Below are 288,358 nucleotides of genomic sequence, written 5' to 3'. Positions count from 1 at the left end.
GAAATGGTTTTAAAATTTAAGAAAAACTAGCCTTAAAATTTGTTGTAACCCTTCTTTCCTTCTCTTTTTCCCCTGTCCATCTAATTTTACCTACATTTATTTTGACATTATTATTTCTTATTTTTCTTATTATTTTAATGCCAACCTAAAAAAGGCAATGCAAACATCTCGGATATGCATATTCCTACTTTTAGGGAAGCCTAATCAGTGCCACACATAACATCTAGTGTTAGTCATGCAATTTAAATTTATAAATATTATGAAAAATTGTAAAGTACACCTGGTACTAAGCAGTAGCTTGGTGTACTATTGTATGTACTGCTTCGTAAGACGGGGCGTAATCTGTCACTGAATAAATGTTTTTTATGTTATGTTATTTATTTTTGAATTGAAGAATGACGTTCATTTATTGATTTTATTAAAAATACTCCCCACTTATAGAATTATTTGGCATTTTAGAATGTTTACTTTTGATGGTAATGTACATACATACAGTGTGTTTTTCTTATGAGAACTTTTTTGAAAGCAATTTTACCCAACTTATAGTTATCAGAATTTAATGATTAATGGCTAATTTTCTTCATTTTTTAATGCAATTAATAGAACAACAAAAAAATATTTCAGTTTTCATTCAAAAAGTACAGTAAAATCTAAAATTTAAAACCTAGGTGCCAATATATAAAATGGTTTTAGCGCATTTTTACTTATGCTCAAATATTCAACCTTTTGCAAGAATGGCTGCAAAACACTTTAAAGTTTAGATATAGAGCTAAAAATGTGTACAGATACTATCAGGGACATTTACTAGAACATATCAAAGTTTAAAGGTCATATCATAACCAGGGAGGAAGTACTGGCCCCCCAAAGTCGACTACAGAAAATCTAATTTTTTTCTTAGAAGTTTAAGGCATAAGATAAATGCACTAAAACCATTTTTAGATGTTGACACCTAAGTTTTGAATTTTAGATTTTACTGTACTTTTTAAATGAAAACTGAAATATTTTTTTGGTGTTCTATTAATTGCATGAAAAAACGAAGAAAATAAGCCATTAATCATTAAATTCTGATAACTATAAGTGGAGTAAAATTGCTATTAGAAGTCTGAACGAAAGCTCTCTAAAAACCATCCAAAATAGAGTTTGCATAAATTTTAAGACTTGATTATAGCCATGATTCGCTTATATCAATGTAATTTTTGTTTTGTTCTTTTACAAGAAATGGCAAAATTGTTAGATAGCATATTTCAAAACTTCCAAGGTTGGGGGTAATTGGGTGTTCAACCCCCTCAAGCTTCGAAACTCCTCACTTTACCCTCTTAACTTTTTAAATAATACATTAGACTACCTCTCTAAAACCTTTTAAACCAACCTTCAAAATAAAAAGCTTAGACGTCCCTACTATGGATCTAAATATTTTTAGATTATTGTTGCTTCGATACTTACAGACTAGATTAGATGATTCATAATGATTTTAATTAGAATCTTATCATTTTAACATTGATAATTAATATTTTGTGCATATTTAATAAATTTTCATTTTAAAAAGTTTGTATTACAACAAAAGTAAATTTAATTTTTAAATAGAATTAGTTTGGAAAATTAAAAAATATATAAGTAACAAGATGCGTGTCTGTCTATCAATAGCAAAGGATCTGGCTGACCGCTTAACCGATTTTTTTTGTTCTTTACAGTGAAGCTTCTTATAGGTCCAGTAATGATTTAAGATAGCGTTATTTAGAGAGTGTGACTTGATTATAGCTGTTTTCAGTCAACCACCTGGAGGATAGGGACCAAGCATATACTTTTAAAAAGTATTTTATTTACTATAATCTAAAGCTATCTTTACATTTTGATATTCCTACTGTTATTACACTGTATTTGGAAATCTAAGAACACTCACACAACAGCAACATCACTAGAGGTTGTTGGCAGTTGTTAAATGTTGTTGTTGTAATAGAGAGGTAGAAATATTCACACATAAAGGAATAGAAAATCAATTTAACAACCTTGCTTGCGTTTTTTTTTTCAGAGAGGTTTAATATAGTTATGATCCTTCCCTGGACCTTTCAGAGGCTTCACTGTAAAGCAGTGTCGTGCGGTACGGGGGTTAAGAGGAGTGTCAATACCCCCCTTAAAATTTTTAAAATTTGGAGGGGTGCCTTTAACTTTTTTCACCCCCTAATAGTTTATACCCCCTGATGCATAACTGTGCACGCCACTGCTGTAAAGGAGAACCATATCGGTTTATCAGTTAGCGAGATATTTCGGTACAAACAGACAGACAGACAGTTATCCTGTTACTTGTATACACGTATTAAATTAATGATGTAAAAGAATTATGAACAAAAATTCTCTATAATTTACAATTGATGATATTTTTATTATTCCTTATCTAATGTAACAAGTTTTACTATGTAGATTACAAATATTATTTTATTGCTTGGTAAATAAAAGAATCTTTGACGGTTTAATTGTGAAATAGAAATTAAATTAAAAATGCAGAATGAAAACAATTACAATTATATACTAAAAAAGTTAAAATACTCAGCAATTATTCTTTTTTTCAAACTAACAATTTCAAAATTTTCAACTTTCTATTCCTATCTACAGAAGTGGTAATTTTGTTTCTTGTAATTTTGGGTATACATAAACTTATTTTTGATATATTACCTATGGTCCCTTCATTTCCGACATTAATACATATAGGTATATTTTCCCCGAATAAAATTAATTTTCTATTCCTTTATTCCAGAACTCGCCGCACCTTATATACTTCTATGAAATTACATTTTCTAGCGTCTTGCTGTTGTTCATATTTACGATAAAGGGACATGATTATATTTTTATTTATTTAACTTATTTAAATGCAAATGTATATTTTAAGTTTTTTCGTAGAAAGATGAAGAATTAAATTACTGTTCTTAAAGGTCTGCAAATAACCAGGGATCTTAAGGGATAAGACAATGAACGAAGGAGGGGGGGGGGGGGGGGGAGTTTTGACACATGCGTATTGCGTAAACCTGGATTATAGGCTTTATCTTTGGACTGAGAGGATAGGTTATTAAAGATAAAATCATTATTATATGATGAAATACCCGCAACTTTAAGATTTTTTTAATAGGTCTCCAGGTTCCGGAGCTCCAGGCCTCCGGTGGGCTCTGTATATACAGGTAAAAATAAAAATAGAATTTTTTTTAAAGAGTTAGAGGTCAACTTAGAAACAAAATATGCATGTTTTTTCATTAAATATGTGAATAACATTCAAAAAGTTGCATATTTTGTTTTATAAGTTGACCTCTAACTCTTAAAAAAAAAAAAAAATTATTTTTACCTGTACAGAGACAACCTGGAGGCCTGGAGCTCCGGAACCTGGAGGCCTATTCAAAAAATCTTAAAGTTGCGGATATTTCATCATATAAGAATGATTTTATCTTTAATAACCTATCCTCTCAGTCAAAAAATAAAGTCTATACTCTCCCCCCCCCCTTGATACATACTCCAAATTATTATCCAAAAATAACACTTTAGTAGATTTAAAATATTGGTGGAAAAATTTGAGCATTTATATTATTGTTTGTATCATTCAATCAAGATTAAATAAAAGCCCCTTAAGTTGTCAGGCCAATAAAAAAAAAGTGATCTTCAAAAGTTGATTTTTATAAAGAAGTTGTGTAAATTATCTGAAAACATGTTTAAGATTTTTAAAAAATCATAACCACATTGAATTTTATGCTAATAAAGTCAAATCTTAGAGTAGCCTTTAAGTGAGATAGCAACATTTAGGAAGAGAAATAAGGCTGAGAATTTAAAGGAGGGGGGGGGGGGGTGTAAGTGCTTGAATAGGATGGTTTCTAGAAGTTATTATTCCTTGTTTATAACAGTATTGTAGTAGGTTTACCCACTTAAAAATTCTATTGTGACACAACATTACAAACTTAGAAACCGCCATTTAGTGCATGAGTAAGTTTATATATACTGTACCTTCTTAAGTTAAAATTTTGACGTTTCATGGTTATGTTATGTGATTGTTTGTAGTGATTTTCAAACATTTTATCCTGAGCTGGATCTTTAAATCATTTTAGTGGTGAGCTAGATCGGGGTGAGCCAATTTTCCAAAAATGAGAGCACAGCATTTTATGATATGCCGCGATGTGATTGGCTGAAATTCGGCTCACTCCGATCTGACTCACCACTAAAATGATATAAAGATCCAGCTCTGTATGTAATCAAATTATTGACATTTTTATGAAAGCAAAACGGGCATAATAATAGGCTGTACGTTTTAGTGAAGCTTATTTAATATTTATGCCTTTAGATGGGTTTAGGCTATTAACGTGAAAACACGGTTCTTAAATGGTAGGGGGCCAAAACCGCTATTCTATAACACAAAGTAGAAAGAAGTCTGTACGTACAGATAAGGTCTCCAACCACTGGACCAATTTGGCATATTTATATTTATCATAGTTTTAAGCTATTATCTAGGAGCTGGGATATACCTTTTAAGAATCCATAATCTTCTAGGCCAGGGGCGAAGCCTTTATTATTATTAATGTACAAAATAATCAAAAGAGACATATGTACTAGTTTTTTATTTGTTTATAATAAAATGGGGTGATAAGAAGACGTTTGAATTTAAGCGGCAGCTCTGATAAATGTACATTTTAAATAATTTTTATTTTTAAAAAATATATTTAATATTTTAATTAAGTATTTATACCTATTCATTATTATTTTTTGTGTAATACTCTATTATTAATTGTCTACTGGAACCCTCATAAGACATATTATATGTATATAAGAAGCTTCCCTCAAAAGCTGTCATTTTTTAGAGGTGCTTCACTTACACCTTTAAACTTGTTTTGGGTTTATAGCGGCTTCCCTTTTGCCTCTAGTTGCATCATTAGGGAATCTATAGATCTAATATATAAACTATTCTATTTTGTTTGGAAATCTTAATGGAGAAATTAAAAAATAAAATACTTTAAAGGGGGGGCGAAAGTGACACTTTTTGAAACCAAAACTAAAAGTCAAAGGAACTCAACTAAAAAAAGAGTTGCAGGTCTGAGATTTTGCATGGCAGTTGCTTTATAGGGGTACATTATGGAACTGTGAAGAAACGGCGGCGCAACCGCCGAAAACCGCCGAGAAAAGGCAAAAAAAATTTCGGCGGGAAACGGCGGTTTTCGGCGGTTGCGCCGCTTTTTCTTCACAGTTCCATATTGTACACCTATAAAGCAACTGCCATGCAAAATCTCAGACCTGTAACTCTTTTTTTAGTTGAGTTCCTTTGTTGACTTTTAGTTTTGGTTTCAAAAAGTGTCACTTTCGCCCCCCCCCCCACCCTTCCCCCCTATTAGATAGCTAAAAACAACAATAAGATTAATGCAACTGTTAAGGCTTCCCTAAAAGTATTGCATTACCCCCCCCCCCCCCCCAAATTTTGTCTCAGACATAAAAACTTTAGAATGCCTATTCTCATGAAAATGTCCCGCCTATAAAATAACAAGTTTTAATTTAAACTGATTCTAAAGAAATTTAAATGACTCATTTTTTAGCTTTTCTTAGAATGAGACATTAAAAGGCCGGGTATAAAGGAATAAGCAGTAGGGCTTAATAACTGGACATAAATGATTCTATATTCGTAAACTAAATCATATCAATCTTTTATTGTTTTCAAAGTGACTTGTACACATTAAGAAATTTTTTAAACCCTCATAAAATGTTTAAAAGAGAAGCTTATCTACAGTTACAGTCGATCCCTTTATCCATAATGAAAAGCTATATTAGTTAATTTTTAGACATGTTATTGATATGATATCAAATCTTGCATGATGATTCCTGTTATCCTTTGAAGTCTTAATTCACACACCAGAAACGTTTGTATAAACTTGTTGATTTTTCACTTATCTTGACACCGAATTAGATATGATTTGATTACATAATTTTACATAGTTTATTAAATCGCTTATTCCTGTGACAATACGGCACAATATTTAAGTGAATCTTCTCTAGTTACGCAATTTATATGCACTGTCAATCTATATTTGTAAATGTCCGAGACTGTCTGTTTTGTTTCAATGGATGTTGTCATCCTTGTCATACCAACTATTGGGTAAAAGCTAGGACAAAATAGCGAATGAAAGGGCAAATAAAAATCTGGTAATAGGCTGCTTAAACCAGTTCAGATATTTCTATTAACGAGTTTTCATAAAGCTTAAGAACCTATTTTTTCGAGTCAAATGTAATTCAAATATTATTTAGTGGATTTATGGCCTCTATTCTCTGTGAGGCTCATTGTTTTATTATTTAACAATTATTCAAAACAAAGAAAGGACAAACAAGGATGACAACATTCATAAAAGTGAAGATAAAAAAATTAGACAGACAAACGAACATTGACACATATATATAAAGTTATTAAATATTCAACAATTTGTTAAAAGTAAAAACAAAATTCCGTATAAATTTTCCTTAAAATTACTTGATTACAGGTTGCTTAATTTGGAATACTTTCATTTAAATACTTTATTATTAAGATGCTTGGCTTATAACATATTGTTCCTTGTGGTTTTAGGAAACATAATTTCAAAATTAGATTAATAGAATAATTAGGCATATCATTTAAAAATTTGTTGCCAAAAAATTCCTAAATTTAAGATCTTAGCTATTCGATTCAGACGTCCGGACCGACCCTACTTACAAAAAAGCTTCGCTTTTAAAGAGTATTATTACCTAATTACTTTAATAATAACGGATAATATTTAGGAAATTCTATGATTTTTTCTTGTATGATTAATCCTCATATAAATGATCAGGTTTATGTCGGCTAAGATCTCGCCAACCATTGTGCTTATAGAATTCTTAGTTTTTAGTAAACTTCTTATAGATTTTTTTAATTTCCCTACTAAATTAATGAAAAAGTAGGTTGCTAGATTTTTAAAAAGATTTGGAATAGATCCTTTGAAAGTTATTATAAAAAATTCCTATTTTCAGACAAAAAAAAATGCTAAAGGCTTCAGAAGAAAAAATAACACCAAAAAATTCTATGAAAAAAGGTAAGAAAAACTTAGGAATCTAAAGGGATAAGACAATAGCTGATAAATTAATGGACATCCCCAATGTTAATACACAAAATAATCCCTTCTATATATTGAAATTACCTACTTGTTGAAACGTTAGGACACTCAACTTAATAAAGCAACCAATCAAAATTTATTAAAAGTCCCCAAAGTTGTTGCCAACGAATAAGAAAACGTTATTATAAAACCTTGGGGACTAGTGTAATGAACAGTCAATTGTTCCCCCTCCCCCTCTCTCTCTCTCTCTCTCTGGAATTTAATTGTTTTGTCAATTTTTATAAGAGCTAATATTGAAGTAAATAATAATTTATCATTTATTTACCCTTCCCAGTACTTCTGATTATTATTATATTGGCAATCAGACAAAAAAGGTATGATTAATGTAATCAAATTAACCTTATTATCTCTCAATAATAAACAATATCAATAAATATCAATTTTTGAGCAACATTTCTTTGTTTTATATATACTATCTTTAAATAAAGAAATCATCAACGTTTTTGCTGTTTCAAAATTCTTCATTGACAATAATTGACAATTGAAGTACACTATGTTAGTTTCTTAAACAAAAGATGAACTATATTTTTTCATTGGCGGATTTTTCTTTCAAATAGAACAATTTCATATTTTTTAAAAAGATTTTCAACATATCCTATCCTTATAATAAAGTGACAGGATGTGTGTTTGTCTGTTTGTTTGTACCGAAGGATCTCGCTAACCGCTGAACCGATCAGGTTCTCCTTAACAGGGTAGCTTCTCATAGGTCCCGGGAAGGTTTATAACTATTTTGGGGAGGGTAACACCAACCTCCCAAGAAAAATCGCCCCTAGAAAAAATTACCCCCCCACCATTTCAAAAAATTTTTTTAACTAAAATTAAAAATGGGGGGGGGTCTTAGCCGCTAGTTATCATATTAAGTAGTAAGGTTATTTTGTATTTAGCTCAAGATTTCGATAACTTCTGAACCGATTGAGTTTTTCATTTAAGGGAAGCTTACATAGGTCCTGGGATGGTTTTAGGCTCTTATTTTTAGATTTATATATGATTTTATGCTATATTTCTGCATTTCCCTACCCTTTAGAATACAGAGCACCCAGATGCTAGGGACGCAACCGCTAGAAAATTCATATAATGCTAAAATTAATATTATCTTGTATTTAAAAACATAATACTCTACACAGTCTCTATCTTATTACTAATTCTACGCAGCCTAAGGATGTCAGGTGATGATAATATTGGATGCTTTTCAGGAATTTTTATTTCACCTTTATTTTCTATTTTATATAAATCAGAATGTATGATTACTATTTAATCATATTGTTTAAAATAGATGCGAGGTCATTTAATTTCTCATTGTTTTATTATCCTATTTTATAGTAGTTAGGTTTTATTCTGTATAGTTAGGGTATTGACGATTAATACAACTTAAATTAAATGGTGAGGAACCTTCCCCCCTTCTTTGTATTAGAACAAGGCAATCAAAGTGGTAGTTTCACAAAATGCATTTGAACTTAATTTAGTGAACCGCATATTTTTTGCTAGTTAATGGGTTAAACTATATTTTATACGGCATATATTTGAAAGAATTTCAATTTTCTACCACGTAGTTTTGAAAATATCAAGACTTGAAAATCGTCTTTTTGTGATATATGCAATTTAAAAAGACGATTTTCAAGTCTTGATAATTTAAAAACTGCGTTGTAGAAAATTGAAATTCTTTCAATTATATGCCATATTAAGTTTAACCAATTAACCAGTAAAAAATATGCGGTGCACTAAATTAAGTTCAAATGCATTTTGTGAAACTACCCCTTTGCTTTGTTATTTTTCTTCCTTTTTAGTCTTAAAATTTGTCCGTCTATTATTTATTTGTTTATTTCATTGTTTTTTGGCAGTTTGTAAGAATGGATATAGAAAATACGTGGATATTGTGACAGGATAATTTTGTCGTCAATTTAGGTTGCTATTATTGTCTTCAGATATTGGTCAATGGGTTCCTCCATGGTCAGGGGAGGGGATAAAGTCATAAGAGTGGGGGGTATCCTTTTATTAGCCTACTGAAGAAACATTTTATCAGGGTATGCGAGAATCTCTCACAATATCCACGTATTCTATATCCATTTATGTAGGTTTATTGGTCTAATTTATCAATTACATTATCCTATATTTCCGAATATAAAATATAATTAAGTTAATAAGCAATTATTAGTTATTGACTGCATCGTATTATAGACATCTCTCCACGGATGTTGAAATGAAGAATCATAAGATTAAAAACAGATTTGTTAGCTTCAAGGGTCCGAAGGTCATGGGCTAACAAATTTGGTATTAATTTTATGATTTTTTTAAATATTCGTGGAATGTTGTCTTTAATACGATGCGATATATAATATTACTTTACTTTTCTATTTCTCTATATGTTAATTTTTATTTGTATTATATAAATAACGACCAGTTAATTAGTTTTATGTTACAATACACATAATTTTTCTTTTCATACAAATCATTAGTAAGTGTAATAATTATGTAGTTTTCTTTGGTGCAATATGAAACAAGGACAATTTTTCCTTCAAGTAGCGCAGCATTAGATATATATCAAATGACAAGAAACTGTGATACAGCAAAAATAGAGAAAATCTTGCGATTATTTTATTCAAATGTTAGATCAAACATGATTTAATCGAGTCTAATGTCTTTTTTTCCAACGTAGCAAAAAAAGCAAAGAACATGTTTGTAGTTGCCATTAACCTTACAGCTTGTTTAGGTATGCCCTTTTAAAAATTTAAGTATCTTGGCTATTTTTCTTCGGATTTCTAATTTTATTAGTGTCAGATAACCCTTGGACGTTTTATGAGGTTTGTTTGTCTGTATACGAAAGTACAGCAATGTTTTATTATTTTGATAGCTTTATTAAATATTTTTAAAGGCTGGTAATACACCCCTTTCCCTTACCCCAATTCACGGTGTCTAAAAAAAGTTGAATAAAATATAATGACTGTGCAGGGTTAACCTTGTTAAATGAACCACTATGCAATAACCACACTGGTTCAAGACTCTCAATCCACTCAGAACATTTGGAACATCCTATCAGAGGTCGGACACCCTGTTTCTAATAAATATATAGAAGTATTGATATACATAGATGTTTTAAAAACCAAATCTTTTCTGTATTTAAGTTTTGTCCAAAACTAATACGTCTAGAAGTTAATTTAGGCATGTCAAAACGATCCTATTTGGCATGATGATTCCCGTAACAGATAGGTACAATTTATAGATACTCTATGTTAATTACTGTTAAGCACCTTCCAGCACTGATTATATTATGTAGGTGAATATACTAGGGTTATGTTTAATGTCGTTATATCAATTGAATAAAACAAGTTTCACTATAATTTTCTATGAATAAAACATTGAAATGTTAAGCATTTTTTTATGAAATTTCATCAAATGTTTTGTTGAGTTTAACGGTTCAAATAAAATAACATGCCAAAACATAATCAAATGCTGTAAATTACGAAAGTACACTAATAAAACTGTTAACAATATTACAAGTTACGATCCCTTTATCTAAATTAACACTTTTCATTAAGAAGGTTTACATTTGTGTCACAGCAGTTTGAACTCAACAAAACATTCGATGATGTATAGTAAAAAAAATCCTAACATTTTGAAGCTTTTTCCATACAACACCATGCATGGTAAAGCTTAATTTTTAAAATTGGTATGACAATATTAATCATAACCCTATTATATTCATTAAAAAAAAACATTGAGAATCACTGCTGGAAGGTGCTTAGAATCACTTGCTCTCGTTCGTGGATAGTCCCCTTTGTTAATATTCGGTTTTCTGATGGTTTTAAATGTAGAGCTTCGCTTTAATGGACATTGACATCCTTGTTTTTTTTTCAAATATTACATACGGGATTTTAATTTTGTTTTGATTTAGAAGTTTTAGCATGTAAACCTTCTGTATTTAATAATTTTGTAGTGTGGACCCTTTCAAGTTTTTAAATAAAAACCTATGTAAATATTTGTGTTTTAATTGCTATATTTATTTACCTATTCATGTTGCATTTGGATGTATTTTTCTTGTATTTATTTATTTTTGTGTATACTCACACACACACATACAGACATTGTATTTGTAATCACCTTGCATTCTATGTCTCATAGTTGGGGTTTGTACAGACTTATTTTAAGAGTATAAAGTAAATAGTTTTAGACTAAATATAATGGCCTTTTTTGGTCTTACTTTTTCACATACTCTTGGTATTTTCTCCTTTTTTTTCTTGAAATTATTTTACATCCTTATATATATAGTATCTAGTAAGGTTTTTTTGTCTGAAGTTTAAGATCTCAATAACCACTGAACTCATGGGGTTCTTTATATTGGGTAGCTTTACATAGGTTCCAGGATGGTTCAAGGCTAGTTAATTTTCAGATTGAAGTCTTTAAATGGTTTTAAGTTTTTAAGCCGCTAATGTTAGATAAAAATTAAAATAAATGAATCCCGAATTTACTAATGTTGATACAAGCAATGACACATTACCTAAATCTCTATTAAATCAAGTCTTACATAATCCTAACCAGCTGATGATAGGAAATGTAAATATATAAGATTGGAAAATACTACATAAAGCTCTGTATTATGACAATCTAAAGTAAAACAAGTATAGTAGTATTTTAATTTGAATAATTAGCAAGACGAAAGATTTGATTTTTATAAATCTCAAAAAATATGAGACCTTAGATAATCAAAAGAACCCAAGCATGAAAATAATTCAGGGATAATTATTTTTCTAATTATGATTATGACATTAATTACATTGATTTATTAAGTATTTACTAGAAGCAGTATATACCTACATTTTAAAAATTTAAACTTAATTTTCATTGCCTTGTAATTAATGGGCATATCAATACTTCGTAAAATTCTGTCAGTCAAAAAGAAATCTGATGACAAAACACATTATCAACTATTTCATTAAGTTTTCAAGTTGCTACACTTTGTGGTTGGAAATTACAGACCTTCTGTTTTTCAAATATGTTTGAAAAGATAAGGATTAGCTAGTTAGTGATATGAACTTGAATAGTTCAGATAACTTTAATTAAAAGTTTTAAATGGATAAGAAATATTTTAACATTGCACCCAGGAATATTATTGACTTTAAAAACCTTATATAAAAGGAACAGGATATCTATCTGTCTGTTTTCCTTCAAAAATCATGATAACCGCTGAACTGATTTAGTTCTCCTTTACAGTTTAGTTTCTTATTGGTCCTGGGAAGGGTTATAAATATTTTGGGTGAGGGCATCATCACTCTCCCAAGAGTAATCGCCCTTAGAAAAAAATTATCCTCTAATGAAAGATTTTTTCATTTCTTTTCAATAAAAATTGAAAGTGGGATTAGTTCCACTCCCTCCCTCCCCCCCCCCTCCTCTCCTCAAGTGCACCCAGAGGCCTCTAGAGGGCGTAGCTGATAGTATATACATATATATATATATATATGTGTGTGATTGATGCCGTTGGAAATGGTTAATAACAAAGTACAATCAGATCTTTACAGCACATATATAGGCACTTTAATCCTATCTAAACCTACAGTTTACCTTGGTTATTAAAAATTTATGGGGGAGGGATATTATATAGCACTTGTGGCAAGATCAGAAACCTAAAAATCCATTGGGAAAAATGTTTGTAAGTAGACACCTAAATAAGAAATAATGATGTAGAGAGAATAATATGTGTGCAAGATTGGTGGGTTAAAACTTTGCTCTCTTTCTTAGCTCTCAATCATTGGAGTTTTGTTAGTTTTGAATAGATAAGCATACTGATAGGATAGTGTATGAAAAATATGTGAATAAACCAGTGCAAAAATGGTTCTAATTTATTAACACAAATTTAAAATGTACCTTAAGTATTTTTAACTTGAAATTAAACTTTGTACATTCATGTCCATATACAGTAATACAAATAAAAGTTCCTTATCTAAAAAAAAATATAATATAAACAAACATTGATTATTTTAATTTGTGACAAACTTGGATATTTCAATAAAGTCAACAAATAATATTCATAGGCCATGGAAGCCTTTTGACCCAGAAAAACCTTCAAATCATGAAGTATTGGTGGTGAGAAGATTTTCAAATGCCAAAGATATACAGAAAAATATTGAAGACTCTTCAGAAATTGTTTCCAATGTAGAAAGAGATATCCTACCTCCTGGTACCTCTGTTGATGAAAATGGCAATAATATTGTAGACGATGATGCTAATGAGCAGAGTGTTACTCCTACTAACAACATGGAAAGTATAATAGAAAGAGTTACCAGGGAAAGCTTTCAGCTTACAATGCTAAACAATGAAGACCAAGCAGATGGTAATTATATTTCATCAGAAGTTAGTACAGTGGAATATGATAACCATAGTTTAATTACTAATGGATTGGAGGCTGACGTAATTCTTTCACCAGCAGATCTTGTTCAACAAGCTAAACTTGTTGATGATAAAGAGTTTTCCAGCATTTGCCCTTTGTGTAAGCATAATGAAGAGATGACTGGATGCTCCCATATGTACCAAGAGTTAGAGCATCATGTTGTTGAAGTGGATAGAGAAACAAATGAATGTATGACACCAATAGTCAATGGAATTGATATACTAGAAAATGGAGTTAAACTTAAAATTGAGATAATTTCTGAGGAAAATAATGAAAACATCATTGAAAGAGAAAAGATAGAAATCAAAAGTCCAAATAAAGAAGCTATAGGAAACGTAACAGAAGTTACTGATGAATCAGACGTAATAACAGATACTGACAATACTACTGAAGAAGCTAAATCAGAAGATGTTAATCAAGATGAAAATGAAAAAGATGAGGAAAAAGAAAACTCTGATAAAGTAACAAAAGGTGTTAAATCCCAAGAAACATTTAATGATGAAAAAGCTAATGACAAAGATGAAGTAATGTCTAATTTAGTAAAAGCTCAAGATGTAAATACAGATGTAAATACAGAAAGCTATGAGAAAGATCAAGATAAAATACTGGATGGAATATCAACAGAAAAATTCATTAACAAAGAAATTATCAAAGAAGAAGAACCAATACCTGAAATTGTAATCAATGAAGTAAAAGTTGAAAAAGATATCAAGGAAAACATTAGTAATGAACTGCAGTATGCAAATAAGACTGATTTTGTCCAAGAAGGTTCCAAATCTGGAGGAGCAACTGTTAGCTTTGTAGATCAATCTCTAGCAACTCCAAACCCCACACCAAGAACAAGAAGGAGATTGTTTGGTAGCATGAGATCTAAATCAAAGAAGAGGAATAAGAACAAGATTAGTATTAGCAACTTTTCAGCTGATATTGAGAGGGCTTTGCAAGGTATCTAATTCACTCATCAAGACAGTATCTTTCAATTAAGTATTTTATAATGTCTTTCATTTGATCTAAAGAATATTATAAACATAAAGCAAATGTCTAGTGACAAGTGTTATCTTGTTAGTTTAATTAGCTCTAAGAAATTTCCAAAATGTCTAATGATTAAATAATTATCTCTATCCAAAAAAAACTAAAGAGATAAAGAGTTATCAATTATTAACTTTTTAGCCAAAAAATTGTCAAATTGCCAAAACAACAATATGTGTTGCATGAAAATAAGTATCAAAATTATAAGCTAAAAATTTAGTGTTTTGATTGAAATACTTTTTTTTTAAGTTTGGTTGCCTGCAAACATTTTTCCAAAAAAAATATTGAACATAATTTTATTCTCAAAAGAAATAAATTAGGGTGAATTTAGGCCTGAAACAGTTTATGGTCTTTCCTGTGTCTTTCAGATATAAAAAGATCACTATTCTTTGTCTTTTAGAAGTAGACTGAATTTGTCAGCTGCTCTGGTAGAAAATAATGGAATAGAAAAATTATAAGAGAAAATTATTATTAATTGTGTTAGAATAGAATCAACTTGATAATAACAAAAGTATACATCTATAAAAAGAAGAAAAAATACTTTACATTATATATGATATTATTATGTCAAGATTACATAACAATATTTTCCTGAGTATTTATTAGAAATGATGTTTCTTTCTGCAAAATAATAATAGCACTATTCATATTTTCCTCTTCATTTTTCTATTCAAGAAATAAAAAATCATACTTTTGTTACAAAAATTCACAAAATATTGGACAAAAAAATAATGTACACTCTAATTATGGGAAAAATTATCCCTTTTGTAGATTATAGTTATTGGTGAAAAAGTTTGGATACCTTAAATTTTACCAACAAATAAAAACTTAATGAAGATAACCTAAATTTTTTAAGCCTACAAACAAAATGTTGTAAAGCTTTGGTTACTATTTAAATTTACAGTAAAAATTTCCAATAAGTTCGAGAATAATTGTAAAAGAAGAATTGTGACTAACAATACAAAGCTATAAATATTATATGATTGAGAAAAAATACTAATCATATATTTTTGTGAGAATTTTAAAGAACTTAGTTGGTCTTTTGTAGAATCGGAAGTTTCCTAAAAGGTGTTAGTTGAGCACTAATTAATCATCTCTTATCTTAACAAAAAATGAAAATAAATTCATAAAAATTAAATCTCCATACCTTCTGCTTTTTATCACATTGTAAAAAAAGTATAGATTTTTTTTAAAATTAAAGGATCAAAATTTAGAAATTCACAAACATTTTATGATAGAAACATGATTAATGTGTAATACATATTTTATTTGCATGTTAGTTTTGAGGTTGATTCTTAAAAAAATAGGGTCGCTGCATCACTGTCTCACCAAAATTGTTTTGTGAAAAATCCTCCAAAATAGCATAAAAATCTACAAAAATTAAATAAAATCATAGAAGAGTTACTAACATAAGATTTTATTTAAGGGGGTGGGGGGTTCCATCTCGTAATCAATGTATAAATGGCACTTAGAATTCGAGTTTACATCTGAAATTTCGCATGAGTAATCCTTGGTAGGTCTATTTTTTTTAGATTTATTGTACCAGCAACTACCGGCTAGAACCGCTTGAAAACGTTTTGGAGCGTAAAAAGAGTAATATGTGGAGTTAGGTTTCGTGATGAATTTCCCTTGAAAAAAGCCAAAAAATGGCTAAATGGCTGAGCCGTCAGCCGTTAGCCGCTACTTCTACAACTTTTTGTTCGATTTAGGGAAAATAGACCTACCAAGGATTACTCATGCAAAATTTCATATCAAAATTCGAATTCTAAGTGCCATTTATACATTGATTACGAGATGGTTGCATTAACCCCCCCCCCCCTTTATTTTTAATAATCCACCTTTGGTTAGATCCATTTCATATACAAACACAGCTAGATGAACTCTAAATTGAAACAATTTGGAATAAAATGAAAATGTGAGGAAAATTTAATTTTGCCAGAAATGTTTACTCTAAAAATTTAAATAATTTATTCATTTTCCATTTATGACAGAAAAATATTAGGTTTCTGAAACATAAAGGTATAAAAATAATCCAATTCATGCTCAAGCAAAGACAATATAAAAAATATTCAAGTTTAAATCTACTCACCTCTCTAGAGCAATACAGCTCGAGACCTAGCCCTTGTGGAGAATTTTGGTCTACAAGGAAATTAAAAAAGAACAAACCATCTTAAGTACTTGAAATCTTGTAGATAGGCCTGATAATATTTAGAGTTTTTGCTTAAGCATGTATTGGATTATTTTTTATTTAAAGTATAGTTATCTTTCTTTTAAATTATACTTTTTAAATTCTTAATTTGTTACTTTAAAGCTTGGCTTTTAATATCATAGTTAATATTGTATATATTTTTGTTGGCATTTTAATTTCAATGCTTTGTTTTTGATTTATTTGATATGGTATGAGTGTGATTTTGAAACAGATAGAAAAATAATAATCAATGTTTTCCAGGATGGCTCCGAAACCGATTAATATCCGCTGGATTCGAACTTGTTCTCATTTAAACTGAAAATTATATATAGCATCGTATTACAGAAAATTTTTTACGTATATTTAAAGTAAAAATAATAAAACTAATATATGTTTTGTTAGCCCTGGCCTTTGGACGTTCGGAGCTAACAAAACTGGTTTTAATCTCATAACTTTTCTTTTAATACACACGGAAAGCTGTCTATAATAGGATGCGACAAAAAACTATTCCAAACAAAAGCTAATTGCTGTATTTTTTTTATTTAGAATCGTACACAAGATCTCAGTCAGTGAAGGATAAGCTAGATGTGCTGAAGAATGGAACACAATTGTATAAAATCCGGGACAAAGGAACAAGAGGCATCAAATTCTACAAAAGGTATAATTATTAGTTGTTGGATCATTCTGGTGGGTTTGATTTTAAAGCTACAAACTAGCCTTTATATTAAAGCTTAAGACTTAATATTTTTAGGACTTGATTGCTTCCAGTTCTTTAGAATTAATCATTTATTCTTTTACAAAAAAAACTTACCTAAATTGACAAGGTAAAATGTTGAAAAAATTAATAAACTTAGGAAAACGCCAAATTATCCATGATAAAACCTTAATATTAGCAAAATGGTATACCCTCCACGCTGCTTTCATGAGTTGAGCATCGCAATTTTACTTCGTGTCGATTCCCATTTATATCTACTCAACAAACTTTGTCCATTAGTCTACCTGGCTGTTCTTGATATTTAAATATATGGTTTTTATGCATTTATTTACTACTTTACTCATAACTAGCGGCTACGCCCCTAGAGGCCTCTAGGGGCACTTGAGGAGGGGGGAGACGAATTTGATAACCCAATTTCTTATTTTAGATTTTAAAAGAAAAATTTTAAAAATATTTTGGGGGGTTGAAATCTTTTTTTTGGGTGGGGGGAGGTGCCCCCCCCATCATTTTTAATTTTAGTTAAAAAACGAAAAAAAACATTTTTTGGGGGGGAGGTATTTTTCATTTTTGGGGGGTTGGGGGTGTCCCACCCCCGAAGAAAATAGTTATAAACCTTCCCGGGACTTATGAGAAGCTACCCTGTTAAGGAGAACCCGATCGGTTCAGCGGTTAGCGAGATCCTTCGGTACAGACACACAGACAAACATCCTGTTACTTTTGTATAAGGATTGTTATTTAAAAAATATTGTATTTAGGAAATTCTGGGTTGACTTAGAGACTTTAACACTGCGTTACTCACCACACAAAGAAGGAGGTACACTTTCCCTGTGTACTTCGTCTCAAGGTACCTTATTACAGGAGGTTAGGTAAACCCAGGGATTTTTTAGGATAAGACAATGGTAATAGATTGACATACATCCCCAATGGTGATATACAAGATTACCCTTCGGTAGATTAATATTATTATTATAAATTTTGGATACTACCATGTTGGAAGTAACCAATCATAATTTTAAAAAAGTACTCAAAGTTTTTTATGCAACGAATATAATATCGTGGTTTTAAAACTTTGGGTACCAGTGTAATTTACAGTCAAATGTCCCTTCCCTCCCTGGTAAACCTTTCTTCTGTGAATACTAGAATTTCTAGGAGTTCATAGCAGAAACAGATTTTCGTATTTGTGTTATGTAATGAGTTAATTAATCTACAACCCTTTTTGCTCTAATTTACAAGCTTTTGAAGGCTCAAAGTTACACTTTATTATATAGCACCGACTACGCCCTTACAAGCCTCGAGGGGCACATGAGTGGGATGATGGGATGTCGACCCCCCACTTTCAAGTTAAGTTTCAAGGAGAAATTTTTATAAATTCTTTAGGGGTGGTGGGGTGGTCGTACCCTCCCTCAAAATAGTTATAACCTTTCCATGTCCTATGAGAACCTACGATGTAAAGTTTAAAGTACGATGTTAGTTTTATTATATTATACTCTATTGTTCTATCCTCCCTACTATGGCAAACTCAATAACATCAGGAAATTGATGATTTATATCAGTTCTATGTACAGCTGCTAATTTTCAACATATTCGCAGCTTCGCCCCCAGCATCTACAAATAATTTTTAACGAAAAATTCTCATAGATTTACACTTAACACTTTATTATATGTTAGTACACATACCTATCTATCCTATTATAGAAAGTAGTAAGAGTTTTTGTCTGATTCTTAAGATTTCAATAACAATTGAACCGATTGGGTTTTCTATTTTGAGTTAGCTATACAAAGGTGCTGTGATGGTTTTAGGCCATCTATTTTATTATTTTGGATTTAAATCCTGGGATTTGGTTTTAGGCTATTTTTATAGCACCCTTGCTCTTTAGAATACGAATGCGCTATTTCAAAAAAAGGAACAAAAGGAATTTAAGTTTTTAAAAGTAAAATATTCCCCCTCCCTTTCAAAAACTTTTTAAAATATCTTGCAAATAAATCCACCCACGTTTTCAACTTATGCCTGAATTTTATTTTATTATCCATTTTTGTTTTTTGTAGTTGCTTATGACGATTTCGCTGGTGAGTGTAGAAAAAATATATATTGCTGTGTTGTTTTAAAAATTAAACAAATTAAAGTTGTCTAAAGCTTCAAAATGCTTTATTTGGTGTGATCTTTTTATTTTGTTCTTAATTTCGCTTTTATCTTATCTAGTTCAACATAATTATTTTTTTTTGGGGTGAACCAATGCACTTTAAATTAAGCGATGATTTTATTTTTTGCACTAAAAGTACCTACCTACCTATATCACGTATTTTCAGCACAATTTAAATAGAATAACCCAAACAAAAAATCATTTAAAAATTCATAAAGCCTTTAAAGGGAGTGTGAAGCTAAAACTTTCTGTTAATATACGGAAAGAAGGGTGTTTTTAAAACAACATTAACTAAAAAAAATATCTGAAAGTTCCCTGTGAAAAAAAATATTGACTTTTTAAACCCGAAAAAACCTTGTTGGGGAAGGGAAGAAAAATTTTTTAAGCTGCTTTGACTACATTTTTACTGTTTAAATCTATTTCCAATGACAATTTGGTTATAAAATATAGCTTAAAAGTTTTCCTAACAGTGTCTAATTAGTTATGTTATATCGAATTTTTATTTTACTGTTTTGTTACTGTGTAATTGTCGATAAATGAAGCATTTTAAAATGGAAATTATCTGTATAATGTCTAGATTAGGCTAGTACTTCCATCCAAATCCTTATACCAATTTATAGAATATATAGAATTAGACAAATTTCTCCTGAGTATTTTTTCCGTTTTCATTTTAGTTAATTATCATAGTATAAAAGAATAAAAGTTTGTTTTTCATAGTCTTATAATGCTGTAATTATATTTATTGCAAAATAGTTTGATAAAAATGAATAATTACATATGTTTTTTACAAATACTCATTTGGGTATGGGTTAAAAATTACGACTAATATTTTGTCCATCTCTACCTCTACAGAAAAATTTGTAGCAGCTGACTTTTGTTATTGTTTTGTAGCAGATTTGAAAGTTCAATTTTTTTTAATATTTCCGAGTTTGTTTCATATTTGATTTGATTTTTTAGATTAAAATGAGCTTTTAAAACATATTAACATTTTTTAGTTTTTTATAATATGAAAGACAAAATTAGTGAATGCAGAATAGTTAAAAACTATAAGTCATACAAACCAAAATTGGAAACGTAGTAGGGCTTCCCTTAAATATTTTTGAAGAATCAGGATTTTTATATTTCATATATATTATATATGTTTAAGTACAATAAACGAAGTGTAGCCTTTCTAATATAATCATTCCTAGAAAATAGTTAATTAAGTCCTATTAAATTGTGATGATTTTTTATGTTTTTTGATGAGATTATGTTATACTCTTATACCATATTAATTCAATTGCCTTAATATTCTATATTTTTTGGATTAACAAAGAGTATAGTTAGACGACAATACCTTTATAACATTTGTCATGTATCATATAATATTAAAAATCCTAGAATATGTTTGATTTTACATTTTAAAATTTCAGAAATTAAGAATGTGATTAACATCAAAGTTGAACCACATCCGTATTACTTAAATTTGTGAAAGGTAAATATTTGATACAGATTAAGATGAAAGCCAAAGCACGTCCCCGATTGGCTTTTAATAAATATGGATTTATTTTTTATTGATCCAAATTGTTTGAACATGAATGTATAGGATATTTATTTACTTTATTATTTACTAGCGGCTACGCCCCTAGAGGCCTTTTTTTTTGGGGGGGGTAGGGGGTATTTTTTTCTACGGGCGATTTCTCTTGGGAGTGTGGTGGTAGCCTCCCCCAAAATAATTATAAACCTTCCCGGGACCTATGGGAAGCTGCCCTGTGAAGGAGAACCAGATCGGTTCAGTGGTTAGCGAGATCCTTAGGTACAGAGAAACAAAGACCCTGTTACTTTATTATAAGGATTTACGTCAATCATGTTTAAAATGAATTAACAACACCTTCTAATCAGTGGCGTGCACAGGGTTTTGTCAAGCGCAATAAAAAATTTGACTCCTCCTTATACAAAAATCGATGGGGCTGTATAACAGACAACAAAAGGGTGTATTTTTTATGTCAGCGGGTTGCCTACACCCCCCTATATGTCCATCCACCCACTCAAAAATCAAAGTGTCGATCCCTGAATTGAATAATAGATGTGCGAATTGCGCAATTTTTTTTACATCCCTCAAAATTAAAATCAGCCCAAGCTTGACATATACGCTGTCTTAAAACTATCTAATTAAAACTATTTTTTTCTTTAGATAATGGCAACGACGGTGATATCAGACAAACTGAAGATAATCATTCAAAATCACTTTGTTGAAAGCTCAATATTTTGGGTTTTGAAATAGCAGAGCTTTGTTTTTAAAAATTAAATCATGATACTGGATAATTCAATGCTTAAATACATGTATAACTTTTGTGATTTTTTGTCATATTTTTTAATTCAATGATATTACACCTACACATTGCAGTAAACAAAACATTTAATATTGTTTTAATTGCTATTAATTTTTTATTTTATAACAGATTTGAGATTTAATTTGAATGTCCAGAAACTATAAAAGAGGGGAGGCGGAAGTGACATTTTTAAACCTAAACTAAAAGTCAAGGAACGCAACTAAATAAAAAGTTACAGCTCTGAGATTTGACATGGCAGTTGCGGAATTGTGAGGAAATGACAGAAGAACCGCCGCTCCCGCCAAAAAACGCTGTTTTCCGCCGAATTTTTATCGCCCTTTCTCGCCAAATGCTAATATAAGGAACGTCAGGATAGTGGAGGGCTGCTAATGCAATAGTTGAGAATTGTGGTTTTACTGGAAGTATGAAGTATAAATAGATTTACACTTGACACTTGCAATCTTGATATTGACATGTTTGAAATATTCCAAGTGTCAAGTGAACATATAAGGGAAATTTATATGGAAAAAAATATCTTAGATGATTAAAAATTGTCTAATTTAGCGAGAAAAGGCAAATATAAATTTCGGCGGAAAACGGCGGTTTTCGGCGGGAGCGGTGGTTCAACCGCCGTTGCTTCATATTTCCATATTGTACCTCTACAAAACAACTGCCATGTCAAATCTCAGAGCTGTAACTCTTTATTTAATTGAATTTCTTTGACTTTTATATTTGGTTTAAAAAAATTGTCACATCCAACCTCTCCCTTATTTCCAGTTTGGCTTCATATCTTAAACATTTTTATTTTTATATTTGCAGAATGCTATCTATAATATGATGCGATAAATAACTATTCTCATCTGAATATTGAATTGCAATTGTTAAATGCACTTCATGGAAACATTTTTTTATAATTTTTACCTATGGATTTTATCTTTCTTTTAATTTCACCTGAAAATGACATGGAATGACTCCTTTAAATATTGTATAACACAACTTTGATCATTGTTTGTATTTATTTGTAAAGATTGAAGTTACTGTTATATGTTTTTTATGTTTTGATAAATAAAATACTTATTTTAGAAAGAATTTCTTGATTCATACATTCTATGAGCCAACCAAGTTTTATTTGTTGAATTTTAACCTATCCACCTTCAAATGTATTAGAAGTTAAATAAAACAATGATGACACCATCCATAAGTAGCAAAGAACGAAAATCATGAAATGGATTAACATGTTTATAAGCACGACTGACAGACAAGGGGCAAATAATGTATAGACTAGACAGGCATTTGCCAATGGAATTTTCACTGAAAATTATAGCTCTCTATCTTCATTAGCAGCTGAGAAAGTCACATTTCCGTCCGTCCGTACGTCAGTAACGGATAGCTTTTTTCGTTAATTCAGGCATGTTAGAATTGTCCTATCGATTTCCAATTTTGCATGGTGATTCCTTTAGTAGTTAGGTACGATTTAGAAAGCGTAGCAACTCTATAATCATTACCAAAATTTCCGTACGTCCATTTTAAACATGTTGATTTTTTTACTTTTTCAACGACAAATTTTTATGTGATCTAATCATCTGTTTGATCAGATTTTTGGCATATTGATTCCTGGGACAATAAAGTATAATGTAATAAGCGAAGCAACTCTATAATCAAGTCCTTAAAATGTAAGTATGATAATGTCCATAAACATTATCCTGTATCAAGCAGTTTTTCAACAAATTTACTTACAATTTTGCTTTTACTCTTATACATTTATATTCTGATTATTCAGTTCTGACATTATACAAGTGTTAATGTCCGTTTGTCCTACTGTTTCAGTGCTTCGCTTTTATGGATGTTGTCATCCTTGTTAAAATTCAAATTGCGCGGCTTGTGTTAATAGTAGAAAAAAGTTACGCATACTGTTAAAACCAATATGAAGTTTATATTTTGGAAATATAAAAACGATTCCTCTGCTTCGTATAGTGAGGGAACTAAGTGTTAAAATGTCCCAACTGACTCGAAACTTGACTTGCCAGTAAAATTTAGGACATCTTATCATCTAGTTCCTAGATTATTTCATTGTAGCACAAGAACCATCCTTATATTACCATGAAAATAGTTCGGATCTACTGCAGTTCACGGTAAAATATTGCTGGTAACGAATATTGCTAAAAATTTATGAATTTTTAAGGCTGCTAGCTGCCAAACGGCTGAATGTACAGATCATACCCGCACACCATTTTAAGCGGCATAAGGAGGCCGACAAATAATCTCTAATAGCCAAGATCCAATGATGCACAGGGAAAGCTTCACTGAAGAAAAACCGCGTAAAATAGGTCTTTTTCGCGCATTTCTCTGCACTGCAAGATATTTATGCATTATTGATTTATGGCTATTCCAGATTATTTGTAGGCCTTTTAATGCCGCTTAAAACTATGTGCGGGCATGATCTGTACGTTCAGCCGTTTGGCAGCTAGCAGCCTTTAAAATTCATATTTTTTTAGCAATATTCGTTACCAGCAATATTTTACCGTGAACTGCAGTATATCCAATAGTTCATAGCGGTTCTAACGGTATGCATAACATTTTTCTTCTTTTAACACAAGCCGCGCAATTTGAATTTTAACAAGGATGACAGCATCCTTAAAAGCGAAGCACTGAAACGGTAGGACAAACGAAATTTTAAATTAAAAATGTACGTAGCTCTTTTTGCACACCCTATTCTCTAATATACTCGCAAGTCAAGTTTTACGTCAGTTGGGACATTTTAACGCGTAGCTCCTTACCAATGCCGAGCACAGGAATTGTTTTTATATTTCCAAAAAAAAAACTTTATAGCAGTTCTTACGTATGCTCACCTGTTTTCTAACATTAACACAAGCCGTGCAATTTGAATTTTAAAATGTACGAATTTGTTTTGCTCACCCTTTCAATGTATTAAATACGAAACAAAATTGTAAGTAAACTTGTACTGCTAAAAGGAGGATAAGGACATACTTACATTTTTAGACATAATTATAGAGTTACGATGTACTTTGTTGTGCGAATCAGATTCCAAAACTCAGACCAATCGGTTTATTGTAACACATAGAAATATTTGTTAAAAAAGTTAAAAATAAATATGTTTAAAATAAACATATTGACATTCTAGTAACGATTTTAGAGTTGCTACACTTTCTAAATCGTACCTAACCACTACAGGAACCACCATGTAAAGTTTTAAATCGATAGGACAAATCTAACATGTATAAATTAACAAAAAAGAGCTAACTGTTATGGACGGACTGACTGACCCTAATCATAGAAAAGCTTCACTTTTAAAAAGGATAAATGTTGGTAACAATTACATAATTGCTTTCCATCACAACCGCATCTATTGCCGAAATCAGCCAATTTCCGCCGAAATTTAATTTTGCCTTTCCTCAGCCAAATTAAATAATTTGAGTCATTTGAGAAAATCAAAATTTTCAAATCTAGCTGTTAAGCCTCTTGGACCTATGAGAAGCTACCCTGCAAAGGAGAACCCGATCGGTTGAGAGAGATCCATCAGTACAGACATCCTGTTACTTTATCATACGGACTAGCGGCTGCGTCCCTGGTGTCTAGGGATATGAAAGTGCAGTAAAATAGCTTAAAACCTTACAACGACATTTTTTATTAATAAAAAAGCATTAAACTACCCTTGGACATATAAGAAGCTTCACTCTAAAATTGGTTCAGCGACTAGAGAAATCCTTCACTACAGACAAAAAAAAACTTTCTTCTTTATATAGGATTGAATAAGGATTGAAAAAAAGAAATATTTATAAGAGGATTTTCTTATATTTACACTCGTCACTTCAGATTTTTTTGATATGTTGAAAATCTTTGATAGGAAAAAACTAAGATTGTCTCCGATTATTATGTGATTTAGCAAGTAAAGAAAAAAAATTTCGGCGGAAAACGGCAGTTTTTGCCAATAGCTGTAGTTCCACATTATATTCACAGTTCCACATTATACATTTTAATATCTACCACGCCAAGCCAAAGTTCAGTGCTGTAACTCTGTCTTTAGTGAACTTCCTTTAACTTTTGGTTTGGTTTCTTTATGTCACCCTCGCCATCCACCTTTGTAGAGTATAGATGGTAAATAGTTATATCGACCTTTAATGTCAGCAATTTTTTTTAATCTGACCTCTGTCTTAGGTTCATGTTTTCTGGCACAATACAGACTACCTGACGGACCAATTGCGTTGTATAGTAATAGCTGATATTATAATCTTCACAAAAAATAATCAGCCGTCTATCTATAAAGCAGCTGAGAAAATTATATTTTCCTTGCGGCAATTGAGTTTAATCTCCAATTTTAGTTTTCAAATTAGCATAGCAGACAGACGAAAATTTCTAATCATAAAGTAGCCTCGCTATTAAAAGCTAAACATTGTAAATATCATAAAAACAAGTAATCTGTTAAAAATATTTTATACTTAAAATTCAAATGAATTCACAGAATTTACAGTTGTTTTTATTAAATCAAAATTTTTAAAAATACAATACAAAAAGTACAAAATAAACAATGTTCATTGATTTCATTTATTATGAAGGTTTTGGTTTTGGAAGTTCTCGAATCTCAACATAAAGTAACACCTGAAAAATGAAAAAAAAATATAAAGAATATTTCTATATCTGTGTTAACATAAAGATCTCGCTTATCAATAAATCTATAAAAAAAAATAGGTCAAGGAAAGGTCTTAAGTAATTTGAAGTATGGTATCTCCTTCTTTCCGATAAAAATCGCCCATGAAAGTAGGGGTCAAATTTAACATATATGACAGAATCCTGTTATTTTAGTTACTCTACAATTCAAAAGTCCGTCTGTCTGTAAGATCAATGTTTTGTTGAGATTATTGGTTGTGATATGGGGGTGGGGGGTTAATTATCTAATGCTTTTATCAACAACAAAAATTAAAACCCAATCAGACACATATACATCACACTACTTTGCAAAACAAGTATCTAATTACTGCATAGAACGACTGTAAATTATTTCCTAAAGCCAAACTCTATCCCTCTCACTTAATTCTTAAGAAAAAATATATATTTCTAGTTTCTGTGCTATATCCCTATGGAATACTATCTTGAGGCTATTTGAACTTTTACTTTACTTGAAACTAGAGGCTGCGCCCCTATTATCCAGGGGTTCTATATTCGAAGGGATATAGAAGGGCAGAGAAATAGCCCAAACCATGCCAAGACTTATTTATAAAAAATAGCCTGAAACCATCTAAGGACCTATATGAAACTTCACTTTAGATAATTTCAAATTCTTTCTGTGCAACTACAGTCTGTTTATTAATATCTATTTGTGTATGTGTGTGTCTGTCTGCGTTTTTTCAAGGATATTGCTATCCGCTGAACCTAAATGGTTCTTCTGTACAATGTAGCTTCTCATAGGTTTTATGAAAGTTTATAACTATTTTGGGGTAACGTATTAAGAGAAATAATAACTCCCCCCCCCCCCCCCCCCCAACATTTTTTTACTTTCAATTTTGTAAAACTAAAATTGTAAATGTAAAGAAGTTGTATCCCCTCCCTCTCCGAATTAATTGCCCATCTAAGAGTATAGCCGATAGTTTGATTCAAAGATTGATTTTCATAAAAAAAGGCTGAATGTCCGAGTCCGTGTACAGCTTTTGATAAGTTATTTTACAGTAGGTTACGTTAACTGAATGTTAATGATTACCCCGCAAGGTTAGGAAATAGGCCTGCAGGACTAGAGCCCCCCTCAGGGCTAGAAATAGGAAAAAAGGTACTGTGATAATACAACGAAACCCGCTAATTCGTTTATTTTCTAATTCCAATTCCAAAGTTTATAACTTTATATAGGTAACATATAAAAGTACCTGTAAGAGTTACAACGCTGCCAGGAATAAAGTTTCTGGGGAAACAAGCATCTTGGAGTCACAGTTCTAAATAATTAGACACTTTAATTGGCGGTTTAAGTATAAATTTCAATACAGACCCCCCACTTTCCCTAGAGTGTTTTTGATTTAATCCATTTGTCATTTACAGGAAATAAAATACAACTTATTTTCTTCTTTGGCTAGGGGCACTTTGTATAAGGAAAATTATTTAGGATTTTTCAACAAATTATGCCTCAAAATATATAGAAATGTATCGCCCTCTTAGATCAGCTCAAAGAGGACAATCCACGAACATGAGCAAGTAATTTTAAGCACCTTCCAACATTGATCCATAGTATTTTTTTGAGTGAATATACTAGGTTTATATTAAATATTTGGTTTATCGACTAAAAAGTTATGCTTCACCATGGTTTTATATGAAAAAAACTTTAAAATGTAAAGCATTTTTAGATACAATATCATCAACTACTTTGTTGAGTTCAAAGGACAAAATAAAATAAAAGCATCAAATGCTTGAAGCCTCTACTGAGGCCCAATTCAAAGATAAATGGAGAACCATTGGGCGTGGCCTATGCTCTGGAAAGAAGAGATAAATGGCGATGATGATGATCAAATGCTGTAAATTGCAAAAGGTACATTAATTAAACTGTTTAAAATATTACAAACTACCAACCCTTTTTCTAAACATATTTTTTTAATCAAAATGATATACTTTTGTGTCAGAGCTTTTAAACAACAGTTTGATCAAAACATTTGATGAATTTGCACCAAACTATGCTTAACATTTCAGTTTTTTTCATACAAAACCATGCTAAAACCTAATTTTTTAGTCAATAAACTAAATAATTAACATGAACCTAGTATATTCACTAAAAAAATGCTAAGGATCAATGCTGGAAGATGCTTAGAATCACTTGCTCTTGTTCGTGGATAGTCCTCTTTAATAAAAGAACTAACCAAAAAAAGAACCCCCAATTAAAAAGATTTTTTACTAACTTACTTAGACGGACGAAAGGACGGACATACGAATGACAGAATGCGGACACAGTAATGTCCTGAATTGATTGGGCTCCGTTATTCAATTTTAAAACTGAAAGTTGAACAATTGAGCTAGCCCTACTGTAGCCAAAGTTTCTTGTTTATTTTAGATCTTTTAAATCGGGATCAAAGACTTGGCTGCCAGCAATTTGCCAAAGGATATTAAAACAATCGTGTATTCAAAGGGTTGGTATACATTCAACCTTTTTTTCAACAAAAAATAAACAATTCAAATTCAATATGTTTTTAATCCTAATTGGGGGGGGCAGAGAGAGAGAGAGAGAGAGAGAGAGAGAGAAAGAGAGAACGAAAATGACCAAATCTCTAGTAGCTTAAATACGGGTTAGAAAAGGATGGTATCACCCCCCCCCCCCCCCTCCATCTATTAACAAGGATAACAACATCCATAATAGCGAAGCTCTGAAATGGAAGGACAAACGAACATAACACTTGCAGAGTCTCAGAACTGAATATTAATGCATATGTCTTTACAAAATTGTTAGTAAATTTGTTGCAAAATTTGACATGTTACTGTTTAAGGTCATACTGACGTTTAATAAGCTTGTTTTGAATGGATATATGGACTTTCTGGTAACGATTATAGAGTTGCTTCGCTTTCTAAGTCGTACCTAACTGTTATAGGAATCACCATACAAAGTTTGGAATCGATAGGACAATTCTAACCTGTTTAAATTAACGAAAAGAGGTAACTGTTACGGACGGACGGACGTACGGACCGACTCTTATTATAGAAAAGCTTCGCTTTCAATAACTCGTCTTAAGTAAAACTAAAGTTTTCATAACACTACCTAGATAATGCTTTTAAGAATTAAAAACAAGATTACTGTCTTTACTTTGTGTAAAAACATAAATCTAAATACCATACAAAATCTAACACAAAATAAACAAGAAACTACAGATTATTATATAAAATAGTATTTTTTTGTCTTAAGATTACGGTAGCTACTGAACCGATTGAGTTCTTCAGTTTATGAAAGCTTCTATAGCCGGTAGTTTAATTTAGATTAAAAGATGAAGATTTCTAATCTGGTATATGCTAATTTTATATCATTCTTAATTTGTGGAACAAATGAAATGAAATTAATAACTTACCTAAAGCTTAACTAGCAAGTGTGACGCTGAAAATATCTGAGTTATTTCTGACTTCATTTTATCTGAAAATTAAATACTCAGTTAGGTTTTCTGTGATGAATTTTTATGTAAAGAATTTCTGACAGAAAAACACTGAAGGAAAATCATCTTCCCACAAATATTGGGAACTTTTGTGTATAACTCAAAACTGGTTATTATTATATAAAAATAGTTATAAACCTTCCCGGGACTTATGAGAAGCTACCCTGTTAAGGAGAACCCGATCGGTTCAGCGGTTAGCGAGATCCTTCGGTACAAACACACAGACAAACACACAAACAGAAGACATCCTGTTAATTTAGTATAAGGATTTATTGCAATAACTAATAATTCTCAGGGATCTAAAGGGATAAGACAATCGCCGATAAATTGATGTACATCTCCAGTGATTCTGGATTAAGTGATTGAAACGTTTGAACACTCAAATTAACCCATTATCTGCTCTGGTAGCATATCAATGAAAAAAAAAGTATAAAACTGCGTTCAAATAAAATTCATCTGGTCAAAAACGGGTTAAAACAAAAACTTCATATGATAAATATTAAATTTAATTGCCTAAAAAAAGTAATTCAGAGTCATCAATATAAAACTCCTTCCTACCTAATGTGCCCATCAAAACCTCGGGAATGGCAAAAACTGGCGCCATTACAAAGTGCAATAAAATCCCCAAAAGTTGTTAATCCAAATAATAAGAAAAACGTTGAAATAAATAATTGGGGATTAGTGAAATAAACAGTCCATTGTCCCCTTCTTTCCTGATTATTTATTTCTTCACTGCATACCGATTACCGACAGTTACAAAAACTCAACTTACTTTCACTTTCTATTTTATATTAAAAATTAGAATGCTAAGAAAGCTACGGCTACTTGCGGCGTTGCGTAAAAACGAATTAAGAACAGAGAGAGTTGACAATTTTTTTTCTATGGTTTTAATTTTCAACTATTTTTGAGGAAAAGAATATTTTAAAAATTGTATAATATTTTATTACTTTATACTTCCAATTGTTATTTTTACTTGTCACCAAATTAATGGTAAACGTTAAATAAACTTTCATATTCAAGCGTGTTGTTTAGGTATTTTTTATAAAATATTTATGTATTATACAAGTCAGCTGTCCAGCTGATGTACCAAAATAAGGAAGGGGAAGCTATCAAAAAAGGGAAGAGTGTAAGCGCTAGCCTTAATGTATTCCGAACCTAAGAAAAAATTACTGTTTCAAACACAGTAGATTCATGGGGTCAATTATGTTATGTAATTTTAATGGCGCATTGGACTTTTCCAAAAAAAAATTGATTTCTTTTATCAATTTCTCTGTGCCTGGTTCATATTTTAATTAATAATTTGCAGCTACAGATAGCTTAACGGTTAGGAAAAATCAGGAACTATGTGAAAAAGTTTAATTTTAGCTATAATGAGAGAAAAAGGCAATTTAATGCACATTTTATATAATACGGAAAATTTCTTCCTTTCCCTGTACCTTATAAAAATCGGCGGAAAAAGCCATTTTATAAGCAAACAAAAGCGCGTTTTGCTCTATCTGTGAGATATTATGAATGAGATAATGTTAAGATTTGATATTAAGATGAGAAAAATTCTCGTTCACAGTCCCTTTAAGAATTTAGTATTATCGTTTGTTAAAAAAAAGATTATGCACGTTGGACTAAATTAAAGTGTTTGACGATTATCATATATAACAAAAATACGTAAATTTAAAGATTAATAGGTGTATCAGACGTTCATAAACTTACATCAAAAATGTCAAATTTTTTAGATAAAATTACCTGCTAAAATTGCTTTTCGATTGTTCAATAAAAATTTTGTTATTGCTTTATTATTGATTGTTCTAAATATGTAGTTGTATGCAATTATTTTAACACTTTAAAGAAATAAATGGTTTCCCTCAAAGTGCCGAGTCAAGCAAAGAACCCCCCCACCAGTAGATTTAAAATTAGTGATTAGGGTTAGATAGCCCCGCAATGGATATGCATAGGAAACCAACCTCCTTATTTTTACTTTATGCATGCTCAATATGCACTTTGAGGGAAAGCAATAAAGATTATTTAAAATTTAGATGAAAATTCTTACAACCTTGTGGATATATCTGAAGTGCGGATGGATTATGGTACAGATATTTTCAACCAAATTACAAACAATAATACCAAGGCTATGTAAGTATTTTTTGCTTTCTTTGTGAAGTTAAACTAAAATTGCTTTTTGTAATTTTTGCCATAGAATGAATGATTTTAAATTTAAGTCGTATTCTGAATTAAACTTTGAAAATTAATATAGAAAATTATTTTTGTAAAGAAACAGAAAACAAAGAATTTATCCAACTTTTAGAATCTTCTGTTTTAATTACTTTTCAAAAGTAGATATTTCTCCACATTTACTAAGTCTAACGCGTGATATATCTAACACTTTATTATTATATCCTAAAGTCAGAAGGTTCAGTGAGAAAACTATTATGGCTAGCTCTTTTTTCTTCTTTTTTTTAGAGCATCTTTTTTTTATGTTCTTAAAAAGTGTGTTTGTTAGATTGCATTGGTGTGAAATTACCCAGTATATACAAATTCTTGGTTTTTTATACGGATTTGAAATGACATATTTGTTATATAAATCTGTCTTATTTTTGTAGGTGCAAGCACATGACTCAAAAAACCTCGTTTTCTCTGATCTTTGTTCCCGAGTCAAATTTGCATGAACTTGATCTTGTTGCTGAGGACATGGTGAGTTGGTTTTTAGTAATACACATTCTCTTTGTCTTTGTATGTCTTAGTGTTTTGGTACAGAAGCTACACTATAATTCCGTCCGTCTGTCTGTTTGTGGGACTAATAAAACCTGACTTTCTTGGCTGTTATTAAAGAAGATGTAAATTCTTTGTAAAAATTTTGTTAGTCATTGTGCATATATTTTTTTCTCACATGGTACAAGCCTAAAATCTTGCAATATTCCAATATTCAAAATTACGATCTCTCATTTAATGGCTGTAAACTTTGTAATCTCTATATAGTCTTGCTTGGGTAATAAACAAGCAGTGTCCTATCATTTCCACCGATAATTTATATAAGAATAAGGTATATAAATTAATTTACTGTTCATTATCTTATTCCTTGGGATCCCTAAATATTTGGAACCTTGAAATAGGTCATGGTCATGCTTACAAATGTTAGTTTTACTTATACGACTCAATTATGTTTAGGAGACAAGAAACCTTTGGGTGGAAGGGATCTCCCATCTTGTTCTTACCCTCAGGTAATTGAAAAAGTCCTCTAGGGGCACTTGTGGTGTGGGGGATGGGGTGAAGTCGCCCCCCCCCCCCCCCCGTAAGACGGTTTGTTCTTTCTAGAAACAGACAAACTTTTCTTAATTTATAATAAAATGTGCACTTTCGGCGTAGGGCAAATTTCTCTGCAAGGGCTATTTTTTTATTAGTTTTGAACCAAAACTGAAGGTTTATCTATGAAACAAAGTAGAACGATGTCTTTCTGTTTGTCTGTCTGTTTGTTTGTAGCGAAGGATCTAGCTTACCGCTGAACCGATCGGGTTCTCCTTTACAGGGTAGCTTCTCATAGGTTCCGGGAAGGTTTATAACCCCCCCTCCCCCCCAAAAAAATGAAAATAATTTTTCTTTTAAATCTATAATACGAAAAATTGGTTTTATTAACGAAGCCGCTAGTATTGAAAAAAATTGAAGCGATTGTTTTTTTACAAGACCTTTGATATTTACGCTAGAGTGTGGGTATATCACATTGTTTTCCTGCTAACTGCAGACAACCAACCCTTAGATTGCACAACATTTGTTTACAAGTTCTGACATGAAAAAAATTTACTACAATCAACAAAACAAATATGAGATTACACACCATAATTTTTAAAAATCAAATGAAAATAAAATTTTGAATCCTAATATTTTATTTAGAAGCCTGAGCAACCAGAAGGAATATGAACGATACCTTAAAAATGCCTTCAATAAAGCAGATGATAACAAAAGTGGATATCTGAATTTTGAAGAGGTATATTTAAGATGGCTGATTAAGTTTGTCTAATTTGAATTAATTTGAAAAACAATAGGTATCGTATTATATAAAGAAGAAAGAGGGAGGTCATTTTCTAGTAAATCCCGTAAAGGTGTGTGTTATAAGGCCTAAAAATAGTAGTAGAACGATAAGGTGCTCTATATATTTGTATTCCCTATTGAATAGAACAATAGGGAAATTTTTTTTTTTTTTTTTTGATAACCGTACCTGGAATATCTTAAAAAATAAGAAATTTCTATCAAACGCTTTGTTTGGCTCAAACTGACAAAAATTTAAAAAAAAAATATAATTATAATAATAATGTTTTCTATAGGTACAAGGTCCTTTGTTTAATGGTATAGATTGTTCTTAACCTTTACCTTGTACCTATAGAAAACATTATTATTAAAATTATATTTTTTTTAAATTTTTGTCAGTTTGAGCCAAACAAAGCGTTTGATAGAAATTTCGTATTATTTTAAGATATTCCAGGTACGGTTATCAAAAAAAAAAAAAAATTTCCCTATTGTTCTATTCAATAGGGAATACAAATATATAGAGCACCTTATCGTTCTATTACTATTTTTAGGCCTTATAACACACACCTTTACGGGATTTACTAGAAAATGACCTCCCTCTTTTTAATTTAGCTTAAGATTTCTGTAACTTCTAAACCGATGAGTTCTCAATTTCAGGAAATCTTTGCATAGGTTCAGGGTTGGTTTTAGGCTATTTTATAATAAAATAAGAAATGGGTAATCAAAATAAAAACCCCTTCCCCCTCATGTGGCTCTAGAGGCCTCTAGGGGGCGTAGCCGCTAGTGTATATATAATATATATTTGAATTAAATTTCTGTTTTACATAAATTTTATCCATGTACATTGTACACATAATTCTATCATTTATTGTTGTTAAGATAATTTGATTATGATTTTAACGAGCACAAACCAACACTTTATGATACTTAGACTTTAGCAAAGCATTTGATACTGTCATTTACAATGTAACAGGGAGGTTTCAGCAGAGAGAGGAGACAATAGGCTGTTTATTACACTAGTCCCAAAATTTTATAATATCATTTTCTTATTCGTTGGCTTAACAACTTTGGGAATTTTTACATAAATATTTCCCTGATTAGATTAGATCCCTGGTATTCAGACAGTTGAAATTAACATTCATAATACACCAGATACTTTTCAGATGTTTTAATATTGAATTTTATTTTTTTGTTTTGAATTTTTTTCTTTTTTGTATTTGAAAAAATAATATTTAGGTATTGCGTTTTATTTCTTTAGTTTCAATCTTTTGATATTAAGTAGTAATTTTCTTGTTGTATGATAACTTCAAATTTTAAAATTTTGTAAAACTTGACCGTTTTTCTTTGAATTTTCAACTTTTTTGTTTAAAGTATTAGAATATACTTTCAATGTGTTATATAAAGGATTTGAAAATCTATCTTTCTTTAAGACGTAAGTTTTTGTTTAAAAACTAATCTTGTTGTAGGTAAAAATATTGTGTCGCCAGATGAACATCAAGATGGAGAAGGAGGCGATGCAGAAGCTGTTTGACGAGGCCAACACAAACAAGGGGGATATCAACATCAAGGATAAATCACAGGTACCTCCTCTGCACTGGAAGGGTTGGAAGGGGGGGGGGGAGGCAATGGACTATAAATTATACTGGTTCCCAATGTTTTATAAACACCTTCTTTTATTTGTTGGCTTCAGTGATCATTATTAGATATTGATTGGGGCTAATTGAACTTTCTTGCAGTGTCTAAAGTTTTCAACCAATAACTTTAATCTACAAAAGCGTTAATTTTGTTTATTACAATTGGAGTTTTTTTTATCAATTTATCGTTTATTGTCTTATCCCTTAAGACCAATGGTTAAAAAACTAATAAAATAAGAATTTCCTAGCAAACTTTTTAAAAGAAAAGGGACAGATTTACCATCTTTTGATTCCTTTGATTCTTTGGTCTAGGTTTTGAACGAGGATGAATTTATCGCATTCTACTACAAGCTTATGGAGCAAACAAATCCTGCTATCAATGATATTTTCAACAAATATCAGAATGTAAGTTTAGTTAATCATCTGAGGTGTGGTAGGCTGCACAGTTTATGGCCAGTGGGTGTATTTATTGGGGGGATGAAAAAGGGGGAAGGCAGACCTTCTAATTTCAATTTTAAAGGGGACAGATAGGGAGGGGGGGGGGGGGGTAAACTTTTCGAACGCTTATGTTACATTTTTTTTATATTGATGCTTTCACTGAAACAATTTTTTTTTAACCAACGAATACCTGATATTCAGTAAACTATCATACAGAAACTACAAACTTCAAAGAGGAAAACTGCGAAAATACTGTATCAGTGTATTCCTAACCATCTTTATCCACGTTATAGAGTTGCTAAGAATCATCTTTTAGCTTTATTAATATTTATTTATATATTTGAAGTTAAAGGTTCCAAAACAAAATATTTCGCAACATTAAAACATTTTCAGAGTGAAGGCCGTTTAACAAAAGAAAATCTTCAAAGATTTTTCAGCGAAGAACAAAAGTTAGAACTACCAGCTCTTGAATGCGAAACTATTATAAGGTAATAAAAACATAGAATAAGAATAGATAAATAGTTAAGTAATTTATTTTACTTCATATCTACTAAAAATAGCATATTTCAGCAAAACGTCAACTTCTACTTTGATTATTTTTACCTTGGTCGGTACGAATGAAAGGCGCACGGACATGCCTAAATTATAGTAGCTTCGCAGCAATTTTATAGAAGATGAAATGAAACACTAATTGCCACTTAAATCCAATCAATGTTTATTGTTATTGTCATGGTGATTTGTGCAATTTTTTAACTAAATAGGGTTTAAAAATATGTTATTGAAAAAGGTACCAACACAAATTATATATTAATAGTTTACAAAAATAATTGATTTCTCTTATGTTTATAATAGCGGCTACGTCCTTAAAGTCATTTTCACTCTTTACAAAATGGTTATATTATATACCTTCCATGGACCTATATAAAGCTTCTCTGTAAAGGAAAACCATATCGGGTTTAGCAGTTAGCGAGATTCATCGGTACAAGCACTATCCTGTTACTTTTATAATATGATTATGATTTAGGAACCACGAGACATCAAAAGACCAGAAATCTTTATGTAGAGAAGGATTCAGACAGTTCCTCATGTTCTCTGATCTGCAGGTCAATTTAGAACAGAATTGGGTTCCCGCATGAATAGTATTACTCAATAGGGCTAGTAAAATGTTTTAAAAATAAGGGACCAAGTGCGTTGGAGTGGTGAAGTAATTCTGAGATTTTGCTTTACATTTTTTCAAAGTAGACATAATATTTATGTATCTTTGACTTTTTCGAAGCATTTAATACCTAGTTAGTTTGTTTATTTTGTTAACATAATACCTATAGAGGTAGTTTTAGTCACAAAGAAGAAATTTTGGCCGTTTGTCACAGATTTTTTTTTTTTTGTCATTGAAATGTAGAAATAGTCTGTAACATGTTATTCTAAATAGATTTTTCAGTACTAACTATCATAACTGTAATAACAATTGAAAAAGGTAAGGTATGTAATTATCACTTTTACAGGACATTATGGATAAACTGGAGAGAACCCAAGTACGAGAGGATATGAGCCAACCCTTGTCTCACTACTGGATAGGTATGTTCTTGTTTTTTATTTAAAATGTCCCCTTTTTTCTCTATGATGGACAATGACTTAGGCTGTTATCAAACAATGTAATACTATAAGCCTTACGTTTAAATCTTATCTTTTTCTACCCCCCCCCCCCCCCTACACGCACAAAAAAAATATACATTTTCTAACTTAAATCATATAGCAAAAAAATAGTTGAATCTATATCTATAATACAAAATAGAATGATGTCTGTCTGTCCGTCCGTCTGTCCCTTAAGGTCTCGGTAACCACTCTTCAGGGAATTTACCTACTGGTCCTGTGGTGGTTTTAGGCTATTTTCTTGGGGGGTGGGACACCCCCAACCCCCCAAAAAAACAACAAAAAATAATTTTTTAATTTTTTAAAAAATCAGTTTGAAATTAGTGGGGGTTTTTTAATTTTATCGAGGAAAAGCCCATAGAGGCTAGGGGCGATGCCGCTAGTAAAATATATTTCCCCAATTAATGTAGTATCAATCAATACCCATAATAATGGAAAATATACACTCCTGGATCATTGTTATTCATTTTTCAGCCTCATCCCACAACACCTACCTAACTGGAAATCAGCTGACAGGAGAAAGCAGCATAGATGCCTATATCAACGCGCTCAAGCGTGGATGCCGCTGTGTTGAATGTAAGAATCTTAATTTTTAAAGATAAAATAAACCGACTTCTTTGCTATGCTTATATAGTTGCTTCACTTTCTAAGTTGTACCTAACTGTTATAGGAACCAACATGCTAAGTATGAAATGAATTGGATAATTTTAACATGCATAGATTTAGATCAAAAGCGGACGTACCAACGGACTATCACTTGATATAGAAAATCTTCGCCATAATTAATCATTTGAAACATATCGAATGCGTTTATTGAGTCTAAAATACACAAACCTTTTGTCTTTTAGCTTGAGGAAATATTTAACCTTAAAGGAAAAGAAAATATTATTTATACTGTCAATGTTTTATATTTGTTTTTCATTATATCGGCCAAAATGCATGCCTACTCCAAAGTTGTGTTTTCGTACAACGTACTTTTTTTAGTGGACTGTTGGGATGGTGATGACGGAGAACCAATAATCTACCATGGACACACCCTCACATCCAAAATATTGTTCAAGGATGTTATAGAGGCGTGTGAAAAATATGCCTTTGAAAAGTAAGATTTTTTTTAAGTTGACAAAAAAAATCTTTTAAAATGGATATACCATAACACCAATAACATATGACTAGTCAAACTGGATGTATTTAACTTTTCGTCCGATTGCGAAGTTGGAAAGAATCTTGGGGAAAGATTGATTTATATTTCATTTAGCGTTCTTTTGTTTATTACACAAAGTCTTATAATAACGTTTTCTTATTCGTTGGCTTAACAACCTTGGATACTTTTACTGAATTTTGATTGGTTAGTGTCCAAACGTTTTAACCACTAATCATAATCTCCAGAAGGGGTATTTTGTTAATCATCATTGGGGATGTACATCAATTTATCGGCCATTGTCTTATCCCTTTAGATTCTTGGTTAAATGTATACTTGATTAAAATAAGGCTTCAGTTAAAGTACTAGGACTGAGTAGCAAAATATTTTAATTTGGTACCTACTTATTCATAACTGATATTGAACAATGTTTAGGTCACCCTATCCCCTCATCTTATCCATAGAAAACCATTGTAGCATTGAACAGCAAGAGGTAGGGAGAATTATTATTTTAATTTATTGTAGTTGCTTTCCCGTTAAGTGGCAATCGAGCTTATATCCCCTATACCTTCAATTTTCTAACCCTGTGGCGCTGCCAAGTACTAAAATTATCTTAACTTAATTTAATAAACAAACGAAAGAAAAATCACTTTCAAACAAAGGAAAGGTGTTTCTATGCTTGACTTGGCACTTTTAGGGGAGACTCCTTTATTTAGATTTGTTCGTCTTTCCTTTATTTATCTATTTATTTCTGAAGTTTTCAGCTTTGGTTTTATTGATGGTGTCATTCTTGTTTGTAAAAATTTTGTCACAATTTATTTTCATCCAAAAACCCAACTTTAAAGTTTTGTTCAAATTGAATAAGTGTCTTGTAAGTTGTCAGAAAGAGTTTTGACAAGTTAAGTACCTATGTTAAACTAGGAGTAGAATAAAAATTTTGAAAAATTTGAGAACATTTTTTAAATACTTCAAAATAGGAGAGTTAAAATGGATCTAATCCAAGCAAAACAGGCCGCATATTTTCGAATTTTTAACCGCTTCTTCAAAAAATCTGCAAGTTTATAAAACAGCTCCCGAGTGGTTGCCGTTTAACTTTTTGATTTCTTATCACTGTTCATGAAACAAAATCTAAATTTTGTATTTTTCTGAAAATGTTTTAGCATTTTTAAATTATTTACTAGATAGCATTTGCTAGTTATATATATGGATTTATTTTGTAAAAGATTGTTTTATGAGTTGTACGGAAAATTTATGAAAAGTGACATTGTCAACTTTATAATTATGTTAACTATTAATGAAGTGAATTAAGAATTTTATTTGATATAATGTTGTGTTGGGTTCTTTATGTTCTGGGAGTTGACTCTTTGAATCTGTTTACAGAATCACAAAGATTTGATGCCTTGACTTACAGATAGGTTCTATTGATTAGAGTGAGGTTTATGTAAAAATAAGCTTCAGTGAGGAATGCTGGTCGAATGTTTATTTTAGGGATGGCAATCCGTCAAATTTTTGGACCGGATTCGGATTCTTACAAGAATCCGTCCAAAAAAGGCGGATTCGGGATTCTTATTTTTGGCGGATTCGGATTCCGTATTTTAGCAATATTTTAAAAGGCTTTTTTAAACATTAAAAAATTTAAGTGCTACATGTGTCCTAAGAATTAATGTTCTTGGTGTTCTCTATAATTCACTTCCGAGAATCGAACCAGATTTTAAAAGATATTATATATAATGATGATAATCTTTGCCTTCAAAAAAGGGGAGTTAAAAGAAAAAACTCAAGACGCTAATTTTAGCCTACCAATTAAGAATCCGAATCCGCTATTAAAAAACGGATTCCGGATTCGGATTCCAAAATTGGCTAAAAAATTGGGCGGATTCCGGATTCGGATTGCCAACCCTAGTTTATTTACCCATCAGAAGGTGGAGATCATACTTAAAACTTTTTAGTGATTTTTATTTAGGTGATGTCTCACTATCTGGAAAGTATTCTTGGACCTAAATTGTACAAGGAATCTCCAGATGAGACTGTGGACCATATGCCTTCCCCTGATCAACTTATAAATAAGGTGAACTTGTAAAAATGTTTGGTTCGGTTTAGACGGATACGTCAAGAAAAGATACTTTCCAGTAAGGCTTCGAAACCGATTAATATCGACTTGATTAAAATCGGTTCTAACTTCTGAGCCATACTGAAAACTCATGTATAGCATCGTATTAGAGACAATTTTCTAGAGATATTAAAATAAAAATTATGAAATTTATACCAGTTTAGTTATCCCGGGCCTTCGACCCCTCGGAATTAACAAAACTGTTCCTAATCTTATATTTTTTATTTTAATATCCGTGGAAAACTGTCTATAATACGATGCGTTGAATAACTATTAAAGTTAACTAAAATTATTTTGATTACCCTCCATTAAAATCTTTATACCTTCTATACTATTCAATCACACTGAAACAAATATAAGTACATACTTTTTATAAAGCTTGTTTGCAGATTTAAAAAGGTAACATAGAGTTTTAAGACCACTGGCTAAAAGTAAAGCCTTATTTAACTTTACTTTATAGATATTGGTTAAGGCTAAGAACCTCCCCAAGGCTAAAAAGGTGACACGAAAGGTATAGGAATAATTTAATAAATATACCTAATTATTCTAGAGTTTGCAGTTTGTTTCATATTAACAGGGGATAGTCTTGTTGAATTTATCTTGCATTCAGGGAAACTTTGTGGAGTTCTTGTAAACATTTGGTTTGTGATTATGGAAGTGATATGTGAGCAAGATAAATTGATAATATATAATGTACTTGTACATTGTACCTCCCCTTTTAATTTAATTTTAATGTAACATTAGACTTTAAGATATATTGCATTTCATATTTCACTTCCTTCATCTAGCCTTCATTTGATTTAACATAGCCGATGAAACATAAAAGGGTCTATTTTTGTATTTTATTTTTTAGTCAGGTATAAGGTATAACCAATAATCAAAATAAATTTGTTGGTCAGATGAAGCTTTAAGATACCAAAAACAGCTGTTTTTGGGTATTGTTTATTAGTTCAGTTTTTGGATCTTTACGACATTTTTCCCAAACTAAACCTCCCCAAAAAACAGCTGATTTTAGTCCCTTACCCAACTTGACATTATTTTGCTTGTTGGCTTCACCTGCGTTTATAAATCATGTTACCTTGTTATCAACTTTGTCATCTGTACATTTCCATCTGAAAATCAAGTTCAACAAATATATATTTTGTTTATTAAGATCTTGGTGAAGGCTAAACGCCTGCCCCCCGGAGAGGAGGGAGATGCTGAAGACCCCGATCAGGATGATGATGATGAAAGAGATGATGCAAAGAAAAAGAAGGTACAGCCCGGATTATTAGTATTCCCCGCATTTTTCCCCCAAATAAATGTCGTCGTCGGTTTGTTTGTCTCCATTTCAATACCATGAATGTTTTTTGTGTTTTACTTTACAAATGTGTAACTTTGCTACCGCAAATTACTTCAATAACAACAACTTTTCCTTCTTATTTTCTCCAATCACACCATACAATAACAGAATTGGGCCAATTAACAATTATTGTACAAGTTTACTTTTCTTTTTTTTAGCCTCCAAAGATTGCAAAGAAGTTATCAGATCTTGTAAATTACATCCACGCTGTTCATTTCCATGGCTTTGATAATAAAGGTAAGATAAAATTTGATGCCCTTTCTCCTCAGGGATTTTTTATGGGCGATAAATTGATACACAGCCCCCCTAATTACATTAAAACTATTGGTGAAAAACTTTGGACGCTCAATTCACCATTAGATCTAATTTGCTAATTAAGTGCATGATTACGCGCCCAAACGTCCTACAGACAACCAAACTTTTTGATCGCTCGACCTTTTTCTGGAAGTCCTTACCTTGCATGTTAATAAATTATGCGCCGCGCCTGTTTAACAGCCAATGTGCATCTCTTACTGCCTCGCATCTGATACAGCTGGAGTAGGAATAATGTTAAGATTCGACAGAATGTCACCCCTTCCTGAGCTGGATCTTTAAATCATTTTAATGGTGATTTAGATCGGTTTGAGGCAAATGAGTGTTTTTTTTTAATTGTCGGTTCTTCTATAAATTTTAATAGATATTTCTAATTTAAGATAGCAAGTATTATCACATGTCCTCATTTGGAGAGTCCAAGACCCAGGGAATTCTGGACGACCCTGAGGAGGCCAGGAAGTTTGCCATCTACAATATGAGACAAATCAGCAGGTTAGTATTTGGCGTTTTGGCTATTCCGGCGGTCTCCCTCAAAGTTCCGAGTCGAACACAGTAACCCTCCTCCCTTATTTTGAAATAAATTGAAAATAAAGTGGTGCTGGTTAATTTTTCATTCTTTTTTTTTTGCTTTTTCCGCAAGGGTTAAGCATATATTTATCCTTGACTAAGCAAATATGGCAGGTTTTGACTTTAAAAATTTAGATTATAGACTTTTCATTGTCTTAAAATTGTATTTAATGTACATTTTCTATTTTGTCAGTATTTTTACTTTATAAGAGTTTCCTCTTCAATCCGATATATTCTAACCATTTTTTAATGAAAAAAATTGTCCTTGTCAATTTTTTTTTACTTTAATTTTGCAATGTAATACCTATTGTTGTAAATTGCATAGCAGAATTTTTTCAAGTGATATTGTCAATTTCAAACACCTTGAATTTGTTGCAACAAATATGAGATAAAATTCTGGCAAGTTAAAACATACATTTGAGCATCTTCATTATGTATGGTTTTAAGCTATATTTTAGAAAAGGAAAACCGTACAGGATAGTAATCGATATAGATTATTCGTGGATATTATGTCAGAAGAAAAATAAATTGCCGTCAGTTTGGTTTGATAACATGGGCATCATTTATTAGTCAATAGGAGGGGAAGGGATGTGGAAGATTGTTATTTAAGCCAACTACAATTTTCATTTTATTAAAGTACATGGTAATCAGGTGTAAGTTCCAGTTAATAATAAATCCATTTGAATAGTTTTATGATATTCAGACCTATTATAAAAAGTGAAAGAGATTGATGCATACAGAAATATGACCAATACATAACACTACTCTATTGTACAAGTTTTGTAAAAATTACATAACAAGGGCGGTTTTTGGTCGTTGATGCTTTTTATTCACCTTTCTATACCTATATGAGCGACTACTTTTTTCTGTTTTTTACCTTATGAATTATTTTTGACAGATTTTTTATAAAAAAACGGCTTGCTTTATTGCATCAAGATACATGACAGATCTATATAGGAAATAAAATATTTTAAAGAAAGAGAGACAAAGGGGGGGGGGGTAATGCAACTATCTCGTAATCAGTGAGCAAATGGCACTTAGAATTCGAATTTTCATCTGAAATTTTGCATGAGTAATCCTTGGTAGCTCTATTTTCCCTAAATCGAACAAAAAGTTGGAAAAGTAACGGCTCTTTTCCACTCCAAAACGCTATCAAACGGTTCTAGACGGTAGCTGTTGGTACTAGAAGTTTTAAAAATGGTTATTGCTATCATTTAACATGAATTAAACCAAAAATATGTTTTAAAAGTTGATTCCTACGTAATTGATGATGGATTTACCCTGAAAATAGGCAAAAAAAACGGCAAAACGGCTGAGCCGCCAGCCGTTACTTTTCCAACTTTTTGTTCGATTTAGGGAAAATAGACCTACCAAGGATTACTCATGCAAAAGTTCAGATCGAAATTCGTAAAGTCGTAGTAATCTTTATGTGTAATAGCTTTTTTGTAGTTGGTTTGATATTCAGGGATTGGACAATGGAAGAAAAAGATTAATATTCAGAGATAGGCCAATAGAAGAAAAAGATTAATATTCAATCCAGCCAATAGCGGGATAATTTCAGAACGCCGCCTCTAGTATATCTATATTTGCTGGCCTTCTTAACACCCAAGGCATGATTGCATGACATTATCCTAAAGCCCTTGATTGAAAGCCGCGCATCAGCCTCAGGGAAATCAGCTGAAAGTCTAAACCCAACCCAAATATGTAATATATCTTTTGTTAAAATTTTCAAATTCAAACATCAAAAAAATTTTATATTTGAGGAGTCGGCGTAGCTCACTCGCGGCGGCCGAGCCTTGCCTAAAGCCGCTGTGTATTGGTATTAGGGCTTGACAGTTGCACATTTAGATTGCGACTTCGGCTTGTAGTTGTCTTTAAATAGACCGTTTGACTTGTTATGATATTGCTTAAAAAACATTAGGACTGTATGAAAACTGATCATATTTGCACTTTAGTTAGACAGATGTAAAGTGGATAGTTGAAGAAATCTTGTATATTAATACAACCAAATAAACTCGATAATGATATCTACTCATAAAAAAGCAATAAGCAAAACTTTTGTAGTTTGTAATTGATATTGGTTTTTTATATGTATGGTATTTATATTGGGGGGTCATTGGGTTTGGGTCAAGATAAAGTACAGAAACTAGACTTATAAACTGAAAATATTTAGGTTTCTTCAAAGGCGTTCCATATTTAGAGTCCATTTAATTCAAGAAGGTAGGGGACAATGGGCTCTTAATCACACTATTCCTTAAAGCTTTATAATAACCTTTTATTATTTGTTGGATTAACAACTTTTAGGAGTTTTATTGGATTTTGATTGATTCGATTGTTTATTTAAGTGTCTAAACGTTTTTACCACAAATTAAAGGGGTATTTTTTTATCATCATTGAGGATTTACATCAATTTATTTGAAATTGTCTGGTTCTATACGCCAATAATTTCCAGACATCTTCAGAAACTTGAATAAGATAAAATTACTCCATTTTGAGGTTCTCTAATATACCTAATATTATTATTATTCCCAAGATTACAAACTTTGAAAGTAAAGTACAATCTGAATCAATATTGCTAGATTTTTCCCTATAGGCTTTAATGAACAGTGTATACTAAAATAGATTATTTATTTATCTCACAGCCCATATAAAAGCGTAAAGAAATAGGTTACGAGTGTTTTCTATAGCTTTTGCTTTAAATTGTTCGATCTTGGCTATTCCAGATTGCATAAGGGCTTCCGGTTTAAGGAAAGAGAACGAAGTAGCTGATTTCGTCGTATTTTCACAGTAATTTTTTATTGGTTATTTTAGGTTAAGTTAGGTAAATGTTTATGATTGTTCCGCAGGGTTTGGAAATTGGTCCCACAGTGATAGAGCCCTAGAGAAATTGGAGAAAAGCTACTCTGGAAATATGACCAAACCCGCTACTTTGTTTTTGTTCCATGATCACTTGATCAGGGCTTTTTTATGCCGCTTTTAACTATGTGTAGACACAAAATGTACGTTCAGCCATTTGGTAGCTATTCAACCTTAAAGTTCATAGTTTTTTTTTAGAGAATCGATCCCAGGAACATTAACATTTTACTGTAAAGTTTATCAGATTCCTTTTATTAATTGCTGATTTATTTTTCTAGAGTTTATCCCGGTGCTAAACGACAAGATTCTTCAAACCTTAAGATTATTGCTCCTTTGACCGCTGGATGTCAAATAGGTAAGTCTTGGATTTGTGTTTAATTAAGTAGGAGGAGGGGGGGGGGGGGGGTTCTTAAAAAACAAGTATTGCTAGGTCACCTATGATAGCCTGATCGACATATTTAAAGAGAAATATTCTAAAATCATAGTAGGCTTATTAACATTAGATTTTATCCGATTTTAGAGGATTTTAAATTTGATTTTGGAGACTTTTATTGCATTTTGGTTGGTTTATTAAATCAAGCGTCAAACCGTTTCAATCACTAATAATTTTGTGTATAATCTTTGGGGATGTACAATGTACATAAATTTAACGGCAATTTATGAGATCCTTGATATTAATTCAAGTTTAGATTTCACAATCTCATTACACTAACCTTTCTAATTAATAGTTGCGCTGAACTACCAGACAGATGACCGGCAGAACCTGCTGAACTCCGCCTGGTTCCAGGGTAACGGGGGTTGCGGATACAGGCTCAAACCAGAGTACCTTAGGAACATTCATTTTTATAATTTCATAAAAATACAGTTTTGCAATAAATATTTGATACAGATACTTTTGTAATACAAAATAAGACATGTTATTGTCATATTTTTAATTTTGAAATTTTAGCAAATATGTAAGTTGTTAAAATTACTAAATCTTAAAATTTCTGGTTAAATAATATTAAATATTTATTAGCAGTACTAATATAAATTATGCCTTGTCCGTTGATCAGAACATTCTTAGAATTGGGCTTTAGTAATTATTGATTTACACATTATAAGAACTGGATAAAAGTAAGAAATCCCCCCCCCCTTCCCTACTATCCTACTAAGCCAAACTAAAATAAAAAACTCAAGGCATAATTTTGTATTTTTAGGTGAAGCTAAGCAAGCAATGGAATAATTTTGATACATAATTTAAATTGAATGTGTGTGTGTAGGTCGCCAAAATTTAATTATTATCCCACAAAATTAAACAGATTGGATAAATTGAGGTAAATAATTATTTGTAAATATTTTGACAGAAAAATAAACAATGAATTGTACTGTTCACTAAACTTAAGTTGTATTAAATGTCAACATTATACTCCAGCAAACAACTATTTGAAATCATTTTTTTTGTCCTACTATGTTTATGTACTTTTTTGTCTAAGCTCTCTTAGTATTTAAAAAAAGAGTTAAAGACTCTAGAGGGCTAGGTGTCGCTTCGGGTACTAGACCTCTCTCCACGCACCTTGGAACATACATACAATACTTATGATTGCGGTGTAAAGCGTCCAATCACCCATTTAATATAAATTAGTTTATTGTTTACTTTTAACATCCAACTAAACTCAAGACTGATGAGGGTGCAATGTCCACCGAAATATATTTCAATAAATAGCTGGGAAGTATCAAAGACTTTTTCACTTAGTGAATTTATCATATCTTTCAATTTAATGTTTATTAAACGCTCATATAAAGTCAAATTGCTTAATTGAAGTCTAGTGAAAAAATCTTGTCTGAATATATGCTTTAAAAGACTTGTTAAAAACTTCCATTTGAGTAGTAAAGACTACAGTCTCATTAGTATATAAGGCTTATCTAAAATATTAGATTTCACTAATTTAATTTTAACTTTTTCATGCATACCGTTTTTACGTAAGTATAACGTGAAGGTAATCTTAAAAACTTAATAATTAGATTAAGAACTAGTAAAAAACGAATATTACGCCATTTTATCAATTCACCTGCCGCCGAAGAGAGGTAGATAATCAAATAAATGGGTACTTTCCCACATAGAGTCTATAGAGCACGTTAATGTAGGGTTTTACATTTAACTTAGGTTAGGTTGAATTGGGCATAGGATTGAGAATTTTTTTTATTTATTTTTAAAAAATAAAAGTTTTGTGGTCGCTAGGCACTTTGTGGGAATGCACAATTAGTAGAACAGAACAGCTAGAATATTAGGCACAAATTCAATATTTTTATATTTAACTTTAAATTGCAATTAACCTTATCTAAATAAATTTGAATATTATTCTGCGTATTTTTGGTTGTTTTGTCCTACTTGTTCTATTCGTTAACTCTTTCTAAGTTTTATGCCAAAAGAATTCGGAAATCTAAGCTTGATAATGCTTTAAATTCTTAAAAACTATTGTTTTCATTTAATTCAAATATTTGTATATATTTACGCTTACTTCAACTTTTTTTGTAAAATTTTGTCAGGCTTATCCCTTTATTTTTAGTAATTTCCTTTCCAATAGATTTCCGAGCATGACACTGACCGTTGAGATTATTTCGGGCCAACACATTCCCAAGCCCAAGGGTGCCACCGAAGGAGAGGTTGTGGATCCTTATATTGAGGTAATTTTGGAGAGGTTGAAATAGCCATAAAGTCTTGATTCCATTAAGGATGGGGGGTATGTGGTCTATACTTGGATTTTGAGGTAAATTTCCATTTTCGTTTAGATATTTTAAATTTTGGAGGCAGTTTTTAAAAATCTTCACCGAAAAGTGTAAACTCCTTTTAACAATGCACACTGGTCTGGAGGGGTCAACAATTCAATTTTTCCTACCCATCAATTTAGACAAAAGTTGACCTGCCAGCCTTCAAAGACATCCTGGGCCACCTATATTTTAAATATCAACCCATGTTGATAATATGTTTTTTGAAATAATTTGGGGCCAAAGCTGCAGAACTCTAAAATCTAAGAACGTATTATTGACATTGTTAAATTGGCTATACTTGCTTAAATCTGATAAAATCAAATATCCGTATGTTGGAAATTGTCCAACTAAAATAAGTCCGATATAAGTTCAAAAATTATTTATAACACAAAAAATGGTACAAATGCAAAAATGTGAGTTTTTTTCTCAGTTTTTAAGATAAGGGTAAGTTTGGCAAAATTTTCTCTGAGTGTTGCGCATGTTTATTGAAGAGAATTTGTTGATATTGTAATTGGCTTCATATTTCACGATATATATGGCATCCGATTTTGTTCGTTTTGTGCAATATCTTAAAAACTATTAGATCAATTAAATTTCATCGATGTTGTAATTTAAAATTATTCCGAACGGTAGAGGGGGAAAGGATCTATTTTTGCGGAATAATATCTGAGAAAAAAAATGAAAACATACAAAATAGCTAAATAGTATAAAAATCTGTTATATTTCATGTAGATTAGTTAAAATAAATTTCTAAATGTCAATTTTATTGTTTTATATTCATATAATTGATATTATTCTTTCAGCCTACTCTTTATAAGTCTTCGTGTGTGTGTGTGTGTGTGTTTGTGTCTGTATGCATCCGCGCCTTGTTTATGTCGTAGCGTAGAGTGAGGAGAGACACACACACACATTCAAACACCCAAACAAACGCATCCTTATAAAATATGCTCTAATTTTATTAGCCTTTAGTAAGATGAAATAACAATGATTTAAAATATAATATTTTCTAAATGGATTAAATCAAGAAAATTTAGATAAAATAATCAAGATATTAAAAATTAAAAACGCGCAAATTTGAAATTTGCAGCTAGTGAAAAACTGGTTGAAAATTTTTACTTCACATGATATTTAGCCAATGCAATTGTCTACAAAAAAGTATTTCAGAGTCTTCTTGATTTGACAACTCCTTCACGCCCTAAATATCCAATAAAACCTCGAGAACGGCAAAAATCAGACTTTAAAGGTCATTTTAACGGTCTGTGATCTTCGAGGTCATATATTTTTTTCTCATAAATGGACTCCCTGGCCCCTAAAACCCCCATTTTGCCGTATTGGGCATCAAAATTGGCCAAAATACGGCTAAAAACGAATTGTTGACCCAAATCTCCGTTTTCGGACCAGTGTGCAATGTTTGTGTGTGGTCAACGGACAGGCTATAAATTATACTTATAGCTAAAACTTTATGATTATGCTCTTTCATTCGTCGACTTAAATTCCTTTGGAATGAATTTACTCAGTTCATATTTATTAAGCATTTCAAATTAAGAAATTTCGCAACATATTGAAAGATTATTTTGTTCAGATTTTAAATAATTATTAGTTAGGACTTCTAGACAAAGCTCGTGCAATTGAAGTTTTCCAAAACTCTATGCCACGGGTTTTTGGAAATAAAAGAAAAGATTATTTATCCTTGGTTGATGGATCTGTGCCTCTACAATGTCATGGACAACAGCCTCGCCCGCATGAGGCAACTGGAGAGGTAATTAATCCTTGTTCAGGTAAAAATCCGCGGACATCAGGATGATTATGAGAATGAAGATAACAGCAAGGAGACACAAGTGGTTAGAAATAATGGTAATCCTTCATCCTTTTATAATATAAGTAATATGATGTTTGTCCGTGGGTTTATACAAAAGGATCTCGTTAACCGTTGGACCTATATGGTTCTCCTTTACAATGTAGCTCTTATTATGTCCTGAAAAGGAATATATCAATTAATGGGGAGGGTACCACCACCCTCCCAAGAGAAATCGCCCCTAGAAAAGAAATACAAAAATATATTTAAAGTTCCGCTAGAGACTTATATACAAGGCTTAACAGGCTTCCTTTCGTACAAGAGTACCAATTTTTTTTATTAAATTACAATTGAAATGGGGTGGTGTCGTTTTCCCTAGGGGTTTAGCCGCTAGTTTATGTTTAAAGTCAAAAAAAATAAGTCAGTGTCATTTTTAAACATTTAAATATAATTCACATTATGTTTTAAGGGTTTAACCCAGTATGGAGAGAAACATTCAAGTTCCACCTTCTTGTTCCTGAATTGGCTATGTTAGAACTGAAGGTGATAATCAGACATTTTTAATACATTTCTCGTATTCATTCGAATCCGGTGGATTGGAACCGGTTCTCATCCATACGAAAAAACTATTTCTAGCATCATATTATATCCAGCTTTCTACGAATATAAAAATGCACAATCATAAGATTAAAACCAGCTTTTTTAGCCGGTGCCTTCGGCACCTCAGGGCTAAAAAAAACTAGTAAGTTTTAATCTTATAATTGTACATTTTATATCCGCGGAAAGCCGTTTATAATACGATGCGAGAAATAACTATTATAGGAAATAATAATTATTGAAAATGACTCCTGACTGTGGTATACCACATTGCGTAGAGAATCCTTTATTTTTCGGGATGGATGCTAGGTTCGAATCTCAGTTCAACACTCAGCAGGGAAATGTTTTGGCCAAAAGAACCGGCACAACTCATTTCCATGTAATTCAAATGAAAAGTCGTGGATACAAAAGGTTATTTTGTTTAGGAAATTTAAGACTTTTTAGTGTAGCTTTCCTGATAAAGTTTATCCAGGTTTTTGATTGAAAAATTATATTCAAAAGACGACTTTTCAATCAAATTCAAACAAATTTTTATGTTCAAAACAAAATATTTAGTTTATAGCCTTATCATATTTTTTTTCTCAATAAAGCACATGCATTAGCTTTTTCCAAGACTAATTATTTTAGGTAAAGGACCATTCCAAGAGTAAGAAGGATCAGCATCTTGGATCATTTGCAATCCCTGTCATTTATATGCAAGAAGGTAAATATTGCTATTCTACAAATCTCATTATTTATTCTATTTTCATTGTTAGACTGTTTTAAAAATAATTTTCTTCTGAAATTTCATTAGAATCACATAATAAAAATATATTTACTTTTTAGGTTACCGCAAAGCTGGATTGGTAGATTACGCTGGAAAAGATTTGAAGCCAGCCTGTCTATTCCTCCATGTCACTAAAACAGAAGGAAACTGAGAAAACATTAAAAATGTACTTATATAACGGAGATCTAGTGTTCAATTTCACCTAAAATTTTTGTTATTTTCCAAAAAGTAAATTTGAATAGGTAAGTTAATTAATCCTTCATCGGAGCTGTTTTGATATTTTATTACATTTAGCTATCTCTACAGTTCTGATAAAATGTTTACCTTATTTTATTATTGTTGCTCTAATCCCTTTTCTATACCGTCCCCTTTTGCACAAAAAGTATATAAAATGTACAAAAAAAACAAGAACCTATGCTTTTTAACAATTTAAAATTAAAAAAATGAATTAATATTACTTTCTGTAAAAATAATGCTTTAAGAAATTAAACACAAGCACAAAAATGGACATAAAATATGTGGATATTGTGAGAGATTCTCGCATACCCTGATTAAATGTTTTCTCCCATCTGGCTAATATAACGATACCCCCTCCCTTTAACCATGGAGGAACGTATTGGCCAATATATGAGAATTATATTAACAACCTTAATCACAGTATCCATTTTATATCCATTTGCACAAACTATTATTTTTAAATTATGCTCAACAAAGACGACATCTTGGTGCATCAATTAATTGTACAGCTAAAAATACAATAACAATATGGCTGGTATCATAATATCACATCAATGATAAATCAATAATATAGTGCTTTACAATTATATAAAGTAGGTAAGGTTTTTTTGTCTGAAACTGATCTCAATAACTACTAAACTAATAGGGTCTCTATTTAAGATTCACGTAATTTCTGTGATGGTTTCAGATTTAAGTCCTGGGAAGGTTTTAAGCTATTTTCTAGCCCTTTTCTGTCCCCTTGAATACAGTTTCCCTAGATGCTAGTGGCACAGCTGCTAGTTTATATTTAAAGTATTTATTCAATATGTAAATAATGATTAAAATGATTAACTCATATCATTAAAATTATAACATAAATGTATTAATAAAGAAAACCTATATCTACTGCACAAATGGAACAATTAACAGTGCCTTTTATTAATTTTGTTAATCATAGAAAATGATAAAATTAAGATTTTTTGATTTTATCATTTTATTTGTTGTTATTTTGCACTTTGACTATTTCATATTTTATAATTAATTATAATGTGATGTTTACAAAATATGTATATTATAATATTAATAAAATACATTTAATAAATAATTTATTACTAATAGAATGAATTTATCCTCAAAAGTCCAATCCAGTTTGGGAGGGGAGGGGACACTGGTCCTTAAAGTGTTATAATTACATTTTATTATTCGTTTGCTCAACAACTTTGGAGACTAAATTGAATTTTGATTGATTTGATTATAATGCTGAGTGTCTAAACGTTTCAAATTGTAATCTTCAGAAGGGGTAATTTTGTGTATCATCATTGGGGATGAACATAAATTTATCGGCCATTGTCTTATCCCTTTAGATCCCTGGGATTAATATTATTTGAGAATTTAACTAAATAATTATTTTTTTGCAAGGGATAAGTACTCCAGTTGCCTGTTTGTAGTCAGTGAGGTGTCGAATTCGAGTTTTGACCACAGCGCGTCATTCTAGAGACAGCAGTATAATAGTACCTACTGCTGTTATGTACTGCGCGTGGCACTAATGGTAAGAAGAGAGGGGAAGGGCGCAACTCGTTTCCATACTCTAGAAAAAAGTCGTGCAATCAAGTGGTTGGATGCAGGAATAAAGTATAACCAACAAGATAAATAAATCTAGAATGATATTTGTGGGGCAAATAGAGAGGTCGTCAATTTTTCAATGTGTTGCCTCCCAGCGAGGTTAGGTTAAATGGCTCCGACAAAAAAGAAAAAAATAATTTTGGTTACACATAAATAGTAAAATTTTACTGAATTTCAGTAAAAAATAAAGAATCAGTAAAATTTTACACATAAATAGTAAAATTCATAGATTTTTGGCAATATTCGTTACCAGCATTATTTTACCGTAAACGGTAGTAGATCCGATTATTGTAATAACAAGCGCAATGTTCCCTCCCTCCCTGTCTGACCACAATTCAGAAGATAAGGTAAAAATACAAAAATAAGAAATATTAGAAATAGTACAATTCATATTGTGAACAAGGATGAAAACTACCATAAATAGCGAAGTTAAAAAATTATGGATGGATATCTGGAAAAATGTACTTTATTGCAGTTTCATAAAAACATTAAACAAAAAAATCACGAAACCTTTTATGATTTATAACGTGAAAATCTAGGAATCGATCTAGCACCTCAGCAAATTAGCAAATCTTAATAAAACTTTGTTGGGATAAGTAAATTGTGAACTTATTTAATCCCTAAAAATATCAGCTGTCTATCTCAGTTAGGAGGAAAGAAAATTATGATAATCTAAAAATCTAGGAATCGAACTAGCACCCCAACCAATAAGTAAATCTGGATAAAACTTAATAAAGATATGCAGAATATGAAAGTATTCAATCCTTGAAAATTGCAGCCGTCTATGTTGGATATGAGTTGAGAAAACAATGAAAACTTAAAAATGTAGGAATCGATCTAGCACCCCAACCAACTGACAAATCTTAATGAAACTTGGTGAAAATATGAAGAATGTTAGCATATTTAATCCCTAATCAGCTCTCTATCTTTTATAGGAGCCAAGAAAATCACGTTTTCCTCTTTCTGTCTCAGACGGACGGACGGTCATTTTGAATTATAGAGTAGCTTCGCTACTAAAACACTAGATTATTAGATCATGTTCCTGGACTACTTTGTTATTTTGTCACTCCTCCTCCTGGGAGGTGGTAATTATGTGGATTGCAGGTGTGGAGCAGCTTATAATACCTACTAAGAAATGACGTTATACAATACAAATAACCAATGAAAGGCTAGTATACATTTTAATTGACCAATGCAAATGGTAAAAAAACAACTGGCCTATCTTTATACCATTGGTCAATAAAATATATAGTGACCTATCATTGGTCATTTGTATTTTAATTGACCAATAGTAAAATAAAAACTGGCCTATCATTTTACCGTTGGTCAATAAAATATATAGTGGCCTATCATTGGTCATTTGTATTTTAATTGACCAATAGTAAAATAAAAACTGGCCTATCATTTTACCATTCGTCAATAAAATATATAGTGGCCTATCATTGATCATTTGTATTTTAATTGACCAATGGTAAAATTGTTACTGGCCCAGCATTGGTCATTTGTATTTAAATTGACCAATGGTAAAATTTATAATGGTATATCATTGGTCATTTGTTTTTTAATTGACCAATGGTAAAATGTTTACTAGCCTATCATCGGTCAGTTGTATTTAAATTGACCAATGGTAAAATGTGTACTGGTCTATCATTGGTCATTTGTATTTTAATTGACTAATGGTAAAATGTATACTGGCTTATCATTGGTCATTTGTATTTTAATTGACTAATGGTAAAATGTATACTGGCCTATCATTGGTTAATTGTATTTTAATTGACTTATGTTAAAATGTATACTGGCCTATCATTGGTCTTTTGTATTTTAATTGACTAATAGAAGCTGTCCAAAGTGCCCTAGCAAAATAAATTGACATACCTATTCTATTGACGTCAGGAAATACCTTATACTCCATCTTTTTTTGGGGGGGGGGTTCTTTCCCCCTTTCACTTTCTCTCAAATATGATGTCAATAGAATAGGTAGGCCAAAATTTGTGACATCTATCCACACTTTCCTAGCTATGTATGACGTCATTTTTTATTAGACATTATAAGCTGCTTTGGTAGGTGTGTCAACACTGTCACTGGAGCTACCTGGAACTTCCAACCTGGAAGAGATGTGTCATTCTTTGGCGTTAGGCACAGAGGTATTGGAATCATTAAATATATTTCTTACACTAGTCCCTAAAGTCCTCTGATAACGTTTTCTTATTGGCCGGTTGGCTTAACAATTTCGGGGAACTTAAATTTTGATTGATTGGTTTATTAGGTTGAGTATTTTAACGTTTTAATCTACAAAATAGGTAATTTTGTGTATCATCATTGGGGATGAACATCAATTTATCCGCCATTTTCTTATCCTGACCATAACCCTTAAACTAGGACAGTGGAAGAGTGCCATGAGAATAGTTATTTCTCGTATCGTATTATAAACGGCTTTCCGCGGATATAGAATGTACAATTATAAGATTAAAACTAGTTTTTTAGCCCCGTGGTGCCGAAGGCACCGGCTAAAAAAACTGGTTTTAATCTTATGATTGTACATTTCTATATTCGTAGAAAACTGGATATAATACGATGCTAGACATAGTTTTTTCGTATGGATGAGAACCGGTTCCTATCCACCGGATTCGAATGAATACGAGAAATGTGTTTCTGATCCCGAGCTGGAGTGCAGTGGATACACCTGGACGTTTGATGGTGTAGTGGGCTGGTGCTTTCGCTATGCATTTGCAGCACTGCAAGATATCCACCAGTGTACGGGTTGCCAGAGTAGCACCATCACACAGGTAAAAAATTGTCTCCGCTTTGTTGGCTGAATGTATAAGTACTGAAAATCTCTATAAGTGTTTAATATTTTTATGTGTTTAGCTTTGCTGCTATAGATGTTCAATCCTTGTTGCGTTATAAAGATTGAGACATGATAATACATGTGTGGATATACATAATACTCATATGTGTTATCATTCCCATCGTGACTATGCGTGGCATTCTGCGCTAGTATCCAAAATCTCAAAAATTAGCCAAAATGGGAGAAGTTGCACTGGTTCTAGTACCCAAGAATTTTTAGATCCATTGTTCTATCCTTGTATTCCATGTCAATCAATAAGGGTTTTGACCTGTTAAGTGACATTGTCTCCTGGTGAGCTGGTAATGAACATCAATAACTACTAGTAAGTGATTATCTGGGATCTTAAAGGATAAGACAATTGACAATAAATTCATGTAAATCCCTAAGCATAAAAAATAAATTACACCTTCTGTAGATTTAATTTATTGTCAGAAAAATTTTAACTATCCAAACAAAATTTACGTTTTAAGTACGCGTATAGGTGAACGTTTTATAAAAAACTTTGAATACCTGAAAAACATACAAATTAATGTCCTCTTCCTTCCTGATGATTCCTGGGATTAATAACCCCTGCTTTAGCCTAAAGTGTTACGCGTCTATAAACTCTAGTAAGCCGTACAACAATAAGTCGTCATACAAAAGACGTTAAAAATGAAACTTGCTGCCCCTAAACAAAGTGCTTAGGGTCCAGCCAATTGTCAATAACAAAACTTGTCTATAATTCACGTTGTCTGTGCGTTAAGACAGTCTGTGATTTTTGTGCTTTGCTACTTATAGATGGTTTCATTGTAGTTAGGGGTAAATTTGGAAGAAAATAAAAGTTTTTAATGCAACTTGATGTTAGAAAAGTGTTTAATAAATATTTTTTTGTAAGAAACAGGTTTTCACGCTGTTTTGCCAACACCTACCCCCCCCCCCCCTGTTCCACATATGAATATATACGTGCATATATAAATTGGGCGGTTGAACCCCCTTCCTCCCAATATGCGCGAAACTACTATTTTTCCACAAAAAAATTAAGTAGTAAGGTTTTTGTACGAAGCTGAAAATCTCAGAAATAACTGGTCCGAATTGGCTGCGTTTTTCATAGAAGCTATTTAATCGAGAAAAAAATTTACCCAAAATGTATTTCTACATTTCTTCTTTAAATTTTTTGTTCAAACTAGAGGTGAGGGAAGAATTTTCCAAAGGGTGATTGTTCTAAAGGCATTAATAAGCTATTATAACCTTTTCAATATTATTTTGTTAATGTTTCTAGCTGTGCTTAACTTTCAGCAATACAGCAGATAATAAAAAATAGCGATATTAGGATAAATAAATATATTCACTAGCGACTATACTTCTAGAGGCCTTTCAATTTTAGATTTTAAAAGAAAAAGAAATTGATTTTTTGGTAGGGCATTTTTTTAGGGGGAATATTTCTTGGGAGGTGCCCTCCTCTAAATTAGTTTTAAACCTTCCTAGGACTTATGAGAGTCTTTTTTTTGTAAAGGAGTACCATATCGGTTCAGCGGTTAGCTAGATCCTTTGTTATAAGCACACAGACAGACAGACACAGATTCTGTTTTAGTCTATTTTTCTGCATTTCCCTACCCCTTCAAATACAAAGCTCCTCGATTCTATAGGCTCAGCCACAAGTATAATATAAAGTAGTAAAGTTTTTTTTTCTGTGGCTTAAGATTTCTATAACTACTGAACCGATTGGATTATTCATTTTAGAAAAGCTTTACATAGGTCCAGGATTGGTGTAGGCTAATTTGTATTTCAGAATCAAGTCTTGAATTTTTCTGCTCTTCTCTTTTAGATGCTAGAGGCGCAGTAGGTAGTACAATATACAAATTTGAAGAGTATTACTACAATTTACAAAGTAAAGGCAAAATTTAGCTATTATCGGAATGTGAATTTTAAGTTATTTTGTATGAACACATCCTGCTGTGGCACACTTATTTACAACATTAGCCATTTACAGGTACAGTACAGGGATCTAAAGGGATAAGACAATCACCGATATATTGTTGTACATCCCCAATGATAACATACAAAATTACCACTTCTGTAGATTACAATTAGTGGTTGAAACGGTTAGACACTCAAATTTATTGGAACAGCAATAATAATTCAATAAAATTCCCCAAAGTTGATAAATCAACGAATAAGAACGGTACTATAAAACTTTTGGGACTAGAGTAATAAACAACCCATTGTCCTCTCTCTCTCTGGCCATTAACAGGTACAGTGCGATTATATCTCATTCCATGGAGGGAAGGGAACATTGGACTGGTACTCAAAGTATTATATCCTTGTTACCTTGTTCGTTGACTCCAAAACTTTGGGTACTTTAATTAAACTTTGATTGGTTGGCTCATTTAGTTCAATGTCCAAACGTTTCAACCACTAATTGTAATCTACATAAAGGGTAATTTTGTGTATCATCTTTTGTGATGTTCATCAATGTATGTGCCATTGTCTTATCCCTTTGATCCCTGGGTAAAAAGCGACTTTAGTTCATTCCAGGGAAAGATGGGAACATTGGACTGTAAATTACACTGGTACCAAAGTTTTATAACCAGTCTATCTTATTCGTACAAAAAAATTATTAAATTTTTTTATTTGTTGGTTCAAAACTAGCAAAACTTTAATCTACATAAGGGGTAATTTTGTTTATCATCATTCGGGATTTATTAACCATTTTCTTATCCCTTCGGTATAATTACTATTAACCTACAACCTACACAACCCCCGTATAATTTTATTTACTTATGAAAAACAAAATTACCTCCTTAAGTAAAATTCCTTAAAATTGGGGGGGGGGGGGGAGTTTGTTCAACTCATATAAAAAATGTCTTTTTGTGTGTTAGTACCAATCTACCGATATCGTTCTTCTTTACAATGAGCTTCTCATAAGTCCTAGCGGTCAGTTTGACACCAACGTCCTAATGTCCAAATCATTTTTAACTAAAATAATGACATTTTGACTACAAACATTTATTGATATAGAAACAGCATAAAACAATGTAGGAGGGGTTTAAAGACTTACCCACTCGTTATTGAATGGATAATGATATTTTGGTCCTATAAATACCACTTCATGTATATTTTCTATGTCATTATATTCAGGTTATTCATTTAGTTAACAATCCTTTTATAATAGAGGTAGGATGCAGGGAGGGAGAGGACATTAGGCTGTTTATAACACTAGTTCCCAAATTTTTATGCTAACGTTTCCTTATTCGTTAGCTTATCAACTTTGAATTTTGAATGGTTGCAGTTGGTTCATTAGGTTAAGTGTCTAAACGTTTAACCACTAATTGTAATCTACAGAAGAAGTAATTTTGTGTATCATTATTAGGGATGTACTGTGGTATCCGCCGAGGATAAGTGGCAGACACCGGAGTTCAATTAGATTACGGCAGTGTGACAGACGTGGACACCTTACTATAGAGAAGCTACGCTTCTCTAGCATTCACTAGATAATGATCAACATCTATTTCAGTTGTCACTTATTGAAGGTTTAAAGGATACTAAAGCTATATACAACAAACAATAATTACATGGATAGGAATAAATAATCATAACATAAAAGCATCATAATACATATACAATGGTCAGTTTGGGCAATAATGATCCCCCATCCCTGAAAAGGGTGGGGGAGAATTAAGAATACAGTTAACCATAATAAACATGACAGATTCAATCATTAATTTTAAGCATAGGGAGGGGGTCGCGAGACCCCTTCCCCAGGACTCGGGGGAGGGCCATTGACCCTCCACCGAACCCTAGATCAGGGGTGCCATAGGCATGGCTCACGGTTGCCGAATACCACAACTCTCCCCTCGGAAGGCTGGGAGATGATTTCCCTACCAGACTTCCGACAGTGGTTGAGGCCTTCGGTCCGCTCCTTAGGGCTAAGATATATATACAAACGATAATGATTCAATGGAATCCTAGTGGTGAGTGTCTTCTTAGGGTTGATGGGCCCCCAAGGTGGGGTAGAAGGCAGAGGCTGGCTTGGGTTGGACACGTTGGTCAGCGCCGGCAGGTATCAGGTTTGCTGGTGGCACAGTTGTGGCTGGAACGGTCAGCAGTGGGGCCTGCTGATTGTTGTTGGCAGCGGCTGGGGCGCTGGCTGCCAGGTTGATCATCTGAGCAGCGGCCTGTCCTCCTGAGGGGCCGCGGGGTCTGCCAGAGGGCGGTCCTGGCCTACCTGGGCGGTCATGCCCGCTGTCAGTTGATTTCATAGACACCATTTCCTCGGCTGCTTCCCTGCCGATGGGAATGGCGTCCCAGTCCACTGAAAAGTCCCGGGACTTGGCATGGTTGAGCCTGGCTCTAGCCAGCGCTTTCCTATACAAAGCTGGATGGTACAGGAACACTTGTGATATCGCATTCAGGGCTGCCCGGACTCCTCCTTGTGCTGCTGCCAGGGAAATGATGGTTAGGTCCCCCAGCAGGTTGAGGATCAACAACAGCAAGCACAGTATGGCTGCGCCATCTCCCCACTCGTGGATGGCTTGTCTAAATCCAGCCCAGACATCCAGGGCGGCCTCTCCTTCCTCCGCCAGTCGGTCAATGTTGTAGGACACTATCCCATGGTCTCCTGTGGCCGAACAGCTGCCTTGCTGAACGCAGGAGCCATAGGATAGGCCGGTCAGCATGGCGCTCTTGTATGCTGGGAACGCCAGCAGTTGTTGCCAGTCGTTCAACTCAGCCTGCGAATACAAGCCCCCTGAACTGAAGTCATCTAAGGGCTCTGTCAACAATTGCTTAGGCGTATCCAGCGGGGGTGGCCTTTTCTTAGGAGCGGGGGTTAACTCTATCCAGCCTTCCTCCGCGTGCACAGTCAGGGGGTAGGTGGAGGAGCAGGGAATCTTGGTGGCGTGTTCACTATATACTCGGGTCACAGCGTCTACAAAACCTGTGGGCTCTACTGGCACTTTGTCCTAACACTCCTTGTGTTCGCGGACAACGTATTTATGGCGTTGGCAGGTCAGCTGCAGCAGGATGTCTCCCCTCAGTACCGAGAACGTGCTCCCCTGGACACGCACCGGGTGGGCCGGGTCTAGTTGCTGGAGCTTCCAGCAGTTGGCCGCTACTTCTTCTGCTGCGGTGCTTTTCATGCGCGTTTCCAGGGTAAATCCAATATAACCTGCATGTATTTGGGCTTGAAGGGGCACGTCAACATCCCTGGCCGACACTCTGGGCAGCGCAGCCGCGGCTGGGTCAGCTGCCACGAACAGCGCTGGATGGTTGGTGGCATGGGCCTCGAAGTCGCAGTTCACAATCGAGGTGGGGTTGGTCATGTTGATGAAAAACTGGGCCTGATGGTCAACCAGATATGCATCCATCACCAGGCTGGGCTGGAGGCTGCGGATCAGCCTCAAGGGGCAATCTCTTCCCAGGTGGTCCCACACGTAGGTTGCTTCCCCAGTGATGCAGGACAGCTCAGAATGGGGACACTCTAGGGTCAGGTGGTCAGACTGGGACTCCACCCGTCCATCCTCTACCACATAGGTCTCTTCCTTGACCAGCAGCCGTCGCTCCTGGAGCACTAATTCATTGCGGTATAGCTGGCCCTCGAAGTGGACGTCCTCCCCTTCACAACCCACCCCCTCGGGGCTGTTGACGAGGGCGCCCACCATGTCGATGGTGAAGAACAGGGGGTGGTTCAGCTGGAACGTCAGTGGCTGGGTCTTGCCTGGCAGCGTGTAGACTCGGTTCCTGGCCAGGTCTCGGCACGCTTCTGGGTCTATCTTGGTTGGCCTCAGGAGGGTGGGGACCGAGGTCACCTTGAGGTGACCCCATACCCCACACCTGAATGTCCACTGGGACACGGTGAGCTGACAGCTGTACCCGGTGGTTTCCCTCACCTTGACTTGTTGTAGGACGTGCACTTCATGGCCCAGGGGCACCTCCTGGTGTAGGGGCTCTGTGTTACACATCTTTTCTTTATTGTAGGATGTGACATGGGTGGGGTTGGCACAGTCCCATCCCACCAGGACGTAGCTGGTTGTAGGCCACACGGCTGCCAGCAGGAGGCCCCACAGGACCATCCACCAATGGGAGAGGCTTCCAGGCAACCATCTACCTCGTACACGCGGCTGGGGATCTTCAGCTCTGGTCACGGCTGCTTCTTGGGGCTGGACACGGCTGGGCTGCTCCTGGCTAGATACAAGTTTCCATTGAGCGTTATCTTTATGCGGCCGGGGCACCCCGATACCCTCCCCAATGACAGACTGGCAAGCGACTGGCACTTGCCTGGGTGTCGGCTCCCCTAGCCCCAAGTGCTCCCTTCCCTTGTCCAAAGCATGCCCAGTGGCATGGGGCTGAAGTGCATGTGGCACAGGCTCGCCCTTACTCACTTCCCTCCCCTGCCCTAGGAACTCAAGTGCATGTGGCACAGGCAAGTCCTTATTTTCCCAAATTTCAATCTCCCCAGCCTCTGGTGCAGGGGGCACAGGCAAGGCTGGGGTTTTACAATAGCTTGGATACAACACATTTAACAAATTCAACTTATCCTGATGTTGGGCAGCTAGGTTCCCTTGGCTGGCAGGGGGCTCTGGATGGCATGTAGCTGGGCTCTCCCTGCAGGCTGGTGGCGCTGGCTGGCTGGGGGTGACGGGTGTCACCCCTTCCTCTGGGACTGCTGGCTCGTTCCAGGGCTCAGGTCTCTCGGTGGCGGCGACGGTTGTCGCCCCAGACATCAGGTTGGAGGCTGGCTCGTTCCAGGGTCCAGGTATCTCGGTGGCGGCGACGGTTGTCGCCCCAGGCACCAGGTGGGAGGCGCTGGATAGCACCCCCCCGTCATCCCAGGTGGCGACGCCGGGTGGCGTCCCATACATCGATGCAGAGGCGCTGGCTAGCACCTCCTGCCTCTCTCGTTCGGCGGCTGCCAGGGCCTCCCCGTACACCGTCTCAGGGACGCTGGGCAGCGCCCCTCCACTCTTGCTGGGTAAACTCAGTCGGGCAGGTTCCATCATGTTGAGGCTAAAAGGCTGGGGCCTCAGAATCTCTGGCTCGGCGATGTTGTTGGGTTGTATCAGCTCTGGCCCCAGATGGTTGAGGCTGAAGCCTAGGCCAACCCGGTTGGGTTCAGCCGCGCCGCCCAGTACGTTGATCCTAGCTGGGACAGTCCCAAACTGCGGCATCCCATCGGCTCGGTCCGCAGCTTTGGGGGCGGCTGCTTGCTGCAGTGGTGCTGGGGGCGCGCTCCCTTCCATGTGGGCCACTCTGCTGGGCTTCCCTGGAGGGGCGCCCTTATCGGCGGTGCGCCTGCGGCTGGCTACCTGGGCCCAGTCAGCTCTGCAATTGGCTGCCGTGTGACCGTCATAGTGGCAACGCTCGCACTTGGCAGAACGGTCACGGCGTGGCTGGGTGCGTCTCTCCTCTAGGCTAACTTCCACAGGCATTGGGCAGTCTCGAGCTCGGTGGCCTCTCCCCTGGCAGCGGAAGCAGCGACCTGGAACCTTGTCATCTGGAGCGACCTTCCCCATCTGGTGGAGACCCGGAGCCAAGGCGCCAATCTCCATTGGCTCCGAATCATCATACTGGGGCAACTGGATGCTGGCGGATCCAGTCAGCCCGTCGGTAGAGTCCACTAGGCACACACCTTCCTTCAGTTGCTTTGTGATCATGGTGACGGTAAACATGGCCTTACGAGTGTACTCAGGTACACTCGTAATTTCATGTCCCATCATGATGCGTTTTACATTGGCGTTACGAATTCCACGATTTAATTCGTCCACCAACAACTCAAGATCCTCATGGCTGTAGGCGTCCCGATACAGGGCACATTTAGTGGATATGTACGCCTGTATCGGTTCTGTCGAGTGTTGCTTGTAATCCCTAAACGCTTGTTTAAGCGTTTGGGATTCAAAAGCAGGACGAAATAGCATTTCACACTCGGCCTTGACCTGCTCGTAGGTCAAGGCTTGGCCTGCCTCGCCAAACAGATGGGACGCCATTTCCGCCGCTTGCCCTACCAGTGACAGTAGGAGGGCGTTGCGGCGGTTGAGGGAATCATGAGGTGGCACGCGGTAAGCCGCCCATGACATCTCGAGTCTGCGGATATGTGACGACCAGGATTGCTTGGGCGGCCCTCTATACTCCGGCAGATTGCTCAGCATCAGCTTGCGGTACTCGGCTGGGGCCGGCTGAGGGTCATCCTGGAGCCATCCTGGGGCTTGATCACCTCCTGGGGCTTGCGGCTGGTCCATCGGGTCAACGGTTCAACGGCGGGGCACAAAGTTATACAGTACTAAAATGAATGGTTTGTCACTTGAGGCTTTCTAGCCTAACAGCCAACCCTGTTTGTATCACTAGGTTGGTAGTTTAGTTGCAACGATATAACTTAGCTGTACTTATCACTAGTTAGGTGCTGAGGTTGTAGGGTAGGCTGGTAGGGGTAGATAGATGTTGAGGGTCTGAACTGCTGTCAGGAACTGATTGGGTTTTCCTTTATCACACTAGAGCTAGAAGGAGAGAAGCTTGTAAGTCTTTATTTGCTAAAAATACCCCTGTTAAATGCTATGGAGTAGCTCCGCTCCGGTGTGTGTGTGTGTGCGTGAAATCTCCTTTCCTTGCAACGCGCGTACGCACCGTCAAATCCGCGCACACGGGGAAAACGCGCTCTTATCCCTCAACTCGATCTCTCATTGGTCCGCTTCGTCCGTTGAATTTATGATATTTCCCGCACTCTGTTGCGCTACCCGTGAATGGCGCTCTGTGTGCCCGGTCGCTAGCCCCACACTACAGACGGACTTAGTCTAGTGCGGGTAGGAAGGGGGAAGCGCGTGAGGCGACGGGGGTAACTCCGTCCGTTCCCCCTGTGAGGGAGGGGGGGTAACTGTGTGCTGGTGTAATAGTGCCTTGTCTTCTTAATCCTAGGCTTATCTATTATATCACCCTGATTGTATTTGCCTTCAATGGAGAGGGGCTCCTCCCTTTCCTCTGGAATAAGGGGTGTATTGTTGTTGTGCTGTGGGCTTGAGGTGATTTTGATTGTATATCAGGGTCTTTATTATATTACATCTAGCTTCTATTTTTGTCCTTATCACAATTGCATAACAGATTTGTTTACCAACCCTGTTCTATTTTTAGCTGTTATCACAATACACAATAAATCCAAGCCTGTTCTATCTTTAGATTTATCACAACACAACAATTTGTTTGCCAAGCTTTGCTCATAAATCTATTGTTTAGCCATCACACCAGGGTGGTAATCCCTGCAATGTGACATAATATCTATTTTTCTAGATGGGTGGCTGCGTTGTAGCCTCTCAGGATACTTGGAGTTGACGTAGTTTTTCTCTGTTCTGGTGCACTACACTCGTATGTTGGCTCGCAGCTTGCAGCTATGTGGCATGTTTCAGCCTATCGGCGGCAGGGAATGTCCCGTCCTGCTAGCGCCGCTGATCCAAATCCGGCTGATGGCGGCAGGGAATGTCCCGTCCTGCTAGCGCCACTGGTTCGGATCCTGCTATTTCTTGCAGTAAAGTTGGCCTATTTTCAGCCGTGTACACTTATTTGGCTTGTTTCAGCCGGTCCGCAGGCCTGTTTCAGCCCTTTGAGCGCTCAATTCTCCGTTAGATATCGGCGCTGCTCGCGGTTCTTCGTCAAATTTCGCTGTCTCGCTTCCACAACTGCCGGATGCAGAGTTAAACTTTGCTGTCCAGGGTGGGTAATTCAGGTTGCTTGCGTCAGTTTTGCCAGTTTCACTGCTGGGAGTACCTTAGCCTCAGATGCGCGTCTGCTCTACACTTGTGGTTCGCCGTAATCTCACACAGCTGTCACCAAAAGTTGTGGTATCCGCCGAGGATAAGTGGCAGACACCGGAGTTCAATTAGATTACGGCAGTGTGACAGACGTGGACACCTTACTATAGAGAAGCTACGCTTCTCTAGCATTCACTAGATAATGATCAACATCTATTTCAGTTGTCACTTTATTGAAGGTTTAAAGGATACTAAAGCTATATACAACAATAATTACATGGATAGGAATAAATAATCATAACATAAAAGCATCATAATACATATACAATGGTCAGTTTGGGCAATAATGATCCCCCATCCCTGAAAAGGGTGGGGGAGAATTAAGAATACAGTTAACCATAATAAACATGACAGATTCAATCATTAATTTTAAGCATAGGGAGGGGGTCGCGAGACCCCTTCCCCAGGACTCGGGGGAGGGCCATTGACCCTCCACCGAACCCTAGATCAGGGGTGCCATAGGCATGGCTCACGGTTGCCGAATACCACAGTACATCAATTTATCGTCCATTGTCTTATCCGTTTAGATTCCTGGATAGGATATTTCTCTCTCTGTTTGTCTCTAAAGATCTCGCTAACTGCAATTAATAAATAGTTAATGAGGTGGAATGTCTTGGCTCAAAACAGGGCAACTCATTAAAATGTGCAGTCAGGACTTTCATAAAAAGGTAGTGCCATCAAAGGGTATGATTCTCCTTAACAGTGAAACTTTTTACAGGTCCCGGGAAGGCTTTTACCAGCTCATCCAAAAAAAATTAAATAGGAGGTGGGAAGGGTTTTAAAATAATTTGGTAATTATTCCAATAATTATATTCCAACTATTATTTTTAAGAATTTAGGAATATATAAAATGTTTGGAAGAATTGTAGCCTTCTGCTTTATTTTTCAAAATGTTCAGGCTTTGAGGTAAATCACTTAGTTAGAATTGTTCTATTGTTGTCAAACTTTGCATGATGATTCCTCTAACAGTTGAGTAAGATTAGTTAAGCGTAGCAACTCTATAATCGTTACATTAAATTCCGTAGATCCTTTATTTTCACAAAAATTTTTTGTTTGATTATTCTCTATATCTGTTATTGGAATGATAATTCCTTGAACAACAAAGTACAATATTATAACAGTATTATTATGTATTTTCCATAAATTGATATCTTATTTATATACCTATCTATCTGTATATCTTTCTATATATCTATTTATCTATCTATCTATCTATCTATCTATCTATCTATCTATCTACCTATCTATCTATCTATCTATCTATCTATCTATCTATCTATCTATCTATCTATCTATCTATCTATCTATCTATCTATCTATCTATCTATCTATCTATCTATCTATCTATCTATCTATCTATCTATCTATCTATCTATCTATCTATCTATCTATCTATCTATCTATCTATCTATCTATCTATCTATCTATCTATCTATCTATCTATCTATCTATCTATCTATCTATCTATCTATCTATCTATCTATCTATCTATCTATCTATCTATCTATCTATCTGTCTATCTATCTATCTATCTGTCTATCTATCTATCTATCCAGATTGTTTGAGACTGCCACAGATAACCCAGGTTCCTGCCCACTGTCCAAAATATCTCACTATCTAAATGTCTATCTCACTATCTCACTTACTCTCTATCTATCTCACTATCTATATTTCTCACTATTTATCTATCTATCTATCAAGATTGTTGAAGACTGCCACAGATAACCCAGGTTCCTTCCCACTGTCCAAACTATGTATATATCTATCTATCTATCTATCTATCTATCTATCTGTCTATCTATCCAAGTTGTTTGAGACTGCCACAGATAACCCAGGGTCCTGCCCACTGTCCAAACTATGTATCTATCTATCTATCTTACTGTCTCTCTATCTATCTATCTATCTACCTATCTATCTATATATCTACCCAGATTGTTTGAGACTGTTGTACAGATAACCAAGGATCCTGCCCTTTGTCCAAACTATGTATATATCTATCTATCTATCTATCTATCTATCTATCTATCTATCTATCTATCTATCTATCTATCTATCTATCTATCTATCTATCTATCTATCTATCTATCTATCTATCTATCTATCTATCTATCTATCTATCTGTCTATCTATCCAGATTGTTTGAGACTGCCACAGATAACCCAGGTTCCTGCCCACTGTCCAAACTATGTATATATCTATCTATCTATCTTTCTAACTCACTATCTATCTATCTATCCAGATTGTTTGAGACTGCCACAGATAACCCAGGTTCCTGCCCACTGTCCAAACTATGTATATATCTATTTATCTATCTGTCTATCTATCTGTCTATCTATCCAGATTGTTTGAGACTGCCACTGATAACCCAGGTTCCTGCCCACTGTCCAAACTATGTATATATCTATTTATCTATCTATCTATCTGTCTATCTATCTATCTATCCAGATTGTTTGAGACTGCCACTGGTAACCCAGGCTCCTGCCCACTGTCCAAACTATGTATATATCTATCTATCTATCTATCTATCCAGATTGTTTGAGATTGCCACAGATAACCCAGGTTCCTGCCCACTGTCCAAACTATGTATATATCTATCTATCTATCCAGATTGTTTGAGACTGCCACAGATAACCCAGGGTCCTGCCCACTGTCCAAACTATGTATATATCTATCTATCTATCTATCTAACTCACTATCTATCTATCTATCCAGATTGTTTGAGACTGCCACTGATAACCCAGGTTCCTGTGTATATATCTATTTATCTATCTATCTATCTGTCTATCTATCTGTCTATCTATCCAGATTGTTTGAGACTGCCACTGATAACCCAGGTTCCTGCCCACTGTCCAAACTATGTATATATCTATCTATCTATCTATCTAACTCACTATCTATCTATCTATCCAGATTGTTTGAGACTGCCACAGATAACCCAGGTTCCTGCCCACTGTCCAAACTATGTATATATCTATTTATCTATCTATCTATCTGTCTATCTATCTATCTATCTATCTATCTATCTATCTATCTATCTATCTATTTATCTATCTATCTATCTATCTATCTATCTATCTGTCTATCTATCCAGATTGTTTGAGACTGCCACTGATAACCCAGGTTCCTGCCCACTGTCCAAACTATGTATATATCTATCTATCTATCTATCTAACTCACTATCTATCTATCTATCCAGATTGTTTGAGACTGCCACAGATAACCCAGGTTCCTGCCCACTGTCCAAACTATGTATATATCTATTTATCTATCTATCTATCTGTCTATCTATCTATCTATCTATCTATCTATCTATCTATCTATCTATCTATCTATCTATCTATCTATCTATCTATCTATCTGTCTATCTATCCAGATTGTTTGAGACTGCCACTGATAACCCAGGTTCCTGCCCACTGTCCAAACTATGTATATATCTATCTATCTATCTATCTATCCAGATTGTTTGAGACTGCCACAGATAACCCAGGGTCCTGCCCACTCTCCAAACTTAAATCAGACTTTGACTTACAAAAGGTGATAAAAAAACATTGATACATTTTACAAATTTTTCATGGATCTTAAGAAATAAGACAAAGACCGATAAATTGATGTACATCCCCAATGATGACACACAAACGTACTTCTCCTTAAGATTACAATTAGTGGTTGAAGCATTTGGACAATAAACTAATGGAAGCAACCGATCAAGATTCAATAAAAGTCCCTAAGTTGTTAAGTCTACGAATAAGAAAACGTTATTGTAAGACTTATTGTGAAATATTCAGCCATACTTACGTTGGGATTCGATTTTTTTTTAAAATCGGTTTAATAATTCGAATCTGTCCGTCCGACCGTACGCCCGTTCGTTACGGATAGCTTTTTTCGTTAAATTAGGCATGTTAGAATTGTTCTATCGATTCAAAATTTGCATGATGATTTATGTAGTAGTTAGGTATGACTTGGAAAGCGTAGCTTCTCTATAATCGTTACCAGAATGTCCGTATGTCCATTTTAAACATGTTGAGTATTAACTTTTTTAACAACAAATTTTTATGGGATACAATTATTCTATTGATCTGATTTTTGGAGTTCTGAATCCTATTACAACGAGGTACAATATCATAAGCGAAGCATCTCTTTAATCAAGTCCTTAAAATATAAGCATGTCCTTAAACAGTATTCTGTATTTGAGAAGTTTTGCAACAAATATACGTATAATTTTGTCATAAACTTCTATATTTATTTTTTGCATATTCAGTTCTGACACTCTACAAGAATTAATGTTCGTCTGTCCTACCGTTTCAGAATTCGCTTTTATGGATGTGTCATCCTATTTAATTTGAAAATTTAGAAGGGCAAAAGGACAGAAACAACTAATCGCTATCTAAACTAATTTTTATTTTAGTTTATGGGAACCTGGTACATTTTGGAATATCAATATCCAAGGTAAGGTGACGAAACCCAATCTGTCCTACTTTTGATTCCTGTGACGTAATAAAAAGAGGGAGATGAGAGGAGAATTGAGAGAAATCCCCTAAAAAAGAGATGGATGATCCCTCTGATTTTTATGACGTCACAGGAATCAAAAGTAGGACAGATTGGGCTTCGCCGGTAAGGTGCTTTCCTAAGAGTGCCCAGTAAGCACTGAACACACCCAGGTTTAGCAGCATAACCCTGGTGAACCTAAACATGTGGTGCGCTATTGGGCTACCTAGTCCTAAATATAACCTAACCTATCCTGCCTTCATAAATTAACAAAAACTAACTCCCTTATTTCCAATTTATTTAAAAAGTAATGGTGGGAGGATTTAGCGCTTTGAGGAAAACCAAAAACAATAAATGTATTAAGTATAGATGCATAACCCAGACATCTACCGTGATCCAGGGGACCTTTTTTCTTCGTCTGCTAGCAAATTACTTTTTACTCTTTCTGCAACTTGGCTGTGTTAATATTTACGACGTTATTGGCTGATATTCAAATTGAAAGTTGGTACAGGGTCCATGAGGTGGGGACATACAGTTATTTAACTCTGTCCTCCTCTATTGTTTTACTTTAATATGTTTAAAATTTAAGGGAAATGGAGGTTACTGATCTTTCCTGCCTCAAATTTAAGTTCACAAAGGGCAGTGGCAGTGATGCTATACATGGAAACTTTACTTTTAGATTTCCAGCCAGGTACATAGTTTATTTTTAGAATTGTAGACAGGTACTTTAGACTAAGTTGGATAGAAAGTTCATTAAGGTTATCTAGATATCCAGGGAAACTAAACATTTAGATTTCCAGCAAGAATTGTAGACAGGTACATTAACATAGAAGTTTGGATTAGATAAATACATAGAATACTTAATAGAAAGTTCACATAGGGTAGTGGCAGTGAGGCTGTCCATGGAAACTTTACAGATTTCTCTCCAGGTATGATTAGAATTATAGACAGGTACATAAATATAGAAATCTAGATTAGTTAATGACATAGAATAATAATTAGAAAGATCACTAAATTAATATATTTTTTAATGTATATAAAAGTTAATATATTTTTAGATATGGTCATTTTTACAACATCCCCACAGATAGCCAGATTCTTGGCAATGGACAAAATAGCCTCTGGATGACAACTTTTAAAGGAGGTATATAATATTGAAAAAAAAGAATGAAAACACCCATAAAAGCGAACAAATTGACAAAACTTCAACATTTTTTAAATATTTAAAAAAACATTTCGTAAATATTCAACCCTAATTTTTTTTTTCATTCTTATTTGAGACTTATTTATATCATTCGCTTCGATTATAATATTATGTCTAATCGCCCTAAGAATCAATATTACAAAAATCAATTAAATAGTGTAATTTCATTATTTAACATTATGGGACCCATACAGGGTATTGGCATGCTCTTCTCTACTTGTCGATATCATGTGATTAAAAAATCATAACATTATTTTGAGTGATGGAAAATGTTTCTATAGGGCTCCGCCGCCTATATCTACTAGACCTACATCCAGTTACAAACTAAAATAATCCTCACGACTATGCATTGCAATTAACAATCATCCTTGTTGTATTTTCCAGTTGATATGTTGACCGCTATTGTGGATACTGACTATCAGAACTGGGCTGTGTTTGTTCAGTGTGCTAATGAAGATAGCCAGCTCAAGTAAGTTATAGAGCTAGCTAGAGATAGCTAGAGATAGCTAGAGACAGCTAGTGACACTGACAATTAGAGCTGTGTTTGTTCGATGTGCCAATGAAGATAGTCAGCTCAAGTAAGTTATAGAACCAGCTAGAGTTGGCTAGAGATAGCTAGAGTCAGCTAGATACATCTAGAGATAGCTGAAGACAGCTAGAGACACTGATTATCAGAACTGGGCAGTGTTTGTTCAGTGTGCTAATAAAGATAGTCAGCTCAAGTAAGTTATAGAACTAGCTAGGGATAGCTAGAGATAGCTAGAGACATCTAGAGATAGCTGGAGACAGCTAGAGACACTGATTATCAGAACTGGGCAGCGTTTGTTCAATGTGCCAATGAAGATAGTCAGCTTATGTAAGATAGATAGTTAGCTAGAGACAGCTAAAGACAGCTAGAAACAGCTAGAGACACTGAATATCAGAAGTGGGCAGTGTTTGTTCAGTGTTAATGAAGATAGTCAGCTCAAGTAAGTTATAGAGCTAGCTAGGGATAGCTAGAGATAGCTAGAGTCAGCTAGTGACATCTAGAGATAGCTGGAGACAGCTAGAGACACTGATTATCAGAACTGGGCAGTGTTTGTTCAGTGTGCTAATGAAGATAGTCAGCTCAAGTAAGCTATAGAGCTAGCTAGGGATAGCTAGAGATAGCTAGAGTCAGCTAGAGACATCTAGAGACACTGTCTACCAAAACTGGGCTGTGTTTGTATGCTAATGAAGATATTCAGCTCTAGTAAAATGCTTAGTCAGCTAGCGTTTAGTACAGTTTGAAAACTTAGGGCATTTATATATATTTCTTTAGACCAGGTTACGTTATTTTTAATTTAGTTTAAAAAAAAGATAGGGGTTTCTTTGTTTGATAGGCATTTTGAGTGAAACCACCAGATCCAAAGCTTCAATATTAAAAATGTTTATATTTAGGTTTATGTCCATGAGAATAATGTCTCGCAGTACAGACCTGTCCCCACAAAACTGGTTTTCTGTCAGAGAAATAATCAAGGTTGTAATTTCTTTTTTTTTTTGGGGGGGGGGGGTAGGGTCGGGATGCTAGAGGTTAACAATCTCTCTAATCGCTAAACTGATATGGTTTTCCTTTACTAAGTAGCGTCTCATAGGTCCTGGGAATGTTTATAACTCCCCTAATAATACCAATTTTTAAAAACTAAAATTGAAATTTGGAAGGGGGTTGGGTTGACTTTTCCCACCTTAAGAGCCATAGAAGCCTCTAGGGGCGTAGCTGTTAGTCTAAATATAAAGCAGTTGTTTAAGCAGTAGACAATTTCTTGACTCATTTTAGCCGCTTTTTTTGCGTTATTTATTGTCTAAAAAAGAGCAAAACAAACTAAAAACTAATAAGATTTTGTTTCAGAGTAATAATTTGGAGGCCAGATACAAATATGAAATAGATCAAACAACATGTCAAGAATAAACAAATAAATTTTCAGTATGGCTTTCAAACCGATTTAAATCCGCTGGATTAGAACTGGTTCTCAGCTATACTGAAAAATCATGTATAGCATTGTATTACAGACAATTTTCCACTAATATTAAAGTAAAAATCATAATATTAATACCAGTTTTGGTTAACCCGGACCTTAGGCCCACAGGGGGTAACAAAACTAGTTTTAATCTTATTTTTTTAAAAATTTTAATATCCGCGGAAAGCTGTCCATAATTTGGTACGATAGATAAATAAATAAAATTTAATATTGCTTTTTAGAAAAAAAAACATGTTAAAATTTTAGATAATTAGCCAAATCTCATAATATTTCTTAGGATAGCCTCGGAGTTAGGGTTTCCTTACTTTTAGCCTATCATATATTTTAAGACTTACGAAGCCCTAACTCCTAGTCTAGCCTATGAATTTTATATGATTTAGCCCAAAATCTTAAAGCCCTTTAATAAAGATTTTTATAAAACAAACTTTTATAACTTGGTAATCCAATGTGCCTTATTTTTTAAAATCATTATTTATATTATAAATATTTCTGCAATTTTCATCAATTACTTTTATAAACCCCTTGTAAAGATTTTTTCACTTAATTTATGAAACTTTTAGAAAAAAAATCTTTTAAAATGTGGAGTTTTTTTCTTTTATATAAAAAGAAATATTATTTCTTACTGTTAGTTTGTAAGGACTTAGAATTAAGGGACTAAAGTTAAATATTTCATAAAAATCATTAGTAATTTTTTTTTCCAGTATGGCTTCGAAACCAATTAACTTCCGCTGGATTAGAACCGGTTTTCAGCCATACTGAAAATTCATGTATTGTATCGTATTACAGACAAATTGTACTAATATTAATAAAAAAATTAAAACAAGTTTTGTTACCCCGGGGCTTCAGCCCCTCTGGGCTACAAACCTGGATTTAAACTTAAAATTTTACATTTTAATATCCTTGGAAAGTTTTCTATAATACGATGCGATAAATAACTACTCTACTTTTGATTTTTATAAACTAGGTAACTTTATTTAGTATATAAGGGTACATAAAATGCTTATAAGAAAATAATTTTATATTAGAGGAGAAATTAAAATCTTTCTTAAAAGCATTTTATATTTTTTCTTGAAATAATTATATGTGATATATGGATGATATTTATTTTATTGATATTTTGTTTTGAAATAAAATTTTGCGCAGTTTTAATTTAATCTTTTTATTACTTTTGACTGTTTTAGGACAGTGTTATGTCAAAAGGTTGTGGATACATCTCCCACCTGGTATATGATTATTATACTATATGTAACACATCTCGTTATGCCCCTAGAGGCCTTTAGATATGTGGGAGGGAGTTGACTCTCCACTTTTAATGTTAAATTTGAAAAGAAAAATCAAAAAAATGAGGGGGGGTGGTATTTTTTCTATGGTTGATTTCACTGTTCTTAAATAAAATGATTTTTTTTGTAAAAGAAAACCGTATAGAATAAGCAGTTATCGAGATCCTACGCTGCATACACCAAGACCGACAGACAGACATACACATAAGTAATCTGTTACTTTTATACAAAAATTGAGTAAAGTCACTCTCTGGATGACAAGATGTTTTTATTTAAAGCATGGAGGGAGGGGACATTGGACTGTGAAATACACTGGTACCCAAAGTATTATAAGCATCTTATTTGTTGATTTAAAAACTTTGGGTACTTTTATAAGATTAGTAATTGTCAAACATTTCAACCAATATTTGTAATCTACAGAAGGAGATATATTGTTAATTATCATGGGGGATGTACATCAAATTATCGTCCATTGTCTTATCCTTTTAGTTCCCTGTGTAAAAGAAAGTGCTAACAATGATTTGCAACTATTTGCGACCAAATGGATGAAAACTGGTTTTCAAAGCTGTTCATGAAATAACACAAGAATTATTATCCAATAGTTACTGTAATTGTTGTGTTATTCTGGGGTAACTAATCAACTTTAGAAATGGTTGTATCCGATTCCGATTGTACTGTAGCACATCTACTTTATAACTTGAATGTGGCGTAATAAGTTGCGCATCCGTTTGGTTCAATAAATTTTGAAACTCTCTAACAAGCACACAGTATGGATGCTCGACCAAAAAATGAGCCGTGTGACGTCATTTCCTTCCGACACTTTCTTAAGTTTCACATGCATGTAGAGACTCGGCAAAGTAGCTGACAAAAGGAGCCGTGTGACGTCAATAGATCTATCTCTTTTTAAGGGGTTTCCTTTCCCACTTTTTCTCTCATCTCTCCCTTTTATGACGTAACACGGCTCATTTTTTCAGCCACTTTGTCGAGTCTCGTACTTGTGCAATGCATTTTTGTAGCCTGGGCCGTGAGACCAAAATATATACTCCTTTACTTTCTTTTTTTGAATCTAGAATTGAAAATATAAAGAGGGAGGGGGGGGGAACGACTTTACCCCTCCCCACCTCAAATGCCATTTCTGGCTACTAGCCGCTAGCGAATAGCGAAATTAAAACTCTCCGCTACATAAATATATGTACTATATAATAAGCCAGGGATAAGACAATGACCGATAAATTGATGTACATCCTCAATGATGATACACAAAATTACCCATTCTGTAGATTGCAGTTAGTGGTTGAAACGTTTCACCACTCAAATTAATAAACCAAATAAATCAAAATTCAATGAAAGCCCCCAAAGTTGGTTAGTCAACGAATAAAAAAAAACGTTATTATAAAACTTTGGGGACTAGTGTAATAAAGAACCCATTGTTCCCTCGCTTCCTGATGATAAGCACTATATTTTTTAGCGAGGGTCGGGAGACGAAACTGTTTTCTCCTCAGTCATTTGGTTATTTGACGAGATAAGCGCACACATTTTTTTTCAGTGATCTAAAGGAATAAGACAATGGCCGATAAATTCATGTACATCCCCAATGATGATACACAAAATTACACCTTTTATATATTTAATTTAGTTGTTAAAAAAGGTTTGAAAAATAACTTTATGAAATTCCCCAAAGTTGATCAGTTAACCAATAAGAAAAAGTTATTATACAACTTTGGGGACTAGTGTAATAAACAGCCCATTGTTCCCTCTCTTTCAGTTTTTTTTCACACCCATTTAAAATTTAAAAGCGATTACTTTTCAATGATATGTAAAGAAAATGTAGATGTAAATTTGGCAAGAAATACATGTATATTTGACAATTTCGGATGTGTATATGTCAACGACTCAACATACCTTTAAAACTCAGCAAATTACTGACGAATTTACATTCACAAAAATAATTTTGACAAAAAAAACAACCATTGTATTTCTGCCAGTTGTTGAAATGTCAACGCCCCTTTTCGGAGCAGGTTTTAGGCTTTTTATTGACGGTGGATATTAGGTAAAGCCTGAGTTACTATTTTAGGTGAAATAAAATGTTAAAATGTACACCAAGAAAAGAATTCCCAAAAATTGTAATATTACTATTGCTATCCTTTTTTCTTTTGGTTAACGTTTTGGACAGGTATAAATAGAAGCGTAGCTACTCTACAACTCACTTTGTCTGGCCGTTCGTCAGTCCGTAACGCTATTAAGGAAAATTTATTCATTCATCTGCCATTAAAGATAAACAGCAGATTTTTTCGTTCCCTATAATAAGCATACAGTATGAAATTTACTTTGTCCGTCGGTCTGTCAGTCAACAAAACTGGGAAAACAGTAAAAGTGTCTGACTATGACGTCAGAAAAAAATTAGATTTATTAATCTGCTATATAAGATAAACAGCAGATTTTTTTCGTTCCCTATAATAAGCATATAGTATGAAATTTACTTTGTCCGTCGGTCTGTCAGTCAACAAAACTGGGAAAACAGTAAAAGTGTCTGACTATGACGTCAGAAAAAATTAGATTTATTCATCTGCTATATAAGATAAACAGCAGATTTTTTGTTCCCTATAATGAGCATACAGTATGAAATTTACTTTGTCCGTCGGTCTGTCAGTCAACAAAACTGGTCTGAAACTTTTATTTCAATATTCATGGAAAATTGTCTGTAAAACCATGCTATATACGATTTCAGTATGGCTGTATGCAGGTTCAAATCCAGCGGATATTAATCGGCTTAGAAGCTTTTTTTAGCAAATATTCTTACTACTCAATAAAAAAAAGGTTGTTTTGAATATTACTTCTTAAGATGGTATTAGTAAAAAAACTTAAGTATATATTTTTCCAGTATGGGTTCGAAACCGATTATTATCCGGTGGATTAATAACGATTCTCAGATATTAAATCATGTATAGCATAGATTTACAGACAATTTTACACGAATATTAAATTAAACCAGTTTAGCCCAGGCCTTCTTCTGACAAAACTGGGTTTGATCCTATAATTTTTAATATCTGCGGAAAAGTGTTAATAATACAGTAAGGCACATATTATCGTTTTAAAAACCGTTTTATCGTTTTAAATACAAAACAGCATTTAATTTTAGTATTTTCTCAAGATTGTATAAGTAAAAGTTTAAAAAGTCAGGGATCTAAAGGGATAAGTCAATAGCCGATAAATTGTTGTACATCCCCAATGATGATACACAAACTACCCCTTCTGTAGATAACATTTAGTGGCTGAAACGTTTGGACACTCAACTTAATAAACCGAAAAATTCCGAAAAGTTTTTAAGTCAACGTATAAGAAAATGTTGTTGTTATAAAACTTTGGGGACTAGTGTAATAAACAGCCCCCTCCCTCTCTGTAAAAAAGTATCTACTCATGTTAGAAATAAGCATGACTCATCAATTTTCTTATTATGTTTTAGAAGAAGAGAAAGTTTTTTAATAAATTTAAAATCTACAAATATTAATAATGGTAATGTTTTTTTTTGTTTTTTTAAATAATCCATTTATGAAAGTATCAGGACTTTTGTCTGTCTGTCTGTAATGAAAGATCTCGCTAACCTCTGATCGATATGGTTCTCCTTAAGCTTCTTAAAGGTCCTGGGAAGTAAATACTGTTCACGCCACTTGTTTTGATAAACAACTTCAGTTTTGGGCCATACTAAAAATATGTATCGTATCGTATTACAGACAATTATCTACGAATAATAAAATAAAAATCAGTATTGTTAGCCTGAGCTTTTGGCCCCTCAGGGCCAACAAAACTTTAACTAATGTTATATATTTTTTTTACTATTCGCGGGAAGCTGTCTATAATACATTGCGATAATAGTTATTCATTACATCGTATTATCGACAGCTTTCCGTGACTACTAAAATGAAAAATTATTGTATTAAAACTAGTTTTGTTTTACCAGAGGGGCCGAAGGCCCGTGCGAACAAAACTTTAATATTCATGGAAAATTGTCTGTAATACGATGCCATATATGATTTTTCAATATGGCTGAAAACCGGTTCTAATCCAGTAGATATTTATCGGGTTTAAAGCCATAGTAGAAATAACTATTATTGCCATTTTTTTCAGGTTTATTACGCGAAGCCATTGATGACTTTCCAGCATTCATGTGTAAACAAACTTTACCCTATAGGTCTTCATACTTTATATCCAACTAGCGGCTATGCCCCATAGGGGCCTCTAGGGGTACTTAAGAAATTCGATCCCCACCCAGTTCTCAACTTGAGTTTTTAAAAGAAAAAGTAAAAAACTTTTTTTGAGGGGTGGGGGGGGGGGGTACATTTTTTATTGTGCGGGTAAGGATGCCCTCACATGAAAAAAAGTTAAAAACCTTCCATCATGGACCAATAAGAAGCTTTACTATCAAGGAGAACCATATTGGTGCAGCAGTTAGTGAGATAGTTTGCTACAAACAAAGAAAATATAATTTATATAATAGGAAAACAATTTTGATCTTTTAGAAATGAATAGGATGTGTGCGTGTGTATTTTTTAAGTATCTTGCATTCCGATGAAACAATTAGGCCCCTCGGGGCTAAAAAAAAACTTTTTTTACTCATATAATCTTTCATTTTACTTTCTGTAAAAAGCTGTCTATAATACGATAACTAATAAAGTATGAAAATTTTCAGTTCTCATCACTACAACAAGTCCTTCATAATTTGTTTTAAAGAACCTGCAAAAGACCAGGGAAGGTTCACTTTCATTTTATAGTCAAACTAGTCTTAGATTTAAGAGAAAAAAGTTTTTAAAAAAATTTTGGGGGGGGGAATTTTTTCTTTTTTTTTTGGGGGGGGGGGGGGGATTTGATCCCATTATTCTAATTTTAGTTTTAAAAAGAAAAAAAAATTGGGGGGGTATTTTTCATTTTTTTGGGGGGGTTGGGGGTATCCCACCCCCCCAAGAAAATAGTTATAAACCTTCCCGGGACCTATGAGAAGCTACCCTGTAAAGGATAACCCGATCGGTTCAGCGGTTAGCGAGATCCTTCGCTTCAAACAGACAGACAAACAAACAGACATCGTTCTACTTTGTATTATAGATTAGAGAGTAGCTGCACTCCAAAACCCGCGGCTATTAGTGTTTCTGTTTGCTGTCGGGGAGGTGTAGGGTTTCAAATATGGTCCGCACTGCGTCTTCCTAGAGACGAAAAAATGCTGTATTGTCTTGCACGTTACACTCATAGTAAAAATAGGGAGAATGCCTTGGTCCATAGACACACCCAACTCATTACTATACTTAGTTATGACCTTCAGACAAAGGCCGTGCAATCAAAGGGTTATTTGTATGTTGGATGTTACTTAACTCACCTCGTAAAGGCGAGATTCTCCTTCAATTTTTAAGTGACATATAGAGAATCCAGAGCATCACCCGCTTTTCAATGGGATGTAATACTCTAACACCCGGAGATATTAGGTTAATTAACATCCAACAGACAAGAAATACTTTGATTGCACGACTTTCGTCTGAAAATTCCTAACTGTGCATGGTAATGAGTTGCGCCTATTTATGAGCCATGGCATTCCCCCCTATTATAACTATTAATGTCGCGCACCTTACATGGCAGCAGTAAGAACCATTACTAACGTCTTTAGTTCTGACCCGGTGTCGGAGTAAAAATTTTTTTTATTTGTTGAATATTGTGTAGCTGCACTGCAAATCAAAAAAGGATGACAACATCCCTAATCAGCGAAGCTCTAAAATTAGACGTTATGACAAAAGAACATAATAACTTGTAGAGTGTCACAACTTAAAAAGTAGAATAATAACTTTTGGGTCTAAACAAAATGTGATGAAAATTACATAAATACAGGATACTGTTTAAGGACATACGTACATATAAATACCTAACTTGTAATATTGTACCTTGTTATTCAAGTAATCAATATTCTAAAATTCTGATGAAGAGGATAAAGTTACAAAATCAGCATGTTTTAAATGTACCTACGGACATTCTGATAACGAATATTGAGTTGCTACGATTTTTAAATCGTTCCTAATTACTACAGGAATTACCATGCAAAGTTTGAAATCGATAGGACAAATTTAACATGTCTAAAACAACGAAAAGAGCTAACTGTTACGGACAGACAGACAAATAGATCGAATTACAGAAAGCCTCGCTTTTAAAAATGAAATGAACCAATTATTTTCAGTTAATATCAATGTACTTCTACCTTAATGGGTGTAAGTATTTTGTTTAAGCAGCGAAGCTACTCCATAATTTAATTTGTCCGTTCGTCTATCCATACATTTAAGTTTGCAATGTTGGAAATGTATTATTTATAATTACTCCCATATGGTAAGGAATGAATACCACTTTATAAAGTCTGTCTGTCCGTCCGTCAGTCACTCATTTTTGTAGTAAAGATTCCTATGACAGATGTACATTGTACATATATCTAATCTATACATTGTTTTGTCCGTCTGTCTGTCGGTCATGCTTCAAATGATATAAAAACATATTTTTGTCTGTACTTGTATTTTTGTAATACTTCGCTTCCTATAGTTGTTGTCATCCTTGTTTTTAGATGGTGCATTTGGCAAGGACAAGGGAACTCCTTACAGGTTATATATGAAACTTTTTTTGTGTTTGGGGGGGGGGGGGGTTACCCACCATCTAAATTTATATTTCAGCCTATTTCCTTTGTATTAGAATCAAATAGCAAAAAACTAACATAAACTAAGCGACGAGGCTTATTCTCAAGGAAGTAGTGAACATTAGACTGATTATTACACTAGTCCCCAAAGTTTTATAATAAACTTTCTTATTCGTTGGTCTCAACATAAATTTTGATTGGTTGGTTCATTACGTTCAGCGAATAAATGTTTCAACCACCAATTTTAATTTTAATCTTAAGAAGGGGTAGTTTTGTGTATCATCAATTGGTCTGTAATTTTCAGAAGGGGATATTTTTTGTATCATCATTTATAGTTTACATCAATTTAGCGTTCATTGTCTTATACCTTTAGATACCTGTTTAGTCTTTTCAGCAATTTATTAATTTACTAGCGACTATGCCCCTAAGGACACCTAAGGAGGTGGATGGGGAATTGAATTTGACCTTACCCTAAAATAGTTATACATGGGAATGGGGACCATATCGGTTCAGTGGTTAGCGAGATCCTTCCCTACAAACAGACAGAGATTATGTTACTTTTATATAACGACTAGCGGCTACGCCCCCTAGAGGCCTCTAGTGGCACTTTAAATGTTTTTTTGTACAAGTCTCTACGATAGTTATTTATGATGCTTTTACGTCTCTACGATACCTACCTACCAATGTTGCGTTGGAATCTCTCAGCGTAAAAATTACCGAACTTTAGATTAAACAAGGATGACAACATCCATAAAAGCAAAGCTCTGAAACGGTAGGACAAACGGACATTAACACTTGTATAATGTCAGAACTGAATAATCAGAATGCGAATGTATAAGAGTCAAAGCAAATTTGTAAGTAAATTTGTTGAAAAACTGCTTGATACAGGATAATGTTTATGGACATACTTACATTTTTAGGACTTGATTATAGAGTTGCTTCGCTCATAAAATTGTACTTTATTGTCCCAGGAATCAGTATACCAAAAATCAGACCAATCGGATAATTAGGTCACATACAAATTGTTGTTAAAAATGTAAAAAAAATCAACATGTTTAAAATGGACGTACGGACATTCTGGTAATGATTATAGAGTTACTACGCTTTCTAACTCGTACCTAACTATTACAGGAATCACCATGAAAAATTTGAAATCGATAGGACAATTCTAACATGCCTTAATTAACGAAAAAAAGCTATTTAAAAATTAGTAAAAAAATCAATATGTTAAAAATGGACGTACGGACATTTTGGTAATGATTATAGAGTTGCTACGCTTTCTAAATCGTACCTAACTACTAAAGGAATCACCATGCAAAATTTGAAATCGATAGGACAATTCTAACATGTCTAAATTAACGAAAAAAGCTATCCTTTACGGACGGACGGACGGACGGACGGACGGACGGACGGACGGACCGACCCTAATTATAGAAAAGCTTCGCTTTTAAAAAGTTTCCCAAACATTCGGACAATTGGGCGATCAAATTGGACCTAATGGTAGTTAGAATTTAGTTAAGAACAAAATCCTAGCCGTTTCTTCTTGCCAGATATTGCCATTTTAAGATTTTAGGTAAAATTAAGGGGTGTGTGATCGGTTCATCGGTTAGCAAGATCCTTCAGTACAAACATACAAACACACAAACATCCTGTTACTTCTTTATAAGGATTATTTTTTTATTTCTAGATATGAGGAGCATATAGTAAATATTTGGCTCACTTTACTAAGCAATTATCCAAATGCCACAGTTTTAGGTAAATTTTTTGACAACAAGTAAAATTCACCATGTTTTAAAAGGACATACAGACTTTCTTATAACTATTATAGAGTTGCTATGCTTACTAAATCATACTTTACAGATATGGGAAGTTTGAAATCCATAGAACAATTCTAACATGCCTAAATTAACAAAAAGAACTGACCATAATATTAGAAAAGCTTTAATTTAAATTTTTCAAAAACAGTAGGATTTATTGCAAATATTTGGCGGGGGAAAAATATACAAGAATATATAAATATTCAATTACGCAACCTCACATTTTACTGAAAATTCTTTTTGTTTCAGATCTTGGTAGTAATATTGGAGTATTCACTCTTGCAAGTTTATCTATGGGAAATAAAGTCATTTCTGTGGATCCTAGTCCTCAAAATCATGCTATTCTATTTAATAGCATAGGTATAATAGATAGATAGATAAATATTAGGGACTAAAGACTGGGCTTCAAACAAACAATTCAAGTAAAAAGTCAACAAAACCTCTCGGCATAAGGAATGTTTTGGATAGCTCAAATATAATTATTTAGAGGGATAGATTCACAAATTTTGATAAAAAGCAGAAAATATAAAATCTCTGGATAAATTTATATAAGGTATCTCTGTGTATCCTAGTCCTTAAAATCATGTAATTCTATTTAATAGCTTAGGTATAATAGATAGATAATATTAAGCATAAATTTTTAGTAAAAAGTCAACGAAACCTCTCCGCATAAGGAATGTTTTATATACCTCAAATATAATTATTTAGAAGGATAGATTAACAAATCTTGATAAAAAGTAGAAAATATAGATCCCTGGATAAATAAATATAAGGTATCTCCTAGTGGACCATAGTCCTCAAAATCATACTATTCTGTTTAATAGCATAGGTAAAGAAGATAGATAGATGAATATTAAGGACTAAAGACTGTGCTTCACACAAACAATTCAAGTAAAAAGTCAACAAAACCTCTTGGCGGTTGGAATATTTTGGATATTTCTTATCATTATTTACTGCTCTTTTAAAATTCTCAGGGGGGATAAATTAACAAATATTGTTAAAAATCAGAATATGTAAATTCCTAGATAAACATATATAAGGTATCTCCTTGTATCACTTTTCAACACATCTACTACTATACAAACAGTATATTGATGATATTTATAGTTCCAAAAACTAGAGCTCCAGATCGGTTCCAACTGTATGCGTGTTTTTTTTCTATCATTTACACAAGCCACGCAATTTATATCTTTATATAATTTTTTTTCATGTCATTTCAGCTTTGAACAATATTGATGATGGAGATGTTATCCAAGTAATGAATCCTATAAGGTAAATTTCAAAAAAAAACATTTTAGTTTTTTTCCCTGACAATTGTTGATGTAAGCTTAACAGTTGTATCCTATCCTTATAATAAAGTAACAGGATGTCTGAACCTAAAGGGTTTTCCTTTACAGGGTAGCTTCTCTTGGGTTCTGGGAAGGTTTATAACCATTATAGGGGGTACCATCACCTCCCAAGAGAAATCGCCCCTAGAAAAAAACTCTTTCCATCCAAAACTTAAATTAAAAAGTGTTTGTGGGAGTTGGTCAATCCCCCCCCTTAAAAAAATTACTTTTTCTAGAAGATGATTAAAGTCCCTCGACTGATTGTGACGTCATACGATAGAATAACCAATGAAAGGCCAACATAAATTTTACCATTGTTCAATAACAGTGTATACTGGCCTCTCTTGGCTATTCTATTCTATGACGTCATAATCTGTGGAGGGACTTTAATCGTCTTCCTTTTTCTTTTTAAATCTAAAATAAAAAAATTATTGGGTATAGTCCCTTTCGTAACATCGCACCTAATGGGGCGATTCTTCGTATTTTTCACAGTAGCTTTTCTCCTATTTCTAGCCCCTGCGGGGGGCTCTAACCCTGCGGGGCCAATTACCTAACCCTTTGGGCCAATCACCTAACCAATTATAACCTAACCTAACCTAAAATAACCTATGATGTTACGAAAGGGACTATTACCAAATTATCGAATTCAACTCCCCAATCCTCAAGTTTCCCTAGACATCTCAAATGAAAGCTGTCTATAATACGATGCTAAAAATTGAATTATTATAGTGATGGTTATTATGTGTACTCTGGAAAATCTTTGAAACAAGGAGAAACAAATCAAAAAGAATTAGATTTTAGCAACTCGGTAAGATGTTAATTTTTAATGAAGTTTTCATACACTTTGAGAAAACAAGGATGACAACATCCATAAAAGCGAAGCACTGAAACGGTGGGATAAACGGACATTAACACTTGTATAGTGTCAGAACTGAATAATCATAATTTAAATGTATATGAGTCTAAGCATATTAATTGTAAGTAAATTTGTTCAAAAATTGCTTGATGCAGGAAAATGTTTAAGGACATACTTACATTTTTAGGACTTGATTATAGAGATGATTCGCTTATAATATTGTACTTTGTTGTCCCAGGAATCAGTATACCAAAAATCAGATCAATCGGATAATTAGATCGTATAAAAATTTGCTGTTAAAAAAAGTGAAAAATCAACATGGGATCACCATACAAAATTTGAAGTCGATAGGACAAATCTAACATTCCCAAATTAACGAAAAAAGCTATTCGTTACGGACGTACGGACGGACCGACCCTAATTATAGAAAAGCTTCGATTAGATTAGTTTAGATGTTTTCACTGGAGGGTACATCTATCCTCCCAAGACGAAATAACTCTAGTGAAAGATGTAGAATAACTAATAGCTATTTATCGCATCGTATAATAGACAATTAAAATGAAAAATTACAAGATTAAAACCTGTTTTATTAGACCTGAGGTATTATTTTTTATGATTGTTATTTTATTATTCTTTGAAACTTGTCTTTAATACGTTGTTGTAATACGTTTAAAACGGCTATAATCCAGCGGATACTAATCTGTTTTACGAAAATATTAATACTGGCCCCGAGGTGCCGAAGGCACGGGCTATAAACACTGGTTTTAATGTTATGATTGTACATATTTATATTCGTCGAAAACTGGATATAATACGATGCTAGACATAGTTTTTTTCGTATGGATGAGAACCGGTTCCTATCCACAGGAATCGAAAGAATACGAGAATAGTTATTTCTCGCATCGTATTATAAACGGCTTTCCGCGGATATAGAATGTACAATTATAAGATTAAAATTAGTTTTTTTAGCCCCGAGGTGCCGAAGCCACCGGCTAAAAAAACTGGTTTTAATCTTATGATTGTACATTTTTATATTCGTAGAAAGCTGGATATAATTCGGTGCTAGACATAGTTTTTTCGTATGGATGAGAACCGGTTCCTATCCACCGGATTCGAATGAATACGAGAAAATTTATTGTTATCTTTTTAGGCCCCATATCACGGCTCATTAACAACAATAACACTATTTGATATTTTTGGTAAGTCAAAACTATTTTTAAAGTAAAGCTTTTCTTTGATTAGGGTCTGTACGTCAATCCGAACCGAACAGCTCCAATTACTAATTTAGACTTGTTGTTTTTTTCCTTTTCAAACTTTGTATGATGATTCCTGTAACAGTTAGTAACATTCAGAAAGCGTAGAAACTCTATAATCATTACGAGAACGTCCTTGTACATCCATTTAAAACATACAAATATTTATTGAATGGTTTAATTATTCTATTCTGTATCTAAGTAGTTTTGCGAAAAATTTACATACAGTTTTGTTTATATTTAGAAATTATTATTTTGCTTATTACGTTGTGACTTTATTACAGTACATGAAAATCAGGTGCAAAACAATTTAGTATAATTTTAGATTTAAAACCAGAAGTAGACACTTTTATAATCAAAATTGATGTTCAGGGCTTTGAGTGTAAGGTAAAAAGATTTCACAATAATCCTTAAAATAAAGTAACAGGATGTCTGTCTGTAACCGCTGAACCGATATAGTTCTCCTTTATAACGTAGCTTCTCAGGTCCTGTTTGTTTGAGGGAAACACCCCCCTCAACTCTAGAAAAAAATCTTTAAAATCTGGGGGTTGTGTTCGACTGCCTCTCCGAAAAAAGAACCCCCTTAAATTTTTTAAAAAAAATTTAGCTTTTGGCCTACCTATTCTATTGACGTCAAAGTAGAAGGAAAAAGAAAGGTAAAGAAGCCCCCTAGAAAAGAGATTGGATATAGGGTATTTCCTGATGTCAATAGAATAGGTAGGCCAAAAGCAGTGACATCTATCCCCATTTTTCTAGGGCACTATAGACTGCTACTAGTTCTTAAGGCTTGAGAATAAACCTAAATTTGTTTCCTATATACAAATTTCTAGGTATTGACAGAGTTCTTAAAGCTTGAGAATAAACCTAAATTTGTTCCCTATATTCAAATTTCTAGGTATTGACTGAGTTCTTTAAGCTTGAGAATAAACCTAAATTTGTTCCCTATATTCAAATTTCTAGGTATTGACTGAGTTCTTTAATCTTGAGAAAAAACCTAAATTTGTTTCTTATATTCAAATTTCTATGTATTGACTGAGTTCTTTAATCTTGAGAAAAAACCTAAATTTGTTTCCTATATTCAAATTTCTAGGTATTGACTGAGTTCTTTAATCTTGAGAAAAAACCTAAATTTTTTCCCTATAATAAAATTTCTAGGTATTGACAGAGTTCTTTAAGCTTGAGAAAAAACCTAAATTTTTTCTCTATATTCAAATTTCTAGGTATTGACAGAGTTCTTTAAGCTTGAGAATAAACCTAAATTAGTTCCCTATATTCAAATTTCTAGGTATTGACAGAGTTCTTAAAGCTTGAGAATAAACCTAAATTAGTTCTCTATATTCAAATTTCTAGGTATTGACAGAGTTCTTTAAGCTTGAGAAGAAACCTAAATTTGTGCCATATATTCAAATGGAGACTACTGAACTTTGCTATGAAGGTAAATATAGGACAAAATAGCCTCGTACAAAATAGCCTCTAGAACAAATTAACTTAATTAAGGATAATAGCCTAAAATGTTAATAATGATCATGGCCGCAACTTTAGGCCCCTGTCCTGTGTAACTGCGAGCGCTGGTCCCTCTAGCCATTTAACATAACCTAACCTAAAATTTGTAATATAAAAAAATGTAGAAAAAAATAAAAAAAAATTTAAAAATGTACCAATCCACGAAATTGAAATGCTAAACAATTTCCAATTTCGATGATTTTACAAAAAGGCTATTTTGTCCTAAGGCAATATTGTCTAAGATCCCTTCCCTTAAAAGGCTTTGAACACCCTTCCCCCTATAAAAATTTGTGTAATTCCCCTGTTTGATAAAAAAAAATCCGACTATAAAATGCTTTGTTTAAGTGACAAAAAATATTCTTGCTTTTTACCTGGATGAATATGTGTAATATATAAAAAATAGCTATAAACTGCCTAATTAATTATGCACTATACTATGAGAATGTTGATAAGAAGATTCAGCCATCTATCTTTTATAGGAGTCATGAATGTTTCATACGGACAGACGAAATTTCGAATTATATAGAGTAGCTTTGCTACTGAAAACTGAACACAGTAATAGTGTCTGACTCATTATGACGTAACAAAAAAAAATTAGCCAATGAGAGGCCACTATATATTTTACCATTGGTCAATAACGGCCTCTCATCCTGAAAACTATATATATCTGTTATTAGGATGGGAAAGTGAATGTTTTGCCACGTATAAGACAGAATTTTTACCCCTGTTGGAGAAATCTGGATATATCCCCCATGTTCCCTGGCCTGTCACATTTCAGGTTAGTAAAATAGATAGATACATAGATAGAGATGTCTATCTATCTCTATCTATCTGTCTAATTTTTACCTCTGTTGGAGAAATCTGGTTATATCCCTCATGTTCCATGGCCTTTCACCTTTCATCTATCTATCTATCTATCTATCTATCTATCTATCTATCTATCTATCTATCTATCTATCTATCTATCTATCTATCTATCTATCTATCTATCTATCTATCTATCTATCTATCTATCTATCTATCTATCTATCTATCTATCTATCTATCTATCTATCTATCTATCTATCTATCTATCTATCTATCTATCTATCTATCTATCTATCTATCTATCTATCTATCTATCTATCTATCTATCTATCTATCAATCTATCAATCTATCTATCTATCTATCTATCTATCTATCTATCTATCTATTTATCTATCTATCTATCTATCTATCTATCTATCTATCTATCTATCTATCTATCTATCTATCTATCTATCTGTCTATCTATAAATCTATCTATATATCTATCTATCTATCTATCTATTTATCTATCTATCTATCTATCTATCTATCTATCTATCTATCTATCTATCTATCTATCTATCTATCTATCTATCTATCTATCTATCTATCTATCTATCTATCTATCTATCTATCTATCTATCTATCTATCTATCTATCTATCTATCTATCTATCTATCTATCTATCTATCTATCTATCTATCTATCTATCTATCTATCTATCTTTTTCTATCTATCTATTCCCTGGTCTGTCACTTTTTAAATCAGTAAAGTAAAAGCGTCATACTAGAGACATTTAAAATGCACAGTTAGGACTTTTTTCACGAACATCAAAATAAAAAACACAAAGGCCTGGTTTTAAGCCTATGACTTTTTCATTTTAATTTTCACGATGTGATGAATAATTATTATTGATTTTATTTTTTTCAGGATATAATAAAAACTTGTTATTTTGATGTTCTGTTTGTTCACGTGGATGCCAAACCATTCCCATACTGGGATAAACATTTGTCCAAGTATAGTTTTCTTGAAAATTTTCATGTTGATAAATAAATATGATTGTATTATAAACAGCTTTCCGCGGATATAAAGTGTACAATTATAAGATTACAACCAGATTTTTTAGCCCCAAGATGTAGAAGGCACGGGCTGAAAAACTGGTTTTAATCTTATGATTGTAAATTCTATATTTGTAGAAATCTGTATATCATACTATGCTAGATATAATTTTTTAGTATGACTGAAAACTAGTTCTAATCCACCGGTTTCAAAGCGATACGGGAAAATAGATTTTGCGATTGGAACATAAATGTATAAAATACGTACTTGCAGGGGAATATTCAAAATCTTAAAAGGGTGGGGCTTTTTGATTTGAGCACTTATAATAAATACATATAAAAGAAAATATATATATTACACCGACTCAGAATTACCACTTTTTTTGAAATTCAATGAGCGCGCTATTTCAACCCATTCCTTTTATGATATAAAGACCAATGATACCAAAAAAAGTGTTCTGGAAGCTTTTTTTCAGCAATATGTCAAATTCGATTTTCATAAAAAAGGGGAAGGTTCCCCCCTGGGGGTGAAATTTTTTTTTCTTTCAAACCATGGCTTTATACACCTTCCTGAATTCGTCTTGAATAGTACATTAAGGATCAAAAAACGATTTTAAAATATTTTGATCATAGCAAGAGCTATTCTCAAAAAACTAACAATTTTGGCCATTTTAGCAAAATCAGGTGATTTTGACGGTTATTTGAGGATAACTTTTTCTGGGATCAATATTTAAAAAAAAAGTTTTTTTAATCTTAATGTACTCTTCAAGACAAATTCAGGAAGGTGTATAAAGCCATGGTTTGAAAGAAAAAAAAATTTCACCCCCAGGGGAGAACCTTCCCCTTTTTTATGAAATTCGAATTTGACATATTGCTGAAAAAATAGTCTGAGAACACTTTTAAAGGTATCAATAGTCTTATATTTATATATAGAATGGGTTAAAATAGCGCGCCAAAAAATTTTGCATCTTGAGTCGGCCTAAATATGGCTTTAAAACTGTGCTAGATCTTTAAATGTGTAGCTATTGCCGTGGCCGTAGTCGTAACCTCTGCCACTACCAGTGCTGCTAATAAACCATGAATTTTTAAATGTTTGAAGTTTTAACGTATTATTATTTTTTTTTTTCTTAATATTTTTACTGAAAATTTGAAAAGTGGTTGTGATTTAAAGATTTTACACGTATATTAAAATAAAAAATAATATGAAATTAAAATTAATACCAGTTTTGTTTGACCCAATGCAATGGGTTGAATGCCCAGGTTGATAAAACTGGTTTTAATCTTATGATTATTTGTTATAATATCCATGGAAAGCTGTCTATAATGTAATGCAATAAATAACTATTGTTTCATTTTGTTCATTTAATTGTAAATATTTTAATTCTTGAAAGATTATTTTCTATATTTCTCATCATTCATTATTCATTCTAAATATCAGATGAATAGAATAATTATAAATTGTTGTCAATAAAGTTGTAAAATCAGCATGTTTTAATGGATACGGATTTTCCGATATAGAGTTGTTACGCTTTCTTTATTGTACCTAATTGTTACAGGTATTATCATGCAAAGTTTGAAATCTATAGATTAATTATACTATTCCTAAATTAATGTTAAGAGCTATCCGATATGTACAAGGTAAATGTACTTTTAAATACATTTTAATGAATAATAATACTATAATTGATAAATATTTCTAGCTTTACAGTTACATAAAAATACATTTGAAATTGATGAATATTTATTTATAATAGAGTTAGTGCATATTTATACAATAAATGGTTTTAAAATAAATGCCCAAAAATGTATTATATTATTGAAATTCTATACCCTGAATGTAAAGGTATATTATTTCCAGTATCACTTCGAAACCAATTAATAACCAATGGATTCAAACCGGTTCTCAGCCATACTGAAAACTTATTTATAGCATCATATTATATCCAGTTTTCTACGAATTTTAAGATATACAAACATAAGATTTAATCATTTAAAACTTGTTTTTTAGGCCATGCCCTTGACAAAAAAACTTGTTTTCATCTTATAATTGTACATTTTTATATCCGCGTTAAGCTGTTTATAATACTAATAAAGGTACTAGCTAAGAAAGAGAGGGAATGTCTGATTGAGCCAATAGGAGAATCGCATCGGAATTTACATTGGATCTCATTGGTTGAAATTATGTACACATTTTCCTACGAAGGCATTTTTTTTTTTCATTTCATACATACATAAAAGTCAGCTGTTAACAGTATATTTTCTTAGTAGAAAGCTTTGCGGAATCAGAATTAATTGCCCAAAAATTTCGTTTACAATTTGAAAGCTTGAAACAAAGTTGGATTCTTTAAAAAAAGTTAGGCTGGCAACTCGCTGGTGAGGCAAAATTATTTTTGTGAAAAATCCTCCAAAATCGAATAAAAAAATTTACAAAAATGAAATAAAATCTTAAGAGGGTTATTAACATATGATTTTGTTTAATTTTTGTAGATTTTTAATGTGCTTTTGGATGATTTTTCACAAAAATAATTTTGCCTCACTATCGAATAGCGAGTCTATCATTTTTTAAGAATCCACATCAGCTTGAGTCGAAAGTAAACAATACTTTTGTCTGCTAGGAATGTTCTCTCTTAGATTTGACGAAAAAAGGTTTCAGAATATTCTTCTACTCTTCTATTTCTATTATAATACTATACAATAAAAAAACTGGGTTTTTTATGTTTCCGTGGACAGGTGCTGAAGAAGACATTGTTTTTCATCACGGATGAATGCCTTTAGGCTTCATTGGTAACTGTTGGCTTGTTCTCAATGCCAGCTAAAAACTATAAAACAAGAATGAAAACATCCATAAGCAAAGCACAGATATGTAAAATACATTTAGCAAAATATAAAGAAAAATCACTTAAATGTACTGAAAATTTAAGTTATGCAGACATATTGACAGAGAGATGGACATGTGAACAAAACAATGTATAGATTGGATAAGCATAGGTCATAGGTATTTTTATCAAAATTTTGCTTTATCTTTATATGAGCCGATACCCTTGGCCTTACAGACAGACGGATGGACAAAATAAATTATAGAGTAGCTTTGCTACTATGAAAGGTAAGTAAAATAGCTAAAGAGAATCTTTTCTATACTTGGGGTGTGTTGTTCTGTTTGTCAGACAGGCTCTAATCAAAGTTTTTTATTTTAAAATATATATATTTTAAAGAATGTCAATGGACAATATAAATCTTAGGGAATAAAGAGAGGTTGTCCTAGGGTCAGGGCTTGGCCGCCGCGCGTCAGCCACTTTTAAACCTCAGGGAAATCAACCTTTAACCATTTTAAAAATAAGCTGGAAGTCTAAACCTGACGTAATTGAAGCACCCAAACGGGTTCAAATTTGTGGCTACTGAGCTCTGCCTATGGCACTCATTTTTAACAGAAAGGTGTGAAACCCTATCCCCACAACCCCTCCATCCCATGCTGCCCTGAAAAATGTTGGTGGTACCTGGATTATCTCCACCATTGTTTGTTTGCCTGTCTTGCATTCTTTATACCTGGGACAAATTTTTACAGTATGGCTTTGGAACCGATTAACTTCCCCTGGATTAGAACCGGTTCTAAGCCATACTGAGAAAAATGTATTGTTTTGTATTATTTCCAGTTTTCTACGAATATAAATGTACAATAATAGTATTAAAACCAGTTTTATTAACCCATGCCTTCGGTATACCATGCGATAAATAACTATTAATCCTAATGATAAAGTAACAGGATGTTTCTATTTGTCTGAACCAAAAGAACTCGCTAACCGCTGAACCGATCTGGTTCTCCTTAACAGGGTATCTTCTCATAGGTCTCAGGAAGGTTAATAACTATATTGAAGGAGGGTATCACCAACCTCCCAAGAGAAATCACAAAAAAATCTAAGTTTTTTTTACGTAGAGACTTAAAAGAAACATAAACATTTCACATAGAGTCTTGAACACAACGTAGACATGTATGTATAATTAAAAAAAAAACCATTTAAAGTGGCACTATAGGCCTCTAGAGGGCATAGCCGCTAGTCATTCTAAAAAGAATTAAGAATTTTTATGTTCCTTAAGATCTGGGAGAGTACAAAATAATACACTTTCCAGTGAAGCTTGATTTATGTCCTGGGAAAAGGTTTTAGCTATTTTCTTAAACTCTTTTGCCCTCTCTAGAGGCTAGGGGTAAAGCAACTAGTCCTTATGATATAGTAAAAGGATCTCTGTCTGTCAGTTTGTCTGTACCAAAAGATCTTGGTAACTGCTTAACCAATATGGTTCTCTTTTATAGGGTAGCGTCTTCCTTTTTAATTCTAAAATAAAGTAAGTTACAGAGCAGCTTTGGTATTTTACCTGTCGCCACATTGATATTTGTCCTTGGTAGCTAGACCAAAATTGACTGCATCCTTAAACCCTGCAGCTTGTGGTGACACTGTCATCTTGTTCTAAAAAGGAAAATTGGATCATGGAAAGAGAACAAAGTAGATGGGTTCATCATTTTTTTCACAGTAGCTTTTCATCTATTTCCTAACTCTGTGGGGAAATTATTAACATTTACCTAACCTAACCTAATCTAGAAAAAAGCTACTGTGAAAATAAGATGAAACCCGCTACTTCATTTTATTTCCATGATCCGGATCTTTCAGGAGAAGGTATAGCAAACAAGCAAAATGAATCTGAAATGATGTTTGCGGGACAGATAAAAAGGTCGACTTTTACTAATAAGCTTTGCACCATTATATATTTGTTAACAATCACGATAATTTTCGCGATTTAAAAAAAAAAAAAAAATTGTTGTTGGTTATAAGTACCACAGCAACGGAGCTTGGGTAAAAAACTACCAGAAAATTTGAGAATGTTTTATCATTTAGTAAGCATACCCTTGTGAAGAAGTGCTAAATTGATTTGGAGATAAAATCACGAAACCTCTGATTTTCAACTGTCATGGGGGGCAACACATTTAGATTTAGTTCGCTTGTAGGCTATACCTTATTCATGCGTTGAAAGTGTGTAAAACTGTAAAGAGCCAAATAACGTTCCAAAAATGAAAAATTATTTTAGCTTTACCCACTTCCGCTTAAATTGTTTCATCCTAATTCTTTCTAGGGGCGATTTCTCTTGAAATGGTGGAGGTTCCCTTTCTTTAAAAAGTTATAAATCTTTCCTGAACCTTTAAAAAGCTTCACTAAATAGGATAGAGACCCACATCCTGACATAAGTTAAGATGAGTATGAAAATAATGCACGCTGCGCGCCATTTTTACCTGTTGAAGAGCTAGAACCAAAGGATCTTGGATGTCTTTGTTGCTGGCCTGGATGGCGGTCAATTCACACAGGTATTGTGCCCCACAATCAAATTCATCCATTTCAGCCAGATCCTAAAAGAACGTGTCCTAACTTTTGTGATTTTGTTTTAACCCATTCGTGACGAGCTCACAAAGTTTAAAGTTTTTAATCAACGGGGTTCAACAAAATAGATTTTTTCAATAATTACTCAACAGAATTTAAAAAGTAAGGTGTCAAATTGAAGATCTTACTATTTTTGTTCATAATGGCAATTTTTCTATTTTTGTTGGGTTTTAGTACTTTAGTAAAACCAACTTTTTTTAAAAATTAAATTGCATCATAAATAAGAGGCCTACAAAAAAACGATTGCATATCTAAATTCTATGGATCATTTTACATCTACTATACTTACTAAGAGCACCGACTAACTATTTTTTTAAATCACAAAAGTTAGGACACGTTCTTTAGATATTTTTTAAAAGAAGTTGTTTCTGTGCTTGTGATCTTAAAACAGTGATACCTTTAGAACAATAATATTTTTTACATTGACAAATTTCACTTAGAGTGAAGTTTTTCTATTTGAGGGGCTTTGTGTCACATTAAATCAAATTTATAGGGTTTGTTATGTGTCGATATATATTGCTTTATATAATAACAAGGAGGACAACATCCAAAAGCGAAGCTATAAAACGATAAGACAAACAAACATAAACACTTGTATAGTGTCAGAACTGAATAAGAAGAATAGAAATGTATAAAAGACGAAACAAAATTGTGAGTAAATTTTTTGAAAAATTGCTAAAATATAAAAAATGTTTTTAGGACATACTTACTTTTTTAGGACTCGATTATAGAGAGGCTTCGATTAAAACATTGCACTTTGTTGCCATAGGAATCAGTATTCCAAAAAATTTGATCAATCGGATAATAATTATCTCACATAAAAAGTTGTTACAAAAGTTCAAAATTACCATGTTTAAAATGAACGGACATTCATTGTAGAGTAGCTACGCTTTTTAGCGCACACCTAACTACTAAAGGAATAACCATGCAAAGTTTGAAATCGATTGAACAATTCTAACATGCCTAAATTAACGAAAAAAGCAATCCGTTCAGGACGAACGGACCGACCGACCCTAATTATAGAAAAGCTTCGCTTAAATTTTTTTTTGTTTCATCAACCATGGAAGGAAAAAGATAAAAGAGAATATTTTACCTCGAGTGATAATATTTCCACATCTCGTTTTCCTCTGTAAAAAAAATTTATCAAGTAAGACGACATACATAAAAGAGGCCAGACATTTTAACGCTTTAAATGAACGGAACGAAGGCTTATATTACTCTCTGAGTTAAAAAAGACCTTCAGACATAGGTTATTTTTTAGAGAAATGAAAATAAGGACAGGTTTTGTCAGGTTATTTTCGGTACTGATAGCCCCTCAGTTTTAGGACACTGCAGTCATAGGCCCCGTATGGTTAGGGCCCCCAAAGCAGTGTGGCATAGGGGAAACAATCTACCCTCCACTTATTTTCATTTATTTTAAATGTAGCGGGGGGGGGGGCGGGGGGGTTTTCAGTGCTTGATAGGCATTTTCAGAGAAAGAACCAATTATTATATAGTCTTTTAGCTATAATTGCAGAGTTTAGGGACTTATTTAATTAAATGAATTACCCTGTGAAGAAGTGGACATTGTGCTGTTTATTACACTGGTACCCAAAGTTTTCTTATTCATTGGTTTAAAACCTTTGTGGACTATTTTGAGTTTTGATTGGTTGGTTCATTAAGTTGACTGTTTCAATCACATAAATGTAAACTACAGAAGGGGTAATTTTGTATGTCATTGTCAACATTGGGAATGTAGATAAATTTTTCGGCTAATGTCTTATCCCTTTAGATCCCTGGAATTACCTGTAACTACGTCTGTTGCTATATCCTCCTCTGTAGTAGCTCCTACTTCCTCTAGAATTTCTACCCCCTCCCCCTCCTCCTCTACGAAACACAGCTGAAAACAAGTAAAAACGTATGGTGGCAACATCCATAAAAGCGAAGCTCTGAAATGGAAGGACAAACAAACATTAACACTTGTAGAGTGTCAGAACTGAATAAGCAGAATATTAATGCATGATAGTAAACAAAGTTGTGAGTTAATCTGTTGCAAAAATTATTAAGTACATGATACTGTTTAAGGACAAACTTACTTTTATAGGACTTGATTATAGAGATGCTTCGCTTATAATATTGTACATTGTTGTAATAGCATGTTTTAAATGGACATACGGACTTTTTGGTAACGATAATAGAGTTGCTGTGCTTTTTAAGCCGTACCTAACTGTTCTATGAATCATCATGTAAGTTAGAAATCGATAGGAAAATTGAAACCAGTTCAAATTAAAGAAAAGAGCTAACCGTTACGGACGGACAAATGACAAATGGACAAAGTGAATCAAGCAAATGTTCAGTTGCCATAAAAAAATGAAGGAAGAGAATGGTTGAAAATTACGAAACCTTAAATTTTATATTTTTCCTGTTCAGTATAGCTTACCATTGGTAGCAGCTGCGGCAATGCCACCCAGAGCGGCTCCACCGGCCACAGCAGCCGCTAAGCCCCCGGCACCAGCTAGAGAAGCTTGTAAAACTGTCAAGCCGCCAATCTTTTAATTTTTGCCATGAAAATAATTGGATGTACGTTAGTACAGCTCTGATCTAGTGATTATATTTTTATGAGCGAAGCTTAAGCTACTTTATAATTTGCTTCGTCTGTTAGCTGAATACATAATTTCGTTTTGCTAATATACAATATCTTCTTTTTTATCTCTTTCTCCACCTCTCTCTCTCTCTCTCTCTCTCTCTCTCTCTCTCTCTCTCTCTCTCTCTCTCTCTCTCTCTCTCTCTCTCTCTTCTGTCTCTCTTTCTCTTATCCGTTTTTCGTGGAAACTTGTCTATAATACGATACACGTTGGCCTATAATCCAGCGGAATGTAATCAGCTTCGAGGCCATGCTGTAAATTATTTTCTGGCAATCCTGTGAATTGGCCAGAGTTATAAAGCCCGCCAGGATCAATAAGCAGGCTGGATTCATCTGAACATTAAATAGATATGTCTAGCTAGATATAAACGAAAACCTTCGTCTGCCATTTTAGATTTGGCTATACCATTGATCTTAAGGGATACGACAATGGAAAAAAATTGTATGTAATTGGTGGAGTAGTTAGTTGGTTTGTATAACACAATCAATAAAGCACATCAAGGATGACAACATCCATAAAAGCGAAGCTCTGAAACGATATGACAGACGAACATTAACTTTTGTTGAGTGTTAGAACTGAATATACAAAATATGAAAATATAAGGTTTGCATACGTAAATTTGTTGTAAAACTTCTTAAATACAGAATTATGTTTAGGGACTTACTGGCATTTTAATACTTGATTATAGAGATTCTCCGCTCATAATATTGTACGTTATTGTAATAGGAATCAGTAATCCAAAAATCAGATCAATCGGATGATTTTATCACATATAAAATTGTTATTAAAAAAGTAAAAAAATCAACATATTTAAAATGGACGTACGGACATTCTGGTAACGATTATAGAGTTGCTACGCTTTCTAAATCGTACCTAACTACTACAGGAACCATCATGCAAAGTTTGAAATCGGAAGGACAATTCTAGCATGCCTAAATTAACGAAAAAAGCCATCCGTTACGGACGGACTGACGGACGGACCGACCCTAATTATAGAAAAGCTTCGCTTTCAATAATTATAGAAAATTATTTAATAAATGTACTCAAAGTTTTAAAGGCAAACAATGTGTAAATAAATTGCTATATCCTTAATTGGATGTTACACCAGAATTGCTTGTTCATAATGTAAAACTTGCAGCGGGCTAAAATATCGATTCTCCCTACCCCATTTTCTATCCCACTCCTCCCCTCCTACTTGATGAACGAACTGACATATAAACGAGTTACATGTTAGCAAGCTAAATTGACGACAGTTTTTACCCAGTTATAATAACCACGCATATTCTGCATCCTTTGTAAAACACAAAAAAATAGATTTTTGTTGATTTGTTTTTCCTATATGAAAAAAAAATTACCTTAACTAAATGTTGATATTAGAAAGCAGAGGAAACTATTAAAGAAACTTACAGCTTTCACACCTTTTATATCATCTAAAGTTATCAATAAAATATCATTTTATAGCAGCTAGGGTGGTTTTAAAATATCATTTAACGCGGACAATTTGGTCCAATGGTTGCCAAGCTTTTATAAAAGCAAGGATGACAACATCCATAAAAGCAAAGCTCTGAAATGTTAGGACAAACGAACATTAACACTTGTAGAGTGCAAGAACTGAATAATCAGAATATCAATAATACAAAATAGCTTGATGTCTGTCTGTCCGTCCGTCCGTCTGAAGCTTAAGATCTCGGTAACCTATCGTATTCTACTCTTAAGGGTATATACCTATTGGTCCTGTGGTGGTTTTAAGCTATTTTCTTGGGGGGTGAGACACCCCCAACCCCCCAAAAAATGAAATCCCCCTCCCTTAAATAAAAAAAACGTTTGGGGGGGTGAGTATGGGGAGAGAAATTTTTTTTATTTTTTATTTTTTTAAAACTACCTCATGGGGCAAAGCCCCTAGAGGCTAGGGGCAAAGCCGCTAGTAAATTTATAAAGCCGTAACTAAATTTCAAGTAAATATGTTGAAAATTGCCTAAATATAGAATAATGTTCAATGACATACTTACATTTTTAGGAATTGATTATAGAGATGCTCCGCTTAAAACGTTGTACTTTAATATCCTAGGAATCAGTATGCCAAATATCACATCAAGCGAATCATTTAATGACCTAAAAATTTGCTGTTAAAAAAGTTGAAAATCAACATGTTTAAAGTTAACGTACGGACAATGACATTCTGGTAATGATTTTAGAGTTGCCACGCTTTCTAAATCCTACTACTAGAGGAATCACCATGCAAAGTTTGAAAAATTTTAATAAATTACTTAACAAAAGAATTATAGAGTAGATTAGCAATGGTTTTTTTAATATCTTTTTTTATTTTAAAGTTAAAGCATTGACTAAATTTATGTGTGTCATATAAGATCTTTTAGACGTGTCTTGACCGATCAGTCCACAATCTTTTTTTTTAATCTTAGTGTTTGTTCTTTAACCAGGTTTTAAGCTAATTTGCGAATTGAATCTCCCCCCCCCCCTAACTATTCTTTTGAACAATAGCTTAAATAAGAAATAGGATTAATATTGGGGGATTTTTGGTACCCCAACCCAATTGGGGCGATGCCATTTTTACATAAAAAAAATAAAAACACCCTAAATAAGTGAACACAATGATAAGTATATTTTTAATATCATCATCTTAACTTACTGATTGATAAGTTTACAAACAAGGATGACAACATAGAGGTGTAGCGAAGCATTGAACTTATAAGCCTTAAATCGGTATAGCATCCACAAATTTCTTTCATTCTTTCAAAAATAGCAATTATATGTCCTTGTACTATTTTTTAAAAAAATACATCAAATTTAATTCAGAGCTGGTTCTTTAAATCATTTCAAAGGTGCGCCTAATCGGGGTGCGCCGAATTTCAGCCAATCACAGCGCGGTATTTCGTAAAATGCTGTGCTCTCATTGGTGGAAATTTGGCTCACCTCGATTTGGCGCACCATTGAAATGATTTAAAGATCCAGCTCAGGTGTTAATTATTATCTCTTTTAACACTGGCTCATGTGGTAACTTTTTTTAGCATTTTGTGCTTTTTAGCATATTGTTACAAATAACATGTTTCTGCTTTTAGATATATTTTAAAAATAACTGAAATAAATGTTATGTATTTATAAACAGAGAACAAGGACTTTTTATACATATTCCTCAGGTTGTCTCAAAAAATCGGTAAAACATGGTATTTTTACTCTAAATGGAAAGACTGATGGAATTGGTCAAAGTAAGTTGTAGAGTTTGTGACATCTATCCAAAATAATTGAGATTCCCATTTTTAATTACAGCCGAAAAAATAATATTTCTTACATAGCGTTATAATCGACTGAGGGACAAAGTAAGTTATAAAGTAAATGCTTAATGGTTTAAGCAATCTTAATCAAAATAAAAGATAAAGTAACCAGTAAAATATAATTATTAATAGAATGTCAATAAACACAGCAAGTTGCAGTATAAAGCGCACAATAAAATAAGCTGCAGTTCTTTTTTATTACAAGCCGCTGCCTTAGCGGCCGCAGTTACAAGACTATCTTTAGAAATGGTTTACTGCCTTCTTAAATTAGTCCTATTACAGATTGTCATCATTTTAAAGACCAATGCATCTCACATGTATTTTTAACGTCTCTAGTATGACAAGCTAAACCCACAGGCATATAATTTACTTATTCTTAAACCTTAAACATTAAAAATTTTGGGAATAGTCCCTTTCGTAACATCGCCCCATAAGGGGTGATTCGTCGTATTTTTAAAATGGCTTTGTATAGGTTATGTTAGGTTAGGTTAGGTTATATTTGGTTAGGTGATTTCCCCACAGTGTTAGGTAATTGGCCCCGCAGGGGCTAGAAATAGGAGAAAAGCTACTGTGAAAAATACGAAGAATCGCCCCATAAGGTGCGATGTTACGAAAGGGACTATACCCCAAAAAAATTTTTGATTTGTCCAGAGAGGGAGAGGACAATGAACTGTAAATGATATTTTTTAAAGCAAAGCTTTTCTATAATTAGGGTCGTTCCGTCCGTCCACACGTCAGAACGTCCATAACGGTTAGCTCTTTTCGTTAATTTAGGTAGGTTCTAGTTTTCTTATCGATTTCAATCTTTGCATGATGATTCCTATAACAGTTAAGTACGGTTTGGAAAGAGCAGCAACTTTATAATTTTCATGATGATTCCTATAACAGTTAAAAACGATTTAGAAAGCGCAGCAACTTTATAATCGTTACCAGAAAGTCCGTACGCCCACATGCTGATTTTTTACTTTTTTGACAACACAGTTTTGTATGCTAGAATTATCCGATTCGTCTGATTTTTTAAATACTGATTCCTATAACAACAAGGTACAATGTTATAAACAAAGCATCTCTATAATCAAGTCCTAAAAATGTAAGTATGTCCTTAAACAGTATCATGTATTAAAGCAGTTTTGCAACAAATTTACTTACTTTTTCAGTTTTGACACTCTTCAAGTGTTAATGTTCGTTTGTCCTTTCATTTCAGAGCTTCGCCTTTATGGATGTTGTCATCCTTGTTACTACTAAAAATGTCTAGTAGTAAAAAAAATTTAAAAAATCGTCCATTGTCTAAAACGTGGCAGGCACATTTACTGTTTGACAGGAAGGTGATATATTCGAATAAGCACAACATCGCGTCAGAACTAAAAACATTAAAAATTATTCCTTATAAACTCTTATTTATTATTGAATCTAATATTTTCCTAGAGGCAAGAGGAGCAACCACTAAAATATAAAGTAGTAAGTATTTTTTTGGTAAAAATCAAATGTTGTTTTATATGGCATGTAATTTTTAGTTGATAAGATTTTAACCCCCCCCCCCCTCCTATAGATATATACGTGAAATGGTCTAACGTAATGTTTTGCTTTAAATTTAAACAAGGATGACAACATTCATTAGAGTGAAGCTTTTAAATTAAAAAGTCTGAGCTCAATGTAAAACACTTAAATGTTAATACTTGATAATACTTGATAGAGTTGCTTCATTTTAATATATTTGCTTTCAAAAAGATAAAAATTATCAAGACAAAAATGTACCAACAGACTTTCTGTAGTAACGATTGTAGAGCTGCTGCGTCGCGTGCCTAACTGATTCAAGAATCATCATACAAAGTTTAAAAACGATAGGAATATTCTAACTTGCATAAATTAACGAAATGAACCAAGTGTGTTAAGGACGAACGGACGGACCGAGCAAAATCATAGAAAAGATTCCCTTTAAAAAAAACTTTTTAAAAACATTGATCTTCAAATGTCCAGGGCGGATTAGAAAGCATCTTTATAATAAACGATATATTATTGCTTGGATGTTGCACCAGATTTTCATGTACTTTAATACAGTGAAACTCACAGCTAGCTGATATAACGAAACCCCCATCCACCCCATCCCCTCCTATCCTACTGGATATATGAACTGACCAATAAATATGAACCATATTTGGAAGCTAAATTGGCGACAGAATTTCCCTTGTCAATATATCCAAGTATATCCTATATCCATTTATATAGTATAAAATTTTAGTGAATCCCCCTTTTTACGGTCACTCCCATCTCTAACATAAATTTCTTAGGCCAGCTTTTAGTAGCGAAGCTTCTCTATGGGCAACAGAGATCTCCGTCCTTAAAATACGCCTCTGCCTAAGGCAAATCAATCACTATCAAAAACAAAGTCTAAAATATAATGTAGCACGTTTTTGTTTGAAGCTTTAAATCTTGGAAATTGCTAGTCAAATGGATTGTATTTTTAAGGGAAGCTTTGACAATGACTTGGTGTGGTTTTAGACTGTTGTCCTAAACTTACCCCGCCCCCTCCCTTAGACTGGTCTTTTATCAAAGAGTAAAAAGTGTTTCTATGTGTGACAATTAAAATCTCGTGGACTGCTGGTTCGATCCAGGAATAGGTATAACCAACAAGCAAAATAAATATAAAATAATATTTGGGGGGGCAAATGGAGAGGTCGTCAATTTTACGATGTGTTGCCCCCCAACGACAGCTGAAAAACATGTATAGGTTTCGTGATTTTTTCCCGAATTAATTTCGTTATTGGTAGAAGCTGGGTTCGATCATCATCTAATTTTTAGAAATGCTTGGCTTGAACCTAGACTTTTTATCTAGCAGTTATCTAACCCTTCCAGATATATCAAGGGATCTAAAGGGATAAGACAATGGCCGAAAAAATAATGTATATTCTCAATGATGATTCACAAAATTACCCTTTCTTAAGATTTTATTTAGTGGTTGAAACGACCGGACACTCAACTTAATGAACCAACAAATCAAAATTCAATAAAAGTCCCCAATGTTCTTCAGCTTAAGAAAACGTTTTTATAAAACTTTGGGGACTAGTGTAAAGAACAGCCCAATGTCCCCCCCCCCTTCCTGATTTATAGCCGTAAAAATTATTTTAGTAGAAACTCCTTGAGACCTCTAGTTTAAACAATTTAAACTAATTTGCCCCGTGATAAATTCACTGAGTGAAAAAGTCTTTGATACTTCTTAGTTATTTTTTATTATTTGTGCGCTACCAGATATAGTACTAGCGGATACGCCCCTAGAGGTCTCTAGTGGCACTTTAAATGTTTGTTTTTTTTAAATTAATAATACAATACCTTGCAATGTTACGTAGGAGACTCTATTCGAAAAAAAAATTTAGATTTATTGTTATTTCTCTTTGGAGGGTGGTGGTACCCTTCCCCAAAATAGTTATAAACCTTCCCAGGACCTGTTAAGGAGAACCCGATCGGTTCAGTGGTTAGCGAGATCCTTTGGTACAAACACACAGACATCCCGTTACTTTAGTATAAGGATTAAAGCTGCGCTTCTATGGGACTACTATAAAACTTCTAGGTTGCCAAGATCAATGATAAAATTCAATGAACTTGGAAAGACATTGCACTGTAAATTTTTCTGGTACTCGAAGTATTAAAACCACAGCGTTATCACATTCGTTGCCTCAAAAACTTTATGAATTTACATTGGTTCCGATCTAGCAGTGTCCAAACTTTTTAACAAATTTTTTACATCTTTAGAGCGGAAAATTTTGTTTATTATCATTTGGGAGTATATCAATTTATTAGCCATTGTCTTATTGCGATTATAAATAATGAGATGCTTTCTAGAAAAATAAAATTACAGTGGGGCAACTAATTCTAAATTTTGGAGGTGGAATGGAAGAAAATACCAGGGAGGAAGGGGACATTGGTATGTTTATTACATTAGTCCCCAAAGTTTCAAAATAAACTTTATTTATTTGTTGGCTTAACCACTTTATTAAATTTTGATTGGTTGGTTCGTCAAACTGAGTGTCTTATGTTTCAACTACTAATTGTAAGGGGTAATTTTTGTGTATCATCATTGTGGATGTACATCAATTTTTCGGCCATTGTTTTATACCCTTAGATCCCTGAAGAAACCCCCGGCCCATGTTCTTTAGAAAGCATTTACTCAAATCTCTAAAGCCTTCTTAGTTTTTGCTGTGGCTTAAAAAAAATATTTATATCAAAAGCGAAGCTTTTCTACAATTAGGGTCGGTCCGTCTGCTCGAAAGGTGGGTAATTAGATGGTAATTTATTTATGTTATAATTGTCCTATCTTTTTTAAACTTGGCATGATGCTTCAATATAGAAAACATAGTAACTCTATAGTTATTTTCAAAAAGTCAGTATGTCCATCTTTAGCAAGTATTCTGCATTATTTACGTATTTTTGTAGAGACATTTATGGAATTTTCGTTCAGACTTCTAAACATTGTGTTTCATCCTTATTGCATTTCATCTCTCTAATTTCAATCTAAACGTCCAAACACATTTTGTACAAAACAAGGATGAAAACATCCATAAAAGCGAAGCTCTTGTAGAGTTTCAGAACTTATTAAGCAGAACTTTTATTTTAGGATTTAAGTTAAAATTAGCATGTTTAAATGGACATACGGACATTCTGGTAACAATTAAAGAGTTGCTACTCTTTCTAAATCGTAACTTTAATATGAATCTTCATACAAAGTTTGAAATCAATAAGGACAATTCTAACATGTATAAATTAACGAAAAGAATTATCCGCTACGGACGGACAGATCCTATTTATAGATAACCTTTGCATTAAAAAAACCAAGTGCGTACACGTTGTATTGTTCTATGTATAGATCTTGAATTTTCAGGCCACTGCACGGTGGGGTTGAGACTGAAAAAAAACGCATGGTTTCGCGGGTCACTGTGGTTTAGAAACTTTGATTATAACACAAAATTGGCCGTTTTAGCTTTGTGTGACCCTTGTAGCCAAATCGAGATTTTTAACCCAATGGCTAAATACATATATTAGAAATTACATTTTCACACAAAGTGCCTGTTGATCACGGTTAATCCCACCCCAACCTACTAGGACATCCATTTTATTATTCTTTGGGGATATATAGGGTGTTCAAAAGGGGGGAATGAAATGTTTTTAATCTAAAAAAAATGAGGGCCGTAAACACCTCTGCCACCCCCTGGACGTCCTTCCCTTCCCAATTTTTTTAAATGAATTTAAAAACTATGGTGGTGTGTAGTTTTTTTTTCTTTGCCCAACCACTGCATGAGGATCTAACCCTGTTGGGACACCCATTAACCAAGATAACCTAATCTAACCTAACTTAAAGTAATAAACAAACAAACTAACCCTCCTTCATAATTTTAATTTATTTCAAGGAGGATGTCGTTTCTGTGCCCTACAAGACAGGGATGAAACAATGACCAATAAATTGATGTACATCCACACTGATAGTACATAAAAATACCCCTTTTTTAGACTACAATTTTGGGTTTAAAGTTTGTACACTCAACTTAATGAACCAACCAATCAAAATTCCATAAAAGTCCCCAAAGTTGTTGAGCCAACGAATAAGAAAATATTATCATAAAACTTTGAGAACTAGCCCAATGTCCCCTCCCTCCCTATAAACCTTCCAGAACCTATGAAAAGCTACACTGTAAATGATAATCATATAGAATCAACGGTTAGCAAGATCCTTCAATAAACACAGATAGACATCCTGTTACTTTTTATTTAACACAGAGGTTTTATATACAAGTTTATTTATACACAATACTGAATTTTACAGAATAAGGATGGGTTAAATAAGATAATAATAGATTCTATTTTTTGGGAAAAGAATCAACAACACCATAGACGTCCAAAGTGGGGGTAAAGGGGTGATTACCCCTGCCAACATATTTCACGGGGGGTAATTACCCCCCCCCCCCCAAGCAAATTTTACCCCCGGGGTGAAACAAAAATTTTACCCCCCACAAATAAAAAAGCTTGGACGCCCCTGAACAACACGATAAATATTACAAAATTATGATTACAATTGGCCTAAAACCATTCTTCATATAAGTTTGTCCGTTACAATTCGCCCAAAAAATGACAGTTCTTTGTTGTGTCTAATTAATTACTGCTCTTAAAAGGTCATTTATCTTAGACCTTCTATATTTTAATAGCAGAAAAAAAAACAAGAAAGATAGCATCCATAAGTAGCGAAGAACACAAAAATTTTAGAAGTAATAACGCCTATGGTGAGTTATAAAGCATTATCTGAAAACAGAAATGTATGTCTATAAATTTAAAAATCACGAAACCCTTAATGTAAATCGGTACTAAAATTTAAAGATCCAGCTCAGTTGTCAAGAAAATCAAAGGCTAGCAAGCTATACAGATAATTTAATGGATATAGAATATACGTAAATATATTGACATGGAAAATTTGTCGTCAATATGGACCTTATTTATTGGTCAGTTTGTTCATCCAGTATGAGGAGAGGGGATGGGATGAAAGGGAGTGAAGGGGGGGGGGGGGGTTGTCATTTTAGCCAAACTGCTAGCATCAATTTATCAGAGGACATCAAAATTTTAGTGTAACATCCAAGTAATAATATATTAAATGTTAATTATTTCTTTATTTTTAAGCCCCTTGTGAATCTTCCTTTTGAAGCAAAAATATTTTTCTTTATAGATTTTCGATACTATATGATATAAAATAGTAGGTTGTCAGTATTGTAAAGACGGGTGGCTATGCTGGCTAAAGAGTAGCTGCACTACTAAGCTAAATAAATGCAGGAAAGGAGGAGACATAGAACAATATATTATACTAGTCTCAAAAGATGGATAATATCGTTTTCTTATATATTCTTTGGCTTAACAACTTCGGGGACTTAAATTTTGATTGGTTGGTTCATTCAGTACATCACTTTAGCGGCCATTGTCTTATCCCTTTAGATCTCTGAAATAAATGACCTAAGAAATTTATCTTCGATCTAAACCGCCAAAAAGATTTTGCTCAGCCCCAAGAAAGTGACCGTAAAAATGGTAATTCACCCAAAAAACATTTAGAGATATATTTTAGCCTAATAGTATTGGGATCGAGACAAGACCAGACCGCATTTGCTAGAGATGTTAAGAATAGAACCAACTGTTGCTATGTCCAGCATGTGACACTAATAGTTACATTAGGGGGAATGCTTTGGCCTATAAACTGGTGCAACTTATTACCATGCAATTAGAACCTATAGACAAAGGTCGTGCAAAAGATTTAGGTCATTATAACATTTTTCTACTATTAACACAAGCCAAGCAATTTTAACTATAAAATGGGCCGCATTTTTTTCCACACCCTTAAGCAACAGATAAGCTGTGCTTCTAAAAAACTGACATGAGAAATTTATTTTAGAGATAAGAATGACTTTAAAAAAAGGGGAATCACCAAAAATTTTGAAATGAGGATACTTTCTAATTTTCAGGGATTTTAAGGGATAACACAATGGATGTTAGAATAAGATAACGTGATTATAAACTTTGGGTACCAGTGTAATTTACAGTCCAATGTCACCTATCTCCCTGCTAATTCCTGTGTTCCTGATTTTAAAGCTTTGCTTTTATGGATGTTGTAATCCTTGTTTGAATAATTTTGCTGCTTGGTTTATTTAAACTACCCTATAAATTTCAAACTTGGTATGCTGATAACTGAAACTAAATATCTGGGAGGTAGAGGATTTTATTACTCTAGTCTCCAAAGTTTTATAATAACATTCTCTCTCATTGTTTGCTTAACAATTTTGGAGACTATTTTAAATCTTGCTTTATTGGTTCAAGTGTCCAAATGTTTCAACTTCTAATCTATAGAAGTGGCAATTTTGTTTATCATAACTGGGGGCGTACATCAATTTATCGGCCATTGTCTTATCCCTTTAGATCCCTCAAAGTCTTGTCAAAGTATCCTAAAATTATTGAAATACGGACATACCCTCATTTTAAAACTCGATTTTAGATATGCTTTGCACACAACAGAGTGTGTAATAGTCTTAGAAATCATTATTCCAAAAACCAGATTAACCCTTAACGGTCGGTGGGAGAGGGGGGGGGGCGTTGAACGCCCCCCCCCCCTCCCCCTAAGGTTTTTTCTATCTCATTTTCTGTGTGTAAAAGATAAAGAGCCCAAACTGCGGGTATGACACGTAACTGAGAGTTGGAATTTTTTGAATATCTCCATCCTGGCGGGCACAGGATGCCAGCAAACCTGGTAGGGTCATTCAGGTAAAGAGCAAAAAATATTTTTTTTGACTTAAACAAAGCATTTTATCTTACCAAAATACTATAATATCCTCTAGTAGTACATCCTAATATTAAATACAGGTGTTCAAGTCAATTTCAGGTTCCAGGATCCTGCAGGTCCTGATACGCCGCCGTTTCCCCGCCGACCGCCAACTGCGGCTGCTGGTAGCTGCCAAGTACAGCTGCGGCCGCTGAAATTTATATTTTGATATTTCTAATATAAAATTTACATAAATATGAACATTTCTGCCAAAAAATGTTTCTTCTAGCTTCAAAAATAAGAAAATTACAGCCGTTTGAAAGTTTTAAGTAAAAAAGGACCTAAAAACAAAGGTTGTTAAATAAAAGGGTGAAAGAAGCGAAAATTGACTTTGACTTACTTAAATTTATTATCAAACAGGAGACTTGCACAAAATTTTTTAGCCCTCTAGCTCTAATAGGAACTGAGATAATAGAGGGGGGGGGGGGCGTTTAACGCTCCCCCCCCCCCCCCGGCCCCCCCCCCCCCCCGACTGATTAAGGTGCGGCAAGGGGACCGATTGTTAATGGTTAATTGGATAATAATATTATATAAAAGTTCATTTCAAATTAGATCAATATTTTCAAATTTGACTTACAGACTTTCTGGCAATGCAATTTCTAAAAATTCTAACAAGCCCAAATTTACGATAAGAGCAATACGTTACAAGCGGACGAACGGAAATATGGGTACATTTAATAAAATAAATTCAATAACTTTTATAAAATTTATATTAACGTTAAAGAATAGAGATCGTTCTAGCACCCCGAGTAATATGCACATGTTAATGAAACTTAGTAGAAATATCTAGAATGTGAACTTATTCACTCCCTGAAAATTTGAAGTGTCTATCTAGAATAGGAGATGAGAAAATCGCAAAAATTAAAAAATCTAAGAATTAACACATCTCAATGAAACTTGATAGAAATATGTAAAATATGACCTTATCTAATCCCTTAAAATTTCAGCCTTCTATCTTGAATAGGAGTCGAGAAAATCAAGAAATACCAAAAGCGATAAAAATTGATCTAGCACCCCAATTAATGGACACATCTTAATGAAAACTGGTTAAAATATGTAGAATGTGAACTTATTTAAAATATCTTAAAATAGAGCCGAGAAAATCACGTTTCCCCCTAAACTAATCATAGAGTAGATTCACTAGTAAAAACTATTTGATATAAGGATAAGTGACGTCAATGCCATAGAAGCATAGGAGTATGTGTGTGTGTGTGTGTGTGTGTGTTTGTGTGTGTGAGTATGCAGGGATATAAAGCTAAACTTTCAAAATTAGAAATCAGTTTCTGTAAAGATTTCAACATGGAAGCTTTTCTGAAAATTATGGTAATATTTTTTTTATTTTTCTAAATCTACAAATTTTACGCAATTTTTTTGGGGGGGGGAGGGGGGGTTAGGGGTTGTCCCAACCACCAAAATTATAGAGGGAGTTTCAAAAAAATGCCGCGTTTTTTCGACAATTTTTTAGACATTGATTGATTGAACGAAGACGATGGAATTTCAACACAGAGTATACAACATAAGAATTCAAAATTTTAAAATTACTATTTTTGCCATTTGTATAATGTCTAATACAAATTAAATCCATTTTCGCTGCATATTTATTAATCCATCTTTTTAGAGCTGTGTTAGACATTATACAAATGGCTAAAATAATAATTTAAAATTTTGAATTCTCAAGTTGTATACTCTGTTAAAAACCTTACTTCATCTTGAAGATCAATGCCCCGTACGATTTTAACAGAGTATTCAACTTGAGAATTCAAAATTTTAAATTATTATTTTAGCCATTTGTATAATGTCTAACCCAGCTCTAAAAAGATGCATTAATAAATATGCAGCGAAAATGGATTTAAGTTGTATTAGACATTATACAAATAGCTATAATAATAATTTTAAAATTTTGAATTCTTATGTTGTATACTCTGTGTTGAAATCCCATCGTCTTCGTTCAATCAATCAATGTCTAAAAAATTGTCGGAAAAACGCAGCATCTTTCAAAAACCCATCTCAGGGCAATTATTTATATTCCTTGAGAACCACCAAATAAACAGTCCAGTGGTTGCAGAAATCTTATCTGCAGACAGACAAACACACAGACATTATACTTTTGTTTTATAGATAATACATAATTCACCAGGTCTGTTTATTCATTGATAATACTCCAGAAGACATCTAATTTTTATATGAAAGAAAAAACTTATTTAGGATAACGTCTAAACTTTTTGGAGAGGTTCGTATTATCACGCATCTACTCAAAGATTTAAATTTCCACTCGATCCCATCAGTATGTAATACAGTAATAGACGTTTGATATATGTATAATACCAAAAAAAACACTTTTGGATGTTTTCATTCTTGTAAAAATAGTTATAAATGTTACCTGAGGTAGGTTCTTAAGAAAATTGTTCAATCAATCTTTGACTTGTCGTCTTCGTTCAATCAATCATTATTATGAAAATTCGCAGCATTTACGCTTAATTAGAGAAATGGCGACATTCAATAATTTATGAATTAATAATAATGATAATACAAAAAGCAAGGGAGACACATTACAAGCTACCAGAAGTGTCGATAGGAAGGTAGAGGGGCCCATACATCATTTATAATGATTATTTATTATTATTATTATTATTGATTTATAAATTGTTGAATGTCGTCGTTTCTTAGTTTAAGCATTTAACAAGTTGAATGTTTGTAAACAAGTATTCTCATGGCATTCACACATTTGGTATCTAAATGTCATTTATTGATTGAATGAAAATGACCCCAAAAGATATAAGAGCCCATCTCTGGACACAATTGACAGACACACAGGCTGATATCATATTACTTTTATACAAGGATTTCCAATTAATTTTAGGTTTTGTTTGTTTGTCTTGGACTGACAGCAAGCCTTGTGGTTGCAGGTTCATCTCCTAACACTCCTGCATCTCCTGTTAGTTCTGCAGATCATGCTCATAGCATTGTCAAGAGAGACGAGTATGTATAGATAGATAAGGTCATGGGTAGAAGATTTGTAAGGATAGAAATTTCGTGAGTGTAGATTTTTCGTCAAAATCAATTCATTTTGATTCCAATAATATGCTAGATAGACAGATAGATAGGAAAATATGTAGATGGATAAAGTGGTGTGCACATGGTTTTGCCAAGGCGTAGCACATTTGAAAATTTTGACACAACCTTTATGATTTTTGACACCCCCTTCAAAGCATAATCAAAGGGGGTTGTAGGGGATTGTGAGACTTAGAAGGTGCATTATAGATCATTAGAGGGGTGTTTTTTAGTGTCAGGGGGGGATGTATCTACACCCATAAATATAAATTTCACCTTCTACATAATAAACATTCTTAAAAGTCATAAAAGCATTTTTTGAGTGGTAAATTGACTGATGGTGGATGTTCTTCTGCATGCCTCTGGATGGATAGATAAGTGACTATCAGCTATGCCACAAGAGGCCTATAGGAACAAGTAAAGAGAAATATGTTTTTTAAGGGACAATTTATCATGGGTGGGTGAAGTGAAAGTCCCTCCCACTAAATAATTATAAACCTTTGTACCTATAAGAAGTTTGTATAAGGAGAGCCATCTGTTAGCAAGATCCTTTGCTACAGACAGACAGAAATCCCAATACTTTAATACAATGATTTTCTATATTTAGAAATGGCAATGAATGTACTGAGGGTTTTTTTTACAAACATTGCTGCACATCCTATTCCTATTACGAAGGAGAGGATTCCTACTGTTATAATTCTGAGAGGCCAGAACACAGGTAAGTTAAGCATATATATGGCGTAAAGAAAAAACAATTGTTCACAATTTTCATGGTAAATCCTACAATTTTGGGTAAATTTTGTTTTTGATTAATCTAATAACAATATTGAATTATGAATTTTATCACCTCTTCAAAGCACCACAGCTCGAGGCATAGCCCTTCAGATAATTTTGCTCTACCAGGAGAGTACATCTTTTATTATTTACAAAAAATACCAAATCAACCCTAAAGTAAGTCTGCAAGGAATACACCGATCTAACTGCTCAAAGACTGCCACAAGTAGACCCAAGGGGGACTGCAAATTACACATCCAGCAAATTTACAGTGGATGAGTTTTCGCCATGCAGTGCAATGGATGTACTTGAGGAGAGAGAGGGAGAGTGTAAAAAATATTATCACTGGAAAAGAACGCCATATTTGTTATATAAATATTTATTGTCTAAAGTTTTATTATTTTAGTTTAAATTGTGGACAATGTTGTTATGAAGAAGATGGGGAAACATGGTGTATAATGACCACAGAGCACAAAAACTACGTTAGAGAAAGAATGGATGATTATGAATGGTTTGATGAATCCTCCTCCTATTTAGTATATGGATAATAAAGTAAAAGGATGTATGTGTATTGGTTAGTACCAAAGGATCTCGCTAACTATTGGACCGATATGGTTCTCCTGTATAGGGTAGCCTCTCATGGGTCCTGGGAAAGTTTATAACAATTTTGGGTTGAGGGTACCTCCACCCTCCTAGCAGATATTTTTGGTAAATAGCTAAAATAAAAAAAAACATCACTAATCCCATCTAGCGGCAAAAAAATACTTTTTGGTAAACAGCTGATTTTTACGTAGATTAAAAAGAAAACATTTTACGTGCCCCTTGAGGCCTCTATGGGCGTAGCCACTAGTATACTATATCTTATTTATTTAGTAAAAAATCACATAAATATTATAAGATAATAAACTTTAATAGAGTTGTTTTATTGTATTTATGTATTTATTCTAAAGTAAGCAAAAAGAGTTTGAATGAATTTAAACAAAATTATTTTTATTTTATTTTATTTTTATTCCGAATACTACTTTTTATTGGTACATGCAATACTTTTATAAAAAAAATATAGACTTTAATATCATTGTATACTTATTTTATACTATTATGAATTTAATGAAATATATCTATTCTAAAGTGTACAAAAAAAAATAGTTTTAATGTACTTTAAGAAATTTATTGAAAAATATTATTTTTTTTTAATTTCTTATAAATCTCAAATAAACTTTGGGGAGCAAATGGAGAGGTCGTCAATTTTACTATGTGTTGCCCCCCAACAACAGCTGAAAAACACGAACAGGTTTCGTTATTTTTTCCGAATTAATTTTGTTATTGGTATAGGCTGATTCTGAATACTCTTTTTAACTATAGTTGTACTATAAATGTACATGAAAAATTATGTTGTAGTATATACATTTTTTAAAAAGCTTCTCTTTAATTCACCTTTCCTGACCAAAAGAAAAAGTTTTCTCATGTTCATTGGAAACAGATGAATATTTGGTGGATTAGAACCGGTTCCCATCCATACGAAAAAACTATGTCTAGCATCGAACTATATCCAGTTTTCTACAAATATAACATAAGATTAAAACCAGTTTTTTTAACCTGTGCTTTCGGCATCTCAGGGCTAAAATAACTGGTTTTATTCTTATACTTGTGCAATTTATATCCGCGGAAAGCTATTTATAATACGTTGCAAGAAATAACTACAGGGTATTTTTTTTAATGGAACAAAAGTATTGCTTAATATAACCCACTTGCCATTGACAGAAATTAATAATCTATATCTTAATTTCTTTAATGGGTTTTGGGCAATTTGTATAAGAAAAAAAATACTTAGCGATTTTCAACAAATCATGCCTTAAAAACCGGTTTTTCCAAAGTACCTATATTTTTGAAAGATTTTTGGATCATGCCCCCTCCCTAGACAAGGTGCTTCGCACGCCACTGCAAAAAAACTGATTTTATTCTCATAATTGTACATTTTTATATCCGCGATAAGCTGTTTATAATACAATGCGATAAATAACTATTCTCAGTTAATGGTAAGTTGATTAAAAACACCCTGTAGAAGTGAACGTTGATGGTTATTGTAACAAAAACATTAAGTAAACTTTAGAAGAAACAAGGATGACAACATCCATAAAAGAGAAGCTCTGAAACGGTAGGACAAACTGACATTAACACTTGCATAATGTCAAAACTGAATAATCAGAATGCGAATGTATAAGAGTCAAGGCAAAATTGTAAGTAAATTTGTTGAAAAACTGCTTGATACAGAATAATGATTATGGACATAATTACATTTTTAGGACTTGATTATAGAGTTGCTTATAATATTGTACTTTGTTGTCCCAGGAATCAGTATACCAAAAATCAGACCAATCGGAAAATTAGGTCACATACAAATTTGTTGTTAAAAATGTAAAAAAAATCAACATGTTTAAAATGGACGTACGGACATTCTGGTAATGATTATAGAGTTGCTACGCTTTCTAACTAGTACCTAACTATTACAGGAATCACCATGCAAAATTTGAAATCGATAGGACAATTCTAACATGCCTAAATTAACGAAAAAAGCTATTTCAAAATGTTAAAAAATCAACATGTTTAAAATGGACGTACGGACATTTTGGTAATGATTATAGAGTTGCTACGCTTTCTAAATTGTACCTAACTACTAAAGAAATCACCATGCAAAATTTGAAATCGATAGGACAATTCTACAATTCTATAAATTAACGAAAAAAGCTATCCGTGACGGACGGACGGACGTACGGACGGAGCGACCCTAATTATAGAAAAGCTTCGCTTAAAAAAAAATATTCCATAAATATCTTCTAATCTGATTAATTTCAACTTAAATCTGATTCATACTGAAAAAAAACATATATCGCATTTTATGATAGAAAATTATCAACAAAAAAAAAATAGTAATTATAATGATTAAATAATCTTTATTTACTACAGCTAATACAAATTATAAAAAATATAATAAAACTAGTAAATTATTGGTAATACAAGGATGACAACTTAAATTAAGGCGAAGCTTTGAAACGGTAGGACAAACGAGCATTAACACTTTTAGAGTGTCAGATCTGAATAATCATAATATAAATGTATAAACGTCAAAAAAATTGTAATTAAATTTGTTTTAAAAAACTGCTTAAATACAGCATAATAATTAAGGACATACTTACATTTTTTGGAATTTATTATAGAGATGCTTCGCTTACAACATTGTACCTTGTTGTAGTAGGAATCAAGACTCCATATATCAGTAAATCGGATGATTATATCACATGAAAAATTTTTATTTAAAAAGTTAAAAATCAACATGACGTACGGACATTTTGGTAACGATTATAGAGTTGCTATGCTTTCTGAATCGTACCTTCAAAGTTTGAAATCGATAAGACAATTCTAACATGTCTAAATCAACGAAAAAAGCTATCCGTTACGGACATACGGACCGACCCTAATCATAGAAAAGCTTTTCTTTTAAAAATATCAAACTCTACTCAAAAGAAAGTTTGATAAATATTAGACATTAAAGATAGAATTTTTAAACATAACTTTTTAAATGCTAAGCACAAGAAAAAGAAAATTACGTTTGAGTAACTTTATTAGTAGTTTATAGTTTACTAGCAGCTACGCCCTTAGAAGCCTCTAGGGGCGCGTAAGGTTGGATATTGAAATTCGACCCCATCCAACTAACTTACAATTTGAGTTTTAAAAAGAATAATTAAAAAACATTTTTTGGGGAGTCGGGTTATCTTTTAAAACATTATAAAAATCCTTCCCTAGACCTATAAGATGCTTCACTGAAAAAGAGGACTATATCGGTTGAGCAGTTAGCGAGATCCTTCGCTACAAACAAAAAAGCTCACTACTTTATAAAAAAAACTACTAGCGGCTACTCCCCTAGAAGCCTCTAGTAACACTTTAAACGTTTGGTTTTTTTGTTTCGTTCGTTTCTACGATATGTTGCGTAAGAGTCTCTTTATACGATACCTTGCAATGTCACGTAGGAGTCTCTATACTTAAAATAAAATTTCGATTTATTATTATTTCTCTTGGGAGGTTGGTACCCTCCCCCAAAATAGTTATAAACCTTCCCGGGACATATAAGAAGCTACCCTGTTAAGGAGAACCCGATCGGTTCAGCGGTTAGCGAGATCCTATAAACAAACAAACACACAGACACACAAACATCCTGTTACTTTAGTATAAGGATTGTTGAAAAATTGAAATTTCTTTTTAACAAAAAAGGAATGATTATTCTCATAGCAAAAGAGCTTATATTAATAGATGCAAGAATAGTTAATTCTTGCATCGTATTATAAACATTTTTTTGCGGATATAATGTACAATTATAGGATTTTAAAAAATTGGTTTTAATCTTATTATTGTACGTACATTTTTATATTCGTAGAAAAATGGATATAATACGATGCTAGACAGGATTTTTATTTTTATGACGTCATATAGCTGATTTTTTAGACACTTTCTAAGGCTTCAAATTTTTTTTTTATTAATTTATGCTCTCAATTCAATGTTAGAATATAAACCATTCTTAATATATCCCAGCTGGCTTGTCGGTTCTAATTCCAGCTGCTCCGGATTCTTGTTGCTGGGCAGAAAATTGAACTTGCGCAGCACCATTGCGATGGCGACTTTAGCCTCCAGCAGAGCAAACCTCATGCCTATGCAAGCTCGGGGACCTTGTCCAAATGACAGGAATGTGTAGGGGCTGCGTGATTGGCGGGCCTCTTTGGAGAAGTTATCAGGATTGAACTGGCTAGGGTTGGGGTAGTAGCGCTCGTCATGGTGGATGCCAATGGCAGACAGTGAGAGCAGGTCGTTCTTTCTCACCCAATAGTCTGTACCTGGAAGCTGGAAGTCAGCGTTACATGCTCTGCACAGATATGCAACTTTTTTAGAATGAGAAGATACATGTCTCCTTAGCAATACAAAAAAATCACAACAGAAATGGACAATGTGACTTTCAAATAGGGTCAAGTTGTAGTTAGAATCTGTTGAATACTAAATCCTAGCTGCTCCCTCTTGCCAGATATTGCAATTTTAAGCTTTGTGGTAAAATTGCTGCATTTTTTTATTTCTATTTGTATTTTTTTAGAGAATTCAGAAAATACACTTAAAAAGATGAAAATTAAAAAGTTTAAAAGTTGCACTTTCCTGAACAGGTTTCCAACAGGAGTGTGTAATCTTAATGCTTCATGAATGCAGCTGTCGAGATAGGGTAGGCCTTTTTGGAATTAAGGTTGCCAAATTAGATCACTAACATAAGGAAAAAGGATAAGAGGATGAATACTCACCCCCTTTTCATGGTAAAATACTACTTCCCCATCCCTAAATTTAGAAGCAGACGAAAATCAAAAGCCGCCCAGGGCTTTTTGTAAGTCAATCATAAATAATAATGTGAATAAAAAGAAAAGCAATATTTAGCAAACAGCCGTGGGCGGTCAGAATCAGCTGAATGTTCATTATGAAAAAAATTTCCCCCTTTTTAGAAATAGAAGGATTCATCTTTCATGAACAAATTTTTTTAAATAAAAATAAAATTCTATGTAATTTTTAATTAAAACATTAAAACGAAAATATCTAATCTAATATTCCTGCCCTAAATATGGAAATAGTAAAAAGTAAAAAAATATTTTTTTAAATAATTTTTAATCCTCCCATTTGAAAAGTAGTGGAATAGTAATAAATTTTAGCGCGGCAACAGCGCTGAGTAGGCCTCTAGGCCCACTGCCTATTTTCGTCTTCTAGTTGCTTCGATTCCTCTCTTTTATTTTTTTCTCTATGATCACTAATGTCAATAAGAAACTGAATTATTTTAATTCTTACTTATCTATAGATTTAATACATAATAGTTATTTCTTGCATCATGTCTTAAACAGTTTTCCGCGGATATAAAATTTACAATTAAAAGATGAAAATTAGTTTTTTTAGCCCCGAGAGTCCGAAAGTACGGACTAAAAAAACTCGTTATGAACTTATGATTATTCGAAGATGCAAGATATAATTTTTTGTATAGATGAGAATCGGTCCTAATCCACAGGACATTATTCGGTTTTGAATGAATATGAGAAACAATAAGGAACATGTGAACCATTTCTCCAAAAAGTAAGTCATAAGTTTAATAAGTAACTGTATATAATTTTGGCAACCATGCCTTGAATGGTGGTGTAGTCTGGCATTTCTCCTCCATTTTCATCAAAAGCCTGATCAATCTCATCTTGAAGCTTCTGCTGTACTTCAGGATTTTTGCCAAACTCATAGCCCAGGAAGGAAAGGGTCATGCCTATGGGTGAAAGAAGGTGTAGGTTTAAAAAGAATCTTTGTTTTTATTTAGATTACTTACATTTCAGTAAAATATTAGGAGATAATCAGATAGGCTTGATTAAATAAGGCCGGCCTACCTATTCTATTGATGTCAAAGTAAAGGGAAAGATAAATGGAAGAGGAAAAGAATCCCTTAGAAAAGAGATTGGTTATAGAATATTTCCTAATGTCATTAGAAAATGTAGGCCAAAAGCTATGACATCTATAACCAATTTTCTATTTTGGCGCTAGAGACAGCTATTAATTATACCTGTAGTGTCATAGCCAGCAACCAGAAGGACGAGAGATGTTGCCACAATGATAATTATAAATGTAGTATCATAGCCGGCAACCAGAAGGACAAGAGATGTTGCCACAATGATAATTATACCTGTAGTGTCATAGCCAGCAACCAGAAGAACAAGAGATGTTGCCACAATGATAATTATACCTGTAGTATCATAGCCAGCAACCAGAAGAACAAGAGATGTTGCCACAATGATAATTATACCTGTAGTATCATAGCCAGCAACCAGAAGAACAAGAGATGTTGCCACAATGATAATTATACCTGTAGTGTCATAGCCAGCAACCAGAAGAACAAGGGATGTTGGCACAATGATAATTATAAATGTAGTATCATAGCCAGCAACCAGAAGGACAAAGATGTTGGCACAATGATAATTATACCTGTAGTATCATAGCCAGCAACCAGAAGAACAAGAGATGTTGCCACAATGATATTCATACCTGTAGTAGCATAGCCAGCAACCAGAAGGACATAGATGTTGCCACAATGATAATTATACCTGTAGTGTTATAGCTAGTAACCAGAAGAACAAGGGATGTTGCCACTATGATAATTATACCTGTAGTATCAAAGCAAGCAACCAGAAGAACAACAGATGTTGCCACAATGATATTCATACCTGTAAGGTCATAGCCAGCAACCAGAAGAACAAGAGATGTTGCCACAATGATATTCATACCTGTAGTGACATAACCAGCAACCAGAAGAACAAGGGATGTTGCCAGAATGATAATTATACCTGTAGTATCATAGCCAGCAACCAAAAGAACAAGAGGTGTTGCCACAATGATATTCATACCTATAGTGACATAACCAGCAACCAGAAGGACAAGGGATGTTGCCACAATGATAATTATACCTGTAGCATCAAAGCAAGCAACCAGAAGAACAAGAGATGTTGCCACAATGATATTCATACCTGTAAGGTCATAGCCAGCAACCAGAAGAACAAGAGATGTTGCCGCAATGATATTCATACCTGTAGTGTCATAGCTAGCAACCAGAAGGACAAGAGATGTTGCCACAATGATAATTATACCTGTAGCATCATAGCCAGCAATCAGAAGAACAACAGATGTTGCCACAATGATATTCATACCTGTAGTATCATAGCCAGCAACCAGAAGAACAAGAGATGTTGCCACAATGATATCTTCATTAAATTGTCTCTGCTTGACATGATGAGTGAACTGCATATCCTGCAGCAAATAAACAAATTTCACATGTAGCTGTCTATAGTGCCCTAGCAAATTGGGGATAGATGTCACTGTTTTTTGCCTACCTATTCTTTTGACCTCATAGTAGAGGAAATGAGAAAGGGAAGGGGGGATGAAACCCCCTAAAAGAGCCATGGGGTACAGGGTATTTCCTGACGTCAATAGAATAGGTAGGCCAAAAGTGGTGACATCTATCCCCATTTTCCTAGGGCACTAAACGTAGATAAATTTGACATATATTGAATATAAAATCTTATAACAAAATGACAGATAAACAATTGTTTTTGATAATTACAACTTTTTGTAGGTTTCCAATCCCTTTTAATTTTATTTTAGCATTGACTAAAGGTTTTTCTATATCACTATAATTAGTAATATAATTTGTAAAACAAGAAGAATTAAAGAGTATTTGTTAAAGTCAAGAATAGATTTAATATAGAAAAAATCACGAATTCTTTCTTACACTGTTCCATGACCGACAGGACAAAGATTAATTACATACTGTATGCTCACAAAAAAAATCAGCTGTCTATTCTGTATAACATTTCTCCTATAGCCTTAATAAATAACTGAAAGACAGACAGACAAAGTGAATCATAGAGTAACTTCTCTACTAAAAATAAATTTATGAAATATACTTCAACAAACTACAACTATCTACCTGGTCAATTACCTCATACGGGCGGAGATGCTGTCCATGACATGAAATGCCATGGTCCAACAACCCAGGATAACCAAGGGGAGCCAAATTTCTCCTTTTCTGTCCAAACACCCGGGGTTTTAGGTTAAGTAACAACAATTAGACAACCAACCATTTGATTGCACGACCTTTGTCTAAGAATTCCTAACTTTGCATGTTAATGAGATGCGCCTGTTTTTGGTCAAGGCATTCCCCCTACTCTAATCAATGTCCGCACCTGACATAGTAGTAGTAAGAACAATTTTTAACGTCTTTAGTTATGACGCAGTGTTAAGCCGAGATTCGAACCAATCACCTCCATGACGACGAGCGAGTGCGCTACGTGTTGAGCCACGGTCGCGGATTTTTAACTAAAACATATATCTAACCTTTTCATACTGCTCATGAATATCTTTATTGGCATTAGCATCCAGTTTGTCAACTTCTGTCTCTTCCCCAGCTCCCTCTGCCTTGATACAGTCAATCATCAAGTCTATGAGATCATTCTCTCTTATCCCAGTTTTGCGCCTGAGTTTCAGGTTTCAGTTTTAATTTTATTTTAAATAATTTTCTTTTTATCATAGTTAAAGCCTGTGCTTTCGGCATCTCGGGGCTCAAAAACTGCTTTTAATCTAATTATTGTACATTTTATATCCGTGGATAGTTGTTTATAATACGATGCGAGCAACAACTATTCATTAATGTTGTAATCTAAACTGTGCCTGTGTTCAATAGTTTGTCTGATGATCTGAGTAAAGAATTTTGTCTCCTTTGGCTTGAATATGCTGTAGTTGAGAAATTTATGAATTTTTTTTACACCTGGGATAAACCTAAAAATAACAAGGATGACAACATCCATAAAATCGAAGCTCTGGAGCGGTAGGACAAACGACAATCACCACTTACAGTATTATAAAATGTATAAAGGTATATAAAATTTATGTATTTGTTGAAAACTGCTTAAATACATGATAATGTTTAAGGTTATACTTACATTTTTAAAATTTTAGAGATGCTTTGCTTTAAAAATTGTAATAGGAATAGAATTCTAAAATTTAGAAGAATCGGATAATTCTAACATACAAAATTTGTTTTCAAAAAAGTTTTAAAAAATCAGCATGTTTAAAATGGACGTACGGACATTCTGGCAATGATTATTGAGTTGCTACGATTTCTAAATTGTACCTAACTACTACAGGAATCACCAAGCAAAGTTTGAAATCGATAGGACAATTTTAACATGCCTAAACTAACGAAAAAAGCTATCCGTTCCGCTTTTAAAAATAACATGTTAAAATAAACTTTGTTGATCACTCTATGTAAATAAATTGTAGCTGTCTGTAGTGCTCTAGCTAAATGGGGATAGATGTCACTGCTTTTGGCCTACCTATTCAATTGACAATAGCCTATACCCTATACCCCATCTCTTTTCTTTTCCCTTTTCCTTTATCCCCTGACGTCAATAGAAAAGGTAGGTTAAAACGGTGACATCTATCCCCAATTTTCTAGGGCACTAAACAAACAATTACCTGGAGAAAGCTTTGATATTGTCAGAGAATGTATTGATAAAAACTCTAGCAGCTGCTTTTACGAATTTATTATCCTTGTCCTGTATGTACAGTACACATTAGTTTCAATTCTGAAATATTAATTCATCAAAATGTCCTCCCGCTATTTTCCTGTATTTCATCAAATTTTCTATACTTCATTTCTACAATAAGTCCTTTTTTATGAAAGTAACAGGATCTGTGTCTGTCTTTCTGTCTGTTTGTGTGTACCTTAGGATCTTGCTAACCACTGAACTGATATGGTTTTCCTTTAAAGGGTAGGTCCTGGGAAAGTTAAAAGCTATTTGTGGGGAGAGTACCACCACCCTCCCAAGAGAAGTTGCCCCTACAAAAAAATATCCGCCCTCCAAAAAAGTTTTTTCTTCACTTTGTATTGAAAACTACAATATAAAGTTGGGAGAAGGATCGACTCCCCTAACCTTCCCACCCCCCCTCTACCTAAAGTGTCCCTAGATGCCTAAAGGAGCATAGTTTTTATTAATGTATGGCAATTTTTATTCTTTTCACTAATGTTATGACTTTTTAAGCTCTCATTTGAATTGCTTAAAACAATAGATATATAAACAGTATGTCTATGTAGATGGTCCAACTGACACAATTTTTCATCAAAATTAAAAATAAAATTTTTGCAGACAGAAACTGTTGTTTACATTTTGTTATGTGCTTCACATTATACAAGGGAATAAATTTTTATACGAATTAATTTACCCAGAAAAACCTTAATTCTAATATAAGCTATGTAAACGAATTGAAATAATTATGCTCATACATACCAAGATCTGTAAAATGTTCCAACCAATGCAATGAGATTTCAGTATTATCCTAATGGCCCATTTTGTCAATATGTCTCCTAAGTAACTCTATCTTTAAAACTATCCTTGAAGCTGTCAGGATCAATACCAAAGGCACAGGTTGCCAGAGTATCCAAGCTGAACTTGCCAAATACATCCTAAATATTAGATTTATTGCAGAAGTATTTTTGTCATGTAATGCGACTAAACACAGAAAAACGTAGCTGTGTTTAAAGCCCTAGGAAAATGGGGTTAGATGTCACCGATTTTGGCCTTCCTATTCTATTGACGTCATAGTAGAGGGAAAGAGAAAAAGAAGGAGGAAAGAAACCCCCCGATGTCAATAGAATAGGTAGGCCAGAAGCAGTGCCATTTATCCCCATTCTGTTAAGGCACTATAAACAGCTACCATCCTAAATTATAGATTCATTGCAGTATTATTTTAGTCATGCAATGCGGTTAAACGCAGAAAAACGTAGCTGTGTTTAGTGCCCTAGGGAAATGGAGAAAGATGTCACCACTTTTGGCCTACCTATTCCATTGACGTCATAGTAGAGGGAAAGAGAAAGGGAAGGGGGAAAAGAAACCTAGAAACGAGATAGGGTATTTGGTATCTCTTGACATCAATAGAATAGGTAGGCCAAAAGCAGTGACATCTATCCCTTTTTTGCTAGGGCACTAGACAGTTACATGTCATGCGACTAAACGCAGAAAAAAACATTCAACATATCTATATTACAAAGTAGAAGGATGTGTGTGCGTCTGTCTGGATCTTAAGATCTGATTAAAAAATATTTCTGTGAGACAGGTGGGGGGGAGTCATCCCCTTCATGTATAGTTTACCCCTAAATTTTGAAAATCAAATGTGGTGTCAAAAACGTCTTTTTCATTAACTTGTTAAAAAAAATATACAATTAAACACGTCTTAAAAATTCTTAAGATATATGTAAGTGGTCAAATCCTGTATCAGCTGAAATAAGAAAGAACAAGGACGACAACATCCATGAAAGCGAAGCTTTAAAACGGAAGAACGGACGAACATTAACACTTGTAGAGTGTCAGAACTAAATAAGTAGAATGTTAATGCAAAATTACAAGTAAATTTGTTGAAAAACTGCTTAAATACATGATACTATTTAAGAACATACTGACATTTTTAGGACTTGATTATAGGGATGCTTCGCTTATAACATTGTACCTTGTTGTAATAGGAATCAGTATTTAAGAAATCAAAAGAATAGGATAATTTTAACATACGAAAAAGTAAAAATCAGCTTGTTTAAAATGAAAGTACGGACTTTCAGGTAACGATTAAAGAGTTGCTTCGCTTTCTAAGTCGTACCTAACTGTTATAGGAATCGCCATGAAAAGTGTGAAATCAATAGGACAATTCTAATCTGTTCAAATTAACGAAAAGAGCTAACCAATACGGCTTGGACGGACCGACCCTAATTATAGAAAAGCTCCTCTTTTATAAAATATATAGCGTGAGTGTGACTAGTGGCTTCTCCCCTTGCCTTATGAGAGGTTAAGATAATCGATATATTATTATAAAATAGAAATAGAAGAATAGAAGCATATTCTGAACCCTTTTTTTGTCAAATCTAAGAAGGAACATTTCTAGCAGACAAAAGTATTGTTTACTTTCGACTCAAGCTGATGTGGATTCTTAAGAAATTATAGACTCGCTACTCGATAGTGAGGCAAAATTATTTTTTGTGTAAAATCATCCAAAAGCACATTAAAAATCTACAAAAATTAAACAAAATCATATGTTAATAACCCTTTTAAGATTTTATTTAATTGTAAATTTTTTTATTCGATTTTGGAGGATTTTTCACAAAAATAATTTTGCCTCACCAGCGAGTAGCCAGCCTAACTTTTTTTTTAAGAATCCACCTCGTTACTAAGCTTTCAAATTTAAACGAAATTTTTGGGCAATTAATTCTGGTTCCGCAAAGCTTTCTTCTAAGAAAATATACTGTTTACAGCTGACTTTTACCTATGTATGAAATGAAAAAAAAACATGCATTCTTAACAAGATGTGTACAAAATTTCAACCAATGAAATTAAATGTATGTACCGATGCGATTCTCCTATTGGCTCAATCAGACATTCCCTCTCTTTCTTAGTACCTTTATTTATTATAACTTGGATGTTGCACCACATTTTCATGTACTCTGATAAAGTAATACTAGTAGATGGCTAAAATAACAATAGACCCATCCACCCTTTACCTAATTTTACCTAATCCCATCCCCTCCTACCGGATAAACGCAGTGAAAAATTGACGAAAAATGTTTTCCAGTCAATATATCCTCGTATATTCTATATCCATTCCTAAGATCTAACATTAAGTTGATTTATTTAAAAGCTTATTTTATATTATATTTAAACATTGAAATTAAAAAAAATTAATAATAAATAGCATAATCAGGCCTAGCTATTCTAATAATCAATTCTACAAAAAAAATCACGAACCTTTGGAAGTAGGGTGGGAGTATATCTTGTTTTTTTTAATGTAACTGAAGAGGTGTGGGTAAGGTAGGTCACAACTCTTTTCCCTTTTTTGGGGGAGGGAAAGGGGAAGTGGGTTGTGGTTAAATCCATTAGAATTGTTTATCAGAATCACATTTCCTTTTCCATGAGCATAATCAATGATTGCATATATATAAAATTTTCTTATCTTTAATTTCACAATATTAAAGCAATTATGCATATGAGATATGGAAGAACAAGGTAATTGTGGCTAAGATAAAAAACAAGGATGACAACATCCATAAGAAGCGAAGCACAAAAAATCGTGGATGGGAATATATACAAGTAGATTTAAAGGGTATTTATTAAAATTAAGAATATATATTTTTTGGAGAAAATAAACACGAAATCTTATTTTATTTTGTATGATAACTGACAGACCGAGACGAAGCCCAAAATACATAACTTTTGCACCACATCGTCTTCCTATGACGTCATAAAATGAGGGAGATAAGAGGAGAAGTGGGAAAGAAAATCCCTAAAAGAGAGATGGAGAATATGGCGTCACAGGAAGACGACGTGGTGCAAAAGTTATGTATTTTGGGCTTCGTCACAGACCGACGATCAAAGTAAATTACATACTGGATGCTCAGAACAATGGAAAAAAAATATTTAGATACTGACGTCCCATAAAGTTTGAAAATTGGACCATAAACACCCAAGATATAGGGAAAAATGTCAAAAATATAAAAAAAAATAGACAAAAACATGCTTAAAAGCAGTCCGACCGCCATGAATGTTTTATAGTTAACTGTGCTCCTTAATAAAGGGAATGTTGTCAAAAAGTTATAGCCTTTAATTTTATGTTTTTTTTTATTACTCGTGGGAAGTTGTCTACAATAATATATGATACTTGGTTTTTGGTATGGCTTAGAACCGGTTCTAATCTATTGATACGAAAAAATATATGATTTTTTAAAAAGGAAAAGCATGAAGCCTTTTAAAAATCAATACATATATATTTTGTTGTATGGCCGACAGACAATCCTTATAATAAAGTGACAGAATGTCTATCTGTCTGTCTGTGTGTTTGTCTGTATTTTTGTACTGAAGGATCTCTCTAACCGCTGAACTGATATAGTTATCTGTTACAGAGTAGCTTCTCATAGGTCATGGGAAGGTTTATAACTATTTTAGGGGAGGGTACCAAGTTATATGATGAATGGTCTTTGGTATGTGGTATCTTCAAGAGAAAAAACAAAAGTCTATTTTGGATAGCAGTCAAGAAAATCACACTTCCGCTTAAGCGTTTCGGACGGTGAGACAAACATATAAAGTAAATTATAAAGCCAAAGTGAGAAAAACGTAGCTTTCTATTTAGCCCTAGCATAATGGGGATAGATGTCACTGCTTTTAGCCTACCTATTCTATTGACGCCAGGAAATACACTATACCCCATCTTTTTTCTATGGGGTTTCCTTCCCTTTCTCCTTCTCGCTACTATGTCATTAATAGAATAGGTAGGCCAAAAGCAGTGACATCTATCCCCATTTTCCTAGGGCACTAAACACAGCTATGCTAAAAAACAAATAAAAATACCTTGAGTTCAAAGTCAGATTTGGTCTGGGCTTTTGTCTCGAGTTCATTGGTCAGTCTGGATCCTATCTCCTTCATAAACTTGTACATACTCCGCATCTTACCACTTGTAAAGATTGGGCTGAATGTTGACCTATAAAATATAATGTTTTAACAATTAGAATGTAACACATTTTCAAAAACACATCTCATATCTAATGTCTGTAAAAATACATCGCAAACTGAATGCAAGATGGCGGAGATGCCGCACTATGCACCTCTGTCAAATGTCGTCTTACAGTCTAGTTAATTTTTCACTTTCAAAGTCTACACATTAACTCCTATACACACAGGTATATTAAGGGATAAGACAATGGTTGCTAAATTAACAACATCATGATGAACAGAATTACCCCTTCGGTAGATTTATTGAAAAGTTTGGAACCAAAATCAAAGGGTTTAAAGATAACGTGGTTTTATAATAAATGTACCAGCCCTTACTGTTTTTAAAAAATAAATTGTTTAATAAGGCATGAAGTAAAAAATGTTCATTATAATAGTTATTTCTTGCATCATTTTATAAACAGCTTTCTGCAGATGTAAAATGGTTTTAATGATTGTACATTTTCATATTCATAGAAAACCGGATATAATATGTATGATGCTAGACATAGTTAGTTTTTTTTTGTATGGATGAGAACTGGTTTTAATCCACACCGGTACGAATAGACAGACTTATAGACATCCTGTTACTTTTACATAAGGATTTTTTTTCTTTTTCTTATAAGTGGTCGCATCAGCATAATCAGCTACCTGACATCTTTCCAATCATCATTCTCCAGGCTGGTCAGCTGATTCTTCCACAGCTGATCCATGTCACCACCCTCCAGCATGCCATTCAAATTTGAATCATTTCTAAACAAGGTATTCTTATTAAATATAGTAGTAAGGTTTTTTATTTGTCTGTTAAGATCCTGCTAAACTCTATAACGCATAAAATCTACATATAGGGGCAGTTTTAGTATAACTTATTAAAAAACCCGATATTTTTAAACGCTTTGTGGCATTCTTCAGCAGGAATATTGGAAAAATAAAGGTCTAGCTGCATAGTTTTGGAATCCAGATAAGGATTGAAGCAATTCTTATGTGCATAGATTCAATCATAACAAAGATATTAAAAACTGCATCAAGATTTAGGGTGCTCGGAGTTAAAATAAAACTAATTGTTAGATTGCTATTGAGGATATACACTTTTCAGATAATTGGTAATAAAAATCCTTTTTAGTATTATACAAGGTAACCACTCCACTATAATTCCAATTTTTCATTGATTTTATTGAAAATTGACTTACCTTAATCTACAACCTAAGAAATACTGTGCTTTTGATATTTAAGAACAAAAGCCAGTTAGATATCGGATGCTCTTTTGTAAAGGGGAATCGTCATAGAAAAACAAATCTGCAGTCTATCTTAAACAGCTGCTAAGAAATTTACATTTATGTGGACAACCCAAAAACAATGGCATTACTAAAAGAGGTCTAATAACATAAGGTCAAATTTACAAAAGGTCTAATGCTACATAAAGTCTAATTTAAAAAAGATCTAATGCTTCAAAATAAAAATACATTATTTAATACCTATATTTGAGACAACTTTTACTACACAGAAACTCCCAATTTTTAACAACAACAAAATCCCTGCACCTCTCGGAGAGCCTCGAACCCGCAACATACGGATAAGGAAACCAACATTCTATAAATGAGCTATATTGGAGTCCAATTATAAGTTGTGAAAATAGACGATGTATACAAAAACTTATTTCTTATAGTATACTTTAAAATTTCAAGTTCTTCCATGTCTATCATCATAGCTCAGGGGTAGAGTTGAGGTTCCATTCAAAGAGTTTTCAGTTCAAAACTACCCAAACACCAAATTTAATTTTCACTGTCTGAGATAATAAGTAATACAAAATTTTAAAACATTTTTAATCATTTACATTATACATAATACAGTCACTTAAAATATTAAAATATTTTTTAAATTTGTTTTCGGTGAGACTCAATCTTGCATCCATTAAACCAAATATCAGTGGTAAAACAAATTATTTTCTCACCAAACCTCAAAATCTCTACAGGGGTATGCGTGTTTTGTAGATTTATTGTTTTGGTCTTACTGTAAATGCCAAAATATAAAAGATTGAAAAAAATATTGTTTCAGTGGTGTGTCTTGAACCACCATCCTTGGCATCTGAAACCTGTTGCCTTAACCGAAAGAGCTAATTTAACATGAGACTTAAGTGAGTGTTTTACAGTCTTCTTTTAAATGCCAAAGTATATAATATTGAAATAAATTTTTTTTCAATGGTGTGTCTTGAACCACCATCCTTGACATCTGAAACCTGTTGCCTTAACCAAAAGAGCAAATTTAGTATGAGACATATATGTATGTTCAACAGTATTACTTTAAATGCCAAAGTATATAATATTGAAAAAAATATTGTTTCAGTGGTGTGTCTTGAACCACCATCCTTGACATCTGAAACCTGTTGCCTTAACCAAAAAAGCTAATTTAGCATGATACATATGTTTGTGTTCAACAGTCTTATTTTATTTTAAATGCCAAAGTATATAATATTGAAAATAATATTGTTTCAGTGGTGTGTCTTGAACCACCATCCTTGACATCTGAAATTTGACGCCTTAAACAAAAGAGCTATCTCAGCATGAAACATTAATATATGTTTTACAGTCTTCTTTTAAATTCCAATGTATATAACATATAACATATGTGAGTGTTCTACAGTCTTATTTAAAATGCATAAGTATATAATATTGAAAAAAATATTGTTTCAGAGGTGTGTCTTGAACCACCATCCTTGACATCTGAAACCTGTTGCCTTAACCAAAAGAGCTAATTTAGCGAGAGACATATGTTAGTGTCTTACTTTAAATGCAAAAGTATATAATATTGAAAAAATATTGTTTCAGTGGTGGGTCTTGAACCACCCTCCTTGACATCTGAAATTTGACGCCTTAACCAAAGGAGCTATTTCAGTATGAAAGATTTATATGTGTTTTATAGTCTTCTTTTAAATGCCAAAGTATATAATATTGAAAAAAATATTGTTTCAGTGGTGTGTCTTGAACCACCATCCTTGACATCTGAAACCTGTTGCCTTAACCAAAAGAGCTAACTTAGCATGAGACATAAGTGAGTGTTCAATAGTCTTATTTCAAATGCCAAAGTGTATAATATTGAAAAAATATTGTTTCAGTAGTGTGTCTTTAACCACCATCTTTGACATCTGAAACCTGTTGCCTTAACCAAAAAAGCTAATTCAGCATGAGACATATGTGAGTGTTCAACAGTCTTAATTAAAATGCCAATTTATATAATATTGAAAAAAATATTGTTTCAGTGGTGTGTCTTGAACCACCATCCTTGACATCTGAAACCTGTTGCCTTAACCAAAAGAGCTAATTTAGCGAGAGACATATGTTAGTGTCTTACTTTAAATGCAAAAGTATATAATATTGAAAAAATATTGTTTCAGTGGTGGGTCTTGAACCACCCTCCTTGACATCTGAAATTTGACGCCTTAACCAAAGGAGCTATTTCAGTATGAAAGATTTATATGTGTTTTATAGTCTTCTTTTAAATGCCAAAGTATATAATATTGAAAAAAATATTGTTTCAGTGGTGTGTCTTGAACCACCATCCTTGACATCTGAAACCTGTTGCCTTAACCAAAAGAGCTAACTTAGCATGAGACATAAGTGAGTGTTCAATAGTCTTATTTCAAATGCCAAAGTGTATAATATTGAAAAAATATTGTTTCAGTAGTGTGTCTTGAACCACCATCTTTGACATCTGAAACCTGTTGCCTTAACCAAAAAAGCTAATTCAGCATGAGACATATGTGAGTGTTCAACAGTCTTAATTAAAATGCCAATTTATATAATATTGAAAAAAATATTGTTTCAGTGGTGTGTCTTGAACCACCATCCTTGACATCTGAAACCTGTTGCCTTAACCAAAAGAGCTAAATTACTATGAGACATATATGTATGTTCAACAGTATTACTTTAAATGCCAAAGTATATAATATTGAAAATAATATTGTTTCAGTGGTGTGTCTTGAACCACCATCCTTGACATCTGAAACCTGTTGCCTTAACCAAAAGAGCTAACTTAGCATGAGACATAAGTGAGTGTTCAATAGTCTTATTTCAAATGCCAAAGTGTATAATATTGAAAAAATATTGTTTCAGTAGTGTGTCTTGAACCACCATCTTTGACATCTGAAACCTGTTGCCTTAACCAAAAAAGCTAATTCAGCATGAGACATATGTGAGTGTTCAACAGTCCTAATTAAAATGCCAATTTATATAATATTGAAAAAAATATTGTTTCAGTGGTGTGTCTTGAACCACCATCCTTGACATCTGAAACCTGTTGCCTTAACCAAAAGAGCTAAATTAGTATGAGACATATATGTATGTTCAACAGTATTACTTTAAATGCCAAAGTATATAATATTGAAAATAATATTGTTTCAGTGGTGTGTCTTGAACCACCATCCTTGACATCTGAAACCTGTTGCCTTAACCAAAAGAGCAAATTTAGTATGAGACATATATGTATGTTCAACAGTATTACTTTAAATGCCAAAGTATATAATATTGAAAAAAATATTGTTTCAGTGGTGTGTCTTGAACCACCATCCTTGACATCTGAAACCTGTTGCCTTAACCAAAAAAGCTAATTTAGCATGAGACATATGTTTGTGTTCAACAGTCTTATTTTAAATGCCAAAGTATATAATATTGAAAATAATATTGTTTCGGTGGTGTGTCTTGAACCACCCTCCTTGACATCTGAAATCTGACGCCTTAAGCAAAAGAGCTACCTCAGCATGAAACATTAATATATGTTTTACAGTCTTCTTTTAAATGCCAATGTATATAAGATTGAAAAAAATATTGTTTGAACCACCATCCTAGATATCTGAAACCTGATGCCTTAACCAAAAGAGCTATTTCATTATGAGAAATATGTATTTGTTTAACAGTCTTATTTTAAATGTCAAAATATTGTTTCAGTGATGGGTCTTGAACCACACCAGTTGAGACTTGATATCTGAAACCTAATGTCTTAACCAAAAGAGCCATATAATCATAAGACATATATATATATTTTACAGTCTCAGTTTAAATGCCAAAGTATACAAGATTGAAATAAAATATTTCCCCTTGCCCTCATCTTTCTTTCCCTTCTCTGCATTAACACAGCATTCTTTTTTTTTTAAACCTACCTCGGTGCTTGCTTACATGTGAAGACCGGAGCACCGAAAACCCCCCCCCCCCCCGCTTAGTTTTGACAAAAATCAAAAATAAGGGGGGGGTAGTTTTTTAACCCCCCGCTTAGTTTTGACAAAAATCAAAAATAAGGGGGGGGGTAGTTTTTAACCCCCCCCCCTTAATTTTGAAGAAAATCAAAAATAAGGGGGGGGGGTAGTTTTTTCACTATACAACACGCCAGAAAGTTGAGTGAGGTAAATCAAGAAAATCCAGTATACCAGAGGGGAAACCTTATTACAGGGATATTCATGTTTTGGGGCATAATTTCCTTATTTATTGACTTTGGCCAGTAAAAGGTTTTAATTTTGCGCAAAATTAAAACCTTTTAGATTAAGTTAGCTTTCTAGAAATTATATCATTGAAAAATTTCGTCGCTTTTATTATCTAAATGGATCATATATTACAAAATATCAACAATTAAATGTCTGCTAAAATTTTTTTTTTTAAGTTTGACGAATTTTGGGGTCAGATGAACCTAATGGATATATTATGTTTATTTACACCCCTTAGTATAATAAACAAAATAACCCTTTTTGTATACTAAAATAAAAAATCCAACTACTTTAGTATCTAGGATATTTGTCTTTGTCTCTGTTTTATTACCTAAGTGGGATGATTCAAAGAAAATACCATAAAATTAGTTTATTATATGTCAATATTTCTTATTAAAACCAACTAATTGTTTATGGAGTTAAACTACTCTATGCAGAGTTTAACAGCCCAAGCCACCATTAGCCGCATGGCTTACTGAAGCTTCACCATAAGCCGCGCGACTTCGTAAGCCACCATATAAGCCTCACTCCAGCCGCGTGGCTTACTCACTCAGCCACCAAGTTTACATTCAGCTGTCCAAGCCACCAAGTAAGGCTCACTCTCAGCCGAATGGCTTACTCAGCCACCAAAATTTTCATTAAGCTGTCCTAAGTCTCAGTCAACGTAAGCCACAGCTAAACCTCACCCCTCCTTTTTTATTTTTAAGAAAGCAGCTTTTAGCAGTTGTAGCAAATATTTAATTCATTCTAACAGCTTAAACAAAAGTGAAGTAGCAGCCATACCAAACCAATCGTATTCGATATAGCTATCCAGCTTGAAGGTAGAATCAGCCACCCTCATCCTAAGCCCTATGAATTTCATCACTATGATTAATTTGATTAATTTTAAATAGGACTGCAAAAAATATGATTATGAAATAAAAATTTCCTTAAAAAAAACAAGTATTCTTTAGAGAGATAATTATTTAGTCTATCAATGAGATCTTGGATTTTAGTTGCGAAGCACATATAAATATTTAATTCCGTGAACCTTGTAAATATACATAGATGGGTTAGGTTAGGTTATATGGCTAGGGGGACCGAGCGCCCGCGGCTAGGCAGGCTAGAGGGCTGGTCTTTGTAACATTAGACCTTTTTAATATTAAAACATTTGTAGGTTTAGATTTTGTTTAGGGTTAGACCTTTTTAAAATTATATCATTTGTAGCAACGCCAAAACAATACCTATTGACAAAGTTGTTGAAGTGCTTGACAGTGATGTCTCTGATGAGATCTACAGAGTTGATGCACAAGACAGGCTTACCGAGAAGATAGATGCCAAAATAGTCTTTTTCCTAAATGAAGTTATTGTTGTAAGTGCCTTAGGTTAGCAAAATGGGGATATATGTCACTGATTTTGGCCTACCTATTCTATTAACGTCACGAAATACCCTGTACCCCATCTCTTTTCTAGGGAGATTTTTTCCCCGCCCCTTTCTCTTTCCCTCTACTATGACGTCAATGGAATAGGTAGGCCAAAAGCGGTGACATCCATCCCCATTTTCCTAGTGCACTAAAAACAGCTACCTACATGTAACAATGATGAATTTATGTAATTGTTGCATAGTTTTGTGATTTATAGGTGAAATATAAAAGCACCCTGTGAGGAACGCCCCTAGAGGCCTTAAGGGCCCTTGAGGTGGATGGCAAAACTAAACCATCTACCTCACTTTTAATTGTAGTTTTATAAAGAAAAAGTTTCAGCACCCTTGAAGGTCAAGTAAGTCATATAGTGGCACCTTAAATTTTTTTTCTTTCTCTTAGGAGTTTGGTGGAAGCCCTCCCACAGTAGTTATAAACCTTCCTAGGACCTATGAGAAGCTACAATTTAAAGGAGAACCATATCGATTCCTTTTACTTATATATATTATGATTAACATTTGTTGATTTAGGGGAACATTATTTTTAAGTTTTAAATTGACAGGGCTCTTATAACTAATTACCTTTACCTTAAATTTTTGATAATCCTCCTTAAATATATCATTAAGGTGCTTCTTCTGGGTTAAAATTTCTAAAAAAAACAATTAATCATTTATAAGGTTTAGACTGGTTCTAGTGGAAGTGTTTAGTGCTCTAGGATAATGGGAATAGATGTCACCGCTTTTGGCCTACCTATTCTATTGACGTCATAGTAGAGGAAAAGAAAAGGGAAAGGGGGAAAGAAACTCAATAGAAAGAGATGGGTTATAGGGTATTTCTTGACGTCAATAGAATAGGTAGGCCAAAAGCAGTGACATCTATCACCATATGCTATGGCACTATAGACAGCTATCTGGTTATGAATTGAAGTAAAAGAATAGAGGAGGCATAAGCTATATTTAACTCTGCCCACAGGACAGGGACCCTGTGCTGATTTTTGTATTTGAAATCAGCTAATAGCGTCAGAAGTATAAACAGTGCCGAGTCTCTACAAAAAAGAAAAGAAAGCAATTTGCTAGCAGATGAAATAGGTCTTCACCACTTGGGCCAGATAGTTATCTGGATTATACATAAGAACATTTATTGATGACGAATAAATCAATCCACATCCAATATTCCCCCTGCCATTGTATTGTACATTCATAATGATTATAAACAAAATTTCCCCTTCCGTATATTAAATTTATTGGTTGAAAAGTTAAACCTACTAGCTTGGACCAACCAATCAAGATTCAATATAAGTCCCAAATTTTTTAAAATAACGAATAGGAAGGGAACTGTAATATCTTTAAATGATTACTCTGTAGTGTTAGGATGATAATGTAGCTGTGTTTAGTGCCCTAGCAAAATGGGGATAGATGTCACTGCTTTTGGCCTACCCATTCTATTGACCATCTCTATACTCTATACCCATCTCTTTTCTATTGGGTTTCTTTCCCCCTTCCCTTTCGATTTCCCGCTACTATGACGTTAATACAATAGGTAGGCCAAATGTAGTAATATCTATCCCCATTTTGCTAGGGCACTATAGCTTGCTACCTGGTTATAAATTTAAGTAAAAGAATAAAGGAGGCATAAGCTATATGAAACTCTGCCCATTCTTTCCCTCTACTATGACGTCAATACAATAGGTAGGCCAAAAGTAGTAATGTATATCCCCATTTTGCTAGGGCTACAATGATAATTACCTTTGTGAGAACCCCATGGGAAGGAACCACTGATACATGGGATGCCAAGCTTTTCCCATTTTCCAAAGTTCTTGGCTATGTACCAGTACAACCACAGGAACAGGGTGACAACCAGTAATCCTAGTTCTACCAACATTTCTATTTAAGATCTGAAATCTAGTCAAACAAGGATGACAACATCCATAAAAGCGAAGCTCTGAAACAGTAGGACAAACGAACATTAATACTTGTAGAGTGTCAGAACTGTATAATCAGAATATAAATGTACATTCTCCAAACAAAATTTTGAGTGAAAACTGCTTAAATGCAGGACAAAGGTTAAGGAAATACTTACATTTTTAGGACTTGATTATAGAGATGCTTTGTTGTACTAAGAATCAGTATTCCAAAAATGGGATCAATCGAATATGGTTTGAATATTGAATATTCGATCCATTGTCCACTCCCTTACTCCCTGACTTATTCTAAATACTAACATAAAGGATGCGAATATTTTTAACAGAGGTTAATTCTAATTCTTAAATAAACTTTTGCCTCACTAAAATTTAAGTGAGGCAAAATTATTCCCTCTAAATTTTTAGTGAGCCTCCCTGATTTTAGTGGGGCAAACTGATAGAAGATAGAAACAATATTTTTTTGTGGATCCTAACAAAGACGAAGAAAGTCCCTCAAAAAAATTCTGACGAGGAGAGGAGGAATGGGAAAGAAAACAACTAAAAAAGAGATGGATAATCCCTCATTTTTATGACGTCACATTGAGCGACTTTCTTCGTCTTCGATCCTAACGAAAAAGAGCCAAAAATTCTAATGCCAAACTTTCTATTTCTTCGTGTAAAAATATATTTAATAAACACTCAATCCATAATATGTGTAGATAACATTTTTATAAATCAATTTAAAAGTGTTAAATTGTATATATGTACATACTATATTTCAACAAAAAACTTCTGCTTAAAACGTTTAATACTTTTTTAACAACAATTGCATCAAATCTAACAAATAAATAACTAGAAAAGACTGAACTAAACTAAACTGAATCAGGGATCTCACATGAAATTTTTTTTTTACACGACTTTTTTTTAAAAAAGGGAAGGGGGGAAGAAGAAGGGGGAAAAGGGGAATTAAAAAGGGAAGGGGGTAAGGCAAGAAAATTTTAAAAATACACGACTTTTTGGCAAAAGTCGTGTAAAAAACACGACCTTGTGATCCCTAACTGAAGTATTTCTTTCATATACTTTAAAATGAGTACAAATTTGAGGTTATGGTAAACTTTTGAATGCACTAGCTTATGAGGAAACACTAGTACTGTGCGTTCCTGAGTCACACAGTTATTTTACTAGTATGTACTACATGAAAATGGGGATAGATGTCACAACTTTTGGCCTACCTATTCTATTACTCATAGTAGAGGAAAAGAGAAAGGAAATGGGAAAAAAGATACCCTAGAGAAGAAAGAGATAGGTATAGGGTATTTCCTGACGTCATTGGAATAGGTAGGCCGAAATCAGTGACATATATCCCCATTTTACTAGGGCACCATAGACAGCTATGTGTTTGATGGATGGTCAATCAGAGTCCAATTTTGTATACAAAATAGTTTTTCTCAAGCGTTACAATTACTTTAAAGAAGTTTATTCAACAAAATGTACAAAATAAAGAGAATCTTAGAACCAAATAATAATTAAATTTTATTATCTATCCGCTTTTTTAAGTGTTTAAATTTTATGTCTGTCATCCTGTATTAAAAACAGAGTATGTATATTGTATATCTATATTATTTTATAATTTTAAAGTTTTTTGTATTGTACATCTTCGTATATTAAATTTTTTATCACTGCATGTATTGCGCCTTTGGAAACTTCGTGTGTCAAAAGCGTATTATCCCCCCCCCCTTTCCTCCCCCTCTCTCCTCAACTAATACCAAAACCGATGACTAGTATTAAAATGTCGTTTCTCGCGCTCGTACGCGGTAATACGCAATTTTGGAAGGGTGACCCAACTTTCAGATCTCAGAATTCGCGCTTTGAGGAAAATTTATCTTATATTATAGCGAATTAATTAAATAATCTTGCAAGCATCGCTTTTATCTTATACATTAAAATAATAAATCAAACAGCTAAAACTGAGATATGAAATTTGCGTCACCTTTCCAACATTACGCATGCCCGCGTGCGACCGTGAGAAATGGTACTTTCTGGTACTCCATCCAAAAACGATGGCTAATAGTTTTTCATGGTCGTAGTTTTTGCTATTTGACTTTTCAATAGTATTACAATATGATAAAAGCGACACTTGCAAGCTTATTTAAGTCGCTAAGAGATAATGATAAATGTTTCTGAAATCGCGAAAACGGGGATCAGAAATGTGCGTCATGCTTTCAACACTACGTATGACCGCGTACGACCGCGAGAAACGGTATTTTATTACTAGTCATCATACCAAAACCATCTTTAAAACACCATCTCCCCAACCTATATGCAGAATAGATACGGACTAGTATGTCCAATATCAGTTTATGGAATATTAGCGGCTACGCACGTAGAGGCCTCTAGGAGTACTTGAGGAGGGGGAATTTAATTGGAAAAAATCCAGTTTTAATTTTGGTTAAAAATATCATTTTTTTAAAATTGCAGGGGGGGATTTTTTTCTTGGGGTGATTACTCTTGGGAGGGTGGTGGTACCCTCCCCCAAAATAGTTATGAACCTACCCAGGACCTATGAGAAGCTACACTGTAAAGAAGAACCTGATCGGTTTAACAGTTAGCAAGATTCTTGGTACAAAAATACAGACAAACAAACATCATGTTACTTTATAATAAGGATGACCTAATGGATTGTAACATATATGTAATGCTTTAATAGTATAAAATATTATCATACAAACAATTGTTAAGAATGGTGATTCCTGTAACAAGTATAATAACAACAGAACCGATAAAGTTCTCAATTTAACTTTGAATGGGTTCTGTGTTTTTTTAGGCTTTTGTATTTTTAATTTTCCGAATATCTATTCTTGACACTGATTAAATTATTTAGGCAGAAAAATGTTTAAAAAACAAGTTCCCGCGTATTAAAATACATTAAAGTTATGAAAATATTTTGAGAAAAATTGCTCGTTATTGCGCAAAACATAAAATATTTCCTTATAAGCATTCAGTTTTATGAAATACATAATTGAAAATGAAATACTGAATAAATCTTACTGCTTTTTTAATAGCTAAGCTATTCTATAATTATTAGATCTTTTCATGAAAATACCCACTTTCGAATTTCAATCTTCTGCTAACCTAAAAAGTTACTTTAGGGGCCTAGAAATATATGTACAAAATTTCAGCTCTCTATCTCTACTGGCGACCTAGCGCCAGGCATGTAAAATATCAACAGATAACGGTAGCACGGCGGTTTTAACAATATCTCAGTAATGTGCAGGTTTTCAGCTCTTCTGCATATTTCAATTTAAACACATAAGGCCAAAGATATTATATCCAAAAAATCTTTTGTCAAAGTCTACTCTAGACCTAGCGCCAGTCAGTTTTCTAAAATCATGCATTTTATACCTGTGAAAAATGAAATCGCCAGCGCTAGGTGCAGAGTAGACTTTGACAAAAGATTTTTGGGATATCATATCTTAGGCCTTATGTGTTTAAGTTGAAATATGCAGAACACCTAAATTCACCTTCCAAGCCATTCTCTAAGCATTTTAATTTTTTTTTAGAAATAACGGGATTTCAAAACTGCCTTTTGAAAAGGCCTAAAAAATATCTTTTTTTGTCCCTTTTTTCACTGTATATAGTTACAACTTATTAAGATATTATTCTCAGTTAAAAAAAAATTGGCGCTTCCAGCACCAAAACCGGCAAAAACAGGCAGTTAAACTTCTGAACCCCTACTTAACCCCCTGACAGACCCCCCCTCTATCTCGGCTTCTGTTACAGATAGAGACGTAAAACTTTTTTCTGGTTGTTCATGTGTATTTTTAGAGAATTGCTTTTTCTAGTCATAGCGGTCAGACCGCTCCTTATCCGCTTTTTAGCGTCCAGTCGCTAAATATTAAAACAGCTGTAGAGCGGCCAATTTTAAAGCTAAGAAAACCAAATTTTATGACAAATTATTATTTTTTATGATAAAAAAATACCTTTTTTGACCATCGCCGAAAAACGACAAATAACGGAAACCGCCAATTTTGGCGGTAAAACGGCCAATTTTAAAGCTAAGAAAACCAAATTTTATGACAAACTATTATTTTTTATAATAAAAAATTACCTTTTCTGATCATTGCCGAAAAACAACAATTAACGGAAACCGCCAATTTTGGCGGTAAGACAGCGGTTGATGGCGCTAAATAATATTTTTATCTGTTTATAGTTACAACTTATCAAGATATTATTCTCAGTTAAAAAAAAAATTGGCGCTTCCATCACCAAAACCGGCAAAAACAGGCAGTTAAACTTCTGTATCCCTACATAACCCCATAACAGACCCCCCTCTATCTCGGCTCCTGTTACAGATAGAGACGTAAAACTTTTTTCTGTTGGTTCATGTGTATTTTAAGAGAAAATTACTTTTTCTAGTCATAGCGGTCAGACTGCTCCTTGTCCGCTTTTTAGCAGCCAGCTGCTAACTATTAAAAAAGCTGTAGAGCGGCCAATTTTAAAGCTAGGAAAACCAAATTTTATGACGAGCAATTATTTTTCATAACAAAAAAAACGACAAATAACGGAAACCGCCAATTTCGGCGGTAAAACGGCGGTAGGCGGCGCTAGTTTTAATCACAATAAAGACTACATACAAAAATTGGCTGGTCTAGAGCTGTTTTAGAATTCCGCTACTGGCAGCTTAAAAATGGCAAAACTACAGGTAGGAAATAAAAAATCAGTTAAAAATCGGTCAAGGAGTGGCCAAACGGTTATGGCCTTACTATTCACGGAAGTTTATTATTACTCAAGAATTAATATATATTTTTTTAAAAATTTAATTGATTTGAAGCTTTCATGGACTGCCGCCACTGGCTGCGGTCAGCTGGAAACAACAGCTGATTTTTAAAAAAATTTAATATGTCATGTAGGCATGTAAGATAAGCTTAATTTTACAATTTTAAGTCTATGAGTAAAAAAATAAATACACTGGAGCCATTCAAAGTTATTTGCTGGATCATACCTGAACACCTAATTTTCATCTTATTTTTTACTAAGGTTGATTAAATATTACAAAAGTAATTACAAGAGAGTTGTCCTTACTTCTGATCTTAGAGCTTTGTCTTTATGGATGTTGTCATCCTATTTTTTGTCTGTATTTAATCACTTATTAATGTTGTCATCATTGTCATATTATTTGATAAAAATATCAATGCTTTACAAATAAAATTTATAGAGAAGATCATCTTGATGTTTTTAATAATTAGATTTGTATATTTTGATATTGTTGTTAACCCTTTGTAGACAAATTGATAATATTTCTAAATGTTATTTTTTTTAAATTGTCTGCGTCTGGCATCTGACTAAAATAAAAATCTATTACATTAGTTTAAACAATTAACTGTCTTGACCCTTTCCAGACCTTAATCAGCCAATTTTTGTATGTAGTCTTTTATTGTGATCATAAACAGCTAAAAATATTAATTGGCGCCGCCAACCGCCATTTTACTGCCGAAATTGGCGGTTTCCGTTACTTGTCGTTTTTTGGCGATGGTCAGAAAAAGCATTTTTTTTGTTATGAAAAATAATTGCTCGTCATAAAATTTGATTTCCTAGCTTTAAAATTGGCCGCTCTACAGCTTTTTTAATATTTAGCGGCTGGCTGCTAAAATGCGGATAAGGAGCAGTCAGACCGCTATGACTAACAAAAGTAAATTTCTCTAAAAATACACATGAACCAACAGAAAAAAGTTTTACGTCTCTATCTGTAACAGGAGCCGAGATAGAGGGGGGGTCTGATATGGGGTTAAGTAGGGATACAGAAGTTTAACTGCCTGTTTTTGCCGGTTTGGGTGCTGGAAGCGCCAATTTTTTTAAACTGAGAATAATATCTTAATAAGTTGTAACTATAAACAGATAAAAATATTATTTAGTGCCGCCAACCGCCGTTTTACCGCCAAAATTGGCAGTTTCCGTTATTTGTCGTTTTTCGGCAATGGTCAAAAAAGGTATTTTTTATTTAAAAAAATAATAGTTTGTCATAAAATTTGGGTTTCTTAGCTTTAAAATTGGCCGTTAAAAAATAATAGTTTGTCATAAAATTTGGTTTTCTTAGCTTTAAAATTGGCCGTTTTACCGCCAAAATTCAAAATTGGCGGTTTCCGTTATTTGTTGTTTTTCGGTGATGGTCAAAAAAGGTATTTTTTTATTATAAAAAATAATAGTTTGTCATAAAATTTGGTTTTCTTAGCTTTCAAATTGGCCGCTCTACAGCTGTTTTAATATTTAGCGACTGGACGCTAAAAAGCGGATAAGGAGCGGTCTGACCGCTATGACTAGAAAATGCAATTCTCTAAAAATACACATGAACAACCAGAAAAAAGTTTTACATCTCTATCTGTAACAGGAGCCGAGATAGAGGGGGGGTCTGTCAGGGGGTTAAGTAGGGGTTCAGAAGTTTAACTGCCTGTTTTTGCCGGTTTTGGTGCTGGAAGCGCCAATTTTTTTTTAACTGAGAATAATATCTTAATAAGTTGTAACTATATACAGTGAAAAAAGGGACAAAAAAAGATATTTTTTAGGCCTTTTCAAAAGGCAGTTTTGAAATCCCGTTATTTCTAAAAAAAAATTAAAATGCTTAGAGAATGGCTTGGAAGGTGAATTTAGGTGTTCTGCATATTTCAACTTAAACACATCAGGCCTAAGATATGATATCCCAAAAATCTTTTGTCAAAGTCTACTCTACACCTAGCGCTGGCGATTTCATTTTTCACAGGTATAAAATGCATGATTTTAGAAAACTGACTGGCGCTAGGTCTAGAGTAGACTTTGACAAAAGATTTTTTGGATAAAATATCTTTGGCCTTATGTGTTTAAATTGAAATATGCAGAAGAGCTGAAAACCTGCACATTACTGAGATATTGTTAAAACCGCCGTGCTACCGTTATCTGTTGATATTTTACATGCCTGGCGCTAGGTCGCCAGTAGAGACAGAGAGCTGAAATTTTGTACATATATTTCTAGGCCCCTAAAGTAACTTTTTAGGTTAGCAGAAGATTGAAATTCGAAAAAGGGTATTTTCATGAAAAGATCTAATAATTATAGTCGGTCCATCTGTCCGTAAATCCGTCTGTAATGGTTAGCTTTTTTAGTGGAACTAAACTTTGCATGGGGATTCCTGTAGTAGATAGGTACAATTTAGAAAACGTAGTATAATCGTTACCAGAATGACCGTACTCCCATTTTAAACCAATCACCTCCCCGACGACGTGAGAGTGCACCTCATTTAAAACATGGTAAATTTTAACTTTCTTGTCATAAATTTTTGTTTATAAAATATTATCCTAATAATCTGATTTTTTTTGTAACAGTGATCCTAGGACAACAATGTTTGAAGCAAGGCAACTCGATAGTTAAGTCAAAAATAAGTATTCAGAAACCTGTATTTGATAATTTAAATAATTTTGCAACAAGTTTTTATACTTAAATTTATATTCTGCCTTTAAGATTTGACATTTTATATACAATTTTGTCCATATATTTAAATTGTTTTCAATTTATTAAGTTTTCTTGTTAATTTGTACTACCGATTGCTTTTGGATCTTCTCTTTAATGGGTGTTGTCATCCTAGTTTTATTTATATCTCCATAGTTATTTATCGCATTAGATTTCAGACCACTTTCCGCGGATATTAAAATGAAAAATTATAAGATTAAAACCAGTTTTGTTAGCATCAAGGGTCTGAAAGCCCGTTCTAGCTGAGAACCGATTCTAATCTAGCGGATATTAATCGGTTTCGAAGCCAATACTGGAAAAAAATGTATATTTAATTATCTTCTGATCCAAAGCATATAGAATAGAAAATTGATTGTCTGAAATTAAAGATCTCGGAATTTCCCGAATTATTTTTGTCTGACTATAATAATTATATTAAAGTAAAAGAATGTCTGTCTAACTGCGTGTAGCTTAGGATCACACTAACCGCCGCGCTGAACCGATATAGTTCTCCTTTACAGAGCAGCTTATTGTTGGCCCAGGGAAAGATTTGAAACTTTTTGGGAGATGGGGAAAACTTCCCCTCCCAATATAAATCAACCCTGTAAAAAAATACACCCTAAAATTCCGTTTTTTCTTTCTTTTTCGAAATAAATTGAAACTAAAAAATAAAGCTTAGTCCTATGATATAATAAGTAGACAGTAAGGCTTTTAAAAGAGAAGCTTCTCTATAATTAGGGTCGGTCCTTACGTCCGTCCGTCCGTCACGATTAGCTCTTTTCGTTAATTTAAACGGGTTAGAATTTTCCTATCGATTTCAAACTTTGCATTATGATTACTGTAACAGTTAGGTACGACTTAGAAAGCGCAGCAGCTCTATAATCGTTACCACAATTTCCGTACGTCCGTTTTAAGCATGTTGATTTTTACCTTTTTTTAATAGCAAATTTTTATGTGATTATGATTCGAATGGTCTGGTTTTTAGAATACTGATTCCTATTACAACAAGGTACAAGCATCTATAAGCTAAGCATCTTTATGATCAAGTCTTAAAAATGTATGTATTGTATGTCCTCTAACAGTATCATTTATTTAGGCAGTTTTGCAACACATTTACTTAAAATTTTGTTTAGATTTATGCATCAATATTCTGCCTACTCAGTTCTGACACTCTCCAAGTGTTAATTTTAATTTGTCCTCCCATTACAGAGCTTAGCTTTTATGGATGTTGTCATCCTTGTTTTTTTCTGAAGCTAAAGAACAAATTTATGTACTAAAAGTCAAAATTTATTGAGGGAATGATTTATACATAAATACATATACACTTTTTCATAAAAAAAAAAAAATCCAGATTGTTTTACAGTTTTCCCAGATTTTTAAAAGTTACGCTCCCACATTTTTTTATTCAACATGTTTTCATCATTTTAATTAATGATTACTTTTTCAGATCTCGACCACAACGTAAAAGCTTAATAACATTTAGAACAAAATTTTGGTAAAATTATTTCTAGATTTTTTAGAATGAAAAAATCTATAAAAAAAAACAATATTCTATTGATATATATACAATTTTTAAAAGTTTGTACCGACTTTTAATAGAAGTCTTTAATTTTAAATAAATGATTTATATCTTATAAGAGGTTTTTTAAAAGCAAAAAAAAAATCTATTTACAACAAGAAATTTTGTAATTAATGAAATAAAAAAATATGAAAGCCAGAATTTTGGTTCTCTATAAAATCATGAAAAAAAATCATATTAATTCTAAAAGTGAACTGAAAAGATTAAAAGAGCTTGGAGACCTCCAAAAAACGTGTCTTAACTTTTGTGATAAAAATGGCTAGTCGGTGTTTTTAGTAAGTAGTAGATGTAAAATGATCCATAAAATTTAAATATGCAATCGGATTTTTGTAGACCTCTTATTTTTGAAGTAATTTAAATTTATTTTATATAAAGTTGGTTTTTAGGTACTAAAACGCAACAAAAAAAAAAGAATAAAATTGCCATTGTGAACAAAAATAGTAAGACCTTTAATTTGACACCATACTTTTTGAATTCTGTTATGTAATTATTGAAAAAATCTATTTTGTTGAACCCCATTGAATCAAAAATTTGAACTTTGGGAGCTCGTCACGAATGGGTTAACAAAAAATCACAATAGTTAGGACACCTTCTTTAAAAATATTAAATGCTATTAATATTTCATCAAATGCATTGAATCAGTCTAAGAAAGTTAAATAAAACTTGAAATAATGAACGTGGAAAATCCTTTAAAAATTCATTTGGTTAAAACCTCTAATAAGATATACGTAAAAAGTATGTTAAAATAATTTGGTATAAATAAATAAAAATTAAAGCTAGAAAGTTTTTTTTATATAATGACAATGATTGTTTTTTTTCTTCAAAATAAATACAGTGTGATTTTTTAATAGAAAAAAAATATTTATTGGTTTGATACTCTTACTTTTTTTACAGCCATTTTGCGACAATTCTTATTAAAAAGATCAACAAATAGCTCATTTTTTTCATCTTTGATGGGTTTATAATTTGCTAAAGTAAAATTAGACAAATCAAAAAATATTTTTGATCTAAGTAAAAAAACACTCTGTATAATAATTATATAAATAAATTAATGATAACTAATACTGCTGACAAAACTGAGTGTTGACTTGCATTGATTTAATTTATAATAAGAAAGATAATAAGTTTTTTTTTCATGCAGAGTGGGCCATAAAAATCTACATTATCTTTTTTTTGTTAGACAACCTATAACACTCAAAAATGAAACCAATGAAATGTGCTTTTTCAAATGTTTTTATACTTTTATACAAGATACAAGATTTGATCCTTTAGTTAAATGCAGGATGTCCAAAATTTTTGGAAAATGCACATTTTTATGGCTCACCCTGAATAGATCAAGAAAAATATAGCCTCATCACTTAAAATGTCTTTTTTTGAGAGTTTAATGAACAGTTAAAAAGTATTGGGATGGACATATAGTAGAACTGGGCAAAGATTTTTTAATTCATATGAAGCTGGATTTTCATCAACTTTTTTTTGGCCCATACTGTTCTACTCTTACCTGCCCAACAAGGACCTAAATTCATAAATAGTTTTTTTTCTAAAAATCACTTCTTTTAGGTAATAAACTTCCTAATTATTTTCTAATTAAACATTGAGATTTTAAAATAAAGTTAAAGCTAATTAGGTGATGGGTTTATAAGTTTTTTTGGCATATAATAAGTAATAAATTGATTGTTTTTTTTAGTAATAAAAAATTACAGAAAATTTCAAATATCTCCAATAAAAAGTTGTTAAAAGAAAATAATACATATAAAGTATAAAAGCTTTCTGATTTTTATTTTCCTTTGTAAACTGTTTTTAAAATATTACATTTTATTGTTTGTAATAAAATAATATGGAAATAAAAAAGGTAAATAATCTTTTTGTTTTTGGTAACTTTCTGGTGGTAACTTTGTCACATAGCTTTTAATTCAAAAGTATCATTTTGTCTAAACAACTTTAAATTTTGATAAAAAATAATATTTTTTCTTTTCAAATTATCATGACTATAACTAAATCACATATTTTTCAGAATTTATAACTAAATATCAAGGACCAGAAAAAATCTGCCTATTAAAGAAAAAATACTCAAAAAAGTAATTATTTTTAAAAATTTGCTCATAAATAAAATCAATGAAAATATTAGTTTGGCTTCATTTAGTTTTTTTTAATAAAGTATTTAAAAACATATGGAATGTTAAAATGATTTTATAATAATTTTATGATTTTAATATAATGGATACAAACAAACAAAAAAATATTGAAACTGTATTTATCTTTTTTTAACTAAGCCCAATTGTCTCCAGAAAAGTTACATAAATTTTAAATTAAGGTTAAATTTAAAAAAGGTAAAAATTCATTTGATTAAAAAATAAATTTCAGAGTTGAAATATTTTCAAGTTAACAAAATACAAAAATTTTTAAAAAGTAAAAAACAAACAAATGCAGTTTAAATATTTTACAGTCGTTTCAAGTTTTCATTTCACCATATTCTTAAAACAAATGTGATTTTTATAACATAAACACTTTTATTAAACTAAAATGTTTCATACGAGTCAATAGGACTATTGTCAGATATATTAGTGTAGTACATGAATGGATTACAGTGTTTTGGAAGAGCTAATGTGTTATGAGCTTTTAAGCATCTTGGGTTTTACTAACTCTTTTAAGACTACTTGATTTTAATTGTTCTTTTATAAATAACCATATAGTAAATTCTTTATTTCTTAACAACCGAATTTCCAAAAGTTCATTAGCTGTACCAAAACAAAGCAATCCATGCATGCATCTAACTATAAGTACTAAGCAGATATTTATATTCTGTAATTTTTGGCATTAAAATCTGTGACTTCTTAAAGCTTTACTTAGAGCTTTAATGATAGGGTGATGTCTATTCATGCTTTATTTTCAAACTTTAAAGCAATAATTTTATATTAAAATTAGTTAACATCAATAATAGTAATTTTGTATGTCACATATGAGGTGTCTTCTTTATGTATATTAAATGATTTCAGATGAGGTTATATCACTAAGTGCAACACTTGTTCTTGTTAAGTACTTCAGTACAATTATTTCACTCATATTCATAATGTTGTACACGACAGCTGTTGTCACGTCAATTTCGCGCCAAATTTTTTTGGCGCCATCTGACCAAATTTCCTTTTCGCGCCTATTTTGCACACTAGGTTTTCTCTTTTTTCACTGGATGACACTTTGTGGCTTTGTTGACAGTCGGGGTCATCATTAAAATGTCAACAACTTTTACGCGCCTTTCTTTATACTTTAAACTGCCATTTTGTGACGTCACCAATGGACTCTAACGCCATTGGCTCCGTCACTGGCCACTCACTACTGCATATAGTAGTCCGATGTCCCGCCACCGTTCGCGCCTATCCCCCCGCCCCCACCACCACTGCCCGGCGTGGAGGGGGCGCCCACAGAGCCGCCCCCTCCACCCCCCACCCCGTCAGATTCTTTTTCGAACCGCTTCGCCTCCTCCTGCATGCTCTCCTTGATCTTTAAGATGGCTTCGCTCTCATTCTAAACAAAATGTTTAAGTTCCGGGGTATTAGTTTTACATAAAGTAGAACTACCAGCGGCTTTGAGCAAGTATGACTTTAATTAAAGGGAAATTCCTTAGGCAAGGACATCCAAGGAGGATGGGGGGTAATACACCCCCCACCTGCCCATTTAAAAAATGTAGATAGAGGGGGGGGGGGTGAATTACCCACATCATATAATTGGTAAACCACCCCCTCATCTCTAAATAAAAGCTTAGACGTCTTTGGTGTTAGGTCAAATGATTCACTGTCATTTTAGATTCGCCCAAAGCTTTTGATAGTGATACTTCTTAGCTATAGAGGAATGAAAAGGGGTTATTTTTGGAAAGGCTCGAAATAGGAAACTACTTTATAATTTGAGCGCAGCAAGAACGAACTTATGCAGACTTTACACATTTATCTAATATGATTAAGCAAAGTAGGAAGGGGGGGCTAAAAAACTCTTTTATTTTAGGATTTTATGTTAAGATGAAAAATCATGGAAAGACAATGGACCAGAAATTGATAAGAATCCCTAATGATGAAAATTATTAGTTGATATGTTTGGGCTCCAGAGTCTTAAACCAACCAATCCCAATAAGAAAAAAAAAGTTTTTGAGCCAACCAATAAGATAACGTGAATACCAATATATAGGTAGCCCCTCTCTCAGAATTTAAATTTTAAAAAAAACTTTCAGGAAAAATATCTTCTATTGTTGGGTTGGGGTCTTGCTCCGCCCAAATTACGCGGGAAGCTTCCCTGTGACAAAAAAAAAGAATTGAATGCATGCATACCCCTTTGGAAGAGTTGGGGAGATACTTGAGCATTCTGGCATAGACCTCAAGGTTCTAGGTAAATAGGTACAATTAAGTGGCTGTGTTTAGTGCCCTAGCAAAATGGGGATAGATGTCACAGCTTTTGGCCTACCTATTATATTGACGTCATCGTAGAGGGGAACAGAAAGGGGAAAGAAACACGCTAGAAAAGAGATGGGGAAAAGGGTATTTCCCGACGTCAATAGAATAGGTAGGCCAAAAGCAGTGATATCTATCCCCATTTTGCTAAAACAATTAAAATTAACCATGTGTGTTGTCTGCCATGTTCTAATACTTTTTATTTAGAATAGTTATTTATCACATCGTATTTTAAACAGCTTTCCACGGATATATATTTATGTATGGCTTCGAAACGGACTAGTATCTCATGGATTAGAACCGGTTCTCAGCCAAATTACACACAATTTTCCAAAAATATTTATATAAAAATCATAAAACTAATAGCAACTTTGTTAGCCCGGGCCTTCAGAGGTTAAAAAAAACTGATATTAATCTTATATTTTTTCATTTTAATAACCGCGAAAAGCTGTCTACAATACGATGCGATAAATAACTATTCTATATTCACACCTGTGTTGAACTGAATCAAGACAAATTTAAGAAGACCTTTTAAGACTGACATATTAATTTTTTTCATTTTTGAGAAATTTAGGTTGAAAAATCTTATTTTTTCCAACAAGCTGACTATTGTTGATATGATATGAATTAACAATGTTATACTAAAGCAAGCAATCTTAGCATAGAAGTCCAATGGTAAAATGTATACTGGCCTATCATTGGTCATTTGTATTGTATTAGACACTTTAAGCTGCTTACCAACCTTTCAAACTTTGAAAAACCTCATATTATCCACCTCAAAATTAAAAAAAAACTCGATGACCCCCTAATATCTTTGAAACCCTTCATTTATCCCCCTAAAAAAAAGCTTAGACGTCCTTGTTTCTCACGAGCTTGATATCAGTGTTAGTCCTGTTTGGCCTCTTAATTTTATCTTGATTCAGTTTCAAGACGGATGTGTGACAACTGTCTGTTAAAAAAAACTTACATTTTCTCCGCCGCCGCCAAAAAATTCCGTTTGTGAAGGTGTTGTGGGCGCTGTGCCCGGCGACCGCTTCATCTCCATGGTCCCGCCGCCCGGCAATGGTTCCCCGTTAAGACTAGGCCCGGGGGTGCCGCTGCCAGGGGGTCCCCCCACCCCCGGGGGACCGTTGTCTACCCCTCCTGGACCCATTCCGCCTGGGCCCTAAAAAAATAAAAAATAAAATATTACATCTGCATAGGTACTAGGTAGGTATTATTAAAGAGCACAAACTGACTATTTTTCAAAAAAAAATTTAAAAATAAAATTCAATAGGTTAATATTTGTCTTAACAAGGATGACAACATCCATAAAAGCGAAGCACTGAAACGGTAGGACAAACGGACATTAACATTTGTATAGTGTCTAAACTGAATAATCAGAATATAAAGTATAAGAGTCGAAGCAAAATTGTAAGTAAATTTGTTGGAAAACTGCTTGATACAGAATAATGTTTATGGACATACTTACATTTTAGGACTTGATTATAGAGTTGCTTCGCTTATAATATTGTTCTTTGTTGTCCCAGGAATCAATATACCAAAAACCAGATCAAACGGATAATTAGATAACATAAAATTTTGTTGTTAAAAAAGTAGAAAAATCAACATGTTTAAAATGGCCGTACGGACATTCTTGTAATGATTATAGAGTTGCTTCGCTTTCTAAATCGTACCAAACTACTACAGGAATCATCATGCTAAGTTTGAAATCGATAGGACAATTCTAACATGCCTAAATTAACGAATAAAAGCTATCTATCTCGGACGAAAAATCAACATGTTTAAAATGGACGTACGGACATTCTGGTAATGATTATAGAGTTGCTACGCTTTCTAAATCGTACCTAACTACTACAGGAATCATCATGCAAAGTTTGAAATCGATAGAACAATTCTAACATGCCTAAATTAACGAATAAAAGCTATCTATCTCGGACGGACGGACGTACGGACGTACGGACGGACGGACGTACGGACCGACCCTAATTATAGAAAAGCTTCGCTTTTAAAAAAAGGAATGAATATCAGGCACTTTTCCTCATATTGCATTTACACCACAAATTTCGAAATACTAATTTCAGGTTAGGTAAGTAAAACTTGGGGGAGCCCTGTTATGGGCTAGTACTCAATTTCAATAAAAGAGAAATAAAGAAGTTAGGGGTGGGCGGGGGGTCAGTGGTTTTAATAAAATTGATTTGAGTGAAAACACCATCAAAAAGTTGTGCAATAGCAAATAGTTGCTAATGTAATTTTTATGTTTTTCCAATTAGTGGATCTTTTTGTTATATTTTTGGATGATTTCTTACATTTATTACCATAGGAAAATGAATGTTTAAAAGTATACCTATCTAACTCTAGATAGAGATGTCTATATATATCCATTTTTGTAAGATAGGTATACCTACCTAAAATTTAAGTAATTTAATGTTTCAAAAGAAAAAAAGATAGGAATTTAGAACGTTTTAAAACAGTAGGACTATTCTTTTGATACAACTTACCACTGGCATATTTGGTACATTCTTCATCATATACAAAGGATCAGGGCCATCAGGTCCCCCCATGGGGCCTCCAGGAGAGGGCATAATGGGGGTTCCGGGTCCCCCATGAGGGGGGCCCCCGGGCGGTCCGTAGCCCGGTGAGTTAGGGGGGTAGGGGCCACACATAGAGGTCGGGGGCCAGGGTCCGCCGGGGGGCGGTCTACCCGGTCCCATCCCGGACATGGGGGGCATACCAGGTGGGCCAGGAGGGCCGGGGGGACCCCGTCCCATCGGGCCGTAGCCCATGGGGGGCCCCCGGGGTGACATTCTCGGTCCCATACTTCCAGGTGGGGGGCCTAGGAATAAAATATAAAAATATTGAACTAAAATTTGTTTTCCGTATTGGAATTTTTGAATTATTTTCATTACATTTTTCTATAATTAAGTTTTTCTGTCTATAGGCCATTCTAATAAAGTATTGCTCTTCTACATTTGATTTGTTTATTTGTCTTCTTTACTAGTGTATGTCTTTTGACTTGTTTGTCTATATAATATAATTTGATCTGTGTTAATAATTTGTAAATATCTTTTTCTTTGGTTCTAAAACTTTAGCTTGGACAAAATTAAACTATATTATTTTATATACAGATTAACGAAACATTCCTATTTATTTTACTTCTAACTATAAACCTAAACTAAATAATTTGCTAATGTGAGACACCGTGATAATATGGAGCATTAAAGGCAAACAGAAAAAAAACTTTACCTAAGCCGGGATGGCCGTTGAAAGGTTCTCCGCCAGGTCCCATCATCGGCATCCGCATGCCGGGTGGCGGCCCCCGCGGCCCGTAACCGCGCGGACCCATCGGCGGGAACCCGGGCCCCATCATGGGGGGACCAGGCGCACCCGGGGATGGGGCTGGGGGTGAAGGTCGTAGGGGGGAATTCTGAAAAAAAAGAAATGAATTTTTAAAAATTATGAAACAGAAAGAGAGGGAGGGAGGGGACAATGGGCTGTAAATGATTCTTCCTCCCAAACATTACAAACTCGATCTGCTATTAATTATTTGAAAATTAAAATCAGAGGGTATAGTCTGAATCAGGATATAACTGGAAGAAAACCAGCTGATTTAATTTAAAGGTATATTATATTTTTTCTGTAAAATCACGAAACCTTGCTATAAATAGATTTTTTTCCTGCTTCATCTTTATATCAAACCAGATACATACAATTTTTTTTAGAAATCTTGATTTGATTAATTATTATGTTTAGCCGGTTTAATTTGATTATGTTAATTAATTATGTTTATTTTGGGGGGGTAAATAACCCCCCCAAAATAAAAATCTCTAACAAAAAAATTTTTGCCCCCCCCCCCTAAAATTTTACCCCGGGGGTAAATTTTGGGGGGATAAACAAAATTTACCCCTGCCAACAGGGGGGGTAAAAAAAATTTGCTCGTGCGCCATTTTAACCCCCCCAAAATAAAAAGCTTGGACGTCTATGACCCCAACCTCCCCTATTGCTAATAGTTGCTGTGCCCCTAACCTGTAGAGCCAAAGTAATGTATTCGAATAGTAAAAAAAATAGCCTAAAACCATCCCAAGTCTTGAATAAAAATAAAATAGCTTAAAACCATCTTGGAAAATTTCCCTATAATAAAGAACTCATTCAGTTCAGCTGTTATTGAAATCTAAAGCAGAAAAACCTAAATACTTTATAAAATAGGATAACCTAACATACATTTTATTATTGAACAAGGATGACAGCATCCCTAGCTTTTTTAATTTGAACGTTAGGATCTATTTGTCACAGGAATCATCATGGAAAGTTTCAAATCGATTGGGACGATTCTAATAATCCTAAATGAATTAAACCATTGCTTTTAAAAATCAAGATTGGTTTGTTGGTGGTTATTATCGGTTCAACAACGTATTACGGAATTGTGGGAATTTATGAAATTTTAAAATTGAAAATAAGAACAATGGTAGCAGTGAATGGTTCATATTTGTTTTACGTCAAATATAGGGAACAAATAGATTTTAAAAGTAGATAACTAATACTTTTAAATAAGGGGGTAATCTTGTTATTGTTCCTTAATAAAGTAATATTATAGACAACTAATTCAATAGTAAACTCTTATATGGGTAACCAATAGATTTACATTAAAGATAACTAATTCTAAAATAATTCAATGTCCCAAAACACACTCTAGCCCAAAGTCTATAACAGACCTATAATGAAGAAATCTAATCACAGAAAATATAGGTATAGCCTTTACAATGTCCCTAAACTCATGTAGATGAGTATCTAGAATAGATAACATAATTATAAAAAAGCAGTAAGTTTTTTTGTCTGAAGTTAAATATCTCTGAAAATACTGGTCCGAATTGATTGTACTATCCAGGGAAGATTTATAAATATCTTTGAGTGGTTGTAGACTATTTTTCTAACCTCCACTGCCTACATACTAGAGGCTAGGGGCACAGCATCGATTATTTTTATATTAAAAAGAGCAATTTGAAAAGTAATTGAATAATCCAAATGTCCCAAAATTTATAAAAGTAACTATTCAAACATGTAGCATATAGATTTACAATATAGACACTAATCAGAAAAAAATATAGAATAAGTCTACTAGCCAATGTCTCTGAGTGATTCAATAGATTTATATCGCCCCTGATGGTCGATCAGACACAGAAATTAGTCCAAATTAAAAGAAGTTTCTAGCAGACGAAAATGTTTGTTTACAATTACCTAGTCAATCTAATTGTTTGATCCATGAAATTTTTGGAAAAATTTCCTTTTATAATGTGTAAAATGTGTAAATAACCATTAATTGTTCCTAAGTTGTTTTCCTATTGGTAAGATAATGGATTACGGATCTAAAGTTTATATATTTATTACTGATAAGTACTAGAGCTTCTATTCAAATAGTTATCTAATTTATTCTGTCATTTAAGAGCAAATAAACAAGAAATTTTGTAGAAATATAACAAAAAAATTCATATAAATTGAGTTAAAACTAAAAATATTGAAAATAAGAAACTATTTGCGCGTTAAAACATTAAATTTTGATAAGTTTATTCTAATTAGTAGTGTAGCTACTCTATAGTATGAGATTGTCCGTCCATACGACTGTCTTGAGATTAGTGACGTGCGAAAGGGGGGGTCTGGGGGAGTCTTACCCCCCCCCCCCTTTAAACAGAATATTTAGAAGAAAAGTGTTTCCTTTTTTTCACCTGTTCAAGTTTTACACCCCCATGTTAAATCGCCGTGCACGCCACTGATTATTACTGTATTACAGTCTATTGTACTTATTTTATCGAATAATTATTGTAATCTTAATGTGGATTCAATACTTTTTATTCATGCAAAAATATAAAAAAAACTTTTATTGTTACATATTTTTAAAAAAATTCATTAAAATTATTGATTTTGATAAAAAAAAAACATCAACGTATTTACTTATTATGAACGTATTATTGATAGATCAATAACCTTACAAAAAAATACTAATAATTGAAAGACAGATTTAATATTTAGAAAAAAATATGTTTATAATTGTAATTATAATTATTAGTGGGGGGGGGGGGGGCGTAATGACATCTAAACTTAAAATAGTCTAAATATTAATCTAGATTCTTGAAACTTGGTACATAAGCCTAGTCTAATAGGTACTACATCTAAATGAAAAAAAATCCAATAAATTTTTTTGGGGTTAGGTTAGGTAAGAAAAACCCCGCGGAAATGAGGTTTTAGGCCTTTTTTGGTCTAATTTGATGTAGAAATAAACCTCTAAATGTTTTTTTCTTAGGTTTTTTTTCCATTACAGTGTGTCTATTCACAAGGACATTGCTCACTGTTTAAGTTTAGATTTCATTACGCCCCCCCCCCCCTTACTCTATAATTGTGATCCGCTTGTAAGTCCATTTATTCCTTCAATATGATTTTCAAAGCTTTCATACTAAGCACCTGTTGAGCAAAGTGATACCCCCTCTCCTATTTCTAATATATTGAAAAACATGGAGGGGGTTATTTTTTCTTATGATTAGCCCTGCGGGTCCAATTCGGGAGGTACCGAACCTAACCTGACTTAAAGTAAGTAACAAACAAAAGATAAACTATCCCTTCCTCCATTTTTATCAAATCATAAGGGGGAGGGGTGGTCAATAAGACAAGCGTCGTATTATCTGCTTTTTATAATGACAGACATCTAAAGTCTATTTTTAAAAGAGAAGCTTTTCTATAATTAGGATCGGTCCATAACAGTTTACTCTTTTTGTGTGACGGTTAGCTCTTTATTTATTTATTCATATAAGAATTGTCCTACCGATACCAAACTTTGCATGATGAATCCTATAACAGTTAGAAAATTTAGTCAGCGTAGCAACTCTATAACCGTAACCAGAAAGTCCATACGTCTATTTAAAACTGTTCAATTGATCTGAAACCTTTTTAACAACATTTTTTTCAAATCGCAGACTTGCCTTTTCTTCGAATTCGAAAGAAAACTGAGATTTTATATTTATTACTTTAGATAGTTTTACTTTAATAAACTTAGTAATTAATTCTAATAGACAAAATAAAAATGTTAAAATATAATATTTTAAAAATAAGGTTAAGAAGAAAAAAATTAAAATCCCTTTTTAATGTAAAGATATTAAACAAGGATGACAACGTCTAATAAAAGCGTTGATTTCAAAAGAAATAAATTCAATATTATAAAAGAGACTAAATTAAAGTTTTCTGCCAGTCAAAAGGAAAAATGTCCCAAAAAATATAGTACATAAGCATGCATGCTGTAACTGTCATTAATATAGTAAATTCTAAAACGTTTAGAAAGATAAAAATTTTGATTAAGTAAGAAGCAACATAGTTTTGTTTATGTGCACTATTCCTAGTCGGAGGGGGACAACTAATCTAAATTACACGATAAATGACAGTACGACAAACGGACAAATTGGACTTGATGAGTAGCTGCGCAACTGTGTGTTTGTGTGGGTAGAGATTTGGAGGTTTCCCTTAAAGCTCATAGTCAAGCAAAGCAATCCCCCTAGAAAATTTTTAAAAAGGGTGGTTTTTTTTAGTGTGTTGTATTTTACCACAGGTTAGGTTTTATTGGGTAGAGGGTAAAATCCCCTTAGTATTGGGGACCCACCGCTAGGGTTAGGTATGATAAAATTACCTCTCCTCAGAGAGAGAGGGGACAATGACAACAGGCTGTTTATTACACTAGTCCCCAAAAATTATAAAAACGTTTCCTTATTCGTTCGCTTTACAACTTTGGGGACTTAAATGGATTTTGATTTGTTGTTTCATTAAGGTAAGTGTTCATACGTTTCAACCACTAATTTTAAATTACAGAAGGGGTAATTTAGTTTATCATCATTGGAGATGTATATCAATTTATCGGCCATTGTCTTATCCCTTTAAATCACTGACCTCTCCTCTTTAATATAAAATTAATTCAATAATTAATTCAATAATAAGGGGGGGCATTCCATGTTCACTAAGCAATTTAAGGGAAAGTGCTAGAATTTGTATAAAAATAATCCAAAATAATTACTTTTTTAAGAAGAATCAGAGGATTTAACGCCACTATGATCAGGAATAAAGAGACTTGGAAATTTTAAAAATAATAAATTTCGTCAGAAAAAAAGGCTAAAACCACCTCAAGACTTTTATAACAAGTGCACGGAATGTACAACCCAGCCATTCCCGAGATCTTTGGCTTCAGACAAATAAATCTTACTACTTCAAAGACTAGCGGCTGCGTCACTTGCATCGAGAGGCACTATATTCAAAAGGGTAATAAAGGATAGAAAAATAGCATAAATCCACTATAAGACCATGTAAAGCTTCTTCAAAAAGAATCAAAACATTAAATAATAAGAAATCCTAAATTCAAGAAAATTTTCTCTAGACTCAATATGCCCTTTATCCTAGCATTAGATTGAAATTAACTTCAAAAAAAGATACGTAGCAACTCTGCATGTCTAGTAGTATACTTAGGGTGTTTTTATTTATCATTATTTAAGCGACAGTAGTAATCTATTGTTTTTCTTTTATAATTATTCAAAAACATGTTAAATCGGAATTTTTCTAGAATATATATAAAATTAATAGATTTCTATTTGTTAAAACTTTTCTGTTTATTATTAAATTATTTTCTTATTATAAAAAAATTGCTGCCTTGCTATTAGACATAGACGTCCTTGTTTTTTTTCTCTCTAATCTTAGAATTAAGATCTGTTGATGTTTGAAAACCTTTTCATACAGTCACTTCCCGGGGATTTAATGATAAGTCAATAGAAGATTAATCTCTGCCAACCCCGTGTAAAATTTTGTGTTTGGTAACTAGTAAATATTAAGCAGAATGTAAATTACCTTATATTGACCTCTCTCTTACAAAAATGAGGGAAAAATAGAAAAGAAATGTATATTGTTATATATTATATTGAGGGTCCCCCCCCCCTTCCCATTAAAATGGGAAATTGGTAGGCCTACTATCCCTTTTTTATTCCCAATATTTTGGCAAAAACCTGTTGACGCCACTGTTAATATCTATAATTTTATATATACTTTTTCTCAAAAAAGAATATCTATCCTTTTCTCTCTAAAATTTTCTCTTTTTTTTCATTGAAAAGTAATACATGAATAGATAGTTGAATACATTTTAATATTAATTCAAGTCAAACTTTTCTATATCAAGGATGTTTCCGTCCGACATGTATTTGCAAATTTTAGCATGTTAGAATCGTCCTTTTGGTTTTTAACCTTGCATGAAGATTCCCGTATAAATAAGGCACGATCAAAATGTATCATACCCAATATAAATTATCATATAATTGTGATTACCCTGCCGATTAGCCACAATTGTATATTACAGCACAAAAATTACTAAAAAATTAACACTTTCTTTTTATTGAGCTTTACGTTTTTGGATGTTGTCATCCATGGTTTTCTTTTAAGAATTAATCTTCATATAATACATTAAATAGTGGCAATGGCAAATAGAGAAACAGAATTATTTTTCTCGTATTCATTCGAAACTGGTGGATAGGAACCGGTTCTCATCCATACGAAAAACCTATGTCTAGCATCGTATTATATATACAGTTTTCTACGAATATAAAAATGTACAATCATAAGATTAAACCAGTTTTTTAAGCCCGTGCCTTCGGCATCTCGGGGCTAAAAAATCTAATAATTGTACATTTTATATCCACGAAAAGCTGTTTATAATACGATGCGAGTAATAACTATTAACTAGGACAATTTATCCAAATTACAAACAATATTATTTTTTTCCAAATGATTTTACATAATTTTGCTGTATTACTTATAGAAAAAAATGTCCTTGTTGTGTTAATACATGATTCTACCATATTTTATTAAAAAAAAAAGGTTAAAATAAAAATAAATATTTTGTCAAACGTTTTGCTTATATCAAACAAACAGTAATTACTAGGGATTTAAAATGGCGGATTTTTAAAAACTAAATGGCTGCGGTTGCGGATTTTTGAAAATGTTTAAAATATAAGGTACAATATTATGAGCGAAGCATCTCTATAATCAAGTATTATAAATGTCAGTATGTCCTTAAACAGAATTCTGTATTGGCGGGTGTAATTTTCAGCAGCAATAAGTCCATATGTTAGAATATTTAGGAATAAAAATTCTAGAAGCTAGTAAAAGTGTCTGACTCAGATTATGACGTCAAAAAAAAATCAACCAATGAGAGGCTACTATAAGTTTTACCATTGGTAAATTACAGTGTATACTGGCCTCTCATTGGTTAATTTTTTTAAGTCAGCCAATTTTAATAGCTTCAAAATTCTAAAGCTGTGAATTATTTTATTTATTGATAAGGGTTGCAGTTACGATTATTTCTAGCTTTTTGATATCAATATGAGATAACATTTTTCCTAGTATGACAGCTAGCAAAAAAAAAACATGAAAAATACAACTTACATGAAGTCCATTTGAACCATAACCAGAATTCACAAACCCCTAAAAAAATAAGATGCTTATTAGTTTTTTTATTGTTGGCAATTTCACTTTAACGAGAAAAAAGTATTTTCTTTAAAGTTAGGTTAGGAAAAGAAAGGCATATAGGAGCCCTGCAGGGGATTTAAAGCACAGTTTGATAAAAAAAATTAACATAAGAAGGATTAAACTCTTCTTGCCTTTTTATACAGACAGATGGGAAGACATTTATCAGTTAGATATTAACATAGTCATGAAAAGCTTTAGCTTCGCTGCTATAGTTACAAGTGTCCTATAGAGTGACAAACAGACAGACAGGCATACAGATAGAAAGATACTTACATAGTCATGAAAAGCTTTAGCTTCGCTGCTATGGTCACAAGTGTCCCGTCGCTCGGGTGCAGCGCAATACAGGTCCCAAAACACACTGAAAAAAATTATTTATTAAATTTTAAAAAATACAATATTTCATTTAAATTTATCATTCTATTCACTTGGATTTTAAAATAATAAATTCCTGAGACAACAAGGTTAAATGTTATAAGCGAAGCATCTCTATAATCAAGTCCAAAAGTATAAAACTGTCCTTAAACAATATCATGTATTTGGCTAATTTTAATACAAGTTTGCATACAGTTTTGTTTAAACTTATATAATATGAATATTCTGCTTACAAGTTCTGATACTCTACAAGTGTAAATTTTTTGTATTTCTTGGTTTTAGAGCTTTGCTTTTATGGATATTGTCATTCTTATTTTAGATTATAATCTAATCAGACGAATGTAAACATATGCCAAATTCTAAAATGTTTTAGACATAGATACTATCAAAATTGTGGGAACCACTGTTTTAGAGGTCTTTGGGACAAAAATAATACAAATGACAAAACTATTTTATTGGTTGAAAAGATTAAAAACAACTCACCACCACCAAGAGTGCAGAAAACCAGGTGGTTCGCCTAAAGTTATATTTTTCTCCCATCGAATCTGAAATAGGTAATTAAAATAGTTAAATATAAAGAAAAAAATTATAAACATGTAGAACGACGTATCTTTGATCGTCCGTCCGTCTGTGAAAACTATCTCTTAATCTATATCATAAAGTAACAGGATGTATGTATACTTATATGTCTATATCTATTAAGATCTCCTAAACAGGACAGCGGAAAGTGTCATCTCACTGTGACGTTTCATTCTTAGTGGTTTCCTTTCCTACTTCTCCTCTCATCCTTCCCTTTTAGACGCATTTTTAAGTCGTCAAACATGACACTTTTCGCTTTACCCTCGTAAACGGCCAGATCAATGGTAGCACAATTTTCAGGGAAGTTTCACGTTGGTTCAGGGAATGTTTTAGACATTAGGACAGTGGGTAAGGGTCACCACCCCCCCCCCCCCCATAGAGATAGAAATATCCTCCCCCATCAATTGTTTTACTTTTATGCTTCCGAAGGTACAAGAATAACTTTGAACATCAATAAATATGTGAGAGGAAGATTTAATTATCTTCCAAGTATCTATCCCCGATCTTACCTCATTTAAGAATGTCTGGGCAGCTTTCTGAGCACCCACGTGAAGCAAATACTCATACACGTACAGGGCTAACCTGAAACAAAAAAATAAATCTATGAAAAAATGCGCAAAAATACCGCGAAATATTTTCTGTATCTGGCTATCAATCAATCATCCTTATATAAACTTAACAGAATGTTTGTCTATCTGTGTAAAGGTACTGAAGGATATAGGGGATTTTAGTCTTTTATAGGGCAGGTTTAAGGCTATAGTTGGCTGGGATATTGCCATAAAAAATATACCAATACCAAATTTAAAACAATTAATATAGAATACGTGGCTTTTTGTCGTCAATTTAGGTTTACTATACAGTCCTCATATACATACATGGTTAAAAAAGGGGATGGGGTAAAGTCGTAAGGAGGGATAATTGGAGGTACCGTTGTATTAGCCAGCTGAGAAAAACATTTTATCAGGGTATGCGAGAATTTCTCACAATAACAAAGGATTCTATATCAATTATTCTTTTGGCAAGGGACGAAGTCTCTAAAACAATAGTTCTTTAGAATATATCTTTCAAAATATTCTATTATCATTTTTTAAAAATAATAATAAAACCTAGATTAAATATGTTTATAAAAGTTATTTGTTAGTTAACATATGTGAATATTGTATTGTATCTGCAGGGAAGTACCGTACAGGTGTTAGTTTAGATAATAAACCAGGGACTAGGGGATATATAAATTTTAGTGGATTAATTTTCATAAAAACTTGCGCATTTTCTAACAAAATATAACTATTTAGGAATAGACGTACAGACGTCCTGATGGTTTGTATCAATTAGGGATCTAAAGGGATAAGACAATGACCGATAAATTGATGTACATCCCCAATGATGATACACAAAATTGCCCCTTCTGTAGATTACAATTAGTTGTTGAAACGTTTGGTGACTCAACTTAATAAACCATCCAATCAAAATTCAGAGCTGGATCTTTAAATCATTTTAGTGGTGCGCCAGATCGGGGCGATCCAACATTCCACCAATATGAGAGCGCAGCATTGTATAAAATGCCGCGCTGTGATTGGCTGAAATTTGGCGCACCCCGATCTGGCTCACCACTAAAATAATTTAAAGATCCAGCTCAGTAAAAGTTCACAATGTTGTTAAGCCAACGAATTAGAAAATGTTTTACTAAAACTTTGGGGGCTAGCCTAGTAAACAGCCCAATACTCCCTTCTTCCTCCTATGACCTCTTATAAAACATATTCCTTTATCCCTACTAATATATTAGCCGTCTATATCAACGCAGCTGTTCTTTAATTAATTTATGGATTCAGAAACAAAAGAGAGAAATAAAAATATCTTATTTAGACACAATTCTTGCAAATTACTAGGGTTGGGCCGGATACTTTTTTGGCCGGATACCGGATATCTGATATCCGGCTGATTTATAATGCCGGATATCCCGTTCCGGCCGGATATCTGGCCAACGTTCGATATCCGGGAATTTACCGGATATCCATCCGGATAACTGGATATCCGGTATCCGGCCGGATATTGAAAATGACCGGATAACCGGCCAGACCGGATATCCGGCCCAACCATACAAATTACATATAATTATTAAATCAGATGTTAGATATTTTTAGCTCTTTAAAAATTCAACAAAAAGAAATTATCTAGGTATGCAAGGAATCTAAAAGGGATAAGACAATGGACGATAAATTCTTATACGCTCCAAATGATAATAAACAAAATTATTACTTCTGTTGATCTAAATTATTGGTTGAAAAGTGTTGACACTGCTAGTTTAGAACCAACCATTTAAATACGAATAAGATAAACTGGTTTAAAACTTTGGGTACCAGTGTATTTTACAGTCTACTGTCCCCTCCCTCCCTACATTATGTTAGAATTTATGCTTTTTCAAATAACTTCTTTTTTGTTATTCTTATATACGCATCGAAAACACCTTTTACTACGTAATTTTTATTACTAAGTGAAAATACAAACATAGTTTTTACTACTTTATGAAAATAACATGAAGATTTACTTTTAAAAAAAGGAAAAAAGTTTACATACTACCTACTAGTTGCAAAAAACCAATTAAAGGTAGCATATTTATATAAAAAAATCTTTGAGTACTATTATTATAATTTACATTCCATAGCCACTCCCTCCCCAAAACAAACAGACAGACAAAGTATGTTAAAGATATGATGATTATAATTACTAAAGGGATGTTTCTTAGGTTATTTCGGAGACAAAGGGGGCGGTAGGTTGTGCTAAAATTCCGCAAAGGTGCGAGTTGTAAGGCTTAAAAACAATAGTAGAGCGATAATATTCACTCAATATGTGTATTCCTTATTGAAAAGAACTATAGACAAAAATATTAGTGAAAAATATTTTGTGAATATTATCGTTCTACTACTGATTTTAAGCCTTAAAACTCGCACCCTTACGGAATTTTAGCACAAGCTACCTCCCCCTTTTATACAGAAACCACCAATTACACCACAATTACTTGTATGTATATTTCATAGAATTTTGAACCGTCGAAGTTAGATATAGAGTAGATGCTCAACAATTAAAAAGCTTGAGTCATTTTTTTTAATTAACAGCTGTAAACAAATAATTTTTCTGTAAATATATGAACCCCATAGCATTACTAACCAGACTGGTATGTGTAATTATTCAATATAGTATTTTTTCTTCCATTGCCCTATACCTTTACATTATTAGTCAATTATTGTTGATTGACTAATAAGAGTTAAGTGTAGGCAATAAATCAAAACAAACCAATTATGGCTAACTAGGGGCTTCGCCGCAAACGTTGGTGGTTCCTGTAGTTGTTGGGTACGATTTAGGAAGCGTAGCAACCATATAATCGTTACCAGAATGTCCGTACGTACATTTTAAACATATTGATCTTTAACTTTTTTGACAATAAATTTTGATGTGATAAATTATCCGATTGATCTTATTTTTGGAATACTGATTCCTAGGATAACAAAGTACAATGTTATCAGCAAAGCATCTCAATAATGAAGTTCTTAAAATGTAAGTATGTCCTTAAACAACATCCTGTATTTCAGCTGTTTTTCAACAAATATACGTACAATTTTGTTTGGACTCTTATGCATTTATATCCTGATTATTCAGTTCTGACACTGTACAAGTGGTAATGTTCGTTTGTCCTACTGTTTCAGAGCTTTGTTTTTATGGGTGCTGTCATCCTTGTTTATTCTATACTAGCTCCTTTGCCCTTAGCCTCTAGGGGCTTTGCCCAAAGAGGTTTGATCAACATAATTTTTCGTATTTTAGATTTAAAATAAAATTTTTAAAAAAATTTATTTTGGTTGAGGGAATATTTTTTTTTTTTTGGGGGGGGTCTAGTCGACCCCAATATTTTGATTTTAGTTTTAAAAAGAAATTTTTGGGGGGGTTGGATTTTTCATTTTTTTGGTGGGTTGGGGGTGTCCCATCCCCCCAAGAAAATAGTTATAAACCTTCCCGGGACCTATGAGAAGCTACCCTGTAAAGGAGAACCTGATCGGTTCAGTGGTTAGCGAGATCCTTCGCTACAAACAAACAAAAAGACACACAGACAAACAGACATTGTTCTACTTTGTATTATAGATAGATTATGACAATTTAATTGGAAGATTGAAATTATCTTCATGTATTGGATCAGATATCTTTAGAACAAGCTTGAAATATCAGGCTATCATTACTTTTTCTTTTCTAAGAAAAAATATAAGACATAAGAGAAATAAATTTTATCAATAAATCTAAACATAGCTTCTTCTAAGGGCAAGTAAATGTAAGAAATTCTTATGTGAAGATGGTTCAATAAACAGATGAGCCACAGTGTCACATCACAACATGTCACATATAATAACTTAAAAAGACAGCTGTGACACTTTGGTATCATAATAATAAAACCATAGGGTATACTTTCATAGATAAGGTATTGTGTTGGATAGGAAATATTATATACTTGTTGCCTCTTGGTATCCATAGATGAATAAAAGGTTACCAATCAAATATTAATCCTATATATCATGCATAATATTCATTACTACAAAGTACATATTGCCTTTTTATGTGTTAAATAAGAAATATTAGTCATAGTTTAAATGCTAAAATTTAAATACCTCACCTCTTTCCCTTTTTTATTATGCAAAATTACCCCCCCCCCCCACTCGTTCCTTACCTCCACTGCAAGAAAAAAAATCATCTTTTGTTTTTAATAAACAGTATAGAATTTATGCTCATTAAAGCATCATGTATTTTTATTTATCTAACTGAAGATTGTTCTTGACATGAAACACTGTGTATTGGACTCATTAAATAAAAATAACATGTTTAATTAAACTGTGTTGATCACTCTATGTTATAAGCTCTATTAAGTGATTAAATATCGAGCACTCTAGTTATTCTTGTGATCATTTATACACATTGCTCCTCATAATTCTGGGTAGAGCTCTCTTATCAACAAGAAACTTATCAAACACAGTAACAACAATGGCCATGGACAGGATCATCCTTGATTATTCTTTAAAGAATATACCTGTTCCCTCAAGGTTTAAGTACGAGAAGGAAGTAGCTTTTAGACTGCAGAACTTTGCCAAAAATCTTTCTTTTAACCACTGGGCCAGATGCACAAACCAAACAAATATACATAAACCTTCTTTTGGCCTTAAATCAAACTTTTCTATTCCATTGTATAAGGAGGCCTTCGAATTAAAACCATTTAAAGAAGACCTTGTTAAGTTAATTTCAAACATAAAATATCGTCCACAAACAAATGAGTTTCAAAAACGCCTCAAAAATGACTGCAATATAATAAGAAACTCACCCGACATAATAGTTAGTGCAGACAAAACAGCTAATTTATACAAGATGAATTTAGCCCAGTATAAGAACCAACTTCTGAACAACATAACTAAGGATTACAAGAAAGTAAATATAAATGAGGTGAACAACACTAACCTAGAGGCAAAAACTTTAGCCAATAAATTTGATGTGGCTAAAAAAGCTGAAATTCTTTCAGACACTTCAAGCTTTATAACAATCAAAGACCATAAAGAAGACTTTCCTGGTCGGATCAAATGCAGACTTATTAATCCTTCAAAAACTGAGATTGGAAAAATAAGCAAACACATCCTGGCAAAAGTCAACAAAGAAATCAAAGCCAAAACCGGTTCAAACCAATGGTCTAGTACAAAAGAGGCTCTAAATTGGTTTAAAGAACTAAACAACAAACAAAGCCTTACATTCTTTCAATTTGATATTGAATCATTCTATCCAAGTATTTCAAAAGAAACCCTCTTACAAGCAATTAATTTTGCTAAACAACATACCTGTATCAACCAAGATGAAGTAGATATCATCATGCATTCTAGACAAACATTCTTATTTTCTGATGGTGAAGCATGGGTTAAAAAGAAAGGCGAAAAATTTGATGTTGCTATGGGCAGTTATGATTCAGCAGAGGTTGCTGAACTTGTTGGCCTTTTCCTTCTCAATGGCCTAGAAAACCTCATACCCCAACAATATATTGGCCAATACAGGGATGATGGACTAGCAGTAACAAATTTGAGTGGCCCAGGCGCCGAAAGTTTGAAGAAAAGAGTCACCCAACATTTTAAATCACTTGGCTTTCAAATAACCACAAACATATGCATAAAAGTTGTGAATTTTTTAGACACAACTTTAAACCTTAACAATGGAACACACAAACCATTCAGGAAAGAAACAAATCCTCCATGTTACATTAACACAAAGTCATGTCACCCTGCTAATGTAATCAAACAACTTCCCAATATGATAGAAAACAGAATTTCTGAGCTATCAAGTAATAAAACGATTTTTGAATCAGAGAAAGCCAAGTATGAAAAAGCTTTAAAAGCTTCAGGTTACAAGCATACTTTAACATACAAACAACAACAACAAAATCGAAACACTTTGCCAAAGAACAGAAAAAGGAAAGTAATTTGGTTCAATCCTCCATACAACTCTGCAGTAAAAACTAACATTGCCAAGGAGTTTTTAAAGCTAGTTGACAAACACTTCCCAAAAAACTCACCACTTCATAAATACTACAACAGAAACACATTGAAAGTTTCATATTCAACAATGGCTAACATGGGAAGTATAATCCAAAGCCATAACAAAAAACTACTGGGTGAATCAAACCTACCTACAGAAAAGGGTTGCAACTGTAGGAATCCACAAGATTGCCCCCTGGATGGAAAATGCCTTACAGAAAGTTTAGTATACAAAGCCCTTGTCACAGATGAAACAAACCAAACTAAATACCAATATATAGGGCTGTCATCTGGACCTTTTAAAAACAGATACTACAAACACTTACACTCATTTAGACACAACAACAATGGTACCAAGCTTTCTGACTGCATTTCAAAGCTTAAAGAACAGAACAAGCCACACAGCCTAAAATGGTCAATAAAAGCCCTTGCAACGACTTACAACCAAAACTTCAAGAAATGCCAATTATGCCTGACAGAATGTGTTTCCATTGCCCATGCTTCAAAATCAACCACAACATCACTCAACATGAGAAATGAAGTCTTCAACCACTGCATACATCGAAAAAAGTACTTACTGGACCAAACTTAACCTTATATGGCCATATCATAGCAATTTTTTTATATATATCATGCATAATATTCATTACTACAAAGTACATATTGCCTTTTTATGTGTTAAATAAGAAATATTAGTCATAGTTTAAATGCTAAAATTTAAATACCTCACCTCTTTCCCTTTTTTATTATGCAAAATTACCCCCCCCCCCCACTCGTTCCTTACCTCCACTGCAGGAAAAAAAATCATCTTTTGTTTTTAATAAACAGTATAGAATTTATGCTCATTAAAGCATCATGTATTTTTATTTATCTAACTGAAGATTGTTCTTGACATGAAACACTGTGTATTGGACTTATCAAATAAAAATAACATGTTTAATTAAACTGTGTTGATCACTCTATGATAATATAAAGTAGTAAGGTTTTTTTCTGTCTGACGTCTAAAATCTCGAAATTGGTCTGAAAAAATTTAGCTTTTTGGAGCCTTTGTAAATGTCTTGGTATGGTTTTAAGCTTTTCTTCTATTATATTCCACTCTTACCCTTATATGCAAAGTAACTAGATGTTAAATAAAGAACAAGCCAATAATTTTGTTTACTATAGTAGTTGGATATCTGTATGTTCTATCAAATCTCATCAACATCTAGAAATAGGGGATCATAACCTTGAGAGCATGATGATTTTTCCTAAACAGGTTTTATGCTATTTTGTAGGGAAGGAGGGTAGATTAGTTGAAATGAAATATTAGGACTAGAAAAGGGATATGCCAAGTGTCAAATCAATATGCTGTAAGATTACAAAAAGACATTTTATAGGGAAATTTAAACTTTATTCAAGTCATTTAAGTCCTAGGTTAACAATTCTAAAACTAGAGAAATATTCTATTTGCAATACTAAGAAAGCAAAATGAGATTTCTAAGATTTACATACAGAATATTATTAACAAATTTAGTATAAAAGTAGGATGTGTGCAAGAGTGTGTGTTTGTGCATGTGAGCGAGTGGATGTGCAAATCAATTGAAATTAGACACCTTAAAAACACACACAATCTTATCAATGCAAAATTTTCATCTTTTTGTCAGTACACTGCAAAGAACAATATATTTATTTGTGCATATTTTACAATACACATTTTCCTAATGATATAAAACCATTTAGGTTTTAGTATCAGACATATCAATAATAATTAGAAGACAACTAATGAGATGCAGTGGAAATTACGTATAATCTACCTGTAAAGCACCAATAGTCCCCTTATTTATAGAAAACAAAAAGGTTAGCATAAGGATGGAAGGTAGTCCCAAAAAAGTAAGTGCCCAACCGGATTAGGGCATTGCCAATTTATTCATTTAGATTAGGAAAAATATCACTTCTGTATTACTTGTGAAACAAAATATATGACCACATTTTAAAATTCATAAGTTATTCTTAAAATTAATCAAAATCAAAAAGAGCTCTAGTTTATCAAAAAAGAAATAATAATTTTCCTTAATTTTTGCCAATTTCTTAAAGTGTATTATGTGTGTAGTAGTACAGATCTACTAGTGTATATTTGCATGTACAATGTACATGTAGGCTGTTTTGCATTTTTAATCAACAATGCATTTACCAGAGTTCATTGTCCTTCGCAAAGCTAAAAACTGTCTTTAATTTGGATATATTAGCAAAATTAGACAATTTTTCTTGATTAATTAATTATTTACACAATGCACTTGATAGATAATTGATGTTTGCATATTATATTTGACATTTGATATGTTAAAATTTAAATTTACATTATTTAGCTAGGTAAGACTTTTCCAAATAATAAAAAAAGTATCCATTTATTATTATTCAAGAAAACATTTTGTCTACATACTTATTAAAGCAAATCAAAAAATGTACATGTTGCTTTTTGTATCGTAAATGGATAAACAGTAGACCATTGATTTAAAGGGCAGGTTTTACTCTATTTTTACTATGTCAGGAAAAGTAAGACTACTACTTATTTTATATAGCCATATAATAATTTACTCTTTTTAATTAAATACCTATGAGGAGTAAAAAGGGTCTACAATCACCTATTAGGGCAAAGCCCTAGAGATAAGAAAGCCAATTGTTAGCAGAATAGACACAAAAGACAAATTAACAAGAATACTTATTATATATTGATATAAAAGTTATATATAAGCTAACTTGCTTTTTAATTCATTATATAATTGACTAAATTAGAGCAAAACAGCTGTTGATTTGAAACTCTACAATCATTATTAGTCTTAATTGCAAAATAAAAATAAGAGACAGCATAAAGCGGCACCAAAAAAATGATGTCATATGATAAGATAACCAATGAGAGGCCAGTATAAATTTAAATATTGGTCAATTACAGTGTATATTGTCCTCTCATTGGTAAACTTTATGGTATGATTTATTTTTTTTGTGCCACTTTACATTTTCTCTAAAAATAATATACAGCTTTTTTTCATTTTTAGATCAAAATAATTTAAATTTTTTTATTATAGCCTGATATTGTATCATTGGTGAAATTCGTATTTCTAAAGTTAGAAAGACTCAAACCCGTGACCTCCAAGACAGCTAGTGGATGAATTACACTTTACGCCTAACCATGCTATACCATGTTTTATTATTCGTCTAGGATGTTATATCCCTTATATTATGATTATTACGGGGAGGGATAGCAGGGGGGGAGGGGGGCGAGGGGTGGAATAAAAGGGAATATCATGCAGAGAAAAACAGGGGAGGAGGGAAGGGGCTCCCCGGGGGGGGGGGGATTTTCAGAGCTTATATTAGAGGGAGGGGCAAAGGGAAGGGAATATAGGGTACTACAAAAAAAATCAAAGAAAAATATATAATTTTTCCATTTAAAATTATAATTTGATTATTTCTAAATAAAAAATAACACACTTATTTAAGTTAATTTGATTTGAATCAAGAGCTTTTTTAATGTCAAAACGCCAATAATGATTTCATTTTACATTTTACATTATTAACAGAAAAATTAAACTTTTTCAAAGGAAAAAAAAGGTTTTTAAATTAGCAGATATTAGAAATATGTTAGTAGAATATGTCTTTATGTTCATTAAGATCTCTTGAATGTTTAGAAAGCTAAAAAGTAGTTGGTTAAATAAAAATTTAATTATTTTCTTCTATATTTAATTTGTGTCACCCAAATTATCGACCCCAAAAAATCAATACCATGACTTTAAGGAATAGAAACATACAGCTCAAGGGAGTTATATAATCAGGGATGGGGGATATGTTATATAATCAGGGAGGGGGGTATTCATAATACAAAGTAGCTTGATGTCTGTCTGTCTGTCCGAATGTCTGTCCCTCCCTTGAGATCTCGGTAACCACTGAACCGATTGGTCTACCCTTTAGGGAATATACCTACTGTTCCTGTGCTGGTTTTAGGCTATTTTCTAGGGTGGTAGGATACCCACAACCCCCACCCCATATGCGTCCAAGGGGGGGGGTAATGGGGCGATTACCCCCAAATTTTTTTTCATTTTACCCACCCTATTCAAAATTTACCCCCCCCCCAAGCAAATTTTACCCCCGGGGTAAAAATTTTGGGGGGGGTAAAAAAAATTTGCGGCGCGCTTCGCGCGCCATTTTACCCCCCCCCAAACACGAATTACCCCCCCCCTAAAAAATTTTACCCCCCCCCAAAATAAAAAGCTTGGACGCCCCTGCCCCACCCCCCAAAAAATAAAATATCTCTCCCATTTTTATAGCATTTAATTTAACATTAAATGATTATTTTTATTCATGACAACTGAACATCTGCTTTTTAGATCACTTTGTCTAAATGTCCATTTATGATTTCAGTGCCTTGCTACTTATGGATGTTGTCGTACTTGTTCATTCTACTATTCTTAAAAAGAAACACTATAACAAAAATACATATTTAAAGATACATACAATTTTAAGAGTAATTTTAACACATATTTGTCAATTTCAATTTAAATGAAACATTTACGAATAAATTAACAAGGACAAAAATATTAGAGTTTGCGCAGGATTCAATTTGTTGGTCGGTCAATGTGATTAACATGGTTAAAGGAATTTTTATGAATATTAAAAGCGAAGCTTTTATATAATTAGGGTCGGTCAGTCCGTCCGAAACGGACAGCTCTTTTCGTTAATTTAGGCATGTTAGAGTTGTCCTATCGATTTAATCATTTAAAACTGCATGTTAATTCCTGTGGTAGTAAGATACAATTTAGAAAGTGTAGCAACTCTATAATCAATACCAGAATGTCCGTACGACTATTTTAAACCTGTTAATTTTTACTTTTTTAACAACAAATTTTTATGTAATCTAACTATCCGATTTTGGAATACTGTTATAAGCGGAGCATCTCTAAAATCAAGTCCTAAAAATGTAAGTATGTCCTTAAACATTATCCTGTATTTTAGCAGTTTTTAACAAAGAAGGTGTATCAACTTTTTTTTTATGGCTAGCCGGTTCTTTTAGTAAGTAGTAGATGTAAAATTTTTCATAGAATTCAGATATGCAATCGGTTTTTTTGTAGACCTCTTATTTTTTAAGTAATTTAAGTTTTTAAAAAAAATAATTAAGTCGGTTTTAAGGTACTAAAACGCAACAAAATAAAAGAAGAAAATGGCCAGTAAGAACAAAAATAGTAAGATCTTTAATTTGACACCTTACTTTTAAAATTCTGTTGAGTAATTATTGAAAAAATCTATTTTTTTAACCTCGGTTTAATAAAAACTTTAGACCTAAATATTTTCTCAAACAGACATAAAAAACATGGGTTCATATATACCTTTAGAATCAGAAAAATATTACGAATCCATTGTAAGCAAAATTGAAAAAAAGTAAAAAAATAAAAAAATATAAAAATGGCCAATTGTATTTTTTGTTCTGGCAACACTATTGTCTTCCCTTTTTTACCCCCTCTTTACCCCCTTATACCCCCTTCCCATTTTTATACCCAATTCAAAAGTTAAGACGTTGCCTGTACAATATAATATGATATTTTCATATAATTCCTTTTATTGTAGTTTATATACTATATTGTAAACTTTTTTTTCAATTTTGCTTACAATGGATTCGTAATATTTTTCTGATTCTAAAGGTATATATGAACCCATATTTTTTTACTTGTGAAATGATAAAATTGAGTTCAAAGTTTTTATTCTCGTGGGTTTAAAAAAATCGATTTTTTCAATAATTACCTGACAGAATTGAAAAAGTAAGGTGTCAAATTAAAGATCTTACTATTTTTGTTCATAATGGCCATTTTCTTTCTTTTTTTTGTTGCATTTTAGTACCTTAAAATCGACTTAATTTTTTTTTTTTAAACTTAAATTACTTAAAAAATAAGAGGTCTACAAAAAAACCGATTGCATATCTGAATTCTATGAAAAATTTTACATCTACTACTTACTAAAAGAACTGGCTAGCTATAAAAAAAAAGTTGATACAACTTCTTTACTTACAATTTTTTCGAATGATTAAAGAGTTATAACACTCTACAAGTGTTAATGTTCGTTTGTTCTACCGTTTCAGAGCTTCGCTTTTATGGATGTTGTCTTCCTTAATTTAGAACTAAAACTTCAACAAGGAAATCTTTTTAAGGTATATAAGAAGTCTATCTCATACGGCATTGAGTAAATACTGTTTCAAAATAGCCGTGCATACGGACTGACTCACATACGGATAAATTGAGTTTTAGAGTAACGTCAATACTAATATTTAATAAATAATATTTTATCTTTAGTCAAAATTGTCAAAACTATAATTCAAAACATTTTATTTAAAACTTAGAAATTCCCTACTGCCGTTTAAGAGATCATGAGAGACAATGATTAAAAAATTTATTGGAATAATAAAATTAAAATTTGGTTCTTGCATTATATTCTTTATTGATAACAATAGAAGCCTGATATCTTATACTTAATAATTTAGATTTTGTATTTCAAACAATAATTTTTGACTGACTTAAAATTTGTAGGTCGAAGCACAATTAGGGGAATCTCCCCCCCCCCCCCCTATTTAACTCTTTCTTAACACTATCAACCTATTACACAGTACAATAAGATAAGACAAAAGTAAAGCACCCACAAAAAGCATTACCATTGCAGCCATTTATGAGGTCTTAAGTGACATCCACTTATTGTAATGAATTGATTGATGCTAAATAGGGTTAAACTTGGCCCAATTAGGGGAATCTTACCCCACCCCCTCCCACCTATCTATTTCTTTCTTAACACTATCAACCTATTACACAGTACAATAAGATAAGACAAAAGTAAAGCATCCACAAAAAGCATTACAATTGCAGCCATTTATGAAGTCTTAAGTGACATCCACTTATTGTAATATGAATTGATTGATGCTAAATAGGGTTAAACTTGGCCCAATTAGGGGAATCTTACCCCCCCCCCCTCCTGGGCCACCTATCCCCAAATGAGCCAAATGTCACAATACAATTAGATAGGGTTTACTCTTCCAAAATAATAACAAACAGGGCCCGGGGAGGGATATTTTAACCCAAGAAAAACTATTTTTCCTTTGAACAAAATTCTAATTTTAAATAAAGTTATCCTAATAAAGTTTTGATATATACATACATATAAAGAAGATCAAACAAGGATGACAACATCCATAAAAGCGAAGCACTGAAACGGTAGGACGCACGGATATTCTGGTAATAATTATAGAGTTGCTACGCTTTCTAAATCGTACCTAACTACTGCAGGAATCACCATGCAAAGTTTGAAATCGATAGGTCAACTCTAAATTAACGAAAAGAGCTAACGGTTCCGGACGGACCGACCCAAATTAAAGAAAAGCTTCGCTTAATCAATAGGACAATTCTAACATACCTAAATTAGCGAAAAAAGCTATCCGTTACGGACGGACGGACGGACCGACCCTAATTTTAAAAATGACTTCATTATCAAGTGTAGGAGGGGACATTTACCTGTACATAACTTTGGTAACAAAAAACTTTGGGTACTCAATTAATTGGTTGGTTACAAACTAGTGGTGTCCAAACTTTTTAACCAATCATTTTAATATACAGAAGGGGTAATTTGTTTATGATGGTCAGGGATGTTTATCAATTTATCATCCATTGTCTTATCCCTTAAGATCCCTGTATATAATCTGAAGAAAACATAAAGACGAAAATAAAATAAAGAAAGACGGTTTATGGGTAATATATATGTTTTATTAATATAGCAGTAGCTTCGCCCATAGCCTTTAGATAGGCTTATTACGTATCGCAGCTACTTCATGACTTGAGCATGTTAGTTTGTCCGTCCGTTTTAGTTATAGAAATTTCCTGTATTTTTTCAATTAAAGAAATATAGATTAGTTTTAATTTTAATAGAATTTACCTAAAATATCATATCTCGTAATTGATATACAATGCCTACCAAATAGAAAAATAGTCTAAAAATTCCCGAAACATATGTGAAGATCCTTAAATGAAGAACTCAATTTGTTAAGTGGTTATCGAGATCTTATACAATAGGATACGCCCCTAGAGGCCTTTGGAGGCACTTTAGGTGGGGGTAGTGAAAGTCCCTTAACTATATTTTTTAATATTAGAAAAAAAATATAAAATTTTTTTGGGTAGGATCATTTTTTTCTAGGGGGGATTTCTCTAAGGAAAGGAGAAACATATCGGTTCAGCTGTTATCAAGATCTTGCTGTACAAACAGACACATAGACATCCTGTTACTTAGTCTTTTGTTCTACTTTGTTTATGAGACAATCTATCCCTTTCCCTGTAAATACCAAATGTTGCATATAGAACTAAACTTTATTCCAAACTTTCCTCCAACTTAAAGAGAACCCCTTATGAGACTGTTTAAAAAATAACCCCTCTTTTTTTCTAACATAAAATTTGTATGTGATAAAATTATCCGATTGGTCTGATTTTTGGAATACTGATTCTCAAGACAACAAAGTACATTGTTATAAGCGAAGCATCTCTATAATCAAGTCCTAAAAATGTAAGTATGACCTTAAACAATATCCTGTATTTAAGCAGTTTTTCAGCAGATTTACTTACAATTTTGTTGCGTTCGACATTTATATTTTGAGTTTTCATGTTCGTTTGTCCTACCATTTCAGAGCTTCGCTTTTATGTATGCTGTCATCCTTGTTTAGTAGCGAAGCTGCTGTTTAACTAACTTAGTCTGTTGGACCGTACTAGAAATAAGCATTACCAAGCTGCTATTACAATGAGAATCTGCTATATAACTTACTTTGTCCGTCGGTCTGTCAGAAATGCTCTGTTGGACAATAAATTTCTCTGCTGCTATTGAAGATAAATTAATGTATTTTTTTCTTTGAGGATAATTATTACAATAATACAATTTTCTCAATAGATGATTACTTTACATTTGCGATAAAAATTGAAAAAAAGTGGGTTATTCCTAAAAACAAATCTTCTATTTAGTTGGAGATTTTTTCGCAAAACTTTGTGAGGTAAAACTTTTTGAGAAACATATATCTAGGATTTAGGTTTAAATATGATAATTTATTCGCAATTGTTTAAGATTATTTCTTATATTTTAGTTTGATAGTACAGCTACTCTAAAATTATGATATGTCTGAGTACGTCATGGTCGAAAGGACGAACGGACCGACCCTAATTATCAAAAAACTTTGCCTTTAAAAGGAAAATAAAAATTATAGGTTGCCTTTTATACATTGTTAGAGATAGAGAAAAGAATCATAAAAAAGTCTCTTTTGTCCCAACTGCTGCTATGTCAGATGCTTTACAATAAAAATTAGAATCAAAGGGTTGGTTGTCTGGTATATGTTACTTTACATAATTTCATGTCTAATTAAACATAAAGGTTATTCTGTTATGTATATAAACCATCCTGGGACCTATTATAAGCTACCCTGTAAAGGAAAACCCGATCGGTTAAGCGGTTAGCGAGATCTTTCGGTACAAACATACAGACATACAGACAAACACACATCCTGTTACTTTATTATAAGGATTGTCCCAAATTAGTGATTATGATGACTTTATTGATTTAACTAATTTCTTAACAAAGCAAACAGGAGTTCGGGCCTTAAAAAAATTAATTCTTCATTCGATAAAGTTGAAGTCTTAGGGATTTTAAGGAACAAGGCAGTGGGCAATAAATCTATAAACATCTTTACCTTAACTATGTTAAACAAAATTACCCTTTAAGCAGATTCAAATTATTGAAGAAAATTTTTTACACTAGTACAACTAGTACAACTCAATCAAAGTTTTATATAACCCCAAAGTTTTAAAGATTTAAAGCGACTAAATGATATAAAGTGTTTTTAAATAATTTTTAAACCCTTTTTAAACCATTATTTTAGGTTAAATTAGGTTAAACGCACGAGTATCTAAAATATAAAGTATTTCTATACAGGTTAGGTTAGATATGAATATATTCAAATAAATTCCCCGCAGGGGTTAGACATTTAAATAATAAGATTGTTTAAAATTGGCTAGGTTAGGTTTCCCCTCCGATGTTGGTCCACTCCGACGTTTGTCACTCCAGCGTTTGTCCTAGAACCTTATTTTATTAGTTTGTATTAAACGCATTGCCCTATAAATTAGTCCTTCAGCAATCAATAATGACAATTATAATCCCTTTAAATCTAAATTCCATAAAAAAAATATTTAAACATCAGACTCCAAGTTTATATGAACTTTAAACATGGAATAGAAAAACTATTCTAGTGTGGCTTTGAAACTTATTAATATCTGCTGGATTAGAACCGGTTCTCAGACGTACTGAAAAATTATTTAGTATCGTATTACAGCCAGCTTTCTACATATAAGAAAATACAGAAAATAGTCCGTGCCTTCGGCCTCTTAGGGCCAGCATAACTTTTTAATCTTAGAATTTTATTTTAATATCCACGGAAAGCTGTCTGTAAAACGATGCGATAAAAAAAAATTATTAAGCCTTTATTGTGGAATATTGATACAGATTACCAGATTATCATGTACTCTTGGTAAAGTAAAACTTGCAGCTGGCTAAAATAACGTTCCACCCCTTATAAACTCCATCCCCACCTCTCCGACTGGCTGAACGATCTGACCAATATTGACGACAATTTTTCTCCTGTCATAATATCCACATATTCTATATCCATATTCTTTTATTCAACTGGGTTTAATATAAGTTAATCTAAATTATGAATATGACAAAGGTCCCCTTGAATTCTAAAATTCAAAATACTTTGGATTTAGCTATAAGGAAAAACAGAGTGGCCAAATTAATAAAAAAAATCTAACTTACTAAAAAAGGGCTCTTTATTCTTTAAAGCAATACAAAAAAATAAAGTGACTATTTCTCTAGGAAGGGTTGAGGTACCCTCACCCCAAAATAGACCAAACCATGCCGATACACATAAAGGGCTTCACTGTAAAGGAGAAAGGTTAAGGTGATATTTTTCTGTAAAAACAAACAGATAAGATAAAGACAGACACCCAGACAGCCTCTATTATATAAGAATACGGGGTAATATACCTTTCTAAGAAATATAAGAGAAAAAATTGACAAAAATTAATAAATACTAAATGAAGAACAGGTTATTTTATCGACAGTTATTTTAAATAGACGTTTAAGGTATGTTTATGTATTATATTCTGCTGATTAATGAGCATCTACTCTATAACTCACTTGGTCCATCAGTCTCTATGTAAGACTCTATCATTTACAAAATACGGTATGCTGGAGTGAATGCGAATAAAATAATTCATTACTGTAAAATTTTATCTAAGAACATCAAGGTTTTACCCTGGTTTTCAGAATAAATGTCTATGTTCATTTATATGGATCAATTAGGGTAAGTTGTCTTTAGACCAATACATAATAAACATTTTTTTCTTTTCTATTATTTTAGGTTTTTGTTTGTCCGCTAATATCTCGCTGACAATTTACACCGATTAGGTTGTTAATTTAGGGAAGATTTACATAGGCTATCTTATTTTTTAAAGTCGTAAGGAGGTTTTAGGCTATTTTTATGGCTACTTCCACCCTAAACAATGCTAGGGGCGCAACAGTTGGTAAAAGAAAACGAAAAGAGATTTTAACAAAATAGGCCAAAATAACAAATGAGTCAAAATAACTTTCATTTTAAGTATTTATACCTATATACTTAACTTTAGCATTGAGGCCATTAAATGTTTCATTAAGGCAAAACTTTCTACAGTAATTTACAAGGGGTTGGGGCTAATCACAACCCTAACAGAAGAAATTTAAAATAAACTGCCTTCTCCCCCCCCCCCCCCAAATAATTAAGACGAATTAGCCCCTACCTCCGCCCCCTAATTTTATAGCATCCTAAAAACTACAATATAAAAAAATCTAGGTTTACTCTATTATTGTGCGTAAATGCTAAATCAGCGTTTTTTTACTGGAAAATATATTACATTAGAGAAAAAAGATCTACATACACATTATACTTAAAAACCATACTTTTTATGTATAAAAGTTGTTAGTAATAACTAGCGGCTGCTTCCATTCAATGAAAGGGAAGGTTTGTGAAATAGCTTAAAACCATCAAATGACTAAAAATAAAACATTAAATAGCTAAATTTCAATCTAGGACCTATGAAAAGCTTCCCTAAAATAAATAAATAAAATGGTTTATAAATTTCTATGTTTTTTATCTGTAGGTATTCAACTTTATTTCAGTATATTTTTTCATCTTAATGAATATTATTGTAAGAATATGCAAATTAGATTCTAAATATTTTTAAAAATCTAACTTAACTCTAAGAAAAAATTCAAAACTGATTAATATCCGCTGGATTAAAACCGGTTATCAGCCACATTGAAAAATTATGTATAGCATCGAATCACAGACAATTTTTCCCGAATTTTAAAAAAAATTAAGACCAAACCAGTTTTGTTAGTCCCGAAGGTTTTAATCTTTTGATTTTTAATTTTAACATCCACGAAAATCTGGATATAATTCGATGCGATAAATAATGATTATCGTATAAATATCCCTTAAATTTAAAAATTACGTGAGAATAATTTATATTGTATTGTCCTATCCCCTTATCCCTAACTATGAAGGAAAGGCAAACAAAAAGTTGGACAAGAAATTCACTTTTTTACTCCTTTTTTTCTCAAGTTTTGACCATAAGGATACTTTTAATATTATTTCTCGTATTCATTCAAATCCGGTGGATAGGAACCGGTTCTCATCCATACGAAAAAACTATGTCTAGCATCGTATTATATCTAGCTTTCTACGAATATAGAAATATACAATCATAAGATTAAAACTAGTTTTTTTAGCCGGTGACTTAAAAAGAAGGGGAAAGGGGGAGGTAGTTTTGTATCAAACCCCTGCGGGACCTAATAAACCTTAGCCCCAACCTACCAGTATACACTTTACACAATATAACCTAACCTAACCTGAGATATAACATGGACACAAGCTTTATGTTAGATGTAAGGCACAAATAGTAGGGGAATGCTTTGGCCCAAATCATAATACAAAGTTAGGACTTCAAGTTGAGAATCGTGCAATCAAAAGGTTGATTGTAGAATATATTTTACTGAACTCATAAACAATATTCAATAAACGACGACGTACGACGAACTTAAGCTAAAAAGTAGCGCAGCAACTATAAAATTGACTTACTTTTCCCTTGCTTGACTGTCTGAGGGTGCCCCAGCACTTTTAGATTTATACATTTCTCCCTCTCTGGTCATTTAGCAACCTGCAGACCAACATGCGTCAAAATTATTAGAATATTTGAATATTAGAAGATTTTTAAAACCAACTTTTCTACATTTATGGTCTGTCCTTTCGTGCAGAAATTTGGCATGTTTAAATTGTTCTATCGATTTCAAATTTGCATGATAATTCCTATACCAGTTAGGAACGACTAAGGTAGCTTAGCAACTCTAGAGTCCTTACTAAAAAGAACGTATGTCCATTTTAAGCATGGTGATTTTACCTTATTTAAAAAAATACAATATAGGATACAAGTAATTGTCTTATTATAGTGAGTTTTAAGAAGGTGATTCCTAAGACGATTAAGCTCAATGCATTAAGTGATGTATCTCTATGATCAATTAAATGTTCGTTTGTCTGTTCGCTTTTATAGATATTGTGGTCATCCTTGTTTTTATAAATATGAATTTTTTCCCTACGCTGTTAAATTGTAAAAGAGAAAAAAAAACGTTAGTTATTTTAATAGAAAATGCTGAATAACTCAAACGCTAACCATTAAAAATTTTTGCTTTTATTTTACTTAATTCTCCTAAAATTAAATAATTTTGAACAATGCCTTATATGGAACATTCAGTCAAACTTTAGTTTCTCTGTCCGACAACAGAGGGCGCGCGCTTCCCAGCGCTAATCTACACACTTGAACAGCTGGTGGTTTTAGTTTCGCGCCAAAAAACAGCTGATCTTAGCTTTTCCCGAATGAAATCAGCTGATCCCGGGGCCGCGATGACCGCTCACGGTCGTGACCGTTCAAAGGTCGTTGGGTGATTGTTGACTTCTGGTGGATTTTTGGTCACATTTGGCTTTCCTGAAAAGTAAAATAGATTATAAAGAATAAAACATAATTATCAAGGCGTCCGTATGTCTTGTTTACTTATAACCCCCTAAAATATTTTTTCTTATTTACTACATTTTTATAGTTTTCAAATCATAAAAAAACTACATTATAGATTTTCAAAATATAAAGCAAAATAATACATTTCTGGAATAAAAAAAATAAATTATAGGACGCTGTAAGGAAATCTAGGTTTTTAAATTTATAAAAAAAAATAAAAACCAACCTTATGTTTTAATCTTAAAACAATATAACATACATAGGCAAAATGATAAAAAAGGAGTTTAACAATGTAAGAACGTCGAAAAAATAAAAGTCTTTGATGTTTTTGTACTCCTATCTTTAATACAAAGTAGAACGATGTTTGTCTGTCTGAAGCTTAAGATCTCAGAACTCAGCTTAAGAACTACTGAACCGATTCTTCTCTACTCTTCAGAAACACACCCCCCCCCCCCCAAAAAAAAAAAAATACAAAAACTATGTTGTCGAAATCAACCCCCACCCTTCTCAAGTGCACCTATAGGCCGGTAGTACATTATATAAAATAAAAAAATAAAGTCAATATAAGGATTTCCCAAAACAGCATGACCTTAGTTTAAGATTTTCCAAAAAGGATTTACTTATAAGGCATAAGAGATTTCCAGAATTACTTAAAGCAAATCTTAGTTTTTATTTTAAAGAGAAACAAACAAATATTTGTCTTTAAATTTATGGTGGAAAGTAGTTTTCTGCGTTTACACCGCTGTTTCTTCTAAATTAAAGCAAGTGTCAAACGATTCACTATGGGGTGGAAAACCTTGAGGGGTCAAAAAAATAACTTCAAGTTTTCTAATTTCTTGGTTGAAAGGAATGTTAACAGCCCCCTTCTGCACGCCAATGATTCCAGATTTTTTAAAAGAGAAGCTTTTCTATAATTATAGTCGGTCCGTCCGTCCCTCCGTCCGTTAAGGATAGCTTTTTTCGCAAATTTAGGCACGTTAGAATTGTCCTATCGATTTCAAATTTTGTATGGTGATCCCTGTAGTAGTTAGGTACAATTTAGAAAGCATAGCAACTCTATAATCGTTACCAGAATGTCCGTACGTCCATTTTCATGTTGATTTTTCACTTTTTTGACAACAAATTTTTATATGATCTATTTATCTGATTGATCTGATTTTTGGTATACTGATTCCTGGGACAACAAAGTACAATATCATAAGCGAGGCAACTCAATAATCAAGTCCTAAAAATGTAAGTTTGTACTTATCTTGCATATTATATTATCTTACATCAAGCAATTTTTCAACAAATTTACTTACAATTTTGCTTTGGCTCTCATACATTTATATTCTGATTATTCAGTTCTGAAACTCTTCAAGTGTTAGTGCTCTTTTGTCCAATCAATTCAGAGCTTCGCTTTTATGGATGTTGTCATCCTTGTTTTTTTATAGATTCTCTGTACTGGTTTCGCCCGTACATAAAACAGTGAATACAATTTAAGTTATTTATCGCATCGTATCATAGACAGCTTTACGCGAATAGTAAAAAATATATAATTATTTCCAGTTTTGTTAGACCCGATGGGCCGAAGGCTTTGGATAAAAAATGGTCTTAATATTATGATTTTGTTCATAAATCATTCATAGAAATTGTCTATAATATGATAGGATACATGATTTTTCAGTATGGCTTAGAACTGGTTCTAATCCAGCAGATATTAGGCGGTTTCAATGGTATATTATAAAAAAGTTTCATATCAATGTTATGGCAATCATTATTAGTATATTAACAATCAATAAAGATCAATTAATATAAATTAACAAGATATACAATTAGCATTAATTTTTAAGTATACCAATCAAACCAGCATAAATTTAAAAACAGAAAAAAAATAAAATTTAAAAAGTCCGCTAGTTATCTTTCTACTGTTGTGTCAGAAATTGAGTGTAAACAGAGGTGGATTCTTTAAAAAATTAGGGTAGCTTAGTGTGGCAAAATTGTTTTTGTAAAAAATCCTCCAAAATCTAATAAAATACTACAAAAATTCAACAAAACCTTATGTTAATAACCCTTTTATGATTTTATTTAATTTTTGTAGACTTTTTTATGCGATTTTGGAGGATTTTTTTGCAAAAATAATTTTGCCTTACTAAGTGGCCCTAGTTTTTTAAGAATCCACCTCAGGTGCAATTCATTACATTGTACATTGTTAACTTACATCGTAGGTCGTGCAATCAAAGAGTTGTTTGTTGGGTGTTACTTTACATTTTGCCCCGTTTGATTGTAAAAAGACACTACTTCTCAGATATTTTTAGTAGTGACTTTGTCTGTCTGTCCATCCGTCCGACACGCTTCGAGAGAAATGTGATTAATTTTCGGCTCCTGTTAAAGATAGACTGCTGATTTTTTTAATAGTGAAGATACATCTTACCAAAGAGCATTTAATATACAACTATATTTTAGTCTTTTTGGGAAAAAATTATCATGTAAAAAGTATTAAGATATACAATTTTTTTTATGTTATAGTTAGTTTATTTAAAAAGCTGTATCTATCAATTTTATTATGCAAAAAGAACTACTTTTTGTATGTTTGTTAAGATCTCACAAACCACTTTAATCTTTTTGCTTTCTTTTTTGCACTGTTTTTATGAAATACCTTTTTAACACCTTATAATTCATGTTATAATTATAAATCAATTATCAGCAATTTAGGAGCAAACAAATTAGCAATCAATTCTTTTTTTCAGTATGGCTTCGAAACTGATTATTATCCGCTGGATTAGAACTGGTTCTCAGCAATACTTAAAAATCATGTCTATCATCATATTGCAGACAATTTTCCACGAATATAAAAATAAAAATAATAAATTTGGTTTTGTTAGCCCAGGCCCCCGGCCCCTTAGGACTAATTTATCATCTTAATATAAGCTGCCTATAATACGATGCGATAAATAACTATTTTCATAACTTTTTAGTTTTTAGAGACCTATTAGTGCTTTCTATTTTATAGCATTTAGAACATGATCAACTTTTTGTAAAAAAAATATATTATTGAATATTGATTCTTTTAGTAGGTTAAGTAAAACTTAAGAGAGCCCTGAAGATACAATTTAGAGCAAAGGCTAGAAATATGTTTTTTTCTTCAAAATTCAAAGAAAGAGTGGAGGGGTTTGGTGGCAAAAAAATGTTTTAATGAAAGCGCTGACCCAAAAGACAACACACCTATAAATAGTATAATATTTCTTATGCTCAACGGAGGGGGGGGGGTAGAAGACTAGATCACAAAAAAAGCAAACTCTCAATTTTTGCAAGAGGGGGAGGGGGGGGGGGGGGGGCTAACACTCTGCTACACATCCTACAAGACTGTGATTTTAACAAAGAAATTTGGGCCCATTGAATTTTTTTTAGATTTTTGTAATTTTTTTTTTTTTAGATTTTTAGTGTCATTTAGTTTTTTAAATCCGCTAATTAAAAAAAATTAAATTAAATTTCTCCAGTTATAACTATTTAAAAGTCTTAACACACGAGCTATTACCTATCCATTTATTCTTGTAATAAATAATAAATTAACGTATTAATTATTTATCAACGTAGAAATGTGTTAATTTATTAGCAATTTAATTCAATTTATTTAAAATGATAATAATGTATTCTTTTGCAATATACAAGAAAAGTTAAATGATTCAAATTAATTGAAATTAAAATACAAAAACATGTGAGAACTGTCTAATCAATTTAAAACTTGGCAAGATGATTCCTGTAATGATTAGGTACAATTTAGTAGGCGTAGTAACTATATAATAATTTCCAGAAAGTCTATATGTCCATTTTACTTATGTTGATATAAAGCTTATAAGCCAACATTAATAAATATTGAATTGTTTTTTGAAATAATGATTTATATTAAGATTAGCCATGACGTTATTAGAGAATCTTGTCTCTATGATCAAGTTACTATTCACAACCTTAGCCGTCCTTTTATTTGATGTATATAATTTTGTGTTACACTTTAATACCTATTATTTTTAAAGATTATTATTGTTTGTCTAATGGTTAAACTATAACCATTATTTATGTCAAAAACACTTTAAGTCGTAATAAATTTATTTTAAAGTAAAACAGGACTAGTTTAACAGAAAATTAAAATTCTTGATTATTCTGCCTTTGGTGCCTTAAAATTATAGGGTTCTATATTAATTTTAGCGCTATCGTACACTCCCTCCATGGTAAACCAAAACTAATCTTCTAAAGGCTTAGTTTTTTTTCATGAGGTATATAAAAACCCAACTCGTTATAAATCCCATTTTTATGTCTGTTCTTTTTTAAGGCCATAGGATAATTTGCTCTTTAAAAACAATTTTCAAATGCCTAAAGTTTTTTTTATCAATTTGTGACTTAGGCTAAAACCAAAGCTTTAAAAAATTAGGACAGGTTTCCAGTTTCATTAAACGTCTAAGGTTTACTTTTTTCCTCATTAATTTGTGATCTTGGCTACTTAGTACTTAAATACGAAGCCTTTAGAATAAATTCGTTTGGTGTTTAATTTTAAATTTTTTTAATTTAGTGTAATGGAGATGAAAAGCTTTTAGGAATATAAAAAAATCTGCCGTCTATCTCGAATAGAAGCCGAGAAATTCACGGCTAAATAATAGTGCCTTTGCCGATTGAGTTACTGACATATTGAGTTATAGAGCAGCTTTGCAAATAAAAACATCATATTTACCTTTAAAACAAACTTCAATGTTATTAAAGCTGTAATTTTTTTCTTTAAAAATTAAGAAAACTTCTAATAACTTTATTTGTTTTAACTAAAATGAAAATCACATTTTATAGAAATCATTTCTTTTTTAAGTCACTTTTATTCTAAATTATATTTATAAAATTCACCGATTTTGGTTATTTTTGCTTCACGTTCACTTGAACCATTATCAAACTTTTAAAATTCATATTTATATCATTTTTAATATTTATATTTATATGTAACAATTATTAAAAACACTTTTTTTAATACTAAAATAGTTGTAATTTATATTTATAACTTTATTTATATACAATTGTTGATAGAAATCATTTTATTTCATGTTTGAAAACGCCGCATCTTTTTCTGAAAATATTTTGTGTATTATTTTATTTTGGATTCTAAAACTTTGTTTCTATTCTGTCATAAAGTTGTGTGTAAGTGTAAGTGTGTGTGTGTGTGTGTGTGTGTGTGTGTGTGTGTGTGTGTGTGTGTGTGTGTGTGTGTGTGTGTGTGAATATAAATGCACATATAGACACACACACATACACACACACACAATTTGCCGAGGAGTCCTTCCACTGTGTTACGGCATGGTACATACTTACATACATCAGAGCCGTATCAAACTGGGGGGATATCTTATCTGAAGAAAAAATATCTTGACTATATAAATTCAGATTCCATAAAAAAAAGTTTATTACAAAAAACGAATTAAAGTTTTTGAAACAAATAATACACTGTTAACATTCTATTTTCAGTTTTTAAAGAGATAACTTTGGGTTTTCTTATTTTGTTACTAATAAAGTATTGGTATGCCTCCAATGTAAAGACCTAGTTTCAGACTGCACCTTCTTTGGAAAAAATGCAGGAAAATGTAAAAACTTAGTTTTGGTTAAAACTAAGAACAATAGGAAAACAATAATTAATGGTTAATCTGCTCACCTATCCAGGGTACCACAGCCCAAGACCTAGCCCTTGTGGTGAATCATGCTCTACCCAAAGAGTAAAATAAGAGATATACAATAATCAATGTTGAGAGTGGTGTTGAATTTCTTCTATATGGCTGGGATTCAAGCTGTAGTGCCCTGTGGTGGTAAGTAAATTTGTCGCTCAATATTTTAATGATTTTGTAATTTCACATGCAAAAACTGGATGATGTTTGGAACTGCAGAGTCTATATTGAAAAATATGAAATAATTGTTTCTTAATTAAAACAAATGGATCATGGAAAGAGAACAAAGTAGTAGTCGTATTTTTACAGAAGCTTTTCTCATATTTCCAACACCTGTTGAGGGCTTTAACCCTGCTGGGCCTATTTTCTAACTATTCAGGGCAATCATTGACACAGCCCAAAAGTGTGGAAAATTATAAATTTTTGCTGCCTCAAGACTATAATAAACATTAAGATACCACAACAAAAGTATTAGATTTCAACCTTTCCCAACCCAAAAAAAAATTACTGTTTCCTGCTATGGTAAAAAGACCATTAATTTTATAAAATATTTCAGTATTTGAATATAATAGGAAGAAATCGACATGACAGTATGATATACATTGATACAATGTGCGCATTATTAGGTTAATTCAGTTATTTTAGGTTAGGTTAGTTTAGGTTAGATTAGATTAGGTTCAACTAACTTAATAAAAATTAACTTTCATTGATGCGTGCATGCCGCGTAACTTCTCAAATAGTTAATCATACCATCATACAAATAAAACAAAACAATCTTATTTGGCGAATATATTTATAGGTGGGAGAAACCAATATATTTCCAATGATTGGGGGGGATCAATCACCTCTTTACTTTTTACCCCCTAGGAAGATATGGTCCTTACTTTAACAAATATAATTTGTATATTAGTTAGAAAAAAATGTATCCAAATAGATAAATAATATGGCGCTGACGGCCCCTAGTCAGCTGTTGGTTCCATTTCGAGGATTTCTCTCCTCTTGTTCTTACTGTGTGTGTGTGTGTGTGTCACCCATCTATTCCTCTGGTGGTTGGACCACCACACAGTGTTGCCATATTATTTACTGAAAAAATAGCCATTTTATTTTATATGATAGAGAAAACCCTGTATTTCTTATTTTTCAACTCTGTACCATTCCAAAGTTTATAGTAAATAAAATTATTTTTTGGCCCTTTTTTAAATTTTAAAAAAGTCAAGCAGACGACATTGTTTATTAGTGTGTAATACACCCCCTTTAAACAGATACTTATCCGCTCCCTTATTATTACCCCCGCCTATTTCCCTCCTGGGCATGGGACTTTCAAAGATAGAGGGGGTAGGGGGGCAGGGAAGGGAGGGGTACTTAGGACCCGGTGTAGAACTTTTTCACTCCTAACAAGGTTAAAGATCATTTTTACATTCATTTAACATTTTTACCTAAGAAATTAATAGAAAAATATAATATAAAAGTAATTGATTTTATTTAATTATTAAAAAAAGTGGTAAGATTGTTGTGAAAAGGAAATGATAAGTTATATTATAGTTATACGCTTGTTTTAATGTATCAAATTCCATCTTTAACATCCCCCTTTCTCCGCCCCCATCTTTTTCTCCGGCTCTCATCTCTCTCTCTTCCTTCCGTATTTCCTTCCCCTCTAACAAGGATAGACATCCTGCTTCCCCCTTTTTATGGCTCTTATTATGGTATGCGATTGTTTCCGTAAAATCACATTGTTAATTCATTCAAAACAGCTAATTTTAAAAATAATTTTCTTTCTAATTGCTTCACTCTTGACATAAAATATTCCCTCTAGATTTTTTGGTGCTAGTGTCTACGCCCTGAAAGACCTCTAGGGGCCATATCTCTTTGGGGATAGTGGTAACCTTCCCCAAAATAGTTATAAAACCTTACCATTACCTACAGAGAAGCCCTACTGTAAAGGAGAAACATATTGGTCATGTGGTTAGCGAGATCCTTAGCGGTATAGACAGACACACAAACATACATTCTGTTGCAAAAATTTGTCCTCTTGCAAATATAAAGCTCCGATGCGCGATTATAATATTGTGGGGAAGTGAAGGAACCCTTCTTATTATATTTGTAGTTCTCTCCTTTAATAATGTTGCCTTACTCTATCCTTATGGCCCCCCCTCTGCACAGGACTGTATTTTCAAAATATATTTTGAACCTATTCATAGACGTCCAAGGGTAAGATAAATGTGGTGTTTACCCCCCTCAATTCTTGAAATTTTTCATTTCACCCCTCTCAAAATTAAGAAATAAATTAGATTACCCCTTTCAATCCTTAAAGTAACCCTTCATTTTACCCTCCTTAGAATTAACCCATTAGTGCCGAGCGCCACTTTTATGGACCGATCGAGCTGAAAATTTCAGGGAAGCTTTGTTATGGTAAAAACGGAATTACAATTTTTTTGTTTTGCTTTTGGCGTTTTTTGGTGCTTTCCCCCGGCATTAAAGCCCGGTTTTGTCCTAAATACCCGGTTATTTGGCCCAAAAAATTAAAAATGTAATTTTTGAATGTCCAAAGTGAGTTGTAGAGTAGCTAATACTACGATACAATCCATAATTGAAAACTACATAACATCATGTAATTGATAGAGCTACAACTAACATACAAAACAATTTATATCACATTTAAGATTTTGGCTATAGGTACCGCCCTTTTCGGTTAAAAAAGCCCATTTCCTAGAAGTTTTAAAACTTTTGATATTATATGTGGACGGGTATCTTTACTCGCGCCGAGCAGGGCAATAAAACTAGCAGGTATCTTTACTCACGCCGAGCCGGAGCTATATAGAACGTAAAAAAATGATAAAAAAAATCATATAAAAAATAATAATTTGTATAAAACGAATTCACAAATGAATGTAGTTTCCAATAAACTTTAAATTTCACGAAACAAATCACTAACTTTACTTCATAAACAAAAAAGTTAGGAAGGGTATTTTAAAATCACCTCGTTTTTCTTGGTTTTCAAATTTTGTTGAGTTATACTGGCAAACGGAAGTAAGCAAAACTGCCTGCTCCAGGGGGAAATGAAAACCAGGTTAGTAGAGGGGGGATTCATACTGAGAATGATGCAATCCTAAAACTGAGAACCGTTTTTTTTCGGCATTTTCTGGAACCGGGCGTTAATAGCCGGTTCGTCACTAATGGGTTAAAAGCTTGGACGTCCATGCTCCTGTTGGAATTAACATATTTAATTATGTTTTTTTAGTATAACAAATTAGACTACCAATATACATGTATATAGAACATTGGAGCCTGGTGGGAATATAAACCTTCAGACATTGCATTAATTTGGCCCAGTGAAACAAAATCATTGAAATTCATCAAATATTCATCAACTTTTTTCTACATTAAAATCATCATGCCAGCGACATGCACGTCCCTTCCAAAATAGCACCAATTTAGATGAATTTAGAAATGACTTTTCAATGCCAGGTCATTGTTGTGAAGAAATAAAAATGTCCATGCCAGTTCATCTTTTTACAGAAATAATTTTTAATTAGTGTTCTAGGACTTCCACATGTAAGTGATGACATAAAAAATACTAAAATACCAAATCAGTGAATTGTAGTGTCACTAAAATCAGTCATTTTATGATAGATTCAAATTATAAATGAAATAAGATTTTTTTCATTATAAATGAGTGTAAAAAAATCATTAATGTTTAAAAATATTTCTGTCATATTTTCTTATAGCATAATAATTACTCAATTTTAAACTAATTCATTTTTACTAAATTTTTTCCAGTTTTAAAAATAAGATTTGAGACATCTAGCGAGAATTTTTCTTACTATGTGATATGCCCAGTTTATCAACAACTTTTAAAGGTCGACCATTTTTTTCTGTAGGTCAACCTAAACAAGTACAACCCACAAATACCTTTATAGAATCGGTCAACCTAAAGCTTCTATAGGCGGACCTAAAATTTCCAGAGGTCGACCTTTGTCTTTTGTGAACTGGGCTATAGAAAAATATAAAGGCTCAAATTTTAAATGATAAAGCATTTTGATGACAAAAAGATTTTCTGGCAGTATTGGGTCATTTACAATGAAAATTTAATGCTGTATCATTTATTTTTCATCATTCAATGATAAGAAGATTCTCGGCATCATTTGGAAAAGTCAAACATGAAAGTTTAATGCTGTGTCAATATTTTTTCAACATTTGACCACCCAAAAAAGTAGTAGAACATAGTTAATAAAATCTCTAAAACATCAGAAGGATTGATTCCTTTAAAGCCTCAAATTTTCTTTATCTCCATATAAAATTTGAAAAATACACTCCTTTTCAATGTTTTCCCTTTTCCCCGGTGCCGGATAATCTTTCCCCTCTCCTCCCCATCCCCTCTCTCCGCTAGTTTCCCGGTATCTCACCCCACCCCCCTACAAACACCTTTACTCCAAACATTTGCGTTGCTTGCACCAAGTGAGACAACTTTTTTTTCTCTTCTCCATATGAAAAAAAACAAGGACAATTATGTCCATAAAAGCGAAGCACTGAATCAGTATGACAAACAGACATTAACACTTGTATAGTGTCAGATCTGGATAATCAGAATATAAATGTATAAGAGTGGAAGTAAAATCGTAAGTAAATTTGTTGAAAAAGTGCTTGATACAGGAAAATGTTTATGGACATTCTACATTTTTAGGACTTGATTATAGAGTTGCTTCGCTTAAAACATTATAGTTTGCTGTCCCAGGATTCAATATACCAAAAATCAGATCAATCGGTTAATTAGATCGCATAAAATTTGTTGTTAAAAAGTAAAAAAAATTAACATGATTAAAATGGACGTACGGACAATCTGGTAATGATTATAGAGTTGCTACGCTTTCTCAATCGTACCTAACTACTAAAGGAATCCCCATACAAAGTTTGAAATCGATAGGATAATCATGACATGCCAATAACCAGGGTTATTAGGTTAAGTAACATCTATCAGACAACCAACTCTTTAATTGGACAATCTTTATCTCAGAATTCCTAACTGTGCATGGTTTATGAGTTGCGCCTCTTTTTGGCCAAGGCATTCCCCCTAATTCTAGCTATTTATGTCGGGCACCTTCAAAGTAGCAGTAGGCACCATTTTTAACGTTTTAACCTCCAATACAACAAGAAAAATCAGACATTAATCTTCAATAGCAGCTGTCAATGTTTATTTGTCATAGGAATCTGTACAATAAATATTAGACATTTATCTTCAATAGAAGCTGAGAAAATCAACATTGAGAGAAATTTTCATCTTAAGCACAGTGTCATGGAAGGCCATACGGACAAAGAGAGTTATAAACTGTCGATGCTTATTTGTCATAGGAATCTGTACAAGAAATATCAGACATTTATCTTTAATAGCAGCGGAGAAATTAGCAATTGTTAGAGAGAATTTCCATCATAAGTACAGTGTAATGGAATGTCACACGGACAAAGAGAGATATAGACTTGATGCTCATTTGTCATAGGAATCTTCACAAGAAATATCAGTCATCTATCTTTAATAGAAGCTGAGAAAACAGCAATTGTTAGAGGGAATTTCTATCATAAGAACAGTGTAATGGAAGGATACACGGACAAAGAGAGATATAGACTAAATGCTTTTATGTCATAGGAATCTGTACAAGAAATATTAGACATTTATCTTCAATAGAAGCTGAGAAATTAGCAATTGTTAGAGAGAATTTCCATCATAAGTACAGTGTAATGGAATGTCACACGGACAAAGAGAGATATAGACTAAATGCTTATTTGTCATAGGAATCTTCACAAGAAATATCAGTCATCTATCTTAACCAGCAGCTGAGAAAATTGAGAGAATTTCTATCACAACCACAGTGTTATGGAAGAACATACGGACAAAGCAAGTTACAGACTAGATGCTCAAATATCTATTCATATGCCTCATGGTAGACAGACACACAGACATTTGATATTATAGAGTAGATTCTCTTCTAAAAAGGAGACTAACAAGACAATAAGATCCATAAGTAGCGCAGCAAAAACAAGCTCAAAACATTTTTTTTAAATAATGAAAATGTTAAATGAAAATTATTTGTACATACTACAATTTATACAATATATGATTATGCATGTTTCTTTAATTTTTTATATATATCCCTATAATAAAGTAAAAGGAAGGATCTCGCTCACCGCTGAATCGATCGGGTTCTCCTTAACAGGGTAGCTTCTCATAGGTCCCGGGAAGGTTTATAACTATTTTGGGGGAGGGTACCACCACCTTCCCAAGTGAAATCACCCCTAGAAAAAAATCACCTTTCAAAAATATTTAAATATCTTTAAAACAAAAAATTGAAGAAAAAAAATTGGACCATCCCCTCAAAAAAATATTTTTTTTCTTTTATAAAAATTTTAAATACAAAATGTGATTTGGTAATGAACTACCCCTTCCTCAAGTGCATCTAGAGACCTCTAGGGGGCGTAGCCGCTAGTGTAATATAAAGTGAATCTCCTGAATTAGACAGAAGGACGTAAAGACCGACTTATACTTGCTCTACTAGGGTAGCTTCGCTACTAAAAACTTAGCTCTATCTATTACATATCTTGCTCTCTTTATACATCTCTCTCTCTCTCTCTCTCTCTCTCTCTCTTTCTCTCTCTCCCTCTCTCTCTTTCTTACTCTGACTTTTTAACTTTTTTACTTATAAACTTAACTCTTAATATTTCAAAAATTTAAAATAATTTATATTTTTTTTCAATTTTACCGAGCAAAATATGTTCTAAATAGATCAGTATCTCTCTACATGTATGTCTGTCTGTCTGTCTGTACACAACTCAGATATTATTTGTAAGTTTACCAGGTTGCTTAAAGACGAGGTTTCATAAAGTTGTCTTTGAGTTAAAGTTTCGAAATCATGCAATTTATACCAGAGAGAGGGGGGACAATGGGCTGTTTATTACACTAGTCCCCAAAAGTTTTATAATAACGTTTTCTTATTCGTTGACTTAAAAACTTTGGGGACTTTAGTAATGATTTGTTAATTAGGTTGAGCTTGTACAAACGTTTCATCAACTAATTTCAATCTACAGAAGGTGTATTTTTGTTTATCATCATTGGGGATGTACATCAACTTATCGGCCATTGTCTTACCCCTTTAGATCCCTGAATATATACAAAGAGCATATTGTAACCATATAATTTAGGAAAAACTGAAGATCCGTCTGTCCGTCCGACAAAAAAAATAATCCCTAATCGTCAAATGATATCTGTCAACATAAGTGAGTAGTTATACAGTCATTTGACTATTAATGTGTCAGCCATTACCACTTTTTAAAAGCGAAGCTTTTCTGTAATTAGGGTCGGTCCGTCCGAGACAGATAGCTTTTATTCGTTAATTCAGGCATGTTAGAATTGTCCTATCGATTTCAAACTTTGCATGGAGATTCCTGTAGTAGTTAGGTACAATTTAGAAAGCAGACACTATACAAGTGTTAATGTCCGTTTGTCCTACCGTTTTAGTGCTTTGCTTTTATGGATGTTGTCATCCTTGTTATTAAAGCCATTCAGTCGATACACACCATTGAAATTTCATATAGATGGAAATAAAATGCCACACGTTTTGACAGAATACTTGAATCGTGGTGAAAAAACTTAGGGATCTAAAGGGATAAGACAATGGACGATATATTGATGTACATCCCCAATGTTGATACACAAAATTACCCCGTCTTTACATTAGTGGTTGAAACGCTTAGACTATTAACTTAAAAAAAAACAATCAAATTTCAATAAAAGTTCCCAAAGTTGTTAAGCCACTGATTAGAAAATATTAAAATAAAACTTTGGGGACTAGTGTAAGGAACAGCCCAATGACCCCTCCCTCACTAGTAATAATAACTACAACTTCAGAAAGAAATATAAAGACTGTCTGTCTGTACTAAAAGATCTCGCTAACCACTTGACCAATAAGGCTCTTCTTTTAAAAGTTGGTCGGTCTGTTAAGTGGTCGAAAGTGCCCCCCCTCTTCTTCCACCTTTTTCATTTCAAAACAAAAATTTTTTAGGGGGATATCCCTTCAATTGAATTAAATGTTCGTCAGTCATGTTTAACCATTTGTTATTGAAATATTTTTAAAGCGAAGCTTTTCTATAATTAGGGTAGGCCCGTACGTCCGTAACGGTTAGTTCTTTTCGTTAATTTAGGCATGATAGAATTGTCCTACGATTCCTATGACAGTTAGGTACAATTAAGAAAGCGTAGCAACTCTAATATTGTTACCAGAAATTCCTTACGTCCATTTAAAACAGGCTGATCTTTTAACATTTATGTATGATATGATTAATATTATTCATCTGATTTTTGGAATAATGATTCTTAGGACAACAAGGCAAAGTTTAAAAAGCGAGGCAACTCTACAATAAAAGAGTTATTGTTCGATTGTCCTTCCTTTAGATTAAAGAGTTTCTTTTATATGGATGTTGTCATCCTTGTTAATATATACATATATTTGTCCATCCGTCAGATCAATATTAAATCCCCCTGATTTTACCCCCCGCCCCCCCTCCACCTATTCCCCTCTGACGATGACAGATCGATTTTATTAGGTTTATAAATTAGGAGCAAAGTAAAAACAAGAAAAATTGTGTTTCTAAGTAGCGCAGTAATTATCCTATTATATAAAGTAGTAAGGTTTTTAAAAGCAAAGCTTTTCTATAATTAGGGTCGGTCCGTACGTCTGTCCGTCCGAGACAGATAGCTTTTTTTGTTAATTTAGGCATGTTAGAGTTGTCCTATCGATTTCAAACTTTGCATGGTGATTCCTGTAGTAGTTAGGTAAGATTTTAAAGAGCTTAGCAGCTCTATAATCATTACCAGAATGTCCGTACGTCCATTTTAAACATGTTGTTTTTTTACTTTTTTTAACAACAAATTTTTATGTGATCTAATTACCCGATTGTTACGATTCTTGGTATACTGATTCCTGGGACAACAAAATACAATATTTATAAGCAAAGCATTTCTATAGCCAAGTTCTAAAATGTAAGTATGTCCATAAACATTATCCTGTATCAAGAAGTTTTTAAACAAATTTACTCACAATTTTGATTAGTCTCTTATTCATTTATATTCTGATTATTCAGTTCTGACACTCTACAAGTGTTAATGTCCGTTTGTCCAACCGTTTTAGAGCTTCGCTTTTATGGATGTTGTCATCCTTGTTTTGTCTATAGCTTAGGATCTCAATAACAGCTAAATCGATCTTTGGTTCTCTATTTTAGGTGGGCTTCACATAACTCCTCGGATGGTTTTAGACTATTTCTTTCACAAATCTAAGCCTTTTGATGGTTTTAAGCTATTTTTCTAGACCCTCCATATCCCTTCAAATAAAGAGCCCCTAGAGGCTAGAGACAAAGTCGATAGTAACTAATATTATATTATTAACGAGAAAAAAGGTGTAAGGGGATATTTTTTCACTGAGGCTTCGATCCAGGTTGCTTTGAGGGTTACCCCATCCCGCTTATTTAAAAAACAAAACAAAAAAATGGGGGGATGGGTACAGTTTGATACTAATGAATAAGACAGGTCAGCTGAATTTGAGTTGCGGATTGTGTACACAGTTTCCTAATCCTGTCTAAATATTTACCACTAGCTAAAAAAGCTTCAAACTTCCAACAACAAAAAAATCTAAATTTGAAAAATTAAAATTTTGAATGTATACTGTTAAGTATAAATCGTTTAATTAAGTAGAAGCCTTTAGGGGCGTAGCCGCTATATCTTAAATAAATCAGCTTATTAAAGAGCCAAGAAAATCACAATTCCCGAACAATACATCAGACATATTATTTAAAGTTATATAGAGTTGCTTTGTCACTTATAAAATTGTAAAAAATAAATGTTAAAAAATATATTTTAAATAACAATTTATACATGACATTAGATAAATTTTCGATACATAATAAATACTTTATTACTGTACTAGCGGCTGCGCCCTAGCATCAAGAAACTCTTTATTTGAAAGGGTAGTGATGGCAATAAAATAGCCTAAAACCATCCCAAGTCCTATGTAAAGCCCTAAAAGGTTTGATCAAACTAAATTTTCGTATTTCAGATTTTTAAAAAAAAAATTAAAGAGAAAAATTAAAAAAAAATTTTTTTGGAGGGGGGCATTTTTTTTAGGACCCCACTTTTTTATTTTTAGTTTTAAAAAGAAAAAAAAAATATCTTTCATTATTTTGGGGGGTTAGGGGTGTCCCGAAGAAAATAGTTATAAACCTTCCTGGGACCTATGAAAAGCTACCCTGTAAAGGAGAACGGTTCAGCGGTTATCGAGATCCTTCGCTACAAACAGACATACATCGTTCTACTTTGTATTATAGACTAGAGTTGGCTCAACATAACTATATCGCTATTGGCTAGTTTTCTATAAGTACAAATCTATTATCTATTTCTAAATAAATCTATTTTCCTCCCCCGCCATTACTATTTAAAAGAAAGAAGTAAATATTTATTAATTTAAATGATTTTAAAAAGATTCTTTCAATTATATTTTTTTCACATTACCATCACCAAAGGGTTAATATGATTAAAATTTTAGTTTTAATATTTTAACACAAAGGAAGTGTCGCCACAATCGAATTCTTTAAAATATAGTTTTCTTAGATTTACTCTATTATGAACGAATATTTTTTATTTATGAAATAAGGATTAAATACTTCAATGTAATTCAAATATCTACATGAAGTGAAAAACTTAATTCATTCCATAAACAAATAGAATAAAGGTCCTATCGCTTTGGTCAATGAGAGTTTAATGAGGATTATTGGAGCACTATGAGTTTTAAACACTTTACCATTGGAAGACTCGAGCTCATTTATAGACGTTTATTTCCTATATAGATCTGTCATGGATCTTGATGCAATAAAGCAGGCCGTTTTGTAAATGTTAAAAATTGGAAGATTTCATTAAATAAAAGTAATCGCAAATATACTTAGTAAATGATGACTCCGAATCCAATTAATTTCCGCTGGATTAAAACCGGTTCAAAGCCATACTGAAAAAGCATGCATTGTGTTGTATATATTTCTATAAATTTACTTGAAAAAAACAACATACAAACAAATTTAGTTTTATATTATGTTAAAATTTTAGGGTTATCAGGCCTAGCTATTCTAACAATCAATTCTACAAAAAATCACGAAACCTTTGGATGTAGGTGAGGGTATATCTTGTTTTTTTTTCTGTTACTGAAGAGGGGTGGGTAAGAAGGGGAGAAAATGGGGAAGGTAGTTGTTGGGAAATTTTCCTTTATAATTGTTTGTCAGAATCACATTCCCTTTTCCCTGATGGTTATAAAAGAACAATTTATTAATCATTTTCCCAATATTGCTTCGAAACTGATAAGCATCCGCTGGATTAAAACCGGTTCTTAGCCATATGGAAAACTAATGTATAGCATCATATAACAGACAATTTTTCACAAATAAACTATAACATTAATCACAATTTTGTTAGCCAGGGTCTTTGGCCCCTCGGGGCTAACAAATCTGGAACTAATCTTATAATTTTACTATCCTCGGAAAGCTGTCTGTGATAAGATGCGATATACAACAATACCAATATTAAATATAACAGAAACAATATTTTTTAAGAATGTGGGGGGTGGGGAGATAAATTAAACATCCATTGGCCTATCACTGGTCTTAATTGAAAAATTCCATCGCCCATTCGTTGTCCATTTCTGGATCCATCCCCTGAAAATATAAAACAGAAATTGGATTACTGGATTAGAACCGGTTCTAGGCCATAACTAAAAATTCTAGACAATTTTCCACTAACAATAAAATTAAAATCAGAGAAAATTAGATTCAAATTTGTTTTATAAACTTTTTCTCTCTTTTATTAAAAAGTTTTTATTTCAATTATTCAAAAACAGAACAGGAAACGTCTCTATTGGTTGTTTATTACATTAAACCTTAAAGTTTTATAATAACGTTTTCTTATTCGGTGGCTTAACAACTTTGGGGACTTTTCTTTAATTTTGATTAGTTGGTTCATCAAGTTTAAACCACTAATTGTAATCAATAGACGGGGTAATTTTGTTTATCATAATTGGGGTATATTAATTTATCAGCCATTGTCTTATCCCTTTGTATCCCCAATTTATTACACTAGTGTCTAATATTTTATAACAACGTTTTGTTATTCGATGAATGTCCGAACGTTTAAGCACTATTTAGTGTATTGTAATTGGGGTATATTAATTTATCGGCCATTGTCTTGTCCCTTTAGATGTCTGGTGTGCCTACCTGAAAGAGAGCACCATAGCAGTTATTTCCCATGATATTAAAATGTGAGTAAGGATTTGCAGCGTGTAGCTTGGCCCCACACAGCCAACAGAAATTTGTTCTACATCGCCTGAAAAAGAGATAATATTCAGAGAGAGAGAGAGAGTGGACAATGTGCTGTTTATTACACTGGTCCCCAATGTTTCATGATAACGTTTTCTTAGTCGTTGGCTTAACAACTTTGGGACTTTTGATTGGTTAGTTCAATAGGTTGAGTGTTCTAACGTTTGAACCACTAACTTTAAACTACAGAAGGGGTAATTTTGTGTATAATCTTTGGGAATAAACATCAATTTATTGGCCATTGTCTTATCCTTTTAGATCCTTGGATGATTTTATCTATAAAACAAAGTAAATTTATGTCTGTCCGTCTGTCTGAAACTGAAGATCTTGGTAACCGCTGGCCCGATTGTGCTCGACACTTCAGAGAATAAAGATAATAGTCCTGGTGGTTTAAAGCTATTTTGTTGGAGGGTGAGACTTCCCCAAATCCCCCTCGCAAAAAAGTAACCCACATGTCATCTTATTACATCCATCATTCTTTTCTTTTGGTGCTGAACAGTTGTGACACTTCTGTCTATCTGTCTGTCCTTTCTGTCTGTATTCTTACCAACAAGTCATCTTATTGCATCCATCATTCTTTTCTATTGGTGCTGAGCAGTTGGGACACATCTGTCTGTCTTTCTGTCAATCTGCCTGTCTGTCTGTCTGTCCGTCTGTCTGTCTGAATCCTTACCAACAAATCATCTTATTGCATCCATCATTCTTTTCTATTGGTGCTGAACAGTTGGGACACATATGTCCAAATATCTGTCTGTCTATCTGTATGTCTGATTGTCTGTCTGTCAGTTTGTCTGTCTGTCCGTCTGTCTGTCTGTATCCTTACCAACAAGTCATCTTATTGCATCCATCATTCTTTTCTATTGGTGCTGAACAGTTGGGACACATATGTCCAAATATCTGTCTGTCTATCTGTATGTCTGATTGTCTGTCTGTCTGTCCATCTGTCTGTCTGTATCCTTACCAACAAGTCATCTTATTGCATCCATCATTCTTTTCTATTGTTGCTGAGCAGTTGGGACACATTTGTCTGTCTTTCTGTCAATCTGTCTGTCCTTTCTGTGTGTCCGTCAGTCTGTCTGTCTGTCAGTCAGTCAGTCAGTCAGTCAGTCAGTCAGTCAGTCAGTCAGTCAGTCAGTCAGTCAGTCAGTCAGTCAGTCAGTCAGTCAGTCAGTCAGTCAGTCAGTCAGTCAGTCAGTCAGTCAGTCAGTCAGTCAGTCAGTCAGTCAGTCAGTCAGTCAGTCAGTCAGTCAGTCAGTCAGTCAGTCAGTCAGTCAGTCAGTCAGTCAGTCAGTCAGTCAGTCAGTCAGTCAGTCAGTCAGTCAGTCAGTCAGTCAGTCAGTCAGTCAGTCAGTCAGTCAGTCAGTCAGTCAGTCAGTCAGTCAGTCAGTCAGTCAGTCAGTCAGTCAGTCAGTCAGTCAGTCAGTCAGTCAGTCTGTCTGTCTGTCTGTCTGTCAGTCAGTCTGCAAGTCTGTCAGTCTGCCAGTCTGCCAGTCTGTCTATCAGTCTGTCAGTCTGTGTGTTAGTTTGTCTGTCTGTCTGTCTGTCTGCCTGCCTGTCTGTTTGTTTTCTTACCAACAAGTCTGCTTATTGCATCCATCATTCTTTTTTGTTGGTGCTGAGCAGTTGGGACACATCTGTCTGTCTTTCTGTCTGTCTGTATATCCTGTCTGTTTGTCCGTATGTTTGTCTGTCTATCTGTCTACCTATCTGTCTGTCTGTATCCTTACCAACAAGTCATCTTATTGTATCTATCATTCTTTTCTACTGGTGCTGAACAGTTGGGACACATCTGTCTGTCTTTCTGTCAATCTGCCTGTCTGTCTGTATGGCCTGTTAGTCTGTCTGTCTGTCTGTCTGTCAGTCAGTCAGTATGTCTGTCAGTCTATCAGTCTGTCTGTCTGTATCCTTACCAACAAGTCATCTTATTACATCCAGCATTCTTTTCTATTGGTGCTGAGCAGTTGGGACACGTCTGTCTGTCTATCTGTCTGTCTATCTTTCTGTCTATCTTTCTGTCTGTCTGTCTGTCTGTCTATCAGTCTGTGTGTTAGTTTGTCTGTCAGTCTGTCTGTATGGCCTGTCAGTCTGTCTGTATTCTTACCAACAAGTCATCTTATTGCAGCCATCATTCTTTTCTATTGGTGCTGAGCAGTTGGGACACGTCTGAAATTAAAATATGTATTCAAAAATTTTATCAATTTGTTTGTCAAAGTATAACTATCAAATTAAATACATTAAATTTTATTCCCTTCCCTCCTAAAATATCTTTTGTTATAACTTCGGTTTTTCTATCTATCTATCTATCTCTCTAATTTCTTAGATATATTTTGCAGCAACCATCTACCTATCGCTTACACTAGCATTTTCAGAGATATATTCCTCGGTGACACCATTGTCTATCTATGTTTGTAGTTTTACTTTATACATTGTCTATCTATCTTTCTACCCATCTGTCTATCGCTTATTCTAGCATTTTCAGAAATATATTCCTCGGTGGCAACATTGTTCTATGTTTGTAGTTTTACTTTATACATTAGATTGTCTATCTATCTTTCTATCCATATGTCTATCGCTTACCCTAGCATTTTCAGAGATATATTCCTCGGTGGCAACGTTATCCATCAATGTTTGTAGTTTTGCTTTCCCATATCTTTTCTCCAAGAAAATTCTTTCTTCTCTAGTTCCCTAAACAAGGATGAAAATATCTTTAATAAGCTAAGCACAGAGAAAACAGATGGAGAGGTGTTTACTTACAAATCCTACCAAAGATGTACATTATAAGATTAAAAACCAGTAGTTTTGTTAGCCCCGTGGTGCCGAAAGCCCAGGTAAAAATAAAAACTGGTATTAATTTTATGATTTTATTTAATTTTCGTGGAAATATTCTGTAATTCGAAGCAGAAAAAACTTTTTCAATTCTGCGTTTTTATTGACATAATATTTACGTTTTCCCCGTAGACAACGACATTTCACATATCATGTAATTCTTTTGGGAGTAAAATAGTATTTTCATGACAATTTAGTTTTTTAAAAGAAAGCTTCAAAATAGTTATTGTAAAGATTAAAAATGCATATTACAATAATAGACATATTATATATTGACGGCCCATCTGACCCCATTTTTCGTCAAATCTAAAAATGGATTTTTAGCAGACAAAAATTAAGCCCTTACGTACCAAAATCGATTAAAATTCGATAAAAAAATGACAAGTCTAGAATGTACCTTCATTTTTATCCCATATTGGTTGATTTTGACAGTATGTCTCTAAGAGTATCTCTATTATTATATCATTGTCTTAAATATAGGTAAAGGTTTACAAAAATGGAGGATATAATGAGGTGTTTACCCCCCTTATACATTAAAACCATTATTTTACCCCCACTAAGAAAAAAAATGAAATTCCTTGCCAACTCCCCCCCCCCAAAAAAAAAATATACATACCTCTGTATATTTGTTAGCAATCTCTTTATGTTCTTTTGCCTTTACTTTACATGGAGATACCCCATGGTAGGTAGCCTAAATAGATAGATATATGGATAGATAGACATGGATAGCCTAGATAGATGGATAGATAGACATAGATCAAATATTCTTCTTTTGCCTTTACTTTACATGGAGATACCCCATGGCATGTCGCCTAGATAGATAGATATATGGATAGATAGACATGGATAGCCTAGATAGATGGATAGATAGACATAGATTTAATATTCTTCTTTTGCCTTTACTTTACATGGAGATACCCCATGGCATGTCGCCTAGATAAATAGATAGATAAATAGACATAGGTAGCCTAGATAGATAGATATATGAAATAAATAGATAGACTAATTATTCCTTTTTGCCTTTATTGTACATGGAGATTAATAAAAGAGATTAATGTCTGTCTGTCTATCTATTTTCTAATCTCTATCTGTTTTTCTATCTGACTCTCTCTATTTAGGTATCTATACCTTACCATACAATATATACAGAAAGAGAAGAAACACTGGGAACACTGTACTATATTATTATCTCTATCTATCTATCTATATCTTACCATACAATATTTACAGAAAGAGAAGAAACACTGGGAACACTGTCCTATATTATTATCTCTATCTATCTATATCTTACCATACAATATATACAGAAAGAGAAGAAACACTGGGAACACTGTCCTATATTATTAATTTATTATCTCTATCTATCTATATCTTACCATACAATATTTACAGAAAGAGAAGAAGCACTGGGGACACTGTCCTATATTATTATCTCTATCTATCTATATCTTACCATACAATATATACAGAAAGAAAAGAAACACTGGGGACACTGTCCTATATTATTATCTATCTATCTATCTATATCTTACCATACAATATATACAGAAAGAGAAGAAACACTGCGAACACTGTCCTATATTATTATCTCTATCTATCTATATCTTACCATACAATATATACAGAAAGAGAAGAAGCACTGGGAAAACTGTCCTATATTATTATCTCTATCTATCTATCTATATCTTACCATACAATATATACAGAAAGAGAAGAAGCACTGGGGACACTGTCCTATATTATTATCTCTATCTATCTATCTATATCTTACCATACAATATATACAGAAAGAGAAGAAGCACTGGGAACACTGTCCTATATTATTATCTCTATCTATCTATCTATATCTTACCATACAATATATACAGAAAGAGAAAAAACACTGGGGACACTGTCCTATATTATTATCTCTATCTATCTATCTATATCTTACCATTCAATATATACAGAAAGAGAATAAGCACTGGGAACACTGTACTATATTATTATCTCTATCTATCTATATCTTACCATACAATATATACAGAAAGAGAAGAAACACTGGAGACACTGTCCTATATTATTATCTCTATCTATCCATATCTTACCATACAATATATACAGAAAGAGAAGAAACACTGGGGACACTGTCCTATATTATTTTCTCTATCAATCACAGTCGGGCACTGACAAAACGTTCTAAATTAAATATATATTATTAATAATATTAGTAAATTTAACATATAAAGTACAGCAGATAATCATTAATTATGTTAGTAAAGGGAATGCCTTTGTTTTCAAACAGGCGTAACTTAATATAATGTACAGTATAGTAAAGACTTTCAGACAAAAGTTGTGCCTTGAAGGCAGGGTTTCGGATCCGGATCCGCATATTTTCGAGTCCAAGGGATCCTTGGACTCAAAAAAATGCGGAAAAAATGGAAAAATATACCTAAATTTATATAAAATCTCAGACATTCTCTTGATGAGAGCCAATCTTTAATAGACTATTTAAGTTTGAAGGAATTTTAATTAATATAATAGATTTGAAATCTGCATAAAATTTTAAGGTTTTTTTTTATAAAATTCGTTTTTTATATAATTCTTTATTTAAAGGCGCAAATACGATTTAAGTTAATTAATTTTGACATCTGTGATTGGTGGATTGAAAACTATCTGCGCTCTGATTGGAGAAGCTTAAGTGTCGTACATCATTCAACCAATTAGAGCGCGGGTAGGTTTCAATCTAGCTTTCCTATTGGTCAAAGTAAATTAACTTAAATCGTATTTGCGCCGTTAAATAAAGAATTAAATAAAAAACGAATTTAATAAAAAACCCTTAAAATTTTATGCAGATTTCAAATCTATTATATTAATTAAAATTCCTTCAAACTTATATAGTCTAATCTTTAAGGTTTAGGGTCAGACTTGAAAATTAAAAGTATTTTTGACTTCGAATTAAAGAATAAATATTTTTTGAAAAGTTTGGTGATTTTATTTTTATTGTCAAGGATCCGGAACCGGATCCGCACTGACCAAATTTGGGGGATCCGGATCCGCAAAACCCATCCAATTATGATAAACAAAATCCCTTTTTCTATACCTATATGGTTTATAAGTTTGGACACTGCCAGTTGAAACCAACCAATTTAATAAAATAAGTTTTGAAACCAACTAATGAGAGAATACATTTATAAAACTTTGGATACCAGTAATAATTTACAGTACAAAATTCGTTCCCTCTCTGGAGTATAAAATTTTATGGTGTAAACATGCTCTCTCAAGGCCATGCTTTTTAAAATAGTTCTGACCTGGGACAAATAAGAATATCCTCCATTGTTTGCAGAGTTGTCTCAAGCAACATCTTTTCATATTTCCCATACAGCTCTGCATCCAACAGATCTTTAACCTTAACAATGATTCAAACTTTTAGACCAATACAGCTTTTATGTGAAGTATCTAGCAAAAAGCCCCTAGCATTTAGGAGCCCTTTCTTTGAAGGGGTAAGGGAGAGCAGAAAAAGACTTAAATCTAAAAATTAGAAAGTCTATAGCCATCCAGGGACCGATGAGAAGCTTCAATAATAAGGAGAACTCAATCGGTTCAGGGGCTGACCTGTAGAGGCAGTGCTTGTGTGCTGCACTTGTCACTGGGACACGTAAGGTTCTTCACCTGTCCACTTTCTATTTGGATCTTGAAATACTGCGCCATACATTCTCTAAAAATAAGATCGGTAAGACAGTAATTATAAAACTCACAAATATACAAAAAAAAACAATCATACATTGATAGGACTATATAACAAATTTACACCCCACAATAAATAATCTTTGGTTTGGTTCTAAGCTAAGTAAACAATAGCAGTTTTTAAAATTAGAAAGGAAGAAACATTTATAGTCTCTAGGTGGATATAAAATGACAAGGAAAAATCATCATTAAATTAGGTTGCTATTATTGACCTCATTATTCAGTCAGTTAGTGTATCCAGCAGATGGGAAGGTGATGGGGCAAAGGTGGTGATGAGGAGTTACTGTTTTTAATATAGAATTATTTTATTAGAGTAAATGGTGTAACATCAAAAATAAATCAAATGGTCTACATTGATCTGCCTCCTGCATTCATAGTAATATATAATTTTACTTCAGAGTAACGGGCAAAGGACACAATCTATGCATACAGTAGCTCCGCTATTAAAATCTTACTTGCAATAAACATGATCACAGTCTTGGAATTTCACACAGTGGGTTCCAGACCTCTCAGTGAAGCAAACCAAGCAAGTAAACAGAGTTGAGTTGAACAGTTTCTCTAACTAGAATAATTATTATATATAGACCTCTAAGTGAGGTATACCAAGCAAGTAAACAGAGTTGAGTTGAACAGTTTCTCTAACTAGAATCATTATTATATATAGACCTCTAAGTGAGGTATACCAAGCAAGTAAACAGAGTTGAGTTGAACAGTTTCTCTAACTAGAATAATTATTATATATAGACCTCTTAGTGAGGTTTACCAAGCAAGTAAACAAAGTTGTGTTGAACAGTTTCTCTAACTAGAATAATTACTATATATATAGACCTCTTAGTGAGGTATACCAAGCAAGTAAACAGAGTTGAGTTGAACAGTTTCTCTAACTAGAATAATTATTATATATATAGACCTCTTAGTGAGGTATACCAAGCAAGTAAACAGAGTTGAGTTGAACAGTTTCTCTAACTAGAATAATTATTATATATAGACCTCTTATTGAGGTATACCAAGCAAGTAAACAGAGTTGAGTTGAACAGTTTCTCTAACTAGAATAATTATTATATATAGACCTCTTAGTGAGGTTTACCAAGCAAGTAAACAAAGTTGTGTTGAACAGTTTCTCAAACTAGAATAATTATTATATATATAGACCTCTTAGTGAGGTATACCAAGCAAGTAAACAGAGTTGAGTTGAACAGTTTCTCTAACTAGAATACTTATTATATATAGACCTCTTAGTGAGGTATACCAAGCAAGTAAACAAAGTTGTGTTGAACAGTTTCTCTAACTAGAATAATTATTATATATAGACCTCTTAGTAAGGTATACCAAGCAAGTAAACAGAGTTGAGTTGAACAGTTTCTCTAACTAGAATAATTATTATATATAGACCTCTTAGTGAGGTATACCAAGCAAGTAAACAAAGTTGTGTTGAACAGTTTCTCTAACTAGAATAATTATTATATATAATTATAGACCTCTTAGTGAGGTATACCAAGCAAGTAAACAGAGTTGAGTTGAACAGTTTCTCTAACTAGAATAATTATTATATATAGACCTCTTAGTGAGGTGCACAAAGCAAGTAAACAGAGTTGTGTTGAACAGTTTCTCTAACTAGAATAATTATTATATATAGACCTCTTAGTGAGGTATACCAAGCAAGTCAGAGTTGTGTTGAACATTTTCAAACTTAACAAAAGGTTTCAATTATTAAATTATCAATAAAAGAAACATTTGTTACAGGGTGGTTTTTATTTTACTTCCTCATGACTCCATTGAATTATATTGCCAATGCTGCCGCTAATACAATAATAAATATAATATGTTTGACATTTTATGTTTGCTTAAATGATTGTTTAATTTGCTAATTATAGGAATGTTATCATCCTTTTTATTTAACTAATAAATTCTTACTTGCGTAGCATTGTGATCTTGCAGTTTTGCGGAGAGTAGTTGAATTCCATGAAATAACATCTCTCTGATTGCCTTTTTAGTGAAGCAACCACTGTCATCAATATTATTCTCTCCTAGTTATTTAGATTTGTTTTAAAAACACAAAAGGATGTATAAACAAAGATGCTTTTTTTCCTATTTCAAACATTAAGAAAGAGGGGCGGAGATGGGGGGCGGGTATAGGATTAAAAAGTTGGTTAGCTAAATTTGACACCCTTCTAACCCCTATGTTAGCGCAAGTAAAATTCTTCCACAGTTATAGAAATACGTAATATTTATCTTCTATTTTCTTCCTTTTTCGGAAAATCTATAGGTCGTATTTATTTCATTATTTATCGAAATAAATGGGCAATAAAATACCTTTTTTATAATCAGTCTTTTTAGAGGTAGCGGCGATTGCGCCATTATTGGCAGATAAATCAGCTGATTTAGTATCGACTGATTTGGCGCATTTTTCGTCTGGTATAATATCACATTTTTCCATCACAGCTTTGTCCTTAAATAAAGTAATTATTTGATTTGTTGTTGAATTTTTAATATCTTTGGCCATAGACAAAGAACCAAGATAATTTTACAAAATAAATTGGCGAATAAAATTACATTTCGTCTCAATGATGATCCTTTTAAACTTGCGCAAAATTTGGACGTAAATTTCAATCTAATGAAACATAATCTTTGGTATTAATAAAGAAAGGGGTAGGTTTCTGGTAAAATCCGTAAAGGTTATGTGTTATAAGTTAAAAATAGTAGTAGAACGATAAAATTTATGTTAACTTAAAAAAAAAATTTGTCTATAGTTCTTTTCAATAAGAAATACACATATTTAGTGAATATTATCGTTCTACTATTTTTAAGCCTTAAAACACACACCTTTACCAGAAACCTACCTCTCTCTTTATAGGATACTTCTGTCTTACCTTAAATTCCTCAGATAATTGAGAAACATCATTGCCGACATTTTGTTCCAGTCTATTATGATCACAAGTTCTGACAAATTGAGCCAGTCTACCGAATTTGGCACACTCTACAATGTTAAACCTAAACAAAACAACATCCGTAAAAGCGAAGCTCTGAAACGGTAAGACAAACGAACATTAACACTTTTAGAGTGTCGAAATTCATTAATCAGTATAAAAGTCGAAAAAATTGTAAGTAAATTTGTTAAAAACTGTTGAAATACAGGATAATGTTTAAGGACATACTTTCATTTTTAGGACTTGATAATAGAGATGCTTCGCTAATAATATTGTACTTGGTTGTCCCAGGAATCAGTATTACAAAAATTAGATCAATCGGATAACTATATCACATACAAATTTGTTGTTATAAAAGTAAAAAATCGACATGCTTTGAATGTACATTTTGGTATTGATGATAGATTTGCTACGCTTTCTAAATTGTACCTAACTATTACAGGAATCACCATGCAAAATTTGAAATCGTTAGCACAACTTAACATGCCTAAATTAGCGAAAAGAGCTCTCCGTTCCGGACGGACGGACCGACCCTAATTATAGAAAAGCTTTGCTTTTAACAAGGGTGACAACTTCAGTAAGCAAAAAAAATCTTGGAATGGACAACCAGACAAAGTGAGTTATAGAGCAGATGTTCAGTTCTTATAACAAAAGAAAAAAAAAGAAGATTATGCAAAAACAAGAAAATCATGAAACCTTAAAAGAATAATGTTTACATCTTTTAAAGCATGACTGACAGACAGATGGACACAACAATATATATTATATATGTGCACATGTTATACGAATTTTCAAAAAAAAATTTCAGCTGCAGCCGAGAAAATCAAATATCCCCATAGCGTTACGGACTGACTGACGGACAGATATAATGAATTATAAAGTAGCTCAGTCACTTAAAATTTTTTGGTATAAACCCTTTCGTGACAACGCCTCTTAAGGGATAGATCTAACCTCCCCTATACTACAATAGTTATAAACCTTTTTGGATCCTATCTACAGCTTCACTGTTAAGGAAAACCATATCGGTCCAGCATATAGAGAAATCTTTAATTATAGATAGACATACCACCTCTTATATATAAAACCTGCTAAAATTGAAGTTATTTTTCCTATTGCTGCGCTACTTGTGGACATAACTAGCATTTTTACCCTTACTGTTTATAGGGAGTACACTAAAAACACACAAATTCTATTTTAGATTTATTTTGCTTGTATGCCTTACAGAAAAAAAAATTTACCTAAGTTTTTGAGAATAATCTTTCATTATTCTTTCGTCCAAATGTAAAGATGTATAGTAAACATAAACAGGTTCTTCTGTCTTTTCTTCTATAAGGCTTCCCTCCCTTCTCCTGAAAAAAATCAAGATTAGTGTTCATAAAACTTATTCCTATAAAAAATGAAAAAAAAAAGATTGCTGTCCTATTGTGTAACTGTACAGAGATACAAACTCCATAAAAGGTATTACATCTAAAAATTATTTTCTAAAGAAATTGAACATTTTTTGTCAAAATTTAAAAAATCCAATGAAAATTGCCAAAATACACAATATTTCCTGTAAGGATACCACTAATGTAGCAAATAAACATCCAAGAATGACTGAGACTCATTTTCTAATGTCATTAGCCAAAAAAAAATCTAAAAAACAGATAAAAAAACAAAGATAAGCCTAATTGAACTTTTGGAGACCATTGTTTTAGGGGACCTTTGGGCTTTAAAATGACAAGAAAGCATTAAAAATGTAATGATTTAAAAATTTAAAAAAAATATAGGTATATGATTTTTTTTCAACAACAAAAAAAAAGGCTGAAATGCTTAAATTGCATATAAAATTATAATATAGTTAATTCTTGTGAAAGCCCACTAAACCTAGCTCTATATAATATTTTCTTCCAATATTTGAAAACTGTTAAATAAACTCTGATTTTATTGTTATTATTGAACTTACTGTACAAGTGAAAGCAATACATACTTTATACTGTTCTTAATGTAAATATACTTAGTTAGAAAGTTTTATTTTATGAGCTGTTTTAATAAGGCAACTGCTTACCAAAGGGAAATATTTATTATTATAAAACTAATTTCAATTAACAAATCATGAAAAAATCAGTTTACTTTTTAGTGCCCTGTTTCTAAGAATGAATCTTAAAGCATTTATTAAAATTCTGCTGAAGATCAATATATGGCAAGGAACAGTTAGCAATGATGGAACACTTAGATTCAAATTCTTCAATATTAAAACTTTCATCTTTTTGTTCTTTTATGCTATCAGCAGTGCAATCTTTATTTGGAAATACGTGGTCCCAAGAGTCAACAATGAAACTAATTGGACATTTGAAGATATGACAATTGCTTTGGATGTGTTGATCATTTATGGAACTGGATTTAGTTTAATCAATATTTTTGGATTACAACATTTAGGAAAATTCCTTTTTGTCAAAATTAGACCATCCATAATGTTTATTATGCTTTCTTAAAAATCAGGTTGAGCAAAGTTCAGAAAAGACCCTTGGAGCAATCAGCTCTAAAGACTACATAAAAAGCTAAGTAAGGGTAATAAAAACAATTCAAAGAAAGTTTTTTTTTTAAATGTAGTCTTTTTTTAAATAAATGCTAAAGTAGCTTAAAACATTTTTTCAATAGGACAATAGGTGATTGATGGTCTCCAGGCAAATAAGGAATTTATAATATTTCAGAAGGATATAAACTCAAGTCTAATACTGAATTTTGGAATACAAAATCTGATATTTTATATGCCATGACGTCAAGCATTTTTGTACTGATTCCAACAATTTGGCAGCTGTATAATGTTCTTTCCATGATGATGTTCTACTTTGGGTTTCAGTGGCCATACTTTTACAGCTTTTGATGTTTCAACAATTTGGATTACAAATTACTCCACTAACTTGTATGGCAATTCTAAAATCTGAATTGGTTTCTATGCTAAGAGCAGGGAAAGGGAATGATTTTCAGCAATTTTAATTGTCAAGTACTGATGTGAGATTCATTAATACAAAAATTAAATGATAAATCAATCTTGGTGCAAAAAGTGTGTGGGGGGGGGGGGGGTTAATGCAACCATCTCGTAATCAATGTATAAATGGTTCTTAGAATTCAATTTACGATCAGAAATTTTGCAAGAGTAGTCTATTTTCCCTAAATTGAACAAAAAGTTGAAAAAGTAACAGCTAACAGCTCAGCCGTTTAGCCGTTTTTATGCTATTTTAAGGGCAAATCTGTCATAAATTACGTAGTAACCAACTTTTTGAAACATATTTTTGCTTTAAATCATGTGAATTGAAACAAAAAATCATTTTTTAGATTTCTAGTACCAGCATCTACCGACTAGAACCGTTTGAAAACGTTTTAAGGTGGGAAAGAGTATTAAGTGGAGATAGGTTTCGTGATGGATTTACCTTCAAAATAGCTAAAAAAAATGGCTAAACGACTGAGCCGCCAGCCATTAGCTGTTACTTTTCCAACTTTTTGTTCGATTTAGGGAAAATAGACCTTTCAAGGATTACTCATGCAAAATTTTATATCGAAATTCGAATTCCAAGTACCATTTATACATTGATTACGAGATGGTTGCATTAAAAAACACCTGTTGTTAATTTGCATTTTTTTAGGGAAATTTGTAGGGATTTTAAAACATAGCTTACAGTAGCAAAGATTTTAGGGCCTGGTAAAACCTTTGTATGGCAATACAAATCAGAGGATATTCTACCTATTATCCAATTATATAAAGTAATAAGTTTTTTTTGTCTGTAGCGAAGGATCTCACTAACCGCTGAACTGATATGGTCCTTCTTTACAGTGAAGTTACTTATGGGTCTCGGGATCGTTCTAGGATATTTTATTTTTTATAAAAAGTTCGGGTAGGTATATTTTTAAGCTATTTTTCTGCCCTTCCACATTCATTCGATATAGAGCCCCTAATGCTAGGGGCGCAGCCGCTAGTATCATATGAAGTAGTAAGGTTATTTTCATCTGAAGCTTAAGATCTCAATAATTACTGAACTGTTTAAGTTTTCCTTTTTAGTGAAGCTTCATGTAGGTATCAGGATTGTTTTAGGTTATTTATTATCAAATTGAAGCATTGGAATGGTTGTATGATATTTAATTCTTACCACTTAGAATAAAGAGCCTTAAGATGCTGGGTGCGCAGCTGCTAGTAAGTAATAAATTAACAATATCTTTGATTTGAATTGCTAAATTTCTTCTCCTGACATCCAGAAGAAAAGATGACCAGAAAAGATTTAGCAGAACTTATGGAGCTTATTGAAATAATTAGTAAAGCTGTAGCATCATTTCTAATGCCACTCTTTGTTATTCTACAAGTAATAACTATCATGTGTATCTACTTGACCTTTCTAAATATCAAATACATCAACAACATCATGTTTTCTGTCAACATGATTGCTTGTGTTTACAAATATCTTACAAATCTTGAAGGTATTAAATCAACTCAACCTAAAAAATATTGATTTTATTTTATTAGAAGAGGATCACTTTGTTTCATTTAAGCTTAAAAGATTAGTTGAGGAATATCCATAAATATTGAATAATATAAAGTGATTTTAAGAACCTTCCAGTAGTAATCTTAAGTATTTTTTGTGAATATACTATGAGTTTGCTTAATATAGGTATATGGAGAATTTGACAAAAAATCATCAAAAGTTTAGTTTGTTTCAAAGTGCAAAATAAAATAACATTAGAAAACACCATCAAATGGTGTAAGTACATAAATCAAACTGTTTAAATTATTACAATTTACCACCATTTTCATTATAAAAGTGTACTTTTGTGTCAAAGCATCACTGCTGAAAGGGACTTAACATTACTTGCTCTCATCTATACATATTTTAAGTCCCCTTTAACTTTTTGTTTGGATTATAGCAGTTTGATGGGGGGGGGGGGGGGGGATTTAGGATTTGGTAGTTTAATAATATTTTTTTCTCATTTTTTCGGATTGTAAAGAAATATATTATTACAATGTGAAAGAACAAAAACATGTGACATAGTAGATTTGATTGATGTTATAGAGTGCTATGATCTGATGGATAACATTGTTTGGAAGACCAAGGAAGATGCCTGTGGAAGAGAATTGGACAAAGAAAGAAGACAACTTAAGGTGGCTGCTGATCGTTTAAAGGAAAATATTTGGAAAAGTTTAAAACTATCGGTTACCCCTCTAGAGACTTCATAGGGCAGGTGAGGGCAGGGGGTAAATCAACCCTCATTTTCAATGTTAGTTTAAAAAGTAATAGAATAAAATAATTTCTCCACGCAGAGAAGAGTTACCCTCCCCGAAAATAGTTATAAACCTTCCCTAGACCTGTAAAAAGGAAATTTTTATCGTTCCAGCGGTTAGCAGGACATACAGGCACGCACACACATAAAGACAGACATCTTGTCAACTTTAGACATTTTTTTATGGCCACAGCAGAGTTGGACTCCTAATATTATGAAAATTGTGGTATACACCCTTTAGAAGTTATTCAGCATTAATATTAGGGTTGGCAATCCACTGAATTCATGGGTCGGATATGGATTCTTACAAAAATCCGCCAAAAAAAAGTGGATTAATCCGTGGATTGCGGATTCTTGTTTTTTTTTGCAGATTGCGGATTTTCGGATTCTAGTCATATTTTTGAAGGTCTTTTTCTAAATCAAAACAATTCTAGCCCCTACAGCGGCAATTTTCTAACCCTTACTTCACCTAACCTAACCTAAAATAAGCATGAACCCTAATTAATATTATATTAAAGACATTTTATACTTTTCCATTTATCAATACTGATTACAGGCAACATACCCGTTTACAGCAATGAATTTCTATACATTTGAAAGAAGCACAATGACGGCAATGCTGGCCACAACTCTTACTTATCTTGTAGTTCTATTGACTGTATAATTCAATATTTGGCATTTTACAATTCTCTAGATGTAAGTTTGAGTTAAATAGAAAGGGATAGTTGCACGAAATGCATTTGAACTAAATATAGTGAACCGAATATTTTTTCCTGGTCAAAGGTTTAAACTACATCTACATATATTGCATATATTTGAAAGAATTTCAATTTTCTACCACGTAGTTTTTAAAATATTGACACTTGAAAATCGTATTTTTGTAATAAATGCATTGGCAATTCATATAGCTAGCTACATTATTTTCACAAAAAAACAGCTTGACAACTAATCTAGTAATTTTAAAATGTTTGAAGTAATATTTGTAACTTTTGCTTGAAATAATTTTTTTCTGAAATGCACTTCATGCAACTATCCCTTTGCATTTGAAATCTATTTAAAATTTGCAAAATACCTAAATAAACTACCCTAATTGCTGTTTAGTTTAGTAAAACAGCTGTAAATTAAATTTTAGTTTGTAGTGCAACAAATGTTTAGAATATTTAAAAATCATGCATATTTATTCTCTTAAACTCTTGTTGTCATAATAAATATATGATTTGAATATTCATATTTATGCCAGTAGTATTGCTTACATGTTTTCAATTATTTTCTCTCTCTATTTTGACGTCCTATTTTAAACAACTTTTCATTTTTTCATATAATAATATATTTGAATATATGAATTTACGCTTAATAAAATGTGTTTGTGTTATTGATTACCATTAAATAAATACCTAATACCTTAAGTAAAATTTATACACAGCTAAAAATTAAACTTTATCATATGCCAGGGGTAGATATTCTAACCAACAATTCTACAAAAAATCACGAAACCTTATAGGAGTATCTGGTGGTATATTTCGTTTTTGTCATGTAACTGAAGAGGGGTGGAAAAGAAGGGGAGGAAAAGGGCAAGGGGGTTGTGGGGAAATTTTCCTTTAGAGTTGTTTGTCAGAATATCATTCCCTTGTCCCTGATTATATGCAGCCAAACAAAATCTTAATTTCAAAATTTTATGTAATAAAAATCGGCAAAGCTTAGCTAAGCCATGTATCATAGAGCATGGAATATTGGCAGACAAACTTTGAAAAGACCACTATTTTAGAGTTCATTAGTATCATATAATTAAAAATAAAGCTATGAGTGTATATTTTCATAACAGTTTGAACTTTTCAAGGAGTTAATTCTTAAAACTAAACACCCCTGATAAGAAATCATTAAAATTGTAATTAGTAAAGAATGTAAAAACTAAGTAAAACTAGAAACCTTGGATTCCAAGAATGAATATTTCCAACAACATCTTGTGCAACTAGCTCCACAACTTCAGAATATTTGCATCCTAAAACAAAATTGTTTCTATACAAACAGATGATATGAACTATAAATTCAGGGAAATCATCTATAATACAAAGTAGAACGATGTCTGTCTGTCTGTCTGTATATCTGTCAGTCTGTCTGTCCGTCGGTCTGAAGCTTAAGATCTCAATAACCACTGAACCGATTGTGTCCTACTCTTCAGGGAATATTCCTACTGGTCCTGTTGTGGTTTTAGCTATTTACAAAAAAATCGGTTTTTCAAACGCAGTTTATAACCTCTTGGGGCATAGAGGCTAGGGGCGAACCCGCTATCTATAATACAAAGTAGAACGATGTATGTCTGTCTGTTTGTTTGTAGTGAAGGATCTCGCTAACCGCTGAACCGATCGGGTTCTCCTTTACAGGATAGCTTCTTATAGGTCCCGGAAAGGTTTATACTTATTTTGGGGGAGGGTACCACCACCCTCCCAAGAGAAATAATAATAAATCGAAATTTTTATTTTAAGTATAGAGACTCCTACGTAACATTGCAAGGTATCGTATAAAGAGACTCTTGCGCAACATATCGTAGAAACTTGAACGCAACAAAAAACAAACATTTAAAGTGCCACTAGATGCTAGGGGCGAAGTCGCTAGTATTACATAAAGTAGCAAGGTTTTTTTTTGTATGTAGCTAAAGATTTCGATAACTATTAAACCTTTTGAGTTCTCTATTTCAAGGAAGCTCCAATGTACACACAGTTCCTGGGATGGTTTTACGCCATTTTTGCTTTCCTTACCCCTTTATAAAAAGCTCTTAGTGGTGCAGCTGCAAGTAATCTTTGAAAAATTAAATAATCTAAAAAATCTCTGAATTGAAACATTACCTTCTACGGTTGAATAAGAAGGTCCAGTTATTTGTGTTGCTTTTAGTTTCTTCCCATCAGTCTTCTTTGTTACAAAGAATTCCACTTTTTCACCTAAAATTAATCATTGTAATGTCCCGTTGATTTAGTAAACATACATCCTGTGAGGTAAATCTTACTTTGAGAAAATTCCCAAAGGGGGGTTAGGTTGTGCTAAAATTCCGTAAAGGTATGAGTTTTAAGGCTTAAAAACAGTAGTAGAACGATAATTTTGAGTAAATATGTGTATTCCTTATTGAATTTTTTAAAAGAGTTAACATAAATTTTATCATTCTACTAGTACTGTTTTTAAGCCTTAAAACTCACACTTTTACGGAATTTTAGCACAACCTGACTCCCCCTTCGGGAATTTTTATGTAAAATGCGTTATAATTAGATGTTAAAAAATCTTATTATAATTTTATGTCAGTCACTTGCTTATAACATTTGAAGAGATAATTATAAAGGGGCGTCATAGCTCAGTGGTAACGCACTGAGTTACGGTGATGAGAGTTCGAGTTCTAGTCCCCATGTGGCAACTCGAATTTCTCAGTTGAATACATTCACGCAACTTCCCCTGGTTGTGTAAGAAGGGGATTATTGAGTAAGTTTGGATACTCAATAGTCACGTACAATATCAGTACTACCCTTATCCCAGGCTCCTCTGCGGTGAGCGTCATTCATTACGGTGACTTAATTTGGGACACCTGCCTTACTCGGCGAGGGTGAGGTAATAATGAGTAGCTCTCATGAGATAGCGGGTCAAGTCATAATGTGCTTGAACGTGGAGTTTGATAGCCCTAGTGGCTATACAAAAGTGTCTCAGCCTACTCCATGACTACTTAGGTCCAAACCCTATGGCTAATCAATCAATCAAAAAAGAGAGAATTATGCCTTAGACGGCAAACTTGCGCAACTGATTACTATTCTGGCTTCCAGGCAGAGGATGTGCAATCTAAGAGTGAGTTATCTGTAGGTTGTATTCAAAATGGACCAGATGGCGACGGACACGTAATCATCCCCTTTCAGATTATTAATCAAGGTTTGTGAGTACAAAACACTTACTATACCTGGATTAAGGCTAGCTTCCAGCCTGTTAAGGTTAGGTTCAGCTATATCAACCATTTCAGCTTCTATCTCTCCTTAAAATCAAAATGATATTTTAAAAGGTTTTAATAATAATGTATAACTATAGATGTATAATCCAGACAATAACCTGGCCATAGTGGTGGGGTATTTTTTGAACTGCTAGCAAATTGCTTTCTGTTCTTTTGTAGCACTTTGGCTGTTTTTATATTTCCGACACTATCGGCTGATATTAAAAAACCCAACATATAGCTCGTTCCCCTTACATTCTTTTTTCAATCACATTTTAATATTAAATAATGAGTATGTATTACAAAATTTTAGTTTTAAATACGTTTATAGACAACAAAATTGCCCAGGACTATTAATATTTACAGTATTCTCAAAGATTTTATATGACACACTAACAAAATAACAATGAAGTAGATAAGAAATTAGTTACCTAGTTTAAGAGATAGAATGATGCCGCTGCAAGTTTCCAAGTTCCAAGATTTCACTCTACCCTCCTCTCTATCCTAAATAATGAATTTGAGTTTAAGTCGTGACTGTCCTATTTCAAAAGCTAAGCTTTTCTACATTTATGGTTGGTCCGTCCGTCCGTTTATTTTATTTTCAAACTGTTCCTGATTTGAAGAGTCTTTTTTTTGAGAATTGAGAAATCATAATCAGTGTTGCGGAGCCGGAGCCGTGGAGCCGCCATATTTTGCTGGAGCCGGAGCCATAATTTTCGTATTTTATAAATCATAATTTGGTAACTCTGTTTTGTCATGTGCGCGCCCCTTTTAAGTTTTTCAAGTCCATTCTTATCAAAAATTTAACTTTTAAAAGTCAAAAATAGACGTGGAGAAAAAAATATGTCAATTTTTTCTTGATTTTAGGTCGGAGCCGGAGCCGCACCAAAATCAAACGGCTCCGCAACGCTGATCTTAAGGAAGATTAATTTATCATATATTATCCTATTTACAGGAGTGTATATTCTGCACTAGGTTTATTTTTTCCTCTGCTGTAAAATATTTTCAATTTTTACCCCCAGGAGGGGGAAAAATGATTTCCGTGCTCTTTATTTTATCAATTTTTCTCCCTTCCACATATTTTTCTTGTTTTTTTTTCAACTAAGGAGGGGAAAAAAGAGGAAAAAAATGTTTTTAGGACTGTTTAGTTCTTCATCCCCCCTCCCCTCACACATATTTTTTATTTCCCCTCCCCCCCCCCCCTTTAGCAGGGTATCCCATGAAAAAATAACACCCCTGAATATTTATTAAATGAAAAAAAAAACAATTTGGAAAATTAATTTAATCTACAACAAAAAACAAAAAACTACATTATTAGTACAAACCTTTGAAGCTAAAAATGCCTTTGGTGGTTGGTAGATTTTCCTCTCTTTCCTTTTTGATTTCCCGCCATTATGAGAAGTTGTATATTCTTTCAATTTTGAGTCCTTGTCATTTTCTTGATTCTTTCTATGTTCTTGGACGGATATTGTGCTAGGTTGACCCGCAGGGTTAGTAGGAGGTTTTGTTGGGGTTGGTTCTAAAATATTGTTTTTCTATAAAAAAATAAAAATATATTTAATTACATGTCCGCAGGCAAAGGTATAACATCATGCAAGAAATATTTATACCTTGAAAAAACTGAAATAGTTTTAGTTTTTAGTAGGTAGAAGGCGGAATATTCATCTCCTATTACTTATCCTTTCTAGGTACACCTTGTCTTCTAGTTTTAATTAACCTCCGTTTTATAGTTAAGTTAAATTCATTTGTTAAAGTAAGACATATCAGCAATAAATACTAAGGCATGTAATACAAAATATCTCATTTCTTAAAATAATAATACTGTAGTATCTATGAACGCAATAGATAATATAATAACAAAATTAAAAGACTATTACTGTATCTCATCCATAGGCGTGTGGGGGTTGTCAACATACCCTCAAAAGTAAGAAATTAAGTAGGACTACCTTCCTCTTTGTTCACCCCAACAAGACTTTACAACCCCCCCCCCCCTCACCAGTGAATCCCTGTGTAGGTGCTCGACACTCAATTTCATCTGTACCTGATGTTTTAGACTGTTGGTCTGTATGTTGGTTTGTATTATTGCTTGGTGAGATATCCTTACAACTGTTCTTCAAAGAAGAAACTTTCTTCTGTACAACTTTGTGTGCTGGTTCTAAACAATAAAAATATAGGTTACAAATAGGGTGAAAGTTAGGAGTGGAGTGGGTCATCTAAAAAACACCTATCTCAAAAAACCCTTCTCTATCAAATGCCTGTGTTTTCTGAGATAGGCGTTTTCTGAGACAAGCGTTTTTGAAATAGGCGATTTTGAAGTATAGCCTTTGGGGTACGCCTAGATATTCTTATTTGAAATTGATGCATATATTAAAAGGTTTGGAATATTTTACTGGAAGAATACCTACCTATTCAAGAATGTAAAAGTTTGAAATCATAAACAAAAAAACTTAACTTTTTTAATTTGGTAGATAAATAAAGAGCAATATAGGTACCTATTTAATAATATAATTTGAAACCCATGTGGGGCAGTTATAACAATAATTCTAATTAACCATCCCTCTTAGTTTTTTTTGAAAATAGGTACCTATCAAACAAAACAAAACTTTAATCATTGAAGTTAGTACTTAAATAATAAAGAGTCACAAATTGAAATAACTTACTTTTATCATATCTGACATCATAAATATTAATTTCTTTGCTCAGTCCCAGAAGTTCTAAAGATTCCTGTTGTATCAAATTAATCCACAAAAACAAAACAACACTTCCTAGGTATTCCTAAATATAAAATCATTCTAATATTATTATATAAAAAGTAGTAGGCTTTTATAGTTAAGGTGCCTAAGAGACAAATATTTAAAAACAAATAGGTAGAATTAAATCAAGTTGAAAAATAGATTTTCTTTGGGCGTCGTCTTCCTGTTTCTGCAATATGTAGGTAATTTGAAACAGGGAGAAAGGCTGTTTATTAAAGTAGTTCCACTCCCCAAAGTTTTGCAATAACGTTGGCTGAACAACTTTTGGGACTTTTAAATGGATTTTGATTGGTTGCTTTATTTAGTTCAGTGTCCAAAAGTTTAAATCACCTATTGGAATCTACAGAAGGGGTAAATTAGTGTATTCATTGGGTATATATTTCAATTTATCTGCCATAGTCTTATCCCTTCAGATCCCTGATACTAACTTGAGCTATATCCACAAGATGTTTCTTTAATTTATCTAATTGAGCAATGGTCAACCAGACACAGCTAACTTCAGGTTCCGCAGGCGCACTGGACGGATAGTTTCCAGGTAGAGTAAACATCAACTGATAAATTTTAAGTATTTTCATACCTATGCTAGAACATTAGCAATTTAGTTCATTATTAGAACAGCATTGAAAGTTTACAATATTAAAAAAATAAACTGTTGTATTCTGATAAAAAAAAAAGTAGCATGATGACTTGTCTGTGTGTCTGTTTGTATGTACTGAAGGATGTCGCTTACCACTGAACCAATATGGCTTTCCTTTACAATGTAGCTTCTCATAGGTCCTGGGAAGATTTATAACTTTTTTTTATAAACAAATATAATAGTTATTTCTCGCATCATATTATAAACAGCTTTCCGCAGATATAAAGTTTACAATTATAAGATTAAAACCATTTTTTAGCTTCGAGATACCGAAGGCACGGGCTAAAACACTGGTTTTAATCTTATGATTGTACATTTTTATATTCGTAGAAATTTGGATTTATTACGATGCTAGGCATAATTTTTTAGTATTGATGAGAACCGGTTCCTATCCATCGGATTCGAATGAATACGAGAAATGACTTTAAATGCCTGTATAGGAGGTAGATGAGTAACAGTATATCTGGTGTCCAAGCCAACCACGTTGGGCAATAGATCCTCAATGCTGTTGGGTCCAGGTTTCTCTACTATAGTGATGGGTGAGGAAATATCTACATTTATCTGAAATCAAATAGAAATTTATAAATAGGCAGGAATAGGGCTCCTGAAGACAAGTATTTTGTCCCAGAATTAGTTTTTTTTATACGTTCTTTAACAATTACAAGCCCTAGGCCTATTCTGGAGAGGTTGACAACGAAATACAGTGTTTTCTTTAAAATTCAAAGTGTCAATTTCCTCACACGCTCATAAAGTCATGTCAGAGAAACACATGACGGTTTAAAGGAAATGCGTACAATTTTTCTACTATTTGATTTTTATTTTACTACCTATTCGTACAAAATTGTATGTAATGTGATAAATGATTTAATTTTTCATTATTGCTCAGAACCGGTTCTAATCTAGCGAATCTTAACGGGTTTCTAAGCCATTACTTACAGATATGCTATCAATTTCTTTTATTGTAGTAAGGATGAACAGACAGAGTTATAGAGAAGCTTCGCTACTTTACACTTACATCAATACAACCAACATAGCCACCTTCATCTTCCCTCTTCTGATATTGAAATGTTCCCTATTTTAAAAAATAGGATTTATATGTACGAATAAGGTGTTAGAAAATTAAAAAAAAACTTAAATGTCGTTCGTCAGTCAGTCTGTAACGTTCTGGACAATATGTGATTTTCTCAATTGCTATTAAAGACAGATTGCAGAAATTTTCAGTGAAGATTTATATAATATGTATCTATGTATCTATGCGAATCTTGTCTATACATTGTTATGTCCTTCTGTCATGCTTCAAAAGCTAAATTACTTATTTTTAAAAGGTTTCGTGATATTCTTTGAGTTTTTGCATATTCCTTTTCTTGGTCATGACATCTGGTTATAAATGACTTTGTCCGTTTGTCCATTCAATGTTTTTGTGCTTCGCTAAATATGTTTTTGTCATCCTAGGTCTCAATATAAATGTTTTATTTACTTAATAATCATACCTGAGGCAAGATCTCAGAAACGGCCAAGATTTCATCATCTTGGTCCTCTGCGTCGCACATTTTTACCAATAGAATTCGAGGATTCTTTCATTGACCAATAAATTCGAGGATTTTCTTTCAATAACCAAAAGAATTCGAGGATTTTTTAAAATAACCAATAGAATTCGTGGATTTTTTTACTCTTAACAACCAATAATATTCAGAGATTTTTTTTTCTTGCACAATAAAAAGTCGATTTTCTACATTTTTCATTTGCTAATACCTAGTATTTAAGTATCTATTTTACATTTTTCTGAAACATAACAAAAACAGTTAAAACTAAAAAAATACAAGAAGCTGTAAAGTAAAACAATTTTATTTTAGCATAATAACACAATACATAAATTAATAGTGTAGAGTAAAATAAGATAAATAGATAAAAAAAAGTAGATAAAAAGAAGAGATTATCACATCACAGAAAATTCACAAAATGACAATACAAGGGAAAAAGCACCAAATCATTTTAACATTATTTTTTATTTTAACAAATATTAATTTATCATTTTTGAGATCATATTTTAAAAGTTTTAAAATGTAAAAGCCATTTAAATCAAAAATAGCAAACGACATATAGGGCAAATAAAATAATAAATTGAGTTTATTTTCAATGGCAGTATTATTTGGGACAAAAAATTACATGGGTTCCATTTTAAAATACTGGTTTGATTGTTGAGTGAGAGATATAGCATCTGAATAAAAGTTGTTTAAATGGATCGCAAATTCTACCTAAACTATGTCATAAAAAAGACAAAGTACTACTAAGGTAGGGAAAAAGATTTGACAAAAATTTTCAATCCAGATGCAATATCCTTGCATATTAGTTCATTTAAAGTTCATCTTTATCTTGCACTTTCTTGTCCGTTCTAAGATATTCATCTGCTTTTCTGAACCATTGGTCATAAACTTCAACGGGGTCAATTTCCCAGTGTTTGTGGAAGGAGATAGGCTTCCTGGGGGTTATCATTGCGCTGGGGTAGTCGGGCGGCCGCGCTTGGAACATCCTGTGCGAGTGCAGGATAGGAATTTCAGCTTTGAGGGCACAGATGCCAAAAATATGCATGTCCTCCGGGGTATCAGCACTTGGACAGGCACAGGAATCCTTCAGATTTACAATCTTAAGTGCAGCAACTCTGTTAATAATTTTACCCCCACCGCCGGTAATGTAATTGTATCCAGTACCAGTACCGGCGCCATATCCGTAACGTTGACCCAAAATAACCGGTTCTTGAGCATCATCAAAACAGGCCAGAAATTGCGCAAATCTAGCTGGACTTAGGATGCTGTCATCGTCAAGGATAAGCATCCAATCCGAGTCTGATTCAAGAAAGCTGTCAAGCATGGTTCTGGTCTTGTTGCAGTGGCCATTTTCAGTATTAACAGTGTTAGGTAGAACAACAGTGGTAACACCATCTGCTATCTCTTCAGATGTATCACTGATATATTCAGCATTGGCAATTAAATCTCCGTAGGTCTGTAATATTTTTGTCACCCTGGATTGATGGTATTTTTGAACAGTTGAAACTCGAATAAAAACTGAATTTAGAAAATCTTTGGTCTTCTCAACCTCTTTGTTTTTCAAGCATTTATACTCCTTGATCCGTGGGTGGGTGATGCAAGATTCTGGCTTTGTTGGGGCCTTGGCGCACAATTCCTTAACATGGGTTAGCTTCACATTTAGAGCATTTGAAAGATGAAGGGATAATTCAAATTCAGGATCGATGTTAAAATCTTGTTTATCTGGTAGATTTTTCAGCAGATTTAGGATAAGATGGCGGGACATAAATATGCCGGCTTCGGGATCTGGAAATAACAAGGGGGAATCCTCTTTATTTTGATGGAAATGGTGGATTATAGTCGGAGATTCATCGTTTAGCCCCTTGCCATAAAATAAACTTTCTTCTCTTGGATTAACCTTTCCCTGTATAGTTTTAGCAAAATTGCCCAGGACAGCAAGATTAAGATTTGTATTTTCCCGCAAAAATCCGACAAAATCAACTCCCGGATTTTCTTCCAATTTCTCCGCCAAGTTGGAAATGATGGGAAAGTATGTCCAGGCAAAGTCTGACTTGTCCCCGAGTTCAGTGCTGAGAAGGATTTCTGGCGGCTCCTGGCTCTTCACCATGCTGCGCCACTGCTTCAGGATGTTGTCCTTGGTCTGTTCTGCCAACCCCAGATGGAAAGATGATGGTTGGGTCTGGATGACAAACATAATGGGAGCTGCTTGGCTTCCAACAACAAGAAAGAGAATGAATGATAACAAAAGCTTCATGTTGGTTATTAACTTTTTTTCACTGTTGCCAGAGAGACACTCAGACCTAACACGCACACCCAAGCACTTTTTAATTAAGCATTTTTCTTATATCTGAAAAATGAAAGATCTTTTTAATTAGGTGGGATTTAACAAAGCATGATTGAATTACAATTTCTAGAATTAAATTTACTATTTTAATCCTATAACTAGCGCAGCTATAACATACCAACAATATTTTTAAAAACAATTTAAATCAGAAATAAAACAAGTAATAGCATGTTTAGAGTTTTCATAATCCAGAATGTGTAAAATATTTAGTCATTTTAATTTAATGTGATAGACAGTTGGAAATACTTTAGTTAAAGAGTATCTGATATACTTAGACAACTGAAACAATTTGCTCAGAAAGATGAAAATTAGCTTGAAGTAAAAACCTAGAAATTTCATCCACATAAATATAAGAATATGATGATTTAATAGATACAAAAATTAAAATTGGAAAAATGTCTTATTTTGCAAATGAAGCAATCAAACTTCTTAATTCACCTTCAGAAGTTTTAGTAACACAGCTACTATTTAACTAACCTTTATCCCACATTTTTTCTATCAAGCTCAAAGTTCTTCAGTAGTTTGAGTAAGTAGTGGGCGCACATATGCTTTTTGCCGCAAAAGTGTTTGTTCTAAGACTTGAAAATAAGAGTAGAATGTTAAGAAGTGTCAAGTGCAATTTATAAGATGAACTTTATTGACTATTGAGCCAAAAATAAGTTTGTCTTGAATGATTCAGAATTGTCTACCTGGGAATTTAACCCATTAAAGCAGCTACTATGCAAAATTTTAGAGTCCTACTCCACTTTAAAAACTTAAGACACATACCACTACGACAAAAATGCCCCCCCCCCCCTTTATTTAAAAATGCACTAATAAGGATGCACTATTTACAAAATATGATATTTTTCTAATACAAGATTTTAATGATATAATTTTAAACATCACAGAGTGTCAGAAAATGATTGGGAGATGGGCATTTTCACAATGTGTTACAAAATTTTGGGGTAAAACCTTAAAAATCACCTTTTTGGGGGGAATTTTCCTTCTTAAATTATAGTGCATTTTTTACCTTAAAGAAAACGCTTCAAAACAGCTATTTTCAAAACCACCTTTACACCCGATTTTTTTTCCGAATCATTTTGCTTGTTGGAAATTTGGAAACACCTATAAAAATTTCCCACCACCTTTTCATGATTTAAAGTGAACAAAAACATACAAAAGACAATAAACAAATATTATATATAAATACAGGGATTGATAAATGAAGTAAAATATATATTTTCTCTCCTTATTAAAATAAAATACAAAATGCTGAGTTCTGTAATTAAGAAATCTTTAACGTTGATATAATTTCATAAAACAAGGTAAAAGGTTTCTGATCATGGAAAGAAAGCATAATAGCGGGTTTCTTCATATTTTCACAGTAGCCTTTGATATTAGGTTAGGATAGTTAAATGCCCTGCATAGTTAGGAAATTAGCCTTGAAGGGTTAGAACCCCCCGCAGCAGGGACTAGAAATTAGAAAAAAAGGCTACGTTGAAAATACGACGAAACCAGCTACTTCGTTTTCTTTCCATGACCATATGTTACTTTTGAATTTTAAAAGTAAAATAAATTATGTAGGTATAGACTATTGTTATTTTCCGTTTAAGTTAAAACTTAAAACTTTGTGCAAAGTTCAACTAATTTCTAATAAGGCCTTAAATAAAGAGCAAAGATGAGCGCATTCAATAATAACAAAACAAAGGATGAAGAATATACGTGGATATTATGACAGGGAAAAAATTGTCATCAATTAAGCTTGCTAACATGAATCTCTTTTACTGATCAGTTTGTTCATCCAGTAGAAAGGGGAAAGATTAGGTAAAAGGGGTGATCTGCCATTGATTAACATAAAATAAGACCATGATTGGATTAGAAATGTAAAATTGATTATCTTCCATCCATTGTTCTATCCCAGTATCTCCTTAGTATTGAAATAGCGAACAAGGGGGTGAGTCAAAAACTTAGAAGAATAATTACATAAGACTAAAACTGATGATTTTTAAACATGAAAATATTCAGATCACTTTGATATTTGGTACATTTTTGCCCCACAATACCTTATTATAAAATTTAGATGATATTGAATATGAATTTTTAACTTTTTATACATATATCTTTAAATTTTTCATAAAAATAATATTTTTTTTATTTCATTGCCATGTTTTTTTTTACTATTTCTAATACCATGGAAAAAAAATGGGATCATGGAAAGATAGCGAAGTAGCGGGTTTTGTCGTATTTTCAGAGTAGCTTTTCTCATATTTCTAGCCCCTACAGGAGACTTAAAACCTGCGGGGCTACAGGACTATCATTAATATTTACCTAACCTAACCTAATCAAAAATAATTTATCGAAAGCTACTGTGGAAACACCACGAAACCCGCTACTTTGTTTTCTTGCCATGATCCAAAAACTATTATAAAATGAACTATTTAAAAATTGTGGGATTTAATTTTTCTATGATATTTTTCTGACTGAATTTGTATGTTGTGTGTGCAGCTTATCACAAAATTGAACACTGAAATAAAAAAAAAAAATGTGAAATTTGAATCCCTTGAATAGAAATTCTATTTTTTAAAGTAGCGTAGCTAATGTATAATTAGCAAAAGTTAGTCGTGACTCAATGAAGAATAAGAAAATCTCAGCTAATACGAAAAATAGAGACTTTCCCTAACAATGCGAATTTTAAAAAAAATCATGTCTCACAGGCCATTTACTGCTTTTAAGTCGCACTTTTTCCCTTCTTTTTAAAAGCGAAGCTTTTCTATAATTAGGGCCGGTCCGTACGTCCGTCCGTTCGGATAGCTTTTTTCGTTAATCTAGGCAAGTTAGAATTGTCCTATCGATTTCAACCTTTGCATGCTGATTCCTGCAGTAGTTAGGTAGAAATCGTAGCAACTCTATAATCGTTATTAGAATGTCCGTACGTCCATTTTAAACATGTTAACTTGTAACTTTTTTAACAACAATTTATGTGATATAATCATCCGATTGTTCTGATTTCTGAATACTGAGGTAAGTTCTGATTTCTATTACAATAAGGTACAATATTACAAGCAAAGCATCTCTAAAAATGTCAATATGTCCTTAAACAGAATTCTGTATTTAAGAAGTTTTGCAACAAATATACGTATAATTTTTTCAAAACTTTTCTATTAATATTTTGTAAATTCAGAACTGACAATTTAAGAGTTAATGTTCGTCTGTCATACCGTTTCAGAGCTTCGCTTTTATGGATGTTGTCATCCTTGTTTTTATTTCTCTGCTTGTTGTAAATATGGTTACAAAACATGTGATATAAAGTTTGAAAGGTGTAATAATATTTTTCAATATGATTATAATCATAACTATCGACATAACTGTCTTTTTTGAGCTTTGATCAAAACTAAATACTTACATCTTTATTTTTATTTTTTCTTGGACCAATAGGATTCTGTGGTCTTGGTGCTCCGGGAAGATTTGCAGAAGTGCTCTGCTCATGTTGCTCCTAAAGAAAAAGAGATAAATAGCTAAATGTGATAAGATGGGTTGATGGGGGGATATATGGATTGATAGATAGATATAAGGATAGATGGATGATAGATAGTAAGCTTTTTGACAGATGAATAGAGGTAAAGTCAGATTGAGATAGATAGATATATAGACGACAGGTGGTTAGACAAATGGATAGAGATTGATGAGTTAATAAATGGATAGATAAATTGATGCATAAATAGATGGATGGATAGATAGATGGATGGATAGATAGATGAATGGATAGATAGATGAATGAATAGATAGTTAGATAAATGAATGGTTAAATAGATAGATGGTATAGACAGATTCAAATAGATATATAGACGACAGATGGATAGAAAGATATATACACAGATTGATAGACATATGAAATATGGATAGAGGGATAGATGGGTTGATGGATGGATAGATAAATAGATGACGAATAGATAGATAGAATGGACTGATAAATAGATAGGTAGATGTATGGATAGAGAAATTGATGGATAAATAGATGGGTTGTTGGATACATACATAAATAGAAAGATGGATAGATATATATATGTAGACAGATGGATAGACAAATGGATAAATAATTAAATTAATAGACAGATACCTAGTAAGCTTTTTAGACAGATATATAGACTCATAGAGGTATAGACAGAAAGATAGACAGATGGATAGAAAGAAAGATAACTGATAGATATCTATACATCTGATTATCTACCTGATTCCGTCTTTCCATCTCTTGTGCAGCTCTATTTTCTACTTCCTGTAATTTCTTGGCTAATTCTTCATCCGTTAATTCTCTGAGTTTTAAAAGTGTTATTTTTATCAAATTTAAATTAACAACTTTTTATCCCCCCTTTCTTATTTTTTTGCAATAAAACCAAAAACATAAAATGTAGAAAAAAAGGTTCTTAAATTTTTAGATTTTTTAGCTGATCTAGAACTATGAAAAAATTCGCCGAAAATAAGTAATTACAGTCAATAAATTATAATGTTTTAATTTTCATTTAACATTTATTTTATATGATCATGTTATGTTCTTATTTCTTCACGGCTCCGCTTCTTAAGAAAATAATTGTCTAAGTTTTCATAAACCGTGATATCAGTGACATGATTTTAACAAAAGAAATTAAAGCTCTGATTCAATTTTTGGAAAAACAACACTTTGTCATTCCTATTACTATCCCCAAAATGTTTATTTTTAAACATTTGGAATAAAGATTCTCTTTGGGTGGCTTCCTCTCCTTCTCTCTAAAATTTAAAAAAAACATTATACATAATATCCTACTATATAAAGTACTGAGGTTTTTTGTCTGTAGCGAAGGATCTCGCTAACCGCTAGACCGTTATGGTTCTCCTTTACAGTGAAGACTATTATAGGTCCTGATATGGTTTTAGGCTATTTCATTTTTATAAAAAAGTCTGGATAGTGATTTAGGCTATTTTTCTGTCTTTCACATTCCTTCGAATACAGAGCCCCTAGATGCAAGGAGCGCAGCCGCCAATATTATACAACTTTTTACAGATTTGCTTGTTGTCTGAAAGGTTTGATTTTATCCATATCAGTCTATGTCCACTAACACTTCCAATTTTAATTTGAAGTAGAAAAAATAAAATATTTTTTTGGAAGGGAGGAAGGCTATATTTTTTTTATGGGCGATTTTTCTTGGTAGTGTTGAGGTATTTTCTGGACCTACAAGAAGCTTCACTGTATAGAAGGACTTTGTCCAGCGATTATTGAGACCATTCGCTATACACAGACAGACATCCTGTTACTTTTATTCAAGTTAGTATTTCTTTCCGGGGACTATTCCACAAAATGTTTTTAAAAAAATTTAAAGAACCTTATCGGTTCCGCAGTTAGCGAGATCCTTCGGTACAAACAGAAAGACAGTTAAACATCCTGTTACTATAATGTATGAAATAGGGTTGAGCCGGATATCTGGCAAACGCCGGATATCCAGCAGATTACCGGATATCTGGTATCTGGATAGTTTCAATATCCGGTATCCGGCCCAACCCTAGTAGGAATAATAAGAAAGTGCCTGCAAAGTTTCTGCCAGATATCTGTCCCGTTCCATAGAGTCCTGTGGCAGGTCTTTACCCTGCAACCTCTCATCTACTCCTGTAAATAAACAAGGCTCATTTATTTTCCATTGACCTTTCTCTCTTCAATTTTCTATTGTACAAATAACTACAACATTTATATAAAGCGAGATTCGCAATCGCATTTGAATTAAAATATGAAGGGGGTCATTTTCTTTGCAAATTTTCCGTTGAGTTGTGTAAAACTGTTTTTTCAAATGCGCTTATTAAGTCAAACTATTCCTAATTATAACCAAATGTATATTGCAAATATATGAAATGGTCATAAGAACAGTTTGACTTAATAAGTGCATTTGACTCAACTACACACAACTTTAAGAAAAATACGCGAAAAAATAACCCCCATGCTGGAAAACCGACGTTGATTTAAATACTTAACCCAGTTGCTATTTAATCATGACAATAAGCAGGCAAAAAGCGTCTGCCGAGCCCTGATAAACAGAAAAGCAAAGATATAACAGTTAGGTAATTTCTATAAAAATATGAAAAACGCGCGGCTAGAGCTAACTACACAACAAGAACACACTTTGTAGAAAATATATTTCGCTTTATTCAAGCCTTCTCAATTCTATAAAATAATAACCATATTTTCAAAAATTCTTAAGAAAACAAAAAGCAGGCTTCATACTAGTTAAAATAAAAATAAGTTTAACAAAAAACAGGTTAAAAATATTAAGTACTTTGAAAAAAGGAATTTTTTAAAACAAAATAAAATCTTTTTACTTTGAAATATGGTGTACCTAATTGTTTGAGAGTTTCTGTACAACTGAATTATTTGTAGTGTTAAAGAAAGGGGGGGGGGGGTAGCAGATAACATTTGGCGGTCAAACTTTTCAACAATGGTAAGAACTTATACAACAAGAAGGCAGAAAATATTTAAAATTTTGGTTGGGTTAGCATTTTAAAAAAATATAATATTGAAATATGTAGTAACCCTCACCTGAAGTTTGAAACAGATGATTAACAAAGTGACAATCTCCTTCAATGTTAGCTAAGGTCTCCCAAACTACGTCTCCCTAAATATAAATATAAAAATTAGGGTTGGCAATCCGTCAAATTTTTGGACCGGATTCGGATTCCGGATGCTTACAATATTTCAAAGGCCTTTTTTAAAAAAAAATAAGAAAAATACATTTTACCGGGTACTGGGAACAATCTAAACCTGCGTTTTTTCATATTCTTAAAATAGCTTTTCTCCTATTTCTAGACCCTACAGCGGCCATTTTCTAACCCGTACTCAACCTAACCTAACCTAAAATAAGCATGAAAAGCTGCTGTAAAATATTCGGACCAAAACAACTAATGACACTAATTTTAGCCTAACAATTAAGAATCCGAATCCGCTATGAAAATAACGGATTCCGGATTCGGATTCTAAAATTGTCCAAAAATTGGACGGATTTCGGATTCGGATTGACAACCCTAATTAGGACAAGAATGATGACATCCATAATTGCCAAGCTCACCTTATTAGAAAATTTAAAAAAAAACAAGTGTGTTCATAGAACATGCCTTATTAATCTAAATATAAATTTTCAGCTGTTGAAATAAGAAATAAAATTGTGTAGCTGCAGTCAAAGCCTTTTTTAAGTGTAAAATATGTATTTTGTGTAGTTTAGACTAAAGCAACGCGTTTGACTGAGTCATGTCTCACTGTTTAAACATGATTATAGACCACAATGACATCTATGAAAAGGGATCTACACAATTAAAAATGCAAAAGTAAACAGATGAAAGGAAATTAATTTCAACTCATATTGTTCCAAAATGTTTAACCAACGCATACAAAAAATCAGTTTAATATAAATAAAATTGTAAAGGTGCAGTCAAAATAAACATTTAATGTATTTTAGTTTAAAACAAGGCGTTTGACACTCATGTACTTCGCATCACTGAAATTTTGAAGAACAATGAACCAATTACTTGTCCAATATTTTTTGTACATGAAATTTTGCAATTGGTAGCTTGAATTCATTGGGAGAAAGAAAGGGACAGAAAGGGTTGAAGATTTTAATAAAACTTATTGAGCCGAGGGTAAAATTAACATTGGTAATTGCGTAATTTATTTACCATTGAACTAACTCAGTTTTTTTTTAAATTCTAACCTGATTTAAATATCCTTGATCCGTGACTAATATGAATAATTCTCCGTTCTTCTTGAAAATTGTTGAAAAATGATTATTTCTAAATTCATACAAATTCATATTTTAATTTGTAGTAAAAGATAATATTCTATTCTAATAAGAGTAAAAGAATAGTTAGTTATCGAATCGTATTATAGACAGCTTTCCGTTGATATTAAAATGAAAAATGTTAGCCGAAGGCCCGGGCTAACAAAACTGATTTTAATTTAATATTCGTGGAAAATTGTCTGTATTACTATGCTTTACATGATTTTTAAGTATTGCTGAAAACCGGTTCTAATCCAGCGGTTATCAATCGGTTTCACAAGCCATACTGTAAAGAATAACCCTCTTAGAACACACATTCAAAATATAGTTATTTTAGGATAAGGTAAGAAATATTTGATATAAGTATAAAGTTCAACAGAACATCTGCTCTACTATCAAAATATATGATTGTATGCCTAAAGAAAACACCAAGAGTTTGATCCTTAATTTTCGTATTGAGTTCATACAGCCCATGATATGTCAGTTGACTCGCGGATTCTTCCAAAAACTATTTAGAACATATTTTTCTCAAAGATGGAGAGATTTGAATAGATAGATAGATTTGATATAAATACATATTAAAGAAATTGATAACCCGTAGCAGTACTAAAGATAGATGGACAGATAAATGCATGTTTGAATAAAAACTTTTAATAGACTTTATAATCTTTAGATAAATAAAGAGGTAGGAGTTAAAAAAAGAGAAAATAAACGTCCCTGTTCAGCCAATAAAGATTGGGAATAGAGAACACTATCATTTGACATTCGATTTGTGATAATTTTCTCCACAAGTTGATTGTAGCTGGCCCCACCGACAGCCAGACCAACGTCCTCTGCCTGTAGTAGTGGTAAGCAGTTCAATTACTGTGTTATATATAAATACTTGCTTTACTAGGGATGTTAAAAATGCTATGTCAGACACAAATACTGAGAGTAGGAGAAATGCCTTAACCAATTAACAGAAGCAACTCATTATCATAGACAGTTAGGACTTCCAGACAAAGGTCATGTAATTAAATGGTTGGTTGTCTGTTGAATGTTACATAACCTATCATCGTCAAGTGGGCGTTTGAGTATATCATCCCATTACAAACTCATGATGTTCTAGCTTTCTATACATGATCACTTGGAATCGAAAGGAGGATTAGAGCAAAAACTTTAGATATGGTATCACAATGAAGTAAATGGATTATTGTCTGTCCAATAAGATATCATAAACTGCTTTATCAATTGCTATCAAAGATTTTCAGCATGTTTTTCTTTCTATGGCAGGTTTTTTGGTTTTTGTCAGAGGGAAGCCACAATATAGAGAAATAGAACGAGATTTTGTTAGATTGACAACTACTAGTTGAGTGCAAAAAAAAACATTTTCTCTACAGTTAACATATTTCAATGAAACTGCTTTCCTGTGGGTCAACAAGCCACCCGTGATACAGATTAATATTTAAAACATCAAATATCAACAATTCTGGTGTAAACTCGAAATCTGATATTCCGGTAAATCTGACATTGACGTCCAGACCAGTGGCTAATCTCGGTAGGACAGCTATAGAATCATTTAGATTTCTCTCTAAATTTGGATCCTGTGATATTAATAAAGTAATGTATAATGCACCAGCTGTTGCGTCCTTATGCTCTTCGTATTCGAAGGGGTAGGGAAGGGCAAATGAAAAGCCTAAGACAATACTGTTAACTATGTAAAGCTTCCCTATAGGAAAATGAAAAAAAAATTTTTGTGAAAAGTTAGAGTTCAACTTATAAAACAAAATATGCATCTTTTATCTTGAAATATGTAAATAACATCACAAAAGATGCATATTTTGTTTAATAAGTTGAACTGAACTCCTACTCTTAACAAATATTTCTTTCATTATTACCTGTCCAGAGACAACCTGGAGGCCAATTTTTTCTTAAATAGGGAAACTACATCCCAATAGGAAACTTTTTTGTGAAATAAGTTAATAACCTATCCTCTCACTCCAAAGACAAAGCCTATGATCACTGTTTATGCAAAAGTGTCAGAACTTCCCCCCCCCCCCCTAATTCTCTTAGCATTTAATAATATACATTACTCCTGCCTTCTTATCAGCAGCTTTCTCATGACTATCATCATCCTGACTGGTAAGGACTAGATCTGCCAGGTATTGCAATAACTGTTCAGATGAAACTACCTCGGTTTCATTTGGCAATGACAATTCTCCCCTTAAAAAAATCCTTATAATCAAGTAACAGTGTCTCTTTGTTATGTATCTGTGTGTCTGTACAGAAGAATCTCGCTAACTGCTGAACTGATTTAGTTAGCCCTTACAATCTAGCTCTCCATAGTTAAATTTGTTAAGAGTAAAACAAAAAATACCTATTTAACAAGAATAGTTTTCATGAAAACTGAAGACTTTTTTGAACTGAAATAGTAGGTAAGGTTTTTGTCTTTTTAAGCATGACCGACAAAAAATGTATAGAGTAGATCCGTAAAAATATAAGGAATTTTGACTTAAAATTTCAGTTGTCTTTCTAAAATAGCGATGAACAAACACACACATACAGACAAACTTTTTGGGTTCTTATTTTTTTGCCAAATTGGGTACCTAAAGGCCATAGAGATGAAGAGGGGACATTAAAAAGATTTTGATTTGATGGAAGAACACAAGAGGACTTATTTTTATAAAGGAGGCAACTAATTTATTACTTCTCACAAAAAAACATCTACAATAATTCAGAACTAATTTTTTCCCCAAATAAACAATAAATCCAAGCCCAAAAATCACAGTTTCTGCAAAGGTTGAATAATAACCTCCTAATATATCGATGAATCTATTGATGAATCTATCGATGAATCTATCGATGAATCTATCGATGAATCTATCGATGAATCTATCAACAAATCTATCGACAAATCTATCGACAAATCTATCGACGAATCTATCGACGAATCTATCGATGAATCTATCAATGAATCTATCAATGAATCTATCAATGAATCTATTGATGAATCTATTGATGAATCTATCAATAAAACTAAAACTCACCTTAACAGAAGAACATTGATGATACTAATAAGTGGACAGGGTCCATTCTCATTCTGTGTAATAATGGCACAATTTCTCAGACCAAACTCTATCCACTTCACGTGGTAGATATTCTTGTTATTCTCTGAATTAATTATTATACATACAATATCCTATTATATTTTCTAAAGCTAAAGATCTCGGAAACTGTTAATCCAAATTGGTTGTACTTTTCAGTGAAGTTTTATAACGGTATATATAACGTTGGTTTTAGGCTATTTTCCTGACCTCCTTTGTAGTTTCCTACCGGCTAGAAGCAACTAGTATATTACTAATACTAAAGTTACAATTCAACAACCATAGGAAAAATTTAACTTGTAAAGTTTAAGGGATGTTGAAGAATTAAATTTTAATTTAAAGATACAGGAAGTCTATGAATCTGTCTGTATGTTTTAAATGAAGGATCTCGATAACCGCTGAATCGATGTGGTTCTCCTTTACAATGTAGCTTCTCATACGTCCTATAAAGGTTTTTCACCATATTGGGGGAGGGTAATACTTCCTTCCCAAGAGAAATCGTAATTAAATATTTAAAGGGAGTTCGACTTCCTCCCTCCCAACCTCGAGTGCCCCCCTAGAGGCCTCTAGGGGCCCAGTAGACTTGAAAAATTTTATTAAATATTGTATGTTGATTTTTGACCTGAATCGACAGCTGAATCTGTAGTATCAGCTGTTGTAACAGTTGTCTTATTATCACAGCTGGTTGACTGTAAAATAAAAATATTTACAATTCAAATAAAGTGTTTTTTTTGGCTAATAACGTCAATCAATCCATGAATATGATATTGATATAACTCTAGATCTTTAAAATCCATCAATAATCAACAAGGTTACAGCCTTTTTTGTTGCTGCATACTACTGGAAAATAAAAAAAAAAAAAAATAAGTAAACAAATTGATGCTTCTGATGTAATAGTAACATTAAGATCATTAAGAATACTCTTTTAATGATCTTTTTAATATCCCCTAAGATTTTAACTCCTTTGATAAACTGATCTAAGGTAGTTTGTTATCACCATGTAACAATGTAGAATATACTCGGATATTATTTAGGTTGCTATTTCCACTTTCATTTATCATTATTGGTCAGTCGTTTATACAGTAGGAGAAAAGGCAATGGGGTAAAAAGGGGAAAGGGGAGATCGTTATTTTAGCCCATGAAAAATGAAAATCTGGTGTAAGATCCAAATAATAATAAATCCGTTCATATAACAAACTGAAATGGAAGTTACTTAAAGTAAATATTTTCCTGGACGGATAATCCATATGCATCAGATCTACATAGACTAGTCTTTGCCTTCTCTACGTCACTGGATGTCTTCTTGCTATCTTCTACTATACTAGATAATATCTCTTCACTGTATGCATCTGGTGCTATTGGTTGACTATTGGCTAAATTTTTCTGACTAAATTCTAAATAATGATCAAATAATAGAAAAGGATGTCTAAAACGTAAATTAAATTAAACTTTTATACCTAAGGAAAAATAAATGTCAAGAAATGTCAGGAAACTTAAATTATATCCATCTATTATAAAAAGTATTAAGGTTTTTTGTCTGAAGCTTAAGATAACTAATGAACCAATTGGGTTCCCTAGGCAAGCTTTACATAAGTAGGTCTTGTGATGGTTTTATGCTGTTTTCCAGCCTTTTTCTGCCCCTTGACTACAAAGCCCCTATTATAGCCTAGGGGCGTACGCCGTACCCGCTTGGACATTACAAAGCAGATAATAAGAAAAATATGTATAAGGACAGTCTAAAACTGTGGCTATTCTATATTTGATCCATAGAGAGTGGGGACAATTGGCTGTTTATTACACTAGTCCACAAAGGTTTAAAATACCTAACGTTTTCTTATTCGTTGGCTCAACAACTTTGGGGGCTTTTACTGAATTTTGTTTGGTTGGTTTATTAAGTTGAGTGTTCAGGCGTTTCAACCACTTATTATAATCTACAGATAGGGTAATTTTGTGTGTCATCATTAGGGGTGCACATCAATTTATCGGCCATTGTCTTATCCCTTTAGACCCTTGCAGTTTCAAACAGTTGTTATTCTACATTTGATCCCTGGTTGTGGTTCTTCTTCACTAGATGACTGTTTCCTATTGGCTGAATTTTCAGCACTGCTAAGTTCTGACAGAGATTCTTGGGTTGAACTTGTTCCCTGTTTTTTTACAATTTATTTTCATTTCAAGTTTGAGTTAAACTTCAACATTCATCTGGATCAAAGTTGCAAAGTATCAAAATGCAGAATGATTACTATGGAATAACATTTATTTTAGCGATAATTATGCTACACGTGCACGTGACTTAAAACATTAAGCCCGATCGTCCTAGGATTTTACATTCAAAAAAATCTTTATAATAAAGAGACAGGATATCTGTATGTGTGTCTGTATGTAAATCGAAAGATCTTGATAACCGCTCGTGTTCTTGTATAAAAACTTACCCATTCCCCAATTTTTTCAGATTTCACTCAAAAAATATTAATTGGTGGTGGGGATTTAAAGAAAAATTTATATATGGCAGGTGTCTAACATTTCTAAAAATGAAAATATAAAATTGCCTGAATTGGACTAGGTATAGAATCTGTAGATATAGGGCTCGGATATTCTTTATCATCACATTCTGAATATCAAACAAGAATGGTTTAAATAAAAAGTAATCTTTAAGTATTATTTTTTCCTACTTTTTGTCTTACTTACATGGCCTGTATGAAAACAGTGTGTGAAAACACATTATTTCTCATACTTTCTACCTTTTAGGAAACTGCCATTTGAGGAGAAAATTTTCATATAAATTAACATCAATAAAATTGGATGAATTACAGCAGACATAAAAACTTTAATCATGACTGCCGTTTAAGAGGTCTTTACTGCCATACAAAGAATATTAAACCATTATAATATGTAACTATAAAAAAGGCTAAACAGGGACGTAATTTGTAAAAGCCTTTTATTTTTAGGGTGGTAAAATGAGGGGTTTCTGAAGGGTAATCTTATGTATTTATAAAAATTTGAGGGGGAAAAATTATTGGTTTCAAAGTTTGAGTTGTGTAAAAACTCCCTTACTCCCACCCTTTAAAGTCTATGAGGCTAGAACAATATACCTGTAATATTTTGTTGTGATAAAGATTCAGAATTTTGATTGTCTCTGTTTATTTGATCTGACTGTAGGGTATTTGCCTTAATCAGAATTTTATATTAAAAGGGGAAGGCTAAATTTACTTTTGTTAATAATGATCTTAAGAGATAAGACAATGGACGATAAATTAAATACACCCCCAATATTTGTAAAACAAAACTATCCCTTCTGTAGATTAAAGTGTTGGTTGAAAACTTTGAACATTAGTTTTCTTGAAGCTACCAATCAAAATTCAATATATGTATACCAAAAATTAATGATCCAATTAAAAAGATATTAAGAACCATACATATAATTATCAAATCTTTAATTTTCACATTTTGGCCAAAAGCGCCATAATCTGTCGAAATTGTCAATGGATGGTTAATTGATGTATATTTACAATGGTGAACAAAATTTCCTCTTATTTAGATTAGAATTATTGGCTGCAAAATTTAAACATTTCTATTTTGAAACTAAACAATAAAATTGATTAAAAGTACCCAAAGTTTTTGAGCCAACGAATAAGATGACGTGATTTTAAACTTACGAGTCCAATGTCTCCTCCCTCCCTAGCATAAAACCTACCTCATTATCCAGTGGAATAATCAATGGGTTATTATTCATATTTTCCATCCTTTCAAAACAACAATTACTAATCTAATCTGAAACAAAGAAACCAAAGTAAAAATATAAATCATAATAACTATTTACAAATTTAATTTTCATATATGACTTATTTTTCTAAATTAACAAAATTTATATTTTAACAAGTAGAATTGATTGAAAGCTTATGATAACCAGAATTATAATCTGTATATAATAAGTGTTGTTAGGAGGGGGGGGGGGGGGTTAGTTGTATTTAAGTTTTAATGGTTAGAACCATAACAAAAGTTTAACAACCCTAAAAAGACTTAATTAAGAAATTAATTTTGGTACTATTGTATGGAAAGCCCACCCCCCCCCCCCTTTCTCCCTTAACCAAACTAATTGATATATTTATTCTTATTTAATATAATTGATTAGATAAATAATTAAATTTTTCGGAGAATTTTAAATTGAAAAAAATTTCCCTTATTTTTTTTCATCTGTAATAAAAAAATAACATTTTAAAAATTATTTGAGATTATTTGACTGCTTATTAATGGTAACATTCATGTTTCCAATAGCAGTGGCGGCTGAAACTCCTGGCTGCTCCAACTCGCCGCTGTCTAGCTGTCGCAGCAGCCGAAATAAAGCAGCCGCCTCTCTGATGCGGCTGAACTCAATACAGAAAGCCTGGTATATTAATAAAGAGATGATGAGTATGAGTATGATATTAGCACGTCTCAATACGAAAATAGTAGCTAAAAGCCTGCCCAATTGTCATTTACGAGATCTATCATTTGATTGAACGACCTTTGTCTGATAGTTATCAATGTTAATGGTAATGATTTCAAAATGCTAATTACCACATTGAATTTATCTTACTAATGACATATAGCAAGAAGATCCAGTAAATTTTCTTTAAAAATTTTAACGGACAGACTACAAGACATGACCTAGTAATGAAGTAGCCGCGCTACAAATATCTATCTCAGTATCTCTTTATTTTCCTGAACTTCGATGAATAGCTCGCTGACATTAATGATTTTGTTTCTGATTAAACTCTGCAGGAAGACACATACCAACCTCACCAGGCGGTTTTGCATATACTTGTCCTTGGGTAGTAAAATTTAGATAGATAGATTGATGGATAGATAGATAGATAGATAGATAGATCGATCGATAGATAGATAGATCGATAGATAGATAGATCGATAGATAGATCGATAGATAGATCGATAGATAGATCGATCGATAGATAGATAGATAGATAGATAGATAGATCGATAGATAGATCGATAGATAGATCGATAGATAGATCGATAGATAGATCGATAGATAGATCGATAGATAGATCGATAGATAGATCGATAGATAGATCGATAGATAGATCGATAGATAGATCGATAGATAGATCGATAGATAGATCGATAGATAGATCGATAGATAGATCGATAGATAGATCGATAGATAGATCGATAGATAGATCGATAGATAGATCGATAGATAGATCGATAGATAGATCGATAGATAGATCGATAGATAGATCGATAGATAGATCGATAGATAGATCGATAGATAGATCGATAGATAGATCGATAGATAGATCGATAGATAGATCGATAGATAGATCGATAGATAGATAGATTAATAGATAGATAGATCGATAGATAGATAGATAGATAGATCGATAGATAGATAGATAGATAAGTTGATAAAATAAATCTTTGAAAAAAAGTAACAGGATGCATATCAGTCTGTAACAGAGAATCTTGCTAACCACTGAACCGATATGGTTTTCCTTTCCAAATTAGCTTCTTATAGGTTCTATTTTGGGGAAGGGTAACACCAAAAAGAAATCCCAACTCTGGGAAAAACACCATTATGTTATAAGATAGAGGTAATAGTAGCTTTCGCAAAATTGCATAAAGTTTTGAGTAAGATTCCAGTCAAATGCGCTTATAAGGTAAAACTGTTTTTAAATATGCGTTTGGTCAACATTAAGAACAGTTAGACCTAATAAGCGCATTTGATTGTAAACTTGTTCGCAATTTTACGGAATATTGCAAAAGCTTCTATTCCCTTTATAGATACACTAGCGGTTTCGCCCCTAAACTCTAGGGTTATTTGCCCCAAGTGGTAATTTAAAAAATAATTAAGTTCTTCTTGTGCTGCAACCACTAATTTTAAATTAAATGCCTAAAAAATAGGGGGAGATTTTTTTGTTTTTGGGAGGGTTGTGGGTGTCCCACCCCCCAAGAATATAGCCTAAAACCACCACAGGACCAGTAGGTATATTCCCTAAAGAGTAGAATCCAATCGGTTCAGTGGTTACCGATATCTTAAGGGACGGACAGACAGACGGACGAACAGATAGACATCAAGCTACTTTGTATTATAGATAGGTAATTTAGGAAAGAAAGATAAATGTATTGTAGATTTATAAATATGTTTAAATAGGTATTTAAAAGCTGTAGAGATAGATGCTGATAAAAACAAAAATAAACATTTTACCTTCATAGTTTCACAAGTAGTTATACAATTAGAGATATAAAGATGGACAAACTCAGTTGGAAGTTCCACAGCAGTTGTTAATCTAAATAAACAGATAGATATATTGATGGATAGATATATAAAAATGGACAGATGGATAAATACACTTGCCAATGTGTTTGAGATACAGGACAAATTGGATGGATTTAAACAAAGCTACATATGAAAGTAACAGGATGTCCGTCTGTCTATAAGTTTTTATGTTGCAATAAATCGATCTCGCTAACAGCTGATATGGATCTCCTTTACGGTGAAGCTTATACTAAGTCTATTGATAGTTTATATCTATTTTGGGGAGGGTGCTTTACCCCCCTGGTAGAAAAAATCCCTCCATGAAAATGAGATTAAGTAATATGATGCAGATTTACAGTGAGAAGTATATTATATAGACCAAATAACAAGTCGACTCTATGATAGAATAAATGGCACACATCCAAGAGTTAAATATAAAAATACTAACGGCTGATACCCTAGCAACTAGGGGCTTTGTATTACTATTCAAAGGGGACAAAAAGGGGTTAGAAAAATAGCTCAAACCATCCCCTGACTAAAATAAAAAATTAAATAGTCTAAAACCATCCCGGGACTTATATGAAGCTTACCAAAAAAATTCAGTAGGTTTTAAAATCTTAAGTATCAGACAAAAAAAAACTTAATACTTTATATAAAAAGGATATCTCAAGTTAAATAGATGAAAAGATACAGAGAGATTGGAGGGACAATGGGCTGTTTATTAGGGTGGGTTCATATCGGAATTAGACAAAGCGGGGATATGCGACAGATAAAATTAACCTTAAAAACATTTCTGACCGAAAAAGAATTTTAAAAAATTGAGTTTTAGAACACGACCACTTAAAAACATAATTCATTACTTATTAGTATGCAAAGACGACATTCAAATTTTTTTTTGAATCAGAACTATGGATTCATGGTGCTCCCTGGAAAGGCCTTGAGGAGCTGAATCAGGAACTTTTGTCCGTTTCAAAATATCTCGTTCCTAGCCTTAGAAATCACTAAAAAAACAAAAATTTTTAAGGTTTATTGAGAATTGTCCAATTTGTAGAGGTTTTTTAGATTTTCTCAGGCTAGGAACGAGATTTTTTTAAACGGACAAAAGTTCCTGACTCAGCTCCTCAAGGCATTTCCAGGGAGCACCATGAAGCCATAGTTCTGATTCAATAAATTTTTGACTCCCATTTACAAATAGCTATACAATTGAATGTCTGGTCGTCAGCGGTTTTAAGACTTAGGATAAATTTTAAATCACCCAGAGGTGTATTATATCTATATAAATTGAGTGCAGATCCCCGCTTTGGCCTCAGAAAAAAAATGTCCAAAATCGACCCACCCTACTGTTTATTCACTAGTCCCCAAAGTTTTATGATAACGTTTCTTGCTTAACAACTTTGGGGACTTGGGTGAATTTTTAATGGTTGATTCATTGAGAGTTCAAACCTTTCAACAACTAATTTAAATCTACAGAAGTGGCAAATTTGTGTATCATCACTGGATGTACCTCAATTTATCAGCCATTGTCTAATCTGTTTAGGTCCCTGGAATATATATATACATATAGATTTACCTATTAACAACCTCCATGCTATGGAGAGAAACTTCCTTGTTGACAAGAACAGAAAAATATTCGGTGATTTGTGCAGAACCCTGCGGAACGCCACAAAATGTTTTTAAATTGACAATTATCAGGGACTGTAAATGATTTTCACTCCCCAAGAACTTTGTAATTTGTTAGTTTAATTATTTAGAGTATGAACGAGAAAGAATTTTGATTGGGTTGTGCAAAATAACAGCAGTATCCAACAATCATTATCTGCATGAGTAATTTTGTTTATCATAATTGGGGTGTTTATTGTCACATTTCTTAGGATCCCTTGAAATAATATACCAATATGTTGGCAACCATGTTTTTTGGTTGTTGACAAAATATAAAAACAATCCTGCATAAGTTTGAGTAGGATTTCAATAGCAATCATCGGGTTATATTCAACCAGGTCGGGTAGTTTAGCTGGAGTCAAACCTAAATACAAATAAGATAAATAGAAAAGTAGATAGAACGACAAACAAAACCTGGATAGAGAAATAGATAAATAGTTGAATCAATCAATGAAAAAAAGGTTTGAAATAGATATGTAGAAGATAGATAGATGAATATTTAAATAAATAAGATATATACTATTATTATTTTTAAACAAGTTTGGTCAGTCCTAAAAAGATCAATAGATAAATGGGTAAGTAGATAGAACGACAAATATTAAAAAGTAATATAATGGTTGGATTACATTGAAACAAAACTAGTAGGTAGTTTAGTTAGGGTCAGTCCTTGATAGATCAAAATATAGATAGATGGTAGTTTAGATGAGGTAGATAGATGGATAGTTTAATGGATATCTATATGGACGGATTGTAAATACATATTAGTAAATTTTTTTTGATAAAAACAAAAATTATCATTAATGAGACAGAATGTGTTATTGCCAAGGAGAGAGGGGACAATGGTCTTTTTTTTTACACTATTCCCCAAAGTCTTTTAAGAATGTTTTCTTATTCATTTGTTTAACAACCTTGGTTGAGTGTGCAAACGTTTCAACCACTAATTATAATCTCCAGAAGGGGTAATTTTTTGTATCATAATTTGGGATGTACATCAATTTATCGGCCATTGTCTTATCCTTTTTGATCCCTGATTATTGCAGTTGCTACTAATAGAAAAAAATCCAAAATTACGTTTAATTAAAAGATCTAAAAAAACTCACCAAGACTAGAAACAATTGAAGGTTCTTTTTCCAGTTCTGAAAGCAACTTTTGCTGTTCACTCAAGCTCAAGCTTGTCTGAAAACAAGTATTTCCATGAAAACAAGTATTTTTAAGCTATTTTAACAATAATGATTAGAAAAAAACAAATTTTCTCTATCACCCAACCTACAACCTAATACTTTAATGTATTTAAACCTATTGGTTCCTCTCTCCTGCTTACTTAAATGTTTTGGTACTTTATTAGCTCTTAAATGTTTGGTTAAAACTAGGCAATCCGTATCCGGAATTTTTGGCCAATTTTGGAATCCGAATCCGAAATCCGTTTTTTATAGCGGATTCCGGATTCTTAATTGGTAAACTAAAATTAGCGTCTTGAGTTTTTTCTTTCAACTCCTCCTCTTTGAAGGCAAAGATTTTCATCATTATATACAATATCTTTTAAAATCTAGTTCGATTCTCGGAAGTGAATTATATAGAACACCAAGAACATTGATTTTTAAAATATTGCTAGAATCCGGAATCCGAATCTGGAATCCGTTAAAAATAAGAATCCGGAATCCGCAAGAATCCGCCACATTTTTTGACGGATTCTTTAAGAATCCGGAATCCGAATCCGGCCCAAAAATTCGACGGATTTCCATCACTAGTTCAAACCAAACTTTTCAAATCGTACCTTACTATAATAGGATTCATCAGACTAAGTTTAAAATTCATAGGACAATTCTAACATGCCTAAATTAATGGTAAGAGCTATCCGTTTTGGGTGCACAAATGGACAGAACTAACTTATAGAAAAGTTCTGTTTTTAAAATAAGGCTTGTAACAAAAAGAATCTTCAAATACCTTACAAGCCCGTAGAGTTAACTTTTTAGCTTCATTAGATATTTCATCTGTCTCCAACATACTTGGGTCATATTCATAGGTTATATATGATACATCTACAGGGTCCTGTAATAGATAGATAGAATAGATGGGTAGATAGAATAGATGGATAGATAGATAGAACTAATAAGATTATAATTTCATCTTTCTCCAACATACTTGGGTCGTATTCATAAGTTATATACGATTCATCTACAGGGTCCTGTAATAGATAGATAGAATAGATGGATAGATAGTATAGATGTATAGATAGAATAGATGGATAGATAGAATAGATGGATAGATAGAATAAATGGATAGATAGAATAGATAGATAGATAGAATAGATGATAGATAGAATAGATGGATAGATAGAACTAGTAGATTATAATTTCATCTGTCTCTAGTATACTTGGGTCGTATTCATAGGTTATATATGATACATCTACAGGGTCTTGTAATAGATGGATAGATAGATAGAACTAATAAGATTATAATTTCATCTGTCTCTAGTATACTTGGGTCGTATTCATAGGTTATATATGATACATCTACAGGGTCTTGTAATAGATGGATAGATAGATAGAACTAATAAGATTATAATTTCATCTGTCTCTAGTATACTTGGGTCGTATTCATAGGTTATATATGATACATCTACAGGGTCTTGTAATAGATGGATAGATAGATAGAACTAATAAGATTATAATTTCATCTTTCTTCAACATACTTGGGTCGTATTAATAAGTTATATACGATACATCTACAGGTTCCTGTAAAAGATGGATAGATGAACTAACAGATTATAATTTCTCCATGTCTCCAAATTGGGTCATATTCATAGGTTATATACATATATGATACAAAAATTTTCAGTACGGCTTAGAACAGGTTCTGATACAGCGGATATTAAACGGTTTCGAATCCAACCTGGAACTGGAAAGATATTTATATGATGATTGAGAGACATTACCTGCCAAATCATTTCATTTTCTCTCAGATATAACGGGGGTGGAATTCTGAGAAATTCTGGCTTTACCGTTTTTGTTGCCAATGGGTCTGGACCTTAAAAAAACATTTAATTTTATTTAGGATAGATTTTTATCCCCCCCCCCCCCCCCCACTCCCCTAGATTAAAATTGCAAATGCATATATCAACAAAATACGATTTTCAAGTTTTGATATTTTTAAACTACATGGTAGAACATTTAAATTCTATCAAATATATGCCCTATAAATGTAGTTAAAACCATTGGATAGAAAAAAATATGCAGATCACTAAATACAAGTTTAAATGCATTTCGTGCAACTATCACTTTTAGATATTTTCCGCAATAGACAAATAGAAAATCATCTAAAAACTTTTATTTAAAGAAAATGTTTTACTTAATACCTATTAATAAACCCTCAATGGTTTTCCGTTGAAGCATGACAAGGTCTGTATTTTCTGGAGGAGCTCTTGGGTCGGGTATTATACCTATAATAAGGTTATAGTTCTCAAAAATATTCCTACAATTCTAGTAGATTACAATCTTTTATAAAAGTTACAGGATGTCTATCTGTCTGTCTGTACTGGAGTATTTAGCTAATTTCTGAACCGATATGGTTCTTCTTTAGAATGTAGCTTCACATAGGTCCAAGGAAGGTTTTCAACTATTTTGGGGAGGTTACCAACATCCTCCTAAGAGATATCAGCCCTAGAAAAATATGATCCCACCCACAACTTTAGTACATGATTTAAAACTGAAATATTTTTTAAAATGTACTGCAAGCTATTGAGTAAGATCAACTAAACAAGTTTTTTTTATGATTCAAACATTTTTTCATTGTTCATAAAAAATACTAAGATTTTATTAGCAACTAGCACAAAGCTTCCCAAGAAAATGATAATTTAAAATTGATTGTTTTAACTGAACTTGATAGTAAAGAGAATCACAGAACACTAAACTACAAATTGCAAATATCTAACTTCCTGTAACACAAAACGTAATTGCATTACATAACATCAGAGAAAGAGGGATAGATCAGTGGATAATAAATAATTCTCCCCTCTTTTACTTTCAATCTGTTTATTAACTATTATGTATTCATCATTCCTTGTAATAAAATAACAGGATGTGTGTTTGTCTGTCTGTTTGTTTGTACCGAAGGATCTCGCTAATCGCTGAACCGATCGAGTTCTCCTTAACAGGGTAGGTTCCCATAGGTCCCGGGAAAGTTTATAACTTTTTTAGGGGAGGGTACATTGTACAACCACATTCCCTAGAGAAACATCTATCTAACACCATCTATAAGCGAAAAAATATTTTTTGTAAATAGCTGATTTTAAAATAGATCAAAAAGAAACAATTTTACGCGTCCCTAGAGGCCTATAGGGGCGAAGCCGCAAGTATATTAATGAAACAGCGACTATGCTCCTACTAAAGGTCACTTTAGGGAAGGGAGGATGGGGAGGAGTGGGAAATAGGATCACCCTCCACTTTTTCAATTTTAAAAAGAAAAGTTCAGTAATAACTTTAGGATGGTGGTATTTTTCCAGAGGCATTTTCTCTTCGTGGGGTGAAAGTACCCTTCCACAAGATAATAACTGGACCTATACCAAGCTTCATTGAAAGGAGACCAAAGAACTTAAGTCTAATAGTTTAGAGATCATAACATACAGCCAGACACTCAGAATCAGGTTGATGGACATCTTGTTACTTTTACATAAGAATATCAATATATCTATCTATCTGGTAACCTGAAACAGCAGAGCGAGCTGTGTGTGGAAGTTGGGATTGACGCTCTGCTAAAATTAACTACACTTCATAGGTTAGCGAGATCTTAAGCTACAGACAGACAGACATCCTGCTACTTTTATATCAAGATAAAAATATCTAGAATATATCTGGTAACCTGAAACAGCAGAACGAGCAGTGTGTGGAAGTTGGGATTGACGCTCTGCTAAAATTAACTGCACTCCTGTTAGGTCAACCTAAACGAGTATAAAAATTAAAAAATATTTTAGTACATGTTTGTACCAACAAAAAAATAGAGTACGTAAACCTTTTAAAATAACTCATGTTTAACTAGTATAACTTCATATTTTAAAGGTCCCCCAAATAAACGTTCAGCTAATGTAAAATTTATTTTGAGCAAGTACACAATAATCTATTTATCTAACTAAGTACCTCTTAACAAAAATTGTTTTTTGTCTTTCTTTCTGAATATCTTTTAATATCTTTCTTAGTCTGTATTATAACATATAATTTTCCATTAAACTTACCTAACATTTTTGAATTTTTCCACATTTGTTTACCTATCCACTTAGGAATCTAATAGCATAGAAAGAATACAGAATCTCTCCATCAATCTATATCAATTCTATAAAAACTTTTTCACCTGAGGAACTGTAATAGGATCTCCATTGCTGATAATAGCTGCTGTTTTCTTTATAAAGTCCTTCCCCTAATAATAAATGTATTCAAACTTTATATCCTTATCACTATCAGAAAAAGTAATAGGATGTGTGTCTATAGTAAAGGATTCGTTAGGTATAGGGTTCATGAAAGGTTTTCCTTTTGGAAAAATGGTAGGTAGCTACCTGAACACTCCCAGGAAAAATTTAATAAAATACCCCCACCCTCTTAATTTGTTTTTACTTTTTCATTTAATGGGAAAGTTGATAATCTAATCTACCCCTTCATCCATTTTCTAGTTTTTAAGTTTTAAATTACTATTTTTTTATGAAATAAGACTTAATCTCTTGCCAAAATAACCTATAAAATTGTGACAAAATATCTTTAATGGATAAAACAAATTTTTATTTATATTTGAACACATTCCTGTCCAGCGACCAACTGTGTCACATATTGACGTTCTGAAGGGTTTAAAATAGGCAGTTGGCAATACTTGTTATCCTAAACAAAGATTAAAATTATGCTGAATTTTGATGTGAAAATTCTGCTGACCAATGATTCTGTTTAATAGTTCATTTTGTCCGTTCGTTTGTCTTTTATACTATTTAAGACGATTTTTTTCATATTTCAATGTATGAATAACTGATCTTTTCTGTTGTTATGTACTTTTATGCTTTCTCTTTCTATGTTTTTGAAATAATTTCCAGTATGGCTTCGAAACCGATTAATATCAGGTGGATTAGAATAAAAAATTATTTATATCATCGTATTACACACAATTTTCTACGAATATTACATCAAAAATCATAAGATCAATTCAATTTTGCTTAGCCCGGGTCTTTATACCCTCTGGGCTAACAAAACTGGTTTTAATCTTAAAATTTTCATTCCAATATCCGCGGAAAGCTGTCTATAATACGATGCGATAAATAATTATTCTTACCTCATAATTGTCAACTGTATTAAGCAGATGAATGAAAACAGGAGCGAAGGGATTCAAAGAAACGTGATCACTCTTGTACATATCATACAGAAAAGTTATTGCAACCAGTTTCTAGATTCAAGATAATTAAATAATTCTATGCAAATAACATTTTTATTTTAATCATTAAATTATTTTTAATTCACTAGATATGCTAATTGGTTAACTACAGCTTAATATTTTAATAATCTATCTAAAACAAGGAAAATGAATTAAGTTCGAACGTTCACGTAGGTAGATAGTAAACAACAGTCAGTTGTCTCTAGAGACGTTTCCCAATTTTAGAATAGCTTCATTACTAAAACTCAGTTTTCTTTTTTAGTTTGTCAATTTTGTGAATTATTTAATTTCTAGTTCCTGAGCAGGTTTTGGTAATAGGTCAGCATTTTGAAGTAATGTTACAAGCGCGGTACCAACTTTGAAAATGTCCTAAAATAGTAACAAACTAAATTTTAAAAAATAGGTTTATTGCTGAAAGACTAAACTATTAGGCAAATAAAAGAAAAATTTATCTATCCCCTTGATGTAAACAAACTACACAAAAACAAATTATCAATATTATCTAGTTTTCTTAAAATCCCATGCCTTGTTTCAAGAAAATAATAATAATATTAATAGGTACTAATTGTGTTTTCGTGTACATAAACACAATAGTACATTTAGAAATTATTTCTGAATATTGCTAAAATAACCTTTGTCTGTGAGTCCTAACTGTGGTCAAGGTAATTAATTTGTAATCTATTTACGGCCAAAGCATTCCCCCAACTCTCACTATAAGTGTCGAAATAAGACAAAATAGCATTAGAGTTACTATTTTTGACGTATTAGTACCTATATTGTTCTAGTTCTAGACTCGAAAACAACACCTTACACCATCAATATATAAATTTATATTGTTCGTACCTGTTTGTGAAAATTTTGATGTAACCTTGTACACAGACTTTCCAGAGAGTTTTTATTGACCATGTCATTGTCCAACAAGTACAACAACTGTCCAAGATCACGGGCTGATAGAGTCGATACCATTTTTAAGTATAGGTACTCTGAAAAAAAAATAAGAATCAATCCTAAACTTACCTAGCTAAATAACAATTGAAAACATGACTTTATATATGTAAAAATAAAACAGTATACGTACCTCTCTGTCTGTTTGTGGCGTTGAATCAAACTAACCGCTGAACTAAATAGGTTCTCCTTTACAAAGAAGCCTCTAATGGGTCCAGGGAACCTACCAAAGTACATGAGAAGTCCCAAAATAAATTCACCCACAATTTTTCTATTTCTTTTCCTAATGGGATTTGAAGTGGAAGGTCGTCGACTCCACCTCTTGTGATCCTATAGGCCTATTTCGGCGTAGCCACTTGCAATCATGTAAATAACTTCAAAACCGTCTCTTTCTTAATTATTTTAATATTTTTATTTTTGTACTTTTTTCATCCTTTTCTATATTTTTCTGCTAATTAATATGATTTAGTGCGGCATTTGCACATTTGTATTTACACTTTGTTCTCTGTATTTTTTCTCCCTCTTATGAAATTTGTTATGTTACAAATCGTGTAAATTTTTCAATCTTAAAACACTTTATTTAAAAATATATATGTATTAATTGTTTTTCTTTACGAATTTTCCTTTTTATAGATACTTTGTGCAGTAGCAAATACAAAAGTAAATAAGGGATATTTGTCCAAGTAGCTTTTGTCTTACTTTGCACTAAAAGCAGCGTTGCCGATATTCAAATAATACAACGCATTATTAAAAATAAATAAATAAAATACGGATCATGGAAAGAAAACGAGGTAGCGGTATTTTCACGGTAGCTTTTGATAGGTTTTTATAGGCCCCGCAGGAGCTAGAAATTAGAGAAAAGCTACTGTGAAAATACGAGTAAACCATTTATATACTTGGTTTTTCTTCCATGATCCCAAAAATCCAAGTTTAAATGAGAGCTTTCCAGTCGAGGAGTGAATAATTGGGGCCACTTCCACTCCTCAACTAGGGTGTTGCAAATTTAAATTAAAAGGTTTTTTTATTATATAGCTGTCAGGAATATAAAGCTGTAAAACTTTTGTAATAATATTTTTTTGGCAACCCTAAAAATAATTTCAATTTTTCCGGCTTTGCTTTCAAGTTACAACCACGTCCATCCTTCGTTATTCATTAATTTGTAATTAAAGAAAAGAGTTTAATTTAAACATACATGTATTTATATGTGCAAATAATCAACTTTTTGTTGTTTCTGTGATTTTTTACTGTGTTGTCATTATGTTTTTCTATTTTAATAGAGACTCAATTTTAAGACCGAGAGAACATTGTTAATGAACTCTTTTATTATGATAGATGCTGGAATTTTTTCATTCCAACTAAACTGAAAGTTATACTTCCATTTACTATCTAATATGATATAAAGTAGTAAGGATTTATTTTATTTTGTCTGAAACTAAATATCTTTTTAATTAATTGGTGGTCTGAATTGGTCTTTTTTAACAAGTATGCTTTATGACTCATGAGAATCTTAGATTGAATTCAAGCCAGTTTCTTGACCATTCCCTGCCCCTCAATAGAGGCTAGGGGCAAACCAACGTTAGGATCTAACATGCATACAAAGAGGAATGCCCTATGTAGCGCATTAACAGACACGTCTGATAATTTTAGTACACGTACAACTGGACTTTTTTAGACAAATTTCAACATCAAATGTACCTGAATTTAAAGCCTATAGAAAATTCTTCTTAATTCCTTGATTTAAGGGTAGGCGGGGGAAGCTGACATCCCCCTTCCGAATTCACCTAATGGGATGTGTTCATTAATATTAAAAAAAAGATTTATCTATTCTTCTTAAAGACATAAGTACTTACGAAGATAGAAATTGATAATTTAGATTTTCAGAAATTCATAATGTCTGACGATGATGAAATGGGCCAAAGGGCAAAATTTACCCAGGAGGAGAAAAATCTTTTGAGAGGTACGAAATACTTTAGTATTGGCAAGGAAAAAGATAACCTAAGAACCGTATATCTAGCATTAAATTTATTATAACGAATAAATAACTATATAATACCAGGTCGTTTAAGCATCCAAGAATTTCCAATTTAAATCAGTAAAGGAAACAATCTAAAAAAATATTGAAGCAAAGTTTTTTACAGCAATAATTAACAAAACAAATAGAACCACTAAAAAGTATCTTCTTGCTAGCTAAGTTTGTGAAAATTAGTCTCTCGTTAAACTTGCATAAATCAAAAAAAAATAAAGTATGAAGGGGGGGGGGGGGAAAGTGACACTTTTTGAAACCAAAACTAAAAGTCAAAGGAACTCAACTAAAAAAAGTGTTACAGGTCTGACATTTTGCATGGCAGCTGCTTTATAGGGGTACAATATGGAACTGTGAAGAAACGGCGGCGCAACCGCCGAAAACCGCCGAGAAAAGGCAACAAAAATTACGGCGGGAAACGGCGGTTTTCGGCGGTTGCGCCGCCGTTTCTTCACAGTTCCATATTGTACCCCTATAAAGCATCTGCCATGCAAAATCTCAGACCTGTAACCCTTTTTTTAGTTCAGTTCCTTTGTTGACTCTTAGTTTTGGTTTCAAAAAGTGTCACTTTCGCCCTCCCCCTTTTCAAAACAACGTGGTAGAATGCCTAGGTACTAAAATTCTTTCTCCCTTTTACTTATTTTTTTTATCAATGTATGGTAAAAAAATGTGTATCATTAAAGATGGTTTTGGGTTAATGATCCCGGTACATGACAAACCCTCCCCCCCCCCCCCCCACCTCCTTTTTTGTTCAAAAGCATTGTGTTGAACTAACCCTTTAGAATTGAACAAAAAATATTCGTCAAATTGTGATTTTCACATACTTAATTCTTACCTACCTAGGTACATAAAAGTAAAAAACTTTTGATTAGAAATCCAATTTATCTTATGATATAATTCATCCCTAAAAACTGATTTATTATTCTTTGATAATAAACGTTAAATGCTTAATTTTTATTATGGAAATGTTTGTTTATTTTATTTTGAAAATTATGATAAGAAACATATGTAAACTATCAACAATAATTTAGTTTTATGAGAATAACTAGTAACTACACGTCTTTTAGTTGCTTAAAATTAATTCAAATAGTTTAAAATATCCAATGAAATACATTTCAAATTTTGCTGCGGTACTATTTGATAACAAGGATGACGACATCAATAAGAGCGAAGCTCTGAAATGGTAGGACAATCGAACATGGACACTTGTTACATGTAAATTGTGAGTACTAAATAAGCAGAATATAAATATTTTAGTTCTAAAAGTAGAAAATCAGCATGTTTTAAATGGACGTACGGACTTTCTGATAACAATTACAGATTTGTAACGCTTTCTAAATCGTACCTAACAATCTTTTACCTATTATAAAGAGCTTACCGTTACGGACGTTCGGACGTATAGACTGATATATCGAGTCATCGACACGAGTTACAGAAAAGCTTTGCTTTTAAATTTTCTTGTTTTTTAAAGATATTGTGACGAGAGATGAAGAGTTGAAAGGGTTGGTGATATATACCAACATTCACAATCAAGAAAGACAGGCGGAGTAAGTAGTTTAGTAGCTACTCTATAATCATAGCATGTCAGTCCATCCGTTCAGCAGAAATTAAAATACTTTATTATTTCAGAGAAGCTTTGATCCTTAAACATGAATTCTAAATATTCTTTTTTCAATTCTTTATACCAGTTGCGTGCAGAGGGTTTTGCGGCTTTGCCACGGGGTAATTTTGACAATCTCAAAAATTTAAAATTTTTGTCAAGTGTACCTAGTGAAATGTATAGGGGAGTGAATCCCCACCCCTTTAATTTTGCCAGGGGATGGAAACACCCCCACCTTCCTTGGAAGCCTCTGCTTTATACCAAACTAGCGGCTTCGCCTCTAGGGGCTTTACCCCAAGAGGTGATCAAAAAAAAAATTTAGGCGAAATTCGTTTAAGGACTAAGGAAATCTTCTGCATAAAAAAAGGACCAAAGAAATCTTCTGCATAAAAAAAGGACCTAGGAAATCTTCTGCAAAAAAAAAGGACCAAGGAAATTTTCTGCAAAAAAAAAATTGGAGGAAAATTTTCATTTTTTGGGGGTTGGGGGTGTCCCATTTCCCAAGAAAATAGCTTAAAACCACCACAGGACCGATAGGTATAATATACCCTGAAGAGTAGAATCCAATCGGTTCAGTGGTTACCGAGATGTTAAGCTTCAGACGGACGGACGGACAGACATCATTCTACTTTGTATTATAGATATTCCGGTGACCCAACTGTGACAGACGACGTACAGACCCTAGTTATAGGAAAACTTTTCTTTGAATAAAAATATGTTTATTTAGGTTATCCAAAAGACTGGTGGATCAGTTTAATTTGGAGTCTGGAATGAATTATAATAAGAATCAAATATTTGGATGCATCAACAGAATGAAAACAGCTGAAATTAAGGTAAAACTTAATATTCTAAAAATCTTTATTCTTTATATTTTTACCTAGTAAAAAAGCTAGGTAGCTACTCTATAATTCACTTAGTCAGTCAGTTTGTAACACGGGCCAGCTCAATTCATAGATTTTTAAGTTTTCGTTCTTTTCACGGTTTTATATTGTATTAATGGCAGTGTTTGGGTATATCCTGCTTTCTTTCGTCAATGTGACTGTGATCAGTTTCGTAATGTTAACATCCTTATCAGGGGTGCAGTGTACAATGTACATTCTCTATGGGATCTCTTGCTAAAGGAGGAAAGGAAAAAATAAGAAATGTATATTGTATATTAGGAGGAAAATAAATGAAAAAATTAACAGTAGTTACCTACTGAAAGCATTTCTTTTCCTCCTTGGAGGGTTAAAAAAAACGAATATTATATTTAATATTTTTCCCCTCTTGGGGAAAAAAATAGTGGGGAAAAAATGAAATATTTTGCAGACGAGAAAAAAAATAATATGGTGCAGAATATACGCCCCTGCAGATTCGTTACCTACACAGTTAATATTTTTGTTGTTGTTTAGGAAAGAAGCAGACGAATGGTAGAAGGTGGCGTAGTTGACCCAGAAACGGGCGAGGAGTTTCAATTCTGGCTGACAGTGACAACTGAAATTGAACTGGTAGAGCAGCAACAACAACAGACCGGCACTGATCCGGATGTCATTATTAAAAGGTAGCTATCCATTTAAGTTGTTTTTTTAAAGTCCAAAGTTTCAAAGCTTTTGGCTTGTAACCCTACATTTGTTAATGTTCGTATGTATGTTCGTATGTCTGTTTGATTTGTATAGTATCGCTCTAATGAATGTTGTCATCCTTGATTAACTGTAATTCTGACGTTACTACTAAAAACCTAAATTGCAAAATAACTTATCCTACAAAATATCTAATCTTACAAAAGGCAATTTAGGTCTTTTGTAAGATTAGATCTTTTGTAGCATTAGGTCTTTCATAATAGGTCTTATGTAGCAACGCCGTAAATGTATTGATTATCTAGTGAACCCAATAAGACAAAAGTGAAAGGAGCAGCTGCATTTACAAAAGAAGACAGGGAGCAATTAAGAGGTAAGAAGAAACAGCTTATACCAACAACCAAATTCATTATGGAAAAAATCACTAAACCTATATGTGATTTTCAGCTGTCTTTGGGGGGGGGGGGGGGCAACACTTAGTATAATTGACTACCTTTTTATCTGCCCCCCAAATATCATTTTAGATTTATTTCTCCTGTTGGCTATACCTTATTCCTGGGTAAGAAGCCAACAATAAAAAGATTAATTTACAAAATGCCCTGTTTAAAACTATCCCTTTGATGAAAAGTAACATTAACATAAACTTTTTGAACGTCATTTGTTAAAACATTTTCTACTAAATACCTACCTACCCAAAATTTAAAGCCTCCAGCTTTCAAATTTTCATATAGGTACCTAATATGTCATTTTAAAATGCATCTAACTTTTAATTTTGTTTTTTAAAGCTGGAGGTTTAAAATTTTGGTTATCGGGTCTTCTTGTGGCAGTCTTTCAGCAGTTAGAGCGGTGTATTTCATGCAGGATTCCTTTAATCTTTGTTTTTTAGCAATTATGACTGGTGACAGTGAAATTAGGGGATTAATTTTTCATGGAAGCTCTATGTCGAAACAACAATGCAATGAGTAAGTACTTTTTTCAAATAATCCTTATACTAAAGTAATAGGATGCCTGTCTGTCAATCTGAAACGAAAAATCTCGCTATCCGCTAAACTGCCATAGTTTTCCTATACAATGTATCTTTTCATAGGTCCAGGGAAGGTTTACAGCTAATTTTGGGGAGGGTACCAAACCTTTTACATAATTATTTTTACTTTTCTTCTGAATGAAATAAAAAATAACCTCACTTAAATCTGTACACTTTCTAAACAATAGTAAAAACGGATTGTTCCTCCACTGATTTCCAATTGGCCGATTTAGAGTGTGTCTCTAGATTATCTCTATTTTATTCCTAAATTTGATACTTCCTTACTATTGCACCTGTCAATCCTTAATTTGTCATAATTATGATGTGGTAATGATAAATAATGCATATTTATTTCTATTCACCTGTAAATAGTTATTGAATAAAATAGCTGAAATTTAAAAATAGCAAAAGAAATACCTACATAGGTAAATGATCATAAAGTTTTTTTGGATAATGGAAAGAAAACGAAGTAGCGGATTTTGTTGTATTTTCACAGTAGCTTCAAATAGGTTATTTTAAGTTAGGCTAGAAATAGGAGAAAAGCTACTGTGTAAATAGTATATTATACGACGAATCCCGCTATTTCGTTTTCTTTCCATGATCTAAAATTTTATACCATATAAAGACTGATAACGTTAAATATAAAGAAAGATTTTTAAGAAGATATTTTTTGTTCTTTTTAAAGATCATAGTACTAAGATTTTTGTTGTTTTTTGGTCACAATTTTACTAACTTCCTTTATAGTTAGTTAAACTAGATATTTAAATTATTAATATTGAAACAGGTGGATAAAAGATGTATGATTTAATTCAGTTATATTGATACATAATACAGTCAAGTGATTCAGTCAAGTGACTTTATTCCTGTTTAGAGAGAGAAGGGACAATAGGCTGTTGATTACACTAGTCCCCAAAGTTTTATAATAACGTTTTCTTATTTGCTGGCTTAACAACTTTGGGAACTTAAGTGAATTTTGATTGGTTAATTCACTAACTTGAGAGTTCAAATGTTTTAACTACTAATTTTAATCTACAGAAGGGTATCATCATTGAGGATGTACTGATAATGACATGAAACGCACCTTTTAGGACTTCAATCAGATCACCTAGTGCACATACTAACCAACCATTTTATAATCTGTAATAGACAGAAATACATAAGCAAATAATCAAACCTTGAATAATATAATGCACACTAATATCTGCAATTAGAGAAATATGACGTCTATGCTTTATATTAAATAAAATAAACTTAATTAATAAACAGTGTAACAACATTTATAAATATTTTACTAACAATAGGACAAGTTAAACAAATCCATATTCTTATCAGCGGACAACACAATCTAAAGTAACAACATATATAAAAGGGGGGGGCGAAAGTGACACTTTTTGAAACCAAAACTAAAAGTCAAAGGAACTCAACTAAAAAAAGAGTTACAGGTCTGACATTTTGCATGGCAGTTGCTTTATAGGGGTACAATATGGAACTGTGAAAAAACGGCGGCGCAACCGCCGAAAACCGCCGAGAAAAGGCAAAAAAAATTTCGGCGGGAAACGGCGGTTTTCGGCGGTTTCGCCGCTGTTTCTTCACAGTTCCATATTGTACCCCTATAAAGCAACTGCCATGCAAAATCTCAGACCTGTAACTCTTTTTTTAGTTGAGTTCCTTTGTTGACTTTTAGTTTTGGTTACAAAAAGTGTCACTTTCGCCCCCCCCCCCTTTATTATGTACATCAATTTAAACAAAATAAATATCACAAATTGCAATGTTCATCATTTTTTGCTTTTATCAGATTGTGGGGCAAGTTGGTGGATAAATTCAACGAGGCAACAGGGAAGAACTATAGCAAAGCAGAAATTTATAATTCACTCAGCAAAATTAAACATAAGGATAGAAAGGTAAGTTAGATACCCAATAGCCAACTGTAAAGATAGACAGATAGATATTTATGCAAGAAGTGTATTTTATAATAGGTAGATGAATTGCAAAGCACAAAATAATTCTCTCAGCAAGATAAAACATAAGGATAGAAAGGTAAGATAGACAGATACCCAATGGCTATCTTATCTATTATCCTTATAATAAAGTAACAGGATGTTTGTATGTGTGTTTGTGTGTTTGTATGTTTGTACCAAAGGATCTCGCTAACCGCTGAACCGATTGGGTTCTCCTTAACAGGGTAGCTTCTCATAGGTCCCGGGAAGGTTTATAACTATTTTCTTTGGGGGTGGTACACCTCCAACCCCCCCTCCGAAAATTTTTTTTTTAAAACTTTTTAACTAAATTTAAAAATGAGGGGGGAAGGCAACCCCCCCCCCCCAAAAAAAAAATGTTCGCCCCCCCCAAAAAAATTTTTTTTACTTTTTTTTACAAAATATAAAATAAAAAATTCAATTATTAAATTCGACTCTCTCCTCCTCAAGTGCCCCTAGAGGCCTCTAGGGGCCTAGCCGCTAGTCTTTTTATAATGTAAAAAATACAGTCAAAAACATAAATACCTAATTCAAAATTCTTTTAATAGTTTAAATCTTTATACTAAAGGGGTAGTTTCACGAAATGCATTTGAACTTAATTTAGTGAACCGCATATTTTTAGTAGCGAAGCTACTCTATAATTCACTTTGTCCGTCCGTCAGTCAGTCAGTCAGTCAGTCCGTCAGTCCGTAACGCTATGGGGGAAATGGGATTTACTCAGCTCCTATAAAAGATAGAATGCTGAAATTTTTTGACAACATTCCCATTATTAAGAAGCACAATTGACTATAAAACATCATTTGCGGTCGGACCGATTTTTAGCAGGTTTTAGGCTATTTTTATATTTTTCACATTTTTCTCTATATCTTCAGTGTTTATGGTCCGATTTTCAAAATTTTTTCAGTTACAGATATCAAAATTAAATTTCCTGTCGTTTAAAGAAACAATCATGAAGGCCAGACTGCCTTTTTAGCAGGTTTTAGGCTATTTTTATATTTTTCACATTTTTTTTCCATATCTTCAGTGTATGGTCCGATTTTCAAAAATTTTTCAGTTATAGATATCAAAATTAAATTTCCCGTCTTTTAAAGAAGACAACCATGACGGCCAGACTGCCTTTTCAGCAGGTTTTAGGCTGTTTTTTTTATATTTTTAACATTTTTCTCCATATCTTCAGTGTTTATAGTCCGATTTTCAAAATTTTTTCAGTTGTAGATATCAAAATTAAATTTCCCGTCTTTAAAGGAAATAACCATGACGGCCAGACTGCCTTTTTGGCAGGTTTTAGGCTATTTATAAATATATTTAACACTTTTTTCCATATCTTCAGTGTATATGGTCCGATTTTCCAAATTTTTTAAGTTTTTAAGGATTTAAAAATTAATTTTTTTGTCGTTTCAAGAAAACAACCATGGCGGCCAGACTGCCTTTTATCAGGTTTTTGGCTATTTTTATATGTTTTACATATTTCCCAAGATCTTTGTTTATTTTGATCCAATTTTCAAACTTTTATGGGATATCAGTATCAAAATAATTTTTCCCATTGTTATGAGCATCTTTAATATAATTTACTTTGACCATCGTCATCATACAAAATAAAACAAGGTTTCATATTTATCTTATCCAATAAATCTATTCTTGATTTTAGTAAAAACCTTTTAAATCTACCTGTACGTATTCCCATCTACGATTTTTTGTGCTTCGCTACTTATGGATGTTGTCATCCTTGTTTCGTAGTTAATGGGGTAAACTACATTTAAATAGCATATATTTGAAATAAATTCAATTTTCTACCACGTAGTTTTTAAAATATCAAGACCTGAAAATTGTCTTTTTGTGATATATGCAATTTAAAAAGACGATTTTCAAGTCTTGATATTTCAAAAACTATGTGGTAGAAAATTGATTTTTTTTCAAATATATGCCATTGCCATATGAATGTAGTTTAACCATTTAACCAGGATGAAATATGCGGTTCACTAAATTAAGTTCAAATGCATTTCGTGAAACTACCCCTTTATACTAAATTAGAATACATTACTTTAATTTGGATATTATTAAAAAAAACAAAAAAAATATTAAAAAAACAAAAAAAACCTGGTTTTTATTAATAAAAACCAATAAAAACCGGTTTAAACCAAAAAAACCATACTGGTTTGATCTTTTTAAAAAAAACCTGGTTTTTTCCCATCTCTGAGTTTGATAGATAGATTTTCATAGACAGAAAGATAGTGATATATAAATATGTTAGATAAATATTTAAACTACTCTATAATTTGAAATGTCCGTCTGTCCGTCTGTCTGTATGTCCGTATGTCTGTCTTAGTTCGGGGGAAACGTGATTTTCTCGGCTCGTATAAAAGATAAAAGGCGGAAATTTTTTGACAAAATTCCCATTATCAAGGAGCACAATTAACTATAAAACATCATTGGCGATAGGACCGCTTTTTAGCAGGTTTTAGGCTATTTTTGTATTTTTCACATTTTTCTCCATATCTTTGGTGTTTATGGTCCGATTTCCAAAATTTTTTCAGTTATAGAATCAAAATTAAATTTCCTATCGTTTCAAGAAAACAACTATGACGGTCAGACTGCCTTTAAGCAGGTTTTAGGCTATTTTTGTATTTTTCACATTTTTCTCCATACCTTTGGTGTTTATGGCCCAATTTCCAAAGTTTTTCAGTTATAGATATCAAAATTAAATTTCCTGTCGTTTCAAGAACACGTCAATGGAGGTCAGACTGCCTTTTTGCAGGTTTTTGGCTATTTTTATATTTTTCACATTTTTCCTCATGTCTTTGGTGTTTATGGTCCGTTTTTTAAAATTTTTGTAGTTAAAAATATCAAAATTAAATTTCCCGTTTGTATCCAGTATGTAATTTACTTTGACCATCAGTCTGTTAGTCATAGTACTGAAATATAAATAAATATTAAGAAATTAAAAACAAATGTTGAAAAGGTTTCGTGATTTTTTCCTAATATACATTCTTTTGTCAACTAATATCTAAATTCCTATTTAATTGTCTATGCTTCGCTACTTATGGATGTTGTCATCCTTGTTTTATTAATACCTAGAAATGCAAAAATAGGTCACTAGTTTATTTATTGATTCTTTGCGAAGCATTATTAAACTCAAAGATATGATAGCTGTTAGATTTTCATAAAAAAATAGATTAGTAGATAGTGTTGGATTGATTATTTGGTGGGTTTAATTCTTGATTGATTGAATTCTCCATTCCTTCATTCATGGATTCTTAGATTCTGACAATTTAGAATCATCTTTCTTAAAAAGCAATCAACAAAAAGACAAATATTGTTTCAGTGTATTTTTTCTATTAAGAGTGGTCAGTTCCGGATGGTAAATGAAGACACAGGTCTGCAAGATTATTGGTCCTACAATGATGAACCCTCGGGAAGGTAAAAATATAAAGGGGGGAGGCGGATGTGCCACTTTTTGAAACCAAAACCAAAAGTCAACAAAGGAACTCACTCAACTAAAAAAGAGTTACAGGTCTGAGATTTTGCATGGCAGTTCCTTTATAGGGGTACAATATGGAACTGTGAAGAAACGGCGGCGCAACTGCCGAAAACCGGCGTTTCCCGCCGAATTTTTTTGCCTTTTCTTGCCGGTTTTTAAATAAGTATCGAGCTAAAAATCTCATGTCTTTTTTCAAAAGTGGACTGTTAATGCTTCCAGTGAAGTTTATGTTTACAAACACCCCAAGAAATGAAATTCCAAAAGGCAGAGGCATTAAGTTAAATGTTAAATAGTTTTGTATTAGATTAAATACCTAACTTTTCTTTAAAAGTAAAAAACATTTTATTTTAGTTATATAAGCGCACCAGCTCCTACACCTGGGATTGATAGCATCCTTGCTCTTCTTAAATCAGGTAAAAAAAGCTTTGCGCATTTTTTTTGTATGTGCATTATTATCCTTGTTTTACTCGCCTCAATTTATTTATACAAGGGTAGATTAACTTAAGAAAAAATTAACCTTTCAAAATTAAACGTCAATGATAATGCCAAAAGTAGTAACAGACAATTAATCAATTTTTAGTTATAATGGGGTCTTCTTTATTTCAATTGATCGTTCATGGTATCGTTGGTCCAGACTCTCACACTTTCTTTTCACGATCTATGTCTTGGAAGTAATAGTTTCTAGTCTCAGTCCAATCAACGTCATATTGAACTAACTGTAGGTAAGCTTCACATTGGTCCAGGGTTGTCGAATTTGGCACTTTTTTTGATATTGGGCGGCCCAATTGCCCAAAAGGGTTTTAGGCGGGTTTTGGGCGCCCAAAAGTGGTTTTGGGCATCCTTTTTGGGCAAATGTCGTAAAAAGCATATAAAAAGGATATAAAATAGCCTAAAACCATACCTAGACTTATCATTAGAAATAAAATAGCCGAAAACCATCTAAGAACCTAAAAAGGCTCCACTGGAAAGGAGAACCATATCGGTTCAGCAGTTAGCGAAATCCTTTTCTAAATACAAAAAATCTTACTAATTTATATAGTTAACTAGAGGCCTCTAGGGGCACTTGAGGAGGGAAGAGTCAAATTTGATAATCCAATTATTATATTAGATTTAAAAAGAAAAAGTAAAAAAAATTTGGGGGGGGGAATAATTTTTTTTTTTTGGGGGGGGGGGGGGTTTCCTCCCCCATTTTTATTTTTAGTTTAAAAAAAGTTTTTTGGGGAGTGTAATTTTTTTCAAGGGGCGATTTCTCTTAGGAGGGTGGTGGTACCCTCCCCCAAAATAGTCATAAACCCTTCCCAGAACCTATGAGAAGCTACCCTGTTAAAGAGAACCCGATCGGTTCAGCGGTTAGCGAGATCCTTCGGTACAAACACACAAACAAACAGACACACATCCTGTTACTTTAGTATAAGGATATCACCTAAAAAATAGGACCGCCCCCATCTTTTTTAACCCCCTCCCCTTTTTCTCTCCCCCTAAAAGGGGGTGTCCAAAACTGCCCAAAAGGACTTTATATTGGGCGGCCCAAAAGCGCCCGCCCAAAACTGCCCGCCCAAAAGCGCCCGCCCAAAATGACAACCCTGCATTGGTCCCATTATAGTTTTAGACTATTTTTCTGCCTATTGATATCCCTTAAATACAGAACCGCTAGATAGTTGGGGCACACCCGCTAGTAAATGAATACATCATATAATTTTTATATTTTGCCTAGAATATGGCGGAGATATATTTGAGGTGGACAGTCTTGACTGGGGAAATCCACAGGCATCCTACCTGAAAGCTATTCTACCTGGCGTTCTGGTAAGTTTGTATGTGTATGTGTTTGTGTAGCCATTGTTCCTTAGTGTTTGGACCTAACTAAGATTATGTGTATTTAAGTTCATCATATATATCCAATCCTATTATATAAAGTAGTAAGGTTTTTTTTGTCTGAAGCTTAATATCTCGATAATTGCTGGTCTGAATATATTGTACTCTTCAGGGAAGCTTTATGAAGGTCTTGCGGTGGTTTCAAGCTCTTTTCTTGACCTCCCCCTAGATGCTAAGGGTGAAGCAACTAGTCCTTTTTTACGTAGGTTCCGGATGATTTTAGGCTATTTTTGGTGTTTACATATTGGGATTTGTTTAAATTGTCCTTGTTTTTTCCAGTATGGCTTCGAAACCTACGAATCTGCTGGATTAGAACCGGATTAAAGCTACAATCATGTATCGTATCACAGGGGCGTCCAAGCTTTTTTTTTGGGGGGGGGTAAAAAATTTTAGGGGGGGGGGTAATTCGTGTTTGGGGGGGGTAAAATGGCGCGCGAAGCGCGCCGAAATTTTTTTTTACCCCCCCCAAAATTTTTACCCCGGGGGTAAAATTTGATTGGGGGGGGTAATTACCCCCCCTAAAGTCTGTTGGGGGGGGTAAATACTCCCCCCAAATCTGTTGGGGGGGGTAATTACCCCCCCCAAACTAATTTACCCCGGGGGTAAAATTTTTGGGGGGGGTAATTTAATTATGTAAAAAAAGCACCTACCTAATCTTTTAGGTTAATAAGTACTATCCTATAACATAAAGAAGTAAGTAAGGTTTATTTGACCATAGCTTCAGATTTCATTACTTTTAATACTGAGTTCTCCTTTTTAGGAAAGCTTCACATAGATCCCATGATGGTTCCACACTATTATAGGTCAATCCTTTGAGTGGTTTTAGGCTATTTTTCTCCTCCCTTTTTACCCTTTAGAAAACACGAGTTCTTAGATGCTAAGGGCGCCACTACTATTCAAATATATAGTAGTATCTCATTCTTTAGAACATAAAAATACAATAATTAACTCACTAACCAATGAACCAATATGATTATACTTTAAAGTGAAGCGTCTTATAGGTCCTGGTAAGTTTTATAACTAGTTTTGAGACACCCTGACATCCTCCCAAAAGAAATCGCCTATAGAAATTCTTTTTCATTATTTAATGAAATATTTGATTTAGTTAGGTATCTATTTTATGGAATCTTCAGTGCTTTACAATTACATCATAAATCCCCGGGATGGTATTTACTCCCCCCCCCCCCAAAAAAAAATTTTCAGTAAAATTTTTTTTTTTAAGAACATTCAATTTGGGGGGGGTAATTACCCCCCCCAAAATAGTTTGGGTGGGGTAAATACCCCCCCCAAAATCGTTGGGGGTGCCTACGGCACCCCCAAGGTAGGGGTAATTTTTTTTGGGGGGGGGTATTGTTCACAAAATTTTGGGGGTGCCTACGGCACCCCCAAAATCGTTTGGGGGTGCCAAATGGCCCATTACCCCCCCCCTTGGACGCCTATGTCGTATCAAATCTAATTTTCAACAAATATTGAATATGTGTACCTAATCATAATATTAAAACCGGTTTTGTAAATTCGTGACTTCGGCATCACTGGTTTCAATCTTATGATTGTACATTTTATATCCGCGGAAAGCTGTTTATAATACGATAGTATAAATAACTATTATAGGAAGAGCAGAGGTTGAAGCGAAGCATACTCGAGCTACAAAACCAAAATCTCAAACTACAAAACAAAAAGTTGAAAATGGAATTACGGAAAGAGGAACGGTGATAATGAAAATAAAACCCACTGTATGTAAGAGAGATCTCAATAACGGCTGTATCTGAATCCTGACTTCAGAAAATCAGGGAACCAAAAGTACAATATGTAGAATTACAATGACAGACACCCAGTAGACCGAGAATAGACGCGAGTTTTTAAAGTACAAATCGTCACTTAAATACCCCTTCTAAAATGTTAATTAATATTTGGTTTTGACCCTTTTTTAGTACATTTGATATAAGTAAACATTAAACAACCCTTTCAAAATATTTGTAAAACTTGAGAAAATCCCATCAGCACAAAAATCGGACTCTGGATAACCCTTCCCTAAAACCCAAAACAAATTTAGTAGATTTATTATCTCTTTTTGATCTATACCTGTGGGAAATAATATCTTTGCGACTCTTTACCTACAAAAATGTTTTTTTTTTTATAAACGCTCTTACAGTAGAAAAGTCAATATATGTACACGTACATTTAAAACTATGAAAAGTAGTTTTCTACTATAAAAATAGAATTTATAACAAGGTAGTAATTATAACAATTAAAATACTCTATTGTTAGTAAATTAACAAGGACAATTATTCTCATTGAATTGTAAATTATACAATTCTTTTTGCACTTTATGAAACATAACATGGCAGTGTCTATACTTTTCAACCAATAATTTAATCTACAGCAAGGAATAATTGTTTAAATTATTCGAAATGTAGGTACATTAATTTCAAAGTCTTTTTCTGAATTTTTTAAATCCATCAAAAAAAGAAATGTTTCAAACTTATTGTTTAAGCAGGATGAAAGTACTTCGGACTTACAGATATTCCTTAGTTCTAGAGTTGCTTTGATACTATTTGTAAGATAAAGAAAAAGGGCAATAAAAATTAAATGCCTTTTGATAAGAAAAAGTATAATTTTTAATTTATGGAAGCTTCTTAACTTAAGAACTGTTATGAATATATACCTAGTAATTTTATAAAAATTGCTAAAAAAAATGCAAAAATTTTATTTGTTTATATTTTTTTGCTGTTGAAGCAAAATGTACTATTTTTAAGTCAGTATTAGTAAACATTTCGCGTATTTATGTCATGAGTCAAATTATTTTGTTTTAGTAGCGAAACTACTCAAGTGATAGTGTTTTTTTTCGGTATGCAAGTCGTATTTTTGTTCTCATCCCTGTGTTTTTTATATTACCTAAATTTATCCTTCTGTTTAACTAAATGCTTCAAAAAATCTTCGCTAGTAGATAGTAGACTTAAATTGTTCTTCTTTTTGTATGTTTATTATTTAACATTAGAAAAAATGAATCATATCTTTTTTATTTTAAATATTTAAACTTATATTTTATTTAAATGATAATTCTTAAACATGAGTGAGCTTTTATTACAATTAATACTTGCATATATGTTATATATTTTTCATAAGAATTGTAATTCTTATGTAATTAATAGGAAAGACAGAATTTTTATAGTTTTATAACTCCGTGAGTAAGATTAAAATCCAGTATGGATTCGAACTCGATTAACTTTCCGCTGGATTAGAACCGGTTCTATGCCATACCGAATTTTACATTTTACAATTAAAAAACACATGATAAGAACCAGTTTTGTTGTCCCAAGATTTCTGTACCTACAAAACTAGAGTTATTTAGTTGTTATTTTATTAAAGGTAAGAAGCTGTCTGTCTATAATACGATATTATCCCATTAAAAAGTACAAATAAAAATTTATTTTAATTTAAATTTCAGACTTCAAAATGTCTGGCTACACCACCGAGGAAAGAGGAGCCCCTAACTCCCTGGAATACCGTCTTTACATCAAGGTATAGGTTAGGGTAGGTTAGGTAAAGAGATCCCGCAGGGGATAGGTTCTGGTTAGGTTTAGAGATTCCCACAGGGGTTGGTTAGTCAAAAGAGGATTAAATAGTATAAAACCTATAATTTCTTTCTGGAATACCGTCTTAACAGCAAGGCATAGGTAAGGGTAGGTTAGGTTAGGTTAAGACTAGATTCCCGCAGGGGTTAGGTTAGTTAAAAGAGGATTAAATCATATGGTAAAGAACCTATAATTATGAGCCCCCAACTCCATTGAATACCGTCTTTACATTAAGGTATAGGTTATGTTAGGTTATGACAATCCCGCATGGGTAAGGTGTTGTTTGATTTATGTCAGGGTTAGGGATATTATAATACAAAGTTAAAAGACAATTCTATATAGCAATGTCTCTACTGTATAGGTAGGTTAGATTTAGTTTAGAAAATCCACTTCGGTTTTAGATTGTTCAGGTATACGTATATTAAGGTTAGGGAGAATTTAACACTTCCTTTACAACCTTACTTTATGGCTTAAAGCTTCCCGAAAAAATGGGGGTTTGGGGTCAGTTTGATTGTATCCTATAATATCAATATTGAATAGTGTTTTTTTTATATTTTAATTGTTATAGGATTCTAGTGGTAAACCCGTCTCAGCCATGCATGACATTCCAATGAAGTCTGCTGCAGGTAGATAGATAGATAGACAGGCAGAAAGATAGATAGATATGTTCAACCTTCACAGCCATGCATGATATTACAATGAAGTCTGCTACTGGTAGATAGATAAATGGATAGACAAATAGATGTTTACGTGGATAGATATATGTTTACATGGATAGATATATGTTTACATGGATAGATATATGTTTACATGGATTAAGATAGATATTTAGGATCTACTGCAGTTCACGGTAAAATATTGCTGGTAACGAATATTGCCTAAAATCTATGAATTTTAAAGGCTACTAGCTGCCAAACTGTTGAACGTACCGATCATACTCGCACACCATTTTAAGCAGCATAAGAAGGCCTACAAATAATCTGGAATAGCCAAGATCCAATGATGCACAGGGAAAGCTCCACTGAAGAAAAAACGCGTAAAATAGGTCTTTTTCGCGCATTTCTATGCACTGCGAGATAATTATGCATTATTGATGTATGGCTATTCCAGATTATTTGTAGGCCTTCTTATGTCGCTTAAAACGGTGTGCGGGTATGGTTTGTACGTTCAGCCGTTTGGCAGCTAGCAACCTTTAAAATTTAAAGATTTTAGGCAATATTCGTTACCAGTAATATTTTACTGTCAACTGCAGTAGATCCGATATTTATAACGGATAGATAGATACTTAGGTACTTACTTGATACTAGATAGATATTCAGACGGACAGACAGATAATAGTGGCGTATACCATATTAGTTTCGGGTTGGGTATTAATATTAATAAACTTGTTTATCGAGGTCCCCCAGTGGGCCTTTTGCAATTTACAGCATTTGGTGTTTTTTTGCCGTGTTTTTTTATTTTATGAACTCAACAAAACATTTGGAAGGTGCTTAAAATCATTTGCTCTCGTTCGTGCATAGTCCCTTTTAAATACTTGTTTACAACAGAGTTGTTGGTGTAACCAGATATTTATCTAATAATTTATTAGTGTAATTATGTTTGTCGTAATCTCCTGGTGGTTCAACAAATTCTCTATTACAGGAGATGGCGTGTACAACATGGTTGTCGAGGTTCCCCGTTGGTCCAACGCCAAGATTGAAATTGACCTCAAATCTGGACTCAACCCTTTGAAGCAGGATGTTAAGAAGGGCAAACTTAGGTAGGAAAATAAATCCTTTTTTTATTTAAAAACCTCTTTTGTAGTTTGCATTTTGTAATAGGTATTATAATAAAAATAGGCCTACTTAATTTTTTTGTTCAGTATCAAATTGTAAAACAATTTTAGCGGTTTTGGTTTTGACTATGTTGCCGTTTTAAACTAAGTTGGTTGTATCATTTTCATGTACTTAGTAAAACCACTTTATAACTAGAGGATGTCCTCACTCATGTCCAGGATAAAAGACTTAAAATAAGAATTACTCAAAATTAAATTAATTTGGTTTTGATTAACAAAAACCTTTGAGATTGTTTTTTGTTCCATATTTTTGAATACGATTGTACTAGCTTTATTTAAAACTAAGCAAATATAGCTAAAAGAAAAAGAAGACATAATTTGTCCAGATATGTTGCCAATGTCTTCCCCCACCATGGATATATCTGGAACTATGGAGCTATCCCCCAGGTGAGTGACAAAGGGGAAGGTAGATTCTGCAGAATTCCTTAAAGATGTGAGTTTTAAGGCTTAAAAGTGAACATTATCGTTCTATTACTGTTTTTAAGCCTTAAAACTAATACCTTTACGGAATTTTAGCACAACCTACCTCCTCCTTTATTCCTAATGTTCCCCCAATCTGAGAGATTGTAAAAAAATACATGCCTTAGATGTCACAGCTTTCAATTTCAGTCTCTTCTTCAGGGTAAATTCTGTCGCAGTCAAAGACACTCAATTTTTACCTACTTCAAACATTCATTGTTTGACATCTTTGAAAGATGAAGAAAAATGCTTATGGGACAGTTTCTAGTGATAATTATAAATTGACTATTTTTGGTTTTTGTAGATGAAATTGGGGGGGGGGGGGGGGGGCTTAAAAATAAGTGGGAGGAGTAAAAAGATTAATAAATAAAGAAAGAATAGGTACCTACTAAAAATAATTTTCCTTTTTTTCTCTCTCCTTATGGTAAAAAATTAATCTTGTGCAGAATATACATTTTATTTAGACGTGGGAGGACCCGAACCATGTTGATGGCAACACTGGGTGTAAGGGTGACGCTGACCCAATTGATGTCTGCGAAATTGGACAGAAAATTCATGCTAGAGGCAGTGTCGTTCAGGTATAGATATATAATTTGATATCCAGGTAGATAGATAGTGGGTAGACAGATAGCAAGTCAGATAGATAGATAGTGACTTGTTGATGTCTGCAAAATGAATCAGATTGTCAGATAGACAGATAAATTATTAAGACTTGTGATGTTCACGAAATGTGACTACTATTTATTTTAGGTTAAAGTACTTGGAGTGTTTGCTATGATTGATGAGGGAGAAACTGACTGGAAAGTGATGGCTATTGATGTTAATGATCCTCTTGCCGAGAATCTGAATGATATTCATGATGTTGAGAAAGTTATGCCTGGATTTTTGGCGGTAAGATGCTTCAGTTTAATTTTAATTTTTGATAACCTTATTTTTTTTCAAAACAAGGATGACAACTTCCAAAAAGCTCTGAAACGCTAAGACAAACAAACATTAGCACTTAGAATAAAATGTAGATATAAAAGTCTAAACAAAATTGTAAGTAAATTCGTTGAAAAATACGATAATGTTTAAGGACATACTTATATTTTTAGACCTTTATTATAAAGATGCTTGGCTTATAACTTTGTACGTTATTGTCTTATAAGTCAGTACTCCAAAAATCAGATAAATCGGATAATTGTATCACATAAAAATAAAGTTAATAAACATAAACTATGCAACGTTTGAAATCGATAGAATGCTTCTAACATGACTTAATTAACGATAATAGCTATCCATTCCGGACCTACGGATCGACCCTAATCATAGAAAAGCTGAACTTTAAATAAAACCCGAGAAATGTTCGTTCATCTAACCAAGATGCCTACTAGCTTGTAGTAAAATGACCAATTTCTAATCAATATTAAAATTAAGGCTACAGTAGAATGGTTCAAGTGTTACAAGATGCCCGACGGAAAACCCGCCAACAAGTTTGCATTTGAAGATAAGCCCAAGGTAAAGATTTTTCCAGTATAGATTCGAAACCGATTAATATCCTGTGGGTGGATAAGAACCAGTTCTCAGCCATACAGAAAAATTATGTACAGCATCGTATTATGTTAGCCCTAGATGCCAAAACTGTTGGTTTTAACAACCCAATCAAATATTAAAGTTTTTAAACTAACAATATTTAAAGAACAATGTTCTTCCTTACCAAAATAAAGCCAAAGCTGTTTGTTAATTTTTTTCATTTCATGATAAAACACGCTAAACAACAATATTTAAGGACCGTGAATTCGCGGAGAACATTATTTCCGGCTGCCACGACAGCTGGGCCAAGCTGATGGCTGGCGAGACTCCCGCGGATGGAATTGTGCTGTCCAACACTGGGCTAGGCAATGGCAGCAGTATTGACCAGGCCGCTGCTCAGGCCATCATTGATCAGGTAGAGTCCCATAGGACAAGAAGCTGCTATTCAGCCAATTAATTCCATTTGAAATTGCAGAAAATTAAATGTTTAATTGGCGTAAAACTTGTTTTATGTAACTGAAGGGAAGTGGGTATTAATGGGGGGAGGGGGAGAAATGAGGGAAGGGGGTTGCGGGGAAATTTTTACTTAGAATTGTTTTTCAGAATTGCATTCCAATTTCGCAGGGCCAAGAAATTACTAGGGGGGGATGTAAAGAGGTAATTAATCCCTCCAAAATAAAAAAAAATTCCGTACAACCCCCCCCCCCCCTTTTTTCTAGCCCTGGCGAGTATTATAATATGCTTAGCTCAATGGGAAGTGGGGAGTAGGGGGCTATAATGATTTCTTTCATCATTGAAAGAAAAAGAAGTAGCAATTTCGTCGTATTTTCACAGTAGCTTTTCTCCTATTTCTTGGCCCTGTGGGGGAGGGCCCAGGGGGAAGGGTGGCTTTAACCGTGCGGAGCAATCAATAACATTTACATAAACTAAAATAATAAATCAAAAGCTACTGTGAAAATTTGACGAATCTCACTATTTCGTTTTCGTTCCATGATCCAAAATTTAATGGTGCCATACCTGGAAGGCCAAACTGTAATTACCCATCATTGAGATTTTGTACACCCCCCCGAACCCCCCCCCCCCAAAAAAAAAAAAAAGCTGGCGTAGTTCGATGATATTTGATTAAAGTGATTGATATCCAACTTTAGAAAGGTTAGTTCAGTGAAAGATATTTCTTGAGTTTGTTATAAAAAAACATATTATGTAAAAAGGGGGAGGGGGGCGAAAGTGACACTTCTTGAAACCAAAACTAAAAGTCAACAAAGGAACTCAACTAATAAAAGAGTTATAGGTCTGAGATTTTGCATGGCAGTTGCTTTATAGTGGTACAATATGGAACTGTGAAGAAACGGCGGCGCAACCTCCGAAAACCGCTGTTTCCCGCCGAATTTTTTTTTTGCCTTTTCTCGGCGGTTGCGCCGCCGTTTCTTCACAGTTCCATATTGTACCCCAATATTGTAAGAAAGGTTACTTTTTTTTTAGTTGAATTCCTTTGACTTTTAGTTTTGGTTTCAAGAAGTGTCACTTTCGCCCCCCCCCCCCCCCCTTTAAATAATTAAAAATACCCAACGTATCCCTTTGTTCATTGTTGAGTGTCAAACTAGGACTACTATGTTTACAAGTAGCTCAGTTAGAAAAGGAAAATGTATCGAGTCATTAACAATAAAAGTAAGTTAACAAAACCTAACTGTATCTTTAATGTTTAGAATCCAGCTCTGGGAGAGACCCAACCACTTCCAGATGATGTCAACAAATGGCATTATGTTTCACTCAAGTAAATTACAGGTATAGTTATTTATCGCATCGTATTATAAACAGCTTTCTGCGGATATAGAAATGTTCAATTGTAAGATTAAAAACAGTTTGGTTAGCCCCGAGATGCCGAAGGCATTTTTATATTCGTAGAAAACTGGATTTAATACGGTACCATACATGATTTTTCAGTGTGGCTGAGAACTGGTTATAATCCACCGGTTATTTATCGGTTTCGAAGCCGTTCTGGTGAGGAGGGTGTTGCTACCCTGAACCAAAAAAACCTTCACAGGACGTATAAGAAGTGTCATTGTAAAGGAGAATAATATCGGTTCAGCGGTTAGAGAGATCATTCGGTACAGACAGAAAGACTGACATATATCCTGTTACTTTTATATAAAGACTCGTAGCATACATAAATTGAGTATTGTCCCTTTCGTGGCAACGCCCCTTAAGGGGCGTTTCTTCGTATTTTCACTGTAGCTTTTCTCTTATTTACAGCCCCGGCCCTTCGGGGGTACCTAACCCTGCGGGGCCAATTGCCTAATAAAGCGGGGGAATCACCTAACCTAAAATAACCTATCAAAAGCCATTTTGAAAATATGAAGAATCGCCTCTTAAGCGGCGTTGCCACGAAAGGGACTTTACCTCATAAATTAAGCTAAAAGGAATGTTTTATTTCAGGGTATCTTCATTCCACCAATAAAACTTAGATCATCCCATCATCAAACAATGCTCTGCTTATAGATAGATAGCTTAGATCAATCATTACTGTACAGAAAAATAAAATGGCGCCCTAATCAGCTGATTTTCTCACATCAGCTGATTTTGACAACAAATTGTTTTTTTTGTACAGTAACATCATCCAGGAGAAAGGGAGAGGACAATGTCTGATAAATTAATCTACCTTTAAATATTTTAAGTAATAAAACCTTTGGGGGGGGGGGGGGAGGGGGGATTATCTGCCATTGTCTTATCCCTTCGTTCCTGAATAATATCTAGTGAACAAGCGTGTGATATTTTGCTTGGCAAGAATTTATTTTTTGCGCATTTTTTAGAAAAATGTTTTTATTTTCATATCCATCTAAATGAGGAATCTATAATTAAATATGATTTATATTTTTGTTGTTGCCTTAACAAACTTTAATAAAAAGCCAAGTATCTACCTAAAGTCTTTTTTATTCTTTTGCAAAACTACTCTTTAAGTCTCTAAAACAAAGGGAAAAGTAGGTCGAGGGTAAAATCCGTAAATGTGTGTGTTTTAAGGCTTAAGAATAGTATATGTATGACAATATTCACTAAATATGTGTATTTCTTATTGAAAAGAACTACCTATAGTCAAAATTTTTATCGTTCTACTACTGTTTTTAACTTAAAACACACAAACTTTACGGATTTTTCCCGCAACCTACTTTTCCCTTTGTCTTTTAACTTGCATACGGTTGCGTTTTTATCGAACCTCAAAGTTTTTCGTTGCTTTAAGTTATGCAAAAGTTTATTTGGAGGTCGAAATTCAATATTACTGATTACAACTCAATATTTGCTTAACCTTTGTTTTTAAGTTTTTTAGGGTAGTGCGGGGTTATTCCGGTCAATTTTTTGCTTCAACTTAAAAAAAACATACTTTCCAAAAACTTTTTCTGGTTTTTAAGAGTGCAAATGAACGATATGGCAATAACGAAGAAGCCTGTCTTGGTCCCGTTAAGATCTCGCAACTAGAAGTCGGTCAAAAATCGGTTTTAAGTGCGGCGGTTGGCCTATACCGGAATAACCCCACTGGTGGGGCTATTTCGGTCAGTTGACTTTGGGGGGGTGGAACACCCCCTTAAAATATTTTTTTTTAACATTTTAAACTATGAGTAGAAAGCTGAGGTCATTAGCTTTCTAACGGTACTAGTCGCATGCAGATCAGACAATTTTTTGACCACATTTTGCCCATTTTAAAAAAGTCGGTAAAATCGCAAAAAAAAACATCGATTTTTTTTCATGCAAACTTTTTTTAAAAAATCATACTTTTTATTATATGATTAGGTTTTTTTAAGCTTTATACATAAATTAGAGGCAATTTCTGATTCGCAGGTCTTGGAATTTCTTGAAAAAAGTGATTTTTTCCCAAAAAAATTTTAATTTTAAAAATCCTGCCAGTTTTGACAGCAGTTTTTTATACATTTTTTCTTGTCTCAAATTGGCTAGGATTGACCTACAAGGGTGGTTAAGGTGTCTAAAGATGCAAAATTACATGCCTGACAATTAACTCGAAATGATATGGGGTCTAACTCTAATATTTCAACACATTTTATGCAACAGGAATTTTGAAAATGCAAAATCTTGAATATGTACTTTAAATCTTGGAGATAGAACCCATATCCTGGGGAGTTTTTGTTAGGTCATGCAAAGAGCTTTCTATAGACACCTTAAACACCTTTCTAGCTTAATCCTAGCCGATTTGACATAAAAAATCCAAACCGCGCAAAAATCGCGAACACCCTCTTATACGAAAAAGATGCAAGGGTTTCATATGGAATTTTAAATCTTCTAGCGGTCTTTCTAATAGACATACCCCTTCTTACATGAGCCAATGCAGCTGATACATCTTCAGGCAAATATTTAAGGCGTTCCTTTGGGTGATATACTCTTCCCATTACTATAAAAATGTGTCTGAAAAATTTTTAATGTCTTTACAAATTCAAAAGCTTAGGCAACAAAACATGACATAATACAAGCAGTAAAATGACTAGTAATGTACATCACACAACAGGCAAGGCAATTATTAAAGCTTAGGTCATGCATTTAGGTTGTTTATGCTTCCAGATCACCTAAATTAAACATTAGGGTATTATACAGTTATAAATACAGTAATAAAAAAAGTAAAAAAAGTGACCGGAATAGACCCTTTTTCTGAGACGAAAAAAAAATTATGAAAAAATCAAGTTAGAACAACGCCTCCAATTGCAAACGATAAATGAATGCCATATCTTTCATTTTACAAAAACCCGGGGGTCAATAGGACTTACCATTTTTTCACAATTTTAGATTGAACATGGCCTATTTTGAAAATTTTTTTTTGCAAATTTTTTGCAACTTTTTGAGGGCAAAAAAATCATAGAAGGAGTGATCTGACAAAAATTTGCTGAAGTAAGAAATGAAAGTATAGGCAATAAACTACAACTTTGCTTTTCTGAAGATCTCTCGCAAACGTTTAGAACACCGTTAAAAAACGGTTTTAAAAAAGTTGGTCGAGTGACCGGAATTAGACCCCCCTACCGCATTAACCCCGCACTACCCTAATCTTTCATTAAATATTTTTCTGTTTTAAGCATTAATTTAAGCATTAAGCATCAATACAAAGTAGAACGATGTCTGTCTGTTTGTCTGTTTGTTTGTTTGTTTGTTTGTTTGTTTGTTTGTTTGTAGCGAAGGATCTCGCTAACCGCTGAACCGATCGGGTTCTCCTTTACAGGGTAGCTTCTCATAGGTCCCGGGAAGGTTTATTAATATTTTCTTGGGGGGTGGGACACCCCGAACCCCCCCAAAAAATTAAAAATGCCCACCCCCCCAAAAAAAATTTCCTTTTTTTTTAAAACTAAAATTAAAATAGTTGGGTCGACTACCCCCCCCCCCCCCCCATAAAAAAAATTCCTCCCCCCCCCTCAAAAAGAATTGTTGTAGATTTATTTTTAAAAAATCTAAATTACGAAAAATTGATTTGAAAAAACCTCTTGGGGCAAAGCCCCTAGAGGCTAGGGGCGAAGCCGCTAGTCCTTATAATAAAGTAACAGGATGTTTGTTTGTTTGTATCGAAGGATCTCGCTAACCGCTGAACCGATCGGGTTCTCCTAAATATGGTAGCTTCTCATAGGTCCCAGAAAGGTTTATAACTATTTTTGGGGAGGGTACCACCGCTCTCCCAAGAGAGATCACAAAAAATAGAATTTTTTTACGCAGAGACTTAAACGCAACATATAGATAGGTACAGACTTGAACTAATAAAACAAACATTTAAAGTGCCACTCGAGGCCTCTAGGGTCGTAGCCGCTAGTATAATGGTAAAAGGAAATATTTTTTAATATTCTATATTTTAATATTCTATGCTTTCAAGAACTTATCAAACGGAAAAGGATCTTTGTATTGATATTGAAACTATCCGGCAATAATATACTACAAAAATCCCTACTTAAAAAAGTGGCTGTCATTTTCTTATTTTTGAAGCCAGAAGAAATTTTTTTTCAGGAAATGTTTATTAATTCAAATATTTTATATAATATTAGAAATTTCAAAACAAAAATTTTGGCGGTGGCAGCTGCAAGCCGCCGCAGCCAGTAGTCGGCGGCTAAACGGCAGCTGATTTTTATGAAGAATTTTTTTGCTTCTTCAATGTTCGGCCCGATATCAGGTTATCCGGCCCAACTCTAGTTCCTACTGCTGCCATGTCAGGTGCGCCAAATGAATAGTTTAAGTAGGTGGAATACATTGGCCCAAAAACAGCACTGTTAGGACTTCCAATCAAAGGGTTGGTTGCCTGAAGGACGTTTGACCATATAATCATGTTCATTATTAAAAAAAGGTTTAGTTCATTCAGAGATACACTAAAATAAGATCTAATGGTGTATCCCGTCCTAAAAGGCTGGTGGCTAAGACATGTAGGGAGTTAGGGAAAGTTTCTACCAAAAAAAAATATTTTTTTTCAAAGTGAGAAATATTTCACTTTTTTGTATAAAAATTAGCTATAGGTATAAAATTGAAAAAGCTAGTATTAAAAAAACAAAAACCGGTTTCGCAACCGCCTCAGAAAATGTCAATTTCTGTAAAAAAAAAACTCAACAATCTTTTTTTACGATTTCACTGGTAATGGATAGCCCATTGAATCAGGGTGGGCATACAAAAAACCCACCCAAAAAAACCCACCCAGGGTTTTTTTAAAAACCCATTGAAAAAAAACCCAAGGTTTTTTGGGTTTTTGAAAAAACATTGAAATTTCACGTTAAAATTTAAAAATTAAACCTCTATTTACTCAAAGACTAGGATCTAATAACATTTTAAAGCAAATTTTACCTAAAAAACGTAAAAAATATGAAGTAAGGGGGGGGAGGGTTTAATGCAACCATCTCGTAATCAATGATTAAATAGCACTTAGAATTCGAATTTTAATCTGAAATTTTGCATGAATAATCCTTGGTAAGTCTATTTTCCCTAAATCGAACAAAAAGTTGGAAAAGTAATGGCTAACGGCTGGCAGCTCAGATGTTTTGCCATTTTTCGGCTATCTTAAGAGCAAATTAGTCACAAAACCTATCTCCACATAATGCTTTTTGTCGCTCAAAAACCTTATCAAACGGTTCTAGCCGGTTGCTGTAGGTACAAGAAATTCTAAAAATGGTTCTTTAACATGAATTAAACCAAAATATGTTTTAAAAAGTTGATTCCTACGTAATTAATGATGAATTTGGACTCAAAATAGGCAAAAAAGGCTAAACGGCTGAGCCGCCAGCCGTTACTTTTTCCAACTTTTTGTTCGATTTAGGGAAAATAGACCTACCAAGGATTATTCATGAAAAATTTCAGATCGAAATTCGAATTCTAAGTGCTATTTAATCATTGATTACGAGATGGTTGCATTAAAAAAGATGCTCTACTTATTGTTCAAATGTTTATGAAAGTACTTTCTTTCAAAACTTAATTTCAGAAAACGCTTTGCTACTAAATTAATGATGTATAAATTGTGTAAATTACATAATCATAATTGATTTTTAAAGTAAAACATAACAATTTATGAAAGGAAATAGTTACAGTGGCGTGGTTTTATTAAGAGGATGTAAAAATGGGAATACCTTAATAATTTCTGGGAGGGGGGGGGGGGGGTGTTGACAGCTTAGGAATAGAGGAGGACTCCCCCTTAATAGAATATTTTGTGCACCGTTGCTAATAAGGGTTTATAATTGATCGAAATGCCAGTTTTTTCATTATCTATCTTGTTTATTGTGAAATCTTGCTTACCTTTTACCTACAACCACATAAACATTAATATTTCATCAATATATCAAATGTATTTGACTCCTAAATGAAAAAACCCAATAAAACCCGAAAAAACCCAATAAAACCCAGGGTTTTAAGGGTTTTTATGGGTTGGGTTGGGCTTTTTTAAAAAAACCCTGGGTTTTTCCCCACCCTGCATTGAATGCTTATTAAGTCTCCCGAAGACGTCTAAGCTTAAGGTCTTACCAGTTTTTGTACAACCTAATCCTTTCTGACCTTCAAAAAAATGTAATGAAGGTATGAAAAATACCGACTTCGCCCGCTAAACCCTAGAGAGTTAGGAAAAGTTTTTTGTATGTATATTCTGGTAATTAATGTTTTATAGGTAAGCATTATTTAACTTTTGTTAGCTCATAGACTTTGGTTACTTGTATTAAATTCTAATTTGTTGTTTTCAACAAGAAATGTCCCAACTTTCGAACAGTTACAGAAAGAAAAGTTGTTTTGATAATTGGTAATCTATAAGAATGATGTCTATCTGTCTGTCCGTCCGTCTGTCTGTCTGTCTGTCCCTCTGAAGCTTAAGATCTCAGTTACCATTGAACCGATTGGGCTCTACTCTTCAGGGAGTATACCTACGGATCCTGTATTTTCTTTGGGATCCCCCCCCCCTCAAAAAAATATCAACCCCCCCCCCTCCGAAAAAAAAGTAAATTTCTTTTCAAAACTAAAATTAATTAGGTAGATCAAACCTCTTGGGACGAAGCCGCTAGTTTTCATTAATTTAACATCCATTTTCTTCTTATCCCTTTATATCCCTGTAATATGTAATGTTAGAACAAAATGGCCCCTTTTATTCCAAACATTAATTTTTCGATTATTCTAAAGCATAAAATATCTAAAAACAATAGAAACTCAATCCCAAAGCTTTTTACTTGAATATTGACATAAACTAGCCGTGACTAAAAGCAAATTTATGTTTTTTTATCACCCCACCCCCATCCAAATAAATTTGGGAGTGCCGTAGGAATTTTTACACTCCCCCCCCCCAAAAAAAAAAAAAAAAATCTGACGTCCTTGGGATAGCCCCACAGGATAAGGGCCCGCCGAAGGTGTTATACATAGGGAAAAAAGTACCAACCGTGTTTGAGTGAGGCTTCCACTATTGACACATTACCACAAATAGCTACCAAGTGTAAGCCAGTTGACCCTGAATACAAAATAATGAAATAATAACCAACAAACATTTAAATTTATAATGATTAATTACATTGAAATAACAAATATTCAAAGAACTCTTTTGAGACTTATATTTGAGTCATATGACAATGATGTTGATATTGAGGATAGATTATTCTAGATCTAGAGTCAAAACCCTATTTTCAGTGGAATGAAAACCACTACCTTCTTAATCATTTGATATTGAGTATGTCAGACATTTGATAATTAGAAGATCAGGAATTTCAATGAAAAATTAACAACATTTCAATTTGACCCGGGATAAATGTCATGTTTCGAGTATAGAAAGAAAACTACCTGCAATTGAGGGCATTTTTAAAAAGTGTTTGTTTATTTAAATTCGTATGTAATATATATATACTATGCTCTACTCTTACAACAAACACACCAAATCTTTAGACACACTTAAGTATTTCACCTCAACTTCATCTCACCTGTAAAATCTACAGGTGGGTATTGATAAATAAAGTGTAGTAAAAAAAGAATGATCTCGAGGATAATTATTTCTTGTGATTCTTAACTTTAACCATATGAATTTAAGCCTGTTTTTCATATGGTGACGTTTAGACCTTCAAGAAAAATTACCTCATCCAATAGAGAGTCAGTATACAACCTAAACAATAATCTTGAGGTGGAGCTTTTGGTGATCTGCCCATTAAAGCATTCTGCAGTTTTCATTTAACAGGCCACACTTATTTATCCCTCCTTAACAATTTTAAGTTCAGCTGTGTATCCATTATACACATTTTTATATTAAGGATTAGTACCTATTGACCTAATATTTTTATCATGAATATTATATTTTACTTCTCGATGACGATTATTTTTCTTTCTGGAACTTACTGAAGTTTTATTTTTTTTTTTGTATAAATTGGATATATGTTGATAAGAGATTATGTTGAATTAGTATTGACCTAATTTAAATGTACACTTTTTATGTTAAACGGCAAAATTTCTTTCTTTGTATTGCTGACTTCTGCTTTACAATGAACTTATACTTTTTATAAGAGAATATCTTGGATTAGTCTTTATTTAATATTGTTATAATAACTCTTATAATTCATATGTTAACTTTTTATGTATATAGTTAAGACAAATAAAGAATCAAATAATAAAGGAATTTCAACCAAAAGAAAATAAGTAACACAGTAACTCAAATGTTTATTTGTTCTCCCTTCCAAAACAGTTTTATGTTCTGTAGAATAAAATCAACAAGACTAAATATGAACTTTTAGTTGTTATAATCAGTTAACACTAAACTCAATTTTGATCACCCTACATTTCTCTAAATGGAACTTTACTTACCCCTATCATCTGTTTCATGAATGATAGTAGGGAGTTCATTTAGTGCTTCATTTATGTGGTTTAATTTTGCTGTCCTGAGCTGGATCTTTAAATCATTTTAGTGTTGAGCCAGATCGGGGTGAGCCAACTTTCCACCAATGAGAGCACAGTATTTTATTAAATGCCGCGCTGTGATTGGCTGAAATTCGGCGCACCCCGATCTGGCTCACCACTAAAATGATTTAAAGATCCAGCTCTGCAGTGTTGGAGAAACTCCTCTACGTCATCCTCAGGGATCATCTTCCCACAACAAAGTCATATTTCATTACATGAGTTCTTTAAAGGTATTCAAAGGGGGTCATTTTCCCCACATTTTCCCAAAAGTTGTGTCACTGTTTGTAAGAGCTTTGTCAAAATTCAGCAACTCTCATTGACAACATTTTTAGCAATAAAAAGCAAGAATTTTATAAAAGCGGCCTACTTATATCTTCTATTTCTGATCATCTCCCAATTTTTTACTTAAATGTAACTTGTGAAAAAAATACTTCAAACCAAAAACAATATTATTATGATATGAGTCCAAATAACATAGAAAACTTTAAAGAGAAACTCTCTTCACAAAATTGGGAAGGTGTTAATAATGATTATATTCCGAAAACTGCCTTTGAAAGTTTTGGTAACATATTAGAAAAGTACTTTAAAGAGAGTTTCCCTTTAATAGAAAAATGTGTTAACAAAGGAAAAGTTCCTATTAACCCGTGGATGTCACAGGAGTTATTAAAAATCAGAAAAGCCAAAAATAGGGCCTCTAAAAACAAACTTAAACATAGGACTGAATCTGCTGAAAATAAATTTAAATGCCTAAATAATAAATTCAAAAAACTTGCTAGAAAAGAGAAGAAAAAATATTACCATAAAAGATTTGAAGATTGTGTTACTGATATCAGAAAGACTTGGTCGCTAATTAACTAAGTCAAGAAAAAAAAGTGTAAAAATGACGTGCCTTGTGTTTTTACAAATGCACAAAAATCCTATAATACTTTCTCTGAGATAGCCAATGGTTTTAATGACTTTTTTGTTGATGTTGGGCCAAGACTTTCTGAATCAATACCTCAATCTTCTAAATCTTTCAGGGATTTCTTGGGGGATCAATATGATGAAGAATTTAACTTTCAGGAAGTAAACTCTTTTATTATCAATATAACTTTGTCCAAATTAAAATCAAAATCAAGTGTAGGTAATGATAATATCTCTATGAAACTTTTAAAAGAAATAATGCCAATAATTGTAAAGCCTATCATTCACCTGTTTAACCTCTCTTTAAACACTGGCTACATTCCTGATAACTATAAATGTGCAAAAATTATACCTATTTACAAAGCTGGTGAAAGAGATAGATTTGACAATTATCGTCTTATTTCCATACTTCCAGCCCTCTCTAAATTATTTGAGAAAATTGTTGCTTTTCAAATGATTAGATATCTTGAGGGAAACAAAATGTTATATCAACATCAATATGGCTTCAGAAGGTCAAGAGGTACACATCAACCACTGATACATTTAATCAACAAAGTTTATGACGGACTGAATAAGCCCCAATCAGAATACAGTGCTTGTGTGTTTCTTGACCTTAAAAAGGCATTTGACACGTGTGATATACCAATTTTACTATCCAAACTAAAACACTATGGTTTTAAAGGTGTATCTGCAAAATGGTTTGAAAATTATCTAACTAATAGAAAACAGTATGTTGAAATAAATGGTGTAAAGTCCGAAGAAAAAGTATTAACCCATGGAGTACCACAGGGCTCTGTCATTGGACCAATTTTGTTCTTGTTGTATATAAACGACCTTCCAAATTCAACAACCTTATTTTGTAGCCTTTTTGCAGATGACAAAATCTTTTGTAAAACCTCAAGTAATTTAGAAACCATAAAAACATCATTAAATGAAGAATTAGATAAGGCATCAGTATGGTTTAGGGCAAATAAATTTTCTTTAAATGTATCTAAAACAAAATACATGGTCTTCAGACTTAGCAGTATGCAACCTGTCAATAATAACTTTAGAATCTTCATTAATGGGGAGGAAGTTGAGAGAATCAGCAATGAAAATGAAACAAAGTCTTTTAAATTTGTTGGGGTACATCTTGATGAATTTCTCAATTGGAATGAGCAGACAAAAATGGTAAAAAACAAAGTTTCTAGTTCTCTATATGCATTAAATCAAATAAAAAATGTTTTCCCATCAAAAACTTTGAAAACGATTTATTCCTCAATGATTTTGCCTCACTTAAATTATTCTAATATCAAATGGGGTCTCCCTAAAAGTAAAGATATTGATCAAATAAGAAAACAACAAAAAAGGGCAATAAGGATTATTGTAGGTGCTAATTATAATGCACACACTTTTGTTTGGACAATCTAAAATCTTAAAATTTGATGATTTGGTAAATTTAAACATTTTAAATTTTATAAGTAAATTTTTTCATAAGAAACTCCCAGAAAGCTTTGATAACATGTTTAAAGTTCTTTCTTCTCAGAGATCAAAAAAGTTACTGATAAGTATACCTAAAACAAAACATCTTGAATATTTTCCAGCAGTCTCATTTCCAAAACTTTGGAATAACTTGAGAAATGAAATAAGGCTTTCAGACTCTGTAAAGAAATCATTGTCCATGATTAAAAAAGATTATTTTTTAAATTATAAATCATTTCATTGCAACAAAAGAAAATGCTTTTCCTGTAAGAAATAAAATCTGTACCAACTTCTGTAACTGTAAATAGTTATTTAGTCAACCCACTTAATTATTGATCTATTAAATTTGTGTAAATATCTTTATATAATAAATAATTTTTGTAATTCTCGCTATAAATAAAATAATAAATGAAATCAATTAAAGGGGTAAATTTACGGCCTACTCCAAGTCTTAATTACTCCTTGCTATGCAATTTTTAAAATATGATTTTATATGTATTGCATTAGTTAATAAATTCTATTCTAAAATTCTATTCTATAAAGTCAAAAAGTATACTGAGCGTTTAGTCATCATTAAGAACAGTTTGACTTAAAAAGCACATTTGTCTACAAGCTTAAACACAACTTTACAGTATATACGCAAAAAATTACTCCCTTTTCTATTGCAAATTATGAATAATTAATATTTGCTTTAGGTTTGTCACACTCCCTCTTACTGTTCTATTCCTTGTGTAATATCTGAAAATTATGTTTATTGATTTTTTGTTTAAAATGTACTTTAATATTGTGCTTACTTTCATAGAATAAACTTAAACATATTTGAATCCACTGTTATTTGTGATATAAAAGTGA

The 288,358-nt window shown here is 32.9% G+C and overlaps 13 protein-coding genes and 2 long non-coding RNA genes across 27 annotated transcripts; 6 read left to right on the top strand and 9 right to left on the bottom strand.

Moving 5' to 3' along the window:
• The first annotated feature begins 6,971 nt into the window (after positions 1–6,971).
• On the top strand, positions 6,972–53,333 carry LOC145305770 (1-phosphatidylinositol 4,5-bisphosphate phosphodiesterase delta-4-like). 5 transcript variants are annotated; one of them, XM_080147565.1, is made up of 29 exons: positions 6,989–7,055; positions 10,083–10,172; positions 17,279–17,390; positions 18,203–18,291; positions 32,057–32,153; positions 32,621–32,711; positions 33,186–33,238; positions 33,906–33,999; positions 35,507–35,620; positions 35,987–36,079; positions 36,506–36,600; positions 37,137–37,215; positions 37,615–37,687; positions 38,237–38,338; positions 38,747–38,861; positions 39,336–39,393; positions 40,864–40,968; positions 41,471–41,521; positions 42,164–42,265; positions 42,511–42,589; positions 43,045–43,156; positions 46,366–46,442; positions 46,816–46,919; positions 47,351–47,403; positions 48,655–48,754; positions 50,617–50,692; positions 51,103–51,176; positions 51,858–51,933; positions 52,056–53,333. In XM_080147565.1, the coding sequence occupies exons 1-29, from the start codon at positions 7,004–7,006 to the stop codon at positions 52,145–52,147; spliced, it is 2,508 nt and encodes an 835-aa protein (XP_080003691.1). In that variant the 5' UTR covers positions 6,989–7,003; the 3' UTR covers positions 52,148–53,333. The 5 variants fall into 5 exon arrangements, 4 of the variants coding, with proteins under 4 accessions (XP_080003692.1, XP_080003691.1, XP_080003689.1 ...); XR_013874707.1 differs by lacking the exons at positions 6,989–7,055; positions 10,083–10,172 and adding an exon at positions 12,895–14,460 and having other exon boundaries at positions 52,056–52,238; positions 52,992–53,333; XM_080147566.1 differs by lacking the exon at positions 10,083–10,172 and having other exon boundaries at positions 6,972–7,055.
• LOC145305771 (uncharacterized) lies at positions 26,380–30,082 on the bottom strand. Its single transcript, XR_013874708.1, has 3 exons — positions 29,946–30,082; positions 27,774–27,839; positions 26,380–26,517 (listed from the first exon to the last, which is right to left on the bottom strand). It is a non-coding gene; the product is annotated as an uncharacterized LOC145305771 (long non-coding RNA).
• Positions 53,334–67,250: 13,917 nt separating the features above from the next.
• LOC145306080 (apolipoprotein D-like) lies at positions 67,251–75,288 on the top strand. The gene is made up of 8 exons (XM_080148007.1): positions 67,251–67,359; positions 69,912–69,987; positions 70,859–70,899; positions 71,528–71,629; positions 71,997–72,082; positions 72,527–72,611; positions 73,562–73,640; positions 74,010–75,288. Exons 1-8 carry the CDS (start codon positions 67,304–67,306, stop codon positions 74,067–74,069), a joined length of 585 nt encoding a protein of 194 aa, XP_080004133.1. The 5' UTR covers positions 67,251–67,303; the 3' UTR covers positions 74,070–75,288.
• A 2,209-nt stretch (positions 75,289–77,497) lies between these two features.
• Positions 77,498–91,256, top strand: LOC145305824 (uncharacterized). The gene is made up of 15 exons (XM_080147647.1): positions 77,498–77,592; positions 78,883–78,932; positions 79,545–79,608; positions 80,107–80,164; positions 81,631–81,661; positions 82,006–82,042; positions 83,762–83,829; positions 84,141–84,251; positions 85,112–85,163; positions 85,949–86,027; positions 87,226–87,274; positions 87,654–87,715; positions 88,679–88,763; positions 89,509–89,609; positions 90,549–91,256. The coding sequence occupies exons 1-15, from the start codon at positions 77,504–77,506 to the stop codon at positions 90,669–90,671; spliced, it is 1,059 nt and encodes a 352-aa protein (XP_080003773.1). The 5' UTR covers positions 77,498–77,503; the 3' UTR covers positions 90,672–91,256.
• A 674-nt stretch (positions 91,257–91,930) lies between these two features.
• LOC145305825 (uncharacterized) lies at positions 91,931–98,630 on the bottom strand. Its single transcript, XR_013874717.1, has 7 exons — positions 98,519–98,630; positions 97,885–97,978; positions 97,193–97,226; positions 95,955–96,068; positions 95,045–95,136; positions 94,171–94,219; positions 91,931–93,495 (listed from the first exon to the last, which is right to left on the bottom strand). It is a non-coding gene; the product is annotated as an uncharacterized LOC145305825 (long non-coding RNA).
• A 12,984-nt stretch (positions 98,631–111,614) lies between these two features.
• LOC145306107 (uncharacterized) lies at positions 111,615–115,319 on the top strand. Its single transcript, XM_080148059.1, has 4 exons — positions 111,615–111,674; positions 113,212–113,330; positions 114,010–114,120; positions 114,583–115,319. The coding sequence occupies exons 1-4, from the start codon at positions 111,651–111,653 to the stop codon at positions 114,722–114,724; spliced, it is 396 nt and encodes a 131-aa protein (XP_080004185.1). The 5' UTR covers positions 111,615–111,650; the 3' UTR covers positions 114,725–115,319.
• A 3,271-nt stretch (positions 115,320–118,590) lies between these two features.
• LOC145306106 (cytochrome P450 6B5-like) lies at positions 118,591–138,942 on the bottom strand. The gene is made up of 13 exons (XM_080148058.1): positions 137,914–138,942; positions 136,756–136,817; positions 135,992–136,101; positions 129,950–130,051; positions 129,161–129,290; positions 125,172–125,241; positions 124,254–124,335; positions 123,447–123,554; positions 123,114–123,252; positions 121,928–122,027; positions 120,370–120,498; positions 119,373–119,439; positions 118,591–119,091 (listed from the first exon to the last, which is right to left on the bottom strand). Exons 1-13 carry the CDS (start codon positions 138,047–138,049, stop codon positions 118,710–118,712), a joined length of 1,617 nt encoding a protein of 538 aa, XP_080004184.1. The 5' UTR covers positions 138,050–138,942; the 3' UTR covers positions 118,591–118,709.
• A 7,865-nt stretch (positions 138,943–146,807) lies between these two features.
• LOC145305855 (uncharacterized) lies at positions 146,808–188,878 on the bottom strand. 2 transcript variants are annotated; one of them, XM_080147681.1, is made up of 12 exons: positions 188,433–188,878; positions 183,452–183,700; positions 182,800–182,878; positions 163,557–163,629; positions 162,952–163,013; positions 162,370–162,454; positions 162,013–162,051; positions 154,804–154,984; positions 154,059–154,393; positions 152,525–152,722; positions 151,438–151,491; positions 146,808–150,643 (listed from the first exon to the last, which is right to left on the bottom strand). In XM_080147681.1, exons 3-12 carry the CDS (start codon positions 182,868–182,870, stop codon positions 150,452–150,454), a joined length of 1,290 nt encoding a protein of 429 aa, XP_080003807.1. In that variant the 5' UTR covers positions 182,871–182,878; positions 183,452–183,700; positions 188,433–188,878; the 3' UTR covers positions 146,808–150,451. The 2 variants fall into 2 exon arrangements, with proteins under 2 accessions (XP_080003807.1, XP_080003808.1); XM_080147682.1 differs by lacking the exon at positions 151,438–151,491.
• Positions 188,879–199,283: 10,405 nt separating this feature from the next.
• Positions 199,284–225,511, bottom strand: LOC145305852 (uncharacterized). 6 transcript variants are annotated; one of them, XR_013874749.1, is made up of 25 exons: positions 225,363–225,511; positions 224,888–224,944; positions 224,305–224,433; positions 223,664–223,786; positions 223,143–223,257; positions 222,524–222,637; positions 221,808–222,001; positions 220,914–220,986; positions 220,456–220,527; positions 219,368–219,460; positions 218,451–218,523; positions 212,513–212,623; positions 211,218–211,338; positions 210,661–210,796; positions 210,262–210,374; positions 208,803–208,909; positions 208,216–208,318; positions 207,912–208,009; positions 206,709–206,799; positions 205,238–205,312; positions 204,373–204,480; positions 203,897–203,958; positions 201,694–201,802; positions 201,002–201,138; positions 199,284–200,829 (listed from the first exon to the last, which is right to left on the bottom strand). XR_013874749.1 is itself a non-coding variant. In XM_080147674.1 (24 exons), the coding sequence occupies exons 1-24, from the start codon at positions 225,420–225,422 to the stop codon at positions 201,088–201,090; spliced, it is 2,388 nt and encodes a 795-aa protein (XP_080003800.1). In that variant the 5' UTR covers positions 225,423–225,511; the 3' UTR covers positions 199,284–201,087. The 6 variants fall into 6 exon arrangements, 3 of the variants coding, with proteins under 3 accessions (XP_080003800.1, XP_080003802.1, XP_080003801.1); XR_013874750.1 differs by having other exon boundaries at positions 199,284–200,781; XR_013874751.1 differs by having other exon boundaries at positions 199,284–200,727.
• A 138-nt stretch (positions 225,512–225,649) lies between these two features.
• LOC145305854 (beta-1,3-glucosyltransferase) lies at positions 225,650–229,402 on the bottom strand. Of its 3 annotated transcripts, none has more exons than XM_080147678.1 (2): positions 229,265–229,402; positions 225,650–229,078 (listed from the first exon to the last, which is right to left on the bottom strand). In XM_080147678.1, the coding sequence occupies exon 2, from the start codon at positions 227,668–227,670 to the stop codon at positions 226,228–226,230; it is 1,443 nt and encodes a 480-aa protein (XP_080003804.1). In that variant the 5' UTR covers positions 227,671–229,078; positions 229,265–229,402; the 3' UTR covers positions 225,650–226,227. The 3 variants fall into 3 exon arrangements, with proteins under 3 accessions (XP_080003804.1, XP_080003805.1, XP_080003803.1); XM_080147679.1 differs by having other exon boundaries at positions 229,284–229,373; XM_080147677.1 differs by lacking the exon at positions 229,265–229,402 and having other exon boundaries at positions 225,650–228,159; positions 228,595–228,733.
• A 746-nt stretch (positions 229,403–230,148) lies between these two features.
• On the bottom strand, positions 230,149–242,431 carry LOC145305856 (ubiquitin carboxyl-terminal hydrolase MINDY-2-like). The gene is given in 18 exon segments (XM_080147683.1): positions 230,149–230,266; positions 231,146–231,235; positions 231,971–232,054; positions 232,429–232,503; positions 233,298–233,377; positions 234,299–234,374; positions 235,464–235,542; positions 235,946–236,056; positions 236,293–236,362; positions 236,932–237,112; positions 237,608–237,731; positions 238,556–238,679; positions 239,235–239,304; positions 239,846–240,008; positions 240,662–240,756; positions 241,159–241,220; positions 241,702–241,777; positions 242,304–242,431. Coding segments are annotated over 18 exon segments (1,623 nt in total). The 5' UTR covers positions 242,352–242,431; the 3' UTR covers positions 230,149–230,251.
• Positions 242,380–252,176, bottom strand: Not11 (CCR4-NOT transcription complex subunit 11). The gene is made up of 12 exons (XM_080146969.1): positions 252,165–252,176; positions 251,868–251,933; positions 251,382–251,460; positions 249,880–249,963; positions 249,460–249,551; positions 248,469–248,573; positions 247,625–247,700; positions 246,813–246,888; positions 246,436–246,519; positions 244,815–244,896; positions 243,314–243,415; positions 242,380–242,996 (listed from the first exon to the last, which is right to left on the bottom strand). Exons 1-12 carry the CDS (start codon positions 252,174–252,176, stop codon positions 242,832–242,834), a joined length of 1,023 nt encoding a protein of 340 aa, XP_080003095.1. The 3' UTR covers positions 242,380–242,831.
• A 116-nt stretch (positions 252,177–252,292) lies between these two features.
• LOC145305350 (CCR4-NOT transcription complex subunit 11-like) lies at positions 252,293–253,905 on the bottom strand. The gene is made up of 4 exons (XM_080146967.1): positions 253,770–253,905; positions 253,226–253,295; positions 252,828–252,940; positions 252,293–252,385 (listed from the first exon to the last, which is right to left on the bottom strand). Exons 1-4 carry the CDS (start codon positions 253,890–253,892, stop codon positions 252,293–252,295), a joined length of 399 nt encoding a protein of 132 aa, XP_080003093.1. The 5' UTR covers positions 253,893–253,905.
• A 1,843-nt stretch (positions 253,906–255,748) lies between these two features.
• LOC145305850 (uncharacterized) lies at positions 255,749–269,621 on the top strand. The gene is made up of 11 exons (XM_080147672.1): positions 255,749–255,828; positions 257,366–257,441; positions 258,222–258,327; positions 258,886–259,034; positions 259,356–259,423; positions 259,937–260,012; positions 261,870–261,975; positions 265,391–265,467; positions 265,880–265,941; positions 267,243–267,331; positions 269,012–269,621. The coding sequence occupies exons 1-11, from the start codon at positions 255,762–255,764 to the stop codon at positions 269,111–269,113; spliced, it is 978 nt and encodes a 325-aa protein (XP_080003798.1). The 5' UTR covers positions 255,749–255,761; the 3' UTR covers positions 269,114–269,621.
• A 1,193-nt stretch (positions 269,622–270,814) lies between these two features.
• On the top strand, positions 270,815–277,697 carry Nurf-38 (Inorganic pyrophosphatase Nurf-38). The gene is made up of 10 exons (XM_080147673.1): positions 270,815–270,922; positions 271,544–271,601; positions 272,617–272,734; positions 273,136–273,196; positions 273,733–273,846; positions 274,019–274,159; positions 274,685–274,765; positions 275,037–275,195; positions 276,487–276,565; positions 277,217–277,697. Exons 1-9 carry the CDS (start codon positions 270,857–270,859, stop codon positions 276,556–276,558), a joined length of 870 nt encoding a protein of 289 aa, XP_080003799.1. The 5' UTR covers positions 270,815–270,856; the 3' UTR covers positions 276,559–276,565; positions 277,217–277,697.
• The last annotated feature ends 10,661 nt before the right edge of the window (positions 277,698–288,358 follow it).

Source organism: Acartia tonsa, chromosome 14 (assembly GCF_053477335.1).
Source record: "Acartia tonsa isolate MP-2025a chromosome 14, ASM5347733v1, whole genome shotgun sequence".
Lineage (NCBI taxonomy): Eukaryota > Metazoa > Arthropoda > Copepoda > Calanoida > Acartiidae > Acartia > Acartia tonsa.
Note: the sequence above shows the minus strand (reverse complement) of the source record. Positions and strands in the feature narration are given on the sequence as shown.

What these genes read in the sequence shown, in the direction of transcription:
- LOC145305770 (XM_080147563.1), top strand. Translation starts at nt 13,383, where the DNA reads ATGGAAAGTATAATAGAAAGAGTTACCAGGGAAAGCTTTCAGCTTACA. An exon ending in CCTGTGTACTTCGTCTCAAG is followed by an intron (nt 18,292 to 32,056) that starts GTACCTTATTAC and finishes TTTAAAATTTAG; the next exon opens with ATGAAAATTCTTACAACCTT. An exon ending in CTTGTCTCACTACTGGATAG is followed by an intron (nt 37,688 to 38,236) that starts GTATGTTCTTGT and finishes TTCATTTTTCAG; the next exon opens with CCTCATCCCACAACACCTAC.
- LOC145305824 (XM_080147647.1), top strand. Translation starts at nt 77,504, where the DNA reads ATGTTAAAATGTACACCAAGAAAAGAATTCCCAAAAATTGTAATATTA. An exon ending in TTGGTTAACGTTTTGGACAG is followed by an intron (nt 77,593 to 78,882) that starts GTATAAATAGAA and finishes ATTATGTTTTAG; the next exon opens with AAGAAGAGAAAGTTTTTTAA. An exon ending in GTACTTCTACCTTAATGGGT is followed by an intron (nt 81,662 to 82,005) that starts GTAAGTATTTTG and finishes CCTTGTTTTTAG; the next exon opens with ATGGTGCATTTGGCAAGGAC.
- LOC145306080 (XM_080148007.1), top strand. Translation starts at nt 67,304, where the DNA reads ATGTTTGGAAGAATTGTAGCCTTCTGCTTTATTTTTCAAAATGTTCAG. An exon ending in CAAAATGTTCAGGCTTTGAG is followed by an intron (nt 67,360 to 69,911) that starts GTAAATCACTTA and finishes CTATCTATCCAG; the next exon opens with ATTGTTTGAGACTGCCACAG. An exon ending in GATGACAACTTTTAAAGGAG is followed by an intron (nt 72,083 to 72,526) that starts GTATATAATATT and finishes TGTATTTTCCAG; the next exon opens with TTGATATGTTGACCGCTATT.
- Not11 (XM_080146969.1), bottom strand. An exon ending in AGCATGGAGGTTGTTAATAG is followed by an intron (nt 244,897 to 246,435) that starts GTAAATCTATAT and finishes CTGTTTATTTAG; the next exon opens with ATTAACAACTGCTGTGGAAC. An exon ending in GCGAGCTATTCATCGAAGTT is followed by an intron (nt 242,997 to 243,313) that starts CAGGAAAATAAA and finishes TTATTAATATAC; the next exon opens with CAGGCTTTCTGTATTGAGTT.
- LOC145305850 (XM_080147672.1), top strand. Translation starts at nt 255,762, where the DNA reads ATGTCTGACGATGATGAAATGGGCCAAAGGGCAAAATTTACCCAGGAG. An exon ending in AATCAAGAAAGACAGGCGGA is followed by an intron (nt 257,442 to 258,221) that starts GTAAGTAGTTTA and finishes ATGTTTATTTAG; the next exon opens with GTTATCCAAAAGACTGGTGG. An exon ending in AATGATGAACCCTCGGGAAG is followed by an intron (nt 265,468 to 265,879) that starts GTAAAAATATAA and finishes ATTTTATTTTAG; the next exon opens with TTATATAAGCGCACCAGCTC.
- LOC145305350 (XM_080146967.1), bottom strand. Translation starts at nt 253,892, where the DNA reads ATGGTATCGACTCTATCAGCCCGTGATCTTGGACAGTTGTTGTACTTG. An exon ending in ATCAAAATTTTCACAAACAG is followed by an intron (nt 253,296 to 253,769) that starts GTACGAACAATA and finishes TTACTATTTTAG; the next exon opens with GACATTTTCAAAGTTGGTAC. An exon ending in ATACAGTTGACAATTATGAG is followed by an intron (nt 252,386 to 252,827) that starts GTAAGAATAATT and finishes ATCTTTGTTTAG; the next exon opens with GATAACAAGTATTGCCAACT.
- LOC145306107 (XM_080148059.1), top strand. Translation starts at nt 111,651, where the DNA reads ATGGAAGCTTTTCTGAAAATTATG. An exon ending in AGCATTGTCAAGAGAGACGA is followed by an intron (nt 113,331 to 114,009) that starts GTATGTATAGAT and finishes TTCTATATTTAG; the next exon opens with AAATGGCAATGAATGTACTG. An exon ending in TCTGAGAGGCCAGAACACAG is followed by an intron (nt 114,121 to 114,582) that starts GTAAGTTAAGCA and finishes TTATTATTTTAG; the next exon opens with TTTAAATTGTGGACAATGTT.
- LOC145305855 (XM_080147681.1), bottom strand. Translation starts at nt 182,870, where the DNA reads ATGACCAGAGAGGGAGAAATGTATAAATCTAAAAGTGCTGGGGCACCC. An exon ending in TTTCTGCACTCTTGGTGGTG is followed by an intron (nt 162,455 to 162,951) that starts GTGAGTTGTTTT and finishes AATTTTTTTCAG; the next exon opens with TGTGTTTTGGGACCTGTATT. An exon ending in ATGTACCAAATATGCCAGTG is followed by an intron (nt 152,723 to 154,058) that starts GTAAGTTGTATC and finishes TTATTTTTTTAG; the next exon opens with GGCCCAGGCGGAATGGGTCC.
- LOC145305852 (XM_080147674.1), bottom strand. Translation starts at nt 225,422, where the DNA reads ATGTGCGACGCAGAGGACCAAGATGATGAAATCTTGGCCGTTTCTGAG. An exon ending in CTCATCTACCTCCTATACAG is followed by an intron (nt 223,787 to 224,304) that starts GCATTTAAAGTC and finishes AAAATTTATCAG; the next exon opens with TTGATGTTTACTCTACCTGG. An exon ending in ATATCTCTGAAAATGCTAGG is followed by an intron (nt 203,959 to 204,372) that starts GTAAGCGATAGA and finishes TTTTAATTTCAG; the next exon opens with ACGTGTCCCAACTGCTCAGC.
- Nurf-38 (XM_080147673.1), top strand. Translation starts at nt 270,857, where the DNA reads ATGTCTGGCTACACCACCGAGGAAAGAGGAGCCCCTAACTCCCTGGAA. An exon ending in TTATGCCTGGATTTTTGGCG is followed by an intron (nt 274,160 to 274,684) that starts GTAAGATGCTTC and finishes ATTAAAATTAAG; the next exon opens with GCTACAGTAGAATGGTTCAA. An exon ending in CATTTGAAGATAAGCCCAAG is followed by an intron (nt 274,766 to 275,036) that starts GTAAAGATTTTT and finishes ACAATATTTAAG; the next exon opens with GACCGTGAATTCGCGGAGAA.
- LOC145306106 (XM_080148058.1), bottom strand. Translation starts at nt 138,049, where the DNA reads ATGTTGGTAGAACTAGGATTACTGGTTGTCACCCTGTTCCTGTGGTTG. An exon ending in GATGATTGGAAAGATGTCAG is followed by an intron (nt 129,291 to 129,949) that starts GTAGCTGATTAT and finishes TATATTTTATAG; the next exon opens with GTCAACATTCAGCCCAATCT. An exon ending in AGACTACACCACCATTCAAG is followed by an intron (nt 119,440 to 120,369) that starts GCATGGTTGCCA and finishes AATTCCAAAAAG; the next exon opens with GCCTACCCTATCTCGACAGC.
- LOC145305854 (XM_080147678.1), bottom strand. Translation starts at nt 227,670, where the DNA reads ATGAAGCTTTTGTTATCATTCATTCTCTTTCTTGTTGTTGGAAGCCAA.